Below are 281921 nucleotides of genomic sequence, written 5' to 3'. Positions count from 1 at the left end.
TGGGTAGAAAAAGAGCAGAATCACCAAGCTGACATTCTCAACACACATAAAGACAAGCTTGCTGGAGGTAGGGGATAAAAATTGCTGGAGATACCGGGTACCTGGTATACTTGTAATCCTAGATACTCAGGAGGCTGAGATCTGAGGATCATGGTTTGAAGCCAGCCTGGGCTGGGAAAGTCCATGAGACTTTTATCTCCATTTACTGACAAAAAGCCAGAAGTGGAGCCATGGCTCAAGTGGTAATAGAGTGCTAGCCTTGAGCACAAAAGCTCAGGAATAGCACCCAGGCCCAAAGTTCAAGCCCCAGGACCCTCCCACCCCCACATATACACAAAAGAAAAAGAAAAAAAAGAAAGAGCTGGAGGGCTAGGATATTGTGGTGAGACTAGACGTGACATTCAGCTTTTCTGGAGGCATAATGGAATGAGTAGTTATAGAGCATGAAGCTGAGTCAATGACTAGAGGAAGACAAGGAGCCAAGGTGCTGACTGGGCTACCTACATATATACTCAAGCCATCTGGGTTTGCAGACCTGAGCAGGGCAGGAAGACACTGAGTCAGGGACCAAAGTCCTTAAGGAGTATGATCAGGTCATCAGGACATCAGTGGTCAACCGTAAAAATAGGAAACTATTTCAAAGTGGGCACTGATTCCTGTAATCCTAGCTACTTAGGAGGCTGAGATCTGAGGATCACAGTTTGAAGGCAGCCTGGGCAGAAAAAGTCTATGAGACTTTTATCCCCAATTAACTGCCATAGAGCTGGAATTGAAGCAGTAGTTCAACTAGTAGAAAGCCAACCTTGAGCTAAAATGCATAAGGATAGCACTTAGGTCCTGAGTTCAAGCTCCAAGACTGGCATACACACAGACACACACAGACATACACAGACACACAGACACACAGACACAGACACACAGACACAGACACACACACACAAACACACACACACACACACACACAAACACACACACACACACACACACACACACACACACATGAATATTGAGCGTACTGGGTGCTGGTGGCTCATGCCTGTAATCCTAATTACTCTGGTGGTTAGGATCTGGGAAATGAGGCCTGAAGCTAGCCCAAGTAGACAAGTCCAAGGGACTCTTTTATCCAATTAAATAGCAGAAAAGCCAGAACTGGAGGCATGGCTCAAGTGGTAGAGTGCCTGCCTTGAGCAAAGAAGCCAAGCAAGAACTTAATGCCCAGAGTTCAAATCCCTACACACACACACACACACACTGTAGTTGCACTAGTCACATTTCAAATGCTTAGTAGCTACGTAGTGGCTACCATAGTAACTTAGACATGGGACATTTATTTTTAATTATCATAGGAAATTCTACTGGATAGTGCTGATAGCCCTTATTTTACAGGTAAGGAACCAGTGGAAAGGAACATTTGGCTTTGCTCAAGGCCAAAGCAAAGGAGGTGGAAGAGTCCCATTTATTCTGGCATTGGTGCTATTGTCCTTAAACAGTATGTCCCACATCTTCTCAATGGAAGATGAAGTGGTCCTCACAGAAGAATTGATGTGACCACTGGGAAACACCGATGTACTTACTCCACAGCCATGCCCTTCTCTCTGGTTAGAGTCCTGAATTTGTACAAGTTTTCTCCTCCCATGTGTTCAGGGTGTGGTATGATTCTCATTGGTCTAGCTAACCAGAGTATTCCTGTTCCCTGGGCCATTGACCTAATCCTGGTTAATATGCCAAGGGATTCCTGGAAAGGATTTTGTTCCTCCTCAGTGCCACGTCCACATGTGAGGACTGGAAGGGCTGCAGCATGTTATAGCTGCCGACAGGGGAGATCCCACCTGTGTGAAGAGGTAGAAAATCCTTGATGGATCTATCAGCCCTAGACCTCCTCTAGAACTCTTCATTGTCTAGTTTGCTCTGAGTCTTCTATTACTTGCTGCCAAAATGCATGCCTGAGAATTACAATGGGTATAGAAAACTGGGAGCCCACAGCAGGCTGCCTGTTTATTCCCACTACTGTCTGTCTTGTACAATTGGGAGAGAAAATGAGATCTCTAAATAGAAGAGTGTTCTCCTGAAAGAACTAGGTTTCAGACAAGGGGCAAGCTGGGGGTGGCCAAGAAGGTGGGTGGGAAGCAAGGGTGGTTAGGAAGAGGAAGCTCTGGGCTAATAGAGAAGAGTGGATGTTCATCAAGGCCTGCCAAGAATGACAGGATGTGAGCAATGGTGGGATCAGCTGGTCTCAAGGTTCCAAAAGAAGCACTTGGGCTGTCAGAGGCCAGCTGGCCAATAGACATTCACCCCTCAGGACAAGTAGCAGCCCTGGTGGGTGGGCGAAGTCAGGCATCTCTGGTTGGAGCCAGCTGTGGTCAGGATTGAGCCTCTGTAAGGAAATTCCAGCCCCCTAATTACTGTCTTGCCTTTCTGTCTTCCCCTGTGCAGCCACATTTGTTTTGTTTTCTTCTTTTTCTTCTTCTTCCTTACCTCCTCGTTATACTGCCAGTTGACAGCTGTCCCCGTCAATCCAATGAAACTGTTCTGGTCCATATCTCCTCTGCCTTAGGTATCAAAAAGGATGGTGTGGGGCTAAGAAGGAGATCCTCTTTCTGCACAACTCCTTGGTTTTGCAATGTTAGGCCCCAATAAGACTTTCTGTGGGGGGTGGGGAGGGGAGATAAAGAATGATAATGTGCTCTTATTTTGGTCTCAATAGACCTGGGCAATATTCAACACTTAGTCTTCCTTCCTCCCTGCCCCCAGTGCTAGGGATCAAAGCCAGGCCTTTGAGCATATTAGGCAAGAACTCTGTCACTGAGCTATAGCCCCAGATGTGTTAGTCATTCTTGAGTGAGATTTCCTCCAGCTGTTTTTCAGGGTTCCTCTTTCTTGGTCTTCCTCCTCTCTGTTGCTCTATTTTTCTTGTGTGATCTTATTCATATGATCTGCAACTGTCCTCAACAAGACACTATAAGCTGGGTAACAATGGTCTATGGGTTCAGACTCCATGGGTACAAATTCCTACCCCATACTATGTGACACTCATACTCTGATCACAATGCAGATGATGGCAGAAAGGATAGATAGCTCAGTGGCAGAGCTCTTGCTTAGCACACAGGAGGTCCTAGGTTTGATCCCCAGCACTTACAGGGGAAAAGAAAGGTAGATCATTACTCTTATCACATACATAGGAGGTAGGGAACTACTTTGATATTTTTTTTCCTTAGAATTCATATAAATGGAGTTATAGGAGACATTTTTACATCTGGCTTCTTTTTCTAAACGTAATTCATCCATGCTGTTGTACAATATCCATTGTTCATTGATTTTTATTGCCAAATAGTATCCCATCATAGAGCTATACCAGATTTTTTAATCTTTTGTTTTGTTTTAATGATGAACAACTAAGTGATTGCCAGTTTGAGGCTTTTAGGCAGAAAACTGCTGTAAGCATTCTGTGTTCAAGTATATATATGAACATAGCTTGAACTTTGTTTTGTTTTTGTGCCTATAATTGGTCTTGAACTCAGGGCCTTGAGATCGTGCTCATCTTTTTCCACTCACAACTAGCACTCTGCCACTTGAGCCATACTTCCATTTCTGGATTTTTTGCTATGTAATTGGACATAAGAGTCTCTCAGATATATTTGATCCAGCCAGCTCCAAACCATTATTCTCATAGCTAGAATTATAGATGTGAGTTTATATTCTAGTTTAAATATCTTTTATATATAGTTTTTTTATATATAGTTTTTATATCTTTTGAAATATAATTAGACCAGGCAATGCTGGGTCATAGGTATATGTTTAGTTATAAATTTTTTGTTTCTGTTTAAAAATTTTTAATTGTTATTATAAAGGTAATGTACAGAGTAGTTATACTTAGCTGAGTCAGGCAATGAATATATTTCTTTTTGGACAATGTTACCCCGTCCCTCACTTTCTCCCAGTTTTTCCCTCTCATCTCCACCCACAAGTTGTATAGTTCGTTTTCAACATGGTGTCTGGTGAATACCACTGCTGCATTTGTACACTTAGTTATATAACAAACTGCTGTATGTTGTTCCAATTGACACCAATTTGTATTCCCACCAAGGCTATATAAGAGTTTTAGTTGTGCCGTATTCCCACTAACATTTGGTATTGTCAGCTTTTAAAAGTCTATTTTGGTGGGTATGGAAATGTATCATATTGTGGGTGATTCCTTCCTCCATCCCTCCCTCCCTCCTTTCTTTTCTTCCTCCTTCTCGCTTTCTATTTTCTTTTCTTTTCTTCACTTAGTGGGATCCTACTATGTTGTAATACTAGCCCCAAAGATGAGAGCTCTCTGATCCTATCTCAGCCTCCTGAGCAATCCAGGAGTTGTACTACAGGCTTACCAGTCCACCTAATTTGCACTTTCTTGAACTAAAGATGTTGAGCTCTTTTGGTGTAATTAGTGGCCATTTGTTTACTTGTCTTCTTTTATTAATATGTTACAGGAATTTCTAACCTACCTTCCTTCCTTCCTTCCTTTCTTTCTCTTTCTTTCTTTCTTTCTCTCTTTCTTTCTTTCTTTCTTTCTTTCTTTCTCTCTCTCTCTCTCTCTCTCTCTCTCTCTCTCTCTTTCTTTCTTTCCTTCTTTCTTTCATCAGACATGGGGCTTGAACTCTGGGTCTGGGCGCTTTCCCTGAGCTCTTCAGCTCAAAGTGAGAATTCTACCACTTGAGCCACAGTGCAACTTCCGGTTTTCTGGTGGTTTTTTGGAGATAAGAGTCTCAAGGACTTTCCTGCCTGGGCTGGTTTTGAAACTCAATCCTCAGATCTCAGCCTCCTCAGTAGTTAGGATTACAGGCATGAGCCACCAGCGCCCAGCTTTATTCAGTTTCTTTTTTTTTCTTTTTGTCGGTTGTGGGGCCTGAACTCTGGGTCTGGGAGCTGTCCCTGAGCTCTTCAACTCAAGGCTAGTACTCTACCACTTGAGCCACAGTGCCACTTCAGCTTTTTCTGCTTATGTGGTGCTGAGGAATCGAACCCGGGGCCTCATGCATGCAAGGCAAGCACTCTACCACTGAGCCACCTTCCGAGCCCCTTTATTCAGTTTCTTAATAATGTCTTTTGATGAGCAGAAGTTTTCAGTTTTGATGTTTCATTGATCATATTTCTTTTATATATTTCTACCCTCCAAGCTATGAAGACATTCTGTGCTCTCAATTAAAGGCCCTTATAATTTTTAGTTTTTATGGTTTAGGTCTACAATCTATCTTGATCCAACTTTCTCAGAGTTCCTTTACTTCTCCTATATGGATGTTAAGTTGTTACAGTAACATTTGTCCTAAAGACATTCCTTTCCACCAATGGATTACTTTGCATCTTTGTCAAAATCAAATGGCCTTTGATGTACTGTCAGCAAGTTGTCCAATAATCCTCTCACAGAAACACCAATTTAACAACATATCGGTTAAAATGCCTTTAATGAGAAGTGCAGAATCTATTTGAAAAATTTCAGTATTCCAAACAAGAACATGATTAAAAACAGCCACATTGAAAAGGGTCCCAAATCCCCACTGTCTAGAGTTTTAGGGATACGGTTGTCTAGAAGTAGAAAATCTCCCGTCGCAGGGTTCCAGATAGTTGGCAGCTACAAGTAAAGTCCCAGATAGTGGCAAAGGGGAAGTTAAAGAATGAATGCTAATGCCAAGCAGAATTGTAAAGGGACTCAGGGGAGGGTGGAGGGAACAGGGTGGAGAGATGGTAACCACTAAGGAACTGAAACAAGAAATTCAATGATTTTGTTTACCATACTGAAAGATTTAGGGGAATGGATAGATGTACAGAAAACTAATAAAGTGCCAGGTAGCTCATACCTATAAGCCTAGCTACTGAGGAGGCTGAGATCTGAGGGTAATAGTTCAAAGTCAGCCCAGGCAGATACAGCCAAGAAACACTTATTTCCAGCAAAAAGCTGGAAGTGGAGTTATGGCTCAAATGGTAAAGCACCAGCCTTGAGCAAAATAGCTAAGTAAGAGCTCTAGGCACTGAGTTCAAGCCCCAGTACCAGCACAAGAAAAAGAAAGAAAGAAAACTCATAAAGGAAAAAATAATTCCAAGATAAAAGGTACAAAAGTATAATTATAAATGAACAGATAATATAATATATAATTCTGATTTTAAAATCACATTAAGTATGTGTCTATTTCTGGCTTTCTATTCCATCTCATGAATAGTATGTTAGGACCATACTGTTTTGACTACTTTGCCTTTCAATTCTTGAAATTCAGTAGAGTAAGCCTTCCAGCATTGAGATTTTATTTTTATTTATTTATTTTTTCAGTTGTGGGACCTGAACTCTGGGCCTGGGCGCTGTCCCTCAGCTCTTCAGCTCAAGGCTAGTGCTCTACCACTTGAGCCACAACATCACTTCCGGCTTTTTCTGCTTATTCCTCTGCTGAGGAATGGAACCCAGGGCCTCATGCATACAAGGCAAGCATTCTACCACTGAGCCACCTTCCCAGTCCCAAGATTTTATTTTTTTTTAACACTGGGATATACATATCCAGGATGATATAGTTCCTCTGATGATTACAATGTGCAGACAAAAGGTAAAGTTTCTAGAAACAGCTTTCTCAGTCACTGTCTCTAGGTAAAGATGATAAATCAATCAGTATACTTGATCCAACCTACTAGGGTCTCAAAATGCTCTTCTCCATAGTTCTGGTGTGCTAAGGATTTCGTCACTGTCTCTCATCTGGCTCCACACTGCTTCTAAGGGGAAAAATACCTAATGTGGCTAAATTCATCCTTTACAATTAGTCTTCCTGATACTTCATTCACTACTTCACCCCCAAAGAATCTTCTGCCTCAAGTTTATGGTATCCATTTCCCAGTTTAAACTTCTCATGCTTACATGTCTTTGCCTGTCCTTTAGCCTAAAACACCGTTTATTCCTGCTTTCTCTTATTGCTCATCATCTCCTTCTCCTGTAACATTTAGCCTAGTATCATCTACCCTGCTCTCCCTTGACCTTTTCTTGATTCCCATGAACCTCTGGCATGCTTTCACCATAGACATTAAGGTACTGTGTTATAACTGTCAGTTCCTTGATTAACCAAGCCTTCTAACCTGTAAGCTTCATGAAATCCGAGGTCATGTTCCCATCTCTTGCCCCTAGTGACTATTAATGTGTTGGGTTCACATGAGATATCTAAAAATGTTTAGTACATAAATGAAATCTGAGCCTCATAAATCTGGACACATTTTTGATTTGAGGCAGATTCCTTAATTATTCTGAGCCTTTATTTCCTGGTCTGCAAACTGGAAATAACAGCCATGCCACAATGTGGCTATGAGAGTTAAGTGTGTTTTCCAGACAAAGTCAATTGTATGGGTCTAGTATGTGGTAATTGCCCAATAACTGTCCTTTCCCTCTCCCCACCTTCCATCAGACCCTTCAGAGGGTACTGCTTCTTACATTTCTCTAACTGATCACTAGGGGGTGCCAGGCTATGGCCTGATATCAGTCCCAGAGTAACCTCCTTAATGTCTCATCCCAGGCCCTTTTATCCTTAGGAAAGAGGGACGGTTTTAATCATTTGCTGAAGACATCCTCTTTTCATACCAACTTCTTTGCAGTCTGTCACAATCCTAGGTAGCCTAATCATAAATCTCAGAAAGCTCCTCCATGATTTTCTACTATTTTGGTTATAATTCCAATCCAAGCATTTGAAGATGGAAGTAGCTTTTTAAGATAAAAGAAAAGGAGGAGGAGGAAGAGGAGGAATACCAATATGAAGTGTGAGCTGGATGTGGACATAGGATCAAGGTAAGTTGACTAAGAAGAGCAAGTTGCAGAATAACATATACTATATAAGTTCATTTGTGGTTTTAAAAGAGATTCACTTATTGGGCTGGGAAGGTGGCTCAGTGGTAGAGCACTTGCCTTGCATGCTTGAGGCCCTGGGTTTGATTCCTCAGCACCACATAAGCAAAAAGAAAAAAGCCTGAAGTGGCGCTGTGGCTCAAGTGGTAGAGCACTAGCCTTGAGCTGAAGAGCTGAGGGACAGCATCCAGGCCCAGAGTTTAGGCCCACGACTGGACCAAAAAAAAAAAAAAGAGAGAGAGAGAGTCACTTATATTTGTGTATCGTTTAAAAAACTCTCTGAAATGAGCCCCAAAAGCTAATAATGGTTACTCTAAGGATGGAGCTAAAAATTGGGAATGTGTGGAAAGCAGGTTTACTTTTCAACTTGTCAATATTCTGAAGGATCTTGTGTTTTTGTTTTTTGTTTTGTTTTTGTATCTGTACTGGGGCTTGAACTCAAAGATTCTCACTCTTCTCAGCTTTTTCACTCTTGACTGGTACTCTATCACTGAAGCTCCATCTCCAGTTCTGACTTTTTATTAGTTAATTAAAGACAAGAGTCTCTCTTCCATTTGTCTGCCTAGACTGGTTTTGATCTTAAGATCTCAGTCTCCTTATCCAACTCTTATCCCTTTCCTAAAACAATTTCAACTGATTTGACTGTTCCTTTTTTCTTTTCTTTTCTCTTTCTTTCTTTCTTGTTTTTTGCTGGTTCTGAAACTTAAACTCAGGGCTGGGGCACTGCTCCTGAGCCTCTCTGTGTTCAAGGCTACCACTTGAGCCACAGTGCCACTTCTGGCTTTTTCTGTTTATGTGGTATTAAGGAATTGAACCCAGGACTTCATGTATGCTAGGCAAGCACTCTATAACTAAGCCACATGCCCAGCCAGACTGTTCCATTTTCTTTCTTTCTTTTTTTTTTTTTATTGGTCATGGGACTTGAACTCTGGGCCTGGGCACTGTTCCTCAGCTCTTCAGCTCAAGGCTAGCACTCTACCACCTGAGCCACAGTGCCATTTCTGGTTTTCTGGTGGTTTACTGGAGATAAGAGTCTCATGGACTTTCTTGCCTGGATTAGCTTTGAACTGCGATCCTCAGATCTCAGCCTCATGAATAGCTAGATTACAGGAGTGAACCACTGGTGCCCAGCTACTGTTTTTTGGTTGTAATTTCAACCTAAACATTTGAGGATGGTAGAAGGGTCTTAAAAGAACTGGACAGAAAGAGAAGACACTGAGTCAGGGGAGGATGGATAATGAGAAATTTGAGCAGTGGTCCCTGGAAGACATGGGAAAGTAGTTACATACCTGTAGAAGAAAGATAGCTGAGGGAGAACCCTTCACAGCCCTCTATGCCTACATATGGTCATCCCAGATATCCTTTTCCTGTTAAAATTGCTTGAGGTCAGCTTCAGCTGAATTTCACTCAGACCACAATGTTGGGGGTGGGGGTAGTAGCAAGAAGGTGGTAGGCATCCACTAAATACATTTGGTGAAACCCTGCCTAGTACGGGTAGTATTAGATAAGAGAGGCCAGATAAAAATAGGATCCCACCCCTGCTGGGAGAGACCCTCTGACAGGGAAAATGGAGGATATCTAAGATACCCTTAGATATCTTAGGGGTTGGGGTAAAGACAAGCCTTGATCACAGGTGCAAGATGGTATACAGGAAGAAATAGTGAATTTCGCATGAAGTCTCTTTCCAGCCTGAGAGACTAAAGGCCCTGGGTGCATAGACAGCCAGGAAGAAGTGGGCAAACTGTCATTTCTGCCAGGGAATGACTAGAGTGGAGGCTCAGGACCTTTCTAACTAGAACTTAACAGGGAGAAGGTTGGTACAACAGTTCTTCACCTCTAAGGCTGGTTTTTGGCAGAGCATGTCGCCTACGGGGCTCCCCAAACTCTGACCAGACACCCAGAAAGTCAGACACTTAGGCTTACAGCCTCCAAATGGTGCCCAGAAGGGGGCAGTGGACAGAAGCACCTTCACCGGCCCCTGGGAACCGTCTGGGACCGTCAGGACTCCAGAGGTATCATCCCTTTTGGGGTTGAGCCCGGGAACAAAGGTCCGACATTGAGAGGCACCGCTTCAAATCGTGGCTTAGAAAAGGAGGTCCGGAGTCCTCCGTCTGGGTCCAAATCCCCATTGCTGGGAATCTAAACCCTGGAGGCCAGTCAGGAGCTATAAAAACAAAACAAAAACAACAAAAACAACAAAAACGAGCCTGACCTCTTGGGGAGAAAGGAAAGGGGGGGGTGGCCCTTTTTCAACCCCACCCGCTTGATGACTCACCTCCCTCCAAACTAGGGCCCTGCCCCTCCTGCGCCCGGTGCCAGGCGAGCAGGGCGGGGCGGGTACTAAGGTGGGCTCCATCCCTGAGCCCTAGGCGGGCAGACAGGCTCCAACGTGTCCCCGCGGGTGTCCCTGTTTACCCAGAGCCGGGGAGGGCGCGGGGGGCCGCGTGGGCCCGCCCCACCCCGCCCCCCGCGGCCGCAGGCCCCAATCCCGGTGCCCGGCTGACAAAGTCTCCAAATCAAAGCTCAGCCTTTCCGTACCTTCCCCGCGGGCGGGCTGTCCCTGCCCCCACGCCCGGCCCGGGGAGGCACCGTCAAGGGTTCCCCAAAGAAATCAAGAGGCCTCAGCCCAGACGTCGTCGGTTTCCCGGTGGTTCCCCTAAAGGGAGCCTGAAATCCTCAGAGTCTGATCCCGAGTTTCAAAGAGGAGCGCTCCGCTCTCCGCACCCACCGCCCCATCCCACCCTTGGCCCCTCAGGTTTCCCGAGCGCGCGGCGGAGAAAGGCCTGGTGTCTCCGAGGCGAGGCGCGCCCCGGACCTCGAATCGGCTAGTAGGAGGTGGAGGAGCCTCTCCTTCACCCCCACCGGGACTCCCACTCTCCGATCGCTCCTCAGAACTCCAAAGCCCGTGGCGGGTGCGACTCCCCCTCCCCAGGGCAGCGCGCCAAACCCGCGCATGCGCACTCACAGGATTGCCGCGTAGCTCTACGCCCCCCCCTCCTTTTTTCTTTCCCCGCCCCTTCCCTCCCTCCCTCCTTTCCCAGTCCCCTCCCTCTCCCCCCCACCAGCACTCCCCCCCCCACCCGCGGCGTTTCAGTCCGGGGAACAGCGGTAGGAGCTCCAGGCCCGTGCACTGAGGAGGCGGAAACGAGGGAAGCCCCCAGAGCTCCAGCAGGCCCCTTCCAAAGGCTCCCCCACCCGGTCCACGCCCCCCAACCCCCACCCCGCCTCCTCCCAATTGTGCATTTTTGCAGCCGGAGGCGGCTCCGAGATGGGGCTGTGAGCTTCGCTCGGGGAGGGGTATTGAGGAGCGAGGAGTAAAGCCGGGGGTGAAGTGTTCGGATTGAGGGGCGGGGGGCTCACCTCCATCATCAGGCCCTCCCCAACGGGTTCGGAACTGTACCTCTTCACCCTCGCCCCTGGAGGAGTGCTTTGGTGAAGGAAAGAATAATAGAAGAGGGAGGGAGAGGAAGATAAAGGGGGACCCCCCAATTGGGGGGGGCGAGGGTGTGAAGTATCAGAACCGGAGGGGAGGGGGCTGCTGCTTGCATCAGCCCACACCATGCTGACCCCTCCGCTGCTGCTGCTGCCCCTGCTCTCAGCTCTGGTCGCCGCGGCTATCGATGGTGAGTGAGATTCCGCGGCCCCTGTGGACCCCTGGGGGCACCCCCTTCCCAGCCCCCACTCCTGCGTACAGATGGGGAAGGGAGACGCGGGAGGGGGTGCCTTTTGTTATCCCAGTCCAGCTGACACAGCAGCGGCTCGACTTGGGGTGGGGGGGGATGGTGTCCGATTTGGAGGCTGGGGGCCCTGGGTAAATTATATTTCCGGGGGGGCCCCCAGCCCAGACAAAGACCAGAGGCCTGACTAGAAAAAGGAGTGCTCCCCTTTTTCTGTATCTGGGATTGAGAGGCCTTCTCTGCCTGTCTCTGGTTGAGGAGGGCCTCTGCCTCTCCTACATCCTCCACCCCCCCCCCCCCCATCTGAATTGTGAAGGAATCCAGATTTGTGATGTACGGCTGCGAAAAGGGGGCGGAGGGCCTTTTGCAGTGGCCTCTAAAGATTGGAAAGGGACGACCAGTCAGGGGTGCCCTGCTGGGCAGAGGGCAGGCAGGCCCACAAGCTGTGGGTAGGGAGAGGAAGGGCCCCCTGCTTGGGTGTGGAATGGGCTCAGCAGCCCAGGCATGAAGGCCTGGGTTCAGAATCCCGGGCTGCCAGCCTGGGTTCCAAAGTGGGCACTTCCCCCTCTGAGGGCCTCTGTCACTGGCCTGGGTAGGTCCCTGTTGGGGGACAGAGTAGGGCTGGTGATGCTATGTGACTTTGACTTTCTCTTCTTGATTCCTGGGAGCTTTGAGATGAAGAAAAAAAAAAAAGTCAGATGTCATCATTGGGGAAAGGGACTGGAGAATGGCCTGGAATGCTGGGGTAGGGGACTGGGAGGAGACAGCTTTCTCCTGACTTCTGGCTTGATTACAGTTTGGACTGGAAGGAGAGTTGGAGGTTGGATGGGGGGGGGTATGGGTATTCCCACCCCCCACCATCTCAGTTCCTCACTCTTTTGGTAAATACATTTAACTCCAGCCCTACTCCGTTCCTGTCTATGTTCTATAATGCAGATTTAGACTTAGGCTAGAACTATATCCTTTTGGGAAAATGGGATGCCCATCTCTCCTTTTTCTATCAGCTGGTTTTTTTTTTTTCCTCTCAATTTGTGAGTCACTGGTTCAAGTTTTGCCCAAGCTTTTAAGGTTGGGTCATGGAGTTGGCCTGGGCTGGGTCTCTGACTTAAGAGAGGGTAGGATCTCCTTGCTTCCCATTACCTTCACATTCTTATTCCTCATGGAAGAAGTGCCCTCATACCATCACACTCCCCCCTCCCCCCCCTTGTAAATCTTGCCAGGATTGGGAAAGTTTTTCTCTGAAACCAGATTATCTATTCCCGTCCCTTCTCCCTAACTTGTTTCAGTTGAGAGCCAGAGGATCAGGAAGCAGCTGTGCCCAGAAAAACAGTTTATTCAGTGGCCCTTAATCATGGCATCTTGGGGACTGTCTGTCTGGCCCCCCACCTCCCAATTATCTACCCAAGAGGAGGAAAGAGGCTCTGCCCTGAAAATCCTGCAGACCAGCCCACGCAGCTACCCTTTGCCTTTGCCTCCTCTCATTATGTTTTTTCCTCTGGTTCTCAGCCCTGGAATGAGAGAGGATAACTGAGGCAGAGATGACTGCAGCAACTTCTAGGAGGAAAAGAAGAAGGGGGGGGGGGAGGGAGGGAGAGAGAATATTCAATCACCAGAAGCTCCACGAAGGAGGGTGGAAGAAGTAAGGTAGAAACAAGGGTAGGGATCCAAACAAGGTAGGGATCGCCAGGCCAGGCAGGAACAGGATTTCCAGGGAGCTTCTGTCCTATCTTCCTGACCAGGTTAGTTGGTGGTGATTAGCTGAGACTGGACATGTTCTCCCTTGCCTTTCTCGACCCAAACCACTTGTATATCCCTGTTTCTGACTAAACTCTGTCCACAGCACCAGGGAGTGGATCCCTTCCCCAAACATACACCTATGTCCTCCCCTGGAAATGGGAATGTACTAGGTAGGGGAAGGAGTGTAGGAAAGGAGAATGCTAGAGGATTATCAGTTCAACTCTATCCAGAGGCAACCTGTTTTTCCCTATCCTGCCCACTTACCTGGAGCCCACAGATAATTTTCTTCCTGGCCCTGTGCATGAGCTCTTGGTGTTTAACCTTCCTTCCTTCTGCTCTCAGAGCTTTGCTGCTTTTCCCTGTGGAAGCAGTCTCAGTGCCCCTTTCCCCTTTTTCCTTCTCTTCTGCCCCTAGAACTGTTCCCCACCCCACCCCAACATTCCCTTTCATTGGGGGAAGAATGATCACTTCTACACTAGAGAAAATGGAGTGTGGGGCTGGGAAGGTAGCTCAGTGGTTGCCTTGCATGCATGAGGCCCTGAATTCGATTCCTCAGCACCACATAAGCAAAAACAAAAAACAACAAAAACATAAAGCTGAGAAAATGGAGTGTACTTGCTGTTGGGAAGAATGGACATGATAGGATAAGGAATGAGAAGTGGGATCATTGAGGACCTAGCTGAGATAAGGGGACATTTTGTAGTGGAAAAGGCACTGTAAGCAGGGCTCAGGAAAGAAGAAAACTGACCTCCTCCCTTTAACTGTCCTTCCGTACACACCCCTTGAACCAGCCTATTACCAGTTAGGAGGAGGCAAGGTAGACAAATGAAGTGAGTTGTAAAGCTGGTGTTAGCCTCCTGGCTCCCTGAAAGAAGGTTCCAAACTCTGTTCTCGCTGCTCAGACCCAAATCCCAAAACATCTCTCTCTCTCTCTCTCTCCCTTCTCCCTCCTTCTCTCTCTCCCTCTCTCCCTCTGTGTGTGTGTGCATGCACGCACACGTGTGCCAGTCCTGGAGCTTGACTCAGGGCCTGGGTGGTATTCCTGAGCTTTTGTGCTCAAGGCTAGTGCTCTACCACTTTGAGACACAGCTCTACTCCAGTTTTTGGTGGTTCATTGGAGATAAGAGTCTCACCAACTTTCCTGCCCAGGCTGACTTCAAACTTTGTTCCTCAGATCTCAGCCTCCTGAGTAGCTAAGATTATAAACATGAGCCACCAGCACCAGGCTCTCTATTTTTCTAGTTCAAATCAGGGATGTGTAGGAAAGTCATCTAGGGGATTACTTCAATCTTGTTCTTCATTTTCTCTTTTTTTCTCTCCTCTTCTTCTTCTCCTTCTCCTCCTCTTCTGTCTCCTTCTTCTCCTTCTTCCTTCTTTTCTCTTTCCTCTCCCCAACACTGGGCCTCCCAAGGATGAATCCCAGGGTCTTGGCCAGAGTCAAATCCTGTCTAGACACCCCCCACCCCCAGTCTTCAAAACTTTTTCTTGGGCTGGGGTGTAGCTCAGTGGTATACCACATGCTTAGTCTGCTTAAGGCCTTGGGTTCGGTCTCCAACACCCCCAAAGCCCAAAACAAATTGAAAAGAGATCATCTTTTTTTGTGTGCTTATACTCAGAGCCTAGAGCCTATACTCAGAGCTTGCACTCTTGTTTGGCTTTTTTGCTGTAGGCTGGCTAGCACTCTAGCATTTGAGCTTTTTGTTGGTTAATATGGAGATGTGTCTTTTAGACTCAGCTGACTTGGATCCATGATCCACAGATCTCAGCTTCCTAAGTAGCTAGGATTACAAGTGGGAGCCACTGGTGCTTGGGTAAGAACCTCCTTCTTACCTTTGGGAAGCCCTTCCTCAAGCCTCTCTTCTTTCTTTGTAGTTGAAAGCCCTGAACTCTAAACTTATCCATTCCCCCTCTCCCAACACAGTGTTCTCTTTTCAAGGTCCTCCCCATCCTTAAGATGCTCTGTCCTCTGGATGGAAGCTCTTTCTCTTTGGAATTTGGTGCTGTTGAGTGGGATTGTACAAGGGTCCCTGATTTGGTGATTCTGTGTTAGTGCCAGGGAACCTGGACCCGCCCCCTGTGTTCTGTCCCAGATTTCAGCCTGGTTAGCAGGATCCTGCATTGTTTGGAGAAGGAAGCAGTTGGCTCTGGAGTATTTCCGGTGCCGTGGCCTCCAGCTCTAGTGTAAAACCTTGCAGAGAAGGAGGTGAGGGGTACTGGAGAAGGAGAGTCCCGTTGTCTCTATTGCTCCCTGCAGAGAGAATAAGAGCTGGCTGCAGCCCTATGCTCCCCCCAACCACATCTCCGTGGGAGGCAGTGGTCCCTATTCTGGGTCTTCTTGGGTCAGATACTGCTAGTTCTGGGATTTTTGTCTCCCCACAGATAGGTGTTGCCCCCACCCCACTCTGCATTTCAGCAGGGTAGTCATTCTCTGGGTTCTTCCCAGGACAACTGTGTCACCATCTTGGCAATCTCTGGGCTGGGCTGAGCCTCCTTCCTGTCTAATTTGCCTGCCTGCTTTCCTCTGTCTGTCATTGGTGCATGCTCTTAGCTTTCCAGATTCTGTCTGTTGGCCTCATGGTTGATCCTTTATATTTGCCCATGCTTTGTAACTGACTCTGTCTTCTGTCACTTGTCTTATTTCTCTGTGTCTATTCACATGCATCCAGGTCTCCCAGTATCCTGAACACTACCTGGGGTAGGAAGAGTGGATTGGTGTGTGTGTGTGTGTGTGTGTGTGTGTGTGTGTGTGTGTGTGTGTGTGTGTGTGTGTGTGTGTGTGTAGTGGTCCTTTAGCCTTTACCTCAGTTCTAGAGTCATTCTTTCTCTGTCTGGCCAATCTTAGGCTGTCCAATTTGGCAGTAAACTTCCCCCTCTCCTTTCCTCTAAGTTCTTCTCCTTCCCCTCTTCACTACTTCTGGGAATGGGTTTTAGAGAGGACGTTCCTGGAAGAAAGAAACTTAATGTGTGCTACATAGGAGAAAAGACGTTATTTCAGAAGGAAGGCAGGAGGTTAGACTTCTGGTCGGACTTCCTTCTGATGGAATTGAGAAGGAAGAGGATTGGAGAAAAATGTGGGGAATAGACCCAGAACTGAGAGTTTTTACTTCTGATGAGCATAGGCTATGTTGGGGCTGCCGGGGGAGGTAGGGAGAAAGGACTTGTAATAGTCTCAGTCTGGTGAAAGATATGCTAACCTTTTCAGGCATTCGAGCATTCTGGATTTTATTTCTGGGGAAAGGAAAAGATGATAGGGAGAGGTCACAGGTCAGCCTAATGTCCTGCTGAGTCAATATTGACTCAGGATGGAAGGAGAGACCCTTCTCCGCCCCTGGTGGTCTAAGCCACCCCATCTGTCCATCTGTCCAGGCCGCAAAGCAGAGGCCCAGACTCAGGAATGACAAAAATGTGTCTGAGCCTCACTGAGCTTCGGGAAGGAGCCACCGGGTAACACCCAAAATACATAAAATTCAGGGAAAAGCTCTCCATTTGGATCTGCGAGGCCCTCGCTGCTCCACCCCCATATGTTTAAAAGCTCAGACTCTTCAGGCTCTGCGTGCCCCCCCCCCCCCCCAGCCCCGGGACACACCCAGCTTCTCTGCTCCCTTAGAGATACCATGTAGCTTCCTTTAGAAAATGTCCCTGTCTATCTCATACTGGGAACCTATCTCTCCCTCTGCTGTGTCCCACTCTTAAAAAGGTGCCCCAGGGTCTCTTTCTGGTAGTCCTACTTCCAGTCTCCTTGTCCTTTAGAAAGTACTGTCTGTGGCTCCCCAGGGATATAGAAGGATGGGGGCCCTCTTCCTTCGGAGAGGATTTTCTTCCAGGCTCAGGCTTTCCTGTCTCCCTCTCTTCTCTGGCCAGGCATTCTCACTTCCCATCCTCACCCCACCCCAAAGTCCCAGAGTGGGACAGGGAATGACAGCCAAGGCTCGAGAAGGGCAGTGGGGTCTGTGTTGTGTCTGGACACACACCCAACCCCACACCTCCTGCCCTGGCTCCAGCTTGGTGGCCCTAGGGGCCATGGCTGGGCTGGGTGCCTGGGTTGAAGCTGTGTGTGGGGGGGGTGGCGGGGAAGCGGGGGAGACAGGGTGTTGGCCAAGTTAGCATGGCGGTCACATTCATCTCTAGGCAAAGCTGAGAACAGACGGCCCCTGTGTCCTGGTGTTCCTTTTGCAACTCACTCACTCTCCTCTCTCTCTAGTTCTCTCCTCCTTCTCCCTCCTACCTCAGCCTTCTTCTATCCCATCCTTGTCCCAGTCTGTCTCCTCAGTGCCCACCTATTCTCTCAGAGACTCTGAAGGTCACTTTTTACAATCATTCTCCCCACTCCTAAGGCCACACACCCAGAGTCCTCCTGGTGTCTTCCTTATAGGCAGGTTTCACCTGCTTAGTTACTAAGAATCCCCCAGTGTCCTCATCTGTAAGTTGGGTGTTGCAGGACACCTGCTTTGCAGGGCGGTGAGGATCTAAATGAGTGAACAGGTCCCTACTTTTCAGACCTGTGGCTGGCACACAGTAACCACAGTATAGAGTGTCAGCACCCATGATTAGGAAGCCCTCCTCTCAAGAAGTAGGGGATAGCCAGTAGTGATGTTTGAACTTAGAGTTAATGATAATCTCCCCATTTAAACTGCAGGCCATGGGTTTCCTAGGTGCTAGATTCTGATACAGAAGGCTAAAGGGCATCAGGGTTGGCCACTAAGCAGATTATACATTTCCTCCCCTGTCTCCCTCCCCCAGCCCTCCCCCAACTCCAAGGAAGCTTCCCTCGGCTGTGGAGACTGCCCCAAGTAGGTTATGCATTTCTTTCCTCCCCTTTCCCCTTGAAGGAAATCAAAGACAGGCCTCAGCCTTTTCACTGGAGACTCCGTGGCTTTCTCTACCATGATTGACAGGAAGGAAGTTTTTTCACTTATTTCTCTCCATCCTTGTGCAGTCCTAGCTCTCCTCAGGAGATGTGCTCGCCAACACTCCTTCTGCCCATGGGACAGAGGAGATGCTTCTATGGGACCCAGGCTGAGCCCTCGAGTTTCTTTCACCCGTCCCCATCCCCCACTGCCTTCCCTCTGCAAGAGCACATCTGGTTTGTGAATCTCTCTCATTCCAGCTTTCCGAGTTTGCCAGCTGCTGTTTCCTCTGTCGAGTTCAGGCCAAAAATGGGGGTGGGGGACAGTAGGGGAGACTATGTGAGGGCCAAAGGAGGGGGGGGGGTCCATGATTGAGACATGGAATGGAGGCAAGGTTAGGATGACCAGCCACTGACCTCAAGCCCTGGTTGGGAGTTCTGCCCTGGGAAGGAGTTGAGGCCTGGACTCAGCCCAGGTGGGGGAGGGGGAGGGAAGAATTGTTGTCATTGGGCCTGGGGGGAGTGGCATGGGGGTCCATTTTGGGGCTCCAAAGATCCCATCTGCCTCTGAGCCCCATTGCAGCTTCCCTCTCCCCTCTCAGCCGGCCTGGCTGGCCAGGGGAAGTGCTTGTCCTCCAGCATGCTAACTAGGCTGGCGGGCTGTTTCCCCGGGAAGACCTCACAGCTGGCCCAGTGGGGCAATGAACTCAGCATTATCCACCTCCTCAAGGGGCCTTTATTCCAGGCTCAGGGATGGGGGGAGAGAGGGGGACTCCAGGGGGGGTCTGGCCAGGCCATCCTTGATGTGTTTCCTGAACTGGGCTCTGGTTCTGGCCAGGGGCCTGAGTGCAGTCCTCTCTGCCAGAGATGGGGGTTAGGGAGAGAGGATATCTCCTAGTGGCCCCATCAGACTCCCTCCCTTTGCAGACACACTTCCATACCCTTCTGTCTCTTTCTTGTCAAGTTGGCTGTGTACATCTGTCTTCCCAGGGGACTGTGGCTTCTGAGGAGTGGAGGGGATACCTTCTTTGGTACCCTGACGCTAGTGCGGAGCTAGCCTTCAATGTGTGCCAGTGCAAAAGAAATGGACTTGAGCAAAAACAGCTCAGGGACAACACCCAGGCCTGGAGTTCAAGCCCCAGTATCAGCATACACACACACAAAAGAGTCCATACAGTCAGCTGAACTGGGCTGTCAGCTATGTGACCCCTGGCAAGTCTGGCCCAGTTTCTTCCTCTGTGAGCTGAAACTAGCTCCTAGGGCCAGGCTAACCAGAGTCGCTGACTCTGTCATCCTGAGCAATCTTTAGGTGCCTCTTATCTGAGGATGTCTAATGAAAGTCCCCCTGAGGCCTAACCAACAAGGCAGTCTGTCTAAAGAATGAAGGTGGGAGCTGGGCTCCATGCCGGGCCTTGTTTGCTGTCCCATACAGATACCACTCTGAGCTATACTGTGTTCCAAGAGTACTTCCCATGGTTCCCATGTAGGGGCTGGTGGTTGGGGGTTGGAGGTGGCTGGGGTGATAGGTCAAGGGATCAGGGATATCCTAGAGGACAAAGAAGCCAAGAGATTAGAAAAGGCCAGTTATGGCGGATGAATGATGATAAAATAGGGTGAAAGAACTTTGTTTTCATGTATGAAAATAGAACAATGAAACTTGTTGAAGCTCCTTTAGCAAATGGGGAAGGGAGTAAGGGAGAGTGGTAGATGGGAGTAAGATGGATTGTAATACATTGTATACTTATGTGGGAATGTCACAATGAACACCCCTCCCATGTCCAACTGATATCTGCTAATAGAGAAAGAGTACTCCTGAAAGAGAGAGAAAGGAAGGAAAGAAGGAAGGAAGAAAAGAAGGAAAGGAGGGAAGGAAGGTGAGGAAAGGAGGGAAGGAGGAAGGAAGGGAGGAAAGAGGGAAGGAAGGAAGGAAAGATGACTAATTATGACTGCTACTAGAGCCAGAGGAATACCAACTCTCAAAGTTTTGTTTTGTTTTGTTTTTTTTGGATCCAGTCATGGGGCCTGAACTCTGGGCCTGGGCGCTGTCCCTCAGCTCTTCAGCTCAAGGCTAGCGCTCTACCACTTGAGCCACAGTGCCACTTCTGGCTTCTTTCTTTTTGCTTATGTGGTGTTGAGGGCCTCATGCATGCAAGGCAAGCGCTCTACCACGGAGCCACCTTCCCAGCCCCAAGTCTCAGAGTTTTGACTCTGAAGGGAGTCAGACAACCTGGAGGACTTGGAGAGCACAGCAAAGCCCTCTTGGATCCTTCTCCCCTTCTATAGGTACACAGTGTCAGAAAACAACACAGTTGAGCTATAGGCATATAGAGTCTGGACCACACGGGGACGATGCTGGTGATGGAGTCCTAGGGAGTTTTAGGACCTTAGTTGGCCTCCATCCCTCACATACACTCTCCATTTCTTTCCTAGCCCCTAAGACTTGCAGCCCTAAGCAGTTTGCCTGCAGAGACCAAATCACCTGTATCTCAAAGGGCTGGCGGTGTGATGGTGAGAGGGACTGTCCAGATGGCTCTGATGAGGCCCCTGAAATCTGTAAGTACCTTCTTGGGATCCTTCTCCCCAAACTCTCAGCTTCTCCCTTTCCCTTGGCAGATGTTTGGGATGAGGATGGCTGCTCTCCAGCCTGTCATGGACCTTGCACTCTGACTATGTTTGTCCGTGACACAGCTAAATTTTCCCTCTCCTCTCTCTTCAAGGTACCCAGCATGGTGCCTAGTGTGCATGGAAATGGCATCTGACTCCATTAATTACTACATCGCCACACCTGATAAGTTTGGTGTCTCCTGGGCTGTAATATTTGCCAGAAAGAGAGAGCCCAGTTGCCCTTTCTTTCTGACTCTTTCCTCTTCTTTCCAGCTTTGAGTTTTCCTAGCCTTTCATGAATGGCCTTTAGGTCCTGCCAGGTACCCTTATGTTCTTGGGCTCCCAGGCCAAAGGGCACAGCTCTTGCTCAGTCTCTGTACCAGAAGCCACACCCCTGTGCGCTTCCCGCCACCCCCGCCTTCCCCTGCCCCCAATAAGTGGTGTAATCAGAGGCAGCTGTTTAAACTGGGAGAAAGGTCCCCACCCAGCCTTCATTGGCAGGGTTGCCAATTGGGGGTGGGGAGTAGGGGCTGGTGGCAGGACCCCAGAGTCCTGGGCAGGTGTCAAGAGTATTGGGGTCTGTACCTTCAGCATCTCCCCAGCTTGGCTGATCCTGGCCAGGGTGTCAGTGAGCCTTCCTAAGCCTGTCTCTACCCTCTCTCCTGGGCTTTGTGCTGCTCCAATCCCATTCTGTGTCTTTCCCATGCCCCCACCCATAATTATCAAGGGTAACTTTAGGACAGAAAGGGCTCCACTAGTTTGTTCTGTGTCACCCCGACACTGCCTGGGAGGGGTGGGGACCCGAGGATTGAGCCTGGAGTCTTTGTATGTCATACCACCTTTGCCCTCCGAGTTTGTTGGGAGTAAAAGAGTTGTGTAAAGGAGCCATACCTGGCACTTGTTGTCCATCCTTTTTTCAATTCGGTGCAGCCTTCATCTTGTAAGCATCTTCATACTGTTTAAACTCATATGAACTCTTGGACCAGTAATGGTCACCCACAGACTTACCTGCCTCCCACTCACCATCTCCTCTGAGAGAAAGGCACAGACAGGTTTGCCATAGCCCACGTGGATGCTCTCAAACACTAAAATGCCTAGATATGTGCAATGGCAGAAGCATATAAAAACCTGCATTCATACATAAAAAAGCATGGAGGCAGGCACCAGCGGCACATGTCTATAATCCTAACTACTCATGAGGCTGAGAACTGAGAATCACAATTTGAAATCAGCCCAGGCTGATGAGTCTCCATGAGACTCTTTTTTTTTTTTTTGCGGGGGGGGGGGGGGGGTCTGGTTGTGGGCCTGAACTCTGGCCTGGGCGCTGTCCCTCAGCTCTTCAGCTCAAGGCTAGCACTCTATCACTTGAGCCACAGCGCCACTTCCGGCTTTTTTCTTTTTGCTTATGTGGCGCTGAGGAATCAAATTCAGGGCCTCAGGCATGCAAGGCAAGCGCTTTACCACTGAGCCACCTTCCCAGCCCTCCATGAGACTCTTATCTCCAGTTCACTAACAAAAAGCCATAAGTGGAGCTGTGGCCCAAGCAGTAGAGCACCAGCTTTGATTGAAAAGGCTAAGGGACAGTGCGCATATATAGCATCCTTGCTACATACAACTACCAACTCCCCACTGCATGCAGAGCCCCAGTGAATCTGCATAACATAAGCTCACTTTCTCACATTCTGCCTGGCTGAGGCCAACAGTAATGATCTTGCCAGCTCCTTTTCCTTCTGGCAATTATAGAATAAGGACATCACTAGTTGGCCACAACTTTTGACCCTTCCCAAGTCTTTCCTTCAGGCCTCTGCTGTGGATTGGAAGGTTGAATAAATAGTGCTATCCAGCAGGAATATATTATAAGCCACATATGCAGTTTCAAAATTTTCCAGTAGCCACATTAAAAAAGGTTAAAAAGAATTTAATGACAAAACAAAAACTGGACTCCAGTGGCTCACACCTGTAATCCTAGCTACTCAGGAGGCTGAGATCTGAGGGTTACTGTTTGAAGCCATCTAGGGCAGGGAAAGTCTGTGAGACTCTTTATCTCCAATTATCTACTCAAAATAATAATAATAATAAGCAGACCCTGGAAGTGGAGTTGTGGCTCAAGTGGTAGAGTTTGTGAGACTCTTTATCTCCATAAACTACTAAAAAAATAAGAAGAAGAAGATGCTGGATGTGGAACTGTGGCTCAAGTGGTAGAGTGCTAGCCTTGAGCAAAAACACTTAGGGACAGAGTTCAAGCCCTTAGTTCAACAGTTCAAGTTCCAGGAGCAGAGCGCGCATGTGCGTGCACACACACACACACACACACACACACACATAGAGGAAAAGAAAAAGATGTGGTGGCACATGCCTGTAATCCCAGTACTTGGGAGGCTGAAACAGGAGAATTGTAAGTGTGAGGCCAGGCTGAGCTATAAAGTGACTTGTAGACAAGCCTGGGTTACAGAGAAAGACACTACCAAAAATTATTAGCCATCTTTCAACTTTTTGTATTGTCTTTAAAATCCAGTATGTATTTATGTGTACAGTTTGAACTAGTCATGCTTCCATACTCAATAGCTACACGTGGCTGGTGCTATGTATAAGTCAGTGCATTTCTAGAAAATTTGGTGCCACTCATCCCCAAGCTCCACGTCCTGGGAGTACTGGGAACGAAGTGTTCTTTTTCTTTGACATGACCTCTCTTGACATGCACTCTCCCACTCTGCTATTGAAAACCTTTCACCTCTGACCTCTGCCTTTCTCCTGAGTGTAGAATGTTGGATATTGGGATCCATAGGCACGGAACATTTAGGGAATGGACCCTTTGTTGAAGCCTACTTTTTCCTTCCACATGACTGCTCCCAGAGGAGTAGCTACTGTTGGGAATGATAGAAGAAATTGGATGGTGGAGGAAATGGAGTAGTGGAAGGGCCTAACTAGGCCTCTTGAGATCTAAAATATACGGTTGTTGGAAACTCTAGTCTCAATTTATGCCCACCCTCACCTATCCTCATTAAACAGCTGGCCAGACACCACCCTGGTCATCATTGTCATGCCAGCCATTCTGTCTGCCCTCAGGTCCACAGAGCAAGACCCAGCGGTGCCAGCCAAATGAACATAATTGTCTGGGCACTGAGCTATGTGTTCCTATGTCCCGCCTCTGCAATGGGGTCCAGGACTGTATGGATGGCTCAGACGAGGGAGCCCACTGCCGAGGTAAGGAACAGAATTTTATTCTCTCCTGTCCCAGATGGATGTATGAACTTCCAGCCTAGCACCTGAGATGGGAGGTCTGCCATCCTTGCATCTGAATGTGGATGGAGGCATGCTCTAGTCCTCTGCAAAGACTTGCCATCAGATGCAGATGAAGTTGGTTGGCCTGTAGGCTTAAAGGCTGATCAAACAGCCCTGTGGACCTTTGCCAGGGACCATGGCTGGGCACTTCCTTCTGGTTGAATACTTGGACAAGTCACTTTTCTCCTAGTTTCTCATCCATTAAATGAGAGATGAATGTTTTTATGCTTTTTGTTTTTAATAGTGGAAACCTTTCTTCAAAAGACTTTCTCATTTTTCAAGAAGTTTTCCTGAGTATCAACACCGAGGGACAGAGATGCTGTGCCTGGAGCAGGGGTCAGGGATTTGGAGCTTGGGGTACAATCTATCTCAATATTCTAGAACTCATTCCTCAGGAATGGCAGGTCTTAAAGGGACCCAGGAGCTGCTTTGGTTCATCCTGATAAATCTGTACTTCCCAGGTGCTTGATGGGAAAGCTATCCAGTCTAAAGAAGGAACATTACTGTGATGTTAGACTTCTCACCTGTGGCTCAGGTTACCAGCTCTGTAGTCTTCCCTCCTAGATTCCAGTGGGCTAGGGAGTCCGATCACTGTATGATCAGTCTGTGAGAAATTTACAACATATGGAGAAACAGAGCCTCAGACTTGCCTGTCAGGGAATAGTGACCTTTCTCTGCTTTCCGGGGTTTTGGGCAGCTTTTGAGAGGCCTTGAGCAAGGAGAGGAGCACTGCTAGGGGTGGAGCCAGTGTTCTGTGTCATCCACGTGTCAGAGAACATCTGCCTGTTAGAGGAGACACATCTGGATCCTTTCAGTGAGTCAGGGAGTGTGGAGCAAGGGAGTTTGTGGAAGATTTTTTTTTTTTTTCTCTTTTCCTTTGGTCGATAACAAAGCTCCTGGGGCGGAATCCAGAAAGTTGGCCTGGGGGCTGACTGCAGCTGCCACTCACACCCCTTCTTATCAGATGATGCATGCCCAAGCTTACTTCCTTATGACCTTCTTGTTTCGGAAACTGCAAGTAACCTTAAAACTCTAGGTTTTGAACTTCCTCTGATACTTCAGAAGTTGGACTTCCTCCCTGTCTTCCTGCCCCATATCCAAATGAGAAATTCCTTTTCTAGCTTTTCCGCGACACTTAATATTTCCTTCCCCCTTCCTGGGGGAAGGCTGGACAGGTAGCACATTTGGACCTTGGGTAGAATCGGAGCGGAAGGGATGACGGGAGCCTGGTTCTCCTATTCCAGTTCTTCCCGGCAGGCTTAGTGCCTTAAACGCCTTAGCACCTCAGCGGCTCCCTCTCCTAGGTGGGGGCAGTTAGGGGCTGTGTGTGAGGCAGCTGGACAAAAGGGTCTTTGTGGCCTAGCTGTCTGGCCCCACGCAAGGCCATTAATTGGGTCACTGGTCTGGTGGGGAGGCCAAATACTCTTCCACCTCTCCTCCCTCCTGCCTCACTCCTTCTGTCTCCCCTAGGAAGTGGGTCAGTGGCAGAAGGAAGATTAGAAAAGGATCCTGAGGAAACTAGGTTTACTTCTCCTTTTCTATCCTCCACTTGCATCTTGGGCCTTTCTCGGAGCCCCCTGGGGCTCAAGGGACACGTTGCCAAGGTGCTTGCAGGACAGCATTGGGGACATTGCATGCTCATTCTTCACCCCCTGCCCAACTAAAACTGACATTGTAACCCCTAGAGAGTACAGACAAGAGGCACATGAAGGGACTCACTGTCCCCTCCTGTTGACCCTAGAAAAGTATTGGAACCCCTTTCATGGAGACATGGGTGGTCCCAAAAGACAGAGCTTTGGAGAGGTAGCTGCTAAGTCATGTTTGGCTGTGTGACCTTGGACCTGTCCTAGGTCATCTCTGGGCTTCAGTCTCCTCACTTGCAAAAAATGGTCCATGCCTCTGAAGGTGCCCTTCCTCTTGGGAACCCCCCAGTCTTTCTTCAGAGGGATTTCTGGAGGTTGACTGGAGGTGGGAGAAGGGTGCTATCTTGGGGCCTGAGTGTGTTGTCTGTTCTGCCTTTGCACAGAGCTCCGCAGCAACTGCTCTCGCCTAGGCTGCCAGCATCACTGTGTCCCCACACCCAGTGGGCCCACCTGCTACTGCAACAGCAGCTTTCAGCTGCAGGCAGATGGCAAGACCTGCAAAGGTACGTGAGCATGGATGTCTATGTGTATACAAGTGCCTGCTGGGCACCGGCTGGGGTAGTAGAAGGTGTAAGAAGGGACAAGCATTTGTTCCCAACAGACCTTAATCTCCAGTTAACTGCCAAAAAAAGTCAGAAGTGAAGCTGTAGCTGAGGTGATAGTGTACTAGCTAAAGTTCAGGGATAGTGCCAAGGCATTGAGTTCAATCCCTAAGACCAGCAGTGCTTCCCTCCCCCCTGAACTGTAGGCTGTATGTGTGGTTCAAAAAAAAAAAAAGTTAAAGCATTACAGATAAAAGTGAAGTTTCTGGCTAAGTGCCAATGGCTCATGCCTGTAATCTTAGCTACTTAGGAGGCTGAGATCTGAGAATCAAGGTTCAAAGCCATCCTGGGCAGGAAAGTCCAGACTCATCTCTAGTTAACCAGCGGAAAGCAGGAAGTGTCACTATGGTTCAAATGGTAGAGTACTAGCCTTGAATGAAAAAGCTAAAAGACAGTGCCCAAGCCCTAAGTTCAAGTCCCAGTACTGGCACACAAAGAGCAGAGCGGGGGGGGGGGGGGGGGGGGGGGGGGGAGGGAGGAGGAGAGGGAGAGAGAGAGAGAACTAAAGTTGCCATAGATGAATTGTCTTCAATTCTAAGTCCTTTTCTCAACTCCCTAGAGGTTGTATTTGTGTACATGGAATCATTGCACATCTAGTTGGAAGGACTGCTTATGTGTGCTCACCCTTTTAGGCATAAATAGTTCCATACGGTAGGCATTAGTTGCAATGGTTTTCACTCCTCAGTATGTTCCAGAGACTTCCCTTTTCTATGTTATTATGTAGAAATATACTTCATTCTTTTAAAAAACCACTGTGACGTATAAGGATTACCACAGTTTACTTGGCTATATCCCTTTTGATGAGTAAGTTGTTCCCAAGTTTTCTCAGCTACAATGCAAACTTTTCCGTTTTAAGTTTGCCTCCCTTGAGTCTTTGTCCAAATGCCATTCTCAGTGAAGCTGGCCTGACTACTCTAAAATGATACCCTACCACGGGTGTTCTCTCTCTTTTCTCTGTTGTATTTTTCCCCCTCCGGTGCTGAAATTCAAGTGCAAGACCTTGTACATGCTAGACAAGTGCTCTGCCACTGAGCTGTATGCCAATACTTCTCTGCCTATTTTTTTTTCAGTAGCACTAGTCACTTTCTATTGTACTATCACTTCTAACATGTTTTCCCTTTTATTTCCTTTATTACCAATCACATTTATTATAAGAATATTAGCACCAGGCACATACAGCTCATGTCTGTAATCCTGCGTACTTAGGAGGCTGAGATCTGAGAATTGCAATTTTGAGCCAGCCCAGGCAGGAAAACCTATGAGACTCTTATCTTCAATTAACTACTAAAATAACCAGAAGTGGATTTGTGGCTCAAGTGGTAGCCTTAAACAACAAAAAAAACAAACAACTAAGCACAGCATCCAGGCCCCGAGTTGAAGCCCCAGTATGCTTGTGCACGAACACACACACACACACACACACACACACACACACACACACACACACACACACACACACATGTTTCATAAGGTTAATGTAGGTATATTTTAAAGTTCACCGTGTATCTTCCGTATCTGGCACAATGTAGGTACTGCAGAAATTTTTCTCTGAATGAATGGATGAATGATGGGTGCATGTGTGTTTGTTTTCTCTCTAGAGTGGATTCTAAGATTGGACTTGCTAGATATTAAGGCTTATGTATTTCACATTATAATAGATTCTGCCAGATTGTCCTTCAAAACTGCATGGCTAAACACCCTGGCGGTGTCTTAGGGTCCCCATGTTCCTACTCTCATGACACTGAAATGACTACCCTCTTGTCCTTTTCCCTGCAGACTTTGATGAGTGCTCTGTGTACGGTACCTGCAGCCAACTGTGCACCAATACGGATGGCTCCTTCACATGTGGATGTGTTGAAGGCTACCTGCTACAGCCAGACAACCGCTCCTGCAAAGCCAAGAACGGTGGGTGGGGCTGCCTGTGGCCACTGAGCCAGGCACCCACAATGCAGTTCCCTGATGGGTAGTGGCCTGAGAAGTCCGAGGGCCTCAGCCACGCTGACTCTTCTCTGCCCCATCCCCAGAGCCAGTAGACCGGCCCCCTGTGCTGCTGATCGCCAACTCCCAGAACATCTTGGCTACATACCTGAGTGGGGCGCAGGTGTCTACCATCACACCTACCAGCACGCGGCAGACCACAGCCATGGACTTCAGCTATGCCAACGAGACCGTATGCTGGGTGCATGTTGGGGACAGTGCTGCCCAAACACAGCTCAAGTGTGCCCGCATGCCAGGCCTGAAGGGCTTCGTGGATGAGCACACCATCAACATCTCTCTCAGCCTGCACCGTGAGTCACCCACTCCCAGATCAGAGGGTAGAGCAGGGGAAGGGCAGAGTAGATGGGCCAGACATAGCCCCCTGTTTGGGGCTATAGCCTGTTTGAAGAACAGCAGAGCCAAGGCCATTCTGAGCTGTTTCTAAATCACTCTTACATTTCTGGCCCAGGGCTGAGGGAGGCCTCAGAGGAGAAAGATGGAAGCAATGAATGGTCAATCTCCAGAGACCAGGGACTGTCCCTTCTCTGAGAGAGTTGTTGATGGGCCTGCAGAGGGGTTTTCCCATGAAGCAGGATCTGGGATAAGGAATGAAGAAGCTGGAGGCTGGAGGCTGTCAAGTGGTTGAGGGTAGAGAAGCCAAGGCCTCCTGTGTCTGCTTCTGCGTTCATCTTTTCCCTCAGGGGTATCTCCAGAAAGGACTTCCTGCTATATGGAAGGTACCAAGGTCCTGTGGTGATCAGTGAGATTAAGAGAGGAGCCGTAGGCTGCTAGAGCATTTTAGGCTATCCTAGCTATTCTCATTCTGGCTCCCTTCCTAGGTGATATGTTGCAGTTCTAAAATGGCAGGCGTGTCAGTGGCTGGGATACCAGCATGGTTGGCTGCAGATCCATTGCCTGGAGTAGTCCTGCTTCTCTCTGATGCTGTTAGAGAGACAGATAAAAGAGCTCTAGGATCATCATCACATTTCCCCATCATGTCACACAGGGCTGAGGGGAAGAATTTGACCTACAGTTCATCTTCCCCCATCCCTGATCTCTGACCTTGAATGCCAAGAGACTGCTTAGTTTTCCTAATTTGCATAATGGCTTTGAGCCAGTCTATACAGATCACATAAAATGAGGTGACATATAGGACCCCTCACAGGAAGTTTGGGATTGTAAACTTTCAGCCTTTCTAGGCCCGCCCTTCTTCCCTCCCTCCCTCCCTCCTCTCTCGCTCCTTCCTTCCTCCTTCCCTCCTTCCTTCCTTCCCTTCCTTCCTTCCTTCCTGCCTTCCTTCCTTCCTTCTTCTCTTCTTTTTTTTGAACTCAGAGCTTAGCACATGTCAAACATGTGTTCTACCACTAAACAATATTCCCAAGCCCTTTAGAAGAAGGTCTTGAAGTTCCTTTATTCAGTTCCTGTAATGACCCCCAAAGAAAACAAAGATCCTAGGAGGTTACAAGAGATCCATTCTGGGTCAGAAAAAGGGGAATTCTGGAGGCAGGAGAAGACATAGGGATATCTCTCTGTGGCCACATCATAGAGTCTATACCTTGGCCTCCACTCCATAGCATCTAGGATGGTGTCTTTGGACTGCTGGTGTCCAAAACTCATCTGTAATGAGACATGGGTCCTCCTGGATTTGCTGTGCTAACAAGAAGTAAGCTCTTGAGAGGTGACCCGTTTAAGAAACCCCATGTCTGATAGGGTGGGATTGGGACAAGACCTTGTGAGACTACTGCTCTGCCTCCATGCCTTAGCCACCTTCCACCCCAACGGGCGTGGTTCGAAGAATAGATCCTGGAGCCCCTTCTCTAGCTCTGCCTCTGGTCCAGGCAATGAGCCTGTGGGTAGGTGACAGTGGGGTTCTCTTATGGGAACCTTCTCCACTTTTGCTCTGGTATGGTCCCCAGAAGAAACAGGAAGTAATCTAATTGATGCCCCTCTCTTGGCAAACCAATTTACCTTGCCTCTCAGTTTGCTAGATTCACTGGGACCTTCTGAGACAGAGTCCAGGAATCTAGAAGAGACTAAGGTTCTGGGAAGCAATGCTTAAGGTGAATAAGTGGGTACCTCTGACCCCAGCTTCTGTCCCTTCCTCAGTGCCCTGCCCCCCATCCCACACCCCTGACGCCAGAATGTCTGGCTGTCACCCTGAGGATGGTTGTTTTGCTCTCATCCCACAAACTAATTATGGGCCCTGAGCTAAAGATGTCAGAAGTGTCTCTCTCTCTCTCACCCTCCCCCAGTCACTGTTCATCCCCTTCCCCAGGAGGAGGTGTGGCCTAGAGTGGAGGGTGGAGGGCTGAGTCTTGGTACTCACCTGCTCATGGGCTGCTGGCCTGTAATTAGCTCCCCAGAGGATGATGGAAAAGGCTACTGCTTTCTCCTGCCTTCTTTGCCCTCCCTGCAATCATCCCATCCTTTGCTGTGACTGGGACCTATTGGACCCCCTGGGACCAAATCCCCAGCAGAAACCATTGAGAGGTATTGGAGACAGTGAAGCCTGCCTGCTGATGGTGGGGAGCAGAGAGAGCCTGCCTCAGAGAAAAATCTGGAAACAGAAATAGAATAGAAAAAAGGAAGGAGGCCAGGAAGTTAGTCTGGTTCATTTGGGTCCTGGAGCAGGAGAGAGATCTGCTTTGAGTCCTGAATGCCCCAGGGGCCCCTCCAAGGCTTGGCAGCATGTGTGCACACTTTCTTCCCTCAGCAGGGATGCTAACCCTTTATCCTCCAGTTCTAGGGATGTCTCCCCCTCCCACCTGGTCGCAGGGCCTATCCATCCTCCTTACAGCTGGATGAGAGGCCCAGGGCTCTAAATGTATGAGTGCAGAAATTGATGAGAATCAGAAGAGAGGAAAAGGGGATTGAGGATGTAGCTCTGTGGTAGAGCACTTGACTGGCACTTGCAAAGCCCTGGGTTCGACTCTCAGCCCTGCACAAAAATAAAAATAAATAAAACTGGTATGGTGGGAGCTGAGGTTGAGGTAGGAAGGATACACACTTGAGCTCACAGAGTTGAGACTAACCTAGACTATACAGCAAGACCCCCATTTAAAGTAAATAATAATAAATTAATAATTTTTAAAAAAGGGAAAGGGAAACCCTTACCAAGCACCTTGACCAGTTCCTTGGTTTTAGTCCTACTTTTTCCAAAGTGGCTGTGTCTTAATTTCATGAAGCACTTTAATTTTTTTTAATTTTATGTACTTATGTATGTATTTATTTATTTTTGCAAGTAACAAGATTTGAATTCAGGGCCTTGTATTCTCACTTGGCTTCTTCCCTCACTGGCTGGCACTCTACCACTTGAGCTATGCCCCAGTCTTTTTTTAATTTTTAATTTTTGCCAGTCCTAGGGCTTGAACTCAGAATCTGGGCACTGTCCCTGAGCTTTTTTTTTGCTCAAGGCTAGCACTCTACCACTTGAGCCACAGCGCCACTTCTGGCTTTTTCTGTTTATGTGGTACTGAGGAATCGAACCCAAGGCTTCATGCATGCTAGGCAAACACTCTACCACTAAGCCACATTCTGAGCAAGTCTTTTTTTGTTTAAGCATACATTAGTTATACAAGAGGGGGGGAGTTATTGTGACATTCCTGCACTCTATGTGTGTGTGTGTGTGTGTAGCACTCGAAGTCAGGGCCTAAGTGTTATCCCTGAGCTTTTTTGCTCAAGGATAGTGCTCTACTATTTGAGTCATATTAACACTTCTGGATCTTTGGTGGTTAATTAGAGGAGTCTCATGTATTTTCCTGCCCAAGCTAGTTTTGAACTATGATCCTCAGATCTCAGCCTCCCAATTATCTAGGATTGCAGAAATGAGCCTCACAGCGTGGCAACAGTTATGTTGTTATTTGATATTATTATTAGAAAATTCCATCTCAACCAATGGTTGGGCGTGGTATTTAGAACCGGTTATTGTAAACTACAGGGGCACACAATGATTGGGCACACTGGCATTTACCTAGCACCCTAGCCACATGCCAAAAAAGCGCAAATAGTAAAATTGTAGTCTAACCTAGGCTAGGCATAAAGCAAGAACCTATCTAGAATGTAACCACCTTTAAAAGGAGCTGGTGCTAGATGATGGTAGCTCACTTTTGTAATCCTGGCTACTGAGAAGGATGAGAGTTGAGGATCAAGATTTGAAGCTAGCTTGGGCAAGAAAGTCCATGAAACTCTTCAGTTAACAATCAAAAAGCCAGAATGGAGCTCTGGCTCAAGTGGTAGAATGCCAGCCTCGAGTGAAAACAAGCAAAAGCACAATGCCATGAATCCATGCCCTAGTACTAGCACACATACATGCCAAAAGAAAAGTGGGGGAGGCGTGTATCCGGTGAAACCATAGTCCTCAGGTGGTAGCTTTCCAGCAGTAGAGTACATATTTAGCAAGTGTAAGGCCCTGGTACCACTAAAAAAAAAGGAGAATAAATCATAAGTAAATAATAGTCTAAGTTGTACATACAATGGCAAATATTTTGAAAGTGACACACAAAAGACGGCTGTTCTGGAAATTGAGACCCAGAGGGTTCAACAGGCCTTGCATTTGCAGAACCAGGAACCTGGCCTTCCTACCCTAATCCCCACCCCTGACCACCTTCTCCAAAGTCCTTTTGCTCATCTTACCTCATCTCCCCGACCTGAGCAATCCTCCCCTACTCAGCAGTTCTGGTCTGTTCTCCCTTCAGCTGGGAGGTTATTTCTCCACTGTAGGGGAAATGAAGTTGACTACAGGAGTAGGGGTGGGGGTGGGGAGTCCTTGGACGGTGTGGTATAGTGAGGGATGCTCTGAGTTTGCAAATAGAGGCCTGGAAGGAAATAGGGTTTGCTGAGGTCACTTATAAGTATTGGACTTTGTATGAAAGAGGGGGTGGGGCGTGGGGGGGGGGGGAGTGTCCTGGGCTTCCTTGCCTGCACTAAGCTTCATAGGGAAGGAGGTGGATGGGGAAGCCCAGAAAAGGTCCCCTAAGCGGCAGGCTGCAAAGTTGCGAAATAGATCCCCAAGTCCAGCTGGCCAACTTCACTTTTCTCTCTCTGTCCCTCCCACTTGTGTGTGTGTGTGTGTGTGTGTGTGTTTAAAATCACAACAGGAAATGGGGTAGTGGTGTATTTAAAGGGCAGGCAAAGAGTGAAATGACAGCAGATCCTCTGAGTTTGTGTTGAACTGAAAGGGGAGCTGTCTCCTCACTGTCCCGGACACCCTAGGCTCTCAATCCTCATCCCATGCCAGCAGAACACTCACAGACTTTACCACATGCAAAAGCAAACAAAAAAAGCATGGCCCTTCTTAGGCCTGGGGGTGTCAGACACCCAAGGGGTGTCAGAATATTAGGGGGCAGGGTTAGTCACCCTAGTCTTAGGCCTAGGACCCTCCACATCCTCACACTTTGATTTCTCCATTCCTCATCCCCCTTCCTGGTTTTCTAATCATCTAAGTCCTGTCTTGCGCCGCCTCTCCCAGCCAGGGCCAGCCCTGTGTCTCCCGGCCCAGATCCAGCCCTGTCCTCTCCTCCCCCGCTGTCTCCTTGAAGTTTACTCTCCACCCAGCCTGCCCCCAGCACTGCCCTCCCTGTTTTCAAGCCAAAGGAAGTAACTTAAGCAAGACAGACGTATTTTAGAGCCCCATGAGGATTTCTCAATAGTATAAAGACCCTAAGACAGGCAGACTCAAATCCAGGCTTCTCATCCCTAGAATCCAGGACAAAATGCCTCTTAGGAACCTGACCAGGCCAGGGAAGGGAGCAAGGCATAAACCCCAGGCTGGAAGTGTCATCAGGGATAGGAAAGATGCTAGAGGAAAGAGTTCACTAATTTCAGTGTGGCTTAGCTCTGGATTTGCTGGTGGAACAAGGAAAGTTGAAGTCAGGGCTCAACAGCAAAACTAGAACACGAGGCCATGTCACTGTGTAGCCTGGCTGGCTACACAGACTTCTGCTCTACCTTGGAAGTGCCCAGTCTTTTTGTCTGTACTTACCCAACTGTTGGGGCAAGATCCCTGAGTTGGCTTACTGATTGTCTTCTTCCACTGTCCTCATGTATCCTGAGGTCAGAAAAGAAGAATCCTAGTGACAGAAGAGAAGGGAAAGTTATGTTCCAGCTCTAGGGACAGAAGAGAAGAGAAAGTTATGTCCCAGCTCTAGGACAACAGAGTAAGGACTGAGTATTCAATAAACATTTGTTAAATAAATCAATACATGTATTGATATCAGGTGCCAGGGACAGAGATGAAAAGCCCTCCCAATATCTGCAGTCAGATGAACAGACTGTGATTAAAGAAGCTGAGGCAAGCCAGGCACTGTAGCGTATACCTGTAATGTTAGCTACTCAGGAGGCTGAGATCTGAAAATGCAAGTTTGAAGCTAGCCCAGGAAGGAAAGTCTGCGGGACTGTTATCTCCAATTAATCAGCAAAAAGCTGGAAGTAGAGCTGTGGTAGAGGAGTGCCAGTCTCTAGTGAAGTAGCTAAAGGAAAGTGCCCAGGCCCTGACTTCAAGCCTCAGTACTGGCACAAGAAAGAAGAAGAAGAAGAAGAAGGAGAAGCAGGAGGAGAAGAAGAAACAGCAACTGGGCGCTGGTGGCTCAGGCCTGTAATCCTAGCTACTTAGGAGGCTGAGGCAAGAAAGTCTGTAGGACTCTTATCCCCAATTGACACTAGAGAATGGGAAGTGGTGCTGTGGCTCAACGTGGTAGTGCTCAAGGCACCTAGCCTTGAGCAAAGAGTTCAGGGACAGGGCCCAGGCCTGGGAGTTCAAGCCCCACGACCAAAAAATAAAAAAAAGAAGAAGAAGAAGAGGAGGAGGAAGAGGATGGGGAAGAGGAGGGAGGAGGATGAGGAGAGAAGAAGAGAGAGGAGGAGGGAGGAAGAAGAAAAGAAGAAGCTGCTGCCAGCAGAGGCTGTTACAAAGGAGCAAGCTCTCTCCCATAGGGAAAATTCTCTCTTATAAAGAAAGCTCCCTTTAATAGAATTGTTCTTCCCCACCAAAGGATCTTGTACCCTATTATATATCTTTGGGTGTGTGGATGTGTCCTTCAGATAGGGAAAGCTCCCAATAGGGAAGCCTGAGTTGGTCAGCTTTTTGCCCCTGCTTTCCATTCCTAGGGCTGCCCTCAGTGTGAAAGCCACAGTGCTCTGGCTAGAGACTTGCATGGAAACTTGATGAGAAGGTGGGAGGGGATAGATTTGGTGTGAGGGAATATAGTGGCACAAATGATAGCTCCCATGTGTGATGTGCTATTATGTTCTAGACCCTCTGCTGAGGGCTATTAATGCACCATCCCATTTTACAGACTCAGAGACTTTGAGTAACTTGCCTGTGGTCCCACTATTGGAAGGTGACAGAACCAGAATTCACACTAAGGTTGCCAATGTCCATCAGGACCCAGGGCAGAGCATAGCAATGGAAAGGCTGAGGGGAGGACTGGAATAAGAACCAGAATCCCAGTATTTTTCCTGGGGAGGTGATCCAGGTAGAAATTAAAAATTCCTTTTCCATCCGGGGACCCTTGTGCCTCATTCTGTAATCTTCAGGTGTGTGAGGAAACATCTGCTCAAGATACAAAGGCCCTGCTCTAGATTTCCTTATTTTAGAGAAATGACTATAATCCTAAGGCTGAACCTAGGGTCTTGGTGGGAATCTGGTGGGGGCTGTGTTTCTGGGAAAGCAGCCATTGTTTGCTCAAGAAATACCTCTTGTGAAATGGAAATGATGGAGAAATAGAGAAAAACTTGGGTTATGCAGTGTGGCCTGCTAAGCAATCGGGCTAGGGCGGCAGGGAGGGTTTGACACTTGCAAACACACATCCCGGGTCTATTCTGGGGCCTGGAACTGAAAGTCCTTTGCAACATCACAGGCGGGCTATGGTCTCCCTTCTGACTCACACATCTCCTCCCAGCCACTAGCCTTCCTCTCTACATTGGGATCCCTAACTTCTCAGCCAATAGACCACTACCAAACTCCTCCCTTAACTACAGGAACACTCTTTTCCTTGGAGTTCATTTGAGATTCTCCTGTCCTAAGCATTGGAGCCCTTGGCCATAACTCCTCCAGGGGTTGGGAATATGTGCTCTGGGCCAGGTCAGCCCTGGCAAGGCTGGATTACAAGAGTTCAGATATCTTCCAGGTTTGTAGCACCAGAATGCTTCAGCACTTTGGACCAAAGTCCAAGATTTTGTCTGAACTCCAACCCATAGGTTAAAGAGGAGTGGGCCAGAGACCACCTATAGGAGAGCTCAGGAGGAGATATCCCTGCCCAATTTGAGAGAACCCAGGTCTGGAGTGGTAGCCTCTGTGTGTGTGTGTGTGTGTGTGTGTGTGTGTGTGTGTGTGTGTGTGTGTTGGGGCAGGCAGAGGAATCTGAACTTTAAGAGAGAAAAATAATGTGGTGGAGGGGGGTTGGATAACAAAAGATTTTTGCTTACAACTAATAGTCTCCAGCTGCAAAAATACCAAAGGGGAGGCCAGGCAGGCTGGGGACTCTAGTTCTTGCCAACTCCTCACCGGCCTGCTGAGTGGGGCCCTGCCTGGCCTTTAGGGAGGTGGAAGGGGAGACCAGCCAAGGATAAATATCTGCAAGTAGGGACTCTTCTCTGCCCTCCTTCCCGGAAGTGGTTGCAAATGCAAGGCTGGAGGGAGGAGGCCCTCAGGCCATCCCATCCCGAAGCTTTGCCCGAATAAGTATGCAGCAACACCTGGGACCAGAGCATTAGATCTCTGCAGGCCTCTTCCTCCTCCCTCCTTGCCAAAGGAAGGGTGGATGGAGCAAGGGCAGGGTGTTGCCAGCCCTAAGGCTGGGCAGTGACTCAGGAGAGCCTCAGGAAGTTGGAGAGAAGGACATAACGCGCCAGCTGGTGCTGGAAAAACAGCTTTGACTGATGAATTTCATGTACATGCCAATAGCCCCCAGGCCCCTGCCGTGCCCACCAAGTAAAGGGCACACAGCTCTGTTTGACTTTCAGCCGCCCTGCTGGCTGCCTAGGACTGCAGGCAGGTCTCAGCTTTGGGATTTCAGTTTCCTTTGGAGGCAGCCCAGCGGCTTCATTTTAATCTGGTTTCTCTGTGGTAACAGCATGTGGGGGCAGTTTGGTCCCCTTAACCCTTGCACTGGGCATCTTCCTCCAAGGCCTGGGTCTTCCCAAGCTACTGTCCTCCTTTTCTTACAAGGTGACAATACTGGGAACCCAGACAAATGACTGGTTGGGTTTGGGGAAGTAACACCTCTTTCCAGTGACCTCTTTCTCCAGTCATCTCGTGGTGAAATTCACTAGAGGGGACCTGAAGAGGAAACTTAATTTGATGAAGGCCTCCAATGGCCTCTTCCTCACCCCTCCCATTCCCCTCCCAGCCTCAGTCCTGTGACTGTGAGTCAGTCACTCAGCCAGCCAAGTTCCTTGGGAGCCATGTTCCTGTTCCCTTTGCCCCCCTCCTCTTTCCTGTCTTCACCGCCCCTCCCCCCCCCACTGTTAGGAAACAGCCTCTGAACCTCTCTGGGACAAGGAAGAATTAGGAAGAGTTGTACAGAACCTGTCATTATGCCTGATAGCTGTAGAGAGGCAGAATAATGTCTGCTGGGTTGGGTGTGGGTAGTATGGGATGAGTTTCAACCAAATACAGGTAATCTAAAGATCTCTTTACCTGTTGACATTCAAGGTAGGAGTCCCAGAAAGTCTCCCTTAGGAATCTCCTAGGTACCAGAGGCATTGCCTCTGATGGTCGTAGTTAGAGAGGACAGTGGAAGCTTAGAAGTGAGTGGGTCCTAGAGAGGAGTTTCTAGGGAAGGCCAGCAGGGATCCCCTGATTTTGTTTTGCTCTTAGACTTCCTGCTATCCTTGCCCCCTCCTTCTTTCTTTGGCCCTTTAGAGCCTCTTCTATCTCTTTGTGGCTTAGGCTGCAGGTAGGTACCTGATCTCCATCTTCTCCAACTCCCATGCTCCTGGAGCTCCTCTCTCCCTGAGTTACTACTGGTTTACCTCCAGGCTTCTTTCTTGGCCCTCCCTTTTTCTCTCTTCCACCCTATATCTTAGTTCCCATTCCTTTAGACCCTCTCTAGGAAATTAGGAACTTGAACAATAGCACATTGAAGAAGCAGGGATGTGGGAGTAAGTAGAGGAAATTGGGTCCTTGTTACTGATTCCCAACTTTGTACCACCATGGACCTTCCCTCTTTTTTTTGGCTCCTTGAGTCCCATCTTTTAGAATAGGTTTATTCCAAATTGAGCTTATTGATGGGTATTATAATTTTGCATTAAAAACAAAATTCAGGCCAGCGACTGGCTCATACTTACAATCCTAGCCACTCTGGAAGCTGAAATCTGAGGATTGAGATTGAACACTAGCCCTCTCAGGAAAGTCTATGAGACTCTTATTTCTAATAAACTACTAAAAAAACAGGAAGTAGAGCTATGGCACAAAAAATCTTAGGGACAGTGCCCAGGTCCTGAGTTCAAGTCCCCAGACTGGCACAATTTTTTAAAATTCATGCAACATATTACAATTTCTAGTCATTGCCTCTGGTTAGCATGAGATTATTAGATTTACCATATCTTACCATGCCGAGTGAATAAGAATATGGCAAAAGCAAAAATATTCAATGGTTTAGTTAAACTTGGTAAAAGCAGATTGGAAAAAGAAAACAAAAACCTGGAACTAGCTAGTAGACCTATTTGGTATCCCCAAGAAGATAGCTTCTGCTCAAGGATGAGTGAGAGGTGGAAAAGCCTGTCCATCAATCGGCCAGCCAATGTGTTTACTTAATATTTCCTGCTTGGTCCAATCCTAACCCAGCAAAGACAGGACACTTAGAAACTGGTATTTGGAGAGATCAAATATTTGGAAACATGACAAATATAAGACCAAGTGTGATACTACAGTAACAACACCCACAAGAACTCAGAGAAAGGAGATGGCCATACCTGGGTGGGGTAGGGGGTACCCCAGAATGAGGTCTCACAGGTATGGGCTCAGCAACAGCCAGGGGAAATGCTTGTGGGAGGACCTGCCTCCTCATAACTTTTTCATTCACACTCTCTAGATGTGGAACAGATGGCCATTGACTGGCTGACAGGAAACTTCTATTTCGTGGATGACATCGATGATAGGATCTTTGTGTGCAACCGAAATGGAGACACATGTGTCACTTTGCTAGACCTGGAACTCTACAATCCTAAAGGCATTGCCCTGGATCCTGCCATGGGGTAAGAATGGCAGGCAGTGGTTCTGACCTTGGAAGGGAAGACAGATACTACAGGGGAGTACCCCAGTATCCAGATCCCAAATAACATGTATCTGCCCATAGGAAGGTGTTCTTCACTGACTATGGGCAGATCCCAAAAGTGGAGCGCTGTGACATGGATGGGCAGAACCGCACCAAGCTGGTGGATAGCAAGATAGTATTTCCTCATGGCATCACCCTGGACCTTGTCAGCCGCCTCGTCTACTGGGCTGATGCCTACCTGGACTACATCGAGGTGGTGGACTACGAGGGCAAGGGCCGGCAGACCATCATCCAGGGCATCCTGGTGAGGGAGACTTTTGTCTTTCGTTGTTGTGGGAGAGCACCCACTGGGGCCTTCTGGTGAGGGGCATCTTTTCAGGGAATGAACTGAGGGACAGTAAGGTTAACCCAAGTTCTCTGATGGGAAAGGGGTGGGCAGGAGCACATTGGACAACAGGAAGGATATGGCTTCCACAGCCATTTTAGACACCTTTTACTTCCTTTTTCTCATCTAATCCTCAACATCACCCCTGGAAGACGAGCAGGTAGATGTTTTAGACATCTTTTGGCAGATTGGAAAAAAAAAAAAAAGAAGGGTTCAAAGACATTTAGTGGTTTGCCTCAGGTTACACAACTGGCTCCTCAAACCCAGTCAGGAAGATTTGCTGCTCAGAGGTGCCAACTACATTCTGGGGTAATTAGGGTGACCAGCCATACCAGTTTTCCTGGGACTGCCCTGGTTTTAGCCCTGAAAGTCCTATAAATCAGCAAAACCCCAAACTCCCCAGCGCTGAGGTTTGGGGTAAACTGAGAAAGATGGTCACTTGGGACGAGCAAATGTGGGTAGTGGGGGCTTTTATGGCACCTGTTCAGAGCAAGTGTTTATCTCCATCTTCCTAAAACTAGGGGCTGCGATCAAGTTGAGTGTTCTCAAGAGAGAGTTCTCAGACTAAAATCATTAAATCACCTATGGTGTGTCGAAATCTGTGAGGGATATGATTCCTGCCCTAAAGGCATTTGGTAGAGTGGGTAGGACAAGTTCACTATTTACCACACCAGGTAACAGTGTGTCATCCCAGAGACAGTGTAAAAGGAAAAAAATACCTGGCTAGAAGATTCTATGTGTTCTTTAAGGGCAACAGTCTATCTATCTATCTATCTATCTATCTATCTATCTATCTATCTATCTTCTGTTTTCTATTTGTGCTGGTACCAGTACCAGCTGTTACTCGGCTTTTTTACTAAGGTTGGTACTCTTCCACTTGAGCCACATCTCCACTTCCTACAAGTTCTTTAAAGAGGTACTCTTGGGCCAGGCGCTAGTGGCTCATGCCTGTAATCCTAGCTAGTCAAGAGGTTGAGATCTGAGGATCACGGTTCAAAGCCAGCCCAGGCAGGAAAGTCCGTGAGACTCTTATCTCCAAATAACTACCAGAAGTGGCACTGTGGCTCAAGTGGTAGAGCACTAGCCTTGAGCTGAAGAGCTCAGGGACAGTGCCTAGACCCAGAGTTCAAGCCCCATGACAGACAAAAAAAAAATTAAAAAAGAGGTAGGTACTCTTGGGTCAGATGTCAATAGCTTACTCTTGTAATCCCAGCCACTTGGGAGCTGAAACCTGAAAATCAAGGTTCAAATCCAGCCCAGGCAGAAAATTCCAAGGCATTCTATCTCCAACTAACCAGCAGAAAGCTATACTGGAGGTAATGCTTAAGTGGTAAAGCACCAAACATGGAGGGAAAATGCAAGGTCCTGTGTTCAAGTTCCAGGACTGGCTCACACACACACACAAAAAATAAAAAATCTCCGGAAGAACTGGATAGTCTAGCCTAAGGAGACAGGAATAAAACCTGGAATTAAACAAGTAGAGGGTAAATTTGGGAAAGCAGATATTGGATTTGGATGGAAGGCTGGGCCTACTGAGAACTGACTTCTCTGCCAACCATTCCCACCTACATCGTAGATTGAGCACCTGTATGGCCTAACTGTGTTTGAGAATTATCTCTACGCCACCAACTCGGACAATGCCAACGCCCAGCAGAAGACAAGTGTGATCCGGGTGAACCGCTTTAACAGCACTGAGTACCAGGTTGTGACCCGTGTAGACAAGGGTGGTGCCCTCCACATCTACCACCAACGCCGTCAGCCCCGTGGTAAGCAGGCTCTGCAGCCCCTCCAAAGTTAGCTTCACCCCCAAAGCTCTCTAGGCTCAAGATCATTGCTCCTTTATGAGTGCTCTTGTGGGGACAGTTGATTCTTAAATATCATAAATGCTTCTCTTAAGCATCTACCCACAAGCTGTCCACCATGGCTCCTTGCTGGCCTCTTATAACTCTCATCCTGCCTCTCACCCACTTTGCTCCTCCCAGTTCCCTTGCTATTCTAGAGCAAAAGTATCTGTCTGCAGGTAGCTTTAGGACTCTCTTCCTTGACCACTGAAGCACCCCCTCCCCTCGCCCCAAGGGAATCCAGAAATTCGTCTATCTCCTTGGTAGACTGAAGAAATCCCAGGCCTGTAGCTTCCAAAATCCCAAAATGGGACAATAGGCACAAAGGACCACAGGAGCAAGAAGTGTGGTCAGACTCCAGGAAGCACTCTGGGCACAGGGGCCCTGAGGGGTTTTCTGATGGCTCTCCACCCTGCTTCCAGTGAGGAGCCACGCTTGTGAGAATGACCAGTATGGCAAGCCTGGCGGCTGCTCCGACATCTGTCTGTTGGCCAACAGCCACAAGGCGAGGACGTGCCGGTGCCGCTCGGGATTCAGCCTGGGGAGTGACGGGAAGTCCTGCAAGAGTGAGTGGCAGGGAAGGGCGGGAGTGTCCTCAAATGTCCCCCCACAGTTCCTCTGCTGCTTCAGCTGAGATGCAGAGAAGAGCGAAGGGTAGAGGCATAGCCAATCTGAGAAGTCTGTAAATGGATGCGTTCATTCATTCACTCATTCCACAAGTAATCTAGCGAGTACTCACTATCTATTTGCTTCTGTTTGGGCCATGATAATGTAGCAGTGAATAAGAAGACAGTTATCATCCTGGCCTCAAGAAAGTTATAGTCTAATTGAGGACACAGACTTGAGTAAATATAACTTTAGGTGTTGATATTTATGGGACAAATTAAAAAAATATACTTAGTGATGATGGGGCTTCTCTGATGAGGTCTTATTTGAGCCAAGCTCTCTAAAGTGAGGAAGTCAGCAGCGTGAACCTAAAGAAAGTACATTTCTGGCAGAGGGAACAGACAGTGCAAAGGCCCTGAGACTCATGTGGGCTTGATGTGCTAGAGAAGTGATCCAAAGGATGACAGGGCTGAGTGTTGTGAGTGCAGACAAATAAAGGGAGAGATTTGTATTTTGTTCTAACTGGGACAAGAAGCTCAGGGTGACTGTGGACAAAAGAAATGAGGTGATTGGGTTCACATTATGTAAACTCATGCTGCTATTGGGTGGAGGCTGGGCCACAGAGAAGAAGCCTGGAGGCTATTTTGGTGGTGTGGGCAAGGAGTGATGTGGTTTAGGCTGAGATGGTAGCAGAGGAAGTGGTGGAAAGCCATCCGATTCTAACATACTTTGCAAGTACTCCTTGTAGGTCAGGCCATTTCACTACTAAGTAGTGAAAACTTAACTGAAAACATGCTGTCCTTCCCTCCACTTCCCACTCCCCGAGAGTGTATGTTAACCCCCACTAGGTTACATGGCCCTGGACACAGTCAAACACACATGTATGCTCTGTCTATCTGACTTAGAGTCCTGCCTGTCCTGTGTCTCCTGGCCCTGCACAGCTGGATGTTGCAGCTGGAGGAGTGGGGTATGGCATATGTGCATTTGTATGTGACTGTGTGACTCTGTGCCCCTTATTGTGCCTGCCCTAGAGCCAGAGCATGAGCTGTTCCTCGTGTATGGCAAGGGCCGACCGGGCATCATCCGGGGCATGGACATGGGGGCCAAGGTTCCAGATGAGCACATGATCCCCATTGAGAACCTCATGAATCCCCGAGCCCTGGACTTCCATGCTGAGAGTGGCTTCATCTACTTTGCTGACACCACCAGCTACCTCATTGGCCGCCAGAAGATTGATGGCACCGAACGAGAGACCATCCTGAAGGATGGTAAGTAGTGCGGGTAGGAGTCCTGAGTGACAGGAAGCAATCTGGGGCCAGCCATCTCTTTATCTGCTGCCTCTCAGCTTGGAGGGGACCCCCTGCTGTCTGCCTGGCTGGACTGGTTGGCATGGAGATGAGGGGATAGACAGGTTGACCCCTGTGTGACCCTCTTCTTGGCTGAGCTGAAAAGAGGCAGGAGGATGGATGGATTAGGCAGCAAGGGCCAGTCTCGCCAGCCCTTGGGAAAACTCAGGATCTCTCTGCCATTGGCTCAGAGCCCTGGAAGAGCAGCACACATCTGGGAGAAGCATGAGGCCCCGAATCAGAGCTGGGCCTATTAGCAGGGTACATGCATGTATACATGCACACCACCAAAAATTGCACCCTACATATCCCCAGTGAGCTGTGTTTTGTGATTTGCATCCAGCTGTTTCCCTCTATACTGCTTGGTCAGGCTCACTGTGTGCTGTCTTTTGGATGCCATCCCATGGCTCCTGGGCTTTATGAGTTCTGCCCAAACCTATACTTGGAACCCTAGGATCTGGCTCCCTAACCGGTCCATCTGGCTGATTCCAGACAACACCCATTGCCTTGTTCCCCACCTCCACTGCCACCCAGAAAACCTTAGCAGTCAGCAATCATAAGACTATAGGGAAATCAAAAGTTAGCTCCTCATCAGGAAAAGATTGGGGTTCCCTCTACCAGGGGAACTGCTATTTAAAGGAGACTTGAGATGAAGCCTTTGGCTAAGTGAAAAATCACTTCCTAATTTATTCATTTTGTTAGTTCAGGGTTTTTAGGCCTAGAATGTGGCGTCACACTTGTACTGAGAGCCAGTATACATTGCTTCAGCTGTCCACCCTGGGCACAGGCTCAGACATGCCCTCATGCAAGTACCCACGTCAGCCACATAGTTTCCTGGCTGCTGCCACGTGCAGTTTTGAGAGACTGCCTCAACACAGATATGGCAACCCCAAATGGTCTTCTTCCCTCACCCCACCCCAACTTGCCTTCTCCCTCACCCACCCAACTGGGGCACCAGGTGCTTCCCACATTCCCTGGCCCTGGCTGCCCCTAGCACTGTGTGTACTGCAGAGCCAGAAGGGGACTCTTAGGAGCTTTCTTTAAGGCTCTGCCTCATGGCCCCTTGGTTCCCACAGGCATCCACAACGTGGAAGGCGTGGCCGTGGACTGGATGGGGGACAATCTGTACTGGACAGATGATGGGCCCAAGAAAACCATCAGTGTGGCCAGGCTGGAAAAAGCTGCACAGACCCGAAAGACCTTAATTGAGGGCAAGATGACACATCCCAGGGCCATTGTGGTGGACCCGCTCAATGGGTGAGTCCTCCCAGTCCTCCTCTCAGAGAAGGGAAGGAGAGTAAAGCAGGAGGGGTGGCTGAGGCCTGCCGCGGAAGCAGGAATGGGAGGCTGAAAGGGGAGCAGGTGTCTCTGTCTTCAGGACAATGGGGAAAATGCCTTCAATACAAATGGACATCTGATCCCGTTTCTCCGAGCTCAGATCCCTCTACCTGCTCCCCTTATCCTTAGAATGAGACCCAGGTTCCTATAAGACCTGCACAGCTCTGTTCTTTGGGCCTGCCTGATGCTTATCTACCTTCATTGTGCTTCCCTTCCACCTATCTATCCCTACCACCTATCATCTGTGATGGCCCACTGGCCTCAGAGCTTTGGCTGTTAGATTTCCTCTTCCTGGAATGTCCAGATACTGACAGGTCTACCTCCCTCTTAGCATCAGATCTTAGCTCTCCATCCTATCATTCATTTTCCTCCTGATTTTTATCACTCTCTGACATGACCTGACATTCTTTAGTTTTTGGCAGTACTGGGGTTTGAGCTCAGTGCCTTACGCTTGCTAGACAGACACTTGAGCCATACCTCTAGCCCCTTTTTTGCTTTAGTTGCTTTTCTGATAAAAATCTAAAACTGAATAGCATTTTTGCCTGGGGCCTGCCTGGAACCCAGAGCCTCCGACTTACATCTCCCAGTAGATGGGAACACAGGTACATATCATCTCATCTTGCTTATTGGTTGAGATAAGGTTTTGTTAACTTCTTGCCCTGGCTGACCTTGCATGACAATTTTCCTGATTTCCTGCCTCCAACTAACTGGTATTATAGGCATGAATACCTCACCCAACCATGATGACCCTTTATTTGTTTATTTATTTATTTATTTATTTATTTATTTTTATATTTTTTTTTGGGTCCGGTCGTGGGTCCTGAACTCTGGGCCTGGGCGCTGTCCCTCAGCTCTTCAGCTCAAGGCTAGCGCTCTACCACTTGAGCCACAGCGCCACTTCCGGCTTTTTTCTTTTTGCTTATGTGGTGCTGAGGAATCGAACCCAGGGCTTCAGGCTTGCAAGGCAAGCGCTCTACCACTGAGCCAACTTCCCAGCCCTTGTTTATTTATTTATTGTTGGTTGTGGGGCTTGAACTCAGGGCCTGGGCATTGTCTCTCAGCTACTTTGCTCAAGGTTAGTGCTTTACTACTTTGAGCCACAATGCCACTTCCTGTTTTCTGGTGTTTGAATGGAAATAAGAGATTCACAGACTTTCCTGCCTAGGCTGTCTTGGACATGTGATTCTCAGTCTCAGCCTTCTGAGAAGCTAAGCTTACAGACATGAACCACCAGCACCCAGCTATTTTTTTTCTCATTTTTTGGCTGTTTTGTGTGTGTGTGTGTGTGTGTGTGTGTGTGTGTGTGTGTGTGTTTTAACTCAGGAACTTGCACTTTCTAGGCAGACACTGTACTATTGACTTATACCTCCAGGACCACTCACCTTATATTTTACACTGGTTATTTTGGAGTAAAGTCTTGCTTTTTGCCCTGCGTGCACCTACCTGTACCACAATCTACCTGTTTCAGGCTTCCTGTTATTAATGGATGACAGACACAAGCTACTGATTTTCTTTTGCTTTTCTCCATTGAAATGGAGTTTTGAGGATTTTTCTGCCCAGGCTGGCCTGGACCTGTAATCCTACTCATCTTAGTTTCCCACCTTGCTAGGATGTCAGATGTGTACTACCATGCCCAAGTCTCACAAACTTTTCTGCTTGGGCTGGCCTCAAATCATGATCTGCCCATTCTCAGCCTCCCAAGTAGACAAGATTATAGGCATGAGCCACTGGCTCCTGGCTTGCCATAACCTTCTTGATGGACTTGGGTTTTTTTTGTGGGATGTGAACTCTGCCGGAGCAGGACCTTGGTCTCTATTGCATCCCTATGTGCCAAAACATGCTCAGCTGAACTTGGGCACTCAGCAAATGTTTGCTGAATGGAGGCCTAAGTGAATGCAATGTGGGGCTGTAGACACCACTCTTGGGTCAAGATCACAGAGAAGGCTGTTAATGGCAAGAGCGGCCCATGGGATGCTGACTAGTCACTACCTACAGGTGGATGTACTGGACAGACTGGGAGGAAGACCCGAAGGACAGTCGGCGAGGACGGCTGGAGAGGGCTTGGATGGACGGCTCCCATCGAGATGTCTTTGTCACCTCCAAGACAGTGCTTTGGCCCAATGGGCTAAGCTTAGACATCCCAGCTGGGCGCCTCTACTGGGTGGATGCCTTCTATGACCGCATCGAGACCATCCTGCTCAATGGCACAGACCGGAAGGTGGGCAGGCATATGTGCATTGCTAGACCATGTTTGTGTGCAGGAGGCTCTGAGTGAGTCTGTGGATATTTCCCAGGCTGTGTGCTCCATGCATGTTTACGTGTGTGTGTGTGTGTGTTTGTGTGTGTGTATCTTTTGTGTTGTGTGGAGATTGCTTCTATTAGTATATATATTTATGTCTGTCCACATTATCTGTGGGTGTGACTGTTGTGTGCACATCTGGGTGTGCACATCATTGCATCTCTGTGTGTGTATGCACTCATTGCCTCAAAGTGGGAGATGCCCCAGGAACAACATATATGAACAACATACACACACACACTTGTTCATGTGTGTGGTTATGTGTTTCCTGAGTCTAGTGTGTATAGAGGTATAGGCCATCCTCTTTCTAGATAAATAAGGCCTTTCATGATAATGCCCTGACTACCTGGGTGGTCTCATTTCCCTGCTGCTTCTTATGCCTCAACACTTTAAAAAAATGTTTTATTGTTATAAACATGATGTTCAGAGGGGTTGCAGTTTCTTAAGTCAGGTAAAGAGTACATTTCCTTTTGGACAATGTCACTTCTTCCTTACTCACCCCAATACCCTTTGAATAAGCTTGTAACTCCTCTCATACTTCATGGTGCCTCTGCCCCCTGAGCCGTTGCTCAGGCCGTTCCTCTGACTGGGAGCCCACACAGCTCTTCCTACCTGGCATGCACCTCCTGGGATATTGTCTCCATACCCTTCTTCTGTATGGGGATTGCCCATGTATCTGTCCATGAGATAATGATGTTCAAGGGCAAGACTGTCTTTTAAAAACCAAAGTCTCTTAGAGGCTTCAACAGTGTGGCTCTCAATGGATCCTGATAAATGTCTATTAGGTGGAGAAATTCTGGCTGTCTGCGCAGTAGAGAGGGAGAGGGTGGGTAGGGGGAGAGAGTATTGGGGATATAAGACTAAGAGATGACAGTGATGCCACTTCATTATTAGTGTCACTCCCTCTGCTAAGTTAATCTATGGGGTCAAAGTCAAGCATCTCACTGTGTACAGAGCCATTTCAATCAGGAGACTCTACTGGACCAGACCTTCCTGAGGAAGTCTCCCCACTTGTCTCCCAACTCCTCAGAAACATCCCCTCCATTCCTAGATTGTGTATGAGGGTCCTGAGCTGAACCATGCTTTTGGCCTGTGTCACCATGGCAACTACCTCTTCTGGACTGAGTACCGCAGTGGCAGTGTCTACCGCTTGGAAAGGGGTGTGGGAGGTGCACCCCCCACGGTGACCCTTTTGCGCAGTGAGCGCCCTCCTGTCTTTGAGATCCGCATGTATGATGCCCAGCAGCAGCAAGGTACCCCCTTGGTTGGGGCTGGGGAGAGAGTGGGACCTAGGTGGCAGCGGGGATCCTCAGTTCTGACTTTTGAGGCTTCTGTGAAGCCCTCAACCCAGTTTGACTCTGTTTCCTACTCCCCTCCCCATTTTTTTTTGCCCCATGTCTGCTTCCAATCCCCTCCCCCTCCCCTCTCTGGCCTTTCTTGACCCTGTTGCACCCATCCCTGTACCTCCTTTCATCCTTCCCGCCAGTGGGTACCAACAAATGCCGAGTGAACAATGGTGGCTGTAGCAGCCTGTGTCTGGCCACCCCTGGGAGCCGCCAGTGTGCCTGTGCTGAGGACCAGGTGTTGGACACAGATGGCGTCACTTGTCTGGGTATGAGGGGCCTGCTTGGGACAGGGGCAGGGGCAAGGAGCTGACCCCACAGAGAGGGCAGAGGGGGCTCCAGGGTTTCACTCAAAAATTAAGGGGGCTAAGGAGGATCTTGTAGGGCCAATGGAAAGCAAGAGACAAGGTTGAAGACCCAAAATATTAGAACAGGGGAACAGAGGGACTTAAGAGTATGGGAAGATTAGGGGAAACTGACTGGCATGGTGCTACATACTTGCAGTCCCAGCAGTTGGCAAGCTGAGGTAGGAGGATCACAGGTTCAAGACCAGCGTGGGCTACCTGAAGAGACCGTATCTAGAAAAGACAACAAAAATAAAGATTGTGAAAATCTAAATGAGCAATTATACAGCTATGGAAGAAGAAAATATTCAAAATTCCTTTTAACTTTAATTCCCCATTATTAAAGTAAAATAACAGTATTTCAAAATAGTGAAAATTAAAGAGGAGGAAATAATGTCCAAATCTCACCAATGAACACTATCATAGTATTAGCATGTTGATAAACTGCATACCAGTTTTGTTTTCTAAATGGCTTATATTGGGGCGTTTTGTTTTGTTTTGTTTTGTCAGTCATGGGGCTTGAACTCTGGGCCTGGGCATTATCCCTGAGCTGAAGAGCTCAAGGCTAGTGCTCTACCACTTGAGCCACAGTGCCACTTCCAGTTTTCTGGTGGTTAGTTGGAATAAGAGTATCATGGACTTTCCTGCCTGGGCTGGCTTTGAACCTTGATCCTCAGATCTCAGTCTCCTGAGTAGCTAGGATTACAAGAGTGAGCCACCAGCACCTGGTTTATATTGTTTTTGTTTTTTTTGTTTATGGAAGTACCAGGGCTTGAACTCACGGCCTCAAACACTAGGCTTGCTTGCCCACTATTTTCACTCTACCACTTGCACCATGCCTCCAGACCTACTTTTTCTTTTTTGTGCTGGTACTTAGGCCTCAAACTCTTACTTGGCTCTTTTTGTTCATGGCTGGTGCATGAGCCACAGCTCTACTTTCAGTTTTTGTTTTTGTTTTCTGAACTGGAAATGAGATTTGGATTTGTCTTGCAGGTTAGATTCTAATCGTGATCAGCCTGAATGACTAGGATTATAGGCATGAGCCACTGGGCATGTAGCTATACTGTTTCTTTCTTCTTCTTCCTTTTTTTCTTCCAGAGCTGAGGACGGAACTTAGAGCCTTGAGCTCACCAGGCAGGCTCTCTTCTGCTGAGCTAAACCCCCAACCTCTATACTGTTTCTTATACAACTGTCATCAGGCTGTCTATAATATGTCTTTTGCAGGCTGGGAAGGTGGCTCAGTGGTAGAGCGCTTGCCTTGCATACATGAGGCCCTGGGATCGATTCCTCAGCACCACATAAGCAGGAAAAAAAAAGCCAGAAGTGGTGCTACGGCTCAAGCAGTAGAGCACTAGCCTTGAGCTGAAGAGCTGAGGGACAGTGCCCAGGCCCAGAGTTCAGGCCTCACAACCGGACACCCCCCCACCAAAAAAAAAAAATGTCTTTTGCAAGCCAGGTGTGGTGGCTCACGCCTGTAATCCTAGCTACTCAGGAAGCTGAGTTCTGAGGATTGTGGTTCAAAGCCAGGAAAGGCCGTGGGACTCTTATCTCCAATAAACCACTCAGAAAACCAGAAGTGGTGCGGTGGCTCAAGCAGTAGAGAGCTAGCCTTGAGCTGAAGAGTTCAGGGACAGCACCCAGGCCCAGAGTTCAAGCCCCGTGACCAACAACAAAAAATCTTTTTCCCCTTATTTTCTTATTGTGTTATTTTTGTTCAGTTTACTTTTTGAAGTACTGGGGATTGTACCCAGAGCCTTACACATGTTAGGCAACAACTCTACTACTGAGCTATATCCCTATGCCCTTATTACATTATTTTAGGTAGCCTAATTTTTCAAAATTAAAGTGGGGTCTAGGATGTAGATTAGAACCTAAGGCCTTGGGTTCAATCCTTAGCATCACAAAAAATATTTCAAAATTATGATAAAAGTGGGTCATGTTTATTATAAAAATAAATAAATACACAGTAGAGAAGAATATAAAGGAGAAAATACAATCATCTCAAATTCTACCTCCCTTCAATGAACACTGTTGCCATTTTGGGGAGTGTCTTGTCCTCCCAAACATTTCTTTGTGCATTTACTTTTACATAAATGGAATTGTGCTGCACATGCTGTCCTGCTTTTGTCTCTTGGCAGTACATCCTGAATACATAAGCAGCATTTGTAATGGCTAAACTATGTATCATTTCATAGATGCCCATAATCCTTACTATTCAGGAAGCTGAGATCTGAGGATCCTGGTTCTAAGCCAGCCTGAGCAGGAAAGACTATGACTCTCTTATCTCCAATTGACCAGCAAAAGCCAGAAATAGAGCTATGCCTCAAGTGATAGAGTATGAGCCTTGAGTGAAAAAGCTAAGAGAAAGTGCCCAGGCTCTGATTCAAACCCTAGTGCCAGCACATACACACACACACACACACACACACACACACACACACACACACACACACACACACACACACACACACACACACACACACACACACACACACACACACACACACACAAAGTAGATGTTCCATGATCTCCCCAACTGTTTGTCTACTGTTGGATATTTAGGCTGTTTCCAATTTTCTGTTAGGATTGTAGCCAACATTTATGGAACACCAGCTAATGTATGTCCTGGCACTGTTAAAAATATCTTCCATACTTAGGAAATAAATATTCCTTAAACATCTCCATAGGGAAGGCACTTGTTATTGTCCCCGCTTTACAGATGAAGGAACTGAGGCCCTGAGTTCAAGCAGGAATTGAAACCTAGGAAGTCTGAAGAGCCCCATTATTCCTCATGTTGTGCTATTTCTCACGTCCCTATCCCTTCCCACATTCTGGATGGTTTGCTCACCAGAGTCCCAGGAATGGAAAAGGTTTGTGGAGCTTAGGTCAGTGTCCAGCTAAGAGTGAGTGGCTGAGGTCAGTGAAGGTGAGCATGTTGGCAGAAGGAGTTAAGAAACTGAAGAGCCAGGGTACATGAAGGATCATCTGTGTGGACATTGAGATCATCAAGAACTGAGCCAGGAGTGACTTTGGAACAAGTGCCACTGAGCCAGGAGCTACAAGCCCTATGGAAGGAGAGGGTGCTTTAGTCCCTTGAAAGTCAGCACTGGTTTTTTGGGAAGCACAGGTGAAGGTAGCCAGGAAGCAGTAGTGAGAATCAAGAAGGAAAGTCATATACCAACATCCAGGTCTAGCGGTCCAAAGGACAGGGGAAAGAAAAGAGCCACCCAGAAAACCCATGACAGGTTTCAGACATTAGAGAAGGCTGAAGTGGGTCAGAAATAGAAAGTACAGCTGAACGACAATGGCTCACACTTGTGATCCTAGCCTCTCCAGGAGGCTGAGATCTGAGGATAGCAGTTTGAAGCCTGGGCAGGAAAGTTCATGAAGTTCTTACCTTCTCCAGTTAACCAGCAAAGAGCAGAAGGTGGTAAACCACTACCCTTAAGCAAACAAACAAACAAACAAAAAACCCCAACAACCTAAAGGACAGTGCCCAGGCCCTGAGTTCAGGCCCTAATACCAGCATGGAGGGAGGGAGAGGATGAACAGGAAGGGAGGAGTGGGGAAGAAAAACTATAAAGCTAGAGGAGAGCACAGGAACTGACACTGGAGTGCTGGCTGCTTGGTTACTGATGTGTCCATGTTAGGGGTAAAGCCTGAAGAGTTCTGGGTCCTCTCCTTTCCTCTGGGATCAGTGGATCTGCAAAAGAAGAAGTCTAGGGCATTCCTGGACCCAGGCGGAAAGGAGGGAGTCTCTGAAATGACTAGGTGTTGGGGAGCAGACCTCATGGACCACTGCTTGGCAGTGATGTATGGGGCACATGCAAGTACAGAATTTTTTGGAGTTGAATAAGCATCCACATGCTGCTTGAGAAAGAATTGCAGCTTCTGTTCAGATAATTGGTTCACACACACAAAAATCTGTGCTAGGAAAAATTCCTCTGTGTATTATTAACATACCATTAAGACATTAACAAGGTAGAGGAGCCTTAGCCCCTGTCCCATGGCCTGGGTCTGACCTTCCCCCTCATACTCCTGTGGTGCCCACAGCGAACCCATCCTACGTGCCCCCACCCCAGTGCCAGCCGGGCGAGTTTGCCTGTGCCAACAGCCGCTGCATCCAGGAACGCTGGAAATGTGATGGTGACAATGACTGCTTGGACAACAGTGATGAGGCCCCAGCGCTCTGCCGTGAGTCACCCCCACCCCCAGTCAGCAGCAGGCAGGGCCGGGGGCTCAGGCAGCCTCCAGCCCTAGCTGCTTAGGCCCCACCCTCTCACTAACCCCTGATCTGCCCCACCCCCACCCCCAGATCAGCATACCTGCCCCTCGGACCGATTCAAATGTGAGAACAACCGGTGCATCCCCAATCGCTGGCTCTGTGATGGGGACAATGACTGTGGCAACAGTGAGGACGAGTCCAATGCTACTTGTTCAGGTTTGGCACAGGGGCCCAGGAGACCGGGACTGGGCCTGGGGAGACAGAGGGTACTCTGGAGGGTCCCCACTCCCCCATTAGAGGAAGCATTCCTTGCCAGGGCGGGGCTTACAGGGGGCAGGACACAACTCAAGACTAGAGATGAGAAGTGATGCAGGTTGGAGGAGCCTCTCCTTGGAGACTACCAGAGACCCCTTAAACTATGGAATAAAGCATTGGCATGTACCATATAGAACTGTAGATGGGTTTAGACCCAGGGGTTAGAGAAATAGTCGGGTATAGACCTATAATCCCAGCGCTTAGGAGGCAATGGCAAGAAGATGGAGAATTTGATGCCAGCATGGGCTACACAGCAAGCTCCAAGCCAACTTAGACTACCTAGTAAGACAGTCTCAAAAAAGGGGGGGGGGTGGAAGGAAGGAGGGAAGGAAGGAGGGGAAAAAGGCAGACAGTAAGAGGCAGGTCAAAGATAACAGGGAAGACGAAACATTACAAGGGCCTGGATGATGATCACTCATACCTGCCCATCCTTCAGCTCGCACCTGCCCACCTAACCAGTTCTCCTGTGCCAGTGGCCGCTGCATCCCTATCTCCTGGACCTGTGACCTGGATGATGACTGTGGGGACCGCTCTGATGAGTCAGCCTCCTGTGGTGAGAGAGGCTGGAAGGCCAGGCTGGGCCTGGGGAAGTGAAGGCCTTAGGAACATGCCCTGGGTAGGACTGGAGAGACCCAACGCCTTACTACCTGCTTGGCCCTGAGCCAGTTACTTAGTCCCTGTGGCCTTGCTGAGTTTTGTCTGTGACATAAGCTAATAATAGCACCGCCATCCTGGCATTGATGTCTGGCTCAGAGCACTCATGCACAAAAGGCCGAGGGTCGGTGTTGGTGTCTGGGAGGGGTGAACAGCAGAGTTCTTGTTGAGCCCAGGGCCTGCCCTCCCCTCTCTTTTCTTCCCCTCCCCTGACTGGCTAGGCTCCTAGTTGTGGGAGAGCCACCTGTGCCTGCCTGCTTAGCCTGAGGTTGCTGTGTATTTTTTTTTTCTTTTTGCTATTCCAAATATACTTAATACTGATTTTTAAACATGAGTCCTCCTTCCCCCCAAAGCAGCTACATTGTCTTTGAAATTAAGCAGAAAAAGCCAAACCGATACAAGTGACAAATATGCAACAAATTCATTTCCTTTCCCCTCCCACGAATCCCCCATCACTATCATCATTATGATCATTATCATCGTCGTCATTTTGTATCTAGATTGCATATATGAACAAAAATATGCAAGACTTGTCTTATCTTGCTCAACATGATGATCTACAGTTCCATCCATTTTCCTGCAAACAATATAATTCACTCATTATGCCTGAGTAATACTCCATTAGGCATATATATCATATTTTTAAAGTATCAATACAAGCCTGGTGCTGGTGACTCATACCTGTAATCCTAACTACACCAGAAAACTCAAAGTGGTGCTGTGGCTCAAGTGATAGAGCATTAGCCTTGAGCTGAAGAGCTCAGGGACAGTGCCTAGGCCCAGAGTAAAAGCCCCTTAACTGATAAAAAAAAAAAAAAAGTATCAATACACACATTAAAAAAAAAACTTATCAGTAGTTGGACATTTCATTCTTCACAAAGACTGAAACCAATTTTTAGGACAGTAAAGAACTCGAAATTCTCCTATTATTAATGATTTATTTGTAGATTATGTAGCAACTTTGGGATGCTGTGTCATCTCAAGGGCTCTACTCAGCTGCTCTTTCTTCTTGACAGCTTATCCCACCTGCTTCCCCCTGACTCAGTTTACCTGCAGCAACGGCCGATGTATCAACATCAACTGGCGGTGCGACAATGGTAAGGGTCTGCCTTCCTTCACCCGCCCTGATTCCTAGGAATCTTGGATCAGGAGGGAAGGACTTAGAACCAAGCTGGGGCTCCACCCTGAAACCCTTGTGGGTTGGCAGAAATGAGAAGGATGCAAAAATACCCTTGGGGGGACCAAGGTGAACAGAGGGGGCACACTGCCCATCGCACATTTCTCCCCTAGGCAGGGCCCAAGCTACCCACTCCCCTGGCAGCCCTCAGGGACAGGCAAAGATGAGTGAGAACAAGCAGAGGGACAAAGCAAGGAGAGTGTAGGTCCAACTCTCTTTTCCCTGCAACCCCCAATTCCTGGGGCCCCTGGTGTGCGCCCCCCCGCCCCAGCCTCCAAGTTCCAGGGTCAGGAGCTCACTTGGCAGTCAGCCATGGACCAGGTGATGTCAGTCTTGAGCATTGCGTGTGTCTGTGTGGGCATGTGATCTCCGTGTGTGCTGTCTTGGCTCCGTTGTGTCTGGGGTGGTTCTGTGTTGTAACATGTTGTCGCAGTGGCTCCAGCTCTGGTTCTCGTGTGAGGATGGGTTGAGTCAGTGCAGTGCCACATTGCCCTCCTCCATGCCATGTCTCCAGTGCCAATGGTTGCCCTGGCGGTTTCTGTGTTTCAGAGAAGGATTGTGGGGACGGCTCTGATGAAAAGACCTGTCCTGAGCCTGCCGGTCAGTGCATAGAAGCACATGCACCATCACCCCAGAGCCTCAGCTGGCCTCAGCCACCCCTGGGGCCCTAGGCCCCTGTCCCAGAGTTGCTAGAATGTGAAGGAAAGCAGCAGAGAGGGAAGAGGACACCACCCAGGAGAAGAGAGGGCAGAGAGGGCAATGAGAAGAGGCGAAGGCAAATCCAGTTGGAAAAGGGGCAGGGACACATCCCTTGGGGAAGTGGGGTGTCTAGACTGCAGTTTTCCCAGGCATCCTGTGGATGTGGAGGGCAACCCAACACCCCCTAATCTTAGGGCCTAGAAGGCAGGATGCTAATTCAGCCATCTTCAGAATCTTCAGAAAAGGCTCTGACCCTCCCAGCCACAGACAGGTCCCTATGAGCCAGCACCCAGGACAGGTGCCTGACAGAAACCAAGCTTAGCACAGGGCCTAATGAGGCCCTTCCCTGCCCAGAGAGAATCTGACCTACCTCTCTCCCTCCTGAACCAGAGAAGCCCTGCTTGCCTGTCCCCCAAAGCAGTCAGACCCTGTCCACATTCTCTGCGACAGTTCCTTCCCCTGCTCACCCCCAGCCTTTCTGAGACTCAGAGAGTGGCCCTCCTGGAGCCCACCTAACTCCCCCACCCCACCCCACCACGTGGGCCATGGTGCATGCTGCAGTCTATGCAGTTTCTGTGTCTTTTCTGTTTGTTATTTTCTCAAGTGGGGGGTGGTGTGGGCTGTGGGTGGGAATGAGGAGGTGGAGGGGGTGAAGCTGGGGTCACAGAGAAGGCTGCTCTGCTCACCTCCTCCCTGCCTTTCCCCTTCTTCCCTCCCCTCCTCCTAGACAATGACTGTGGAGACAACAGTGACGAGGCTGGCTGTAGCCACTCCTGCTCTAGCACCCAGTTCAAATGCAACAGCGGGCGCTGCATCCCTGAGCACTGGACCTGTGATGGGGACAATGACTGCGGGGACTACAGTGACGAGACACATGCCAACTGCACCAACCAGGGTGAGCCCCCTGGGACCAATGGAGTGGGAAGAAGAGTGCTTGGCCCAGCCTTCTATCCACTGTGTGCCTCCCCCCATCTGGGAACGGATGAGATAAGAGATGGTACAGGATGTCCTTCATGAAGACACTGTCCTGGGTCCTTCATGAGATTACAGTCCTGTTAGAGAGGGAGATGGCCAACAACTTTGCCACACACAGGGCTAAGATCATGGACCTTGCAGTGGGGTGGCCTTGGCTTTGGGCTCCAGCTCTGCAACTTATTATCTGAGTAGCCTTGGGCAGGCCGCTTCGTCTCTCTGGGACTCTGCAGAGTGGGGTAATAATAGCACTGACATGGGATTTAGTGAGATCATGTTCTAAGAGAGCTTGGCACAGGAATATTTTTCCTAAATCTCCTGAAAATAAGGGTACGACAGGTAGGCGTGAGTACTCAGGTTCTAAAGGGGAAAGGAACTAGCCTCTTGAGACTCCTGATGCCCAGGCTTCATTTCCTGGAGGATACAGGCCTCCTCCAGAGATGTTGGCTGATTATTAGCATGGAAGGGTTGCCTAGCTTCTAGAAGAGTCAGAAATGGAGGGGATTGGCTAGGCACCTGTGGCTCACTACCGTAATCCTACCTACTCAGGAAGCTGAGATCTGAGGATCACAGTTCAGCCCTGGCAGGAAAAGTTCGTGAGATTCTTATCTCCAATAAACCACTAGAAAACTGGAAGTGGCGCTGTGGCTCAAGTGGTAGAGTGCTTGCCTTGAGCTGAAGAGCAAAGGGACAGTGCCCAAGCCCAGAGTTCAAGCCTCACGGCCAACAAAAACAAAAAGGAGGGGGTTTTTGGTTTTTGGGTTGTTTTTTTTTTTTTGAGGGGGACTGTGGTCCTGAGCTTGAATTCAGGGCCTGGGAGCTGTCTCTGAACTTTTTTTTTTTTTTGCTCAAGAAGAGTGCTCTACCACTTTGAGCCATAGCTCCACTTCTGGCTTTTTGGGTAGTTAATTGGAGAGATGAGTCTCACAGACTTTCTTGCTCCAGATAGCTTCTAACCATAATCCTGTGATCTCAGCAACCTGAGAGTATAGGCATGAGCCACCAGCACCTGGTGGCTTTAAGTTTTTTAAATACTATAAGCCAACATCTTTCCACAGGCCTTATCTAGCACATAAATTACTAGTTTACAGCCTCTGTCTGATGGAATTAAGGTGCAATTCCATGTTAAGTAGGACAGTTCTGAGCAGCATTGTGTACCACTATGTACCCTGCCTGAGAGAGGCCTAGGAGAGTCATAGGAGGCTCAGGAACAGCTGGGTGCTGTGGCTTATTCTTGTAATCTTAGGTACTTAGGAGACTGAGAACTGAGGATGGGGCTCAAGGCTAGCCTGGGCAAGAGAGACTCTTATTTCTACTTAACTAGCAAAAAACCAGAATTGAAGGTGTGTTTCAAGTGGTAGAACTCCATGTTTGAGCAAAAAATCTTAAAGGACAGCACCCCACCCAGTACCATCACCAGAAAAAGGGTGGGGGGAAGAAAGATAAACAGGAGGGCTGGGTTGTAGCTCAGTGGCAAAGCACTTAACATCCTCGGTTTGATCCCCAGTACCAAAAAGAAAAGACAAAAACAATACAGTTTAAAAAGAAAGAAAGAAAGAAAAACAGGAGGCTCAAGAAACAGTCACTGAGTCTCTAAAGACTCTGAGAAGGACTGAGTGACAACAACAATAGGTGATGTCTTAAGGATGATTCCCTGGAGGCTGTGTGGTATGGTGAGCAGTCTCCAGGGCCTTTGGATGAGCCAGGAAAACCTGGACAAGTATTCTCTGTGAAATGAGCCAATGAGGCCAGGCACGTAGCATCCCCGGAAGCCCTACTGGTACTGATAAGTATGGTTCTGAGTCAGGATGGCCTGGGACCCACTTCCAGAAGGAAGTTTAAGGAGTGGGTTTGAATGGGACCTTAATGAGGGATTGGCTTGTGGATAAAGGGGAGGCGGGGAGGGAGGGAGAGGATTCCAGGACAGTTGGAGGTGGCCTGGAGATCACGAGTTAAAGACTCAGAGGGGAAACTGAGCACTTTTGAGTGATGGTGAGGCCAGACTAGCCAGTCTGATGAAGACTCATGTAGGGACAGTGGCAAATCAGGTTGTCCCCTGAGAGTGCAGAAAGGTTCAGGCACCCCAAGGAAGGAAAGTCAGCTTTGGAGGCTGCTGCTGAAGGTGCAGGCATAGGCTGAGAGTGCAGCCATGTTCATGGGCAGACGGGTAGAGGAGTCCAGTACCCAGTGGCAGCCTGGCAGGGAGGCTCGGCCCAGTGCCCGGCCATCTGGGCTATCACTTGGGTGGCACTTTTGCAATGCTGCTAGCCTCCGGAGTTAGCTCCTGTCGATGGAGTAATCTTAATGAAATAGCTTATACCCAGCCCTGACCTCAGGCCTGCACTGGCTCTCTGCACACATGGAGTAAATACCAAGCCCTTCTTCGTGGCCCCTCCCTGACCTCCCGCTTGCACCCCTGACACTCACCTCGCCTTCACTGTGCTCCAGCTCCATTGGCTCCATGTGCTTGGCATAATCCTGTGATTATGAGCGGCTTTGCACTGGCTGTTCCCTTTACTGAGAATGTGCTTCCAGAGACCCTTGTGGCTTGCTCTCCCTACTCGGAGGTCTCTCCTGACTCTCTTAGATAAGTGTCATCCCATCAGCTCCAGCCGCTACTTGCCTCTATGTCCAATCTCCAAGCATGTGTCATTACCTGCAGTTCCATTCTGGATTGCTCTCCCCACACTAGTATTTGGTCTCCACAGAGGCAAGGACTTGGTCTTGATCACTGCACTGCCAGCACCAGAGACAGTAGCTGGAACTTAGCTAACACATAAATGTTTATGGAAGCCAGGTATCAGTGATTCACATCTGTAATCCTAGCTACTCGGAAGGCTGAGAGCTGAAGATCGTGAAGTCAGCCTGGTCAGGAAAGTCTATGAGATTCTTTTTTCCAATTAACCAACAAAAAGCTAGAAGTGCAGGTATGGTTCAAGTAGTAGAACACCAGCCTTGAATGAAATGGCCAAGTGAGAACACAAAACCCCTGAGTTCAGCTCCAGTATCATCCCACCCTCCAAAAAAAAAAAAGTTTGTAGGATGAATGGAGGAATGCTTGGCCAGTTGAGATCTGAGTGTGAAAGAGGGAGATTAGAGATGGTCCTGGATTCCTTGAAGGATAAGGCATAAGACTCTTTGGGCCTCTAAGCTCACATCCAGGCTAGGCATAGAGAAGGGGGTAGGGAGACTAACCCCGATCTTCCCCTCCCTCCTGTAGCCACAAGGCCCCCTGGTGGCTGCCATACTGATGAGTTCCAGTGCCGGCTGGATGGGCTTTGCATCCCCCTGCGGTGGCGCTGTGATGGAGACACTGACTGCATGGATTCCAGTGATGAGAAGAGCTGTGAGGGAGTGACCCACGTCTGTGACCCGAATGTCAAGTTTGGCTGCAAGGACTCAGGTGAAAGGAAGGGTTGGAGAAAACAGAAATGGGGTCACCTGGGTAGGAGGAGCCCATCTTGAGAGCTGTGACAAAGAGACAGCACTTCTGCAGGGATGGGGACACTGTGACACAAAAGACAGCACAAGAAGGCTTATGCACCAGCCATTGGGAAAGGCGTGGAGGAGCCTATCCAAGGGACTCTGGGAATCAAAATCCTGGCCAGAATTGAGCTTTAGTACCTTCTTAGTTCCCTATGTGGGTTTGACAGAAAAACCCTCAGGGAAGCTGGATGCTGGCTACTTGAGAGGCTGAGATCTGAGGATCTCAGTTCAAAGCCAACCTGGGCAGGAAAGTCCATGAAACTCTTATCTCCAATTAACCACCAGAAAAACTGGAAGTAGAGCTGTGGCTCAAAGTGGCAGAGCACTAGCCTTGAGCAGAAAAGCTCAAGGACAGTACCCAGGCCTGAATTCAAGCCCACCACCAACAACAACAAAAAAAGTCTCAGGGTTCCTAGTGGACCCCAGACTTGGTCCCTCAAACTGTACCCATCCCTCAGCTCGGTGCATCAGCAAAGCATGGGTGTGTGATGGTGACAGCGACTGTGAAGATAACTCAGATGAGGAGAACTGTGAGTCCCTGGCCTGCAGGCCACCCTCGCATCCTTGTGCCAACAACACCTCGGTCTGCCTGCCCCCTGACAAGCTGTGTGATGGCAATGATGATTGTGGAGATGGCTCGGATGAGGGCGAGCTCTGCGGTGAGGCCCGGGCAGGTTGGGAGGGTCAGGGACATGGGGGGAGAGGGGGGAGTTGAGACCAGAGTAGGACTGTGGGGAGACGTCTAGGAAGAGAATCGGGGATCACCTGAAGTTGTCGCCGACAGCTTGGGTTGCAGTGAATTCTCTCCCACTTTTATGGTATTTACTCCACAAAGCGGCCCTGTGAGGTGGGGACCACTCTGTCTCCATTCTACAGATGAGAAAGTAGAGGCACAGAGAGGTTACATCGCCTGCTCCAAGATCACACTGCTCCTAAAGCATCATGCAGACAGTGTGGTGCTCCCCTGCTGGTTTGGCAGAGGCTCAGGTTGAGGACTGATGATCTCACAGGTTTGGAAAAGAGGTTTAACTGGGCTCTCAGCCCAGGTAGAACTTGTCGTGAGAACAAAAAGAGAGGAGGGTACCCATTCAAGATCCAAACAGAGGAAGTTGAGAGAATCCCAGAGTCAGGAAGAGCCATAGGGTGGCACTTGGGGCAAGGAGTAGAGCGACCTTACTGCCTCTGACCCCTTGGAAGGGGAGCAATGGGAAATAAGGTCAGCTGGGACTGGCTGAATGACCCTTGGCCATTAGGCCACAGGTTCAAAGTGTGTCAGAGGATCCCGGGGTGGGACATCTCTACTGCTCTAAATCACACCCAAGTCAGGAAAGTTCCAGGAAGAGGGACTATACCTAAGAACTCTGCCAGAGAGGAAGCAAAAAGCTGGGGTCCCTGTCATGGACCAAAGAAGGGGCAGGGAAATAGAGACAAGAGAGATAAGAAGAATGGAAGCAATGGTCCCAGGCATTGGTGCTGGGACCCCAGCCCTGGTCTGGAAAGCACTGGGGCAGAGGCTTGGTAGGAATGGGGAAAATGGGAACTGTGGGCAGGACACCAAGACTGCACAAGACTTGAAGCCCAGCAGGCCCATAGTCTTGCCTCCTCCTAGATCTTGACCCTTGCCTATCCCCTGCCTGTCCTCCTCCCTCCCCCAGACCAGTGCTCTCTGAATAACGGCGGGTGCAGCCACAACTGCTCAGTTGCACCTGGCGAAGGCATTGTATGTTCCTGCCCTCTGGGTATGGAGCTGGGCCCCGACAACCATACCTGCCAGATCCAGAGCTACTGTGCCAAGCACCTCAAATGCAGCCAGAAGTGTGACCAGAACAAGTTCAGCGTGAAGTGTTCCTGCTATGAAGGCTGGGTCCTGGAGCCTGATGGCGAGAGCTGCCGCAGTCTGGGTAAGATGCGGAGGAGGTTGGCTGGGCAGGCTAATCAGGCCTAGGCCTGTTTGAGCCAGGCTTGGGTGGCCAAATGCCAAAGGCTGAGTTTTCCATTCAGGCCTCAGAGCCAGAGCCCACAGAGACCCTGGACGGGGTAACACAGAGGCGGCAAGCTCCCCCTCACTGATCACATCATGTCCTTCCCACCGTAGACCCATTCAAGCCATTTATCATCTTCTCCAACCGCCATGAGATTCGACGTATTGATCTTCACAAAGGGGACTACAGCGTCCTAGTGCCTGGCCTGCGAAACACCATTGCTCTTGACTTCCATCTCAGCCAGAGTGCCCTCTACTGGACTGATGTGGTGGAGGACAAGATCTACCGTGGGAAGCTACTGGACAATGGAGGTGACTAGCTAGCTGTGCCTGGAATTGATGCCAGAATTGCACACAGATGGGGCACTTGGTCACTTAGGGCCACAAACCCAGATCCAGGTGGCCCCAAAGCAGAAGCCTTGGCTCCCCATCCCCCATGTTCCTGTTAATTGGTCTAGATTTTGCTGTGGGTCTGAGAGCCCGATGCCCCGTAATTATCGTCAGCAGAGCTACCAGCCTGATAATTAACAAAATGATCAGCCTTTCTTTGGAGTGGCCTGGAGCTTGGCTCTTAAGTGCTGGAATTGTAAGCTTGAAAGGAAAAAGCCATGTGGGGCTGGAGTACCTGGGCCTTTGGTCCCACGGCAGCTATGATGGCAATATTGCACACCTGCTGTCCACCGGAGCACTAGGGAACCACAGTTGTGTGGTCAAGGAGGGTCCCCGGTAAGTTGGCTTCCAAGCAAAGTCTCAGAAGAGGCACAGTTTACTAAAGGAGGCTGGGCTGTTTGCAATAAAGGAAAACAAAACCATCTAAAATGTCCATCAATAGGGGAATAAGTAAGTAAATTATGGTAATATGCATACCATGCAACAGTGTCTAAGGTAATAAGGTACATGCAGATATTCACATGGGAAAATCTTCAAGCCATTTGCAGTAGTTCCAGATTCCTTATATTGAGTCTAACTCCTAAAGAATCCATGCTCTGCTCAGACCTCCTCCCCCAAGGTTAGTCCTTCTGAGAGCTACGGGCAGAAGGTGTCCTCCATCCCCCTCATTTCTCTCCACTTAACTTTCTGAGAGGATGAGTGGCCTAAGTGAGAAATGGGGGTGTTGGGAAGTTCACTGTGGGAGCACCAGAGGCATTGGCAGAGGTGTGGAGGGTTGACCATCCAGGGCTCCTAGGATCCGCACACCTAATCTGCTCCACCCCCCAGAGACCCCAGCCTCACACAACTCTCTCTTCCCAGCCCTGACCAGCTTTGAGGTGGTGATTCAGTATGGCCTGGCCACACCCGAGGGCCTGGCTGTAGACTGGATTGCAGGAAACATCTATTGGGTAGAGAGTAACCTGGATCAGATTGAGGTGGCCAAGTTGGATGGGACCCTCCGGACCACCCTGCTGGCTGGTGACATTGAACACCCAAGGGCAATCGCATTGGATCCCCGGGATGGGTAAGGACTCTGCCCATCCCCTCCTGGCCCTGTGGTCTCCTACAAGTCCTGACCAGGGGCCCTTGTCTCCTCAGTGCTATTGACCCTTTTCCCACCCTTTACCCATAATCCTACCACAGGCCCTGAAGTTTTCCCTCTTTACTCCCCACTCCCCAGGATCCTGTTTTGGACAGACTGGGATGCCAGCCTGCCCCGCATTGAGGCAGCCTCCATGAGTGGGGCCGGGCGCCGCACTGTCCACCGGGAAACAGGCTCTGGGGGTTGGCCCAATGGGCTTACTGTGGACTACCTGGAGAAGCGCATCCTCTGGATTGACGCCAGGTCAGTGCCCCTAACCCCCTCCCACATACTGGAGAGGCCTAAATCTACAACCCCAGGGCAGAGGGAGAAGCCTAGAGCTGTAAGGACAAAGGTAGTTGGCCAAAGACCCAGCACTACAGAAGGGCTGGGGTGAGGGAGAGGCTAGGGCAGAGTGAGGAGAGGTGAGTAGGAGAGGACCTGCTTTAGGGCTGTCCTCTGTGGTTAGCTGCTCATATGTGCCCTATCCTGGGTACTGTGTCTGCCTAGAGCAAGGGGAGACTTCCTAATCAATCTCCTCAGACAGGGTTCCTTGTGTGGGGAGAGGCAGAGGGGGGGCGTGTTTCTGGGGCCTGAACACAGGGCCTCATGCTCTCGCTGTTTTTTGGAGGGGAGCACAGTTGTTGGGCTTGAACCCTGGGCCTGGGCGCTATCCCTCAGCTCTTTGGCTCAAGGCGAGCACTCTACCACTTGAACCACAGCGCCACTTCTGATTTTCTAGTGGTTTATTGAAGATAAGAGTCTCATGAATTTTCTTTCCCGGGCTGGCTTTGAACCGTGATCCTCAGATCTCAGACTCCTGAGGAACTAGGATTATAGGTGTGAACCACCAGTGCCCAGCTTCTCGCTTTTTTTTTTTTTTTAAAGCTGGCATTCTAGTACTTAAGCCATACCTCCACTGCTGGCATTTTGCTGGTTAACTACAGATAAGAGTCTTATAGACTTTTCTGCTTAAGCTGGCTTCCAACTGTGATCCTCAGATCTCAGCCTCCTGAATAGCTGAGATTACAGGCACGAGCCACCAGTGATTGACTGCCTTTTTCTAACTTGCACCTAAACCCTGTGTTGGTTGTCGGTGACAATCCCGGTGAGAAGAGAGTCAGACTCCCTTGAGGAGGGTCTGAATGTGGGAACTGACACTTGTTGGATTCTGCACCATTGTCCCATTTGCTCCCTGGAGGCAGCAGGGCTTGGGAGGAGCAGTGGCACAATGTCCAGTTGGGAAGCCCATGGGCCTGGGTACAGGAGAGTGGGCTCCCGAGGAAGGGTATCCTGAGCCCTCTCCATGCTCACTCTACTCTGACCATACCTTCAGGTCAGATGCCATTTACTCAGCCCGTTACGACGGCTCCGGCCATATGGAGGTGCTTCGGGGACACGAGTTCCTGTCACACCCGTTTGCAGTGACCCTGTATGGAGGGGAGGTATACTGGACTGACTGGCGGACAAACACGCTGGCCAAGGCCAACAAGTGGACTGGCCACAATGTCACTGTGGTACAGAGGACCAACACCCAGCCCTTCGACCTTCAGGTGTATCACCCCTCCCGGCAGCCCATGGGTAAGAGACCAGAGCCTCGAAGGCTGGCAGAAAGGCACCAGCATCCCATTTAGCGTGATGGGAAGGGGGCCTGTGCATACCAGGGGTGGCACAGCCTGTTAGTAGCATAGGAGGGCCTAGCAACCGGGTGTATGTGTGCATGTGTGCGCATGTGTGCACACACACGCATGCATGCATGCTGGACCAAAGCATGGGAGCCACTTGGAGCAAAGGAGGCATAGGTGAGAAAAATCAGGTAGGGACCAACAAGTCTCAGGATGTTCTTTTCTGTTCTCTTCCCTCCAGCTCCCAATCCTTGCAAGGCCAATGGGGGCCGGGGGCCCTGCTCCCATCTGTGCCTCATCAACTACAACCGCACGGTCTCCTGTGCCTGCCCCCATCTCATGAAACTCCACAAGGACAACACCACCTGCTATGGTAGGGCAGCCCTTCCCCCAAGAAACTGGAGTAAACTGAGTCAGAGGGGAGTGCATCTGGGAGTACCCAGATGTTAAGGGAAGACAGGGTTCTAGTTAGAGATGTTCCCAAGAAGGGCACGGTAGGAAGAAGCTGTAAGTCTGCCATCAGCCAGCACCTGATGGAGTTGCTGTCTCAGAGCCAGCAGCAAGCAGAGGGAAACAAAGGAGGGTCTCCAAAACTCAAGGCTGAGGACTTCCCTCAGTGACTAGCCTTAACCCCCTTCATACCACAGAGTTTAAGAAGTTCCTGCTGTATGCACGTCAGATGGAGATTCGGGGTGTGGACCTGGATGCCCCCTATTACAACTACATTATCTCCTTCACGGTGCCTGACATTGATAATGTCACTGTGCTGGACTATGATGCCCGCGAGCAGCGAGTTTACTGGTCTGATGTGCGGACGCAGGCCATCAAGCGGGCCTTCATCAATGGCACGGGCGTGGAGACGGTCGTCTCGGCAGGTCTGGTCTTGCCTTGTTCCCCTCACCCAGAACCACCCGACCCTGGTCCTGATGGTCCTTCTCCCTATCCTGTTCCCTCTTGATGAGCCCCTCTGGATCACCTAACCTCAAAAACCATGCCATCTCCCCTTTCAGCCTGGGCTCTGCACATGTCCAACCACCAATCCCCTGCTTCTGTTCCCCAGATTTGCCAAATGCCCATGGGCTGGCTGTGGACTGGGTGTCCCGCAACCTCTTCTGGACAAGCTATGACACCAACAAGAAGCAGATCAACGTGGCCCGACTCGACGGCTCCTTCAAGAATGCAGTGGTGCAGGGTCTGGAACAGCCCCATGGCTTGGTGGTCCACCCCCTGCGAGGGTAGGTGCTGGGCCCAGGGCTGGGAAGCATGTGGGTGGGGCTGGCAAAAAGAGGACCCTGACCTGACCCCTCTTGGCGCTTTTCCCCAGGAAGCTGTATTGGACAGATGGGGACAACATCAGCATGGCCAATATGGATGGCAGCAATCGCACCCTGCTCTTCAGTGGCCAGAAGGGCCCTGTGGGTACGAGCCTCCCTGTCCATTCCTTCAGTCCTCCTCTCCTAGAAGATGATCCCAGGGTCCCTCCAGCCTTCCTCCCCCAGCCCCAGTTTAGTGCCTGGTCTCACCACCCTCCTCCAGAACCATGTCTTTCACATATACTCTTTTTCCAACCTCTTGATCTGGCGCTGGTGCCAGGCTCCCTGGCAGTGACACCCCCATCTTCCAGGACTGGCTATCGACTTTCCTGAAAGCAAACTCTACTGGATCAGCTCTGGGAACCATACCATTAACCGCTGCAACCTGGATGGGAGCGGGTTGGAGGTCATCGACGCCATGCGGAGCCAGCTGGGCAAGGCCACCGCCTTGGCTATCATGGGTGAGGGCCCCAGGCAGGAGTGAGGATGGGAAGGGACAGGCCAGCCAGATGGCTAGGAAGCAGGGACTGCCTCTTCCTGTGACAGCATAGGGGTCACAGACCCTTCAGGAGAACTGGGTTGGGGGCCTTCCCAAGGGTCTCATCCCCTCCTGTGGCCCCAGGGGACAAGCTGTGGTGGGCAGACCAGGTGTCGGAGAAGATGGGCACGTGCAACAAGGCTGACGGTTCGGGCTCCGTGGTCCTGCGGAACAGCACCACGCTGGTGATGCACATGAAGGTCTACGATGAAAGCATCCAGCTGGGTAAGCAATAGGGGCAAGGGGCGAGGCATCTGGGAGTTCAGAGGCAGTGGGGTTGGGAAGAGATAGGAACTTCAGAGTGGCTCCAGAGTAGGTGCAGGCTGCCAGGATGGGAGGGAGGCAGGGCCGGGGGGAGGGGGACAGTGAACAAGATGAAAGCCACCTAGACTCCCTTATCATCCCAGAGGCTCCTTCTGCTTCTTCTCACAGCAGCCTGGTCACCAGGTCCAGGGACCTAGGTGGCAAAAGATTTCAATTAGGTTGAGTGGAGACTTGACCAGGGTGACGTTGGTGAGCGTCTTGTCTCTGAATAGTTCAAATCTGACACTCAGGTCCCCAGGAAGGCCACTTAACTTTGGTTTTTTTCCTTTTTTTTTTTTTTGTTTGTTTTTGGTTGGTCATGGGCTTGAACTCAGGGTCTGGGAGCTGTTCTTGAGCTCCTTTTTTTTTTTTTTTTTTTCTTTTTTCCTCTCTCAAGGATAGCCCTCTACCACTTTGAGCTACAGCTCCATTTGTAGGCTTTCTGGTGGTTAATTGGAGATAAGAGTCTCACAGACTTTCCTGCCCTGGCTTGGCTTTGAACCACAATCCTCAGATCTCAGCCTCCTGATTACAGCTAAAATTACAGGGGTGAGCTCCCTACTTCATTTAACTTTATCTCTGTCTGCTGCCTTCCCCCAGACCATGAGGGCACCAACCCCTGCAGTGTCAACAATGGTGACTGCTCCCAGCTCTGCCTGCCCACGTCCGAGACAACGCGCTCCTGCATGTGCACAGCTGGCTACAGCCTCCGGAGTGGCCAGCAGGCCTGTGAGGGTCAGTGCCCAGGTTTTCTTACCTACCTGACCCCTCTTACCCTATATCCTCCTCTTCCTCTTCTGGGGCCAAGACCATTCAGCATATATTACAAGGAGCCTTGTGAGTTGGGTGCTTTGTAAGGGTGCCCATTGGGCTGGATGTGGAAGAAACCCACAGATATTCCCTGTGCCCCACTGTACTCTGCAGCCTGAGCCAGAAGGCCTATGTGTCAGGGAAGCTGGACTCTTAATGTGGCTGTAACTGTCCAGTGCCCACTGTAGGTTTTGGAGAGTAGATGCCAGCAGACAGGCAGGCTAGAGGAAGAGTGGAAGAAGTGTGCTAGGAGCTGGGTTGACAGGGTGGGTAGGAATGACGGCATAGGTTGGTAGCTCTTGTGGTAGTATGTGCTTAGCATCACCATGCCCTGAGTGAAAGCAGGGAATGACAGGTAAAGGATCTTCTGTGAGCCAAGTTTCAACAGAAGCTGCAGAGGGGGTGTGAGCAGGGCCCCTGGGCTGAGTGGTAGACAGGGTGTGGGAAGCTTGATAAAACTAGGAGGGTAGGGTGGGGCTCCTGTGGGTTCAACCACGTGTGCCTAGAAGGTGGTGTTTGGGAAAGATTAACCTGGCGGCTCCCTGCCAGGATGGGGGAGGGAGAACCCGAGGCAGTTAGATCACTTAGGAGACTATTAGGAGTAATACCCAGGAGGAGATGGGCCTGCGCTGGGCCAGGCAGCTGGGGTGAAGAGAAGGGATGAGAGTCTCAGAGATATTTCACAAGAACTTGCTAACTGGTTTACAAGCTTGCCCCAGGACAGCACTTTTTCCCAAAGTGCACTCCCAGGAACCTCCCTTTGATGTGGGTAGATGTTACAGAAAGAAACACTGGGTTCAACAAAGTTTAAAAATGCTTCTTACTGCACAGCTTCTCCGAGCCTTGAATTTGCTTGTCTATACTGAGTATTTCAGAGGAAGACTCTGTTGTCTGGGTTTCCCAAATTTACTTGGCCGTTGATGATTTTTTTGTTCGTTTGTTTGTTTCCACCCAGCTTGAGTAACCAAGCTCTGCCACGAGATTCATTTGGGGACACATTACATTAAAGGGATAAAGGAAAGGAGGATTGCTGGGATGCATAGCTAGTGGTGTTTCCCAAGAACTGGGAAAATGGGAAGAGCAGGTGCTGGGAAGGTTCAGTAGTTTGCTGTGTTGGGAAAAGGTGTGGCCTAGAGAAGTAGGAGGACAAACTGGAAATCAGGACTTTGGAGTCACAGGATCCTGATTGTTAAGACCCTCCTATCCTCTCCCTAAGGGCAATTGAGAGTAGAGAGTTGGGTTTGGGTCGAGGACAGAGTAAGGAGAGAAACCCAAGTCTCTGCTGCCCTCTTCTGTTAGTTAGAGGTTCTGCAGGTGGTCCTCTGGAGCTGGGCTCTCCTGCCCTCCCAGCCAAGTGAACTTCTTCAGGCTCCAGGGTGTGTGTGTTGGAGAAAAAGGAGATAGAAGAGGTGAGGAGGGGAAGAGAATGTCAAAGAGGAAATAAAGAAGAACAGGTTGATAGTGACAGGAGCCAGGTTTCGGAGTGTTAGCTTGTAAATGCCTGTGTTTCAGGTGTGGGCTCCTTTCTCCTCTACTCTGTGCATGAGGGGATCCGTGGAATACCTTTGGATCCCAATGACAAGTCAGATGCCCTGGTCCCAGTGTCTGGAACCTCGCTGGCTGTTGGCATCGACTTCCATGCTGGTGAGCAGGAGTGATGGCATGACCCAGGACCCGTGGGGGGTGATGCTCTGCGGTCTATGTAGAGGCTGTACTGGTGGGTTGGGAGAGACTTCCACAGCTGTCCTGCCCCCACCCAGCATCTCCCCTTCCAAGCAGTCACCTCTGTTCTGAAACCCCATACGACTAACACCCCATATGACTGACACCCTGCCTGGGTTCTGCCTTATTGGGCATCCTCATGTTGGCTCCTCCCAGAAAATGACACCATTTACTGGGTGGACATGGGTCTGAGCACCATCAGCCGGGCCAAGCGGGACCAGACATGGCGTGAAGATGTGGTGACCAATGGCATCGGTCGTGTAGAAGGCATTGCAGTAGACTGGATAGCAGGTGAGCAGTGGGAGGGCCTATGAGAATCAAGGAAGAGGGAGACATGGGGTTTCTGAAGGAAAGGGAGATGGTTGGGGCTGGGGCAAGGTCAATGGGGAGCTGCAGGGGTTGGGAGAGGACTTGTGTCTCTACCCATCTACCTGAGTCCCCCCAATTCTCTCCTCAGGCAACATCTACTGGACAGACCAGGGCTTTGATGTCATTGAGGTGGCCCGGCTCAATGGCTCTTTCCGATATGTGGTCATCTCCCAGGGTCTGGACAAGCCCCGGGCCATCACTGTCCACCCAGAGAAGGGGTGAGAATCTGGACAAGCTTGAACCTGGCTTTGTCACTTTTCTAGTTTCCCCCTAGTGAAACTTAACTCTCTTGCATGATCAAGTTACTGACAACCCCCATTTTGCCTGTACCCTACAGATACTTGTTCTGGACTGAGTGGGGCCAGTACCCGCGTATCGAGCGGTCTCGCCTAGACGGCACGGAGAGAGTGGTGTTAGTTAATGTCAGCATCAGTTGGCCCAACGGCATCTCAGTGGACTATCAGGTTTGGAAACGCACAGCCTTAGAGCTGGACAGGTAGATTGCTGAGCGCTGGGGAGGAGAAGACATGGACCAGGGAGAATCTCAGGTTCCTCTAACCCATCTTCACTCAGATTAGGATTTCTCTGCCCCAGGATGACAGAGAGTCACTCAAAAGTGGAGATTGAGGGGCTGGGGTTGAAACTTAACGGAAGAGTACTTGCCTGGTATGCTTAAGGTTTAATCCTCAGTACCACAAATACTAATACTAATTATATTTTTTTTTAAGTTTTGCAAATGGGACTGTGTCACACAGAGTTAGCACAGAGGTAGTGCACAGGGAGGGAGAATAGAAGAGGAAACAACACAACCCGATGCAGGAGCATGACTCTCACTGCTGCCTGGGATACAGGGGCTGGTTGGATGCTGGGAGCTAAGCTGAAGTGGATGGATGTCTCTGGTGTGCAGGATGGGAAGCTATACTGGTGTGACGCTCGGACAGACAAAATCGAGCGCATTGACCTGGAGACGGGTGAGAATCGCGAGGTGGTCCTGTCCAGCAACAACATGGACATGTTCTCAGTGTCTGTGTTTGAAGATTTCATCTACTGGAGTGACAGGTGGGGGCTCGGTCCTGCCTTCTCCTGCCTGTCCGCTCCCTCCTGGTACCATGGATGCTCTGCTCATGTCCTACCCTCCCTTGCCCACCAGGACTCATGCCAATGGCTCCATCAAACGTGGGAGCAAAGACAATGCCACAGACTCTGTGCCCCTGCGCACTGGCATCGGTGTGCAGCTTAAAGACATCAAAGTCTTCAACAGGGACCGGCAGAAAGGTGAGTCTGAGGCTCTGGGCTGTGGAAGATTGGGAAGCAAGAGCAGCCTGGCTCTTGACTATGAAGAAGGTCCAGGAGAGATGCAGAGGGGAACTTTCCATGAGATCCCAAGGCAGATCCAGATGTTGGACACGGGATGGGGTATCTGAGCTAGGCTAAGCAGGCTAAGCAGGGCCTTAACTGGAGTTTCTACCCAGACCAAGATGTGACGGGGACCAAGGAGCCTTTGCCAATGGTAGGCCTTGCCCTCTGTCACACTCTCCCTATAGGAACCAACATGTGTGCGGTAGCCAATGGTGGATGCCAGCAGCTGTGCCTATACCGGGGTGGCGGGCAGCGGGCCTGTGCCTGTGCCCACGGGATGCTGGCAGAAGATGGAGCCTCATGCCGAGAGTATGCCGGCTACCTGCTCTATTCAGAGCGCACCATTCTCAAGAGCATCCACCTGTCAGACGAGCGCAACCTCAATGCACCTGTTCAGCCCTTCGAGGATCCAGAACACATGAAGAATGTCATTGCCCTGGCCTTTGACTACCGAGCAGGCACCTCCCCGGGGACCCCTAATCGCATCTTCTTCAGTGACATCCACTTTGGGAACATCCAGCAGATCAACGATGACGGATCAGGGAGGACCACCATTGTGGAGAGTAAGCCAGACCCGGAAGTGGGGAGGGGAAGGAGGTGGCACCCCTACCCTAGCTCTAAGTCCCGCGGGATATAGGTCCTGAAGTGCCGGCCAGATTCCTGCATCATTAATTCATTCTGACAGTTTGGAGTCTGTAGTCTCCCTCCTCCCTCCTCCCTCTCTTCCCCCTTCTGCACTGGGTTTTGTGCTGCTCCAGCGCTGCCCAACACAGGCCGTGGATCTGGGCTCCACGTCTGGGCTCCAGTGCCTTGCCAGTCACTTAGCAAAGTTTCCTTCTCTAATCCAGCCTGCACTTAGTCATTTACATGAAGAAGCAGGGTCCTGGAGACTTGCTGTGCCTGTGAAGGCTTGACTCAGCATGGGAAGTGGGGCGGGGAGGGGGGGGGGGAAAGGGGGGGAGTTGTGGCACATGACCCAGAGAGCAATGAAGCCATAAAACTATCACTGCAGCCCAGCCTTTCAGCTATTTGGATTTGTTTTTTCTGGGCTTGAACTCTGGGCCTGGGCTCTGTTCCTGAGCTTTTATGCTCAAGGCTAATGCTCTACTGCTTAGGCCACAGCTCCACTTCCAGCTTTTTGGTAGTTAATTAGAAATAGAGTCCCACAAAGGTACCTGCCTGGGCTGGCTTCAAACTGCAGTCCTCAGCTCTCAGCCTACTGAGTAGCTAGGATTACAGATGTGAACCACCAGCACCCAGCCTCTTTGGAAACTTTTGATTGCCCAACTATGTGTGCTTCAGTTCAGCCTGGCCAGCCCAGGGCCTTGACTCATTTGCTCTTTTTTCTTTATTCAGCTGGTCTGCAGACCCACCAAGCATTGAACTAGGTTCTGCATATTCAGCAGAAACAAAGAAACAAATCCACACTTGTCCTTTCAGCTTCCTCTGGGACATTTTTGGCCTACAAAATCTTGTCCATGTGTCTATCGTGCTGAGTATGGTGACTCAGACCTGTAATTCCAGCCACTTGTCTCAACATACAAGTTTGTGTGGTGGTGTGCCTGTGATCCCAGTTACACGGGAGGCTGGAGGATCGAGGTCAGAGGCTAGCACCAGGGAAAATGCAAGACCCTATCTGAAAAATAACTCAAGTAAAAAAGGAGATAAGAGCTGGATGCTAGTGACTCATGCCTATCATCCTGGCTATTCAGTATGAAGTCTGCCTAAACAGACCAATCTATAAGACTCTTCCACTTAATCAGAAAAGAGCCGGAACTGGAGGCATAGCTCAAGTAGTAGAGCACCACCTTTTCTTCCCCTCAAATGCCAAGGGAGAGAGTATGAGGTCTTCCCAAAACCACAGTGTCCACCTGGTATGGTGGACAGAACTCTGGCAGCTGAGACAGAAGGAATGGGAGTTAAAAGCTAGCCTGGGCTAAGAGTGGAGCTGGGTGGTAAAGCATGCATTTAATCTGTGTAAGGCCCTGGGTTCCATCTCCAGCAACTAAAAAACAAAACAACAAAAGCTGTGGCCTAAGTGGTAGACTCTACTGGACCCCACAAACTCCCACACCTCACACTTCCGCTTCCTGTCACAGGAACAGGCGCCCCAGGATGTACCCCTTAGTTTCTGCCAGGCTACCCCCTGGCTCTGTTCTTCGGCCCCCTCCTGACCTGTAGCTGTGGCTGTCTCTTCACAGACGTGGGCTCTGTGGAAGGGCTGGCCTATCACCGAGGCTGGGACACTCTCTATTGGACAAGCTACACAACATCCACCATCACCCGCCACACAGTGGATCAGACCCGCCCAGGGGCCTTCGAGCGGGAGACAGTCATCACCATGTCTGGAGACGACCACCCTCGGGCCTTTGTGCTGGATGAATGCCAAAAGTGAGCCTTCAGCCCCAGGAGTGGGGACACAGGGGCTGGGAGGAGGGAGGCAGAAATTGCCCTAGGGATCTTCCTTGCTGTATGGCCTTAGGTGAGCTGTATAACCTCTCTGAGCCTGTGGTGATATAGCAGGAGGATAATAGTTCAGATGCCAAGACTATAGGAAGGGTTGGGACTGTGGAGGATGCTTCTGGCTTTGCAATTGATTCATTCCTCAAACACCAGTGCTCAAGGCACAGCATCAGTCCTTTGTGGTCCTGAAACTCAAAGCCTCAGGCAAAGACCACTGAGTGAGCCAGGCATGTGGAAAGCTTTGGTCCAGACCCCCAACCCCCCTGGCTTGGGCAGAGAGTTCATCTTCCTGGGACCAGTGACAGTGGCTTGGGGCCATCACAGTGACTGAGTGGCATTGTGTATGGGAAAAACAAGGTAGAGCTGTCCAGATAGGAGGACTTTGAGCCAGTCTGGGGAGGGAAGGCCGAGTAAGGCCCGCAAAGCAACCCCTCCCCTGCCATGGGCGGGGCCCATGTGGGTGGCTGGGGAGCTGGGGCCAGGTCACAAACACGTCCAGTGTCCAAGCCAGGAAGAAAACAACCCCAGTGCAGTGCTGTTCCCCAGCTCCAGGGGTCCACCTACTCTGCGCCTGGCTTGTGTTCTTGTGGGGGAAGCCACCCCTTCGCCATAGCAATCCTGGCCTGTGTGTGAGCAACACTTTTCCCCCTGATTCAGCAGTATTTGGAATGTTCTCAAAAAGCCTTACTAGGAAACTAAAGGACAAACAAACCCGAAAGCTGCTACATAGAAACCATGAGCGCTGAACCCAGATTCCTCATGCAACTGTAACTCCAGTCCGGCTCTAATCCAGCCTGGCAGGCCCAGCCAGCTTGGCACAAGGGCCTTCTGTTTCCTCTTTCTTGTTCCCTGCCATGACCCTTGATAACATCACCTGTTGGGGGTGGCCCAATGGTGTCCTTAACAGCCTCGAACCTCTGTGGAAGGTTAGGCTAGTTGTCCCTCCACCCCCACTTCCTACTTCCTCTGGGACCAAGGACAGGACTTCCCCAGGGCCAGCGGCATTGTTCATCAGCAAGTGGCTTCTGATATCACAGATGTGCCAAGAATCCAGTAGGGAACCGGAGCATGGGGCCCTGCCCCCCAGCCTATGTATTCTATTCAGGGTGGGGCACAGGAAGCTACGTGGCTGTGCAGAGGACCTGCCCTGCTGGAACCTCTCCAGGTTCTCTGAGGGGATGACTAGAGGGTGCTGACACCAGGGTGGGGCCCAGGGTACCCAAGGAGAGAGTGGGAATGTCTGGGCAGCCTTCCTCGGTCAGAAGGAACAGGCGGCACTTTGGGGAGTTGGAAGGAGCCAGTGTGGCCCACATAGAGGTGCAGAGGGCCCCACTTCCTCCTGACCTACTCCAGACTGGCCATAGGGATGCTGTTGGCCCTGAAGAACTCAGACAGAAAGTCCACTGTGTTCCTGGCTGCCAACCACCTGGCCCAGAAACACATTCTTTCCTCCACCCTCCCTTCCCATAGAGCGGTCTTACCAGCCTCAGTGCTGGTAAGACCATCAGCACCATCTTTCCGGGTGCAGTTACTCAGTCACGGGAAGCTGCTGTGAGTGGGAGCTGGGCAGGACCAGAGGCAGTGCAAGTCCCTGGTGGGGACCAGCAAGCGAGTCCATCTTCCAAGTCAAGAAAGAAGACTGTGGGCTGGGAAGGTGGCGTAGTAGTAGAGCGCTTGCCTAGTATGCATGAAGCCCTGGGTTCCATTCCTTAGTACAACATACACAGAAAAAGCCTGAAGTGACACTGTGGCTCAAGTGGTAGAGTGCTAGCCTTGAGCAAAAGAAGTCAGGGACAGTGCCCAGGCCCAGGCCCTCCCTCCCCCCCCCAAAAAGAGGACTGTAGTACCTAACTCCCCATTTTCTCCCATGCAAGTTGGTGGGCATGGGGAATGTCACTCCACCTCCCACCAAATTCACCTCCTGATTCCACCAGCATCTAGAACCTTCCTCCTCATGTCTGTTCAGATGCTCAAGAGCAACCATCATCTTCCTCAGGGATGAGGGCCTATCAGAAGCAGGCGATCATTCACCTGTGATGGGGAGGCTTGGGGTGGGGGAAAGAAGCCTGGAGAGCTTTGGGCAAAATAGGCTGCAAACACTGCAGAGGGCAGGCATGGGTCCTACCAGAAAGGAGCCAATCCTGTGCCCTTCAGGGCTTCTCAAACTCCAGCTTGTGGAAGTGTTGTCTGGAGAGCTCTAGAAAGCGCTGGCTGCCCTGGCCTGCCCCACCCCAGTGTGACATTCAGGGAACAGGGCCCACCATCCAATAGTGGATGGACCTAAGGCCTGATGTCTGCACTGCCATTGTGTCCTGCTTGACAGACCCTGCGGTCTCCCCATCGGTTTCAAGAGTCACCACTCCAAGAGTAGCATGGCATGCCTGGGGCCTTTTTACCCAGAGGAAGTATATATGGTCAGAGCTGGCAAGACCCATGGCTGGGGTTCAAATCACAAATCATAAAGGTCTTAAATTAGAGAGAAGGTGATTCTTGAAGGTGTATGTGTGTGTCTGTGTGTGTGTGCGAGTGCATGTGCACGTGCGTGCGTGCGCGAGTGCATGTGCACGCATGCGTGCTTATGTGTTGATATTGGAGCTTGAACTCAGGGCCTGGACACTATTCCTTACTTAGCTTTCTTAAGATTGGTACTCTACCAGTGGAGCCACAGCTCCACTTCCAGCTTTTTGGTAGTTAGAGAGAAGAATCTCATGGACTTTCCTGCCTAGGCTAGCTTCAGACTGAAATTCTCAGATCTCAGCCTCCCAATTAGCTAGTTACAGGCATGAGCAATTGGCCCCCAGCTCTAGAGGACTTTTTTTTTTTTTTTTGTGATTGTGGAGCCTGAACTCTGGGCCTGGGTGCTGTCCTTGAGCTTCAGCTCAAGGTTAGCGCTCTGTCACTTGAGCCACAGTGCCACTTCCAGCTTTTTCTGCTTATGTGGTGCTGAGGAGTCGAACCCAGAGCCTCATGCATTCAAGGCAAGCACTCTACCACTGAGCCACCTTCCCAGCCCCTCTAGAGGGCTTCTTGAGGGTAGGACCCACGTGTATACAAGATCTAAGTATCACTCACCACCCAACAGGGTTTTCTGGGTGGTTTAAGGGGGAAAAAAACAAAACAGCCTCAGTACCAAGAAGAGAGAGCTGTTAGGACAAAATCCATGGAAAATATTTATACAGTGCTTACAATGTTATTGAGCCGGATATAAACTTCTTTCTTTTGTGTGTATGTGTGGTACTGGAGATTGAACCAGAACCTTGTGTTTGTTGAGCAAGCACTCTGCAACTTGAGCCAAATCCTCCATCCTTTTGTTTGTGTATTTTGTTTTTTAGATAGGATCTCTAGCTTGCCCAAGGTGGCTTCTGACTCCTCTTGCCTCTTTCTCGTGAAATACATATGTGAGCCACTATACTAAGCAACATTGGTTCATGTCTATAATCCTAACCACTCAGGAGACTGAGATTCAGAGGCTCTCCATTCAAAGCTAGCCTGGGTAGAAAAGTCTTTGAGACTCCATCTCCAAAACAACAAGCACAAAGCAGGAATGGAGGCATGGCTCAAGTGGTAGGGTGGGTACCAGCCTAGCAAGCACAAGGCCTCAAGTTCAAACCCCAGGCTAAAAAAAGAACAACCATTTAATTCTCTCAACCACACTGTGAGACTGTGAGGCAGGTATATGATTCCTATTTCACAGAAGAGAAAGAAGATATGGGTGGTTAAGTAAGTTGCCTAAGGATATCTAGCTAGTAAGTGGTAAAGCTGGGACTAGAATTCAAGAACCTGACTCACTTAGCTCCACAGCCTGTCACTCTGAGCCAATATAGGTAGGCATTTTGCTATATGCATGTGTGCACACATATACCACAGTAAATCAGAGCTGGCCCTGTGGTGTGTGACCTTTGTGTGTCTAGCGGCATTGATGCTGTGTTGGCTTAGATGGCTCTGAGGTTTGCCAGGTATTGGGGGTCTGGTGCACTCCCTGGGCCCACCCTTGGGTTCTTGCTGTCTACAACGCTGGCCCATGCACTCCAGGGTGGACCCTCTGACTTTGACTCCTGATCCCCGCATGCCTCTTCCCCAGCCTGATGTTTTGGACCAATTGGAATGAGCAGCACCCGAGCATCATGCGGGCAGCCCTGTCTGGAGCCAACGTCCTGACGCTCATCGAGAAGGACATCCGCACGCCCAACGGCCTGGCCATTGACCACCGTGCCGAGAAGCTCTACTTCTCCGATGCCACCCTGGACAAGATTGAGCGGTGCGAGTACGACGGCTCCCATCGCTATGTGAGTCGGCCGGGCTGTTGGGCAGGAAGGCAGTGTGAGGAAAGGCAGGACCAGCCACTGAGCACCAGAAGGGGAGGCCTGAGGCATGGCAAGAAACGCTGGGATGCCAAGCACTGATGGCTCATGTCTATAATCCTAGCTACTCAGGAGGCTGAGGTCTGAGGATTGCAGTTTGAAGCCAGCCCAGCCAGGAAAGTCCTTGAGACTTGTTTCCAATTCACTACCAAAAAAGCTGGAAGCAGATCTGTGGCTCAAGTGGTCAAGTTCTAGCCATGTCCAGGGACAGTGTCTAGGCACTAAATTCAAGCCCCAGGACAGACAGACATACACACACAAGCTAGGAGATGAAGTCCCACCCAGGTTCTGGTCCTGGGCCCCATTGGGACTGGTTCCCTTATCACTTAGGCAAGAGGAGTGGCAATGCCTATATGGGCATCCTTCCTATTCTGCGACTTCCCCCTCCCCCCTCCCCCCTGCTGCAAGCTGCAATGGTGGCGTCAGGAGGAGGCCCACGCTGCTCAGGGACAGCAATGCTGTGCTCTCTGCAGGTGATCCTGAAGTCTGAGCCAGTCCACCCCTTCGGACTGGCTGTGTATGGAGAGCATATCTTCTGGACTGACTGGGTGCGGCGGGCAGTGCAGCGAGCCAACAAGTATGTGGGCAGTGACATGAAGCTACTGCGCGTGGACATCCCCCAGCAGCCTATGGGCATCATCGCTGTGGCCAATGACACCAACAGCTGTGAGTGTAGCCACAGCCACTGTGCCTGCATGTGCACATACACACACACACATAGACACACACACATACACATGCATCCATGAATCCACACATATACACATACTGCAGCCCTCCCTTGCTCTTCCTGGAGACACACACCTGGAGACATCTTTATTATTAAAAACTACAGAACACTTGACTGATACTCCTCTACTTCAGCTCCCCCTCGAAACAGCTCTGCAAGCTGGGCATGGTCAGCCCTGAGCAAAAGCCAGACCTTAACTGGAAAATAAGCTAAAAGCAAAAAGGGCTGGAGGCATGGCTCAAGTGGTAAAATATCTGTCTAGTAAGTGTGAGGCCCAGAATTCAATCCCCAGTACTATTAAAAAAAAAAAAGAAAAAGTCTATGGGCTGGGAAGGTGGCTCAGTGGTAGAGCACTTGCCTTGCATGCCTGAGGCCCTGGGTTTGATTCCTTAGCACCACATAAGCAAAAAGAAAAAAGCCGGAAGTGGCGCTGTGGCTCAAGTGGTAGAGCGCTAGTCTTGAGCTGAAGAGCTGAGGGACAGTGCCCAGGCCCAGAGTTCAGGCCCCACGACTGGACAAAAATAAATTAAAAAAAAAAAAAAGTCTATGCACATACTTACCTTGGCACTTGCCTGGGTCATGTGACCCCTAGACACCCATCTGCATCCTTGGTATGCTCATATATACCCTGATTGTTCCTTCCACATAGCCCTGTGACACTCAGGCATGCCAGGCTTTGCCCATGCCCTTGCTCAGCCTTCATGAGACAACCATCCTCATCCATGGATCCACGCCTTTCCCAAGCCTCTTCCCTATTCTTTGTACATGCCCCAGGACTACCAGGCTTCTTGCACTAGGATTAGCTCGAGGTCCATCTCAAAGCCCTTAGTGCCCCACCTATGAGCATATACATCAATCTCAGCACCCCTCGCACCCAGTCCCTGCCCTCCCTACTGCCTCCTGGGGCTGTGTAGAGGCTCCGGGGGCTGGGTGGGTGGCTTGGGTGTGAGTGCCGCGGTGAACACTCTGCAGCCTGTGGTTACCCATTTCCTGCTTAGGTGAACTCTCCCCTTGCCGTGTCAATAATGGGGGCTGCCAGGACCTGTGCCTGCTCACCCACCAAGGCCATGTCAACTGCTCCTGCCGAGGTGGCCGAATCCTTCAGGAGGATTTCACCTGCCGAGGTGAGGGTATTATGAGAACGGGCTGGGACAGAGGATCCTTGGGGACTTCTGCACAACAGAGGACCTTCTCCTCCATGACCCTCCATCCCAGACCCCTAAGCTTTTTGCCAAGGAGAAACTGGCAATGGCCGGGCTCTGGCTTATGAAGCCTCACTCCTTCTTTAGCTGTGAACTCCTCCTGCCGCGCACAAGATGAGTTCGAGTGTGCTAACGGCGAGTGCATCAGCTTCAGCCTCACCTGTGACGGTGTCTCCCATTGCAAGGACAAGTCCGATGAGAAGCCATCCTACTGCAGTAAGGCACCCACCCTGCGGTCCCTCCTCTACCTGCCCCAGAGTCCACCCAGGTCTTCTTCCCCAAGTTCCTGAGCCCAGCAAATTCAGTCCCTTGGCCTGAGGAGTTCTGGGAGTCTGGAGAAAGGCAGAATCACTGTTAGCCTGAACCAGGCCCTTCGTGGGACACTAAACACATCTATGATGAGGGCCGTCCAAGGAAACCCCTGCGGTGACCTCTCTTCCCTTGCAGATTCGCGCCGCTGCAAGAAGACTTTCCGCCAGTGCAATAATGGGCGCTGTGTGTCCAACATGCTGTGGTGCAATGGCATAGACGACTGTGGGGATGGCTCTGACGAGATTCCCTGCAACAGTGAGTGGGGTGCTCCCGGGCCCTGACCTCAGGCTTCATCCCCATTGGATCCTCAGCCACCACCCCACCCTCATTCTGGCTGAGCTTCTCTCCCCAAGCTCAGGGCATCTTGTTGAGGGCACTTTGAAGATAGGAGCTCTGTCGTGGGTCCCCCCTTAGAGGGGCTCTGACCTGATGGTACTGGTGGACACTGTTCTAGAGACGGCCTGTGCTGTGGGAGAATTCCGCTGCCGGGATGGGACCTGCATTGGAAATTCCAGCCGCTGCAACCAGTTTGTGGATTGTGAGGACGCCTCGGATGAGATGAACTGCAGTGAGTGTTGCTCTGCACAGCCTCCTCCATCCTTAGCCTCCGGCCCTCCTTTGCCTCTCCAGTTTCAAACCATTCTGCTCCCACCCCTATGTCCTCTCAGCCTTCCTTGCCTCAGCTCCTCTCCTGTGTCTGGGCTTCCCTGGGATTCAGGGAAGGAGGCAATGAGTAGACAGCCTGGATGGTACCCCCTCTGAAGGCACTCCAGATTGCTGAAACACACAAAGGCACCCTGGGGCCAGCAGTTACACGTGGAAGGAGGGCATTTTAAGATTTGCACCCATACACACACTCCACCCTCCACCAGGTGCCACTGACTGCAGCAGCTACTTCCGCCTGGGTGTGAAGGGTGTGCTCTTCCAGCCCTGCGAGCGGACCTCCCTCTGCTACGCCCCCAGCTGGGTGTGCGATGGTGCCAATGACTGCGGGGACTACAGCGATGAGCGAGACTGCCCAGGTCAGCCAGGAGCAGCTGCCTGGTGGGTGGCAGGCTCCCAGGCTGGCAGAGCCCTCACACTGCCATCGTTCCTCAGGTGTAAAGCGCCCCCGATGCCCCCTCAATTACTTTGCCTGCCCCAGTGGGCGCTGCATCCCCATGAGCTGGACGTGTGACAAGGAGGATGACTGCGAACACGGCGAGGATGAGTCCCACTGCAGTGAGTGGCCAGAGCACCCGGCGTGCCAAACTAAAGCCCAGACTCCTATAGCCAGGGGCTTCACCATAACCCCAAGACCCTATCCAGGCTCCACCGCAGTCTTCCTGGGATCACCCTCTGGAGAAGGGCACCCAAAGCCCTCCATCATGCCCCATGCTCTCAGACCCAGAAACAGGCTATTTCTCCAGCTCCTGCGGAGGCCTCCCCTCCCCAGGGATGCCATACATGTCTCAAGTGTCCTTCCCGTGGCATTGTCCTGTCCAACTGAGCATCTGGCCACTCACCTCACCCCTACCATCTGACCGAATCTTCTGATTTCCTCAGACAAGTTCTGTTCAGAGGCCCAGTTTGAGTGCCAGAACCATCGCTGTATCTCTAAGCAGTGGCTGTGTGACGGCAGTGATGACTGCGGAGACGGCTCGGATGAGGCGGCTCATTGTGGTGAGGGGTGGCCAGGGACAGGCTGGGGGAGGCGTTCCAGAAAGGGGCATCCCCCTAGACGCACCCTGCCACCACAGACCCTCAGTGGCTCCCTGTTCCCTCCACAGAAGGGAAGACGTGCGGCCCCTCCTCCTTCCCCTGCCCTGGCACCCACGTGTGCGTCCCTGAGCGCTGGCTCTGTGATGGTGACAAGGATTGTGCGGACGGCGCTGATGAGAGCGTTGCAGCCGGCTGCTGTGAGTGACAAGGGCTGGGAGATGTGACAGGCAACAGCCAGCCACAGTCTCGCTCTGCAGACTAAGGTCTAGGAGAGGAAGTCATCACAGTGGTAGTTACACAGAGCCAGAGCTGCAGTTCCGCTGTCCACACTCCCCATGTTGTGCTCTGCCCATTCTGTCCCAAGTCTTAACCCCAAGAGGCTTAACTGGGGTGGGAGGAGAGCAGGGAGATGTTCAGCAACTGGTAGCCCGGGCAGGGGCAGGGCAAGGGTGAGGGCCATCTACCTGCTTCCCCAGTGTACAACAGCACCTGCGATGATCGGGAGTTCATGTGCCAAAATCGCCAGTGCATCCCCAAGCACTTTGTGTGTGACCATGACCGGGACTGTGCGGATGGCTCCGATGAGTCCCCTGAGTGTGGTGAGCCTGCGGCTGCAGTGGGAGGTGGGGCCCAGCTGTTGGTCCTGTTTGGGTGGTGTTGGGGACAACTAGCTCACCATCCCTCCTCCCCCCAGAGTACCCAACCTGTGGCCCCAATGAGTTCCGCTGTGCTAATGGCCGGTGTCTGAGCTCTCGACAGTGGGAGTGTGATGGTGAGAATGACTGCCACGACCAGAGCGACGAGGCTCCCAAAAATCCACACTGCACCAGCCCAGGTGGGCCCCAAGGGTCGCTCCCTTCTCTCCCCCTTCCCTTGGACTGCCTGTGACCCCGCTGACCTGCTTGCGCCTGCCTCCCCAGAGCACAAGTGCAACGCCTCCTCGCAGTTCCTGTGCAGCAGTGGGCGCTGCGTGGCCGAGGTGCTGCTCTGCAATGGCCAGGATGACTGCGGGGACGGCTCGGATGAGCATGGCTGCCACGTCAATGAGTGTCTCAGCCGCAAGCTCAGTGGCTGTAGCCAGGACTGCGAGGACCTCAAGATCGGTTTCAAGGTATGCCTGGCCTTGAGGTGGGAGCTTCCATACCACAGCCCTGCCCACGTGCCTTGCTCCACCCTCATTGATGCATTCCCTTATTCACTCATTCATCAAGCCTTTATGGAACACCTACTCTGCTAGGCAGTGTCTCATACTCTGGGGATCTAGCAGGAAACAGACACCAGCCTCTGCTGGGTTAGGTTCTGCATCTATCTAGAAGGGTTTGCTGACAGATAAGGGCAGAGCTATGAGAGTAGAGAGGGAGGAGGTGAAGGAGGCAGAGTTACAGGTCTGGAGTTCAAAGGAGAGGCCCAGCCAGGAGGGAGAGCAGCTCTTTAAATCCATCCACATGACTCTCAATCAGAGCCCCAAGAAAGTGAGTTATAGGTCTCCCAGAGGAGGTCCAAGACCTGAGCCCATTCTGAACTTAAGAAAGGGGCAAGAGGAGGAGGGGATCTGCAGAGGGGTCTGAGGGGAAGCAGCCTCCAAGGTAGAATAATAACCACATGAAGATAGTGTGTTGAGCTGGGCACTGATGTCTCACGCCTGTAATCCTAGCTACTCAGAACTGAGATCTGAGGATTGAGGTTTGAAGCCAGACCAGACAGAAAAGCCCATGAGATTCTTATCTCCAATGAATCAGCAAAAGAGCTGTAAGTGGAGGATTAGCTCACGAGGTAGAGTGCCAGGCTTGCGTGAAAAAGCCTAATGAGAGCATGAGACCCTAAGTTCAAGCCCCAGTACCAGTGCAAGAAAGGGAAGGAAGGAAGCAAAGGGAGAGGGAAGAAAGGGAAAAGAAAAAGAAAAAGCATTTTGAGGAAAGCCTGCGCAGCTCTGTCTGGCACCACTCATGAGACAGGGGGGAGGTCTGAACATCAAACTCTGAATGCCACAACTTCCATCACCATGTGGTTCCCATGGACACAAGGGTACACCGCTGGTTGGGTGAGCACAGTACCTGTGTACTGCCTGCCTCCCCATAGTCAGGTGAGTCAAGAGAGCTCCTGGCCCCTAGGCTCCAGGGAGGGAAGGCCCAAACCCCTATCACATCCCCAGTCTTAGGATCCCTGTGCCCACAGTGTCGCTGCCGCCCTGGCTTCCGGCTGAAGGATGACGGCCGAACATGTGCCGATGTGGATGAGTGCAGCACCACCTTCCCCTGCAGCCAGCTCTGCATCAACACCCACGGCAGCTACAAGTGTCTGTGCGTGGAGGGCTATGCCCCACGCGGCGGTGACCCCCACAGCTGCAAAGCTGTGACTGGTGAGATAGGCGGTCGGAGGGTACAAGATGGCCCACGCAGCTGGGAACTTCCCAGGGAGGGCTGGAACAACAGTTCTCAAGATAGGTGGGGTGAACTAGGGCTGCTACACTGTGCCCAGCCCGGAGCTGAGCCAGGATTCTCTGCTTCCAGATGAGGAACCTTTTCTCATCTTTGCCAACCGGTACTACCTGCGCAAGCTCAACCTGGATGGCTCCAATTACACACTGCTTAAACAGGTGCCAAAGCCCAGGCCCTTCTAACCCCTGATGCTGCCCCCAGATTCTCTGTATGGGCCCATGGTCTTGCCCTACTGCCTTTCTAGCATGGTCCACCAACATCTGTCCCCAGAAGCAAATATGCCCCTGCTTCCAGCTGACTTCCAATTCCCCTAACCCCCAAATCCAGGGCCTGAACAACGCTGTTGCCTTGGACTTCGACTACCGAGAGCAGATGATTTACTGGACGGACGTAACAACCCAGGGCAGCATGATCCGGAGGATGCACCTGAATGGAAGCAATGTGCAGGTGAGGCACAGCAGCAGCCCCTGTCTCGCTGACACCTGGTGAGGGAGGGGGGACAGATGAAACCCCACACCCCTTCCCCAACGGCTCCCTGCTGTGAGGTAATTCCTTGTCCCCACCTACCTGCTGAAACTCTTTCTTTATCCCCCTGGCCACTGAGCCACTCTAGGATTCTGCTCTGTCTAGCTTCTCCCTCCTCCACACACAGGGGCAAGGAGACTTCTCTGGCCCTCCCACTTGCTGCCTCCCCAGGACCTCCCCCCCAATCATCAGATAGTCCCCCTTAGGTCTCACCTCTCTGCTTCAGGACACAGAGGTGGCTTAGGTGTCTCAAAGTGTCCAGAGACCCTTTTCTGGAACACCTGGTTGTACCAACTTCGTGGCTGGGCATCCATTTTTCTCCAAATAAGGCCGAGAAAGGGAGGTAGTAGGACCTGAGAGATAGTGAAGATCCCACCCAGGACTCCTCTTTGCCTGTCCCTGCCTATAGGTGCTGCATCGGACAGGCCTCAGTAACCCAGATGGGCTGGCTGTGGACTGGGTGGGCGGCAACCTGTACTGGTGTGACAAAGGCCGAGATACCATTGAGGTGTCCAAGCTCAACGGGGCCTATCGAACAGTTCTGGTCAGCTCTGGTCTCCGTGAGCCCAGAGCTCTGGTGGTGGATGTGCAGAATGGGTATGTGGGCCAGGAGTTGGGGGTAGGGGGAAATCCCTGCAAGCAGGTAGTACCCTCAGTCATCGGAGCCCAGCTTCTCTGTCGGCTCCTGGTGGCATCAGTCAGGAAATTTCTTGGGGCTCACTGTGCACCCCACTGCCAGGTACCTGTACTGGACAGACTGGGGTGACCACTCCCTGATAGGCCGGATCGGCATGGATGGATCTGGTCGCAGTGTCATTGTAGACACAAAGATCACGTGGCCCAATGGCCTGACTCTAGACTATGTCACCGAGCGCATCTATTGGGCTGATGCCCGTGAGGACTACATTGAATTTGCCAGCCTGGATGGCTCCAATCGCCATGTTGGTTAGTATACCACTGAGGCTGTCCCAGTATGGAAGGGCTTAGGGGATATAGGTCTGAAGTTACAGTGGATCAGGTTTTTAGGACAAGAGGACATGATAGAAGCATACCAAGCCCCGGGGCATGGGAGTTCAGAGTACCCTGGGTGCTTCCCCTGGATGGGTCAAGGCCTGAGGCCACTACCCAACTCCCTAGGAAGGCCAAAGATAGATCCAGGGTGTTGGCTGGGGGGAGGGGGACGCAGGAGGCCTGGGGCCACAGAACCAAGATGCACCCTACTTAAAAGAACTGAATATTATTGTAGAGCAAGAACTTGCTGTTGGACATCCGGCCTCTTGTTAGCTGTGTGGCCTTGGGCAGCCCCAGAACCATCTGAAAATGCTATTCATGCACCCCTCTCAGGGTTGTGGTGAAGTTAAGGAAGTCAAGTAGGCAAGTCATCCCAATGGCACTTGGTACTTAACTGCTGCTGTATCTGTCCCCTGCCCTCCAGTGCTAAGCCAAGACATCCCACACATCTTTGCCCTGACTCTGTTTGAGGACTATGTCTACTGGACTGACTGGGAGACAAAATCCATCAACCGAGCCCACAAAACCACAGGGGCCAATAAGACACTCCTCATCAGCACCCTGCACCGGCCCATGGACCTGCATGTCTTCCACGCCCTGCGCCAACCAGATGGTAAGTGGGCGTGCAGTGGCGCAGTGGAGTGAGCACCATGGTCCCCAGGGTGTGTGGGGAGTTAATAGGGATCAGGATGAAGTCTCCGTGGGAATTCCTGCTCAGCCTCTCCCCAGCATTGACTAAGCATCATTGCTAGGCACCATAAGGTTCCAGAAGGTAGAGACCTAGTATAATTAGCCCAGCCCAAGTCCAACCTGGAGTCTCCTGGCAGCAAGGCCATGAAGCCAGTTAGGGAGCCCAGAGAAGGGCAAGTCTGGGTATAAATGGCTGAGGCAGGTCACAGAAGGAAGTCAGGGAATATTGAAGAAAGGCACAGATGTCAGAAGATGTGAGTTAAGACCTTGCCTGAAGCTTGGATAGGGTCCTCTCCTCCCTTAGACTTTGACTCCCCTGAAAAATCAGGATTGGGTTCCTTCTGTCCAGGATAGAGGGGCCAGGCAGCCTTCAGAAGATCAGAAAGCATTCCCAGCAGCCGGGGCCAGTGGCTCATGTCTGTAATCCTAGCTACTTAACAGGCTGAGATCTGAATATAATGATCTGAAGCTCGCCCAGGCAGGGAAGTCCATGAGACTCAGATCTCCAATTAACCACCAGAAAAACCAAAGTGGTGTTGTAGCTCAAAGTGGTAGAGCTTAGTCTTGAGCAAAAGAGCTCAAGGACAGTGCCCAGGTCTGAATTCAAGCCCCACATCAACAAAAAAGGAATAAGAAAGAAAGAAGGAAGGAGGAAGGGAGGTGGGGGGGGGGAGGGAGGAGGGAAGGGAAAGAAAGGAAGGAAGGAAGGAAGGAAAGAAAGAAAGAGAAGGGAAGCGAAGGGAAGCGAAGGGAAGGGAAGGGAAGGGAAGGGAACAAACCATTCCCAGAAAGTTCTGCCCATGCTGCTGGAAGCCAGCAGCCAGTAAATCATAAGCCAGGCACAGTGAGATGCCCCTTACCTACTCTTTCCCTGGCAGTGCCCAATCACCCCTGCAAAGTCAACAACGGTGGCTGCAGCAACCTGTGCCTGCTCTCCCCTGGCGGTGGTCACAAATGTGCCTGCCCCACCAACTTCTACCTGGGTGGTGATGGGCGTACCTGTGTGTCCAACTGCACTGCAAGCCAGGTGAGACCCTCCTCTGCGCCCCCCCCCATTTGCCAGTACCTTCTCCTTGATCCCCTTCTTGGTCCCCAACACCCACTGTAACGTCTCCACACATCATTTCCCATGCTAACACTCCTACCTCTTGTCTCCCCACAGCAATACTCATACACTTGCCACTACACACAGACACCTCTACACCCCAACTGTAACCTCACCAATCCTCCAAGCCCCAACTCCCCACAGATGCCCTCTTGCCTAGCCTTCCTGCCTTCATCACAGCCTCCCCTTTCCCATCCAGCTCTGCCTACCCCAAAAACTTCCTTGAAATGTCCTAACCCACTCAGAAGAGAAGTGTCTGAGTTCCCCAGTCCCCCCACCAACCCCTCTCCCCACCTGCCCTCCAGTTTGTATGCAAGAATGACAAGTGCATCCCCTTCTGGTGGAAATGTGACACCGAGGATGACTGCGGGGATCACTCAGACGAGCCCCCAGACTGCCGTGAGTGCCCAGGGTGTGGGTGGCACAGAGTACCTACTGGCTGCCAGGAAGAAGCTATGCTGCCTTGCTCACCCCCAACTCTTCTGACCCGAGCCTCCCCTCCCCCACAGCGGAGTTCAAATGCCGCCCAGGGCAGTTCCAGTGCTCCACAGGCATTTGCACAAACCCTGCCTTCATCTGTGACGGGGACAATGACTGCCAGGACAACAGTGATGAAGCCAACTGCGGTAAGGGGCTGCCCAGCCCCTCACTCCCCAGGACGAGTTGTCAGGAACAAGGAAGTGGCTGGTGATGTGGCTTAAGTAGTAGTGCCTGCCTAGCAAGCTCCAGGCCCTTAGTTCGAACCTCAGAAGCATAAAAGAGATGGGTGAAAGAGAGACAGGGAGACAGAGGAGAGAGAGAAGAGAGACTGAGAAAGAACGAGAGAGAATGAGAGAGTGAAAGGAAGCTCCAGCCAGGGGCTGCTTTCTCTCCAGGCTGGATTCTTGGAGCTTGAAGCCCTCATGTCCCCCACTGAAGGGGTGGGCCCCTCCTTGTCCCTGAGCCCTCCATCTTCCATTAGTCACCTCGTCTCTTCCAACCCCCAGACATCCATGTGTGCCTGCCCAGTCAGTTCAAGTGTACCAACACCAACCGCTGTATTCCCGGCATCTTCCGCTGCAACGGGCAGGACAACTGCGGGGACGGCGAGGATGAGAGGGACTGCCGTGAGTGCCAGAGGCCACAGGAGGGCCTGGTGTTGGCCAGCGGGCGGGGACACCATGCACACCTCACCACTTCTAGAAGTGCTCTGTTTATTGTATTAGGAGGGTGCAGATTACATCAGGCAAACCTGATGTTTATAAAAAGCATTATGTAGGCTGGGAATGTGGCTCAGTGCTTGCCTTGCATGCATGAGGCCCTGGGTTTGATTCCTCAGCATCATAAGCAGAAAAAGCTGGAAGTGGTGCTGTGGCTCAAGTGGTAGAGCACTAGCCTTGAGCTGAAGAGCTGAGGGACAGCGCTGAGGCCCAGAGTTCAGGCCCCATGACCAGCAAAAAAAGAAAGAGGGGGAAAAAAAGCATCATGTGTCAGGTGCCAGTGGCTGATGCCTATAATCCTAGCTAATCTGGAAGCTGAGATTTGAGGATCATGGTTGAAGCCAGTCTAACCAGAAAAGTCCATAAGAGTCTTATCTCCAATTAATCACAGAAAAAGCCAGAAGTGGTGCTGTAGCTCAAGTAGTAGAGTGCTAGCCTTGAGCAAAAGGAATTTAGGGATAGCACACAGGTCCAGAGTTCAAGGCCCAGGACAAACAATTAAAAAGAGAAAAAGCATCATGCTTACTGGCCACTGGTGGCTCACACCTACAATTCTAGCTACTCAGGAGGCTGAGATCTGAGGATTGAGGTTCACAGCCAGCCTTGGACAGAAAAGTCCATGAGATTCTTATCTCCAGTTGACCAGTACAAAGTTGGAAGTGGATGTGTGGCTCAAATGATGGAGTGCTAGTGTTGAGCAAAAAAGCTAAGGGACAGTGCACAAGCCCCAAGTTCAAGCCCCAGTGCCAACACACACACACACACACCACATACACATATACACGCAAACAATGCGTGTCATAGAGAAACTGAAGATCTAGAAGCAGAAGCAGGAAGCACCAAAATTAGAGACCTGGGCCAGCCGTGGAAGAGGAAGCTGGTGATCCTGAGCTGAAGGAGATAGGAGTGCCATCCTCATTCTCTTTTTCCACCCTGCAGCTGAGGTGACCTGTGCCCCCAACCAGTTCCAGTGCTCTATCACCAAGCGCTGCATCCCCCGTGTCTGGGTCTGTGACAGGGACAATGACTGTGTGGATGGCAGTGACGAGCCCGCCAACTGCAGTGAGTTGCCCGGTTCCCCTTGGAGCCCATCTTCCCAGTTAGTGTCCACGGCTGCCACCACCCCTTCCTTGGCTTGCACGCCCTCCACCCCCCATGCAGCCACTTCTGGAGAAGCTCCTCCTTACCTGTGCCCACAATCCTGCAGCCCAGATGACCTGTGGAGTAGATGAATTCCGCTGCAAGGACTCGGGTCGCTGCATTCCAGCTCGCTGGAAGTGTGATGGAGAGGATGATTGTGGAGATGGTTCAGATGAGCCCAAGGAAGAGTGTGGTGAGCCCACCCCTCAGAGAAGGCGATCTAAGGCTTAGAGGGTAGCATGACATCCAGTGGCTGGGATGTGTGCTGACCGGGAAGGCCCCAGTGCAGAGTTCTTGCGCCCAGCACATCCTACTTCTCTAGTCCCTGCCCCTCAGCCACACCTCAGCACATACCTGTGTGGAAGCTTCTAGAGGGCCTCCACGCAGCTGCCTTTCCTACACACCATATCTCCTGCCCCCAAACCCTCCTGGAGACCCACCTGTCAGACCACTGTCTGTGCTCCCCAGCTGAGTCCTCAGGCTGTGATGCCCTGATTATTCCCCAACATCTACCTCCCCCAGATGAGCGCACCTGTGAGCCGTACCAGTTCCGCTGCAAAAACAACCGCTGCGTGCCAGGACGCTGGCAGTGCGACTATGACAATGACTGTGGGGACAATTCAGACGAGGAGAGCTGCAGTATGTCTTTCATCCCGCCCTGCCCAGCCCAACACGTGCCCTTCCCCAGCCCTGCCACCTGCCTCCCCAGCCCTCCTGCCCCTCCTGTTGCCATGCTGGGCTAGAACAAGGGGCCTCCTTCCAGGCCAGGGGTGCAAGAGCCCCTCCCACCTCACCCCACCCCACTCCATGTCGTGTACTTGAGTTTGTGCCATTTCACCTCATCTCATGTTTTTCTCCATTTTCACACTGTCCTCCTGGGGTTGCAGAGGTAGGTGTCTCTGATGTGCCCTACTCCCGCCACACCCTTGCCTCTGCCCCAGAACCCACCCATCCCTGTACTGTGCCTCTGCCCATCATCCTTCACTGTCCCAGACCCAGTGCTTGTCTTAGTGCTCTTGTCCCTCCCTTCCCTCCCCATATACAACCTGTCCTGAGGGCAGGACTAGGAACCCAGGCCCCTCCTGTCTCTGTCCCCATGTGTAGGGTAAGTGTAAGCAAACCCCCTCCCCGCATTGCTTGACCAGTCCCATGAGGGCACCAAGTTGGCTGCCCTGAGTTGATTGAGCATCTTGATTGTTATGCCAGTTAGCTGTGACATTCAGAGACTCAAAGATATACTTTGTACTCAGGCATATCACTATCTGGGGGGGGGGAGATAATTAGGCTTTGAACTGGTATAGGCTCTATCACTTGAGCCATTCCACCAGCCTTTTTGCTTTAGACATTTTCAGCTAGAACCTTGCTTTCTCCCCCTCCCCCGGCCCTCCCGCCATCCCAGGATGGTCTGAATGGCAGTCTCCCTACTTGTTCCCCTATATAGCTGAGATTACAGACAAGTACCACTTTACCTAGCTTATTTTTGTGGAGATGAAGATCTTACTTTTTGCCTGGGCCACAATGTAACTGTCAATAGTATCCTTCTAAGAGCTAGAAATGCCCTGAGGACTGAGTCCCTGTGGGGCCTGTCTTTCCCTTGTACCTCCCCAGCCCCTCGGCCCTGCTCTGAGAGCGAATTCTCCTGTGCCAATGGCCGCTGCATCGCTGGACGCTGGAAGTGCGATGGGGATCATGACTGTGCCGATGGCTCAGATGAGGTGGGGCAGGAGGAAGGGTTCGGGAGAATTAGGACAGGGCTCTGGAGCTGTCTGGACCTGACCAGGCTGCTGGCTCCCATGCCCACAGAAAGACTGCAGCCCCCGCTGTGACATGGACCAGTTCCAGTGCAAGAGCGGGCATTGCATCCCTCTACGTTGGCGCTGCGACGCGGACGCCGACTGCATGGACGGCAGCGATGAGGAGGCATGCGGCACTGGCGGTGAGACCCTCCAGCCTGGCTTCCCCAGACCCCCCTCCATCGTGCCACCAGTTGACCCCCGATTCTTGTCCTTCCTGTGTTCACTGCAACAAACACTGAGCATTTACCACATGCCAGGCATGGTCCTAGGTACTGGGGATGTTGCCATAAGCAAGGCTCCAGGCCATTAGGTCCCTTTTTGTGTAGACTGTGTTCTTCCTGGTGGCATCTTCTCAAGGAGCCAAAATGCCACCCAAGCAGTGGGCCATGTCCATCCATACCTCACCTAGGTGCCTCTTGGTCAGCTGCCTGAAGAGGTTCACATGCTCCCTTGCTCACTCTTCTTTCCTGGGGCCGGGAGCCAGAGCCTGCCCCTCCCCCCCCCAACACACACACACACACACACACACACACACACACAAACACACACACACACACACACACACACACACACACCAGCCCCAGTTCAGCACTCAGAGGGGACAGTGTGAAGGCCAGCAAGACAGAAGTCTAAAGCTTAGAGCAGGGACCCCCAACTCTGGGGACAGGCTCTCTGGCTAAAGCTAAGAAGGTCATCTACCCATGGCTGCCCCTCTGTACCTTCTGGGGAACCACAAAAAACCCAGTGCACGGCCTGCCACCTCCACCCGAGAACACCGCTTTCAGAGCCTCTCGGATTCTGCTCACAATGGCCTCCCCACCCCTGACTACCAAAGAGGAGGCATTTCTGCACAACCCCTCCCCACTGTTTCCCTGCTGACCACCCTGGGCCTCAGCCCCCCCCCATGGAAGGGGGGATAGGGCGATTAGCCTGGGCCTGTGACTCATGGCTCCTTCCCTGTTCGCTCCTGCTGGCGCCCAGTGCGGACCTGCCCCTTGGATGAGTTCCAGTGCAACAACACACTGTGTAAACCATTGGCCTGGAAGTGTGATGGTGAGGACGACTGCGGGGACAACTCAGATGAGAACCCCGAGGAGTGTGGTAAGATGGGCTGGACTGGGCTGGGGCTCCCGGATGAGGGCACGGCTACATAAAAGGGGTGGGGCTCAGCTGCTCCCCAGTGGCTGGCTGTCCCCCCCTGCCCCCATCCTCAAGGCTGATTCTAATTCTCTCCTCCTGGCCACTACAGCCCGGTTTGTGTGCCCTCCCAACCGACCCTTCCGTTGTAAAAATGACCGTGTGTGCCTGTGGATCGGGCGCCAGTGCGATGGCACTGACAACTGTGGTGACGGGACTGATGAAGAGGACTGTGGTGAGCAGGGGCCCAGGGAAGGAGAGCCTGGTGGGCTTCGTGGGGAGGGGGAGTCTGCACAAGGGGTCAGTAGACCAGTGGGAGCTGTAGCTTGGGAGTAGACCCACCCTGGCAAGGGAGGACCCATTACCAAGTGACAGGACCTTTCACTGGGAGAGAGGAGCCTCTGGAGAAGGCACTGGAAGCTTCCCGAGGCCATCAGTTTGCAGGAAGAGGCTGAGAATCTAAATGTTTAACCAGATGGTCCCTGTAGGCTTGCAGGCAGCCAAGCCTGGACCTATTCATGTCTGTGGGTGGGTTCCTGGGAAAGGAGAAGACATTGTGGTCAGTAGCCAGGGTCTAAAAATCCTACCCTCTCCAGAACCCTCCACAGCCCAGACAGCCCACTGCAAGGACAAGAAGGAATTTCTGTGCCGGAACCAACGCTGCCTCTCCTCCTCACTGCGCTGCAACATGTTTGATGACTGTGGAGATGGCTCTGATGAGGAAGACTGCAGAATAGGTAGGACCAGGCCCACAGTGCGGGGTGGGGGGCTGGGGGTTCTGAGGGAAGATGAACTCAGGGGAGGCCACCCACTCCTGTCCCCTCACAGACCCCAAACTGACCAGCTGCACCACCAATGCCAGCATCTGTGGGGATGAAGCACGCTGCGTGCGTACTGAGAAAGCTGCCTACTGTGCCTGCCGCTCTGGCTTCCACACCGTGCCCGGCCAGCCCGGGTGCCAGGGTAAGAAAGGGGGACGTACTGGCTGCTCAAGAGGCTGGGATCGGAGGATCACAGCTCACAGCTAGCTAGGACAGGAAAGTCCAATTCACCACCAAAGAGCTGGAAGTGGAGTTGTGGCTCAAGCGGTAGAGCACTAGCGTTGAGCAAAAAAAAAGCTCAGAGACAGTGCCCAGGCCTTGAGTTTAAACTCCAATCTTGGTACGCAAAAAAAAAAAAAAAAACGAGGATGGGGAAGGGGTAGGAACCCCAGCTGCTAGGCTCCCCATGACCCTCCCCTGTAATCCCTAGACATCAATGAGTGCCTACGCTTTGGCACCTGCTCGCAGCTCTGCAACAACACCAAGGGTGGCCACCTCTGCAGCTGTGCCCGCAACTTCATGAAGACACACAACACCTGCAAGGCCGAAGGTACAGGAGAGGACGGGAAGGGGGTGGGGTTGAGGCGACAGGATGTGAAATGGGGCCGAGCTGGAGTGGAATGTGCCTCACATGTATCTCATACCTGCCCCTCCCATGTGCCAGTGTGCAGACGTCCACACACACACGTACCCACATACCATGCTTACACATGTTTACACACATGCCCCTGTGTGCTCCTGGGCCTATGTATGCCCATACACATCCCCATGCCATGCATATACATCCCCAGATTCATGTTCGCCTCTGAGCGCTGACCAGACAGAATACAGCAGAGTAAAGTGGTGCCATCCAGGGTCCTCATGGGGCTGGAGGGGCAGAAGGAGTGAGTCATACCAGATTAGCTTGGGGAGGAGAAGAGGGTGTGTAGAGGCTTGGGCTGAGGCCCTCAGGCCTGGCAATGGGGAGCTATGTACCCACTTTTGTCTGGAGCAGATGGTGTCATTGTGACTGAGCATATTGCTGAGGGGGCAGGGGGAGGGCACTAGGCTAAGGGGCATCTTCCTCCAAGCACTAAGCCCTATATCTGACATGCCAGCCCCTAGTCCTGGCTTCCTGCCCCCAACTTTTACCCCCATCTGACATCCAAACCCTTGTACCCACAGGCTCTGAGTACCAGGTCTTGTACATCGCTGATGACAATGAGATCCGCAGCTTGTTCCCTGGGCATCCCCACTCTGCTTATGAGCAGGCCTTCCAGGGTGATGAGAGTGTTCGCATCGATGCCATGGATGTTCACGTCAAAGCCGGCCGTGTCTATTGGACCAACTGGCACACAGGCACCATCTCCTACAGAAGTCTGCCACCTGCTGCACCTCCTACCACTTCCAACCGTCACCGGAGACAGATCGACCGGGGTGTCACCCACCTCAACGTAAGTGCCTGACACAGTGGCTGCAAGAGCTCCGTGGAATAGGCAGTTCAAATCATTTGGAAAGGAGACAAAGCATGAGACTGGAAGGCAGAAATAGTCAGGATTCTGTTCTGAGGCACAGACAACAGAGCTAAAGAATTCCGTGTAGGTAAGCCAGGCGCTGGTGGCTCACACCTGTAATTCTAGCTACTCAGGAAGCTGAGACCTGAGAATTGCGGTTCAAAGCCAGCCCAGCAGGAAACTCTGTGAGACTTTTTTTTTTTTTTTTTTTGTCGGTTGTGGGGCTTGAACTCTGGGCCTGGGCACTGTACCTCAGCTCTTCAGCTCAAGGGGAGTGCTTGTTTATTGGAGGTAAGAGTCTCACAGAATTTCCTGCCCAGGCTGGCTTTGAACTGCGATCCTCAGATCTCAGCCTCCTGAGTAGCTAGGATTACAGGCATGAACCACCAGCGCCCAGCTCGTGAGATTCTTATCTCCAATAAACCACCAGAAAACCGGAAGTGGTGCTATGGCTCAAGTAGCAGAGTGCTAGCCATGAGCTGAAGAGCTGAGGGACAGCACCCAGGCCCAGAGTTCAAGACCTATGACCGACAAAAAAAAAAAAAGAATTGCCTGTAGGTGGTTCTGCCACGACACCAGGGTAGACCAGCTGTCAGCATCACAGCCCACTTCAATTCCTGATTGTCATTTAGTTCATCTTGGAATGTACTTAACTTCTTTGAGACTTATTGCTTACCTAAAAAATAAGAGAGCCAGGCATTACAGTGGCCTATAACCCTAGCTACTCAGGAGATAGAGATCAGGAAGACAGAGGTTCAAGTCCTTAGCAAAAAATTAGTCAAGTGCCAGTGGCTCATCCCTGTAACCCTAGCTACCCAGGAGGCTGAGATCTGAGGATGAAGATTCAAAGTCAGCCTAGGCAGGAAAGTCCATGAAACTCTTATCTCAATTAAACTACTCAGAAAAATCCAGAAGTGGTAGAGTGATAATCTTCAGGAAAAGAAGCTTAGGAACAGTACCCAGGCCCAGAGTTCAAGCCCCAGGGCCGGCAAAAAAATAAAATGGTCTGGGAACATGGATTACATGATAGAACTCTGCTTAGCAAGCTAGAGGCCCTGAATTCAAATCCTAATATTTCCAAAAGAAAACAAAATGAGAATACCTGTCTTGGGTTGAGATGTAGCTAAGTGTTAAGAGAATATGCTTAGTGTGTGTGAGGCCCTGGATTCCAACAAGAAAAACAATGATAATAATACCTATCTTAATTTGAAAAAAAATAATAATACCTATCTTGCAAGACTTTTTAAAGTGAAGACTGACAAAATATGAAATCGCTAAGCCTGACCGCCGGGTCTCCTTAAAGCCTAGGAACTATCTGTCTGGAATGACATTTTCCTAGGCAAACCCAGGGGGCAGGGATAATGGACAGGAAGACAAACGGTAGTGGTTCCTGAACATGTGATTCTCATTCAGATTTCAGGGCTGAAGATGCCCAGGGGCATCGCCATTGACTGGGTGGCCGGGAATGTGTACTGGACTGACTCAGGCCGAGATGTGATTGAGGTGGCACAAATGAAGGGCGAGAACCGCAAGACGCTCATCTCAGGCATGATTGACGAGCCCCATGCCATTGTGGTGGACCCACTGAGGGGGTGAGCAAGAGTCCTGTGGGGAGGCATCTAGAGTGATGGTAGGAGGGCTGGGAATGTGGCTTAGTGGTAGAGTGCTCGCCTAGCATGCATGAAGCCCTGGGTTCGATTCCTCAGTAGAGTGCTAGCCTTGAGCAAAAGAAGCTCAGGGACAGTATGACAATGCCCAGGCCCTGAGTTCAAGCCCCAGGACTGGCAAGAGAGAGAGGGAGGAGGGGGCCCAGGGTGGGCCACAAGCTTGCTCTTCGTCAGATTAGCCTGAGGCCAGAATCCTGAGGCTTGTGGGCTTCCTGGCTGCCCTACCCTTGGACTCTCAGCCAGACCTGTTTGGGTAGGCACCTGGCCTCTACTTGGCTGGCTGTCATGAGCAGCCCAGTTCTGGCTAGCCCCTCTGCTCAACTCTCCCCATTCAGGCCGTTGCTGGCTCAGCACACGGTGATTTTAGAATGGACGATTGATACCCTGGTCAGAGGCTGTCTCTCCCACGACCCAGCAACCCCTGAGCTAGCCTAGGCGCCCGCTGTCACACCTCAGCCTGCCTCCTCTAGCCCTCAGGTCCAACCTACTCCCACACCTTCTCCCTCCCCAGCACCATGTACTGGTCAGACTGGGGGAACCACCCCAAGATTGAGACAGCCGCCATGGACGGGACCCTTCGGGAGACACTCGTGCAAGACAACATTCAGTGGCCCACAGGTCTGTGGGGCAGGGGCAGGGGCAGGGGCAGGATGAGGGAAGAGCAGGCTCTGAGCCTAGCTGCAAAAGTCACCTAAACACAGTGGAGGGAAGAGGCCAATTGGGATAGGGCTTTAGAGGCATTGCTGGGCCCTCACAGGATTCTGTGCCCCTCAGGCCTGGCTGTGGATTATCACAATGAACGGCTGTACTGGGCAGATGCCAAGCTTTCAGTCATCGGCAGCATCCGGCTCAATGGCACTGACCCCATCGTGGCTGCTGACAGCAAACGAGGTCAGAACTCACCAGCAATCTGGGTCCCCAGCACTGGCCTCCAGCCTACCACCCTCCCCACTGAGTCCAGAGGCCCTACTCCAATACTACTGTGCTTACCAGCCTGGTGACCAACAATCATACAGGCCTGGGGCCTACCTGTGCATTTATTCACTCTGTCAATGAATATCAAGAGCCTGGTGCTGGTGGCTTAGGCCTGTAATCCTAGTTACTCAGGAAGCTGAGATCTGAGGATCCTGGTTCAAAGCCAGCCCGGACAGACAAACCTGACAGACTCTTTATCTCGAACTAACCAGTAAAAAGTTGGAAGCAAAGGTGTGGCTTAAGTATTAACGCACCCACCTTGAGTAAAAAAGCACAAGGCCTTGAGTTCAAGCCCCAGTATGGGCACCAAAAAAAAAAAAAAGGTAGGAGTTACAGTAGGAACTGGGAAAACATGAGGAGAATAAGCTGAAGTCCATCGTGACTCCAGAAGTCCTAGGGTGATGAGACCTCTTGCCAGTAGTGGCCACAGGAGAAGGAATGGTGTACATGGTCAGAGTGATTTGGTTTAGATGTGTTGAACTGCCTATAGCCGTGGTGGGCTGGTGGGCTGGAGAGTGGGAGCCGAACCCAAAGTAGCGCTCTGACTGTTCTGACTCCTCCCCCTTCAGGCCTAAGTCACCCATTCAGCATCGATGTCTTTGAAGATTACATCTACGGCGTCACCTACATCAATAATCGGGTCTTCAAGATCCATAAGTTTGGACACAGCCCATTGATCAACCTGACAGGGGGCTTAAGCCATGCCTCTGACGTGGTCCTCTACCATCAGCACAAGCAGCCCGAAGGTGAGGAAGAGAGGAACCCAGGGTGGGCTGTGGAAGGGGAGGCCCAGGAGCACCCGGTCCACAGGGCTCAGCACCCCCTCCATTCCCGCAGTGACCAACCCCTGTGACCGCAAGAAGTGTGAGTGGCTCTGTCTGCTGAGCCCCAGTGGGCCTGTCTGCACTTGTCCCAATGGGAAGCGACTGGACAATGGTACCTGTGTGCCTGTGCCCTCTCCAACTCCCCCTCCGGATGGTATGTTCACACCTCTCTCCCATGACCCTTCCAATGGTCCAGAATCCTCCTCCCCAGAGGCCCTGACTTCCCCAACTCTTGCTGCCCACTCCTCCCCTTGCCCAGACTCTACCCCTGACAAGTCCATCTTGCAGCTCCTCGGCCTGGAACCTGCACCCTGCAGTGCTTCAACGGGGGCAGCTGCTTCCTTAACGCCCGGAGACAGCCCAAGTGCCGCTGCCAGCCCCGCTACACGGGTGACAAGTGTGAGCTTGACCAGTGCTGGGAGCATTGTCGCAACGGGGGCACCTGTGCTGCCTCCCCCTCCGGTATGCCCCTTACCACGACTGCTCCTTGCCCCCTTGTCTTTGGCCACCACCCCATTGGTACCACAACAGGCCAACTTCCTGGCCTCACCCTGCCCCTTGGGCATCCTCAGAACCACCCAGCATGGATCCTTCTGGTCTCTGCCTCCTGCTCTGGTCCTTCAGCTGCTCTTCTGCTCTAGCCCAAGTGCTCCCCAAGGCCACAGTTCCACTCACACATCCTCTCCCACCAGGCATGCCCACCTGCCGGTGCCCCACAGGCTTCACGGGCCCCAAATGCACCCAGCAGGTGTGTGCGGGCTACTGTGCCAACAACAGCACCTGCACAGTCAACCAGGGCAACCAGCCCCAGTGTCGATGCCTGCCTGGCTTCCTGGGTGACCGCTGCCAGTACCGTGAGTGAGCCAGCCCCAGCCCCAGGGGATTCGGGAGGAGCTGGGAGTCATCAACGGGGTGTTCCCAGAGGTCCCCCACTCAGGACCCTCAGGAGGGTGGGGCTCTGAGACACATCCTCTCCTCTCCCAAATGTAGGACAGTGCTCTGGCTTCTGCGAGAACTTGGGCACATGCCAAATGGCTGCTGATGGCTCCCGGCAGTGCCGCTGCACTGTCTACTTCGAGGGACCGCGGTGTGAGGTGAACAAATGTAGCCGCTGCCTCCAAGGAGCCTGCGTGGTCAACAGGCAGAGTGGGGATGTCACCTGCAAGTGAGTGGGGTCCTGCTTCTACAGTTCCCCTCCTGTCCCAGCCATATGCCTCCCACCCATATCCCCGCCCCACCGATGCCCTTCTTCAGCATCCCAAACACCCCTTGGATGGCCCTAGCCTCAGTCTCTGACTCCTTCCCACAGCTGCACCGACGGTCGAGTGGCCCCCAGCTGTCTGACTTGCGTGGATCACTGCAGCAACGGCGGCTCCTGCACCATGAACAGCAAGATGATGCCTGAGTGCCAGTGAGTTGAGACAGAGCCTCACCCAAGCATCCGCCATCCCTCCCTTCCCCAAATCCGAGTGGGAGGAGCCTCAGGCTCTGTGGACCTACCCAATTGCCATGGCAATAGTAAATGTAATGGTTGTGTCCACTGAGCTCTGCCCTCCCACCGACAGGTGCCCACCCCACATGACAGGACCCCGGTGTGAAGACCAAGTTGTCAGCCAACAGCAGCCTGGACGTAGGTGGCAGAGGGATGGGGCAGACGGGACCGGCAGGACCTAAAGCAGGGGCCTTTGTACCTCCTGCTGCCTTGGGCCTTCAGCCTTCTGACTCCATTTTACAACTGTTCCCTCTAGATATGGCCTCCATCCTGATCCCTCTTCTGTTGCTGCTGCTGCTGCTTCTGGTAGCTGGAGTTGTCTACTGGTATAAACGACGAGTTCGCGGGTGAGCCACTGGGAGTCTGGAATGTTCTGGCTGTTATTTTATAACCCTATCCATTCCTTCCTGAATCCCCTTCCCCACCAAATTGCTGTTCTCTTAGACGACTGCCTCTCTCTAGGGCCAAGGGCTTCCAGCACCAGCGCATGACCAATGGGGCCATGAACGTGGAGATTGGAAACCCCACCTACAAGATGTATGAAGGTGGAGAACCTGATGATGTCGGAGGCCTACTGGATGCTGACTTTGCCCTGGACCCTGACAAGGTGGGCTGGAAGACAGAGGAGGGGCTCCAAGGCAGAGGCTATGGGTGGGGTGACTAAGGGTGCTGGGTTAGACAACAGAATGGAGGTGGAAGGAGGGTAATCTGGGCCACAGAGCCCAACACCCGAGTCCCACTGAACCCTCTGTCGTTTTTGCAGCCCACCAACTTCACCAACCCCGTGTATGCCACACTCTACATGGGCGGCCATGGCAGCCGCCACTCCCTGGCCAGCACCGATGAGAAGCGAGAACTCCTGGGCCGGGGCCCTGAGGACGAGCTAGGAGACCCCTTGGCATAGGGCCCTGCCCCAACGGACTTCCGCCAGAGAACCCCCCCTGCCAGAGAAGTCCTTCACTGAGCTCCCTCCCCAGCCAGCCCTTCCCTAGCCCTGCCGGATGTATAAATGTAAAAATGAAGGAATTACTTTTTATATGTGAGTGAGCAAGCGAGCACAGTATTATCTTTTTTCCATTCTCCTCCTTCCTGCCTGCTCCTCAGCAACCCTCCCCCATGCTGCCTTGAGAGGGGGGTGCAGGAGGGCTCTGGGGGCCCCTGCAACTCAGAGCCTACCTCCTGCCTTCCCACCAAAACATCCCCTCCCCCCCCCCCCCCCCCCCCGGAAAGCTGGTGGTGCAGCCTCCCACTGTACAAGACACTTTGTCAAGGCTCTCCCCTCTCACCCCTTCCACCCCTCCCCCAGATCCCTGGGGGGAATCGTTCTGGGGAGGGATCGTTCTCTGCTGCCCTGTCTGGAAGACTTGGCTCTGGCTAAGGTAGAAAGGAAAGAATGGAGGTTTTTAGTTTTTCTTGGGGGAAGACACCCCCAAGGCCAGCTACCTGTGTAGGGGCACCTCTGAGATGGCCATGCTCAATATCCCTTCCAGACAGGCCCTCTCCTCACCCGTGCCCCATGCCATGGTTCCTGGGGCTGGTGACTTTGGTAATAGTCCCCCAGCCTCTCCTCCCCTGGGGGGCCAGGAGGAGGTGGGGCCCACTACAGAAGGGCAAGAGGGCAGCCCCGTTTTGGGGACGTGAACGTTTTAATAATTTTTGCTGAATTCCTTTACAACTAAATAACACAGATATTGTTATAAATAAAATTGTAAAAAAAGAAAAAAAAAGAAAAGATAAGAAAAAAAAACAACAAGCCACTGTGTCTTGAGCTTTTTGGTACTGGGGCTGTGCTTGCCTACTTCAGCCACCAGAGGGAGTGCTGCTCTGTGCTGTAGGCTGACCCAAGAGTCTCCAGATCTCCAGAACTCCCTTCTCCTCAAGCCCCCCCCCCCCCAACCCCTTTGTATCTTGCTATGGCAGTAGAAGCTGGTGGCCCTTAGTTGACTTGGTAGGGAGGACCTGCTTCTCCTGATGACCTAGTATGGATGACTTCACCTCTTTAGATCTGTTCCCTCTGGCTCTAAGACACTAACTTGGAGATCTGCATCATCACTTCTATTGAATGTTCCAGTCCCCTACCATGAGAAATCCCACCTGAAGAAATAATACCTTGGGTCACAAAGGTTTTCCAGGCCTTCAGGATGGTCCCCTATGGCTTTCTCTGCCCAAGTGTGTCCTGGAAAGTAGACATCTCACATCACTGAGACTAATGAGATGCCCGAGGGAAAAATCCTGGTTATGGGCGTGGAGAGCTATTGTGAAGGAAAGCCGGGGAGACCAGTTTGCCAGGCCCACTGACTTCCCACAGATCCAGCTCACAGGCCACTTCAGACATTCCCAGGAGTTGATAGAAAAAGACAGAGACCGTGCAAATTGTCCCAGGTCTACTAACTCCTGCCAGAGAGGGGAATCTCTTTAGGTCCCAATGCTTTTTGCAGTATCCAGGACTGAAAGAGGGCTAGAAGCCCACTCTTCCCAGAAGGGCAAATATGAGCCCAGGGAGGATGAAGATCTCTCATCCCACTCCCAAAGGGCCAGTACTGCCTTTCATTCCCCCTCCCTCGGTAATTCAGCTTCCCCTGTATATTCTTTCCTGGCTTCCTCCTTCCTTGTGGAAGCTTCCCCTCTTTCTTATTCCTGAGTCCTATCTCCAACGTCACCCTCCAAGAAAATTCTGAGATCTTCTCCTGCGGTTCTGGCTACTGAAAATCCCCAATTCCCTGTGGTGAGCAATCCTGATGGGAGAGAAAAGAAAAAAAACTAAAGGGTGTCCTTGTTGCCTCCTGCGTGATGGGCCTTGTGCTGATCTGGCCACCAGGTGGCGTCTGCACTCCTGTGCTCATTCTGAAGCCTAGCTAGACCCCTCCTCAACACACTAATTATGTACCTGCCAGAGGCCCCCAGCCCAGTCCCTCACTTCCTTCCCTGGGGCTATTTTGCCACAACTCTTCTGCACTCTGCCAACCAGCTCCTCTCCCTCCTCCCCAGTGCCTGTCTGTTCCTCACCACCAGCAGTTCCACTCCCTCTACCTCTCCCTCTGCCAGCCAATGCATCTGGCGCCCCTGGGGAGCCACTGATTCTCTGCTTGTCACCTCAAGATCCTAAGCAGAGCAGGAAGGGCCCCCAGCTATGGCCTCTAAGGACAGCTCTTTGGTTATCATCTCTCTTGCTAGCCAGGACTGATTAGAAAATAGTCCAGCAGGAGGCAGCATCCCAAATAATCCACCGAGCACGGTAGGAGGAGGCCCAAGGGACCACAAAGAGACTGGACAGGGTTGAGGGTAGAGATGGTTGCAGATGGAATCAAAGGTAGAGATTTGGAGAGAGGAGACAGATGTGTGTGTGTGTGTGTGTGTGTGTGTGTGTGTGTGTGTGTGTGTGTAAAACAGGAGGCAGAATGGGGTAACCTGAGACTAGCAGTGGGTCAGACCTTCTAAAGATCAGGACTGGGGCTGGGAAGGTGGTTCAGTGGTAGAATGTTTACCTAGCATGCATGAAGCCCTGGGTTTGATTCCTCAGTACCACATACATAGAAAAAGCTGGAAGTGGCGTTGTAGCTCAAGTGGTAGCATGCTAGCTTTGAGCAAAAGAAACTCAGGGACAGTACCTAGGCCCTGGATTCACAAGCCCCAGGATTGGCAAAAATAAAAAATAAAATCAGGACCTTGGTGGTGGGCTTCTGCCCTGGACATCCTAGACCTAGGGGTAACCACTACACTCTGCCCAAGTACCTCTGTGCTAGAGCTCATGCAACCAAGACTCTGGTTGGAGCCCTCTAGATTGTACACTTCTGACCCTACCTGCCTTTCTCTTCCCTGCCCTAAGTGCACGAGTCCCAGCTTTCTGTCTTCTGTGTCTCTGGATGTCACACTGTCTGCCTGTATCCCCATCCTTTCTCTTACCCTTTTTGGTCTATCACACTTCAAATGTGCCTGCTTCTTTGCATATGCCTTGGCTTGTCTTTTAGATTGCCAGTGTCAGTGCCAGCATATACCTGTGTGTGTGTGTGTGTGTGTGTGTGTGTGTGTGTGTGTGCGCTGAGGCAAGGTGGGAGAGTACTCTAACTATCTGGCTGGTTGTGCTAGTCTGGGTGTGCAAGCATGCACTTGGCTCTGCCAGTGTGCTCTTGGGTGTGTATAAACCAAGCATGTCCACCTGTGTGTGTTTGAGTGCCTCTAGGTGTGCACCTGTCACTGCATGCTGGTCTTTTTTTATGAATGTATTTTGAATGTATTTTGCCCTGCATGCATTTAACTCTGCAGTGCCTAGGGGATCGGTGAGTGTGGGTGTGCCTGGAGGTGAGTGTGGGTTTGTGTCTTAGGGTGTGGGTTTTCCCTCTATCTCTGCTTGTCACTATCTCTTGCTGTCTAGGTGTTGGTCGTGCCACAACCTTAGCCTCGGCCTCATTCAATGCATAGCAACAGCTGACAGCTGAAGACTCCCCAGGCAGGGAAGAGGGAGACTAGCGGGAGGAGGGAGCTGATGAAGAACAGCCTCTAGGATAGGAACTGAGACAGGACTGGAGCTGCGGACAGAGACAAGGACAGAGGCAGACAGGGAAGGGGACAAGGATCAAGAAGAGCTGGTGGTGAAAGATGGGACAGTGGGAGGGAAGGAAGAGAGATTGCACCAAGATGCTGGGCAGGTGGCACTGCTAGAGAGACTTCCTGCCCAGCCCCCACACAGGGCCCCCCCGAACCCCACAGGGGTCAGCAGTAAGGGGTTATGGGACAAAGGTGTTCAGGTCGGTCTGGCCGAGGGGTCTGGAAATGACAGAGGTGCCAGGAGGTGGAGAAGAGGGCGGCAGGCGCCGTTTGTCAGTTCTATTGACAGACGTGATGGGGTTTCCGTCCGTGATCAATGATTCTCATCTCCCGGCCGAATGAGCCGCGGGGCGCCCATCCATCCCCGTCAGCGCCGCGCGGTGGCAGTCGCCCGAGGCCCCGCCCGTCCTCACCTCGGCTCCTGCCCTGCTCCTGCCCTGGGACCCACCTTAGCCTGGAGCAAAGAAAAGGCCAGCGCACAGATGCACTCTGGCCCTACCGCGCCACCGAGCTGGGCCGGGCTCCTGCACCCCGGTGCCCCCTCCACGGGCGAAGCCCTGGAGCCTCGAGCCCACGCCCTGCCCCACTCCTCCCCGGTGCACCGACCTGGCCTCGGCCGAGCGTCGCCCGGGAGCCCCACAGCCCTCTCCGCTTCACACCTGGGCCAGGGGCGTGTCTAGGGCGTGCCGGGTGAAAGTCACCTTCGGTGCCCCCCGCTGGGCGGGAGGGGGCGCGCGGGGCGCGGCCGGGATTGGAGCTCCACGGAGCCCCGCCCCCCCCGCCCGCCCGAGTCAGACCCAACTTTCTCCCCCGCCCGCGCCCCGCCCCCAGCGCCGCGCTCCGCTCCTCTCGCTCAGTCCGCGGGCCGCGCCGCCCGCTCCCGCCGCTCCGCCAGGCACCCCACCGATCCGCAGCCCGGAGACCCGCGCCCCGCGCCCGGCCCGGCCCGGCCCGGCCCGCTCCAGGATCCGCCCTGCCCGATCCTCTCGGCCGCCCGGGAAGATGCGGCTGCTCCCGGAATGGTTCTTCTTGCTCTTTGGCCCGTGGCTCCTTAGGAAGGTAAGGGTGGTAGGGTGGAGGCACGAGCGCGGGGGGCCCAGAGTGCGAGGGGCTCGGTGCGCCCGCCCCGCCCCCGGCTCCAAGCGTCCCAACTTTACGCGGCGTGGGGGACGAGGACAGACAGACTGCCCGCTTCAGGACGGGCACTCTCCCAATACAAGTTGGCTAAGGGTTGAAGAAGGGGGTGCCGGGTGGAGCCCCCGCTCGGATCCGGCTTCGGGAGCGGCGGGGGAGGAGAGGAAGCGCGACCCGCGAGTGCGCCAGACAGAGCGGGAGTGCGAGACAGACAGACAAGCCAGCAGGGTGTCAGCCTTGCCTTTCCGCGCCAACCCCGCTCGCCTTCCTCGCTGTCTGTCCTTCTACCCCTCACCTCCGCCTTGCCATTTCTCTTCTCTGCACTTGTCACAATGCCAGGTAGGCTGTGTTCGGAGTATACACGGCCGGGGTACACTCACGCGCGCACACACACGGACCCACACAGACACGGCTGAACTTGGCTACAATCTCCCATCGCTTTTCCCGCGGAGACACCGTCTCCCCTGCACAACCTCACAGACACACCCCCTCTGGTGCCCCGCTGATGGAAGGTGTAGTCTGGAAGGGGAGTCTCTCCTCCTTGCCCCCCCCTCTTTCGGCCTCTTTCCCTGAGGTTCCTGGGTGAGGACTCAGAGGCTAAGGGGCCCAGACTTGATCCTGTGCTTCTGGATCCGGAAGCTTCAGCCCCATGTACACGATGTGCTCCTATGTGCTCGTGGGGAGCGTGTGTGGGTCAATAGGAGCACCCTTGTGCCCACACACGTGTCCAGGGAGGCCAAGCTCGGGAGTTTAGCACTGGGGCCTAGGGTGCATATGTGTGCTTATGTGCCATGGAGATGTTGCCTTTGCGTGGGGGCCAGTGCCTGCTTCACAGTGTAATCATCTGCAGGTGCCCTGGTATGTGCCCCGAAATGGGGGGGGGGGGGTCTAGGCTCTGGCCCTGATCTCCACCTATCAGCCTCCTTTGCCCAAGGCTTCCCTGTTCTCTGTACCTCAATGGTGACCTATCTAATTTGGAGGCAAGGAGGTGTCTCTTGAAGCCTTCACTTCTTTCATCCTCAATGTCCAGCACCTAAGAGCCTGGAAGAGGTTTAGCCCCTGCCCCAACCTTGGATCTCTCCCTGCCCAGCCCAGGTGTCCTCTACAACTCCAGTAGGGCGGCGGCTGGCCAAGCAAGCTAGCTGTAAGATAGAGCTCCTGATTCTCCCAGACCATCTAGTGACCTTGAGGGGCTGGGAGATGGGCAGAAGAGACCCTCCCAGGAAAACTGCTTCCATTGGCAGAAGCTTCTTTGGGACTTGCACTCTACCCTGAGAGGACTGTGAAAGGGGGTCAGGCCCACCACCAGCATATGTGAAGGCCTGAGGTCAAGAAGAGGGAGGGATGGCACTTCCCTAGTCCTCCTTCCTGCTCACCCCGCTTTCCTCTCCATTCTTACACACACACCAAATAAACTCCCCCGTGGACAGATCTGGTTTAATTTCCTTTGCCCCCTGAAGGGGAATGAAACATCTGGCAGAGACTTGAGGGAGAGTGAGCATGAGGATATGAGCGATGGGATCTATCCGAGTGTTTGAGCTGCAGCTGTGGGGCCTCCGAGTTGGAGTCAGCGGGCAGGGGGGGGGGGGAGCCTTATCTGCCATTTAGTCCAGCTTGTGTGCATGTGAGAATCTGTGTTTATGTGTGATGTGTGCGCACACACTGTGGAGTGTGTGAATACATAAAACTGTGCATGGAGAAGTATGTGAAAGAGACATATTTGTGTATCCAAATATCTATCTGTGCATGCATATGTACACTTATGAGTAGGGTGTGTGTTCATGAGTAGAGCTCAGGGTCTTTGGTGTACTTACCTGGAGGGGCACAGATGTTATCTACATATGAGTCTGGGGTTTATAATCTATGTGCTTGTGGTTTTGAGTGTGGGCAGGGGGTTGTGAATCTCCAGATGTGTTTATATATATCTGAATATGGCAAGTGTGTGTGTGTGTCTGGGTGTGTTGTCTGGGTGTGAGTATTCAAGGATACCTCTGTGCCAGCATGAGAGTGGGCGAAAGGCAATGCTGACTCTAGGTGAGAGGCTTGTGGCAACAGTTTACAGGGCAGCAATTTGGAAAGCCTTAATCATCAATGCTACCAGACCAGCCTTCTTCTACAGCCTCTTTCTCCTTGCTCTAGGTTCCTGGTCTCCTCTCAGAGGCAGAACTGTTGGCTTTGCCTGCCCTTGGGGTTCTGGCCTCTGGGCCAGCCAAGCTGCTTCAGGATCTTTCCAATACTGTGGCCTATACCTTTCCCTTTCTGTCTCCCTCACCCTTTGCCAAAGCAGCTGCCTATTGGGAGAAGCAGCAGGCGATCAATAGTCACTAATCACTAATCACTAATTACTAATTAGCTGAGGGAGGGCAGGGACAGAGCCTCGTGGGACCTTTCATCTCTATCCTGCCTCAGGGAAGAATTAGGTGCAAGCCAGTCTCCATGTAGCTAACTACAACCAGCCAGTGCCTTCCACCTCCTTACCCTTTTCAAGCCCCCTAGCTAATCTCTGGCCGGGTCACTTAGGCACGCACAACCTGGGCTAGGACCCAGAGATGCTGGTGAGGATTTGGGGGTAATCAGGGGCTGCAGCTGGGCCAGGGAAGGGGTGGGTTACTGTGATGGTTCCCTTGGGGCTGAGCCTGCAGCTGAAGCCCCTCATTTTGAATGGAGGAAGGCATTTTTGGAAAGAGTTTAGAAGGTATGGGTTGGCGTGGGTGAAGCACTAGAAGTCTGGGGCAAGGGCAAGAAGGGTTATAGGGATCAGGGACCCTGTTATTGGGAAGAGGAATGACAATCCTTGAAAACCAGCAGGTAAGCCTCAGGGTCAGCAATGGAGTAATTGGCAGGGAGATGGGAACTTTGAGCCCAGCCCCAGTAACTAAAGGTGGGTGTAACTGTGAGGCACTGGGTAAGCAGGGTAGCCAGGTATTGAAGAGTGGTCCTAGGACTGGGGGGCAAGAGGGAGTTGCAGATTTTGTGGTAGAGAGAGGGGAATGGGGGGGCGGTGGAGAGCAGGGAGTGTGGCCTTGAGCGCTGGAAATTGGAGAGTCTCCCCCCCCCTTCTCCCCCGCTTACCCCTCCTCCACCTCCACCCCGCCCACTCCCCCTCCGGCTCCAGCTTCGGGAAATTACATCTCCGCTTCACGGTCCCCCCCCCCCCACCGCGCCCTGGAGCTGGCGCCTTTATAGGCACATTTATTGCAATAATAAAGTGAGGCGCGGGGCGGGGGGCGGGGGGCAGCCGTTCCCGGGGGGACTGCGCCGGCTCTAGGAAGCAGGGAAATAAAATAAAATAAAATAAAATCAAAATTCAGATAACGGTGAGCCTTGCACGGCAGGCCGCCAGCAGGCGGGCAGGCGGGGCTGAGGAGGAGGGGGCCCCAGGCCCAAGGGCACAGCCCACCCTATCACGAGGCCCCCACCTCGGCTTGCCTGTAGTAGGGTCTACACCAAGGTACCTTCACATACACATGCATGGCCCCCTCCCAAAGCTTGACCTGTCTGATATGCGGCCTTTTCCTCTGGCCTGCCTCTCATACTTACTCTCAGCTCCTGTCTCTGCCCAAGCCTTGTCCCCCATCTCCTATCCCGCTCCTCACTGGCTTCCTCCATCCCCATCTGCTGCTTCTCTGTTTTCATCATCATCCCATTTCTGCCTCATAACCATTCTTCCTCCTCCATTTCTGTTCTGCTCCATCCTGTGCCCATCACCATCTCCTAGTCCCTGTTCATCTTCATTCCTGCCCATCCCTCACCCACGATTCCCACCCCCTTTTTAGCTCCCATTTTTCTAGCCCCCATCTTCATCCTTCTAGTCCCTTCCTCATCAGCATCCATGTCTCAGTGCCCACTGTCTGTCCACCATTTTTGATCTCCTCCTCCATGTCCCTACGTCTACCTTGGCTTCATTATCTCTTAGCCCCATACCCCCCAGTTCCCAATCACAGTCCCCTCCATTTTTGTCCCAATCCTCACCTCAGCGCATCCTGTCCACCCACCTCTGTCCTCAGCCCCATCTCTATCCCTGGTTCCCAGCCAGCTTCACCTCGCCCTGACTGCGGTGTCCTCCTCGCTTCTTCTAAGTGCAGGGATTCAGTATGCTCTTCTCTCCCTTCCCCAGCCCAGACCTAAGGGTCCTCTCCCCTAGCCAACCTGAGCGTTCTACCTGACCTACAGCAGGAGAGAAACAATCAACGAGTCTGGAGGCCCTGGGAACGTGCACCCTGCAATGCGGCTGGGGGGCCAGACAGCTGGATCCTCCACCACCCCCCCCCCCCGCCCCATTCCTAGCAGTCCCATTCCCAAAGAGCCTTCGCCTCCCCTCCTCAGTGGAGTTTGTTTGGCAGCAAGAGATGGCCTCAACTCCCCTCAGGTGCGTGGGCCTGCTGCCTCGGGGGCAAATCACTCCTGGCTCAGCTCCCTGCCTGCATGGGCCTGGAGGAGCCTGCCTAAGCAAACCACCCCCCCCCCCCAGCCACCACACACCTCCGCCCTCCTCTGACAGCCAGCCGAGCTAGCCTCTCCCCTTTGCAAATGTCACCGCACCCAATTAGCTTAATTAAACCAGCTCTGAGGCGAGGGAGACCCCTCCTCGGACTACACCCTGCTCCAACCCTTAGCAATGTGGGGAGGAGGGAGGATTGGGTTCTGCAAAGAGGAGCTCCCTTACCACCTTCTCCCCCACCCACACCGCTGGAGACAGACTACCTGAAGGACAGTGGGAGAGAGAGCCACCTTAGAGAGACAGACATAAAAGGGGGGGGGGGAGCCAGAATCCTGGAGGCTGGAAATTAGAGGCAGAGACTAAAAGACAGAACAAGATGGAAAGAAAAGTAGGGGGGGGATGAAAGAAACACAGAGAGAGAGAGAGGGGGGGGGTGGAAAAACAGCAAAAGAGGTAGAGCAAGAGAGGGAGAGGGAGAGAGCTGGAGCGATCAAGGAAGCCAGAGGGAGGATTTTATTTTATTTTATTCCATGTTCCCATTTCTCGGCTCGTTTCCTCTCAGAGTCTCGCCCCTCCCTGTCTGAGCGCTCCCCCCAAGGTCGCCTCCCCCAACTCTTCTCTTTTATCTTCCTTGTCTCCAGTAGCGGGTAGGGGTGCAAGTGTCCAAAGCCTAGGGATTTGCCAGGATCACAGAGGCAGAGACAGCAATTTATCTGGGATCAGGGGTGGGGTGGGGGATATCCTGGCACCTCTTCCTGTCCTGCCAAACCTCATTTCCTCCACAGTCCCTACCTCTGAGGAGTCCATGAGCTGATCAGCCCTGGCCAGGTGCTAGGCTGGGTGCAAAACTTAGGGATTGTGAGGATGGGCTGGGAAGTAGTGGCTTGAAGGCATTTGGGGTCTAGGTGAGAGGTGGCTTAGGGAGAGGCCAGGTTCTAGTACTTTCCTGGAAAGAGAGGTGTTAGGTCCAGAGTAGTGAGGTTAGAGGTTGGAGTGTAACAACCAGACTTTCAGTTTTTAAACCCTTGCCCCCTTCCTTTTCCAGTGCCCTTCCTGGGCTCATCCACCTGCTGGGGACCCTTTCTCCCACTGCCTGTTCTCTGCTACCTCTTCCTCCAGCCCTATTCAGGCCCACCCTCCCCAGTGTTAGATGCCAGCTGAGGCTTGTCTGTCAGACTCAATCACTCTTGCCATCCCCACCTCCCTCACCTGGGCTGGGAGGAGGACTGGATGGGAGGAGGAAAGAGGGGGGCGATAAATATGTATGATGAGCGGGTGGTGGCAGCATTAATAACCCAGGATCGCAGCGCTGCAGGGACCCGGCCCAGGCGGGTAGAGATTCTAGCCCAGTAGCTTGGCTCTGCAGTTGAGTCCCATCTCCTGTGAACACAGAGGATGCACACACAGTGTAGGTAATGTGCAAACAGAGGGGGCACCCATGCTGCCAGGCCTCTCAGCTATCCAAAGCTCAATCTACAGGGCAGAATGGTCTCCCCAGAGACCATTCACATGTGTATGTGTGTGTATGTGTGTGTGTGTGTGCGAGAACAGAGCACACTTGTTCTGTTACTGTGGATACACCCACTTTAGAAAAAGCCTGATATATGGACAGTGGATGATGGGGACTCACAAAGGAAAAGTGACACCTCTAGACACTAGCACACAGCCACATTCATACTGCTCTACACAGGCACGCAACGACCTAGTCACGAAGACACAGCAACCACAAATGACCCCCAGCCTCACTCAGATGAACACAGACACAGGGCATGCTCACATGCAGCCAATCCAGACACAGACACATAGCCACCACACACACGTGTACACACACACACACACCGATATGCAACCACCACAAGCAAGCACACACAAATGCATGCACACACATGCCTGGCCTCCTCACAGTGCTATGCATAGATGCACAGCAACACAAAATCACTCTAGCCCCACACACAATCATCACAGGCAGACATCTGTGTATTAGCTACACCAGGCAGAAGATGTAGCGTGACTCTGTGAAGACAGACACACATCATTCCAGGCTAACAGAAACACAAGCATCCCAGACCGACATGCACAGAACTGCCTTTCCCACAAGACCTGCGTGCAGCCAGGGCCACACGGAACAGCACCAGCACGCCGAGGCTAGCACAAGCTGACTGACACACTGTGACACGCTCCGCTCCACTCCCTCCCGCTCCCCGCTCCGGCGGCATCTCCATATTTCTTCCTTTCGCGCGCACTCTCCCAGTCTCCTTCACTCCCGGCTACCCCCCTCTTCTGTCCCCCAGATAATTGATGGCCCGGGCCTGGCCCGGCTGCTCCCGCCTCTCGATCCATCTTGTACTTGCGTCCGCGCTGTCTCCCCGATCCGCCGCCACCTGAGACACGAGGAGACGGGGCGGGCGGGGCGGCTCCTCTGGGCCCCTCGGAGCTCAGGGAAGGGCCGCACTACAGAAGGGATGTTGGGGTCCAGGGAAGGGTACCCCTGCCTCCCCCAGGTCTCAACCCACGGCCTGAACTCTGCTCCCCAGCTCAGCTGGGTTTCAGCGGCGCTTCCCCTGGCTGAGGTGGGGGTTCGAGTTTTGGCAGAGCCGGGAAGCCGTGGCTTTCACGTGGCTGGATGCTGAGATGGCCAGGACCTCGCTTGTCCAACACAGCGAGCCTTCCCACGCCATTCCCGGGAACTATCCCCGGGCCCAGACTAGGGAAGAGGAAGCTGAGATCCGCCTCCTCCCCTCGGCCACACCCACACTGGCTTTGGCTTTGGGGCCCGCAAGGGAGCTCTAGAAAATGCAAGGCTTATCGGGCCATTTCGCAGACGTAGCCCCTGAGGTCCAGACAGATGAAGTGACTTGGCCAAGATGGATCGATCAGAGCTTGCACGGGTTGCAGAGTTGCAGGTCTACTCCAGTGCCGGCTGCAGACCCGCGCGCGTTCCCACTGGGTTTCCCAGCAGCCGTCTGGAGGGCGGGTTACTGGCTGGGGCTTGGGGAGGGGGATGTCCAGGCTACCCACTCCAGCGGTCTCTCTTTCCTCCCTCTCTCTTTCCACATAGGCTGTCGGTGGCCAAATAGCGGAGTCTGGAAGATCACAGTACCTGGAGCTGCGCTCCGCCACGTCCGGAGGGGGCACCCCGGGCCAACAGCTCCCAGCGCCCCGCTCTCCCGAGGGCCTGGGCACGGCCCGAGCCTGGAGCTGGTCCTGGCCCGCTAACCACACGGGGGCGCTGGCCAAGGCCGGGAAGGCTGGGGAGCTGCCGGCGCAGCGCACCAAGAGAAAGCCGTCTATCAAAGCGGCCCGCGCCAAAAAGATCTTCGGCTGGGGGGACTTTTACTTTCGGGTGCATACCCTCAAGTTCTCGCTGCTGGTGACCGGCAAGATCGTGGATCACGTGAACGGTACCTTCAGTGTGTATTTCCGTCACAATTCGTCCAGCCTGGGCAACCTCAGTGTCAGTATCGTGCCGCCCTCCAAGCGGGTGGAGTTCGGGGGCGTGTGGCTGCCTGGGCCGGCCCCCCACCCTCTGCAGTCTACGCTGGCCCTGGAGGGAGTTCTCCCTGGGTTGGGACCCCCTTTGGGGATGGCGGCAGCGGGGCCGGGGCTTGGGGGTACTCTTGGGGGCGCACTGGCAGGTTCGCTTGGGGGCGCACTGGGGGTACCCGGGGCCAAAGAATCCCGCGCTTTCAATTGCCACGTGGAGTATGAGAAGACAAACCGAGCCCGCAAGCACCGTCCGTGCCTGTACGACCCGTCTCAGGTGTGCTTCACCGAGCACACGCAGAGCCAGGCCGCCTGGCTCTGCGCCAAACCCTTCAAAGTCATCTGTATCTTCGTCTCCTTCCTCAGCTTTGACTACAAACTGGTGCAGAAGGTGTGCCCAGACTATAACTTCCAGAGTGAGCACCCCTATTTTGGATAGCACCCCTTGCCCAGGCCCTGAGCTTTCCCCACCACCTCCCAACCTTGCTAGGTGGGACCCCCTCCCAGTTACCCCATCGTCCCTGTGGCTTGTGTCCACTCCAACTGTTTGGCCGAGGGGCACAGCCCTCCTGGGCATTCCCAGTCTAGGTGGTTCCTCTTTTCCTGATGGAGTGCCCAAGAAGCTGCGGTAGTCCTCCCAGAAAACAGCACAGCCCCGGAATAGATGGGGCTCAGAGGCTGTCCCAAGGTAATCTATGTCCACACTGGATCCCCTTTCTGTGCCCAATGCTGGGCTGGGCATTCCCTTTGCCCTGAGCTTTAATGATGCTTGGCCTGGCACCCTTATCCTGCTCTGTCTCTCTCCCCTCCCCAAGCACTTATCCTGCTCCTCCTACCTGAGTAAAAACTGCAGAGGCCTAAAAGCCCCCCCCCTTCTGTCCCTTGCTGCCTGTCATCAGCCCGCTGTTCTGCCCAACCTGGCTGAAGCAGAACACCTGCTCAGGGGCCTCAGCCCAGCCCCTCCACTCTGCCCACCTCCCTGCGGTCCCTGCAGTCCAGTTCCACCTGCTCTCTCCCGCTGCTTCCTCTTGGTGATTTTTTTTTAATGCCAAAACAGACAGGAAAGGGAACAAAATAAAGTGAAATCCAATATGCGTCTGTGTGAGACCTTTGTAGCAAAGAGGGGGGCAGGTGTGGGCTTCTGTCTGGTAGAAGCAGGGCCAGGCCTGCTGGTTTGCAGGGAAACTGAGGCAGAGACTGACTAGAACCAGCACCTTGAAAGCTGTGTAAGATGGGATCCAAGAGTGCTGAGCCTCACTCCGAGGAGAGCCAAGGGAAGATAAAAATTAGACCTGAGCAGGGACTTCCAGTGGTCTCTCTGGGTCCACTTGAGGAAGGAGGTATAAGTCCTTGAATGGGATGAAAATGCAGTGACAGCGTAGGCAGAGCGCTGACAACCTGCTAAGCTCCGTAGGGCTGGAGGAAGGCGGCTGGTTGGGAGGGAAGGGGAACGGTGTTTGCAGCATCTGGAGTCATCGATCTTCCTTTTCCTTCCTAATTTCGTGGGCGCTGAGTTTGCAGACGGATGAGGGAGGGAGGGAGGATTGGGATAAGAAGGTGGGGGAGGGGACCGGTGCCTGTTTGGAGGGGGGGGGGCATCACTGCTGTTAGCCGCTGGCAAACAGCCCCCTTCAGCCAGCTGCCCACCCTCTCCAGCCCGCCTCCAGCTCCCTCCTGCAGCCTTGGCTGCTAATTTTATCCGCCCCCAACCCTGGCCCGGGCGTTAATTGGCTGCAGCTTCATTAACAGTTCTCAGCTCAGCAGCCCCCCTCCCCTTGGGACCCCCTGACTGGGGCTAGGGAGGGGGTTGCCGACAAGCTGAGGCACAGAGAGAGGACTCCCCTTCAGCCAGCCTTCTTCCCTTGGAGTCCCAGGTCTAGGTGCCCAGTGGGAGAGGGTAACACTCCCCAGGGGCTTGCCCACTGCCTCTAGCCTGACCCTGAGTCAGAGATGGGTCTGCCTCAGACATGCCTGGGAGTGAAAAGTCGGTGAGCAAAATATAAATACCCGCTGGCTGGCCGTGTTGGAATAAATAACAGGATCGAGTGAAGGGAAGAGAGTGATGGGAATGGTTCCGGATTAGAAATGGGAAAAACAAGAATGCCAAAGTCCCCTGGCCTAGGGTCTATTGCTGGAAACACCCAAGAAAAGCTGAAGTGAGAGTGGGAAAGAAGACAAAGCTGAGGAGGGACTTCTAAGGCCTAGTATGAGAGCTGGGTGGGAATTACTGGAATGAACAAGTAAGCTTATTTGGGCCTCAGTTTCATCACTTGTAAAACTACAATAGCATAGCATGCATGTGTGGGGATTTCCAGCACTCCCCAATCTGATAAAACACAGGCAATGGAGGTTAAATGAGATGTTGCATGTGATCCTGTATCTTTCCATGGATGGTCCTCCTCTTCCTGTCTCATAGCCCTGCCTCCTCCAAGGCCAGCTCCTCCCTCTGTCTTTTTATCCATGGGGACATCTAAGAGAGAGGAAGGTGTCCTTGCCTGTTGAATTTTGTCACCTGTTCACCTCTTCAGGTCCTAACAATCAATGAGGACTTCTTGTAGGGCATGCCTGGCATGAAGTAGGAGCTCTATATAAGCTGTTAAATGAATAATTACGTAATGCACAGCAATGGTTCTAAAAAACACTATCAGAATCATCAAGGTTTGATTGGGTAACTTTGAGATTCATTGGATTAGAATCTCTAAAAAGATTTTATTTGGAAATCTTCTGGGAGGGTCAATGAGTCTCTCCCTCAGAGTTCACCCAAGATGTGGCAAGGCTAAAAGAAAGATCAGTTCCAAGTATCTACAGCCTGCAGGTATAGAGAGAACTCAAAGACTTCTAGGATCCCCAGTAACTCCTAACAAAAGGCAACAAGAGAAGGGGGACCTCACTGCTCTCAGCTGAGGAAGAGAGGGTCCTGGAGAAAGCAGGTTTGTGATCTGGAGAAAGGAGGACAATCTATAGAAGAAGTTCATACGCAAGATCTCATTTAATCCCCAAAATAATAAAAGTCTTTTACTATGATTTTACAAGTGAACAAAATAACCAGGCTCAAGTCTGTAATCATAGCTACTCAGGAGTCTGAGATCTAAGAATCACTGTTCAAGGCCAACCTAGGCAGAAAAATCCATGGGATTCTTATCTCCAATTGACTGCAAAAAGCCTAAAGTGGAGGTGTGGCTCAAGTGTGGTAAAGGGGTAACCTTGAGCAAAAAGGCTAATGGAAAAAACCTTCTCTCTGAGTTCAACCCCCAGTACTGGCACACACACACACACACACACACACACACACACACACACCAACCACAGAGGAAATTAGCCCAAATAAACTAATTTGCTGTAGTCCTAGAGTGACTATATCATAGCTTTCTTTTTCTTTTCTCTTTCTCTCTCTCTCTCTCTTTCTTTTTTGTTTTTTAGTATAGTGGATTGAATTCAGGACCTGGAATTTGCTCCACCAGTTTTTGTTTTTTTTTTTAATCACTTGACACGAGTCACACCTCCAGTCCTACTTTTTTCTGATTATTTTAGATTTGCAGATTTTTCTGTTTGGGCTGGCTTGAGATAAAGATCCTCCAGATCTCAGCCTCCTGAGTAACTAGGATTACTGACATGAGCCACGGTAGCCTTCTATCTTGTATGAGAATCGCAGTATCTCCCTGGGAAGCTAATAATATTAGTCTATTGCTGCTCAATACAAGCTTATCTGGGGACAACTGACAGGAAAAAGAAAACCTGAAAACCTTCAGGATAGAAGAATCCTAGATCTCTTTTCTTTCAGAGAAGGTTCTCTAACCCTGGCTACAGATGCAGAAATGAGGCAGAAGAAAACTACCATTCCCGGGAGGCCATCAAGGGGCCTCACTGCGCATGCGCAGGTCCCTCCTCTAGTCGGGAGCGTCTCGTGGCGTTCTTCTCGCGCATGCGATCTGGGATTGGTGCGCTTCCGTCCCGTTGCTTCTCGGATCTGGAGTTGGTGGCCGGACCTCTTGTGATCTCGGGTAGCGATGCTGCCTTTCTCTTTGCTTTGGGCGGCTCGGGTAAGAATACAGGTTCCGGAGGTTGGATGAACAGTGGAAAGTTCCTCTTCCTATCTTTGTAGTTCCCATTTACAAACTCTGGGGCTCTCCTACGTCTTTCACTGCACGTGCTCAGGTGTCTCAGGATGCTGATGGGTAACTAGGGGATCCGTCGGACTCCTGGGTGCACATGGGGGATGAACTGGGGCCCCAGCTCTGGCCATCAGACGTCCCAGAGCTTCGTGACCGCCCATTTCACGTGGCATCAGGGGAGAGGACCAAGCCAGATGCCTAGAGGACCCTGTGTTGGCAGGGCGTGGAGAAGGAGCTGGCTTCCCGGCTTCCACTCTCAAGTTGAGCTTTTCCCGCCATCTCTGGGACATGCAGATGGTGTAACCGAGCCTCCCTGCTTTGCTGAGGCAGGGGTCCAATGGCAGTGTGGGCTGAAAGGGTGGCAGGGCTATGGGGGAGGGCGGGTACAGGATATGGGTTTTGGCTTCCCTGCCTTCCCCATCTCTATGCCCGACACCTTCTTCCTGGGGACTGCTGAAGCTCCATTTCCTGTGCTGTAGAAACTAACTCTATGGTTTATCACCATAATCTCCTGGGCTAGCTGTTTATGAAGGCCCTTTACAGAGTCACTTTTGGGGGGGGGGGGGGGTAGCGTTGCAGGGCTGGTCTGAAATCTCAGCATCTCCCCTGAATTTGGGAGATGTGGGGCTTCTGGAAGACAAGCCTGAGGAGGGGGGAGTAGATGGGGGAGGGGAGGCAGAGGAGATTCTGAGCCAAGGTGAGTGGAGCAATTCAGAACTTACCCCTTGGACATTGATCTCAACCTTGGCTTTAGCAATGCCTTTGAAAGGTGGACGTGGGGTGGGGTTAACTGGAACAGGCTGACCAGAAACAGGCCAGAGGGCCCTGTCCATAAGCATGGCTGAGGGTAAATGGGAGACTTTCTCTGGACAATTTCTATTTGACTTTGGCCTTTTCTGCCTCTCTAGCCTGTGCGGAGATGTGGTCAGCTGGTACAGATGGCAACTCGGGCTCAGCACATCGAAGCAGCCCAGACTCAGACCCGGGAAACAACTGGAGGCTGGACAGGGCAGGAGCGTCTGTCAGACAGTGATCCTGAAATGTGGGAGCTACTGCAGGGGGAAAAGGACAGGCAGTGTCGTGGCCTGGAGCTCATTGCTTCAGAGGTGAGACCTGGGGGCAAGGCGTGAGTCAGCATGGGTTACAGGAAGTAAGAAGTCATGTTTCTCCACATTTCCCTTTCACATTCAAGACATTCCTGCAGGGCCTATGCCCTCTGGTTGTACTATTGTTCTGTCCTATGAAGGCAAGACCAGTTCAGTTTATGGGGTTAGGGAACTTCCAGGGTCCCTAAAGTGTCATCTCTTCCCTCCCTCCCAAGAAGAAAGAGGAGCTTGGACACACAGGTCTTAGTGCACAGGTGGCATTTCTAGGAATTCCCGTCATGGCAGCTGAGATTCTAAGTATGCTGTCTAAGAATGCCCCACACCTGGCAAGAGGAAACAGAGCTTTTTGTGCAGCTTGGCTTCCTCCCCCACCCCCACCCCCAACTGCAGCCTGTGAGCTCTGGAAGGGTGGGGCTGTGGGGTTCCAGGAGAGGGGACTCAATGACTTCTGACATTACCCCCCCACCACCCCAGAACTTCTGCAGCCGAGCTGTGCTGGAGGCCCTGGGGTCCTGTCTGAACAACAAGTACTCGGAGGGTTATCCTGGCAAGAGGTGAGGGCTAGACCAGAGGGCTGGAGGGCAACATCAGGGATGGTGCTCCCAGCGGTGGTAGCTTCCTGTACCATACCAGTGTTCATGGAGCAGTGGCCATCCCAGTCCTGTGCCACTGGTTGGGAACCCTTTCTTCGTGCTCTTATGTGCTCTTCTCCATGGCAGATACTATGGGGGAGCAGAGGTAGTGGATAAAATCGAACTGTTATGCCAGCGCCGGGCCTTGGAAGCCTTTGACTTGGATCCTGCACAATGGGGAGTGAATGTCCAGCCCTATTCAGGGTCCCCTGCTAATCTAGCTGCCTATACAGCCCTTTTGCGGCCTCATGACCGGATTATGGGGCTGGACCTGCCCGACGGGGGCCAGTGAGTATGAATGGGATGGATGTTGGGTGTGGTGGATAGTAATGACATGAGGAAGGAGTTATTTATTGGGTACCTGCCATGTTGTATGCAGATGGATCTTGCACGTTTTTAGATGTGACCACCACAGAATGAACAGAGCAATGAGAGCGGGGCAAACTAGGGCCATTGTTCTAGGAGACAGAGACCAGTGCAGCTGGGCAGGAAGTGCATGGTCAGTGTGGGTTATTTCACTCTGGGGCCTTCTTCTTACTTCATAGTCTCACCCATGGCTATATGTCTGATGTCAAGCGGATCTCTATCACATCCATCTTCTTCGAGTCTATGCCCTATAAGCTCAATGTAAGTACTCTTGGACCTGGGAGGTGGCTGCTTAGTCCAGGGTGTTCCTTTCCTGGATAGCCCATAGAATCTGCCATCTTAGGGCTTTAGCTGTTTGTCTGTCTGCCCAGCCCCAAACTGGCCTCATTGACTATGATCAGCTGGCGTTGACTGCTCGGCTTTTCCGACCTCGACTCATTATAGCTGGTACCAGTGCCTATGCTCGCCTCATTGACTACGCCAGAATGAGAGAGGTTGGTGGGAGACTGTAATCCTGGACCTTCCTGGGGTGTGGGGGAGGGGAGGAGGAGGGCAGCCTTGGGTTATGCATGTCTGGGATTTTCCCTAGCTGAGGCCTATAACTACATCCATCCAGGTGTGTGATGAGGTCAAGGCATACCTCCTGGCAGATATGGCCCACATCAGTGGCTTAGTGGCTGCCAAGGTGATCCCTTCACCTTTCAAGTATGCTGACATTGTCACTACCACCACTCACAAGACTCTTCGAGGGGCCAGGTAAGGTTCCCCTGAGGTCAGGCCCTGCCTTTCTCCACTTTCATGTCCTATTCTTGGGCGCATTGTTGGGCTGGATTTTTTTTTTTGTCAGCCCTGGGGCTTGAACTCTGAGCCTGGGCGCTGTCCCTCAGCTCTTCAGCTCAAGGCGAGCACTCTACCACTTGAGCTTCAGCGCCACTTCCGGTTTTCTGGTGGTTTATTGGAGATAGGAGTCTCATGGTCTCTCCTGCCTGGGCTGGCTTTGAACCTCCATCCTCAGATCTCAGTCTCCTGAGTAGCTAGGATTACAGGCGTGAGCCACCAGCGCCCGGCTGTTGGGCTGGATTTGAGAGAAGTTCATCCCCACCTGTAGACTAAAAGCTTCTACTCAGACTGTGACAGTTCTCTTTCTCTCGCCCATGGTAGCCATTCCTTGGCCGGGGAGTTGGGAGTGGAGTGAGGGACTGGAATCCAGTGCATCACACAACTGAAAGACCCTGAGAGCTCTTGAGGGCCCAAGCCACCCATCTTCCTGTTTCTGTATTCCTGGTCCTATATTTTTAGCTTAGATTCTCACTACCCACCTTTCACACAGGTCAGGGCTCATCTTCTATCGGAAGGGAGTACAGACTGTGGACCCCAAGACTGGCCGGGAGATCCCTTACACATTTGAGGACCGAATCAATTTTGCTGTGTTCCCGTCCCTGCAGGGGGGGCCTCACAATCACGCCATTGCTGCAGTAGCTGTGGCCCTTAAGCAGGTTGGAGCGTCTGCCCTTGGGAGGGGGGTGGGGCGTTGGCCCAGAAGCTGGCTTGCTTGCTCTCTCATGCATGCTTGCTTCCTTTTCTTTTCTTTTCTCTTTTCTTTTCTTCCTTCCTTCCTTCCTTTCTTTCTTTTTCTTTCCCTTCCTTCCTTCCTTCCTTCCTTTCCTGCTTCCTTCCTTCCTGTCCTGGGACTTGAACTCAGAGCCTAAGCACTGTCCTTTGCTAAGGCAAGCCACAGCACCTCTTGTGGCTTTTTTTTTTTTTTTCAGTTGGTCATAGGGCTTGAACTCTTGGCCTGGGCCTGGGCCTGGGCCTGGGCTGGATGTGAGTCCTGAGCTCTTCAGCTCAAGGCTGAAGCCTTGAAGCTCTGGTCTTTTCTGTATATATGGTACTGAGGAATTGAACCTGGGGCTTCATGCATGCTAGGGCAAGCATTCTACCACTAGGACACATTCCCAGCCCCACTTGTGGCTCTTTGGTGGTTAAATTGGAGATAAGAGTCTCATGGATTTTCCCTGCCCAGGCTGGCTTTGAATTACAATCCTCAGATTTTAGCCTCTTGAGTAGCTAGGATTATAGTGTAGTCACCAGCATCCAGCCTGGTCCAGAGACTTTCTATTTTGTACCTTGTTAACTAAGGTTGATTGAAGGAAAGTGAACGGGAAGTATCCAGGCTGGGATCGTGGAACCATGCTGGGTGTCAGGGGCAGTTGAGACACAGCAGGATGTATACCAGGCTTGAGATCGCAAGTGCTGCTGTCTCATCTCTAGGTCTGCACCCCCATGTTCCGGGAGTACTCCCTGCAGGTGTTAAAGAATGCTCGAGCCATGGCTGATGCCCTGCTAAAGCGAGGCTACTCGCTGGTGTCTGGTGAGCCAGGGGGTGGGTGATTGCTTTTCCACACTCAGGCAAAGGTTCAGAGCCTATTATTTCCTCATTACTGACCCTTCTGCTCCCCAATTAGGTGGCACTGACAACCACCTGGTGCTGGTAGACCTTCGGCCCAAGGGCCTAGATGGAGCTCGTGCTGAGCGGGTACTGGAGCTTATATCCATCACTGCCAACAAGAACACATGTCCTGGAGACCGAAGTGCCATTACCCCTGGGGGCCTGCGGCTTGGTGAGACCTGCGTTTGAGGAGGTTCCCACACTGTGGCTACCCCATGACCTTGGCCATGCTAATCCTGTCATTTGCCTCTGCCCTAGGGGCCCCAGCCTTGACTTCTCGGCAGTTCCGTGAGGATGACTTTCGGAGAGTTGTGGACTTTATCGATGAAGGGGTCAAGATTGGCTTGGAGGTGAAGAGCAAGACCGGTGAGTGAGTCAGGAAGATCTCTCCCATCACGGTCCACCCACTGTCCACTCCCTATGCTGGGTGATCACTGGGTGATCTGCCTAGAGTTCTGACCAGTTTTTATTGTTCTTTCCTTCCTCACCTCTTTTTAGCCAAGCTCCAGGATTTCAAATCTTTCCTGCTCAAGGACCCAGAAACAAGTCAGCGTCTGGCCAAGCTCAGGCAACAGGTGGAGCAGTTTGCCAGGGCTTTCCCCATGCCTGGTTTTGATGAACATTGAAAGCACCTGGGAATCAAGAGCCACAGATGGGAAGTCATTTTCCTTCCTGCCTACCTGGGCCAGGGCAAAGGGACAGCATTTGCCTTTCTATTTTTTGGTGTGGGGGGGTGAAGGCCTCTCACTTACATCCAGGTATAGTCCCTCTTCCCAGAATTTGTAGCTGAGTTTTGTTTTCTAACTGGACTTTAGAAGGACATCAGCTTTCTGCCCTATCCTTCTGCCATTTTCTCAGTTTTAGGCACTCTTATTCTTTCTCGCCAAGGAAGAGTTACCCTGCTGAGCCGGAGAATGGGGTGGGGGGTTAGTTACCCTCCTTCCTGTTTTTATCTAATAAAATGCTAACCTGCCCCCCCCCATTTCTATTACTCTGGGAGGGGTCCCCTGGGCTAGCTGGTGATTTGACTCCTCAACGTGTGTGTGTATTTCTCTTTTCCTCCCACCACCACCACAAGGACCCCCGGGGCTGCAGCCGCCTCTCTCTGTCTCTGATCAGAGCCGACACCAGACGTGATTAGCAGGCGCAGCAAATTCAATTTGTTAAATGAAATTGTATTTTGCCCACGGCTGCTTCTGTTTGATCCCCAGGGACATATGGGGAGCAAGGGAGGGGAGGGGTAGGGAGTAGCATGGGGGGAGGCCCAGGTGCGAGGCGGGAGGTGTCACTGGCAGGCAGTAGCAGGCTTGGACAGGGGAGGGTGCCTGGCAGAGGTGCCCTATCCTGGGCAGACTGGGCTGTCAGGACGAGCCCAGTCGAGCCTGGGCAGCACCGCCCCTAGGCGGTTTCCAGAGCTTGAGTTAACGTGAGGCCTGCCACGTCTCTTGGCACTCTGAGGCCCGCTTGCTGTTGGCACACGTTGGTCACGCTCAACACGTATCCCTGTGCCACACCCTGCAAGGTTCTGGTAAGAAGGCAGAAGGGCTGGCTTGAGCCTTTTGGGTCTACCCCAGCTGCTCTCTGTCTTCTTGACCACCCTTCCCTTCCCCCACATGGGACTGGAGCCACAGGTCAGAGGTGCTTCCGCTGAGAGCAGGGGAGAAGGGTGGGGGTGGAGCTACCTCCCCTCTGCGTGGGAATCCGGCCTATGTAAGCAGAAGCTGGCTGGGAAGGGTGGCTGGATTGATGCTGTGGGGTCTGGGCAGAGAATGCAATAAGAAACGACTTGGTGGTTTACATGGAACAGCCCAGCCTGGCTTAGAAGTCTGGCCGGTCCTTCTTCAGCTTCTTGTAGTCAGTGGAAACTGCAAGGAACTAAGAGGGAAAGGAGGTTTGCATGAGGACCCATGCCTTCCTTTGCTCTCACTGGGCGGGCAGGGGAGAGCCAGGGATCAGGAGGGGAGTGGATGGGAGCATCCTAGATCCACCAGGTGGTACCTTGTATTGGTCATTGGGGCTCAAGCGGTTCCAGGGTTCTGGGTTGTTCTTTCGGTCCCAGCTGTGGAGGGTAGAGGAGGATTAATGTCTTCCCTCTGGGAGCCAAGACTGACTATGAAATGAACTCTGAGGTCCAGCCAGGGTCTCTGCTTCCCACCCTCGTACCGCCTCCCACCCCCACCCCTGGTCTCCCGTGCCAGAGGGCCCATATCCCAGAGATTGACAGAGGAGGGGGCATGTTAGCAGGTACTGACAAGCTAGACAAGAAGCTTGTCATCATTGTCAGCGTGGGGCCTAATGATGGAATGACAGCCTTGCCTGGGGACGCTCACCCGTTTCTTGACACCCTAAGTTAACCCCTCAGTGAGTTGTGGGACTAGCAGAGATCTGAGAGACAGGTTGCTGGTTCAAATTCAAACAATGTGTAGGTTCATAGGTATGCTTTTTGCTTATCAAAGAATTCCCCCCTCCCATCCCTGCTGCTTCCAGCAAGAAGTCTCAGTGCCACCCAAAACCCCAAGGCCCTCTTTGTAGCTCCTGCATCCCAGGCTGCTTCTGGGTGCAGATAGAGGTACCCAAAAGCCCGAGGCAGCCTGCAGAGCTGTGTCGCTATGGCAACCAGGCTGGGAGCTACAGGGATTCCTAGCCCTGAACCCACCAAGCCACCAAGGAATGGGCCAGGTGGGCTGAAGTAGGTTTCCCAGATCAGGAACCAGCTCCAGACTCAACATGCCAGATGATATAGCAGGAGGAGACATGGGGTCTGATGACCCCTACTAGCACACCTATCCCTACCATTTATTCCTAAGAGGTCTATTCCACCCTTGATTGTATCCCAAGCCCAGTCTTTACCAGACATCTGGACTGCGCAGAGCGAGTCGCAGCAAGTAGAGTGCAGCACTGCCCATGCCCAGGCCAATGAAGCCGATCATCGGGATGAGCTGTAGGAAGACCAAGGGCATGTCAGTACCCTCCTTACAATACCCACTTGCCATTTCAAGTTTTTCTGCCCGCCCGTCCTTCCCCCACCCAAGGTCTAATGCACCCCTCCGTTCTGTGAGAGGTATCCTGGAACCTACAACTACAGTTTCCCACATAATCTCCCTTGCCCTATGGCAATACTGTCCAAAGTGCATTCCTAGAACAGTGACATATAGCAAGAACGAAGGTGCTAGGTGAGGAGTGGGAGAACTGAGCTTTGCTCAGGACTCTTGGGAATTTGAGGAGTGGGGCAGCAAGAGAGGAGTTAGAATCTGAGGGTTCAACTCACCCCTGGATGTCTTTTGATCTGCCGATAGAAGCGAGCCCCTAAACTGGTTCCTGCCATCTTGCCTTTCCAGTGTCTGACCCTCTCCTGCAGATCTGTTCTATCCCTTCTCCCGGGGTCCCGCCCCCCACCGGGGAGGGGTCAGCCTAGCCCAGCCCTGCCCAGCCCAACAGCTCCTCCAGACTCACCCCACCCGACCCAGTTTGCTTCTTTCCCACAATTCTAGGTCCAAAGTAGGAGGGGGATTGGAGAGCCAAGAAGTTTATGTTCCTCAACTCCTCTAGAGGCAGGCACTCCATCCCATGAAAAATGATGAGTGTCTGAGGGAGAGATCTCAAAGTCATCTAGAAATGGATTGAAGGGAGAGCCAGATGTGGGGCAGGCAAGCAGGCATCACTTGCATCCAATTCGGGCTCTTCAGGGACTGGTAAGGGCATCTGCTGGGCTTCCCATGGGGCCTCCCCGGAGCTAGCAGGTTCTGAACTCCCTGGTTCTGCTCCTTCCACCATCTGATATAAGATGGACATTTCCAACTGTGGTTGGCCTAGAATAGTGGTTGGGGCTGGAGATATGTGAATCCCAGCTTAGGATATTAGACACCAGTTGAAGCATTTGAGGACTTGAGACGCTTTGAGATCTGAGGTAGAAGTGGAGGTGGAGCCTCCCACCCCAAGAAAGCCACCCCCTCTACCCAAGTCCTAGGAGTAAAGGAAAGGAAAGGAGTGAGGGAAACAAAGATAGAAACGATGGTGAAGTAGAAAAGAACAAGACAGAACTGTCGAGCATGGAGATTGCTTCTTTCCTCGGCCACTGCTGGCGTCTGCTGTGCTGCTGGGGTGGGAAGGCTCCCAGCACACACACACACACACACCCCTCCCCCAGTCCTTGGGGGAACTGGGGTTTGGGGGACCTAGGAGCAGAGAACCTCATTTGCTTCTTTCCATTCCCATAACCTCCACCTCCCTGCCCGCCTCTGCAGCCGAATCCTGAATCCTGTTGAACAACCAGCCCCCCCCCCCCCTTCTTGAACCTTGTAGAGCCTGCCCCATGGCGGGGCGGGGGGGGGGGTGTTATCGGGTGAGCCGTGCACCCCACCGCCCATTGGACCCCTCGGGGTATTGGCAGGGGTAGGACACATCCTGTGAGGCCCCTCCCTTTTTCGAAAACTGATACCTCCCCCGCCCCCTGCGCTGACAGGCGCGGCTGTAATTAGGCTGCGGGGTCCGGGGCTCTCCGCCTCCCTCCGGCGGATAATGAGATAAAGTGTCAGAGACACCGCGAGAACAAAGAGACAGAGACTCGCTGCGATGTGGGATAGGGAGGGGGGAGAGGGGGAACTGATGGATGTCAGAGCCTCGAGCTGAGCAACCCCCCCCTCCACCAGCCCCCCCCCCCCCCAGCGTCGGCACCTTCAGGGTCTGGCTAGGGAGGAGGTGTCCTCAGCCCTCCAAGTCTCTGGGACTTAAAAAAAAAATCAATCTAGGAGCTGGAGCTCCAGCGGCCGCCCAGCTGGGCTGCACATCTGGCGCTCCGTGGGACAGCTGGGGAGACAGGACGTCGGAAGGGCCGGCCTGCACCGTGTCCCTTTGCTCTGGGCTCCTCGCCTGCCCGTCCACCCCTCCGTGCGCCTCTTCTCCTGCGTTTTGGTGACCTGGGCCTAACGTGTGACCCACAGCCTCCGTCCGGTTCTTTCTTTCTTCTAGGACTATCACTGTCTCATCTGCCTTTGGGGCCCTCTATGCCCCTCTCCAAGCCCCACTATTGCATTATTGCTTGACCCTGCACCTGCTTCTAGTCTCCCGTCTTTGTGAGCCTATTTCGAGGTCCGGCTCCCTTCGTTGGTTCCCACTTCTGGGTAGATTGTAAGTCTCTGGGACCGAGCTGGGACGGAGCTTGGATCCCAGATCTCCCCTCACCCCCTTCCCTCCCTGCACTTTCCCCGCAACCCGGGACCGGCTGGCCCAGCCGAGAGCGGACCGCAGCAGTCCCCCCTTCCCTCTCTTTAGCCGAGGATTAGGCGAAGCCCGGGGTAGTCCCGCTGGGACTAAACTCTTCAACACCAAACCTCATCCGGATTCTAATCCGCAAGCTGGCGGCGCAGCAAGTCAAATGCAGCTGGGCTCGCCGGAACTAGCGGGGGGGGGGGGGGGTGGGGGGGGGGGGGGGGGGGGGGGGGGGGGGGGGGAGGGGGGCGCGGAGGCCGTGGGTGCGGGCGCCCCCTGGAGGCCTAGCGGCTTCAGGCTCTCAGGGGGCCGGGGAGACCTCGAGCTCCCCCCTGTGGGAAAGTGAATCCGTGCCTGGAAGTGTATAGGTCACCTCCACCAGACCAGGAGGTCTCTCAGCCTCCACTCCTGGGGTGAGAGGTGGGGCCTAAGGGTAGAGAGGGGGAAACGGAAGGTACCGCTTTGGCTGCTTACAGGCAGCACCCCAGGCTCAGGCCTTTCCCTGCACTGCCCTCCATCTCTGACTTGGCCTGTCCGGAGCCCCTAATTGCCCTTCTTTTGCCCCTTTTCATCAGGCTGTCTTTTAAAGCTCCTCTCTCTCTCTCTCTCCCTCCCTCTCTCACTCTCACTCTCCCCCCCTCTCTCTTGCTCTCTTTCTGTGTTTCCTTTCCTTATACTCTGGCTTTGTCCTGCATCTGTTTCTCTTGTCTGTCTCTCCTTCCCTCTCTCTGTCTCACCGTGTATCTTTCTTTGCAAAGGGGCGAGTCTCTCCATTCTCCTTTGTCCCCATTCCTCAGCTCTAGTCCCATTATCTGGCTTGCTGCCCCTGGAGGGGGAGGGGGCCTGCTCAGCGGTCCAGTGGGTGAGCCCAGGACACCTCAGGGCACTGCTCAGGGTCCACCTCTTGGTCGCCTCCACCTTCCTGTAACCTCATCTCTACTTGTATCTTCCCTCTGCAGGCCGTGGGGCCTGGTGGGGGTTCCCCCAAAGGAAGCCACCGTGCCCAGCATCTGTTCAAGAGTTCTCAGGGCTCCTGACTCCCCCCCCCCCCCCCCACACACACACCGCTGCCACTATTAAGGGCGCTGGTCCCGAGGCTCTGAGATGATCATGATTGCATCAGCCAGACAGAAGCGGAGCTAGAAGCCGGGCAGCGAGGCGAGCAAGCAAGCCAGCGAGCGAGCCGAGCCGAGCGAGACAAAGACGCCCGCGCCATCTGTTTATGCAAAGCGGTCTCCGCAAGGGCGACCCCGGCGTCCTAGTGCCTGGCCCAGACCGGGGCACGAGGTCATGAGCCGGCTGCCGCCCGGCGCGCAGCTGCGCCCGGGCATCTCCCCTCCCGAGCACCCAGAGGGGCCACGGGGCGAGCAGACCCGGGAGGGGGCGGGGGTGTTGATGTGATTGGAGCGGACGCGGCTGTTTCTTCAATAATGGATGGAGATGATGCGGACGGCGGAGCTGAGCCGGCCGGGAGAGGAGAGAGGAATAGAAATAGGGAGAGGAAGGAGAGGGGGCGGGAGACTTAATCAGACGGGCTCGGGTGCTCGAGTGCGCGCACACATGCGCGCGTGCATCACACTGTCATTCGGGTACACACTGCCGCGGCTCACACCCAGGCACACGCCCACGCACTGTCACCGACACACACACACACACCTGCAGCAGAAGCCAGAGCAACACACTCACAAGTCGCTCTTCCTGATTTTTGCTCTCAGTCAGTCTTGGAGACACAGAAGCACAGAGATGTCCGCCCGCGGGGCGGGGGTGGGCTGGGGTGGCACACTCAGGCATAAAGAAGGCACTGACACGTAGACTCGCAAATGCATATATGAGCAAGCACTCAGACACCTACACACCCTGGGGCTTAAACAGACAGAAATCACAAGAGGGAGGTGCACAGCCCCAACAATACACATTCATAGCTTGTACACACAATTGAGATATGCCCAAACACCTGGGGTTCAGACATATTTGCAGGACACAGACAAACATACTGCACACACGTAAGGGGTATAGGTGCTCATAATTAGGAGAGGGGGGAGGGAACGAGGGAGAGACCCTGCACCACCACACCCACTTGGAACCTTGCACATGCAGAACCACGCACACGCAGGAACTGGCATCTGTGCTCTGCACTGTGGAGTGGGGCAGAGAGGTCACCAAGGTCCCCCAGAGCAGACTTTGTTAGCCTATCTTAGATTAACTGTATAATGAGGTAGTGGTGACAGGAGGCCCTGGGGCTGTGGACTCAGAGGACAGTGGGCTGGGCTTGACTGCCTGCAAGCTACCTTCCCTTGGCCCTCCGAGCTGCAGGTGGTACAGACCTTATGCCATCTCTGTACAATAATAGTACAGGGGCATATAGCATATTCCTGCACAATGGAAGACCTGCTGGTCCCAACTTGAGCAGTTGATGGGAGTTGGGGGTGGGGGGGATACCATGGGTGACACTGGCAGCAGTACTAGAAGATTCCCAGGATCCCCGACAAGGCTGAGATGAGGGTTGAAGAGAGGGTCACTATGCTATTTCATCTCCCATGGTCCTCAATCTTCTGATTTCATGGCCCGTTTTTATTTTTAAATGAGTGGAGTGGGAGTGGAAGTGTGGCTCAAGTGGTCAAGTACTCGACTTGAGTAAAAAAGCTAAGGAAGACAGACGAGAGAGAGAGAGAGAGAGAGAGACAGAGACAGAGACAGAGACAGAGAGAAGGGAGGTCAGGGAGAGAGGGATGGAGAGACTCTGCATGCAAGCCCCCCCCCCCCCAATAAAGAAACTCAGTAAACACACACCCAACACACAAATAGAGTGAGCAGTGGAGAGGGGTGAGATGCAAATTGTGTCCTGGACTCCAGTACCTCGGCCTTCCTCCTATTTTCAATTCAGTCTGCTCCTTGGCCCAGACTTATGACCTTTGCAGCATCTAGCATCGTCATCCATCACCCAGGCGGCTGCTTGGGGGAGTGGGTGGTGCTGGGAGCTCAGACAGGGTCGCTGCCCTCTCTCAGGACTTGCTCCTGGTCCCACCCGCCAGGGCTCAATCGCAGGGGGAGTACTAAGGGGAAGGGCGTGGCCTTAGGGCTCAGTCGTGACACTGATGTAGCGTTTCCCCAGCTCTGGTACCCCAGCACCTCTCCTTGAAGCTCAGCACAGCCCGTCTTTCCACTCCTCCCGCCCCCCTTCTCTCGGGCCCTTTGCTTAATTTCCTATTAACTGCTGATAAATCCAATTAAACCGCCGCTCTAATTAGGGACAGCTGCCGGCTCGGTAAGGCGAGGGGGGGAGGCGCCCCGCGAGTATGTAGGGGAGAACAGCCGCTCTCTCTGCTCTTCGACACCCCCACGCCAGCATCGCCGCCCAATGAGCCAGTAAATTGGTTTTGCTTCAGCATTGAGGGGGCTCTCGACGATCTCGGGGCTCGGGTTTTGAGTCCCTCCGACTACGGGGTGAATACAGGCGATCTGAGCCCTGGCCGTTCCTTCTCTCACTCTGGTAGCGAAATCCCGGGGAGAGATGGGGCAAAAGGTTGACTTGTGTGTGATTGGAGTGTGTATGCCTATGATCGGTTCCCATTCCCATCCGGCCGTGATAAAGGGGGGCTGCGCGAGTCTTCCTCTATGACCCCGCACCCCCAAGCGTCCAGAAGAGTCAAGGGCAAAGGGAACAAGAAACCAAACTGGTTCTGCAGCGAGTCTTGTGTATTTCCCTACCGCCCCCCACAATACCTCAGCCTTCTGTATGGAAGTGGGGGGGGGGGCGTCCCGGGCCTCCCTCTTCCCCAGCCCAGCTGAGCCCCTGCCCTCCCCCCCTGCCAGCAGCAGATGGTGCCCGGGCTCCCGCTGCCAACCTTGCTAGGCGATGCCAACCTCAGTTCTGGCAGACAACGGGCAGACGAGAGCAGCTTCTGGCTGGCCAGGCTGACCCTCCCCCACCCATCATCAAGCTCAGGACCCTCCCACCTGCCCCACTCCAGCGACCACACCAGGTTGTCTCTCAGTGGTCCGCTCCCAGGTCCCCAACTCCACGTCTTCTGCTCTCTTCCCCACACCTTCCCGCTCCTCGCCACCTGCCGCCCTGACCAGGGCCGGCTTATTTGCATATTTGCATATGCAAATAATAACATTTGCATACGGCGCGCCGCAGGGGGGCGGTCTCTGCGAGAGCGGGTGAGCTGTCTGCCCCGCGTCCTCTTTCGCTCCGTACCTGTCGGAAAGGGCTGGGGCAGGGGCCGCGCGGGAGGGGTTAGGCCCCCCCCGGCCTCGCTAGCTCCGTTCCCCGAGGACTCGAGGAAGTGTTGCCATGGAGACGGCACGCACCCCACCCCCTCCCAGGCCTAGGGTCTCAGCCTTGGTGTCTCCGCTTCTCTCCCCTTAGCCACCCCCAGCCCCTCCCCATCCCTCTCTCTCCAACTGAGATCTTGCATCGCCCCCTGGCGGCCTTGCTGGGCGCTGAGCCAGGTTCTGAAATGCGAGGGGTCGCGCGCCGCAGAATCACCGAGAGCTAGAGACCTTCCCAGCCGGGAAGATCCTGCTGGGTCCAGGCGACGGCTGTAGGACGACACTCCTTCCACAGGCCTAGCCTGGAGGGGGTATCGGACTTCCTGCCTCCCCCCAGCCCCAGCCCCAGCGCTTACCCGATCATAGGGAGGTGGAAACGCTGGGGAGGTTCCCCCCCCCCCCGCCCCCCGCAGGCCTTCAAGTCCCCAGTTAAAGAACCAACTTTTCTAACTTTTGTCAAAACTTTAATTGGCAACATTTGACAATTAGGCCCCGCGATTCCCTCCTCGGCGCCTCCTAGTGGAGACGCATCTCCCCGCCCTCCCACGCCACCCCCCACCCCTCCCCAGCTCTCGGAGGCTAAATGGCCTTAAGGGGCTTGCGGGATACGGGCTGCTCCTGGCAACGAATAGCAAAAATCATCAAAGCCCCAGGTCGGGGGAGGGAGGCGGGAACCAGTCCCTTTCCCAGAAGCTCCGTCTTGGTTGGTGCGCCTTCCCAACCCTCCCCACCCGTAGTCCAATTGCTTTCGTTCCTTTTTTCTCCCCAACCTCCACTGGGCCCCGCCCAGAATGGAGCTCAGGTGTTTCCGGCCTGCAGGTGCTCGCACACCTAAATCTCCTCCAGGAAGTCGGCGGGAAACAGCCCCACCTTGCGGCCGGTGTAGACTTTGACGTAGCCTCCAGCTTCGTCTCCTTTCTGCACCACGATCTAGGGAAAAGGGCAGATGAAGGCATGGGAACCTGGGTTAGGTTCTTGGCCTAGTCTCGATGTGATCGGCTGAAATTGGGATTAGGGCACTGGAGCTACCTGGTCCTTCTTGAGAGTGATCTGCCCGATCTCTCGGTTCCCCACGAAGGATCTCGTTACCCGATGCACACGTTCTCCAGCACGGACCCGAATGATGAAATTGGGAGGGAAAAACCCAACTTTCTCTCCGATTTTCCCCTAGGGAAGATAGTAGGTTGAATCGATTCTTTACTCAAGATCCTATGCCCAAACCCGTATCACACCCGCATCAGCCCCAGCGATTTCCCGTACTCGCCACCACTCCTCATTGGAGTCATCAATCACAGTGATCTTCTCCCCTGGCCTGGAATAGGAAGAGAAGGGTCTGAGATTTAGAGGCCTCACAATCCAGTCCCTGGCTATGTTCCAGCCCCAGCCCCAATGGACTAGAACTTCTGAGTCCTTTCTCCCATTTCCTTCCCCATAGGAGTCCAGCTTTCCCCTTCAGTGCTCCCCACTTCTCCTCGGAAGGAGTCTCACGGGAAATCCAGATCGTCCTTCTCCAGGGCTTTGAACCGATAGAGAGCCACAAAGTAATGAGACTGCTGGAAACCAGGCTGCTTGTGCTAAGGGAGTGAAAGAGGGTGATGAGTCTCAGGGTTCCTCTACCCCTTGTTGAGGGGTGTTCTCCTGACACAATGTGTTCCAACTTTATTCTAGGTTCGAGTTGCAAGTTTACACTGTGTGCTGGGTGGGTGGGGTTAAAATGAAGAGTGGATCAAGAGTGATGGGAATGTCTATTGAGGCCATGAGTGGAGTCAAACTTAAATTGGGCTCCTTGCAGGGAGGAAGGATTCTCACTTTGTCATCAGGTGTCTTCTTCTCAGCCTTCTTGTCCCCTTCAGGGCTGTTTCCTGGGAAACACCAACAAATTGTCTATCTCCTAGAAGGCAGCCCTTACCCTGTATTGGAAGGCTTTTTTTTTTTTTCCTGACATTGAGGTTTTCACTCAAATTTGCTTGGCTTGCTTGCTCATGACTGGCATTCAATCACTTAATCCACACTCTCATTCTGGCATTTTGGTGGTAAATTAGAGATAGAATCTCACAGATTTTTCTGTGAATCACAGTCCTCAAGATCTCAGCATCCTCAGTAGCTAGTTAGGATTACAGATGTGAGTCAATGGCACCCAGTTCTAGAAGGCTTTTTTTTTTTTTTTTTTGGTGGTGGGGCTTGAACTCTGGGCCTCAGCTCTTCAGCTCAAGGATAGTACTCTACTGCTTGAGCCACAGCACCACTTCTGCTTTTCTGAGTGGTTTATTGGAGATAAGAGTCTCACAGACTTTCCTGCCTGGGCTGGCTTTAAACTTGATCCTCAGATCTCAACCTCCTGAATAGCTAGGATTACAGGCTTGAGCCACCATGCCAGTGTTAGAAGGCATTTTTTTAATATCCAAATCTGCCCTCCCCCATTGGCACAGCTAAGTCCCTGACCTCTACCCCATCTTTGCTGATAGAGATGGGTTACACTCACCATCCTGAGGCTTGCTTTCCTCTGGCCTGGAAGACTCTGGCTCTTCTTCCATCATGGCTGCTAGAGGCTAGAGGGAGCAAGTTAAGGAGCTGTTGTCTTGGGAATTTATGCTTGCTGTGGCTCTCCATTTGGGCTAGGGAACTTCAGGATCTCAGGGTTAGAAAGATATTTGAAAGAAGTATCTAGTCCAACCACCTACCTAATTCAGAGACTTCTTCTGAAATATACTGTCAGGTATATTTTGACTGTAGCTAATGCCAAGGAATCTACTACCTTATAAAGTAGCCCCATGCACTTTTATTTTTTTTCAATTTCCTATATTAAGCCCATGTCAGTCTCCCTGTAATCTTTAGTTATTTATTGGTCCTGATTTGCCCTCTGGAGCTACGAGTGTGGAACCAACATAGTTCCCATAAATATCTGAGGACACTTGACAAGTCCTTTCTTCTCTCATATTTTCAGTCCCTTCCTATCACTCCATGATCCAGATTCCAGGTACTTCATTATTATACTGGCTGTCCTTAAAAATAATCCAGTATATAAGAAAAATAGAAAGCAGTTTTCATAGTTTTTCTTCGGAGAATAAAAACTGAGTCTTTTCAGAAATGGCCAAATTACACTGCTAGTGTCTTGTAAGTTCACTCCAAAGAATCGCGTCTCTGTGCCAGCCTTCCATATTAACTTCTTTGAGGTCAGATCTTTCAGTCTAGGCAGTTGATTTTGTTTTGATCCAAGAAGAGATAAGTAAATGTTTCTGTATGAAATTTCAAATTATTAAAACTGGCCATAGTGGCACATGCCTATAATCCCAGCACTCAGGAGGTGAGGCAAGATTGGTTACATGGTAAAACGCTGTCTCAAAACAAAACCACCTTATCAAATTATTAGCTTTGGTTCTTCCTTCTGGGCTGTAAGCTTATTTACTTAATGCTTATTTATTTATATATTTTATGGTACTTGAACTTGTGGGCTTGCACTCAGGGTCTCATGCTCTTGCTTAGCTTTTTTACTCAAGGCTTCACTCTACTACTTGAGCCATTCAGACATTTTTGCTTGTTAAGTGGAGAGAAGTCTCTTAGATTTGTCTACCTAGGCTGGCCTTAAACCATGATCCCCAGATTGCAGGCCCCTGAATAGCTAGGATAACAGGCATGAGCCATCAGTGCCTGGTGTGGGTCACTTTTAAATATATCATTCAATGTATAAGTTTTCCTTCCTAGCTTTCTCACAAACTATTTGTATCCGTGAGGAAAGAGGTTTAGGAGCATGGGCCCATTCATGTTAGAAGGCACCTCCTTTTAGTTGGACCAAGACTCTTTGCATACGAAATTCAGTCAACTTTAGGAATCCATCTAGTCACAATCATCATTGATAATATATCCTGGTTGTCTAGAAAGATGGTGTTCAGTTCACCATCTGTGGCATTATCAACCTAGCAATTTTATTATAAAAGGAGATGAGGTTGTCTTTGTCAGGTAGCTTTGTTTCTCCATTTCACTATCTGTAAGATGAATGAGTCAGACCATGATCTTCATGGACCTTTGCATGGTTCCAGAATTGATTACTTGGAATGTCATGCTATATTCTGTCCCCTAAATCCAAAAGCATTATTCTTGTCTCTGCCATCCAGCAATGCCAAATGCCTGGGGTCTACCTTTCGGTGGCATTTAAGCTGACACATTCAGAAGGGAGTTGAAAAAAATGTACTTTATGGTTTTTGGGTTTTTTTGGTGCTGGGGATCAAACCCAGGATCTGTGCATTTAGGCAAGCACTCTACCACTAAACTTCCTAGCACTATGGCATGGGTTCTTAACCTGAGGCTGGTCCAAAACACATTCAAAAGTTGCATGTGAGGGTGTATTTTTTAGGTTATATGCCATTGGAGTATTCATAACTTCTATACCTAAGAGAGGGGCTTGCCCCATGAGTTTCTGGGGTGGGAGGGGTAATCCATGGGGATATACGGTGCTCACATTTTTCTTATCTGCCTGTCCCTTCTTCCTTTCCTTGTTTGCCATGATCACCCCGGTGCGCAGGGTTTCAAACACAGGGTCATTGCGATTGGTGGAGGCTAGTGGAATGGGAGGAGAAAAAAGCATTATTGGAGAGTCAGAGAAAGGCTTGGAGGAGAGACCCCCCCCCCCCAAAATAAGGAAGAGGTGGAACTCAGAAACTACCCATGGGAATTGTATGTATATATGTGTGTGGTAGAGGTAGAGGTAGGAGGAGAATTAAGGATCAGCTGGGTAATATCTAGGTCAGCAATCTATAAAGGACTCTAAAAAACATTACTGGAAATGTGATCTGATGGAGAAAAATACTTCTCAGAACTCCTTCCAAGCAGAGTAGTGTATGGTGTAAGTTTCTTGGGAGTTGGGACTGGTTTGGAATCCTTATTCTCAAAGAGAATGGTGTTTTAACTGCTTTTGTTTTGCCAAGTGGCACATGCATGTTGGGGGGTGGGGAGCACCAGTATGTTTTTTCACTTAGGTGCCTCAAGTGTTCTGTCTGTCCTTCAAATAAACACTGAGAAATTTGTCAATTTTTACTCCTTTCTGGTCATGAGGCTTGAGCTCAGGACCTGGGTACAGTTCCTGAGTAATTTTGCTCAAGGCTAGTGTTCTACTACTTCGAGCCACAGCTCCACTTCTGGTTTTCTGGTGGTTAACTGGAGATAAGTCTTACAGACTTCCCTGCCCAGGCTGGCTTTGAACCGTGATGCTCAGATCTCAGGCTCTTGAGTAGCTAAGATTATAGGGGTGAGCCATCAGTGTCCTGCTAAATGAGTACTTTTAAGAATTGCCAAATTAGGAAGTTGTAGCTTGGTCTAGTCCTGAGTCTGGCATGATTCTAAATAATTTCTTACTTAGAAATGGTTTTGTATGTGAAGAACACATATTTGGAGGCTAGTAGATTAAGGTTTCAATCTTGGCTCTATCACAAGCTAGATGTATGTATGTAATTCTAGCTAAATCTTATCTTCTTCAGCTCTAAATCAGGGGACTATTGGCTGCATCAAATCACTTAAAAATATTAGGCTTTAATTGGAAAAATATGGGTAATAGAACGTTTATGTTTCAGAATTTGGCTTCCAAAGCTAGAGGTGGGAAGGATTCATCTTGGAGGCCTGCCCATTCCCTTAGGTCATATGTAGAGCACTTACAAGCATACTGCTGATTGCTGTAGAGTGGGGAGCTATAGGCCCTTCGGAAACCAGGTGGCTGTAGGATGGGATGAAGGGAGTGAACATTAGAAATAGCAAGATGGGGCCTAGAACCCTACTTCCCCCGTGAGTGCTTGTCCTTTTGTAGAATAAGATGGGCTGAGGGGAGAAGAAGCAGGGAAATTGTATGGGATTTCTTGAGGGATTAGCAAAGGGTAGCTGGCAACTTGTGTCTGTCTTCCCTTCCATTTTCTTGTTCTACAAAGCATACTCACGATTTTGCCAAAGCATCTTTGCATCTCCACGTAGGACTGGCAATGTTCATGTATGTTGGTTTTGCAGTTCTTACAACGGAGCCCAAATTTGTTATTGACTTGGAGGAGGAGAACATTTGGGTAAGTTCCAAGTTCTTTCTTCCCTTTGCACCACTGTACCTACTATAGCCCTGAACTTCCCTCTTCTAGGACCTTACCCTCTCGACCTCTAGTATTTTTATAAGCTGAATCTTGCCACAGTCTGTCTATTACAAACAATTCTCTCCTAAATCCTCTCCCCCAACCCCTACCTTCAACCTCAGACTCTTCACTCCCCTTCATAACTCACGCACAATCATCCGGGCACAGACATCACAGAACTTTGGTTTCTTGAAGAAGTGATCTTTGAATTTATGGGGCTTGTCATTGACAAGCTTAGGAGGTTCTGGGGGTGGCTCCTCCTCTTCTTCTTCTTCCTCCTCTTCCTCATAGATGTAGTAGATTGGCCCACCCCCGGCTCCCACTGCCTCCCCATTGGCCTGCGGCTCTGGGGGAAGCTCCATCTCCTTTGGCTCTGGAGACCCCTTCCTGAATAACTGCTTCAGCCGCTGTAGCTGAGGGAAGGAAGGAGTGGAGGAAACCCAATGTTAAAATGACTGTCAACCTACTTTTTTAATGTGAGGCAAGCAATGTGCCCGGAGATTAGAGGATTGGGGCTGTGGGTGCTGACTAGCCTACTGACAAGAGTCACAGACAAATGGGATCAGTTCAAGCAGTTTTCTTCAGACAGATAGCTTCCCAGCCCCCCAACACAGTGGTAAGAGACTCAGACTCACCCCACTTTGCGGTGCCTCTGCTGGGAAGGAGGGCTTAGGGGACTCTAGCACCTCTTTTTCTGTCATCCTGCAAAAGGTTGAACCCCACTATGAAATCTAATCCCTGACTGCCCGCTTTTATTCCTGTCCCTTCCTTGAAGTAGGGTGGTCGTTGGAGGGGAAACATCAGGAGGAATTTGGTTAAACAGAAAGCCTTTGGGTCAGGCTTATGAACAGAAAGATCCAGAGAAAAGGCCAAAAGTCTGGACTTCCAAGTTTCTCAGACAGATAACCCATCCTTTTACCCTGAGGGGAAGCCCCAGAGTTTACAGTTTACAGTTCTAACACAGTGCTCAAGACTACCTGACCAGGATTTTCCTATAGGTACTTATGGCCAATAGGCAGGATCACACACACACCTTCCCACATCCCCTCCTCACATGCATGCATGGAGGAATGGATTGAGACATTTGTTCTCCTCTGAACTTTAGGGCCTTGTGCCTAGTTCTGTCCCAGCCTGCCTCAGGCCTCAGCTATTTTAAGTTTTCAGAGTAACATGAGCCTTTCCTTCTTTTACTACTCCATTCCCTAGACCCCACCCCCCTTCAATTCTAGCTTTTTCAGGAGTAGAATAACAATTTCACTTCTAAAACCCAAACTACTCACAGAGAATGAAATGAAGAAGTTGAACAGACTAGAGATTGGGGGAGTTGGGGGAGCAATACTACAAAGAGGATGAAAAGGCAACTTACGTTTGGGATTCCCTAAGTCAGTCCTCAGTCTGTGGGGGAAAAGGGATCCCCTAGGGCCTTGATGGTCGTGCAGGGGATGGGCAGTCCTCTTCCTTGGGGGCTAAGCCCCCCAGTACCTTTCGTACGCACACCAACTAATCAGATGGTATTTGTAGGCCTTCTAGCCTCTCACCTTGGTGGCAGAGCTGAAATGACAGGGCTGGAGGAAAGTGGACAGCTGAGCAGCACAGCTGACATGGAGAAATTGGACACGGGGAGTCTGGGGCAGGGCTGGACCCTACATCCTCCCATCCCCCCAGGGCTGTTCTTCCTTGATTCTTCATCTATGGTGAACACATCTTTTCTGGCTAAAGTCAAGAATAGTATTCTTTTCTTTCTCTGTTCTTTGCAAAATTGAGGATAAAACTAGGGCTATACACATGCTATGTAAGTGCTCTACTGAGCTCTAACCTAGCAGGGCTGTCCTTATAATACTCATTTAAAGGGACCTTAAATGTCTGAACATGAAGGAAGAATTCTAAAGTGATTTTCTCTCCCTTTTCCCCTAAGGTCCAAGCACCTCCCTAAATCTCTCCAAGCCTATTTTAGAAAGGACTTATCTTCTCAGTCAGTCTTTGAGTGGTCCAGTGTTTGCATGCCTTCAAGCATTGATCTCTTCCTGACTTTGGGCTAGGAACTGATGAGGATAGGATTTTTATTCTCAGAGATCCCATGTCAGCCAGCCATATAGCTACGTCATCTGTAGTTAAGTGCTATCCTGTAAGAGTAAAGAATACATAGGTAGCGCTGCTCAGCCCTCAGAGGAATCTTTTCTCCTTGAAATCTTGTCCTCAGGGTAAAGGGAACTGTAATAGCTTCAACAAGTTAGGCTGCACCCAGGCATTGCTGGCTCACACCTACAATCCTGGCTTCTCAGGAGGCTGAGATCTGAAGACTGTTGTTCAAAGCCAGCCCAGGCAAGAAAGCCTATGCGACTCTTACCTCCAATTAACCACTAGAAAACTGCCCAGAGTTAAAGCCCCATGACACACACACACACACACACACACACACACACACACACACACACACACACGCGCGCGCGCGCGCGCGCGCGCTGTAACTCCTATTAAGGGATTCTGGGAAACTAAGGTCTAATAATCTTAGGGGGTTAGTTAACCAGACAGAAGGTTATAGCTGTCTTCTATAGCAAGTTTTTATCATCTGTAAATAATGTCTCTTTCCCCATAAGAACTGCTAATCCTTGAAGGTAAGGTAGTTTATCCTTATTCCTAAATCATCTTCACTCCAAGATTCCTCCACCTACCATGAATGCCACAATATAGGAACTGAGAAGCCAAGGGTTGGCTGGCATTCTTATTTTACAGGGATATAGCTTCCTCTACTCTTTGGGCTGTGACACGACCAAGATCCTGGAGGAAAACAATGTACCATGTAAAATATCCCATGTATTTGGGAAAAAAAGGACTACATTAGAAGCTAGGTCAGATAAGCTCTTATGGGGATGTGGCTAGAGTCATAGTTATCCAGGCCCAAGAGATTTCTAGGACAATGCTAGCATATCAGATGTTATTTCCATCTATTATTCTCTTTTTAATGGGTGCATAATGGGTCTGAGGCTACAGGCTTAATAATACTCCTGTCCTGACAGGCTGGAGAGAATAGGGGAGGCCTTGAGAAGACAAGTTCTATCTTGTAGGTAGGGTGATTTCTGCTCTTGTTTTCTTTAGCTGCCCTGGACAGGGCTGCTTAACATGCCTGGGTAATACAGCATCTTGGCATTGTAAATTTAGTTGGTGTAGCTTCTCCCCTCCCTTCCCCTTGGGTACTAGGGCTTAAACTCAGGATCTTGAGCTCCTGCTCAGCTTTTTTTGCTCATGGCTGGTGCTACATCATTTAAGCTACCCCTACAGCTCCAGCTTTTTACTGGTTAATCGATAATAAGAGTCTCTTACATTTGTCTGCATAGGCTGGCTTTGAATCTAGATTCTCAAATCTCAGCCTCCTCAGTAACTAGGATTATAGATATGGACCACTACCCACTGGTGTCCAGCTTGGTATAGCTCCTTTTTTTGTGCTGGTTCTGGTGTTTTGAACTTAGGGCCTGGGCACCGTCTCAGTGCTTTTTTGCTCAAAGCTAGAGTTCTACCACTTAAGCCACAGTTCCATTTCTAGCTTTTTGCTGGTTAATTGGAAATAAGTCTTAGACTTTCTTGCCCAGGATGACTTTGTACAATCCTCAGATCAGATCTCAGCCTCCTAAATAGCTAGGATTACAGGTGTCAGCCACTAGTGCCTAGGCTTGGTATAGTTTTTATTGTAAGAAACACAACTGTTTGTGCCAAGTGCAACCTAATCATGTGGCTTTAGGCATTATCCATCCCTGAAAGGTTTTCAGATTAGAAGAACAGCATTTCAGTCCAGTTCTGGACTTCAGTCATTCCTCCCAGGCTCAGCTTAAGCATCCTAAATGAATATGAGAATTAATAAAGAAGCCTTTGGTATGGACACAGAGGTCCAGAGTTGATGAACTGCTGTTCATAACAGTCCCACAGAGACCCAGCCATCTATTAGAACTGGATGAAGGAAGAGAATGAGATAAAAGGAGCAATGTAAGATATATGTGTACATGCTGGGGAAAGCCATCCCAACACATGACAAACCCCTTTAACAGCTGTGTGGCTGAACCTACACAGAACCCCAAGCCCCCATCCATGTCCAGGCGGCAATAGAGAAACAGTGACCCATGTCCAGTGACAAGTTTTTATATTTAAAAACAAATTCAACCTCCCCCCACAAGTAACCCCCCAAACAAACAAAAAACCAGATTAAATAAAATTTACAGTGAATATACCCAGCAAACATCTGTATGTGCAATTAAATACTGTGTCTGTTACTGCGGCACAAACCTCAAACAAACAATATACAAGTGTTCTGGGGGTGGGGTGGGGTGGGGTGGTTCCAAGTTTTAACTCTGTGGGGTTTGGGGAGATAAGATGGGGGAAGTGAGAGAATGGGGAAATCAATTTTGTTTTTCTTAATTCTGTCCATATAAATATATTCGTAAAGACCAAAAAAGGAAACAGGAGCTTGGGATGGTGAGGAAATAGGTGAGGAGGAGTATGAGACCCTCCCCAACTCTACCTGGCCAAAAATTTGAAAGAAACGAATTTCAGGGTGGAAGATATAAAAAATGATAGAAGAGAATGGGAAGGAGAGGGAAATGGGGGAGGGGCAACCAGGGAAAAAGAGGGGGTGCCATGGTAGGAAGTCGGTTGGAGTCCAGTGCCTGTGTGAGTCTGTTTCTTGCTTCATTCCTAACATCTTAGGCTCTAGTCTGGCGTCTGTCTCCTTACTTCTTGCCTCTGGCTACGTAAATCTAGCCTTGGCCCCCTCCACCTTGCCCTGTCCCCTACTATGTAAGTCCCTTTCCCTCCTCCACTTATTGGGAGCTGGCTCGCTCCAGGATCCTCAGGTCATAGTTCTTTTTGGCCACTCGTAGTTTGAAGCGACTCACAGAGTTGTTGAGGCGAAGGGAGGCATTCTGGGCAGCCAGGGGGCTGGGAAACACAGCCACGATGGTGTACAAGGCAGCGAGGTCAGAGTGGCGGCCGTTTTCAGCAGTCCCACCATTATCCCCCCCACCTCCACCAGGCAGCCCCTGAGCGTCCTTGAGCCACTGGATCTTGGCGCCAGACATGGCAAGCTGAGTGAAGAGTTTGTCCGCCTCAGTACGAGTGATACCCTCAGGGAGATCTGTCACCTCCAGCACCCGCCCCAGGACTGGAGGGGAAGAAAGAACACATTGTTGTGAGAGGTAGGGAAAGAAGGACTGAACAAAGGACTGACAGTGAATTTGGCTGGCTAAGTATATACAATGTCCTCAAAAGCCCCAACCTTCCCACTTAGACCCTTCCTCCCCTCTTCAAGTCACTGTAATTTCCTACTATCTAGACTCTAATCAGGACAAGCAGAAGGTAAAAATGAACCCTTCTCTTCTAGCAAGAGATACAGGCAAGAAGGAACTAGGTTTATGAGCTGAGGACCTACACCTCATTTATTTCATAGTCACTGCTATGAAGGAAATGTTGCTTTTACTGACAGTCTTCCTTCCCACTCAGAGGCTGGCCCAAATGGACTGTTCCTTCTTATCAGCCAGGAAAGTCCCTTTCCCTTATTTTCTTGTTTAGTCAACTGCCACAAATGACTCCAAAGAAAACTTGCTTGCCTAGCATAAAGGCTACATTCTCTACCAATCTCCTCTTAAATAGAGAGATGTCCTAGATTAGGGTCAGGACTGCTCCTAGAAGATTGTTTAGTAAGAGGCCCAGCAACATCCATTACAGTGCTATTCCCAATTTTACCTGGTGCGGCTTAGCTGGGGAATCTGAGATACTTTACCTTCTGCTTGCTTTTGAGCACACCTAAAGGGCCCCACTTCCCCCACTCTAAGCTAGTTTTCTAATCCATCTGGGGTTGTTAATGAAGGGTTGGAGAGTATGGTACCTTCTCTTAGGGATTTGGCATCCTGTCACTTACCAACATCTGCTGTCCCTAAGTCAGTGGAGGCTGATTTGAGTGCTTGTCTCTTGCCCCGGTTTCCATGCTTCAATCCACTCTGTCCCTTCAATATTTGAAAGGTAACTTTCACCTCAAGAAAACAACATTGACTGCCTGTGTCCCAATGTCTGTCAGAGATTGGGGAGTGACAGCCAACCCTAAGGTCTCCACCCAAGCAGACAGATAGTGACCAATGAGATACAAAGAGTCCCTTCCTCTTGACAGTGGGGTTGGGTCAGAGCATGAGCACAGAATTGGGGCAAGGCTGTTCTTGTTTTGTCTCCCATGTGTACCCAGCTAGTAGAAGCAGGTGGCTCAAGCATAGGGTTCCAGGTGAGAAGAGGGCCTAATGGCTCTAAGGCTGATGGTGGACATTCTTACCTGATGCACCGTGTAAGTTGACTGGCTGTGGAGCAAGGGAGGGCAAATGGAGAGATTGTACTGTAATGGCTGGCCCAAAAGAGAGTAACGCCCATCACCTAGGGAATAAAACCAGATGGTTTTGGAGAAGCTCAAGCATCATGGTATGGCTATTATAAGATTTCAGTAGGCTTTGGAGATGAGTGGTAACAATGTATACTATTTCTACTTTTTTCTTTTCTTTTTTTTTGGGGGTCCAGTCGTGGGGCCTGAACTCTGGGTCTGGGTGCTGTCCCTCGGCTCTTCAGCTCAAGGCTAGTGCTCTACCACTTGAGCCACAGCACCACTTCCGGCTTTTTTCTTTTTGCTTATGTGGTGCTGAGGAATCGAACTCAGGGCCTCAGGCATGCAAGGCAAGCGCTCTACCACTGAGCCACCTTCCCAGCCCCTATTTCTACTTTTTTCTATGATGGGAATACCATGGACTGATTTAAGAGCTATCACCCAGCAGGAAGAGGGAAAGCAAAAAGGAAGTATAATATGGGATGAATGTGATTGAAGAGTATTTATAAATGTAAGCAAATAGAAAGTGAGACCCATAAAAATTATTGAAAAAAGTAGGAAAAGGGAGATAAGAGTAATAGAGGGGTGAATATGATCAAAGTAGACTATTTGCATGTATGGAAGTATCACAATGAAACCCCTTTGGAAAAAATATAAAGGACAGACAGTAATGTTACAAAAATTGGAGAGAGAAAAAGAATGAAAGTGATAAATGGCAAAAATAAAGCATGGTCTCTTTCCCTAATCCCCTTGGTTCTCAGCCATATCTCACTATCTGGACTATTTGATCCTCATATGCTTGAAGAAGAGTTCCATCCCTTGTAGACAAAAGGCATTAAAAATGTCCAGGGAAGAAACCTACAGATCTGTATTTTTTGGTCAGTTGTGGAGCTTGAACTCAGGGCCTGGGTGCTGTCTCTGAGCTCTTTTGCTCAAGGCTAGTGCTTTACCACTTTAAGTCATAGTGCCACTTCTGGGTTTTTGTTAGTTAATTGGAGATAAGAGTCTCATGGACTTTCCTGCCCCAGCTGGCTTTAAACCTTGATCCTCTGATCTCAGCCTTTTGAGTCACTAGGATAACAAACATGAGCCATCAGCATCCAGCAATCCTACAGATTTTTTTTTTTTTTTTTTTTGGGGGGGGGGGGGGGGGGTCCGGTCATGGGGCCTGAACTCTGGGCCTGGGCGCTGTCCCTCAGCTTTTCAGCTCAAGGCTAGCGCTCTACCATTTGAGCCACAGTGCCACTTCCGGCTTTTCTTTTTGCTTATGTGGTGCTGAGGAATCGAACCCAGGGCTTCATGCTTGCAAGGCAAGCACTCTACCACTGAGCCAACTTCCCAGCCCTGATCTTTACCAATGTCTTTTTTTACTTTTGTCCTCACCCTCAAACCGGGATCAAGTTTCTGATTCATGTGAAAGGCAATACAGTGTGGTGAAAAAGAAGAGACTTGGAGACAGACTGCCTAAGCTAAAATACTGGCTTTGTTATGGGAAAAGTAATGTTAGGATGTTTTCCCCTCTTTGGTATTGTTGGAAGGTTAAATCAATACAGGACCTGTAAAGTGCCTGTAGCAATGCCTGATACATGTTGTTAAGTACCCAAGCACTACCTATTATTAAGAAAACATTATATTTGAGAGCAGCCTAGAGTTTTAAAACCACATTCTTATTTTTAAATTACTTGTGATAGCCAAGGCAGAAAGCAGATCTTTTTTTGTTGTTGTTGTTGGTTGTGAGGTTTGAACTCTGAGCCTAGGTGCTGTCCCTTAGCTCTTCAGCTCAATGCTAGCACTCTACCAGTGAGCTACAGTGCCACATCCAGTTTTCTGGTGGTTTACTGGAGATAGGAGTCTCATGGACTTTCCTGCCTGAGCTGGCTTTAAACTGAGATCTTCAGATCTCAGCCCTGAGTAGCTAGGATTACAGGTGTGAAGCCACCGGTGCCCAGCTGGTTCCTCCCATCTTACATGTGATTAACATAGCTTTATACATTACAAAATGAATTCTGAGTTTAAGTAATTTGCTCAAAATCATAAAGCTACTGAAACTTGAACAGAAATCTTTTAACCCAAGCCCAAGTGTTTCCTCTCCTAAAACCATACTTCTGGCAAAGCTCTATAATCCCAACCCTCAGACTCAGTACTACCATTAGGTTAAATTAATTAGAAAGTTCAGTGAAAGTCTTTTCCCTAGCTCTTTTTACTCAGTAGTAAATAATAAGTATGTAAAGGAGGGCTGGAGTAAGCTAATTAAGAGTAGTAGTAGAGAAGGGCAGGTGTTCTTGGCTTCCATAGGGATCTAAAGAAGAACAGTTAGCTCACAGAATTAGATTAGCCACACTAGTGGTTGACTATTGGTATCTCCAATCTCTCCAGCTTGGAATAGATGTAAAGGGTGAATTCCAGAACAGACAGTTCTAATATAACACCCTACCTTGTGCAGGGCCCCCAGGCCGGGGGAACTGTGTGAGGACAGGCAGAGGACTGAGTCCAGTGCAGACATTGCTGAGGTTGGTAACAGGAGAGGGTGCTGGAGACTGGGTAGGAGATGTGACAGGACTACTGCTCATTTGTGTGTTGGCCTGTGGAAGAGACAAGTACACATCACATAAACGTGAAACATTATCTGCTGAATATTCTTATGGTTTGGCTTTAGGTCCACCTCTCAGGAAATGTTCCTCTTGTAAATTACACCAAAGTCAGGTTGTTTTTTTTAAATTTCTTTCTTTCTTTTTTTTTTTTTAATTGTGAAAATACCATACGAAGGGGTTACAAGTACATGGGCAAGGTAATGAGTACATTTCTTATCAAGCATTGTTATCCCCTCCTTTGTTTCCCCTTCCCATCTCCCCCCACTTAAATTTCTTTCTTAATCCCTAATTTGTATGATTATTATGGTTCCCCCCAACCCTCCTCCCCAGTGCTTGGAATTAAACCCAGGGTCTCACACATGCTTGGCAAACACTCAACCACTGACATATAGCTACAGTTACAGTCCTGGTTTGTATTATTATTACTTGTAGGCAGTACTAGGATTTGAAATCAGGGCCTTGAGCTTGTTGGTCAGGTGCTCTACTACTCAAGCCACATCCCTAGCTCAGTTTGAATTACTATTATTTTTTGTCAGTTGTAGGGCTTGAATTCAGGGCCTGGGCCCTGTCCCTGAGCTCTTGTGCTCAAGGCTAGTGCTCTACCACTTTAAGCCACAGTGCTCAAAGTGTTTTTCTGGTAGTTAATTGGAGATAAGAGTCTCAAGGACATCCTGGACATTTCTCCTTGGGCTGGCTTTGAACCGTGATCTCAGATCTTAGACTCCTAAGTAGACAGGATTAAGGGTGTGAACCACCTGTGCTTGGCTCAGTTTGAATTATTTTAATATGTACTTAAAAAAAGAAAAAAAAGCTTTGTGGTCATACTGTATCAAACTCAGGGCCTTGCATTACCCCCCTTATTAGCATTTTTTTGTTCAAGGCTGGCACTCTACCACTTTAGTCACAGTTCAGTTCCACTTCCAGTTTTTTGCTGGTTAATTGGAGATAGGAACCTCATGAACTTTTCTGCTTAGGCTGGCTTTGAATTTCATTCTGCTTACTGAATAGCTAGGATTACAGGTGTGAGCCACTGGCACCCAGCTGTTGTCTACTTTTTTGGGGTGTAGGCTGGTTTCAAATTGCAATCCTTGTATCTCTGCCTCCTATGCAGCTAGGATTATAGGCATGAGTCACTGGTGTCCAGTTATTATTTACTTTTTTGGGTGGATACTGGGGTTTGAACTCAGTGCCATGTTTGAAAGGAAGGCATTTTGCCACATAAACTATGCCCTTGGATCCCCCACCCTTTTCTTTTGTGCTGGTCCTAGAGCTTGAACTCAGGGCCTGGGCCTGTCCTTGAATTTTTGTGCTCAAAGCTAACACTTTACCACTTGAGCCTCAGCTCCACTTCTAGTTTTTTGGTGGTTGATTAGAGAGAAGACTTTCCTGCCCTAGCTAGCTTCAAACTCTGATCTTCAGATCACAACCTCTTGGGTAGCTAGGATTATAGGCATGAATCATTGTTGCCTGGCTCCCAAGGCCTTTTTGCTTTAGTTATTTTTCAGATCAGGGACTGTGTTTTTTTGTCCAGGCTGGCCTGAACTGTCAGAGCTTGGATTATAGATGTTAATAATGGCTCAGTTGAGATGGGATCTTGCTAACTTTTGTCCAGGTTGGCCTCAAACTATGATCCTTCAGATCTCCAGATTAGCTAGGATTTACAGGTAGGAGTCTGTGTTCCTGACAATATCTCCCCCTCCCCCCCCTCTTTTTTTTTTGGTCAGTCATGGGGCTTGAACTCAGTGGCTGGGCACTGTCCCTGAGTTCTTTTACTTAAGGCTAGTGCTCTACCACTTTTAAGCCACAGCCCCATTCCTGGTTTTCTAGTGGTTAACTAGAGATAGGACTCTCATGGGTTTTCCTGCCCGGGCTGGCTTCAAACCAAATTCCTTAGATCTCAGCCTCCTGAGTAGCTAGGATTACAGGTATGAGCCACCAGCACCTGGCTTGGGAATTTTTTTTTTTTTTTTTGGGGTCCGATCCTGGGGCCTGAACTCTGAGCTTGGGCGCTGTCCCTCAGCTCTTCAGCTCAAGGCTAGCGCTCTACCACTTGAGCCGGCTTTTTTCTTTTTCTACTTACGTGGTGCTGAGGAATCGAACCCATGGCCTCAGGCATGCAAGGCAAGCGCTCTACCACTGAGCCACCTTCCCAGCCCATGGCTTGGGAATTTTTTAAATGTGTGTTCCTTCTGTCACTTTAGATATTAGGTTCCTTATAAGAGAACACTTCTACTGTGCTTCTCCTCCAAAATGTTTAGAAAAAATGTGAAAAAGAGGCTGCTCAGTTAATAAAGATCATCCTCTGGGAAGGCGCTGGTCCCCTCTTCCAAGACAAGAGTGGGTTGGAAGACTCACCTGGGGGTTACTGTCAGGATTGTATAGGTCTCCAGGCTTCTGTCCCCGCTGGTCTACACTGTAATATTTGCAGTGATTCCACTGAACCATGGATGGGTTCTGAGGAGGCTGGGGTCCATTAGGAACATTAAGCTGCATGACCACCACACCTGGTCCAGAAGGTGATACTCCTAAGTAGCAGAAGAAAGCAGTTGATTGGGAATTCAAACTGTATTTCTGACTTCCAGTTATCCCTGAATGAGAAAAACAGTAAGCAAATCCACCCACTCATTTCAGGGTCATTCAAAATGTGTCCTGATAGAAATTTGAGGTGGCTGCTGATTTGGCTTCTGCTTTCTTTTCCTATACCAGTGGAAACTTGAGTGGAAGGACGATGAATCCCAGATGCCAATGCCATTCTGGCCTTCACCTGGTGAGGAGCACTTTGGTATGGTTGGCAGAAAAACTACTCCATTCTGCCAAAGTTGGGTATTACCAAATACCGAGGTCAGATTACTCAAATATCTAGGCATGATACTGATTTGGTTTGGGGGGGCATAGGCCAGGGCTGCAAAGATGTGCAAGCTTTTCTGGTAAGAACTGAAGATAAGCTAGAAAACATTCTAGAGAATATAAATGTACACAGATGGCTTCACTAAGCCAGACCTAGGAAGTACTTCATAGTCAAGGATAGGATAAACTGGGAAATATTTCAAGCAGAAGGAATATTGAGATATATGCATATTGAGAATATGATAAATGATTCAAAATGCTAAGACTACTTTAAGGGAATATAGGGAAAACAGTAGGAGTTGAGGTAGATTTATTCAATAAACGTTTACTGAGCATTTGTATGTGCCAGTCTTTATGCCGGGCACTGAGTGTACAATAAACAAGGCTGGTCTATGTTATCATAGAATGAACAATCTATTAAGACCCAGACATTAAGCAAACAGCTGATGCTGACTTGCAGAGTTTGAAGTACACTCTGGTAAGATGCTTGGACTTTATTCTGTACATGTTGGGACAGAAATGATGCTTTGGAGAGCCAATCCAACTGTCTAAATACAGGATGAGAATCTAGTCACAAAAAGATGATTTAGGAAGGTCCTGAAACAAATGAGAAGGTTCTGAATGAGGGCAATATCAGAGGACAGAGAGAAGTTCAGACCTTCTAAAGGCTACACTGACAGGTTTAGGTGGCTGACTGGATATGATTCTATCATTCTGGTACTAGTAACCATAACAGCACCAAGACTCATGGGATGGAGGAAGCTAAGGGTACAGTGAAGACTATTAAGTCTTAAATCTTCATCCTGACAACAAACATAAGGACTTAAGAAGCCAGTTGCATGGGCTGGGAAGGTGGCTCAGTGGTAGAGTGTTTGCTTTGCATGCATGAGGCCCTGGGTTTGATTCCTCAGCACCACATAAGCAGAAAAGGCTAGAAGCGGCACTGTGGCTCAAGTGGTAAGCGCTAGCCTTGAGTTAAAGAGCTGAGGGACAGCATCCAGGCCCAGAGTTCAGGCCCATGTCCGACAAAAAAAAAAAAAAAAGCCAGTTGCTGGACAGGGAGGGGTGGGTCAGAGGATAATCCTCTTCATGCTGGGAGGAATGTCTAGCTTGAGGGCTTCAGTTTTGTCCTTGACCTCCAAGGCAGTACAGAGTTTGGGGTGTGGTGGTAGAGAAATTGAGCTGTGGTTACCAGTTTGGAAACCCGCTTCAATGCTGATGTTTTCATGGCTCAATGATTTGTGGCTACCACTGCTATTGCTACATTGCTTCCTATGATGGGAAATGTTACAGCCTCTATCCTAGGTACCAGTCAGGCTGGGAGGTGAGTATGATTGCTTTTTTCACGTAGTGCTGGTCAAAAGAAAGGAAAAGAAGAGATGACAGGAAGCCTAAAAGGGCAGCTGAGGGAGACAAAGCATCTATTGGGTCCTATTCTCCAGCCAATTTGTGTGCTCCACCCTCTATGGTTCATCCAATCAGAGAATACAAATAGTGCAACAGCTTATATCTTCCTATCTCCTACCAAAGGGAATAGAGTATTCATTAGCATAGCATGTAGAAGGGCTAAGGGAAAATTGCATAGTTGTAGACTGCCATGCATTTAACAACTTTCCCCTTACTATAGTTGCTCTGGGCATTTTTATTTCCCCATTCTAAAAACCCTATCCGTTCCAACATACTCTACCAACAAAATTGCAATTGACCTTATTCAAACTCCTCATTGCTACCTGAGGGGCCAACGCAAAAATAATCAAATCTACAGCTTTTCTAGAAGGCAGCTCATAATCTAAGCCTAATGCCCTAGGCCAAGAAAGGTGGGGGAATGTGTGAGCATGTAGGGGGTGAGCATAAGCAGGGCAGAGGAAGCTGTTTCTAATACTAACATGTAGCCATAAGGAGCTATTGGGGATGAAAAACCAAACAAAACAAAATGAATAAAGTCCTTGTATTGTTTTCTCTGATCACAACAAAAACACAGCCAGCATTCTTAGTTTCAGCATCTATCTAGAGCTGTCCATGCTTAGTCCTCCCCCACTGGCCTGGAGCATTGTTCCTTCACTCAACCGAGGACACGAAGCACTACTCTGCTGATGAGCTGATTTTTATGCTTCTCTTCCTCAAGCCAAAAGCAGGTGGCATCCGTTAGGAGCTGAACTGTCGCTACTTCTTAATGGACGTGGCAATAAAAAAAAAAAAAGAGAGAGAGAAAAAAACACTCTCTGCCCAGTGACAGCACTTCCATATAATCAGGTTGGGGGAAGGAACCTGGGTTGAGAGCTGGTGGGGAGCAGAAGAAGGAGGCTGAATAAGGAAATCAATTTCAGCTTGAAAGTTCTAAAAGGAGAGGGGACATGTGAATGGCTTTTTAAGTGGCATCATTAAACCTGGGCAGAAAGGTCGACTGGGCAGAGCAAACCGCATAAATACAAACAGATGACATTTATGTATGGCAGAATTGGTTTTTTTTTTTGTTTATAGTTTTGTATTTGTTTTTTTAAAATCAGTGAGATAGAAGACTAAGGCTTCTTCCTTACTACCTGCAACCAAATATATGGAAAAGAATATCCAGAGCTATAAGACCCTAATTGAAGCCTAGGATGGAAATCAGCATCTTGACCTTTATCCTTTTTTTAGGAGAGAAAGCTGTATCTTCAGGAAGTGAAAAGAATAGTTTTAGTTTTGGAAACCTTTCAGCTTAAAAAAAAAGCCAGTAAGTATGTGAAAGGCTATTTCTGTATGTGCCACACTGTCTGTATTGCTGTGTCACTGTGAGTTGGGAAGGTATGTATAGGTATTATTGCTATTCATATCTGTATGCATCTACCCCAGACAAGCATCCATGTAGAAATCTCAAGGGACCTGCAAGCCATCATTTTAATGGGAAGAAGAGTGTTTCCTGGAATTATAGTTATATCTAATATAGTGGCAGAATTTTGGGCTAGGCCTGGGGGATAGATGGGGAAACAAAAATGTATTAATAAACCAGAACAGTTGTTCCAGGAATGGCCAATCCTAATCCCTGCCTTTATTTTTGGAAAAGTGACCATGTTGCTACATGAGAGGAGGGCGGTGACTGTCATCTGAAGGTGACAGAGTAGACCTTGTGGGCTATTCCTGCCATCTCTTTTTCTAGTAAAGGGTAAACTGAAAAGAAGGCAGAAGAGACATTTGTTTCTTTTTCAATTTTCTCTTAGTTTCCATGAACAAGGATTGAAAACTTTTAAAACCAAAGGTTAGGTGAATATGGTCTTTTAGATGACATGGGTAGAACCACCATTTGGGAAAGATATAAAGGTCAGTCAAAAGGCTAGGAACAATCAAGGTACTGGGAAGAAAGAAGACATTACTGAGAAAATTTCAAACAAGCAAGAAAAACAGATGATGGAAATGTTTTGTTCATTTTTTTTTTTTAGAGAAGCCTAGATTACCTCTTCCATCCTCAGCCCCTCTCTAGTACTTTCAGTTTCTAGAACAAAAAATTGCTTTAGTGACTTAACTCAACACTAGGCCCAGGAAGTAATGAAAAATTACACACACACAAACACACACACACACATTTTCCCCCCTTGGAAGCCCCCCCGCTCTCCTTCACTTTTTTTCTTGGGGGGGTCCGGTCGTGGGGCCTGAACTTTGGGCCTGGGCGCTGTCCCTCAGCTCTTCAGCTCAACGCTAGCGCTCTACCACTTGAGCCACAACACCACTTCCGGCTTTCTTCTTTTTGCTTATGTGGTGCTGAGGAATTGAACCCAGGGCCTCAGGCATGCAAGGCAAGTGCTCTACTACTGAGCCAACTTCCCAGCCCCTCGCTTCACTTTTTTTTGTGCTGGTCCCAGGGCTTACACTCAGAGCCTGGGTAATGTCCTTAAGCTTTTCTGCTCAAGGCTAGTACTCTATAACTTGAGGAACAGCTCTACTTCCGGCCTTTTGCGGGTAGTTAATTGGAGATAAGAGGTTCATGGCAGGACTGGGAAGGTGGCTCAGTGGTAGAGTGCTTGCCTTGCATGCATGAGACCCTGGGTTCGATTCCTCAGCCCTACATAAGCAGAAAAGGCCGGAAGAAGTGGTGCTGTGGCTCAAGTGGTAGAGCACTAGTGTTGAGCTGAAGGGCTGAGGGACAACACCCACCTTAAAGTTAAGAACTTACTGTGTCCTATGAGCAGATTAATTCTGGAATCACCCTATAGCATCTAATAGTGAGAATGCAAAAAAAACCCAACTAAGTGAAAAATATCCCATTTCTAACAGGGAAAACAGGGGATAACTAGCTAAATATCCCGTTCTCACCAGAAGAGGGCACTCAGACATCCCTACAATAGAGTGGGGTAGGGATAGCTGGAAGCTAAGACTCCCTCTCCAGAAACCCTGCAGTAAGGTACTGCTGTCTCAGGATGATGGGTCGAAAGGAAAACAAATAAGAGCAGCTGCACCTGGTGTCTGGGGGCAGGAAACATGAGGCTGTGTAGCATAAACCTATTCATCTGGAGTAGCTGGTGACTTAGTAGAGGACCTATAGGTATTTAACATGAAGTCTATTATTTCCCACTGGAGGAAAAGAGGAAAAAGGCCTGTTGAGAATGTAGCACAGGGTATGGGAAGTCCAAAGATCAAAATTCAAGTTCTAGGACTACGACCTTAAATAAGTAGTTTAATCTCTCTGATTCTTAAATTTCCTCCTCACAAAATTGTGGTGAGAGTAATTAAAATGTCACAACATATGCGACTACACTGCTAAAAACTGCTAAACAGATTTACAATATGACTTAAAAAGTATCTCTCAACTTCCTTTATACTCCTGAGAAAAGAAAAACTGTCTAAAAGAAGAATGAGTGCAAGAGACAGAGGTAAGTATTTCATAACCCAAAGGTACATGAGTAAAATGCTGGAGTCAGGAAAAAAAAAAAGCTGTGCTCTCTCTACTACTCCCAACTCAGGCATGTGCCATCATACCCAGCCAAGATTTTTTTTTTTGGTGATGGGCACAGATGATCCTTGAACCCTTCTCAGCTCCAGAGCACAAATATTTCATAAGTGTTTGCCCAAGCCCCTCCCAAATTCTTATCTTCTTACCTGAGTACTGCTGTGGCATCTGTGGTGGACTGCAGGGAGAGGGAGACTGAGGCATCTGGTACTGCTCAGAGCCAGGAGGTTGCAGAAATCCCACAGAAGGGCTGGGAGATGAGAAGAGAGGACTGGTGAAGTAGTAGAGGGAGGAACACGGCTCCTGGCAAACAGCTGCTGCTTCCTGGGCTTCCCCTGTGGGAGGCGGAGGCAGCTCCAAGCCATTCCCAGACCAATTTGCCATGCAATTTCTAAAATCACTCATCAGTTCAAAGTTAATTATATGTATTTGTACTTGATCATCTTTCAATTAGGAAGCTGCTAATCAGTGCTATGATGAGATTTGACACATCTTCTTCCTAACAGTGTAGGAATACTAGATACATACATACCCCACACAGACATAGACAGACAGACAGACAGACAGACAGACAGACAGACAGACAGACACACACACACACACACACACACACACACACACACACACACACACACACACACACACACACACACAAAGACTCCCAAACACAACAGAAAACCAAGTTAAAAATACCAGACACAGACAGAGAATTCCAGAAAGAAAGAAATAAAGAATTAAGGAGAAGTGTGATTTAAGATCTATGCACAATAGTAAACAGTGACAAATTCTTACTAAAGACAAATAGGAAAAAAATTACCCAAAATTCCAAACAACATGGAGACACTGATATACAAAGACAGAGATAAACACATACATATTAGGAAATGGACACACAGAACACACAGACCTAAACTAATTCTTGTTCCATCTCTGTCTAATCCACTCTGTGGTTTTTCCTAGCTGGAACCAGTCAGAAACTGGTTGTGGTGGTGCACACACATTTGTAATTTCAGTACTAAGGAAATTGAGACAGGAGGAGTTCGAGAATAGCCAGGGCTACAGAGCAAGGTACTGTCTCAAAATAGGCAAAAACAGGGCCTGGGGCATGACTTATGTCATAAAGCACTTGCCTAGCAAGTGCAAGGCTCTCAAACAAACCCCAGAAGTGTCAACGACAAAAATTAAAATCAAAATCAAACAAAAACAAAAAACAAAGGAGGAAAAACAAGTGTAGTGCGTGGTACTGATTTTGGTCCTATTAGCTATGTTCCTATCTACTTATACACATATACAGGTAAATATTATCTACATGTCTGCATACATACATACTTATGTAGACACTTCATTGGAATTTCATCCATAGACAGAAATGTATACAGAAAAATTTACATATTTCAAAATTGTTTCTTTTCATGATGAGCAGTCTTTATCCCATAGTTTTGAGAATCAATGATTTGAAAAGCAAAACTGAATATCATAAAGCCTGACCTTGAGATGGTATTTTTTCCCCTGGTTGCTTAGGTTTATGTAAATGTCAAATCAATAAGGAGAATGAACCTTCCTTCCTTTTTTTTTTGTCAGTCATGGGGCTTGAACTCTGGGCCTGTGCACTGTCCCTCAGTTCTTGAGCTGAAGAACTTGAGCTACTTCCGGTTTTCTGATGGTTAATTGGAGATAAGTCTCATGGACTTTCCTGCCCAGGCTGGCTTTGAACCTTAATCCTCAGATCTCAGGCTCTTGAGTAGCTAGGAGCCATTGGTGCCTGGCTCTCTTTTTTTTTTTTTTTTTTTTTTTAAAGACAGTGTGTCTCATGTAGGCCAGACTGGCCTTAAAATTTGTGATTTTCCTGCCTCCACCTCCCAAGTACTGGGATTATAGGTATGTACCACCAGAGCCAGCTACTACTGGGATCTTTACCCTTGTGTTTCTTAGGGTAGTGGAAGCAAAAGAATGGTACCACAGTTGCTGAAGGTCTATGGGAGATGTGCCCGGCTCTCCTGCAGTCCTCACCTCGTACCATTCTGCTGAGCTGGTGGGATCATGCTGTAGTATACTGGTACACCTCCCCCAGGGAGGCTTCCTTGTACAGACTGGCTTGCAGGGACCAGCATGGGTTGCTGAAAAGGCGGCTGAACCACATTTTGCGAGTCATTGCCTACCGGGACCTAGATAGAGAAGAGAATGACTACTTTTACTTTCACTGAGCTCTTCCAGAAAATAGCTGAGTTATCACTGGACTAGAGTACTACAACTTCCTTCTCTGTATCTTCTGTCCAGAGAAAATGTTCACAGAGTTATCTCCAGTTCCCCTTTCTCTAAACACCATCCTTGGGCATTTAACAGTGAAGGAGTATGATTTCCTTTAGAGTCTACTCTTTTGGGCATACATTCATTCACATGACTGTATATTAAAACAATTTAAGAACTATTTATTCTGAACTTTCAGAGGGGAAAAACCCCTAAAAATTCTAAGGGAAAGTACAAACTATTTTAGTATTGGAGCTGTCAGTATGGATGACCCTGGGAGGCTGTCCTCCTTGTCCCAGGGACTGGGTGATCTTTTCCAATGTAGAATGCACTCACTTGATAAGAAGGCAGTGGAGTGTACTGAACAACCAGGCCTTGCATCTGGCCTCCCATGCTGCTCCTCTGGTTGCTGAGCAGGCCCTGGTTCTGGGGCTGCTGGACCCCAATCATGCCTGGGTAAGCCGCTTGTTGCTGGTTAGGCATCATGGGCTGTAAACCTAAAGATAGGGCAAGGCAGAGAAGACATTAGTGTGTATGTTTGTAAGTCCACACTCTAGCAGTAATTTCCTTTCTCCATTCTTCTAGAGATCCTGGGCTCTTTCTTAGAACCCTCATCATGCCTGACATTTATTTTTTTGAATGGGGAAAGTAAACTTTCTCTTTTTTAGCCTCTGCTCTTTTCCTTTCTCTATGTATTACTGTCAGATCAGTGCCCCCACTTACCAGGCTGCTGGGATGGTTGAGGCAGCTGCTGACCACGCTGGGGGCTGTAGGCCACCGGGTGAGATAGAGGTCGATATTGCTGGTTTGAGTTAGGATACTGTCCAGGGGGAAAGTAAGAAACTTGGATCTATGGTGAGAGAAAAAAGGTGCAAGAGGTCCCTCTAATTAGTCCCAACACCTGCAAATTACTAAAGGACTCAGGGGTGATGGCCAGAAATCTGTAAATGGAGATACTTGGGGCTTGCAATTATAGAATTACTATACAAGTTTGAAATAAAACAGGTCTTGTGTTTTATAAAAAGAAAAATTTCTGGAGGGGGGACAATATCCCCTCTAGTCTGTCTAAATTAAAGAAAGAAAGGAAGATGATAATACTGAACAATCTGTATTAGTGACTAGAGCCGGGGACAGGAGCTTCTCACCTGCTGAGGGGGCTGCATGTAGCCCTGGGGTGGCAGGACTTGCTGAGTAGGTGGTGCATGGCTAGAGGTGGAATAGTTGGAAGTGGGGAGGGGCTGTCCCGTTGAAGCCATGATGAAGCTAGTCTGCTGAGGGTGCTGGGAGATAAGTGGCGGCTGGAACAGAGCTGAGGATGGGTCAGCTGTTTCAGTAGAACCTTGGCGGCTAAGACTCATTTGTCCAAATGGGTTGCTGAGGTCATCTGCCTGTTGAAAGAATGGGGAACTCAAGGACCAAAACTGTATAGAGCCTTTATCTTTGGCTTCAACATAGACAGAAATAGCAATTCTTGTTGTAGCCTTCCTTATAACATTTTGAGACAATCTTGCTTCTGTGCCCTAAAAAGTACTTTTGAACCCTAAACCTCTGTCATATTTTGAATTCTTATGAACTCAACAGGTGTTTAAGCCTAACTCCAGAGCAATCTCTTTATTATATATGAAATAACAAAAACTACCCTGATCGGGGGCTGGGAACATGGCTCAGTGGTAGAGCGCTTGCCTTGCATGCCTGAGGCCCTGGGTTCGATTCCTCAGCACCACATAAGCAAAATGAAAAAAGCCAGAAGTGGTGCAGTGGCGCAAGTGGTAGAGTGCTAGCCTTGAGCTGAAGAGCTGAGGGACAGCGCCCAGGCCCAGAGTTCAGGCCCCACGACTGGACCCAAAAAAAAAAACAACAAAAAACAAAACTACCCTGATCATGACTGTTACCAGGATTAGTCCTGGGAAGATGGGAGCAAATGACACAACTTTGTCTACAGAAAAAAAGGATATACTACTAGGTTAAAGAAAAATTATTAATAATCTTCCCATTTCCTGTCTTTTCATGTTTCTAACCATGAAAGGGCTCCTACATTGCTATAAATCCTGTTTTTATAATGAAGGACCTAGGATAAGACCTTGATAGATTATGGATGGCTAGGTTCATGTGCCTCCACAGCAAAGGACTGGTAGGCTCCATTCCTGCTGCTTATCTCCTTACTCCCTCCCTTTCAAGGTCATTTCCACCTTTGTTCTTTGACACTAGCCTAGAGTTCTCCTGCCCTTCAGAAACCACTTTCAATTCTCACCTCAGAAAGGAGGCCAGAGTGAGTGGCTGAGCTGGAGGAAGAGACTGACTGGCTGGGCTGTAATTACCGTTTTTCTCAGCCTTCTTCCCTAAGCAGCAAGGGTGATGGTGTTCTATCTCTGACTTGTACAGTGATAGGTTAGTTTCTCTAGACAATAATTCACATACACACAGACACACATGAATGCATGCACTCCACAGCACAAGTTCTTCTGCAAAAGAAACTAGTAGAAACCAAAAGACAATGTCATCCTGCAGTTTTGCTCATTTTCAAAGATCTATTTTGCTACCTTTTTGTTCAGGAATAGATACTAAGAAGCCTGGGATTGCAGATTATTTTGAAGTCCATATTTCAAGACTTTTCAGAATATAATTAAGAGGTAGGAGGAAAGAGAGGATCCTAGTGAAAAAGCAGGGATGTGATTAACATAAAGTAAAATTGAGGGCTCAGCCAGGAGCCAAGAGTTCAAACCTATATCCTAGCTAACAAAGGCTGATATCAGAGATGGTTTGGCTACAGATTAGAGATCAGATGATGGTTTGAATACAGTCCATGTAGAAAAATTCTTGAGACTTTATCTTCAAAATAACCAGCAAAAAGTAGGAGTAGATGCATGGCTTACGTAGTAGAACACCAATTTGAGCAAAACGGAGGCCCTGAGTTCAAACCTCAGTACTGCCTCTTAAAAGGATTCTTTGTATTTAAAACAAGGGTTGCTACAACTGCAATAGAAATGATAAACTCTGAGGCACCTGAGGCAACTCTATTTTGAAAGAATTTATAGTCAGGGTACAAAAGTTTGTGTGTGTGTGTGTGTGTGTGTGTGTGTGTGTGTGTGTGTGTGTGTGTGTGTGTGTGTGTGTGTGTGTGTGTGTGTGTGTGTGTGTGTGTGTGTGTGTGTGTGTGTGTGCGCGTGTGTGTGCGCGCGCGCGCGCGCGCGCGCGCGCGCGCGCGACAGTAGTAGAGCTTGAACTCAAGGCTCTGGGTGCTTCCCTTTCCTTAGCTTTTCACTGAAGAGTGGTGCTCTACCACTTGAGCCACAGCTCTACTTCTAGCTTTTCACTGGTGAATTAGAAATAAAAGTTTCATAAACTTTCTTGCCTATGCTGGTTCCAAACCGCAATCCTTAGATCACTCAGCCTCTTGTGTAGCTAGGATTACAGGTGTGAGCCACTGATATCTGGCAGGGTACAAACAATTTAAATAGCATGAATTATGCAGTGGAAGAAGATACAAAATGATATGGTAAAATAAGAAAGATGGGTAAGATTTCAAATTTTTTCAACTACTACCAAAGAAGTCCACAATGAAAGAAAATTGTAGAGAACCTTTCTATTCAGGATAATCTGGTTAGCCCAGACATGTGAGGGAGCAAATTAGATGAAGAATATATATGGTACAGAAACAAGGGACCTACATTAGACCAATATTCATTTTTTTTCCTTCTTTTTTTCTATTCTACTAGGGTTTGAACTCACAATTTCGTGCTTGTCAGGTGTGTGCTCCACCATTTGAGCCATGCCTCCAGCCCCAACATCTAATTTTGTTCCCTCTCCTGAAACATAGGGGAAAACTCAGTATCCCTCTGTCTTACATTTGTTGTCTTTTGGTGTGCTGTGGTAAGACGATCGGGATGGAGTTTAGTTCAGCCTATCTATGCTGGCCTCTCAAAAACAGCTTTATACATGCCCTTTAAAAGTACAACATGCTTGCAAGGCCACCATGGACAGACCAGCCATACCCAAAGATACAAGTCACACATGGACAAGACAGAAATGGGGAATGGAGTTTATACCATGTTGTACTGCTGGGGTGGAGAGACTGGCAGAAGGACTTGGGGACAGGAGCTTGGAGAGAACTGAACAGGCTGCGGAGAGGGCTGCAAGGCTGGGACTGGCTGTGGACCAGCAGAGAGGCATGTGGAAATGGAAAAGAAAAGGGGGGGTAAAGGAAGAGGCAGGAGGGTAAAGGAAGAGGCAGGAGGGTAAAGTCAGGGAGGAAAAGGGAAGGAACAACAAGTTAGTCATAAAGGAAATTTCACGTGAATACCAAAGCTGTTAAACAGGCATCCAGACTTGGATAGTTTGTGGCTTTCATGTTTCTTTCATTAATGAGCAATCTCTCATATCAGAAACCCACTGGACTCACAGACCCATTAACCACTTAGAACTGTCCAGCTCTAGTTAGCACTCTCAGGACTCATTGGGCTACTTGATTCCAAACAAAACTTTCCCAAAGCACTTTTTTGCCCCTGAGCTCCTAAGGAGCCCCATGATAACATTTCTGAATGTCTGTTTGAGAAGGAATTCCTATCTGTACTGCTGTACTGCTTCTATAGGAAAGGTCATTCAAGGCCAGCTCTCCTGGAAAAAGTGCTCATTCACAGGGATCATCTCCTTCCTGAGGGTAGAAAAGGAATAAACACCAAGTAGAGATCTGCCTCTGGCGACTTCCTCCTGCTCCAAGATTTTATGTGTGCTTTTAGGCTAAGAGGGCAATATGAGAAATACCCCCATAAGCAAATAGGAGATTTAGGAATAAAATGCAAATAGCTTAGCTTCAATGTTTATTCTTTCACTAGCCTCAAGGAGGATTTATTAGGAACATGGAGTGTTCTAGAGTATTCTAAACCAACTAATGTGCAGTTAGTTTTTCTTTTTTCTTCCCCTTTAGTCATTTGATCACTTCATTTGCTCTTTAGTTATAACCCCTGGTGGTAGGAGGATGGGAGGAACCAAGTGAGGAAGAGAAGGGAAATAACATTTTATATACACTGTCTCATGATAGCCTTACAGGAATCCCATAGGGAGATATGATAATTTGTAATTGCAATTAAGAAATAAGACTTGGAGAAATTAAATTGTTGTCTTGGGATCATCCAGCTAATTTGACATATCTAGGATTGTGCTTTAGTTCTGTTAGACATATGTTTTTTCTAGTCCACTCTAAAAGTGGGGAGAGGGTGAAGAAAGAAGTAAAACAGAAATCCTCAGGCATCTCCCACAGGTTCTTCCCTCCAAATTTAAAGTATTAATGGGCTAGGTGCTGGTGGACCATGCCTGTAATCCTAGCTACTCAGGTGATTGAGATATGAGGATTATAGTTTGAAGCCAGCCCAGGAAGGAAAGTCCATGAAACTCTTTTTTTTTTTTTTTGCCAGTCATGGGGCCTGAACTCTGGGTCTGGGCGCTGTCCCTCAGCTCTTCAGTTCAAGGCTAGTGCTCTACCACTTAAGCCACAGCACCACTTCCTGCTTTTTCTGCTTATGTGGTGCTGAAGAATCGAACCCAGGGCCTCATGCATGCAAGATAAGCACTCTACCACTGAGCCACCTTCCCAGCCCACATGAAACTTTTTTTTTTTTTTTTTGTCAGTAGTGGGGCTTGAACTCTGGGCCTGAGCGCTGTCCCTCAGCTCTTCAGCTCAAGGTGAGCACTCTACCACTTGAGCTACAGCGCCACTTCCGGTTTTCTGGTGGTTTATTGGAGATAGGAGTCTCAAGGTCTCTCCTGCCCGGGCTGGCTTTGAACCGCGATCCTCAGATCTCAGCCTCCTGAGTAGCTAGGATTACAGGCGTGAGCTACCAGCACCCGGCCCACATGAAACTCTTATCTCCAATTCACTATCAAAAAGCCAGAAGTGGAAATATGGCTCAAGTAGTAGAGCATCAACCTTGGGGAAAATGTTAAAAGGATAGCATCCAGGATCCGAGTTCCAAGCCCCTGTAGCAGTGTGCATACATGCATACACAGAATTGGGAGGTATAGGGACTATGGTATCAAAATCATTGCCTGCTATGGACCTTCAGGATAATCTTTCTTTCACAGAGTAAACTAATAGAGGCAAAGAGACTAAGAATTAGAATACCTTCTATCATCCTCCTCTTCCAACCTCTCAAAAAAAAAAAAAAAAAATAGGGTGAATGCTCTGGATGCTTCAATAGAGAGTCTGCTACATGGATTTTAAAAATAAAAGCTGGGCACTGATGGTTCATGCCTATAATCATAGCTATGCAGGAAGCTGAGATCTGAGGATAGTGGCTCAAAACCAGCCGGGGCAGGAAAGTCAATGAGACTTATCTCCAATTAAACACCAAAACAAAGAAGCAAAACCCTGCAAGTGGAACTATGACTCAAGTGGTAGAGGGCCAGCCTTGGGAAAAAAAAGTTTAGGGAAGCTGGGTGCTGGTGGCTCACACCTATAATTCTAGTAACTCAAGAGGATGAGATTTGAGGATCACAGTTCAAAGCCAGCCTGGGCAGGATAGTCTATAAGACTCTTATCTCCAATTAACTACCAGAAAACTGGAAGTAGTGCTGTGGCTCAAAGTGGTAGAGTACTAATGTTAAGCAAAAGAACTCAGAGACAACACCCAGGCCCTGAGTTTAAGCCCCACAACCGATTAAAATAAATAAATGAATGAATAAATAAAATAAAAAGCTCAGGGAAAGTGCACAGGCCCTAGGTTCAAATCCCAGGACAGGTACCAAATATAATAACAACAAACATGTATATGTATACATACATATGTACATACACACATACATATACATGCATAGACACACAGTTTTTTTTTTTTTTTTTGGTTCAGTCATGGGGTTTGAACTCTGGGCCTGGGCTCTGTCTCTGAGCTCTTCAGCTCAAGGCTATTTGCTCTTCCATTTGAGCCACAGTGCCACTTCCAGCTTTTTCTGTTTATGTGATGCTGAGGAATCGAACCCAGGTCTTCATGCATGTGAGGCAAGCACTCTACCACTAAGCCACCTCTCCAGCCCCAATTTTTTGTTTTTTAGAAAAAGTTATGGCAAATTCCCCAAGTTACTCAGGAGAGATGTTACTATAGCCTGGAAAATTTACTCTCAGCATCCCTGGAACATTTTGTGAAGGGCAGTGACATTTCTAATACTAGTCCTAATACTAGCTGCCAGGTATTAGCTGCATATGCTGGTTGCATGTTTTCTATGATTCTAATGTTCTTGTTTTCTGAGGGGTGGAGGGGAGCTTGGTGCACCTTGGACAGAAGAAAAGTGAAGTGGCAAGCAACTGTTTCTATTTGTGGGTTTTAAATAAAGAATAGTGAGGAAAAAAGGACGATGTTTCTCTCTTAGCCTTCCCTAACTAAGGGAGGTCATTGTAAAGGAAGGGGCCACATAGCTAATTTTTGACTCTAAATCTCAGCTATAGTTCTCTTCTTGGACAGTCTCAAACCCAGAAGCCAGGAAACCTCTAACAAACCATGAGGATATGGCTGCCACCTGCTGGTAAATGCTGGGACAGCTCAATGATTTTTGGCTGCCTGAGCATACTAGGAGAGAGAGCTCCCCGTTGCAAGAGGTCTACTCTAGTTTAAATTTATCAGGGAAAAGGTAGTTACAGGCCCTTTATGCTTAGTCTCACTTTTTGATTTCACATGCTTCATTGACATGTAAGATGAAGGCCTACTCTGATAGAAAAGCCCTACCAAAAACAAAAACAAAAAACTGGTAAGGGTTTGTTCTGTCAGTACTGTCCTTGGGTTTGGGACAAAGGTTCACAACTAAAGATAACTATCTTTCCTCACAGTTTTTCTACTAGGCTGGTAGAGTGGCCCCAGTGGTAAAGGATCTATGTAGCAATCTCAAGGCATTGAGATCAAATCCCAGAATATATATAAAAAAAGGTTTTCTTCTAAATAAAAACCTGCATAAGCACAAGATACATGTGGTTACCTCCTGAATCTGTACAATGTTATATTCCATTTAGGAAATTGAACAATAATTATTCATGGGCTTAGTAACCAGTTGGAGAACCCAGAAGTGCTGACAGGGGGTAAAAAAAAGTCAGTCTACTCAAGGCCCTGGGTTTGAACTCAAGCACCACAGAGCAGAGGAAACATCAAGAAAAGGAAAAAAAAGAATAAAGAATTAGGGGGGCTGGGAAGGTGGCTCAGTGGTAGAGCGCTTGCCTTCCATGCCTGAGGCCCTGGGTTCGATTCCGCAGCACCACATAAGCAAAAAGAAAAAAGCCAGAAGTGGCACTGTGGCTCAAGTGGTAGAGTACTAGCCTTGAGCTGAAGAGCTGAAGAACAGCGCCCCATGACCAGACAACCCCCCCCCCCAAAAAAAAAGAATTAGGAAAAGTAGAAAGGGAAAAAAAAGGATACATTAAGTGGAGAGGTAATCGTGAAATAACATTATTAACTATCATAAATGCTTCTGGGATACTAAAACTTACAAGATTGTTTAGTTTGGAGTTATGATCACAATTAACCAGAGGAAAAAGCTTCTCCTTCCCTTCTTACTTGAATCTCTCCCTCTCATTTTTGTAGTAGGGATTGAACACAGGGCCTTGTGCTAATTACTAGGAAAGCACTCTACTACTCTACTCTACCCTCAGTCCTTTGCTCTTAGTTTATTTTTCAGATAGTTTCACACTTTTGCTGGGGCCAGACCTAAACAACGATTCTCCTACTTTTGCCTCTCAAATAGCTTGGATTATAGCTGTTACTACCATTCCTTGTTTTTGAGAGTTTCACTCATTTCTGGCCTGGCTTGGCCTTGAACTTCCATCCTCTTCTGCCTCCTGAACAGCTGTGATTACAAGCAGGCACTACTATTCCCAGTCTCAAGAGTAAATTCTATGCCTGCCTAACAAGCACAAAGCCCTGAATGTAAGCCCTAGTACTTCCCTTCCCCACTCAAAAAAGTAAATTTCTAGCCTGATGCTTGTGGCTCATACCTATAATTCTAGCTACTTGGGAGGTTCAGATTGGGAGAATTATGGGTTGAAGCCATCCTGGGCAGAAAAGATCTTGAGACCTCTTCTCAACTGATAGCTAGGAACCTGTCATCCCAAGCTACATGGGATGCTGAGATCACAAAAGGTAGTGGTTCTAGATCAACCTGCAAGGGAAAGCCCACGAGACCCCTTCTCAATGAAAGAATCTGGGTGCATGGTATGTACCTATCACTTCAGCTACCTTGGGGAGATTAAAATAGGTGGACTGTAGTCTAAGCATACAACAGGGCAAAAAGCAAAACATCATCTCAAAGATACTCAGTACAAATTGGACACTGGTGGCTCACACCTGTAATCCTAGCTACTCAGGAGGAGGCTGAGATCTGAAAATCACAGTTCAAAGTCAGCTCAGGCAGGAAAGTCTTATCTCCAATAAACTTACTCAGAAATAGCCAGAAGTGCTGTGGCTTAAGTGGTAGAGCACTAGTCTTGAGCAAAAAGCTCAGGGACAGTGCCTAATCCCTGAGTTCAAGCCCAGGACCCACCAAACAACAACGACAACAACAAACGCAAAACAGGGCTGAAGGTGTGGTAAAGCAGTGAAAAATCCCAGTACTGTTCTCTCCCCACAAAAAAAAAAAAAAGAATTTCTGAAAGAATAGAGCTCTGAATTCTGTTCATCAAATAATGATCTCCTATCTCCAATTCCTAGTATCTAACCTAGTACTACTCCCACTGTAGAAGATGAGTACCAACAGTTTACCTACTGACATTCAGGATCCAATTGCAGGGATTCAATCTGATGCAATTTGGGGTTTAGATTTATCACTTGGATATTCAACTAAAAGTTTTAGTGCTAAATGACTACTCATTTCTATATTCCTCTCCTTATTATCTGTGGTTCTAGAACTGGGGCTTGAACTAAGGGCTTGAGCACTGTCTCTTAGCTTTTTCATTTAAGGCTGGAACTTAACCACTTGAGCCATAGCTCTACTTCTGGCTTTTTACTAATTGGAGATAAGAGTCATGGATTTTTCTACCCAGGCTAGCTTTGAACTAAGATCCTTAGATATCAAGCTCTTTACTAGCTCAGCTCCTCTCCTACTCTTGCTGTGTCTAGGTATGCATGGCAGATAGGAGGCAGATAGAAGAAAAGGGAATGGGTGCCAGTGGTTCACATCTATCCTAGCTCCTCAGGAGGCTGAGATCTGAGGAACATGGTTTGAAGCCAGCCCAGCAGCAAAGTCCATGGGACTCTTATTGTCAATAAACTACCAAAAAAAAAAAAAAAAGCCAGAAGTGGAGCTCTAGCTCAAGTGATAGAGCAATAGTCAGGGACAGAGCCCAAACCCTGAGTTCAATATCAAAAGGAAGGAAGGAAGGAAGGAAGGAAGGAAGGAAGGAAGGAAGGAAGAAAGGAAGGAAGGAAGGAAGGAAGGAAGGAAGGGGGAGGGGCTGGGAAGGTGGCTCAGTGGTAGAGTGCTTGCCTTGCACACATGAGGCCCTGGGTCCGATTCCTCAGCATCACATAAGCAAAAAGAAAAAAGCCGGAAGTGGTGCTGTGGCTCAAGTGGTAGGGCACTAGCCTTGAGCTGAAGAGCTGAGGGACAGCACCCAGGCCCAGAGTTCAGGCCCCACAACCGGACCCCCCCCCCCCCCCAAAAAAGAAGGAAGGCGGAGAGGGAGAGAGGGAAGAAGAGAAGGGGGGGAGAGAGAGACGAAGAGACAGAGAGAGAGAAAGAGAGAGAGATTAAAATATACACATTTCAGGAAAAAAAGTAAAAAATATTGGGACCATGGGAAAGGCAGTCACACATTTTCAAAAGCACAGTAGGAAAGTCGAAGGGAGTAGTACAGAGTTTACCCGTTTACAGTTTGAATTAGGATGCAGACAGAGAAAAGCATATATATACTCTTTCAATAAGGAGCAAAGGAATATGACATAAATAAGACATAATGGTAAACAAGACAATGGTAGAAAATAGGACTTTGTAGAGATTCCTTTGGGGACTAAGATGAAGGATTAGAATGATTTGCATGTGGGTTACATTAGATACAAAGTAGTATTTTCCTAGATCTTCACTATTTCTCTGGCTTTGTTTTACAATATTTGGCATGAGGAAGTTCAGGGCCATCCTGGAATCTTTCTACTTTAGTTTCTAGTTCCCTAAGTTCAGTGCTTCGAACCTGCTTCATATACTTAGAAGATGTATGTAAGGTCATGTTGGACTGACAGGGAGACAAAGGAGCCTGGCAAGCAAAACAAGGAAAGAGTGCAAATATGGGCTTCTGATAGTCAGGGTATAGGTCAATATAAAACATAGGGATCTACTTATAAAGAAGTATCTCAGCACAACTCTGTTTAAGTTAAAAAGATGGTTTTGAGAGCTGGGGAGATGGCCTAAGTGGTAGAACATGTATCTAGCCTAACCTGCACCAGGCCCTAGTGTCAATAACACACACACACACACACACACACACACACACACACACACACAAGTTTGAAACCTAGAACACCTAACCTGCACCAGGCCCTAGTGTCAATAACACACACACACACACACACACACACACACACACACACACACACACACACACACACACACACACACACACACACACACACACACACACACACACACACACACACACACACACACACACAAGTTTGAAACCTAGAACACAAAATTTCCAGTTCAGAATAAAGCCTGATGCCTCTTAGGATGAAGACTTTTATGGTTTGCCTCCCTCAAACCCTACTTTGTAACATCTAGCAAGTCAGAGGCAGGAGAAAGATATAGTCCCTTTAAGACAATTTCTGGAGGTTTGATTGTTTTCTTATTTATGTGGAGAAAGGATCTCTCTATGTAGTCCAGGCTGGCTTCAAACTCTTGATCCTTCCACTTTAGCCTTCTGAGTGCTGGGATGACAGTAGTGCATACTATGCTTTGCTGGTCAGCTAGTTGGTCAGATGGTCAATCTGTCAGTCTGTATGCCTGTCTCTTTCCTTTTTTGTGTTGGTACTAGGGCTTGAACTGAGTTGGGGCCTTGAGCTCTTGATAGGTTTTTTCCACTGTAGGATGACACTCTACACTTGAGCCATACCTTCACTTCTGGCTTTTGCTGGTTAACTAGGAATAAGAGTTTCATAGACTTTTTGGCATGGGTTGGCTTCAAACTGATTCTGTCAGACTAAGGTGGAAGCTATAATCTTTTTAATCTCTCTATAGGAATATACTGAGCAAAATCACCTTGTCAATTATATAGGACATGAAGGTAGAGAGAATAAAATAAAAATATAGTATGGGGTAAATTCTCATATTTTCTCTTTATAATTTTTATGAAGATGAAGAAGTATAAAGCATAAAATCCTAGGCTAACTCTACTACGTACTTTGGCCAAATATTTGCCCTTACTTTTCTGTTCCCACAACTACCAAATGAGAAATGGAGAAGGGCGTGGTGTATTTCCAAAACTGGATCCTTTCTGCCACCCACAGCACAAGAGACATTACTGTACTTCTAGAGCTTGCATGAATCAGAGCAGAGGGGGCTTTGACACTGAGTGGTGACTCACCTGTGAGATCATGTGATTATTCAAGGGTGGTTGTTGCTGAGGAGTGGGAGGGAGAACAGGAAGTTGTTGTTGCTGCTGCTGCTGCTGGGCAGTACAAGGGAGAAGGCCCCGAACAGACTGGGGTGAGGTGACCTGGTTACACACTTCTGGGGCACCTAGTGCCATACCTAGACAAAAAGGAGACCCATCAAAGTTATAAGCACAAGCCATGAATATACTCCCCCAAAGGACTCAGCTGCAAGTGTCTACTTTTTCCTTTCCCATTCTACTCACTCCCATCTGTCCACTCTTCCACTATCTTTTGGAGATCTATACATTTCAGCCACTTGTTGATGTGAGTTTACCTCCCATGAAACCTGAATGAAATGTGAAGCTATTAAGCCATCTCTCTGGTAGTGTCTAAAAAATCTGTTCCTCCTAAAGAAATGGCTGAAAACACAAAGCCTTATTTCCTAGAAAGGTACAGATTACATCCCTTATAGAGTCTGTCTTCTTTTTGTTCTCAACTTGCAGTATTGCTGAGAAGGCAACTTGCTTTTCAAGAACACACATACACACAATCTTTACCCTGCTATTCACACAATACTTTTTTGAGGGAAATGCTGGTACTGGGGCTTGAACTCAGGATCTAGACACTATCTCTAAGCGTTTTTTTCCCACAAGGCTGGCACTATCACTTATGCCATAGTTCCACTTCTGGCTTTTTACTGGTTAATTGGAGATAAGTCTAAGCTTTTCTGCCTGAGTTGGCTTTGAACCATGATGCTCAGATCTCAGCCTCTTGAGTAGCTAGGATTACAGGTGTGAGCTACCAGCAGCTGGCAACCTAATACACTTAAATTTTTTTTTAAAAAGGTGTATTTTGGTTTACTAAAAAGTGTATTTCTACTGAATATCTATTATATGTTAGGTATTGTATAATGAACAAGGGAAGAAAACAGTCCTTGCTTGTGGGAGGCACAGGATCTTCTGGTGGGATATCCCTACAATTAGTATACTCTGATAAGTTAAGCAATGAATCATTGTCATCAAGGCTGTATGACTGCAAGGATAAGCAAGCAGTAATACCTGGAGGGTCCTGGAAGGACTTACAGAAGAGGTGGTAGCTTTGAAGGATGAACAGAATCTTGTCAGACCCAGAGGGGGGTAAAGCTAATACCATATTCACAAAATGGCTATAAGGTTGGAGAACAATGGATATCTGGAAATGAGACTAAAATGATAACTAGTATTGGAAGTCATGCTATATATAGAGTATGTTTTATTCAAAAACAGACATTTTCAAGAGGGATAGATGCCATTAGATCTGTTTTAGAATGGTAAATTGGCCCTTTAAAAAGGCTGGGATCAAGCGAGGAGCCACTGGCTCATGCTTGGAATACTAGCTACTCAGGAGGCTGAGATCTGAGGATCAAGATTAGAAACTAGCCTGGGCAGGAAAGTCCATGAGACTCTTATCTCCAATAAACTACTCAGAAAAGGACAGAAGTGGCACTGTGGCTCTAATGGTAGAGTGCTAGCCTTGAGCAAAAGAAGCTTAAGGACAGAGTGCAGGCCCAGAGTTCAAACCCCAGAACCAGCAAAAAAAAAAAAAAAAAAGGCTAAGAACAAAGTAAGGGAGATTGAGTTGGGGGCCAGTTTCAAGGTTAAATCAAATAAAGCCTTAGTTAAATGTAGTGACATTGGGATCAGAAAGTATGAAGCAGTACTATAGATGCAAACATGTTCACCAATACTAATGTCTCCTGAGAACAAGGGCTACAGAACTTCTGGAAGATTCAAGCAATTTTTTCAGAGGGATGAGGATAGTGAAAAGAGATCCAGTAAGTGTGAATGGAAAGCTGATACCCCTCTGTCAGAAAGCTGCCGTGCACCAGTAGCTCATGCCTGTAAGCTATAAGGTCTAAGGTTCTCCAGATAAATCCAAGAGATTCTTTTTCTTTTCTTTGCTTTGCTTTTTTGATTGGTCATGGAGCTTGAACTCTGGGCCTAGGCCTTCACTCAGCTCTTCAGCTCAAGGCAAGCACTCTCCCACTTAAGCCACAGCACCACTTCTGGTTTTCTGGTGGTTAACTGGAGATAAAGAGTCTCATGGACTTTCCTGCCCTGGCTGACTTTGAACCATGATCCTCATATCTCAGCCTCCTGAGCTAGGATTACAGCTGTGAGCCACTGGTGCCTGGCTTCCAAGAGATTCTTTATCTCCAATTAACCAGCAAAAAACTCCAAAAAAACAAAAAAACAAACAAAAAAACTGGAAGCGGAGCTATAGCTCAAGTGAAAGTGTTAGAAAAAGCCAAGCAAGAACATGAGTTCAAGCTCCAGTATATAGCACATATTCTTGTATATATGTGCATAATACTCACAAACACACACATGAATTCAGTTGGAACAGAGGGAGATCAGGAGAACTGAAGAATGGTATGTGACAGGCCTTATTGTAGAACATATAGTATTTGATCCTTCCCAGTGACTGAGCTGCAGAGAAGCAGCCATAACAGCATATTCTAAGTCCTGGCCTGTTGGCTTTTATTAATTAACTACACTCCAAGGGCTTCCTCTGATCTAGAAATAATCTCAAGAGAGCATTAGATCTAGAAATATAATCTCAAGGGAGTATTAGGAATGAAAGCAGGTATCATTTACAAATTAGTTTGCAACCTGAATCTCGGCTGATAGGTATATCTGCCTAGTCAGAATCAGACAAAATAACCTAATCTTGATCAGTTTTGGGTTGTATTAAATCAAGGTTTGAAAGAAAAACAGAGAGGGGATTGATTCAAGAAAGGGTAATGGATCCAAGGAAATATGATTCCTTGGATTCCTTCCTGTTGGCTGCTTTATGTTTTTAAACAATACTAGAACAAGTATTTTATTTAAAGTATCACTGATGTTTTGCAGGAGACAGCAAAAAGGGAAGAGTGTGACATAGAATGAAAAAGAAAAGAAGCTGAAGTTATAGTACCTGGCCTGGAGATCCTTCCTGCACTGCCACCTTTACTGCTGCCAATGCTGTCACCTCGGGTTAGGATAGAAATTCCACTGAAGCTGCTGGCTTTGGTGACAGGGGGTCGCATGCTTCGGACAGAGCCATCTGAGTCTGTGCTGCTCCAAGGCCGTGGTTCCAGGGATTTGAGTTCGCTGTCTGTGCTACTCTGACGGCTGCTTGAGGTACGGCTCAGCCCTTCACGGTTCCCCCTGCAGAAACCACAGTGGTCAGAGTACCCCCCCACCCACCACTTCAGCAGAAGGGCCAGGAGAGTTCATTTCTATTTTCTCAGTAACAAAGGAGTAAGGATCGGTGAGGGTGTAGGAAGTGGGGAAATGGACACTGACTTCTTGTTAGTTGGCTGACCAACTAAAATGTGATGGGAGCAGACAGAACAAAATCTAGTATAAAAACAAAGAGCACAGAGGCAAATTTGAGACAGTGCACTGGCAACAAATTCAATACACTGGACCAGAGATAGATGGGAAGCCACAGACATGATGCTGAGATTGGCTATGGTTTCTTCCTCAACCCCTACAGGCATCCCACACATACAGGAAATAGTGGAGAGGAAAAGTAGCAGTTCCTTTTGTGAGCTCTCAAAACAAGGGATTCCTTGAAATTTCTATTACTAGGTGGCAGGAGTAGTTAGTTACATGGATAAGTCCCACAACAAATCTTCCACATAACAAGTATCTAAACCAGTAGAGGTGCAGCTTGTGACCACCTGTCTAGGGGTTGCGAAAAGTAGAGCGGACAGACTGATAGTCTGGAATTTGATCCATCATATTTTGTGGTAGTTCTATGCTGGTATTTGAGAACAAATGTTCTCAAGAGTCTTTAATGGCTTAAATACTCAACAAGATCAAGCGCATATGCCCTTGGGACTCAGAATAGCAAGGGGCAGGGGGCTTGACTGCCTAGCTGTCTTCCTATTTATAAACTCACTGCCTTGGGCTATATAAAACTATTGAGAAAAGGAGTTCTTTCACTTACTTTGCTCTGGAACATTGGGGTTCCTGTCTGTGATTACAATAACAGTATGTTTCAAGATAGCCAGGGCTGGCCTGAAAACCTTAAGCTCTTACTGCTTAATTAATAAGTAACCAGAACCAACAAGTTTCCCTTATAGCTCCACTTCAATAACTACTAAATAAAGGGAATCAAACAGTAAGAATTTTAGTGTGTATTCTGGGGAACAATTAGGTAAAAGTCATGGTAATTTGGGCTTCCTTCTTTTCAACATCACCTCACCAAAAACCTTAGTTCCCAAGATACCACTAGTGGTTTGTTATTCTAATAAATAAAAGTAAGCCAGGAATTGGTGGCTTATGCCTAGCTATAATCCTAGCTAATCAGGAAGCTGAAATCTGAGGACAGAGGTTCTAAGCCAGCCTAGGAAAACAAATCTCCAATTAACCAGTAAAAAGCCAGAAGTGGAGGCATGCAAAAACTGGAGTTCAAGTCCCAGTACTGGCACAAAAAAAAAAATTTTTCTTAAGGGGGTAAACAAGAATGCATTCTTGGGTGACATTGACCAAGATGCACTGTACTTATAAACTGACTTGTAGAATGGAAACTCTTTTGTACAACTACCTAAAGACAGTAAAAATACAATTTAAAAAATCTTTACTAGAACATCTGCTCCAAAGGCAATGTAGGAAAAATAAGCAAACTATATGGGGACCACTTTTTTTTTTTTTTATCAATTTTTCATCACTAATTCTTCACCACAACAAATAGATATATGTATATACCACCTCAGTGCTTCTTTCTATAGTCAGAACAGGGATTGAAGACTATTCCTATTTTCTCAAAACCTGAACCGCTTCTATTAGTGTGCCAAAAGCAAAAAAGGAAATAAGAAAGGCATAAATCAGATTCTCAAAGAACAGAACTAGGCCTGAAGTGAAAGCCAATCGCTCTGTCTCAAGGGACAGAAGGCCAGGATGCTGAGGACTCAATAACGTGTTTGTGGAATACAAGGACACACTAGTAGCAATGGATGAAGCTGTGCATTGCTAATTGAAATTTAAGGATACATTAACATTTTTTTCTACCTAAATCAAACACTCTACTCTGTATTAGAACAACTTTGCCATTTATTTTCTTTTACTACCAGAGGTGAAGAGAGGTAGATGTAAACAAGGCAACTTTAAACCAAATACCTTGTGAAGGTATGGCCAAAACAGCAGCATTTCTGAACCCATCCAATTCCTCCAAGACAGTGATGGCCAAATGCTCAAAATGTGGTTTTTCTGATGCTCTTCTGGCTAACCTTGTTTAGTATACTACTCCTCTGAGAATCAGAGAATCTAAGTTGAATCTTGACAGGAAAGAGATCAGTTTCCTTCTCTACAAATAAACCAAACTCTAGTCATGTCTTTAATTTCACTACAAATATGGCAATTAGAGACAGCCACTCAAATTCAATAACAGTAACTGAACTGGGTTGTGTGTATGTTAAAGAATGAAGGTAAGAACAAAAAGCACTCATACCCCATATTCTCAAAAGATCAGAGCTGATTCAGTTTTTGGGGGGATGGGGTTTTGAACTCAGGTTCAATTTAGGCTTGCTAGGCAAGTGTTCTACCACTTGGGCCACTCTATCAATCTGATTTATTAACTTTTTATAAGTAGATTTAATGCTACAGAACAGTCCAGATTATTGAGTCTTGGGAATGGAAGAGGTGGCAATCAAAAGCATTAAGAATCACTGTAGCATCAAGTTCCAGTGGCTCATGCCTGTAATCGTAGCTACTCAGGAGGCTGAGATGAAGATCATGATTTTAAAGTCAGTCCAGGCAGGAAAGTCCATGGGACTCATTTCCAACTACTAAAAGCTGAGGCTTAAGTGGTAGAGCTCTAGCCTTGAACAAGAAAAGCTCAGGGACAGTTCTCAGGTAAGAACACACACACACACTCTCTCTCTCTCTCTCTCTCTCTCTCTCTTTTCCTGGGGCTTATTTGTCAATGGACTAGGACCTTCCAAAAAACTGGGAAGTTGCATTGGTATTGTGTGGGCATCGGAATTTGCTGTACTAGTATTTGTTTTACAAACATAAACTAGGATACATATAAAGAAACAAAGAAGTTAGAGATGATCAACTAATAGCTTTAACATTTCTGGACTCTGTTTACATGTCTGAAAATAAAATAATGAAATGTTTCAAAACTGTTTTAAAAATGAGGATAAAAAAGAATAATGGCAGGGAGTGAGACTGATTGGAATAAGTTTGTACATATGTGGAAATGTCACAAGGAGATCCTCTCTTGTACAAAGTATCTTACTGATTTTTTTTAAATAAAGAGTTCTTGATTGGCATCCAAAATAGGGGAAGAAATTATTCAGTTTTGAGTCCATGACCCTATGCTGCATCTTAGATGACCTAGCTTTTTAATCAAAGCTCAGTTTGAAAAACAGCAGTTTAAAAGAAGATCTGAAGAGGTGAAGTCTGCACCTGCTCACCAGATTCTTCAAGCTATTATCTGCACAGTTTGATATACCCTGATGCTCCACAGAAGAAAGGCATCATTCTTAGCAGTGAATCTGAATTAGGGCTCTGAATAGAACATGTCTTAGAGAAGAAGGAGTGTTGTTTGTAGAGAGCTGGTGTGAAATAGTGAAAAGAACACTGGACCCAAAAAAAAAAAAAAATCAGCCTCAGTTTTGTCACTAACAGCCATGTAAACTTGGGCTAACTAAATCTCTTTGCTTTTAGTTTTCATAAATATAACCAGCTAAGTAAATCAGGATATTAAAATAATTGAAGCAGATAAAGTATGGCACTGAAAATTAATTCATCAACAAGAGTTGATTTAAAACTCATTTTAGGTATTCTGACTTCATCTATTACCCTTAGTGCTGAATATAAAGTAGTCTATTTGTTTAAATGTTTAGGACTCTTTATTAAGCAAAGCACTCTGCCTGGGATTTTCAGATGGATCTTAGGGTGGGATGGGGAAAAAATAGTTCAGAAAGATAAAAATAGTTCAGAAAGTGATAGAATAAATAGTTCAGAAAGTGCCTAGAAAAATGCAAATCTGTCCATCATAAGAGTGGGAAATTTCATTATGCCTGTTTTCACATGGTTGACTAGCCTTTTTTTTTTTCCAAGTGGTACTGTGGTCTGAATCCAAGGCTTTGTGCTTATGAGGAAGGCACTCTTCAGCCCAGCTGACTAGCTTTAGGAAAAATAGGGAAGGACCAACTAAAGAGAGATGCTAATTAATCTGAGTTAGATAGTCCTTATCATGCTTAGGATTCAAAAACTAAGAAACCTTTCAGAAAGGGTTATTTCTAAATTGTGGTACTAAATACTAAGGATCTCTGAACTCTATTTTTTGTTGTTGTTGATAAATTGGGAAGAATATCCCTAAAATCAGCTGTTACCAGTTCTACAGTAGTATTTTTCTTACCTCTACTATATATTATCCCCTAGAGTAAGACTGACAAAGCAAAAAAGGAGATTCTTAAGTTTGTTTTTTGGAGAATGAAGAACATTAGGTACTGGGGAAGTTAATACACCAAGTAGCAGCTTTTGACAACATAAAGGCTAAATAGCAGACAACGATATAAAGGACATATTCTAAGTCCATTCTAAGGCAGATCAGTCCTTTTATGCATTGTTTCAAAGGCATAACTACATAGGCATGTGCATTTATATACATACATATTATTTTTTCTTAAAGATGCAAAACATTCCCTGTACACCATCAGGTATCAGTTTTTTACATCTTTCCATGTACTTAGTAAAAAAAAGTCAGAAGATATCAATTTGTTTGTCTTACTGGAGATAATACATTTGAATCTTTCCAAAGTACCCAGTTCCAGCAAACTTCTGGGAAGGAGCAGGATCTATCCCAAACAGTTAGTTGGTCCCCTTTACCACCTAGTCAAGACTCAAACTGAAATCAGCAAGAATAAAAATAAAGTCACTGAGCAGTAGCCATTTTTTTTAATGGAAAAAAAATCTAATGCTGCAAAACCCACAAATATAATTATTCCACAAGTAGCCATGCATGGAGCAAACCTATTCTGCTGAAAAGATTACAGCAAAACAAAATAAAAAATAAAAAAGGAGAGATACAGATCACACAGAGGTACCTAAAAATCTGCCTTCTCTTGTGAGAGCTAGAAGAAAAGGCTTCTTTGGAGAGTCTGTCGGTTAACATCAAAAACAAAAACAAAATAAAACAAAAATATCATTATTGGATTATATTAACCTCACTGACAAAGTTCAATGAGAAGCAGGGGACATGCTAAGTGGTACTAACCTGATGTCATTTAGATATCCGTTCTGGCCAGTCTAGGTAAGGGGGAAAAAACGAAAAATAACTTATAAGAAAACAGCATGGCATAACTGAAAAGGATGTCCATGAGCTACGAATACCCAAGGTTCTTAAACCAAAGCTCACCCCACCAGTAGGGAGAAGGGGAGCAGGGACAGGATGACCCACACCCACACATCCAATCTGACTTCTCACCTTTAATGGGGAAACATTTGAGATTTTTAGCCTTCCCAGAGTGTTTAAACATTAAGACTGTTATAGGGAGAAGTGAAATAAATATAGGAGGAAAAGAAATGTTATTAACCATTATTTCTTTTTAAGCTCTAAATTTATTGTACTAGGACTAAGCAGAGTAACTGTTGTATTTGAAAGGTGTGTCAAAGAAAGGAGAGGGGAAAAGGGAGAGAGGAAAAATAAATTTAGTTTTTTGGAAATCAACCTCAGTGGCTATTCTCTATCTTCTATATTGGTCAAAATGAAAGACATTGTGACCTGAGACCCAAAGTAGGTAGGGTATTAAGAGCTTAGGAAAAATGAAAAATTAACAGCCTGAGGTAGTTCCATTGGGGATCATTTTTTTGACAAAGCCACTGAGCTGAATGAAGGAGTATTGTGGTCTCTTAAGTCGTAGAAAAAGGTACTAAGAGTATCCAGCTGCTGAGCAGAGTGGTTTCTGCACAGAGCAAAGCCTACATTGGGCAGCTTTCTCAATATATAGCTTAGGCTTCAGAGAAGGCTGCAGCAGCATTTCCATCCGAACACTCTTCTTGCCACTTCCCATTCTCTTCAGATTGCCTATTGCCCCTCCTCCTAAACCTACAAATTCTACTCTCTAACTAGTGGGTTCTTCTCCACATGGAATCTTTGGAAGATAGAGGGTTTTGGCTATTTTTCCTTGTCTAGACCTGAGATTCCTGATGTCTCTACCACAAGAGCTAGGAAGGTCTGAAATGATAGTGATAAATCCACAAGGATTTAACAAAGAATACATATATTAGTAGAAGCTTGAGAGACTAGAAATCAGGAGAAAAAAAGGAGAGAAGAGCTAAATGCTTTAGTTGTAGGCAGATATATTCCTATTAATCCCAATACTCTATTATAAACTGCCTCTGCTTTCCAAGTATCTGTGGTTTTGCTAAGGGCAGACTTGAAGGGGCAGTCATTTTCCATGTGTTACTAAAGCAGAGGAGCATACTCAGATCATCAGCTAGGCTATGTTGTCACTGGGACTTCTTAATCTGAAGGGCTCAGAGCAGAATAAACTTTTAAGAGGCAATTTACATTAGGGGTTAAGAATATGCACAAAGGTAACAAGATGTAGGGGTTACAAATACATTCAATATGACCCACAATTCTTAGACCTACAATTTTTCAGCCTAAATTTCAAACATCAGTTCTTTCTCTAATTAGGCATGTCATATTAGGTGGTTACTTAACCTTTCTGTGCCTCAGTTTCTCATTTATAAAATGGGGACAATAGTGGAATCTCTTTCATAGGTCTGGTATAAGGGTTATGTAAGTTATAGTATATAAACTATATAAAGTGCTAAGTGTCTGAAGGATAGCAAGTAAAACATAAGTATTTGCTAATCTACAACCTGTTCTACCTACAATTTAGGGTCATCATTGGCCACAACAATGCACAAATGACATCTCTCCTCTCATTCCATCCAACTGATTTGCTGCTAAAGGAACTCTCATTGGGCTATAGTGGGATAATTTGGAGCATAGGCTTTTCTAACTCAGAACAGAATTTCTTCTTGAACTTGAGGTAAGAAGGCTTGTCATATATCAGATTAAGATCCCAAGAAACACCTGGGTCTCTTGAGACAATGAAGCAAGTACACAGATCAGCTTTTTAGCTGGAGACAGCATTTTTCTGAGATTATAACAATATTTACACACATAAATTTTGTTATATATGTGCAAATATTTTGGAAAGTTTTGCTAACAAAGTAGATGGTGGGGAAATGGGAGGAGAGTAGTTTCCATCTAAGTATACTGGTTTAGATTTCCTCTATTTCTAATCTGACTGAGAGATGTTCTGCTATCTAGATACTACATTTTCTGGAGATCTGTTCATCAATTGACTACCAAACTCTTTTTTGAATCTGTGTGTGTGTATGTGTGTGTGTGTGTGTGTGTCTCTTCTACTAATAGGCAAAGGCAATCAGATATAGGAATAACAAATATATTTTATATGATCACAATTCTTAGAAATAAACTTGAGTAACAATTTGATATTGCCTTTCAGACTATGGGGCTATGCTTGTTCTAGGAAATAAAGCAAGAAATATAGGAAGAAACAGACTTCCTGTTTAGATAGTAACTAGAGGGAACAGGGATACTCTCTGTGCATGTGAAATGTGTAGCTTGCAGAAAATGGATGCTAGAACAGCACTCTCACAATCACCAGCATATCAGAAAAACAAAGCTGGTCAAACAAGATGAATGTAAAGCCTGTGAGGACACTAAGTCTTCTACTTAGAAGCAAAGATGCCTAAAATGGACAGTGGAACTCTAAAAGGGTAAGTGGGAAAAGGGTATATAACAGGCAAGATTCAGGGCCCTGCTGAAACCATTTCTATTTTTGGTCTAGTCATATTTACCAAATTCAGCCAGTCCAAATTTTGGTTCTCTTTGTGTACTCTATAGCAAGAAGTATTAAAAATAACACAAATAAAAACCTGCAGCTCTCCAATAAGCTACACTGAATTTTAGAGGTCAAATCTGGGGCTGGCTGATGTTGGCTTTAAAAAAAAAAGAGACAGATAAAAACCCAACAACATTTATGGAGGGTTCATTTTATTCACAGTTCCAAAGATTAAGAGCTAAAAGCTATGGGCTGACAACTCTCAGAAGCTACACTTACCTCTCGGGCAAATATTCTCTCTCGGACCCTTTGATATTCCTCCTCTCTCTCTTCTATTGACTTGCTCCTCCTTCCATCCTGCAATGGAACTCTGATCTAGATCGATGAGCAGAATTAAGCTAGTTAAGTTCTCCTCGTACTGCAAGCTCACTGCACACCAGCAAGGAAGAGAAACCGGGAAAGTTTATGGTTGCCATCAAAAAAATGGAAAAAAAAAAAGAAATAAAATTTCCAGTCCTGGACAGGCTTCACTGGGTACATCTGACCATGCAGTTTGGGAGATCATGTTTTCTAGATGATTGAGGACTCTCCATATCCCTACCCCACCCTCCCAGAGTATCGAGAATAAAAACTATGTATAAGTATCCGGTTGCTTCCCTGTAATAATCAGGTACTGTCCAGTCAGTAAGGATCAAGAAAATAGCCCTGGGAAAATAAACAACATTGTTTTAGAGGGAAAGTAATGGAGAGAAGTTAGAGAGGGAAAAGAAATAGGTGTTTAGCAGAGCTGAATGTACAGAAGGTTTACAGAACTAGCAACTGACATCCCTTATTTAGTTACTAATGGCTTAGCAAAGAGGGCCTGGGAAATGAAATCCCAAGGGTGAAGCTAAACTCAGTCTAAGCATTTAAAAAATTTTTAATTATATAGATTGAAAGCAGGCGAGGAGAGATAAACTACAGAAATAAGAAAAGAGAACAGAGCAAAACAGAGAAGACAGAAAAGAACATAACAGAAAAGAAATGGGCAGAAAAAAGAAGAGATAAATGAGGTACAGTAAAGGGAGGAGAGAGACAGGAAGAAAAAGAAGGAAATGGAGGACAGAGAACTTTACGTTCTCTGACAAATGTGATGAGGTGACCAATAGACAGGGAAGTCTGGGCAGATCATCATCTCTGACTGACTACGACCTAACTGCCTATTGCTGTTTGTTCCTCCCTTGGCCTGACATTTATGAATACTGTTATAGAGAGGGTATAACAGCACCCTTATAAAAGCAAAGACCTCTGAGAAAGAGATGTCACCAGGCTATAGACAATTCTGACTTAATTCAGAGGTTTTAAAAGCTTCCGACGCAGCTCCAAAGAGCCTGTTTTTTAGGCTGATGTTACTAATCCTTATCAGTCTCAAAAGGCAGCCTCAACTTCAAGAGTTCCCACTTTGACTGGATTCAGTTCTCACTTCAGAACCTATATTCCATTAAAACTGTCTTACTAATTCTATTCTAAGACACAGGGGCCTTAGGAAGCTATCTTGTCTTGGTCCCTAAAATTGGAAACTAGTGACAGAACAGACAGAGCACAATGGACTGAAAGGTCAGGCAGAATCCCAGCTCCGCCACCTTGTAGTAATGTGAATTTACGTAACAACATCTATTAGCCTCAGTATTCTTATGTGGGGCTAATTATCTCATCTATGATGGGTTGTAAAAGGGATAATATATACAAGATAAGCAGAGCCTCACTCAATAAAAAAGCAATACTATGCTTGCTATTAAATCACAGACAGAAGATGCACAATCTACCTTAATATGATCAAGCCTGAAGCTGAGAGATGGAAAGTTCATAATAGGGACAGATTTCAATTCACTCCAATGTACCTCTAAGCCTGAATAATTCTTGATCCACAGAAAAAGGGTTTAGGGAAAATGGAGAGAAGGGCATCAGGATGGAAAGGCTCTTATTTTTTTTTAAAAACTTGTTTTGTATGTTTATTTGTTTTCAATCAGACCCAGTGTGTTTGTCCTCATTAGATTAGATTATGGCACTTTTTTTTTTTTTTAAAGGACGCTCTCTAATATTCAAGTAGCAAGCAAGAAATTTCCTGGTCTTAAGACCATACAATATCCCAAGAAAATAAATTTTAACTTTATAGGTAAAGTATTATTAGTTATCATTAACTAACAAGACTCATACTGGCTTTATCCAACTATACTCTCTAAATCTAATCCCCTTTGGAAACCAAGTAGAAGCAGGCTTTATCTAAACTTCCTACTTAGCTAGGAAAACGAATCCCCAAACAATCACTTACTCTCTAAAGGTGGGCCAGGGGTAAGGACAATAGCCAGACCCATAAATGAAGGGGCAGCACAGCTTATGCATTTATTTTTCTAGATGCAGATCATGAAGGGGATCCTGCTGTTTCCAGTATCAAAAGTCAAATGAACTCACTCACCTTGATGGAAGGAGTTGGGAACAGATTAAGGATTTTGCAGAAAGGAATCAGAGACATCTTTATAACTGGCTAAATTAGACTACAGCTTGTCCAGTTCAAAGCTAGCCCTAAGCTAGGAAAAGAGTAGAAGTGGGATAAAGTAGCCTTTGATGGGTCCCAAAGGAACCCCTATTAAAGAAAAAAAGACTGAAACCATCAGCTGGATCAAGGCTGAGGCAGGGAGGGACCTCATTTTGTCTAAAATAACATGTAGTTACAAGTCAGTGGCAAACCCAAGGAGTTTTAGCTCAAATGAAATCACCGAACAAACCTCAGCACCATGTCTCTCTGGGGCTAAACGAGTGGCATACAGCTCAAAAAGTGTAGCAGGTCCTCAATGTTAAGTCAGAGCCAACTTATAGCTCAAAATATTTTTCCACTTTAACATATTTTGAGTTTTCTCCATCCCCCCCAAATTCTTTTCCCTTCCCAGTTTCTCTTACTGCAGTCTCTACAGGCCCACCCTCTTTCATTCTTCACCTGGTTATCATCTCGGTCCATACTGGCATCATCCCTCTTGAGAATGAATCTCTGTTGAAACTCTGTATTCTTCTCATCCTTTATATGTTCTGAGAACCTCTGTTCAGGGCTAAGATTTGAAAAGAAATGTGAAAGGAAGGGAAGAAAAAGACCCTTTTGTTAGGAAGGAGTCCTTTTTGGTATAGTTCTTTTAAATTCCACAACTCCTACTCAAGGAATGTCTAGACTCAGGCATCCAGTGAGCCATATAAAAGTTTTAATGAAATTATGTTTGTTCTTTATACAACTGTAACTTCTCTTTCTTTAAAGTTGTACCTGTCCTATCATGAAGAGGAAAAGAGGCTAGGGCCATCTTCACAAAATATCAGTGCCTCTATAATCTGTGTCCAAGGCCTCAGAAAAAGTAGGAATGATGACAGAATTCCCTTATCTCCTCCCCTAGAAAAGACATCTTCATCCTATACCTTCCTTTTCTATCCTAAGAAAGTCTTCCCAATCCATGTTTTTCTCCCTTACATTCTTGTGTTGCTGGTTTTGTTGATGATAACAGCTTTCCCAGTTTGATCAACATTGTGGTCCATTCCAAAATAGGCAGCTACCCGGTGTAATAGCATCCGGTGATATGAGGTCATCTGAGGGAACTTCTTGAACTGGTTACTGAAGAAAACCAAGGAAAAAGGTAAAGCAAGACAAACAACTAAATAAGGCAGTATCAGCCAACTGCAGTTTTATTTTGGTATTGGAGATTGAACCCAGGGCCTCAAACACTTTGCCACTTGGGCCATGCCCCCTGCTCTGTAATTTTTCTTGCAAATAAATAAAAGTGGATAATTTCTTAGGAGAAATGGATATACTATGAGGAAGACAGATATTACCCACTGGGAATCCAAAAGGTTTCTCTAAATATTTTGTGGGTTACTTTGATGTGTTCTCATTAACACTATTCTTTATGTCTTGGTCTCCCCTACCTGGATGATGATTAACGAAAGAGAAAATCAGAAATGTAAGAAGAGTAAAATCTGGGATAAGACTGAAGAGAAGAAATTTCTTTTTCAATTCACCAATTACATATTTGGTAACTTAAAAAAACCTCACTTGTTTTTACATGTATATTTTTTAATCCATTCTGATTGCTTTTTCCCTAATACTTTTTGTTCCCTGTGAGTAATTACTTCACTCTTACTGTAAGGGAAAGATGAAATGGATATCTTAAAATTGTATCTAAATTACTTTCCAATGTACCCTCCCACCTCTAAGCATGTATTTCATACAAGTAACTTACTTGTTGTCATTAATAAATTCCAGAATCTCCTGTTCTAATTTTAGCAGCATCATTCTGTCCCTGTTAAAAAAATTAGAACAAAAGAAAATACAACCCTCCCATAGACATTGAAAGGAAGGAATAAAAACACCTGTTCACTATGAAAGCTGAAAGAGGGTAGATCCAAACTTTAAATAAAGGGTCATAATGCAGAAGCTACTGTGCCTCACTAGCTTATCCTATGGTATTCTGAAAAAGAAAAACAACCCAAGTTATTTTTCTATAGACCCCCTCCTAATTATGATTATGTTATTATTATTATATTATCCATATCAGAAATGTAATTGTTAGCAGCATATTCAAATAAGCATTATACTTTATGCTTAAATTGTTCTACAGCTTAACGAATTATTCATAATTTTAAAGTCCTCAAGATTTAGCTTATGTATAAATCAATCACACTTCTCTTTTGGGCTTTTTAACTGGTATGCTTCCAAATTTTCGTATTTCTTTGTCTCTGAATTCTTTTTCCACAGAACTTTTCTCAACTTTTCCAAGGCAGAATCCTTAATGTAATGGTATTCTAAATCCCTCACAGACTACGGATTATACTTGAGAAAGATTTGAGAACACCCTAGGTTCTAATAAAGAAAAACCTCTAGGAAGCTGCTTGGCCTGCTGGTCTTGCTGGCTCTCATCTCTTTTCCCTCTTACACCAATCATGTTATTACCTTGGGTTCTTTTTCAGTGTATTTACAAGAAATTCATGTAGATCTATTCCAGTGGAGTCTGTATATTCTTGGCTGGAATCTACAACCACAATGACAAAAGAAATTTAAAAGTAAATGAAACTTGCATAGTATCTAATCCCATGCCAAACCTACAACCTAATCAGAACAGATGAAATAGAAAAAGTCCCCAGCACAACAACAGAATGAAGAATCTGGGCCATAATATTATATTGGTATTTATACAGAAATATGTATCATTTTTTATTAATAAGAGTATTCTTGGAATGTCCTGATCAAATAAAGCAGGTTTTACTCTAGCTAAGGAAAATAAGTTCCAGGTAAGGGTAGTCAAGGCTGAATTTTCCAGAATTTCAGGAAATAAGAAAATATAAATTGGTTTTGTTTTTTGAAACAAGAGCTCACCAATGTATCCCAGGCTGTCCTCAAACTTCCAATCCTTGTGTCTCAGCCTCTCATGTACAGAGATTACAGGTGAATGAATGGCCACCACACCTGGCTAAACATGATTTTTAAACTTGTCTATATTATCATTTTTATGTCTTTTTGTTTCAAGTTCAAATGTTGAAAGCCCAAAATTCTACATTTTTTTTTCAAAAAAGGAAAAGGAAAAAAGAGAAAAATCATTTCATCTATTCCAAAACCAAAATATAATGTTACCTTGAGCATCTGCTACATGATTATCCATATCACCATTCATTTCAGAACACAAACAAAATAAGAATAGACTATTATCCTACCCTGGGTAGTGCCAAAGTCCTCACCTCTGGAAAGCATCTTCCTTGGAACCTTTTCTTTGCTTTTATCCTTGTCTTCCTTTTCAGAGACATCCTTTGTAGACTTTTCTTCTTCCTTGTCAGAAGGGCAGCTGATATGCAGTTGAATTATATCCTTAAACAAAGGGTAAAAGAAATAAACCAAAAGAAAAAGTTGTGACTGACTCCCTTAATATCTTTTTTTTCCCCTTGGTATCTTAACAAAAGCTAGTCTTGGGTTGGCAGCTTTATCTTACAGAAGAATATATATTGTTAATTTGTATGTGGGGGGGAAGGGTAGTATATGTCAAGACTAAGGTTTGAACTCAGGACCTGCTCTGTCCACAACCTTTTTTTTTTTTTTTTTTTTTTGCTGCAGGCTAGTGTTCTACCACTTGATACACAGTTCTGCTTCTGACTTTATGGTGGTCAATTGGAGATAAGAGTCTCATAGACATTCCTGCCTAGGCTGACTTCAAACTGCAATCCTCAGATCTCAGCTATGATTACAAGTTTGAGCCACCAGCACATGGCATATTACTAGTAATTTAATGCTAGTTTTGTCCTACAAATAGGGTAGTCCGGGGCTGGGAAGGTGTCTCAGTGGTAGAATGCTTGCCTTGCATGCATGAGGCCCTGGGTTTGATTCCTCAACATCATATAAGCAGAAAAAGTCAGAAGTGGCACTGTGGCCAAGTGATAGAGCGTTAGCCTTGAGCTGAAGAGCTGAGGGACAGCCCAGGCCCAGAGTTCAGGCCCCCACGACCAACAAAGAAAGGGAGGGAGGGAGGGAAGGAAGGAAAGGAGGGAGGGAGGGAGGGAGGGAGGGAGGGAGGGAGGGAGGGTAGGCCAAGCTTTTTCTGACCACAGTCACAATCTATTATATAAACAGATCAAGTTATAGTGGCTGTTCTTGTCAAAGGGTGGAAAACAGATCAGCTCTGGGATCTCCTTGTTTACATTATCCCATATGGTCAAGACATAAAGACCTCCACTTCATACTCTTACCATATTCTACCTTACTGAAACATTTGTTTTAAAGTGCTCTCTCTTGGGCTGGGAAGATGGCTCAGTGGTAGAGCGCTTGCCTTGCATGCCTGAGGCCCTGGGTTCGATTCCTTCAGCACCACATAAGCAAAATGAAAAAAGCCAGAAGTCGCACTGTAGCTCAAGTGGTAGAGCGCTAGCCTTGAGCTGAAGAGCTGAGGGACAGCGCCCAGGCCCAGAGTTCAGGCCCCACAACCGGACCCCAAAAAAAAATAAATAAATAAAATAAAGTGCTCTCTCTGCTGTTTTCTAGGCTGACGTAGATGCTGTCAATGCTATACTATATAAAACAACTGCCATATTCAAAAATTACACTTAATGCTGGGCACTGGTGGCTCATGCCTATAATCCTAGCTACTCAGGAGGCTGAGATCTGAGGATTGTGGTTCAAAGCCAGCCCAGTCAGGAAAGTCTATGACACTCTTATTTCCAATTAATCTCTAGAAAACTGGAAATGGAGCTGTGGTTCAAAGTGGTAGAGCTAGCCTTGGGCAAAAGAGCTCAGGGACAGAACCCAGGTCCTGAGTTCTCAAGTCCCACAACTGACCCCCCCCAAAAAGTTACACTTTTAAAGTTATACTTTTAAAGGACCTACCTGGGTTTCTAGTGATCCATCAGCAAATGGAGTAGAGGACTCTTCACATACTGCCAGGCTTCGTACCAACTTCAGCTTAGAATTAGACTGAAACAAACAAATTCACATATATATTCCCTTGGTGAGCATTCAGAAAACGTCCTCTTTGACTCTGTTAGTTGCTCCTAACAGCAATAAGATTGCTCTTTTCCAAATAGGTCTAATTGGGCTGGGAATGTGGCTCAAGTGGTAGAGCGCTAGCCTTGAGCTGAAGAGCTGAGGGATAGCGCCCAGGTCCAGAGTTCAGGCCCCACGACCGGACTCAAAACAAACAAACAAACAAACAAACAAACAAATTAGAACAAATAGGTCTAATTTTCTGGGGCCTGGTTCACATAAAAGGTAATTTTTGCTAGGTACTGGTGGTTCACGCCTGTAATAGTAGCTTCTAAGAAGGCTGAGATCTGATGAGCAAGATTCAAAGTCAGCCTACAGAAATAAATCTGAGAGAATCTAATCTCTAATCAGCAAAATGCAAGAACTAGAAGTGTGGCTCTAGTAGTAGATCACCTGAGGTCATTGGCCCTGAGTTCAAATTCCAATACTGGTATGAAGCAAACAAATACACAAGCAAACAAACAAACAAAAAAGAAGAATGCATTTGGGGGGGGAGGGGGGGTTGGTCATGAGGCCTGAACTCTGGGCCTGGGCACTATCCCTCAGCTCTTTAGCTCAAGGCGAGTGCTCTACCACTTGAGCCACAGTGCCACTTCTGGCTTTTTCTGCTTTATGTGGTGCTGAGGAATCGAACCCAGGGCCTCATGCGAACCCAGGGCCTCATGCATGCAAGGCAAGCACTCTACCACTGAGCCATCTTCCCAGCCCCAGAATATTACATTTTTAGGACATCCAAATATGTTTGGTCATTTCTACTAATGGGACAGGTTTTATCTAAAAGAAAAATTTACATGGAGAGAAAAAAGAACACAAAGGAGACTTTCAAAACTCATACAAATAACCATTTTTTCTAGAGAATCCAGAGGTAAGTAAAGAAACTGGCATTTTAGCACAATCAGCACTCAATTCTCTTAGGTTCTACGGAAAGTTCCAACTGAATATTCTTTTTGGTATCAGACTGAACTAAAAATAATGGAGAAAAATAAAGGCAAACCTTTCATTAGGAAACATGTGTATGTGTGGATGCAACTGTGATGTATATTCACAACTGGGGTACTAAATTCAAGCAAGAAGGCTTTGCTTACATGTAATCTAAAAAAAAGATATCAGTGATTTTTCCATTTGCAAAATGTATTACTAAGAACATTAGAAAACAAGCAGTAGGACTGGGAATGTGGCTTAGTGGTAGAGTGCTTGTCTCGCATGCATGAGGCCCTGGGTTCAATTCCTCAGTACCACATACACAGAAAAGGCCAGAAGTAGAGCTGTGGCTCAAGTGGTAGAGTGCTAACCTTGAACAAAAGAAGCTAAGGGACAGTGCCCAGGTTCACAGTTCAAGCCCCAGGACTAGCAAAAAAAAAAAAAGAAGAAGAAGAAAAGAAAAGAAAGAAAATAAGCAACATCGATGAACTCTCACCTTGGCTCTTTTCCTGGAATGACCATGGCTAGATGTCCGTCTCTGTTAGAAAGAAATATTAAAAGTAGAAAAAAATCCACACTTAAATTAAAAGTAGTATGTTAACCACAAAGCGTATTAACTATAAAAATCATTTCAACAATTGTCAAATTATGACAAAAATTACGTGGTGTAGTTTTTGCCTTATTCTAACTCTATCAACTGTCATATGGAATGGGCCCCGGATTACCTATAATCAAATCACCATTCACCACGAAGACAAAAAGTAAAAGTAGAATGATATAGTGGTTTATTTAATAGATTAATGAAATTTTACTTTTGGATAAACCATAGATAAAATCCTCTTCTGACCAGGTGCCAATGGCTCATGCCTGTAATCCTGGCTACTCAGGAGGCTGAGACCTGAGGATCATGGTTCAATGCCAGCCCAGGCAGTAAACCGTGTGAGACTCTTATCTCCAACAAACCACCACAAAACCGGAAGTGGTGCTATGGCTCAAGTGGTAGAGTGCTTGCCTTGAGCTGAAGAGCACAGGGACAGCACCCAAGCCCAGAGTTCAAGCCCCACAACTGACCAAAAAAAAAAAAAAAAAATCCTCTTCTGATTAGTTTACTTCTGGAAATGTCACTACCATACTACAAGGGTATTTTTTCCTTCCAAGCATGCTCACAGAAATCTATTTAATTCATAATAGATATGAAATATGATCCTTAACTATCATTTATAATAACACCTTTCAGAGTTTCGATATGAGATACCCAAAACACTTGTTCCTCTATAGGGACAAAAATAGAAAAGAACCTTCATCTCAAATACTTCCTCCCTTCCTGAATATGAGAATTCTCCCAGTTCTAAGATCTAGATAGTGACACTTTTATAGCTTGTCTGGGTCAGAGATGTGAGAATGGGTAGGATAAAAAGATCATAAAAGATAAGCATAAGACTTCCAGACCAGAAAGAGATTGCATAAGGAACAGAGCAAAAACTAAGGAGATGAAAAATGAGGACCCTAGGAAGCAATGAAGGAAGGAAGAATCAATTCATTGCTAAGATTTCTGAACACCTGAGAAGTTATAATAAAGGTTTTGGGGAAGTGATTGGGTTGTAGAAAGAACTGAGGTTGGCTGTGTATGGTGAAACGTTTTTATGTTTCTAGTACTTGGGATGCTGAAGCAGAAGGATTGCAGGTTTAAGGCCAGACTGAGTATACAGTGAGATACTGTCTCAAAAACAAAAACAAGGAGAAAAACAAAGGAGGGGTAACAATGCTTGATAGGAAATGTACTCATTACCTTACTCATGTAACTGTAACCCCTCTGTACAGTATCTTTACAATAAAAAAATATATATTAAAAAAAAACCCTCTCCCCCCAAAAACTGAGGCTATAGGGTAGGAGAGAATAATAAATCTGAGGCAGAATACCAGCATAGTCTTGGGGTTAGGTGAGGATTTCACTTCTTGTCTCTGTCACAATGCAAAATGGAAAACTGGAAAGGTAGATAAAAGAGTAAGAAATGATGATGAAGCTGGCCAGTGGCAAAACCTGTTGTGGCAAGGGAAGACTCACAGTATATACTAGTATTTGTCACTAATTTGTATTTTTTGTATTTTTTTATTTTTGGGTCCGGTCATGGGGCCTGAACTCTGAGCCTGGGCGCTGTCCCTCAGCTCTTCAGCTCAAGGCTAGCACTCTACCACTTGAGCCACAGCGCCACTTCCGGCTTTTTTTTTCTGCTTATGTGGTGCTGAGGAATCGAACCCAGGGCCTCATGCATGCAAGGCAAGCGCTCTACCAGAGCCACTTTCCCAGCCCATGTCACTAATTTTTTGAACAATGTACACACACACACACACACACACACACAAATACATACATATGATAAAAACATTCAAAAGTCATAGTGGAATTATTAGTGAAGTTATACCGAAAAGTAGTATCCTTCCCTAAAAACCTGAGCTCCCTCCTAAAGGGTAAATCAGTACTAAATTTCTTTTAGATTTATCAAGAGATATATTTCCACTCTTGTTTATAGCAGGGACAAAGGCATCAAGTAATATTGAAGCACCAAATGCCAGAGGCAATGGCTGGTAAGTAAGGGATTAGTCATAATAAACCACAGTGTGAGAAACACAGGACCTGCCTCAGGCAATAAGACAAACAGAAAGCTTCAAGAGAATTTAACCAGTTACCCATGGCTCATGCCAGCTACTTAGGAGGCTGAGATCTGAGGACTACGATTCAAAACCAGATAGGACAGGAATGTTCCTGAGACCCTTATCTCCAATTAACTACCAGAAACCCACAAGTGGCAGTGGCTTAAAATGGTAGAGCATTAGCCTTGAGCAAAAAAGCTCAAGGATAGTGCCCCAGCTCTGAGTTCAAGCCCCACAACTGACAAGAAAAGAATATCAATTTTCTATTTCACACACATACCTCCCCCCCCTTTTTTTTTTGGCCAGGCCTGGTTACTGTCCCTGAACTTCTTTTGCTCAAGGCTAGCATTCTACCTTGAGAAACAGCACCACTTCTGGCCTTTTCTGTTTATGTGGTACAGAGTATCAAACCCAGGACTTCATGTATTCTAGGCAAGCACTCTACCACTAAGCCACATTCCCAGCTTCTCACACATATTTTTTTTAAAAGCAGCACGAGCGATAAATCAGAAGAGATTACAAGCTTAAAGACAGAAGTTCAACAAAGAGGCCATCTCTATCTAGCTAGTTATTTAAGTGAGGTCTTGTCCATTCTATAAGGAATTTTAAGACCAGCATTATGTAGTAGTTTCCATGTAAACGATAGTCTAAATTCCAAGTCAGCAGTTGGAATTTATATCTCATACTGTATTACATTATATCTCATACTGTACAAGGAAAGAAAATCCCCTCTCCTCCAAACTTTTCAGGTCTAATTCATAACAGAAACTCTTGGCAACACTGGTGAGATTTGTGAGGAGACTGCCAGAGTATGAAGAGAGAATACAGAAGGAATAGAATTTTTAGTATTATTATGCTGTTGAAGGAGTGCATGTTCTATTGGTAATTGGAAAGGAGTATAAGGGAAAAGACTTTCCAAGGGTCCGCTCTATAGGATCCAGGATGGACAGACAAGACTAAAGGACTTTGCAAAAGAACAAGAGCTCCAGTAGATGGCAGCAGTAGCCCTAACTTTTTAGGGGGTAGCAAATGGGGTCAAGTCAGAGGGGAGGCAAGATGCAATCCCAACTGGCCCACAATCTATTTGTATATTTAAATAAAGACTTTTGGGGGGCTGGGAATGTGGCTCAGTTGTAGATTGCTTGCCTAGCATGCATGAAGCCCTGGGTTCGAGTCCTCATTATCACATAAACAGAAAAAGCTGGAAGTGGCCACTGTGGTTCAATTGATAGAATGCTAGCCTTGAGCAAAAAAAGACATTTTTAAACAAAATGAATGTCCCATAAGAAATATAAAACATAATCTCCTTCCTTCCTTCCTTTTCTTTCTCTTCCCTCCTTTCTCCCCTCTCCCTCCTCTCCCTCTCTCTCTCTCATATGAGATAGGATCTCTCTCTATGTAGGCCAGGCTGGCCTCAAACTTGGGATTCTCCAGCCTCTACCTCCCATGTACTGGGATTTCAGGTCTGTACCACTGTACTCAGCCTAAATACCCTCTATTTATTGTTTGTCTTCAAGAAGTACACACAACAGGAGTTCAGAACATCATTTGTAATAGTCTCCTCAAAATAGAGGAGACTAACTTGGATTTTAAAGTTCACTTAATTATTATCTTTCATGTAGTATGACAGCACATAATTAAACATTTGTCACTTATCTGTGCTGAGTACTTAATATTCATTATTGGTATCAGTGGAGGCTGGAAGTATAGTTGGAACTGTGGTAGACTGTCTCCACAAAGTCTGGAAGAATGAGTGGGGAATGACAGCTCTTATATAAAAGAAAATGGAGAGAAAAGTAGCGAGGACAGAGATCTGGAAAATTATATGAGGAAAGACCACAGAAAAACAGGTAGCTCAAGAACAAAGTATCTCAGAGAGCTGTCTGTTTTTTAATTCATTTCTTTATGTTGCTGCTGTTTAAATCTTTAGAAAAGTCAAGGCCTAGGTGAATTAAATTGTCTTGAAAAATTATGCTTCAAGTTTCCAGATCCTCCAAAATGATGTTGCTCCTGTTTTAATTTAATTTACTACTAGGTCTCACAGTCTACCCCTCAGGCTTAAAATAAAGACTAGTCTCACTCTTGGGCATGATGGAAAGGATTTACAAAAATTGGGTTTGTGTAACAAAAGAAACAAGCAGTGATCATAGACAGACAGGAGAGACATAACTGGCAGGCTAGTGAAAGCTCAGAGCCTGGAGTTGGGCACAAAAGAAGAATCCTCAAAGAAGCCTGGCTGCCCATCTACCCATATTTCTGTACTTAAGTATGGATTTGTATGGGAAACAAGGCAATCAATGAGAGAGATTCCTCTCATTCACATTTTCCAAATGGTAAATTCAGAGATTCTTTCTTTCTTTTTCTTTTTTTAATGGCAGCTGTGGGGCCTGGGCACTGTCCCTGAGCTCTTCAGCTCAAGGCAAATGCTCTACCACTTGAGGCACAGCACCACTTCTGGTTTTGTGGTAGTTTATTGGAGATAAGAGGCTTATGGACTTTCCTGCCCGGCTGGCTTTGGACCGTGATCCTCAGATCTCAGCCTCCTGAGTAGCTAGGCATGAGCCTACTACAGGCATGAGCCATCGGTGCCTGGCTCAGAGACTATTTCTAACCCAGAAAATGCAGACTGCTTTAATACAACCAGGATATCAATTTAATTAACACCGTATGTGAAGACAAGTAACTCTAGTTTTAAGAACTTATTCTATAAGCTATTTTATGACTTATCAATATATAGATCTTCATTTCTGATAGTTAAAAATTATCAAAATGCAGCAAAGTGAACTTAAGTCAAATAAATTAGACATTCCATGTGTGCTCCTTAGATATAGATTTATCATAGACTCTACAACAAAACACAAAGATGTTCCTTGAGAGCTCAAGTTGTGTTGTTTAAGTATCAGTGAGTGTTCCTATTAGTGTCTGGATTCTTACAAGTTCCCACTCCTATCTAGGTATAAAAAGTGTGTGCACAAATGCACTTCTAATCCTTACCTGTGTCTCCTGACGCAAACCGTTATCTTCACTCTCTTTCTCAACTTCTTCTTTACTTGGAGTCTTAGATATAAGCTTGCCTTTGTTTATAGATTCTTCCACCAGTTTTTTTTCTGATTCTTTCATTATTTCCAGGGTTTCTTGAGTAGTGTTACTGTTAGACATGTTCTTCAGAAGAATACAGTTGCCTCTATGGATTCCTAAAGTAACATCAAAGGTAGGACTCTACTTAAGAAACACAAGATTTGTATTTCACATATGTACATTTTTTTCTAGCAATCTTCCCACAATCTAAGAAATGTTTTATAAATGGCTGTCGCAAAACCATTTTTCTTTAACTTTACTAAAGTAAAATTGATAACTATAAACTACATGAAAATACACAATTGGATAAGTGACGACATATGTATCCATCTGTGAAACCACTATGATTGAGATAGCATATCCATCACCCTATGCTCAAGTTTCCTCATGTCTCTTCATGATCTTTCCTCCCTTTACACCACTTCTAGCCACTACTGACCTGCTTCTGTCATGACAAATTAATCTGCATTTCCTAGATGGGGAGTGGGTTGGTGGGAGATTGAATCCAGAGCCTAATTACATGCTAAGCACACACTCTATCACACAAAGTAACCTAAGCAATATATTCAGCTACATACATTTTCTAGACTGAAATTCACCTGCTTTCAGTTCTAAAGCAATTAGTCTTGACACTATATTACCCCTCTTTGTTTCTTGTAGAAATGTGCTCACATTTTCAACTTAAATTTACTAGATTACTTTCTAGAATGAAGAAAAACATATCATAAACTCTGTTACCATTAAAGAGAAAAACCTTCCTTTCTCGAGAGAGATCCACAACTACTCTAAACCCTAATAAAGTGATTAGCTTCAAACTACTTCCCAGAAAAAGTCTTTCCTTTCTTTTAAGTGAGCTGAAAGGCAAGAAGACATCTGTGTAGCCATCTATCCTTCAGAAAGACTGGGTCTCTCTTGAGGAAGAATCTTTGCTCTGATATTCTCACTATTTGGGTTAAGTCAACCTACTGCCCCTAAATGATAGTTATCTATGGTGCAGGTGTGGTTATTATTTTTTATTGGGGGGAGGGGTGGTACTGAGGCTTGAATTCAGGGCCTAGATACTGTCCCTTAGCTTTATTTTCCCTCAGGGCTGGTAATCTGTTTGAGCCACAGCTCCATTCTACTCTTGACTTTTTGCTGGTCAATGGAAGATAATAGTCTCCTTACAGGCTGGGAAGGTGGCTCAGTGGTAGAGTGCTTGCTTTGTATGCATGAGGCCCTGGGTTCAATTCCTCAGCACCACATAAGCAGAAAAAGCTGAAGTGGCACTGTGGCTCAAGTGGTAGAGTGCTCACCTTGTGTTGAAGAGCTGAGGGACAGCGCCCAGGCCCAGAGTTCAGGCCCCACGACCAGCCAAAAAAAAAAAGAGCCTCCTTACAAGGGTTATTGACTATACTTTAATCCTAAATAGTTTTTTCTATCTTTTAGAAAGACTTGAAACTGTTGTAGATGTCACATTTATTCCTATTGCAGCTCTACAAACTTAGCTAACTAAACAAATGGTTAACAATGTTTTAAGAAGATGGTAATCAAACATTTTCTCTCCTTTAAGTCAGTTTAAAGGGTTAGATCTAAAAGATCAAGAAACATAGGTAGCTTCATTAGGCACAAGCAAATAAATCTGCAAGATTATTGCTTTGTCTATTATGTGGCAGCTCCTAAATAGTTACCTATAAACTTACTTTGCTTAGGGATAGAAAAATTCTCTTTAGGAAGTGGTGCTGTGGCTCAAGTGGTAGAGCTCTTGCCTTGAGCTGAAGATCTGAGGGACAACACCCAGACCCTGAGTTCAAGCCCCACAACTGATACTTGAAAAAAAAAGAGTCAGAAAAATTCTTTTAAAAAGTTTCACAGAGGGCTGGGAAGGTGGCTCAGTGGTAGAGCGCTTGCCTTGCATGCATGAAGCCCTGGGTTCCATTCCTCAGCACCACATAAGCAAAAAGAAAAAAGCCGGAAGTGGCGCTGTGGCTTAAGTGGTAGAGCGCTAGCCTTGAGCTGAAGAGCTGAGGGACAGCGCCCTGGCCCAGAGTTCAGGCCCCACGACTGGACCAAAAAAAAAAAAAAAGTTTCACAGAAAGTTATTAATATGATTATGAAATTATAGAGTTAAATTTATAGAGTTAAATTTAAAGGTGAGAAACACTGGAAGAAAACCTACTATAAAAGAAAATGATGGGGCTGAGAAGGTAGCTCAGTGGTAGAGTGCTTGTCTCATATGTATTAGGCCCTGAGTTCAATTCCTCAGCACCACATAAACAGAAGAAGCCAGAAGCAACGCTGTGGCTCAAGTGGTAGAACACTAGCCTTGAGCTAAAGAGCTGAGGGACAGCGCCCAAGCCCAGAGTTCAAGCCCAACAACCAATAAAGAAAAAGAAAATGGCTAGCTGAGTGCCAGTGACTCATATCTATAATCCTAGCTACTCAGTAGACTGAGATCTTGAGAATCACAACTTGAAGCCATCCTGCTAGGCTTTTTTAGATGTCCTTGAGAGTTTTGCTAAAACTGAAGCTGGAAGCATGGCTCAAATGGTAGAGCATCAGCTAGAGTGAGGCCAAGAGTTCAAACTCCAGTACAAAAGGATTTTATTATGATATAAACATTTATGTATATAATGTACTTTGATTGCTTATTTTATTCCTCCTTGTCCCTCTGTGAGTTTCATTATGCTATTTTCTGCACACATATAATATACCTTGACTGTATTTATCTTCCCTTCTCTCCCCGTTACACATTCTCTTTTCTCCCTCCCCTCTTTTGCTGTGACTTCCTAAGAAGCCTACTAGCCTCTCCTGGAAATTCTCCATGCCATTAGTTCTGAAATACTTCTAACATTTATATAGTTAGTTCTCCAAAATAAGCAGTCCTATGCAGCAGTCTCTCATTATTCTTGGGGAATAAAGTTCCTAGAAATAAAAATCTCTGGGCCAAAACAAAAGTGAAAATTGCAATTGAGGGCCAAGACAATTCATTAACTAAAACAACAACAACAAAAAAACAAAAAACAAAAAAAAAACCCAAAAGACCACTTAATAAGCAAAAACAAAATCAGTAGAAGATTAAAGGCAAAGAAGTAATTTTTAATCTAGATTGTATATTTGGTATAGGAAATTTAGGGAGAAACAGAATGAACTTTTTCATATGTAAATATGAGAACAAAGCAAAGACATTAAGGTCCCAGGAGGGCTTGGATGTGTACTTCCCACAACCTACCTGTGCACATAGTACATTACATCCAGACAAATGGCACAATTTCCAAGGCAGAGCGTCTCCTGAGGATACTCAATTGGGCAACGCTGCACAGAGGGGACTGCCTGATATGGGGGCTATCTGATACAGACCGATACAGGGTAGGATGATTGGGAGCCAGATTCAGTCATTTATTTCAGGAAGACACTACAGATTTCCCATAAATTTTTTGATTGCCAAGGTAAGCACCTTCTAAAACAGTAAGATTATATATCCTTCCATCAACCTTACAAACAAGTTTCTAGGTGATAGCCCAAAAGAGATAGTAATATAAGTCAGAATACAAATAAGAAGCCAATACTAGGAACTAAAAATTCTACCTTATCTGTAAGTTTTTCAATCTTTAATTCAAATATCAAGGAAATTGACTCACATTGAAAAATTTGGGGTTCAGGAGTAGATAAAACAATTATGGGTGGCCAGGTATGGTAGTACATGTCTATAGTATGACTTGGAGGATACTGATTTAAGGCCAAGCAGGAAAGTAAGCTAGATCCTGTCTGAATCAATAAGCTGGGCATGGTGGTATCCACCTGGGAACCATGGTCTAAGAATAACAACTACTTGGTCAACCACCTAAAAAAGTAATCTAAGCAAAAATGGAGGGGTATGGCTCAAGTGCTAGAGCTTATGCCTAGCAAGGATGAGGCCCTGAATTCTGGAGGGAAAGTACTGCAGGGAAAGGAAAAGGAAGAGGAGAAGAAGGAAGAAGGGAAGTAAAAAGCACCTTCCAGAAGCATGGTAGGTCACACACCTGTATCCTAGCTATTCAGGAGATGGAGGTAAGAGCATTCCAGGCCCACTCAAGAAAAACCACGAAATTCTATCTAAAATAAAGAAAAGCAGAAACAATTAGGGACATGGCTCAAGTGGTAGAGCACATGCCTAAATAAGGACAATGCCTAGATTCCAATTTCAGTACTACCAAAAATAAAACTGAGTACATTCATATAATGAACTACTGTTTAACAATAATGAATTATTAGGCTGAGAATGTGGCTTAGTGGTAGAGTGCTTTCCTAGCACGCATGAAGCCCTCAATTCCTCAGTACCACATGCACAGAAAAAGGCAGAAGTGGTGTTGTGGTAGAGCACTAGCCTTGAGCAAAAGCTCAGGGACAGCACCTAGGCCCTGAGTTCAAACCACATGACTGACTGGTCAAAAAAAAAAAAAAAAAAAGAAGAGAGAGAATGTATTGATATACACAAAAGATGGCTGGATAGTTGGGCACTAGCGGCTCATGTTATAATCCTAAATACTCAGGAGGCTGAGATCTGAGGGTCACAGATCAAAGCCAACCAGGACAGAAAGTCCATGAGATTCTCATCTCCAATTAATCATCAAAAAGGTGGAAGTGGAAGTGTACTAGCCATGAACAAGAAAGCTGAGTTCAAGCCCTAGTACCAGTGTGGTAAGACCATGGGTGGCACTCAAACTTTCATGGTGCTGGGTGACAGGTACATGTTCTAATCCTAGTACATGGGAGGCTAAAGCAGAAAGATTGTAAGTTCAAATATAGCCATGTCACAAGAACTTTTCTCAAACTAAAACCTTTTTATGGTGGGTTGGGTATGATGTTACACCTGTAATCCCAGGCACTGGTGGCTCATGCCTATAATCCTAGCTACTTAGGAGGCTGAGATCTGAGGATAACAGTTCAAAGTCAGTAAGAAAAAAAGTCAGTAAGACTCTTTTTATTATTTTTTTGCTGGTCCTGGAGCTTGAACTCAGCCTGGGCACTGTTCCTGAGCCTCTCTGTGCTCAAGTCTAATGCTCTACCACCTGAGCCACAGAGCCACTTCCGGCTTCTTTTCCCCCTGTATATGTGGTACTGAGGAATCAAACCCAGGGCTTCATGCATGCTAGGCAAGCACTCTACTACTAAGCCACATTCCCAGCCCCATGAGACTCTTATCTCCAATAAACCACTCAGAAAAAGCTGGAAGTGGTGCAGTGGCTCAAGTGGTACTATGCTAGCCTTGAGCACAAAAGGCTCAGGGACAGTGCCCAGACCCTGAGTTCAAGCCCCAGGACTGGCCAAAGAAAGGAGTCAGGTCTACTTGGCTTCAAAATTCCAACTCTTTCCTCTATAGTGTCAAAATAAGGGACAAAAACCCACAGCAGTGTAACTGCAAGCCTGAAGATACCTAATAATCCTTGAGAGAAAACAGGAATGAAGGCTCACTAGAATATGAGATTTAGGCCCAACCCTCCTTCTCTTCTAAGGAAAAAGCAGGATATATGGGAATAAAGTGTAAAGAGCTTGTCAAACACATTATAATACTATAGTTATATGATGGTCATCAAGCCTTCTAAGAAATACAGAAGTCAACTGTCACAGGCTTTACTAGTATTAGGGCAATAATAACAACAATAATAGTTGTGCTTATTTTCCAAAACAGAGAAATAGAAAAATTCTTTTTTTAAAGAGATTTCCTGTGTAGACTTAAACAGTCTTACTATGTAGCCTTACTTGTAGTCTTACTATGTAGTGGTGTATACCACTCTACACAGCTGCCATTCTGCTTTCTAACTGCAAAAGGACTTAGTGCTGTGTAAAGAAGTTTATAGGAGTTGGCTGGTAGTTAGAGTAATTCTTTAGGTAAAGAGACAAGATTAAAATGTTCTAGACTGACTTCTGTGTCAGCCTTCGTGCTTGAACTACAGGTACTCAAGAGACTCTTCACCCCAACTTCTGCTCAACTTTTTAATTTTTTTAGCAAACATCTTAATGAATATGAAGTGGTATAATTTTGATTTGTATTTTTTAATAATTAGTGATACTGAGCATCTTTTCATATTATAAACCAACATATATTTTCTTTGTAGAATTATTCAAACCCTTCACATGCTTTGTGTGTGTGTGTGTGTGTATGTGCTATTGAGAATCAAACTCAGGGCCTTGCACACGATGTGCAACTGTTCTACCACTGAGCATATATATATATATATATATATATATATATATATATATATATATATATATATATATATATATATATATATATATATATATATATCCCGGCCCTTTAACCAATTTTTTTAAATGGCATTTTTGCTATTGATGAGTTTTGGGAATTCTCTATATAGTTGAGATCTTGATCCCTTATCAGATATATGACTTTTAATTCTTTTCTTTGATCATTTTTGTCTTTGGTGTCATAAGAAAACACTACCAAATCATGTCATAAAGCATGTACCCTATATTTTCTCTTAAGAACTTTATAGTTTTAGATCTTACATTTAGACATTTGAACCATTTTGAGTTTTAAAAATATAATTTTATTGTTATTATTAAAGTGTTATATTGAGGGGTTACTATTTCGTAAGTGAGGTGATGAGTGAATTTCTTTTTTTTTTGTTGGTCATGGGGCTTGAACTCTGGGTTTGGGCACTGTCCCTCAGATCTTCAGATCAAGGCTAGTGCTCTACACCACTTGAGCTACAGCGCCACTTCCGGTTTCTGGTGGTTTATTGGAGATTGGAGTCTCATGGTCTTTCCTGCCCGGGATGGCTTTGAACCTCGATCCTCAGATCTCAGCCTCCTGAGTAGCTAGGATTACAGGCGTGAGCCACCGGTGCCCAGATGTAAATTTCTTTTCTTGAATAATGTCACTACCCTTTCCTTTGCTTTCCCCCAGTTTCTCCCTCCCATTCTTGCCCACAATTTACACAGGTCATTTTCCACAGTACATAGTGACAGTATGATTGCATTTATTCACCCTCCCTCCCTTTCTATGTACCTCCTCCCCCGACTTTGCCACCCCTAAAAGAGGGGAAAAAAGTAAAGAAACATCAAACACCACTGCCACCATCAACAATAACAACAACAAAAAACCATATTTCCATTTGAGGTTTTGTTTTGTTTTTGCATGGATATCCAGGTATTCCCAATCTTGTTTGTCGAAAAGGCTATCCTTTCCCCATTGACCACATATGCAATGGCTCATTTATTTTTGGCCAGTCCTGGGTCTTGAACTCTAGGCCTAGGTGCTGTCCATTAGCTCCTTTTGTTCAAGACTCGTATTCTACCACTTGAGCCACAGTGCCACTTCCAGCTTTTTCTGTGATTAATTGGAGATAAGAGTCTCATGGACTTTCCTGCCTGGGCTGGCTTTGAACAGCAATCTTCCGATTTCAGCCTCCCTAGTAGCTAGAAATACAGGGGTGAGTCAACAGCTGGCTTATTTATTTTTAGTAAGCATCAATAAGTTATACAAGGGGAGTTTCACTATGACATTTCTACTCATCTACACACTGTATCTATCAGTCTCCCCCATCCTCCTCTTCCTCGCTTTTTTTTTTGGTCCTGGTCCTGGGACTTGAACTCAGGGGCCTGGACACTGTCCTTGAGCTTTTACACTCAAGGCTAGTGCTCTACCAATGAGCCACAGCTCCACTTCTGGTTGTTTTGTTTTGTTTTTTCGTGATTGGGGTTAAGACCTTCATAGATTTTCCTGCCTGGGCTGGCTTTGAACCACAATCCTCAGCTCTCAGCCTCCTGAGTAGCTAGGATTACAGTACGATACTGGCACCTGGCTTCCTCTCCCTTCTTAAAACAATCTTAAGAGATTTTACTGCTCTATTTTCACACATGTAAATAAACTATATTAGCAAGGGTTTATTGCTTTATTCCATTGGTCTAGTTTTCATAATGCAGATTACTAAACCTATGAGGCAAATTTTTTAAATTTGTTTTTGCTGTGTGCAGCATCCCTGGTCCTGGGGCTTGAACTCAGAGCCTAGGCAATGTCCCTGAGTTTTTTTGATCAAGGTTAGTGCTCTAACACTTGAGCCAACAGCTTCACTTTTAGGTTTTTGGTGGTTAATTGGAGATAAGTTCATAGACTTTTCAGCCTGAGATCTCAGCCTCCTGGGTAGCTAGGATTATCAGCATGAGCCACCAGTGCCTGGCATGAGGTTAAGTTTTTTAAATAAAAAACTGATTCTTACATTTTGTTTTTCAAGATTCCTTTCCCTTTTTCCTCTCCTCCTCTTCCTCTCTTTATCCCTCCTCTCTCTTTCTCGACAGTTTTACTACATAACCCAGTCTGGCCTTAAACTCTCAATCCTCCTGCCTCAGCCTCCTTAGTACTGGGATTATAAGCACACATCATTAAGCCTAGTTCCATATAAACTTTAAGATAATTTTTTCCATGTCTGCAAAAAATATCATTGGGATTTTTGTTATCTTTAAGCAGTTGTACAAAGGAGTTTCAATTCAGCAAATCAGTTTGAATAGGAATCACTGATATTTTAGATGATAATTGTGGAAAATCCTCAACTGGCCATTTTGAGAAAATAATGAAATGTCAGAGAAAAAGCAAAAGTTTATAGCCCATTGTTCGCATCCATTTCTCAACCCTTATCACTGAAATTTTAATAGGGATCACACTGAACCATAGATTGTTTGGGGTAGTATCAAGATAGTAACGATGCAATATTAAAACTTCCAATCCATGAGCATAGTTGTTTCCATTTATACAATTCTTCAGCAATATTTAACTTTAGCATAGTTTCACAGTTTTCACTGTAAGTTGCTCACCTCCTTAGTTAATTCCTAAGAATTTTATTCTTTTTTATGCTACTATAAAAGGAATTCTTTTCAAAATTTTCTTTTTAGATTGTTCACTGTTAGTGTATAACAATAAAACAGACTTGTGTGCAACAGCTGTCTCCTGATACTTTACTAAATTTATTTCTTAGTTCTAATTTTAGCATTTTTTCCACATAAGACTTTATCATCTATTAACAAAGATCTTTTTCCTTTGCAAGTTGGATGCAGTGAATTTCTTTTTCTTATCTAATGGTTCCACTATCTCTCCTCCTGAATGATTTCAGTAGCCTTTTACCTGGTCTACCTGTTTCCACTTTCATTCCCCTATGGTATTTTCTAAACAGTACCCTGAGTGATTGTACAAAAATGTCACATCTATACCTTTGTTCAAAAGGCTTCAAGAGCTACCTTATTCACTCAGAGCAAAAGCTGAAGTCCTTTAAATAAACTACAAGACCTTAAGTGATCTGACTACTAGTTTGCCTTTTGACCTATCTTTTACTATTCTCCTTACTTATGCAGTCCCATGTACATTGGTTCTTCTTTTTGCCCCAAGATCCTTTTAGGATGACTGCATTTACTATTCCTTCTATTTCAAAGTCTTCCTCCAGACAATTTCATGGCTTGCATACAAAATTCCTTAGGTCTTTACTTGAATGTCATTCATCAGCCTCTTCTTTAGCTATACTAAAATTACAAAACCCAAATATACAGTCAGGTATGGTGATGTGTACTTATGATCCCAGCTACTTAGAAAGAAGGTTTGGACAGTAGGATTCCTTGAGCTGAAGAGTTCAAGGCCAACTTGGGTAATATGACCTTATCTTTAAAGCAAAAATAAAAAGCAAACAATTCCCTCCCCAAATATATCCTTATCCTACTTCCTTATTGTTCCCCTCAGCATTTATCACTATTTAACATCCCATAGAGACTATGGTTTTGTTTAGTTGTGGTACTAGGAATTAAGACAAGCATTCCACCACTGAGCTACAATCTCAGCCTCCAATTTTTTTTTTTTTTTTTTTTGGTCGGTCATGGAGCTTGAACTCTGGGCTTGGGTGCTGTCCCTGAGCTCTTCAGCTCAAGACAATCACACTCTACCCTTAAGCCACAGAGCCACTTCTGGTTTTCTAGTGCTTTATTGGAGATAAGAGTCTCCCCCACTTTCCTGCCTGGGCTGGCTTTGAACCATGATCTTCAGATCTCAGCTTCCTGAGTAGCTAGGATTACAGGCGTAAGCCACTGGCACCCGACTCACTCTTTTGTTTTTAAATCTTATTTTGAGACAAGGTCTCACTAAGTTGTCTAGGCAGGCCTCAAACTTGTGATCCTTCTGTCTCAGCCATTCAAGTGACTAGAAAATCATGAAATTTTGATTTTGTTTTGTTAGCTGTTTATAATTAGGGCATAGAATAGAACCCAAGACATATAAATATACTTTTAAGTGAATTAATTGGGTAAACATTCATAGAGTATGTGGCAAAGCTAGAATTCAACAAGATGGGCTTTTGCCTTTTCTCTGACATTGTCTTTCTCAAAATGGCCAGCTGCTTTTCCAAATTAAAAGCAAGACAGTTTTCCACAATTATCATTAAAATATCAATGATCCCTATTCAAAATTTGTTTCTAAAAACTATGTGAGTCAAGCTTATAACCTATCAGATAAACCTGCTTTAGGTTTATCTAATTAGCTAAATCTCATCCCTTACTTTTACCTTAAGTGATTCCCCCAAAGTTACTCAGATGCCATATTTTTTAATTCTTCATTTATTTTTTATTAGTGTATATTAATTGCACAAAGGGATTTCAATGTGATGTTTCCTTACATGCATATAATATACTTAGCTCAAAATTAACCCCCTATAATCCTTTCTTATCTCCCCACCCAATTTCCTCTTTGTTTAATGGTGGAATCTATTTGTTTGTTGTTTGTTACTGAGGCAGGCAATGATAGAAAGAAAAGTTCACATTCTACTCAGAGACTTGGATAGCTCAAAAAAAAGGACAATAGCTAGTCAGAATTCTCTGATAACAGAAAACAAGACCTACCATAAATTCCTCACATAGAATGTAAGAAGAACAGAATATATATATATATATATATAATTTATTTATTTTTGTGGGTCGTGGGGCCTGAACTCTGGGGCTGGGCACTGTCCCTCAGTTCTTCTACCACTTGAGCCACAGCACCACTTCCGGCCTTTTCTGCTTATGTGGTGCTGAGGAATGAAACCCAGGGCCACATGCACACAAGGCAAGCACTCTACTATTGAGCCACCTTCCCAGCCCCATAATGTTCTTGATTTCTATTGCTTAAAAAAAAAAAAAATCTAGCCAGGTGCTGGTGGCTCATGCCTGTAATCCTAGCTATTCAGGAGGCTGAGATCTGAGGTTGGCGGTTCAAAGCCAGCCAGAGCAGGAAAACTGTGAGACTCTTATCTCCAATAAACCACTAGAAAATCGAAAGTGGCGCTGTGGCTTAAGCGGTAGTACAGTGCGCGCCTTGAGCTGAAGAGCTGAGGGACAGTGTCCAAGCCCAGAGTTCAAGCCCCACGACCGACCAAAAACAAAAACAAAATCCAGAAGTGTCAAGCTGGGTGCTAGTGGCTCAAGCTTTTCATCTTAGCTACTTTTTTCATCTTAGTTACTCACCCAACTACCAGAAAGCTGAAAGTGAAGCTAGTCTTGAGCAAAAAAAGCTGAAGGAACCGGGGCCCCGGTGGCTCACGCCTGTAATCCTAGCTACTAAGGAGGCTAAGATCTGAGGATTGCGGTTCAAAGCCAGCCCGGGCAGGAAAGTCCATGAAACTCTTATCTCCAATAAAACACCAGGAAAATGGAAGTGGCGCTGTAGCTCAAGTGGTAGAGCGCTAGCCTTGTGCTGAAGAACTGAGGGACAGCGCTCAGGCCCAGAGTTCAAGCCCAATGACCGACAAAAAAAAAAAAAAAACTGAAGGACAGGTGGGACACCGGTGGCTCATGCCTGTAGCCTGTAATCCTAGCTACTCAAGAGGCTGAGATCTGAGGATTGTGGTTTAAAGCCAGCCCGGGGAAGGAAAAGTCTGTAAGACTCATCGCCAATAAACCTCTCAGAAAACCAGAAGTGGCTCCAGTGGTAGAGTGCTTGCCTTGAGCTAAAGAGCTCAGGGAGAGTGCCGAGGCCCAGAGATCAAGACTTACGACCGACCAAAAATAAATAAATAAATAAAAAAGCTGAGAGACAGTGCCAAGGCCCTGAGTTCAAGCCCCAGGACCCCTACTCCGCCCCCCACAAAATCTAGAGATGGAATTTTCTGTTATGAATCAATCATTCTTAGTCCCTTTGACAATGCAGGAGAAAATGCCATGATTATCTATGACAAGGTACAAACACTGAGCTTAGTGAAATCACTCAAACTTTAGTTAATACCTTTAAGCCAGCTAGGGTAGTGAAGATAAATGCTATAGAAGCCATCTCAGCTAATTCTCTATCTCCAGAACAAACACTGAGATAACTCTAACTTCAATAGAATTCTACCATATCTCTCGGTGGAAGAGAAAAAAGAAAAAGAAAAAGAAAAGCTGCTGATATCTCACTCAGCTTTAAAGGTATCAAAATAAGCAAGAAGGCTTAATATAAAAATAAATCATCCTGGGGCTGGGAAGGTGGCTCAGTGGTAGAGCGCTTGCCTTGCATGCATGAGGCCCTGGGTTCGATTCCTCAGCACCACATACACAGAAAAGGCTGGAAGTGGGTGCTATGGCTCAAGTGGTAGAGTGCTAGCCTTGAGCTGAAGAGCTCAGAACAGTGCCCAGGCCCAGAGTTCAAGCTCCACGACCAGCAAAAAAAAAAAAATCATCCTTGATCTACAGTTAGTTAGGACTTGACATAAACCAAGTGACCACAATAGCAGCTCAGTTCAGACCAGATAGATGGTGTTTCCCACCACAGAGTCTTCAAATAATAAGAAACTTAATTTAGAAATTTAACATCAGTAGAAGTGAAAGTGTGGCTCAAGTGATAGAGCATCAGCTTTGAACAACAACAACAACAAAAAAAAAAATGCAACCAGCACAAAAGAGGAGGGGAGGGAGGCACAAAGTGCCTATGTAGGCGATGTCAGGTACTAGAGAAGCAGAGATTAGAAGAATCTTGATTTTAGGCCAGCCCAGGCAAAAAGTAGTGAGACTCCAGACAAAAAGATACTCCAAGCCAGGCACTGGTGGCTTATGACTACAGTCCAAGTTACTTAGGAGGATGAGATCTGAGGAACACAGTTCAAAGCAGCACAAGCAGCAAAAAAGTCCAAGAGATTCTTATATACAATTAACCAGCAAAACAACAGATGTGAAGGTATGGTTCTAATAGTAGAACACCAGCTTTAAGAGAAAAGGCCAAGTAAAGCTCAAGGCCCTGAGTTCAAGCCCCAATACTGGCACATACACAAAAATCAGGCAACAAAAACCACACATAATGTGTAACTAAGAAATTATCATACTTAGTAACATTGATATTTTAAATATATTTTTTGTTTCCACATTTTTTGGAACTTCTATTCAATTTTTGATGCATTCAGATCTAAATATTTGTATGTAATTTACATTACACTTTTTTTTTTCTTTTGGTGCCATTACTGGGACTTGAACTCAGGGTCTGAATATTGTTCTTTAGCTTTTTGGCTCAAGACTGGCATTCTACCACTTGGGCCACACCTCCACTTAGCTTTTTGGTGGTTAATTGGTTAATTGATGGTTAACTGCTAGGGCTGGCTTCAAATAATGAGCCTCAGATCTTAGCTTCCTGAGTAGCTATGATTACAGGCATCAGTCATCAGCACCTGGCATGACACAGTATTTTTAAACGTTTTGCATTTACACATTTAAACTTTGCATTGTTCAACTACTAAAGTTAAAACTATTTTCCATTTTCAAATTATTTTTTTCCTCCTGTTCAGGGTAGTAAACTCCAGGATAAGCACATCCCCAAATCCTTTTGTTTTTGAGATTAAGAAAATAAATAAGAGCTACATGAGTAGATACTCTTTGCCATGGGTATTATACATATTACAGGCTCTTGTCAATATACTTTGGTAGTTTAGTGAGCAACTCAAAAAAATAAAACCTCAAAAAAACACAAAGAAGAATATTAAAATCTTTAGTATAAATCCTAGACTTTTTTTTTTGTCTTGGAATGAAGTTCAGTAGTATATCATGTTTAATGTGCGCAAGGTCCTGGGTTCAAGGCATGAACAATAACAATCTGATATTTTTAAGTAAGCTGGTAATTCCATAGTATTTAATATAAATTTTATATTCTCACAGATATATGGGAAAAGAACACCACCAAATCAACTAACATAGAGAAAAACACAGGTATTTTCAAAAGTAGGTGTCAGGGGCTGGGAAGGTGGCTCAGAGGTAGAGCGCTTGCCTTGCATGCATGAGGCCCTGGGTTCGATTCCTCAGCACCACATAAGCAAAAAGAAAAAAGCCGGAAGTGGTGCTGTGGCTCAAGTGGTAGAGTGCTAGCCTTGAGCTGAAGAGCTGAGGGACAGCGCCTAGGCCCAGAGTTCAGGCTCCACAAGCAGACCCTTTCCCCCCCCCAAAAAAAAAAAAAAATCAAAAGTAGGTGTCAAAGGCAAGTGTGTTAAGATTTTAAAGTAAATCAGAACCAATAGTAGAAAAAAAATACAAAGGGGCTAGGAAGGTGGCTCAGTGGTGGAGTGCTTGCCTTGCATGCATGAGGCCCCAGGGTCGATTCCTTAGCACCACATAAGCAAAAAGAAAAAAGCCGAAAGTGGCGCTGTGGCTCAAGTGGTAGAGCGCTAGCCTTGAGCTGAAGAGCTGAGGGACAGCACCCAGGCCCAGAGTTCAGGCCCAGGACTGGACCCCCCCCCAAAAAAAAGAAAAAAAATACAAAAACAAAACAAAATGAACCCTCAATCAACATTTGTAGAAGTGAAAAGATTAATGATGGTCAAGGAAGAAAAACAGAATTGGTTATCTTTACTTTTATAAAGTAGTGGGGCTTGTATTTGTGTCCTAGAAATCACCACTTTCTCACCAGGTAATAGACTGTACTTTCAACAATTGTCAACAAAATCATTATCTTAATGAAAAAGAAAGATTGAGTTGGTCATCTTTTTAGTGAGCATTTTATACCATGACCTTTGAACATCAAATCAGAGAAGATGCTTCCTGGAAGGATCAACTTTGTCATTGTAGGCCTGAAATGTTTATATCATACTTGTATTTATTTTAAAAACTCCACATTTTACATGTCTTGAAAATCTCTTTTGGTTTCCTAAAAAAATTATACGTTATCTTAAAACAAAAAGGTATTTTTCTTCCTAGTTTCTAAACAGTAGTAATGATAAATGCTAATTGTTTTAAAAGACAGGCTTTTTAAAAGGTCCATAAACCATCTTTTTTTTTTGCAGGGGGGAGAGTCGGTCATGGGGCTTGAACTCTGGGCCTGGGCACTGTCCCTCAGCTCTTCAGCTCAAGGCTAACACTATACCACTTTGAGGCACAGAGGCTACTTCTGGTTTTCTGGTGGTTTATTGGAGATAAATGTCTCACGAACTTTCCTGCCTGGGCTGGCATTGAACCAGATCCTCATATTTCAGCCTCCTGAGTAGCTAGGATTACAGGAGTGAGCCACTAGCTCCCGGCCCATAAATCATCTTAAAGGATTTATATTAAGGAATACTTTTCTCTAAGCTGGCCTTGAACTGAGTGAGGATAGTTCTGCCTCAACCTTCAACATCTTTTCTTCTGGAATTACAGGCTTGTACCCAAATACCCAGATTTTATATCATATATAATAAATATATAAACCTGTGTGTGTATAAAAACTTTTTTTTTTGGTTTGAACTCAGGACCTTGAAGTTGCTACGGTTTCTTGCTTGGATTGTACTCTATCACTACAGCAATGCCTCAATGTCCCACTGACATTCCCCAAATCTCAACTTCCTGAATAGCTAGGATTAACCACTGGCCTTCACGTCATATGTTAATCCTCAAGTTAACCCTAGGAAATGGATACTACTAATATTCTCATTGAACAGAGAGAGAAATGGAAAGGTATAATAACTTGCCCAATCAGCAATTGGTAAAGCTAGGATTTGACCTCTAGAGACCAAGCATTTACTCACTAAGCTTTTTCAAAAAAAAGGACACTATAAACAAATGAAATAACAATGAAGTAGAAAGCTATGACAGGAAGACATCAGTGAAGATTAAATATATACAGTAAATTTTAGGCACAAAAATGGTCTTTATCAATGCTGTCAGAATATCTTTCCAACAGATATCACATTTAATCCACAATTTTTGGGGGGATCCAGTCGTGGGGCTTGTACTCTGGGCCTGGGCGCTGTCCCTCAGCTCTTCAGCTCAAGGCCAGTGCTCTACCACTTGAGCCACAGCGCCACTTCCGGCTTTTTTCTTTTTGCTTATATGGTGCTGAGGAATCGAACCCAGGGCCTCAGGCATGCAAGGCAAGTGTTCTACCACTGAGCCACCTTCCCAGCCCCAGATATCACATTTAAATAAACTCATGGTAAAACATCTTTTGCAAAAAATTCTTTGCTGTTTTTTTCCTCCCTCAAAAAAAAGTGAAAATGAAAGATTTAAAAAAAAAAAAAAAAAAGCCAGGCGCCAGTGGCTCACATTTGTAATCCTAGCTACTCAGGAGTATGAGATCTGAGGATTGTGGTTCTATGCCAGCCTGGGCAGGAAAGTCCGTGAAACACTTATCTCCAATAAACCACCAGAAAACCAGAAGTCGCTCTGCAGCTCAAGTGGTAGAGCCTTGAGCTGAAGAGCTGAGATAGAGCCCAGGCCCAGAGTTCAAGTCCCATGACTGACCAAACAACAACAACAACTAATCTTGCTTCTCTGTATCTTTTAGCAGCTTTCCTTCCTTGACCTTTTCCAAACTCTGATGGTTACAAAACAAATATTTAAAAGGAAGGCACTTTCATCTGTGGGGGGAAAAGGTCTTTTGGTAAATTTTCCCTTGGTAATGACAGAAACACTCAAGGATTTTCAGATATGTCCTACTCACCTCCAAACAGAAGAAAAGCCAAGTTAACAAAACTGCCATCTTTTAATTCTACAGCAGTTTTCTTCCCCCCTCAAAGGCTATTCCTGTTCTAGTTGCAGACAGGGAACTGCTCCCAGTGACGTCAGAGCAGTCTCCCAGCAACGATTAAAAAGGGTTGTGTCCACCATAGGGGTTTCCTGAAAAGCTAACAAGAAATTATCCACATATTTGTTGCACTATCAAAATGCAAAGATGCAATGGAATTTCTCTTAATCTTATAGTTCCAGTCTTTGACAGACTTCTAAATTGTGTACTATTTTGGAATGCTATCTGAAATGCTAGAATTTTAGGATTATCTTCCTTTTTATTGTCTCCCCCCCCCCAATGAGATTTTGTTAGTTTGAAACATTTGTTTGTAATAAATATAACCAAACCCCCATAGACTCATGATCTAAAACATTAATATATTTTTCACTTCACACAAAGAATTTAGAGTAAGTGGAAGTACAGAACAGGAAAGAAAATGAAGACAAAATAAACCAGCAAGCTCTTAAAGACATATCTCCACATATGCTATTCACATAAAAGGTTACTCTTTAAATTTTGCTAGGATCTCTTCTACTGAGCATTTCAACCTGACCTCTACAGGCAGCCCTCCAAAGACCAGCAGTATTAAAATGGAGATGCATAAAAGGAACTGGAAACCTAAACACTGAATCCAAAAAAGGATAGGCTGGACTGCCATGACCACACCTAGGAATACATCTAGCAATTGTTTCCTAAGCTCTGCTTTAGCTACATACATTCAAAATTAGAATGTATTCTAAACTACACAGACAAGGACTTTTATATAACTACCTATTTTTGAGGTCTGAAAAACAGCATACAAACTGCTTGATCAGGGACAGTACAAATAAGGCAGAAAAATTCTAAACTGCCAAATTCAACATAAAATTATTAGGTTTTAGAAAGAAAGAACCCTCTTTCTTTCCCTACTTAGAAAAGGCAGTTAGGTAAAAATCATTAACAGCAGAATTTACAGGGTTAATTCAGGCACCCTGCTTCAGCAGTCCTCACTTTGGTCTCAGTCTATTTTAAAAAGGAACAAACACAGTAGCACCCCTATCATTAAAACATCCCACTTTAGCTTCGGCTCTATTTAATGGTACCCAGTTATCATCAAGTCATAAAGGAGAACGCACCGCTTCAGATGGATTTTTCTTCTTCCTTCTCTCGTCCCCTCCCTCTCAGAAGAAAAAGACTGCAAACAAAATCATACGTCACTGGAGGTAGAGGGAATCCCATCTTCGCACTCTTTAGAAACCAAAGCCCTCACACAAAAATAAGCCAATTAAAAGAAACAAACAAACAAGTAATCCAAAATAAGCAATGGTAACACTAAAAGAAATTCATATAACAACCTGAATACATCAAAAGGTATTTTTAGTACAAAGATCAAACAAATCTCTCCAAGTATGTTTATAATCACAAAGCACCCCTAAACACAATAAAGGCAATATATTTCTTTATATCACATTTAAAGACAGGGAACAGTTACATAAAGACATAAGACAGAGAGGCATATTCACCAGCTGAGTGTAGATAGCTGAGGAATGACACAGTGAAGGATATTTATAGGGGATTCCCTGCTTCCTGCAATGTGCGTCAACAGCATCACCAGAGAACAGAAATCACCACTGTTCTCAAACTAAATCTGAATGAACCACTGTTTGAAATAGCCACAGGAGAGTTAGAATCTGAATAGAATAAAAGTCTAGCAAACCTAATTTTTAAAATATTTTAAAGATTAAAAAATGGCAAACAAATGCCCCCATAATTATCATAAAATTCAACACTTGAAATTTCCCTAATTTCTTTAGTGTATATTGTACAGCTAAACCAATCAAGATAGAAATGATATCAATCTTTGTAGCCTCTCCCTGCTTGACCTATGAAGTTCAAGGACTTTTATTTAATAAAAGAAAATTATCCCAAACTCACCCCAGACGATCTGCATTTATACCATGAGCTCACATTATTAATGGAGACACCTCATTGCAAGGATCTGTTATGCCGGAATTTTGCCGGAAGAATTCCTTCTGGGAAACCTGTGCCTTTCTCCCTTCCCCCGCCCACAAGCCCCATCCATTTCCCCCCCCCCTCCCCACCCTTTACCCTTGAATGAAATGCTACTGATCCTTGCTGCTGCGTCTCCAGCAAGCTAACTGCTCTGACAAGCAGCTCTAAAGCAGACCATGGCCCAGCTGTTCTGAGAGATGTCACCCAGAGCTCTGCCAACAGTCACACTAGCACCCCCCCCTCTCTCTCTCACACACACACACAGAGAGAGGCTGCAAGAGCATTTCCTCCCACCACCTCTTCTTTCTCTCATTCAAGTATTTCAGTGGTAAGCCTGCCTCCACACTGTGCTGAGGATAGCTTTTAAAGATACAGCAACAACTCCTTTCTGCTGCTGATGTTCAGATGCCAAAATAGCCACTTTAGTGGGATTTGGGAATATGTATTGGATTAAAAGTTCACCTTTAAATTTATTTTGCCTTTTCTTCACCTGCAAAATAATTGAGGCCAGACAAACGGTCATTGCCTAAAAGCTACAGGGCTCAACTTCAGAAATGTAAAATGAAGACTAAAACTTGTTAAATAAGATTTTCTCTCCAGCAAGCTATATTTAGTAAAATAAATTTTCATTTTGGGGCAGAAGGTAGGCAGCATAAAATAGCAGTAGCTATCTATTCCTCCTTCAATTTTTGCCCTCAAAGAAGGGGAAGAAGATTTTGGCTAAAAAATGAGGTAACAGGAAAACCAGAAAAGCACCTTACAAACAGAATTGAAAGAATAACAAGTATAAAGGTCTAAGAATAAATAAATTAAAAGAAGTGATTCAAAGGAGATTAAAAGACAAGAGTAATAATCTGGAATATGAGCAACTCTAGAATGACAAAGATAAACATGACTCAGATTTTTTTTTAATTTTCTTTTTTTCCTTGGGTGGTAGGGACTAAACCCAGGACCATGCATAGGCTGAGCATGTGCTCTGACTGAGTTATTCCTCCAGCTTCAGGTCTTAATTTTTCTTTTTGGGTCCTAATTTTTAAATGTCCAAGGAAGAGTAGTTATAATAACTACTACAGTAGGAATTGATAAATATTATAGGTTTGCAATAGCATAAAATAACAAGTTAAAACCCAGGTAACTTGAAGAAAGCAGTGACCCGATCACAGACTCATGTACCCATTCATTCAAACACATACTTGTTATGTGTCTGTGTTCTTACTATGGACTAGGCACTTTGATAAACTCTAGGACTGTGAGACAGATCATTAAAAGTCATTCTAAAGACAAAAAGAGACTCTGGCTTTTATTCTAAGTGAGATGACAAGCCATTAGGAGTACAAGGCCAAATAGAACACTGAAAGAAATCTGGCTTTGGTACTTAATGAGATTAGAGGCCATTGGTGATGACAATTTTTTAACCTATGTTTCTTTTCATTCTTTCTTTATTCCTTTCTGTTTTTTTTTTTTTTTTTTTTTGGAGGGGGGGGTGCTAGTCCCAGGGCTTAAACTCAAGGCCTAGGTGCTGCCCCTGAGGTTTTTTTTGCTCAAGACTAGCACTCTACCACCTGAGCCACAGCTCCACTTCCAGCTTTTTGGTAGTTAATTGGAGATAAGTCTCAATAGACTTTTCCTGCCCCAGCTGGCTTTGAACCACAATCCTCAGATCTCAGCCTTCTGAGTAGGTAAGATTATAAGCATGAGAAGCCAGTGCCTGCCCTTGCACTACATTTCTTTGTGACCTACAACTTTTTGCTTGAACAGTTTCTAATAATAGAGAGGTTAAAAGAATAGTACAAATAATTACATAGATTTCATATAACATTAATATATATGTATCTGTATGCATGTGTATAACTTTTTAGCTTTAAAATGTTCTCATGATAACTTCATACCTAAAAAAAACTCCTGACATATACAATATTCTGAACTATAAGACAAACTTCCAGCTATTCTAGATGAGTTCCTGACAAGATAGTTGGTGGTGCACATGCATAGATCTATACTACAAAGCCTTTTAAAAACTGAAATGACTTTAGTCATTGGATGGTGACTTTAGAATCACCATCCAAAGAAGGCTGAACAGAACTTCTAAGCTGAACCTAATGGGTTGAATATCTGATAAAAGTCAACATTCACTCATAGAAAATCCTATAGATTTAAACAAAACCCAGTCTGAAGTCAGCCTGACCAACAAAATGAAACCTTATCTCCCCCACCTCTAAACTAACAAGACGCGCACACAGAGATATACCTTAGTAGAAGAAAGCTTGAATTTCTCATGTGCAAGCAACAGCACCAAAAAAGAAAAAAAAAGAAAATGAGTGTAGTGTGGTAAAATATCTGAAGAATTAATGACTGAAAACTCCAAAAATTTGACAAAAAGAAATATCAGTAGATTTAAGAGGCTCAACCATTCAAGATAGGCTAGATATAATGATCCATTCCTATATATGGCATCACAAACCTATAATTCCAGCACCCTTAGGGCATAGGCAGAAGGATCCCAAGTTCAAGGCTAACCTGAACTATATGTTAGGTTTGAAGCTACCTTGGACTATATAGTGAGACCTTATTAAAATACAAAATTTTACATTCAGAGAAAATATCCTCCTGTGAAGATGAAATACTACATTTTGTTTTTCCTGAGCTGGTATCAGAGCTTGAATTCAAGGTCTCATGTTTTCTTTTTTATTCATAATGGAATCCTACCACTTGAGTTACACCTCTAGTTTATAAGCATATATTTTTGTGTGTGTATGCCAGTCCTGGGGCCTGAACTCAGAGCATGGGAGCTGTCTCTGCAATGATGGATAAAATCTCTGAAACCAGGATAAAGTAAATCTTCCTCCTTTAAATTGTTCTGAGGTCTGGGGGGCACAACTAATACAACTGATAAAACAGAAAGTATACATTCCTAATAACAGATATGAAAAAACATTTTCACTAAGGATCTTATAGACATTAAAAAGATAAGGGAGTATCATATCATGCAATTCCACACACATAAATTCAACCACCGAGTTGAAATGGACAATTTCTTTTAAAATCAAAAACTATCAAAGTTACCTAAGATATATTAACAAATAAACCTACACATACAGATGATTACTCTGGCGAATTGTGGCACATACTTAAAAGAATATAAATGCTAAATGTCTACAATCTCTTTGGAAAACAGAAGAGAAAGAAATACTTCCCAACCTAATGAGGTTTAAATCACTCTAATACTAAAACTAGGCAAACATAAGAAAACTGCAGGCCAATATCCTCATGAACATAGCTACTAAATGTCTCCATCAAAATACTAGGAAACTGAATGCTATGATAAATAAAAAGGACAAAACATTATAACCAATGGGGTTTGTCTTGAAAACGCAAGGCTGATTTAAATTTTCAAACACAATGCAATTCCCATATTGAAGCTAAAGAAAAAAAAAATCACATGATTACTTATATGACAGAAAAAACATTTGAGAAAATTCAATACCCATCTATAATAAAGATGCACAAAAAGTAGGAACAGAAGGAAAGGGCAACTAAAACAAGACTGAAAATTAAATGTTTTTCCACTAAGATCAGAAACCAGTCAAGGGTATCCATTACTAATACTCATATTCAACATTATACTTAGAAGTCCCAGTCAATGCAGTAAGCCAAGAAAAAGAAACCTAAAGCCTAAGATAGGTAAGGAGGAAATAAATGGTTGCTATTCACTGTTCCTATTGTATACATGGAAAACAACAACAAAATAAAAAACAAAAAAACTCAAACTAGAAAATATATTAATGCTGGCATTGGTGGTTCACTCCTATAATTCTAGCTAATCAGGAGGCTGAGATCTGAAGATTGAGGTTGAAAGCTAACCTAGGCAGGAAAGTCCATGAGACTCTGAATCTCCAATTAACCATCAGAAAATAAGAAGTGGCCCAGTGGCTCAAAGTGGTAGAGTGCTAGTCTTGAGCAGAAAAAAAGCTCAGGGGCAGTGGCTAGGCCCTGAGTTCAAGTACCATGACCACCACCACCAACAACAACAAAATGTAAAATAAGATGTGGTAATCCTAGCAGTTGGGAGGACAAGACATAAGGATGATAAGTTTGAGACAGGAGTCTCAATAAATAAAGTAAAATGTGAAACTCCAATGAGTTTAGAAGAAAGCACAGGAGTAAATCTTTATGATCTAAGAATAAGCAAATAATTTTTTTGGTGCCGGTCCTGGGGCTTGAACTCAGGGCCTGGGCTGTCGTTGAGCCTCTCTGTGCCCCCTGGCTCTACCACTTGAGCCACAGCACCACTTCGGGCTTTTTCTGTTTATGTGGTATTGAGGAATCAAACCCAGGGCTTCATGCATGCTAGGCAAGCACTCTACCACTAAGCCACATTCCCAGCCGCCGTAAGCAAATACTTTTTATTAAAAATCTTAAATTGTTATCATAAGGGTAATGTATAGAGGGTTATCATTTCATAAATAATGAGTACATTTCTTTTGTTACTGTTGGTGGTGGTGGTCCTGGGGCTTGGGTGCTGTCCCTGAGCTCTTCAGCTCAAGGCCAGCACTCTACCATTTGAGCCACAGCACCACTTCCAACTTTTTGAGTGGTTTATTGAAGATGAGTCTCATAGACTTTACTGCCCAGGTTGGCACTGAACCACAATCCACAGATCTCAGCTTCCTGAACAGCTAGGACTACAGGCGTGAGCCACTGGCACCCAGCTCATGAGTACATTTCTTTTTAGAATGTCACCCCTTCTTTCTCTCTCCCAGTTTTTCCCTCCTATCCCTGCCTACAAGTTGTATAGTTCATTTTCAACAGTGTATACTGAGTACCGCTGCTGCCTTTGTTCACTTTTAGTCTGCCTCCCCTTGCCTGGCCAAAGACAGATAAACGAACAATCAAGACAAAAGAAAAAACTAAACCTTTGTTTCCACTTCCTGGAGCTCATTTCAAAAAATATGATTTTATATGATCAGAGGTAGAGTGGCATTGCATCTCTGAGTTCCTATCCTAAGAGTATTGTCCTTTAGTCTTACTGTGTGTGAATGTCTTGAGATCTATATAATTTATCATATCCCAATGTATTTTAGATCTAGCTTTCTCATGAGAGAAAGCCATTTGTCTCTCTGAGCTTGACTTACCTCACTTAACATGATTTGTTCTAAGTCCATCCCTTTCCCTGCAAATGATATATTTTCCTTTCTAATGGCTGTGTAAAATTCCTTTGTGTATAAGCACCACATTTTTTGATCCACTCAACTATTGTAGGACATCTGGGCTGTTTCTATAACTTAGGTATAGTGAACAGTGCAACAATGAACATGGATGTGCAAGTGTCTTTATAGTATCCTGGCATGTGATGTTCTGGGTAGATGCCCAGGAGTGGTATGGCAGGGTTGTTGGGTAGATCTACATTTAGTTTTTTGAGGAACCTCCAGACTGCTTTCCAGAGTGGTACACTAGTTTACATTCCCACCAATAGTGGAATAGGGTTCCTTTTTCTCCACATGCCCGCCAGTATTTGTTGTTGTTCAAATTCATGATGTTGGCCAGTCTAACTGGGATAAGATGGAATCTCAAAGTTGTTTCAATTTGCATTTCCTTTATGGCCAAGGATGATGAGCATTTCCTCATATATTTATTTGCCATTCTTTACTCTTTTTCTGAGAAGTCTCTCCTTAGCTCCTTTGCCCATATAGGGATTGGTTTATTATGTTTGGGAGGAATTACTTTCTTGAGTTTCTTTGCGTATTAGGCCTTTGTCAGATATATTGCTGGTAAAAAAATTTTCTCGGTCTGTTGGCTTTCTAGTTTATCAACTATAACCTTTGCTGTGCAGAAACTTTTTATTTTGATGTAATCCCATTTGTCAAGTCTCTCTCCTATCTGTTGTGCCCCCTGGAACTCTTCTCAAAAAGTTTCCATCTATGCTTATAAGTTCTAGTGTTTCTCCTATTCCTTCTTGCAGTAATTTCAAACTTTCAGGTCTGACGTTGAGATCTTCGATCCACTTTGCATCAATATTAGTGCAAAAGATAAAATAGAGCAAAAGAAAAATTGGACCCTATCAAAATTTTAAAGTTCTGCTCTGTAATGCTGTTAATTAAAAAAATAATGACAAACAGGGATCCACTTTTAGTTTTCTGAATATGGATGCCCAGTTTTCCCAACATAAATTATTGAAGAGGCTGTTGTCCACCATTTATCTTTGGTTCCCTTATCAAATATCAGATAACTGTAAGTACATGATTTTATTTCTGGTCTGTTTATTTCTTCTAGTCTGTTCTATTGATCTTCAGGTCTATTTTTGTGCTTTTGGTGTTACAGCTCTATAGTAGAGTTTGAGGTCTGGGATTGTGATACCACTGGGATTGTGTTTTTTTGCCTAGAATTGCTTTGGCCATTTGAGGCCTTTTGTTGTTCCATATGAATTTTTGGATTGTTTTCTCTATCTTGGTAAAGAATGTCACTGGGATTTTAATGAGGACTACGTTAAATTTGTAGGTCATTTTTGGCAATATGGTCATTTTCACAATATTAGTTCTATTAGTTCTACGAACATGGAAGGTATTTCCATTTCCTGATATCATCTCTAATTTATTTCTTCAAATTTTCAGTTTTTGTTTTAAAGGTCTTTTGCTTCCTTGGTTAGGTTTATTCCCAATTGTTTTGTTTTGTTTTTTGAGAATACTGCAAATGGAGTTATTTTCCCAATTCCCCTCTCTTAAGCATAATAGGACTATTTCAAAAATAAAAACAATTAACAATAAACAAAAAAACCCTCAGTAGTAAGAAAAGTACAGTATCTGAAAATGATCAGAAGACTTAAATATAAAATACCATGGATTAAATTAAGATATCATATTTAGTGGTATAGTCACTCTGAATAACAGTTTGGTTCTTAGCCAGGCATACAGGTCTGTAATACTGGCACTTGGAAGGCCAAGGCAGGAAATTGAGTTCAGGAGGCCAGCCTCCTGAACTATCCTAACAAGATCCAGTATCAAACATTAAAAAAAAAAAAAAAAGTCCATTCAAAGCAGGTTACACTTTTATTTGTAGCTACTTGAGATGCACAGATCAGAAGGATCATGATTTGAGACCAGCCCAGGAAGAAAGTTAGTGAGATAGGTGGTACCTATCTGTCATACCAGCTATGCAGGAATTGCAAAACGGATTATCTCAGTATAGACAAAAAAAATGTGAGACCCAATCTGAAATAATAAAGAAAAAGGGCTGTGGCTGTAGCTCAACTGGCAGAGCTCCTATCTCAGTACCTGGTGCTAAGATTCAGTTACACTCAGCTTTAAATGTTTTTTATTGAAATTCTAGTCTTCAATAACTAAAAATACACAACACAATTATATATTAAAATGTTCATAAGTTATACTGGTGAAAAATATGGAGATAAGTTAACCATAGAAATAATAATAAATGATGAAACTTTCATATGAACGATTCAAAGTTATTCCTGTGTGTTTATAAATCTTTAATGGTAAGGAAGAATAACAATCTTACATGTATGCACTACTGTATCAATAACTTTTATTTTTTCCATTAGCTCATTAAGATAGAGCACTAAAGCCAGCTCCTGTATGATATTCCAATTTGGATGTCTAGCCTTTTTTTTTTTTTTTTTGTCAGTCATGGGGCTTGAACTCTGGGTCTGGGCACTGTCCCTGAATTTTTCAGCTCAAGGCTAGCGCCCGACCACTTGAGCCACAACACCACTTCCAGTTTTCTCGTGGATAACTGGAAATAAGGGTCTCACGGACTTTCCTGCTTTGAACAGCAATCCTCAGATCTCTGTCTCCTGAGTAGCTAGGATTACAGGCATGAGCCACTGGGCACCTGGCTGGATGTCCAGTCTTATTGAAGACATCTCTCAACATTCTTTGAACTGGTTGGCAATAAATCTTGTGCAATGTGATCAAACATCGTTTTTCCAACATCAAAACCCTTAAACATGAGACTCATTTAATTAGTTTCATGCCCAGGGCCCCTGAGTTAATGCCATCATCTATAGTTTTAACTGATACATGGTGGTATAATCCCAACAATGAGAAGGATTTTGAGTTCCAGACCAGCCTGGACTGTGTAGTGAGTCTCTGCCTTAAAAAAAAAAAAAAAAGAAGGCAGCATAGCAACACACATCTGAAACTTGGGTACTCATGAAGTAAAGAGCAGAATGACTGAGTTGAGTTCAAAGCCAATATGGGCAAAATTTCCATGAACCCCAACTTAATAAAAAGCAGGGTACAATGGAGTACATGTCATCTCACCTATATGGGAAGTATGAATAGAAGGATTAAAGTCCAGTACAACCATAGTATAAACATGAGACACTATTTGAACAACAATAAAAATAAAAAGGGCTGGAGAATTGCTCATGTGATGGAGCCTGACAAGTACCAACTCTTGAGTTCAAACCCTAGTACCACACGCATGCACACACACACACACACACACACACACACACACACACACACACACACACACACACACACACACACACACACACACACATAGCATTTGCCATATAAATTTACCCATTCAGGCTGAGCATGGAGGCTTATACCTATAATCCAGCTACTGGGGAAGCAAAAGTATGATTGTGGTCCAAGCCCAATCTCAGACCGCCCCCCCCAAAAAAAGGAGGCCCTATCTAAAAGCAAAAAGGGCTGGTAGTGTGGTTCAAGTGGCAGAGCACTTGCCTAGTAAATGTGAGGCCCTGAGTTTAGACCCCATTACCCTACCCTCAAAAAATGTACAACTTTTAGTATATTCAGAGTTATGCTTCTCTTCCAAATTCAATTTTGGAACATTTTTATCATTCCCCAAAGACATTTGTACTCATTAGTTCATACTCTTACTATTTTTGCCCAATTCTCAGCCCTAAGTCAACTATTAATACACTTTGTGCCTCTAGAGATTTGTCCATTCTGATCTGTTTCCTCCAATTCTGAAAGGTGTTTTCACTGCAAACAGAATTTTAGGTTGACTGTTTTTTTGCATTTGGCACTTTAGTTTTAACATTTCTGTGATTTGCAATGATTCTAAATGAAAAGGTTGCTGGTATTCTAATCTTGTATATAAGTATATATATTAAAATATATAGTAAATTCATCTAGTCTTATTCTTTCAGTTCTGGATGCTAAAAGTCCATGATCGTGAAGTCAACAGATCTGGCTTCTCCTGACAATTTTCTTCTTGGTATTCAAATGGCTGTCTTCTTCTAAGTATATCAATAATATTAGATGGGAGCCTACTTGAATACCCTCATTTTAATTTCTCTTTCCAAAGATCTTACTTGTAAATACAACCGTATTATAAGGTACTGAGCATTAGGGCTTTAACATATATGAATTTGAGGAAGAGGGGTAAACAGTTCAGTCTATTACACCTTGGTTCCCATATATATATACATATAAGGGAATACATATAAAACATAATTTTATATACATATGGGTATGGGAGTGTGTGTGCTTTCTTCTTTGTCTGCTTATTTGACTTTATCCTCAATCTGAGGATCGAGGCTCAAAGCCAGTCTAGGTAGGAAAAATCCATGAGCCATTTCTAGTTAAGCAGCCAAAAGCTGGAAGTAGATCTGTAGCTCAAGTGGTAAAGCGCTAGCCTTGAGTAGAAAAAGCTAAGAGGGCTGGGAATGTGGCTTAGTGATAGAGTATTTGCCTAGCATACATGAAGCCCTGAGTTTGATTCCTCACTAATATGTAAACAGAAAAGTGGTGCTGTGGCTCAAGTGGTAGTGTGCTAGCCTTGAGCAAAAGAAGCTCAGGTTCAGTGTCCAGGCCCTGAGTTCAAGCCCCAGGACTGGTGAAAAAAAATTTTTAATTAAAAAAATAAAATGCTAAGTGACAGTGCTCACGCCCTGAATTTAAGCCCTGATACTAGCATAAAACAAACAAGCACATCAAAACAGAGCAACAGTTCCAGAGATCCTCAGATATTCAGATCTCCTGAGTAGCAAAGATTACAGGTGCAAGCCATTGGCACCCAGCCTGGGTGATCCTCAGATCTCAGCCACCTGAGTAGGATTACAGGCCTGAGCCAATGGCACCTGGCCATTAAATCTTAAACTCTGGAATAGTCTGCCTTCACATGCTGCCTTCTGGAAATACTGGAGAGGAACTGGGCCCTCAAGGCCTCAGGAAGCCCTGTCCCCATGGCTCTGCTGGGTTCACCTGTGTGACAGCTGTCCTGGGTTGAAGTTTTATGACTGTAACATTTTCAGGCTATTGTTGAGAATGTTGTAGCTCTGTCTCTGTCTTTTTTTCTCTCTCTGATTTTACATACACAATTAACCAGATCAAAAAGGGCTAGAGCCAGGCACTGATAGCTCATGCCTGTAATCCTAGCTACTCAGGAGACTGAGATCTGAGGATTCTGATTCAAAGCCAGTTCAGGCAGAAAAGTCCATGAGACTTTTATCTCCAATTAACTACCAAAAAGCCAGAAGTGAAATTGTGACTCAAGTGGTAGGACACTAGCTTTGAGCTAAAAAGCCCAGGAACAATGCTCAGGCTCTAAGTTCAAGTACCAATACCCACCCCCCCAAAAGAAAAGGGTTGGAGCTGTGGTTCAAGTTGTAGACACCTGCCTAGCAACTGCAAAGACCTGAGTTCAAATCCCAGTACTTCAGGAAGGAAGGAAGGGAGGGAGGGAGGGAGGGAGGGAGGGAGGGAGAGACGGACGGACGGACGGACGGACGGACGGACGGACGGACGGACGGACGGACAGACGGAGGACTCAGTAGAAATCATAATTGAATTTTTTTTCTTTTGTTTGTCAGTCATGGGGCCTGAACTCTGGGCCTGGGCGCTGTCCCTCAGCTCTTCAGCTCAAGGCTAGCGCTCTACCGTTTGAATTACGGCACCACTTTCAGCTTTTTCTGTTTATGTGGTGCTGAGGAATCGAACCCAGGGCCTCATGCATGCAAGGCAAGCACTCTACCACTGAGCCACCTTCCCAGCCCATAATTGGAATTTTGATATTTTCCCAGACTACTGGCATGTGGCAAAATATTATTATGCAATGCTGGGTGGTGACAATGAACAACAGAGAGGAACAACTCCCAGTCAGCCATGTGATCAAAGGATAAACAACCAAAGCTTTATAGAGTGTACTCTGCTGCTAAATTACAGTATTTGCTAGGTTAGGTATACTAAATGCCAATTTCACTTAGAATAGTTTCAAATTATGATAAGTTTTATGGAACAGACTATCATTGAGGATTATCTGTTCTCCCCCTACAAAATTCTTTTGTCTATTCAAATCAGGGAGATTGCCAGCTCTGTGTGGGTATTCACTATTTCTAATACCCATCAGGGTATAGCTCAAAGGGTAAAGATTGTGTCAATCATGCACAAGGTCCTGGACTTAATTCTCAGCAGCACCAAAAAACTATTACAATACCTAAATCTTCTATAGTTCTGAGTCAGTTGTTCCTACTGCTTGTTTATAGTGACTTTTTTTTTTTGGGGGGGGGGGGGGGGGGGGTCCAGTCATGGGGCCTGAAATCTGGGCCTGGGCGCTGTCCCGAGCCACAGCGCCACTTCTGGCTTTTTTCTTTTTGCTTATGTGGTGCTGAGGAATCGAACCCAGGGCGTCATGCATGCAAGGCAATCACTCTACTACTGAGCCACCTTCCCAGCCCAGTGACTTGTTTCTTCTGTGACTTTTTGTCATTGTTATTATAAAATACATGGTGGAAGTTTATCTTTAAAGAATTCTAGGTGATAGGGATGTGGGTCAATAGTAGAGTACTTGTTCAGCATGCAAGAGGCCCTGGGTTCAATCCCTAGCAAAGAAAGGAAGGAAGGAAGGAATGAAGGAAGGAGGGAGGGAGGGAGGGAGGGAGGGAGGAAGGGAGGGAGGGAGGGAGGGAGGGATGGAAGGAGGGAGGTGGGGAGGGAGGGAGGAAGGGAAGGAAGGAAGGAAGGGAGGAAGGGAGGAAGGAAGGAAGGAAGGAAGGAAGGAAGGAAGGAAGGAAGGAAGGAAGGAAGGAAGGAAGGAAGGAAGGAAGGAAGGAAGGAAGGAAGGAAGGAAGGAAGGGAGAGAAGAAAGAGAGAAAAAGAAAGAAGAAAAAACTATGTTCTGTGTGTGTGTACAGTATGCAGAAAATAAATTTGCATAGTTCAAAGAAATTTAAATTAGTTTCTTTCCCCTTCCTCATAGTTGAGCCTAAAATTCAAAACACAATGCATGTAAAAAAAATAATAACCTTGTAAACTGGGCACCGGTGGCTCATATCTATAATTCTAGCTACTCAGAAGGCTGAGATCAGAGGACTATGGTTCAAAGCCAGCCCAGGCAGGAAAGTCTGTGAGTCTTATCTCCAATTAACCACCAGAAAACCAGAAGTGGTGCTGTGACTAAGTGGTAGGGCGACTGCCTTGAGCTGAAGAGCTCAGGGACAGTGCCCAGGCTGAGTTCAAGCCCCATAACCAAAAAAAAAAAAAAAAAAAAAGCCAGACTTGGGTGGCTCATACCTGTAATCCTAGCTACTCAGGAGGCTGAAATCTGAGGATTATGGTTTGAAGCCAACCCAGGAAAGAAAGTCCTTAAGACTCTTATCTCTAGTTATAATCACCAAAAAGGCCAGAAGCAGAGCTGTACTTCAAGTGGTAGCCTTGAGCAAGAAAGCTAAGGGACAGCACCCAGGCCCTGAGTTCAAACCCAGAACTGGCACAAATACATACAGACATACATTCATACATACATAATTTAACCCTATCCTCAACTAGACCATCAACTTGTACTCAGCATCTTGAAAAGAAAGAATGTATTTAGTAGAAATCTTGAACCTTGCTAGGTAATTTAACAATGTAATTTATGGTGGGGACTTTGGGATACAAACTATCACCTCAACCTCAAAGTAAGGTATGGAAATTAAGGTCAGCTATTTGGGCAGTCAACTATATCTACACAATGAAGTCCATTAAAAACTTTGGAGACCAAAATTCAGCTAAGTTTTCTTGGTTGGCAATATTCCATGTGCATTATCACACATCATTGACAGGAAGAATTAACACTGTCCATGACTGCACTAGGAGAGGAATCTGAAAGCTCAGCATGTGGAACCCTCTGGGACTCTACCCATATGTTCCTTCAGTTGGCTAATTTTAATCTGTATCCTTCTGTTGTAATAAACTGTAACTGTGAGCTTTAGTGAGTTTTGGGAGTCCCAGTGAATAATTGAACCTGAGGGTAATCACTAGGACTCTCAAATTCTGCAGTCAGAGTAAAAAGTAGGAGTAGTATTGAGAACTATTTCCTAGACTTGTACACAGTCAATAACATCAGAGATGAGAATTTATCTGACATACCTAGGGTAGGGCTAGGGTAGAGTAAAAAGTAGGAGTAGCTATTGAGAACTATTTCCTAGATTTGTACACAGCCAATAACATCAGAGGTGAGGATTTATCTGACATACCTAGGGTAGGGTAGGCAGCACAAATTGACAGGGCACTATTTTGCAAGCATTAGATTATAATATAGGATTAAGCTAAACAGTATCAAGTTTTCTTCCTAGCCTCCACTCAAGAACTTTTTTCTCACCTGCCTACTCACTTTCTCATTCTCCACTCCCTATATCCACCCTAGCACCTTAATATCACCAAGCAATCTCTCATAAGCACCAGAGAAATTAAACAAAGCTCTACTTAAAGGTCAGAGACCACAGATCTGAATTAAGATCTCTAAGGCCCAATTCCCATGCAAAATGACATGGGAAGTTGGAAAATGAAGGTAACAGAATTGCAGATAATATGTGATTCTGGTTCTGAAACTCACAGTAAATGATGTGAACTCATTATTATTTAGATAAGGATATAAAACTATATATCATCAGGCCATCAAGAATAGACTTTCGGGGCTGGGAAAGTGGCTCAGTGGTAGAGCGCTTGCCTTGCATGCATGAGGTCCTGGGTTAGATTCCTCAGCAGCACATAAGCAAAAAGAAAAAAGCCGGACATGGCACTGTTGCTCAAGTGGTAGAGCGCTAGCCTTAAGCTGAAGAGCTGAGGGACAGCGCCCAGGCCCAGAGTTTAGGCCCCACGACCAGACCCAAAAAAAAAAAAAAGTAGACTTTAACTCAACAACAATTCTAACGTGCCAATAATAAAAATATACTAAAATGTTTATGCAGAGAAAACTTGAATGGCTATGTTGGAAACCTAGTCTTTTTTTTAATCCTCTAAAGTATTACTTCAAGTAAACTAAAGTCAGTATTGATACCATCCTGAAAAACATAGGAGAATCTCAACACCTAGGATTGATTCCTTTTTCCTTCTACTATCATCCAATGAGTCTTCCCAATACCCAGAGGATGGCTACTATCCAGGTACTCAAAATAGTAGGGTAACATTTCATACAACTTTCACAAGAAACAAGATCCTTACTCTTTGGAGTTCAATGTTAAATTTCAAAAGAAATTTAAAAGAAAAAGATCTAAAATAATGAGACATAACCAACCCATTTATTTCTTATTTCTCCTTAAGATTTTAATTCCTTGAGCACAGAGAGTATGCTCTAAAAAATAAGTACCAGTAGCTCATGTTATTATAAACCAACCTACTCAGAGGCTGAGATCTGAGAAGCAAGATTTGATGCCAGAAAGCAAATCTAAATTTGAGGCAAGCAAATCTAAGAGATTCTTACCTTCAATTAACCAGCAAAGGGCCAGAACTGAAGGCCTGGCTCAAAGGATAAAATGTCATCCATGGGTGAAAAAGGCAAGCAAGAATGTGTGGCTCTAAGTTCAAGCCCCAGTATTGAAACAGTTTAAAAGGGAAAAAAGGAAGGAAGAGAAGAAGTACCTTTAAAACAGAAGGTTCAATAAATACAAAATAAGAATTGGATAGCTGGAATCATGGAAATGTAGCAGGCAAAGAAAGATCAAGGAAATTTGAATGAAAATGGTAACAAAAAGAGGGGCACTGATGGCTTACTTCTGTAATCTTAGCTACAAGAGGCTGAAGTCTGAAGATTGTGGTTTAAAGCCAGCCCAACAGGAAAATCCTTGAGACTCATCTCCAATTAACTACCAGAAAACCAAAAGTAGTACTGTGGCTCAAAGTGGTTGCAAAAAGAGCTCAAGGACATACTCAGGCTCTGAGTTCAAACGTGAGTACTGGCACAAAAAAGAAAAAGTAACAACAACCAAAAAGATATATTTGGAAGGAAGAAAAGCACAAAGAAAAAACAGTAAAATTAGTTTAACTTGTCAGATATAATCCAAAGAAACAGGCTGTGAAAATAGGTATCTGCCAGGATAGAATTTGGACCTCAAAGTCACTATCATATGGGAGTGAAATGACAGAAAGAGGAAGCAATGGGCAGTAAGAACCAGTTTAAAAGCCAACAGAACTTTAGTTCAAAATATAAAATCAATTCATCACTATTCTAAAAATACTATTACTTTTCTTTAAAAGGGCACACAAACTCAGAGATGGAAGATAAAACAAGGCAGGTAAATAGGTTTCAAAATCTTTTCAGTGCCCAAAGAGTTGACAGCCACTCTTTTTCAGCCTCCAGTGACAGGAAAGTGTTAAACATTTAAAGAAAAAATAAATTAGTATTGCTCATATACCAAAGAGTGTGACATCAAGAAAAAAATATTTTTGTGAGAGAGAAGATGCAAGGAAAAAAGCACAAAATGTAGACAAAGAGAAATATGAATCCTAATGCACTCCAAAACAGAAAGGGGAAGAAATAATCACTCAAAATAACTACATTGTTCTTAGGTCTTGCCATCCTTCTTCCAAGTCTATAGATGATGAGAGAATGCACAAGGAGGAAAAAAATCCAACAAAACAAACCAATCTTCCACAACTCACACTCCTAAGCCAGGGAATTTTAAACTGTCCATAAATATGCAGGCTATATTTCTAACTAAAAGAAATCTTGATTTAATGCTTTGGTTTTCATAGAAATGTCTCCCTATCTACTCTAAATAAACAATATCAATGTAACAACTATAGAAACAAAAAATAAATATTCTCAGAAAAGCCAATATAACACAATCTCTTTCTTTCAGTAATAGCTAAAGGAAGAATATGACACAGCTAGCTTCTCTGTCTTCTGCTCCTGAAACAAAGTAACATAAGTCTGAATTATTTTACAGTGTATCACAGATTGTGGCCCACACTGCCTTGCAACCGTCACAGGATGGGCTGGTGGGGTTTAACATGAACCAAATCTGTCAACCAAGTTGAAGACAAACACGTGGGTTCTAATGAGCAGTGGTGAAAAAACATACTGCTCCATTCAGCTCCAAACAATGATAAATAATTCAGGGCGAAGAAGAAAAAAAAAAAAAAAAAACAACTTGCCGCAATAGAGAGCACAGCAGCAGGATTTAAAAATAGACCATAGGCTAGAGAGCCTAGGTGAGGGAATCAGGAGTCAGAGAAAATGGCTTTATGTCAACAAATTCTCAAACCCTTCGCAATAAAAGATGCTGCTGAAATTACCATCCAAAATTAACACCACAATTCCAAAATACTTTTTCAAAAATAAAAGTATTTTTATTTTTAAAATCTTATCAGATTTTAGTAAATCTGATAAGAACTAATAAACCACAATACTATTTGTCTATAGTAATTATTAAAAAAAAAAAAAAAAAAAAGCATGGGACTGGGTAAGTGGCTCAGTGGTAGAATGCTTGCCTCGCATGCATGAGGTCCCGGGTTCGATTCCTCAGCACCACATAAACAGAAAAACCGGAAGTGGCTCTGTGGCTCAAGTGGTAGAGTGCTAGCCTAGAGCTGAAGAGCTGAGGGACAGCACCCAGGCCCAGAGTTCAAGCCCCACAACCGGGGAAAACAAAACAAAACAACAACAAAAGTAAACCCAAATGGCACACAGAAGACAGATTTTTTTTTGGATCAGGATTCAAACTTGGTATCTGATACTTTCACTGGCTGGCACTTTACCACCTGAGTCACTCCTCCAACTCCTGAGAAGGTAGATAATTAAGGAAAAGAAATTCAAAGAGGGTTAAAATTCTACTTTACATAGCATCAAGTTCTAAGTGTAACATATTTTAGAGTTTTTTAATCTACTAATTATTCCTCCAGTACTAAAGGTGCAAAGAATTCATGATTTCAATGTTTTTTGTTTTTTTGTTTTCTGTCTGTCATGGGGCTTGAACTCTGGGCCTGGGCATTGTCCCTGAGCTCTTCAGCTCAAGGTAAGTGCTCTATCACTTGAGCCACAGCGCCACTTAGATTTGTCTATTCATTTTTCCACCTCTAAAAGATGCTACCAGGTAACACAAGCAAATAGAAAATTCTCATTCATTAATAAATCTAGTTTAGCTGGGTGCTGGTAATTCTGGCAATTCAGGAGACTGAGATCTAAAGATCCAGGAAAGTCTGTGGGACTCTTTTTTTTGGCCGGTCATGGGGCCTGAACTCTGGGCCTGGGCGCTGTCCCTCAGCTCATCAGCTCATCAGCTCAAGGCTAGCTCTCTACCACTTGAGCACAGCGCCATTTCTGGCTTTTTCTGTTTATGTAGTGCTGAAGAATCAAACCCAGGTCCTCATGCATGCAAGGCAAGCACTCTACCACTGAACCACATTCCCAGACCCTATAAAAGGTTTTTTTTTGTTGGTCATGAGTCTTGAACTTGGCCTGGGTGCTGTCCATCAGCTCTTCAGCTCAAGGCAAGTGCTCTACCACTTGAGCCACAGTGCCACTTGTGGGATTCTTGTCTCTAATTAACCACCAGAAAACCAGAAGTGGCACTGTGGTTCAAAGTGGTAGAATGCTAGCCTTGAGCAAAAGAACTCAAAGATAGCTCCCAAGTCCTTAGTTCAAGTTCTAGGGCTGACAAAAAAAAAAAAAACGGTTTGGAAATTGAACATAAGCTATGTTTATGGATTGCCAGATTTAAACTCCAACTCTGACAGAACTTACGGTTTCTAATTAGATGAGGATAGTTGGAAACATGCAGATTTCAACCTATTTGAGAATGCTTCAAACTGGACAAGGAGGGACAAGCCTGTAATCCTAGCACTCCAGAGGCTCAGGGAGGAGGATAATAAATTCACAAGCATCTTGGATTACCTCATGAATTCTAGATCAGCCTGAGCTATAGTGGGTTCTTTCTTTTCTTTCAATACTGGTATTTAAGCCACTCCTAGCCATTTTAACATCATTAGTTTTTAGATGGGGGGGGGGCTCATATTTTTTGCCCAAGACTGTGCTCTATTTGTTCTTCCCACACAGATGAGATGAGAACTTGGAGCCTCCACACACAACTTAGTGATTAACATGATAGTCTGTCTCTTTTTTTTCCCCCTTGATGGTCTACAATTGTGATTCTTCTGATTTCCACATCTTATGTAGCTTGGGATTATAGGTATGAGTCATTGTGCCCAACAAGATAACTCTTAATAATGCCTTAATAATATATGTATATATATATATATGTATATATATGCATATGTATATATGTATATATTTTTTGGGGTATATATATATACACATATATATATACCCCAAAATATAATTTTAGATATTAAGAGAAATCATAATCTCATCATTTTAGATATTACTTTATTTCAACTAAGCAAAGGATATGGTATCAAAGAAATTCCTCAGTAGAAACTACAGGCAATATACAAACACATCAATAGAGCTTCACTTGTCTTTACAAGAAAACCATAACCATGCCATTCACCTTTGTAATAAAAATTTAAAAAAATATTTTCTAGTATTAGGGTCTGGAGAATTTAGGAGTGAAAAAGAAACTTCATTTGATTCCAAGCATAGCTGGTTATTGTATAGTTCATATTGAATGGTAATAGATACATTTCTTTTTGGACAATGTCCTCCCTCACTCTCTCCCAGTTTTTTCCCTCCCATCTCTACCTACAAGTTGTATTTTTGTTTTTGTTTTTTGTTGTTGTTGGTGGTGGTGGTCATGGGCCTGAACTCTGGGCCTGGGCGCTGACCCTCAGCTCTTCAGCTCAAGGCTAGCGCTCTATCACTGGAGCCACAGAGCCACTTCCTGCTTTTTCTGCTTATGTGGTGCTGAAGAATCGAACCCAGGGCCTCATTCATGCAAGGCAAGCACTCTATCACTGAGCCACTTCCTGGCTCCTACAAGTTATATTTTCAACATAGTATCTAGTGAGTACTACTGCTGCATTTACCTTTTGTCCCTCCATTTCTGTGCCCCTCTTTACCTCCCAAAGACAGATAAACACACAAACAAGACAAAAAGAAACAAAACAAGAACAAAGTAAAAAAATACACCTATCCAGTTCCTGGATATAAAGTATTTCTAAAGGAGAAACAGATTAGTTCATTTAAAACACAGTCTATTTAGAGCACTTCTTCAGTTATGACTTAGGTCATGGTCACATCCAACTGTTTTCCATCTCTGCTCCATACACCATAGAGTAAGTGACAACATTCTTACTTTGTAAATCTTGACTTTCTCACTATTGACAATAGACAGTGTCACTGTCAGATAGGTCTATATTTGACTTCTGGTGCTGGTACCACTCTTGGTCATAATAAAGGGGCTCCACTCGGGTCCTGTAAACAGAATAATGATGATACTTCTCTGACGTGCCTCCTATCCTTAAAGGCCAAGATGCCCATGAAACCAACAGGATATTATCTACTGAAGTCCTTGACTACCACTGCCACTGCCAGAAGTCTTTGCAGCCCCAGTGGAATAGTGGATCTCTTTTGAAACTTAGTTCTCCCATGCCTAATACCCTGAATAATATTATTTTATTTAAATACTATATAAGCCAGGCACTGGTGGCTCACACCTATAATCCTAGCTATTCAGGAGGCTGAGAGCTGAGAGCCAGCCTGGGCAGAAAATGCCCTGAGACTCTCATCTCCAATAAACCATTCAGAAAAAAACTGGAAGTGGTGCTGTGGCTCAAGTGATAAAGCACTAGCCTTGAGTACAAAGAGGTGCAAGGAACAGCACCTAGGCCCTGAATTCAAGCCCCAGGACAGGCAAAAACATAAAATAAAATAAATAGAAATAAATACACTATAAAATTAGAAAGCTGGATGCCAGTGGCTCACGCCTATAATCCTAGCTACTCAGGTGAGATGAGGATCACAGCTGGAAGCCAGCCTGAGTAGTAAAGGCCCTGAGACTCTCATCTCCAATAAACCATTCAGAAAAAGGTGAAAGTGGTGCTGTAGCTCAAGTGGAAAAGCACTAGCGACGCAGGGACAGCTCCCAAGCCCTGAGTCCAAGCCCCAGGACCTGGAAAAAAATATATTTTTTAGAAAAAAGTATATGTTTTCTTCATCATTGCTGTATACCTTACTCTTAGATAGTTCTATAGAACCAGGTGTCTGTGGCTCACACCTATAATCCTAGCTACTCTTGATGCTAAGATCTTAGAATAATGGCAGACAAATCCTTGGGACTCTTATTCCCAATTAACTAGCAAAAGGCCAGAGCTGGAAGTATGGCTCAAATGGCAGAGCTCTAGCCATTAACAAAAAAGTGAAGCTAGGCAAGGCACTGGTGGCTCATGCTGGTAATCCTAGCTACTCAGGAGGCTGAGATCTGGGGATTGCGGTTCAAAGCCAGCCCAGGTAGGAAAGTCTGTGAGACTCTTAGCTCCAATTAACCACAAGGAAACCAGAGTTGATGCTCTGGCTCACAAGGTAGAGTGCCCACCTTGAGCTGAAAAGCTCAACAACAGTGCCCAGTCCCAGAGTTCAAGCCCCAGGACCAACAAAAAAAGAAAGAAAAAGAAAGAAAAGAAGAAAAGGAAAGAAAAGAAGGAAGGAGGGAGAGAGGGAAAGGAAGGAAGGAAAAGAAAATAAAGTCAGGTGCCAGCTGCTCAGGCCTGTAATTCTAGTTTACTCAGGAATCTGAGATCTGGAAATCAAGGGTCAAAGTCAACCCAGGCAAGAAAGTCTGGGCTGGGAAGGTAACTCAGTGGTAGAGTGCTTGCCTTGCATACATAAGGCCCTGGGTTCCATTCCTCAACACCACCTAAGCAGGAAAAACCGGAAGTGGTGCTATGGCTCAAGTGATAGAGCACTAGCCTTGAGCTGAAGAGCTGCGGGACAGTGCCCAGACCCAGAGTTCAGGCCACATAACCCACAAAAAAAAAAAAAAAAGAGAAAGAAAGGAAGAAAGTCTGTGAGACTCCTATCTCCAATTAACTACCAAAACACCCAGAATTGGAACTGTAGTTTCAGCCTTGTACTAAAAAGCTAAGGAACAATGCCCAGGCACTGAGTTCAAGTCCCAGTAAATAAAGAAAGAAAGAAGAGGGGGGTGAGGGGATGAAAGGAGAGATAAGTGCTGATGGCTCCTAGGTACCCAGGAGGCCAAGATCTGAGGATCCAAGGATTACAGTTCAAAGCCAGCCCAAACAGGAAAGCCTCTGAGAAGCTTATCTCCAATTAAACACCAAAACCACTAGAGAAGTAGAGCTGTGACACAAGTGATACAGAGCTAGCCTTGAGCAAAAATGTTCAGGTATAACACCTAGGCCCTGATCAAGTCCCAGAATAGGCACAAAAGAAAAAATTCTGCCAGTGTGGTGGCACACAACTGTAATTCTATCTACTGAGGAGTGCAGTTCAAAACCAGCTCAGGAAGCAAAGTCCAGTGAGATTCTTTATCGCCAATTAACTACCAAAAAGCTAGAAGTGGTATTGTGTCACAAGTAGTAGGGCACTAGTTGAGCAAAAGAGCTTAGGGACAGTGCCCAGGCACTGAGCCAAGCCCCAGAATGTGTATTTTTAAAATTCATAATAATATTAAATAACCTTGTTTGTTCTTTTCACATTCATGTTTTCATAGATGCACGGTACAGTTTTCCAGAAGCTCCATATAAAATTTCAACTAATAGGGCTGGGAAGGTGGCTCAGTGGTAGAGCGCTTGCCTTGCATGCTCAAGGCCCTGGGTTCGATTCCTCAGCACCACATAAGCAAAAAGAAAAAAGCTGGAAGTGGAGCTGTGGCTCAAGTGGTAGAGCGCTAGCCTTGAGCTGAACAGCTAAGGGACAGCGCCCAGGCCCAGAGTTCAGGCCCCACGACCGGACCCAAAAAAATAAAATTTAAAAATTTCAACTAATTTGAGGACTGGGAAGGTGGCTCAGTGGTAGAGTGCTTGCCTTGCATGCAATGAGGCCCTGGGTTACATTCCTCAGTACCACATAAGCAGAAAAACCCAGAAGTGGCGCTGTGGCTCAAATAGTAGAGTGCTAGCCTTGAGCCGAAGAGCTGAGGGACAGCGCCCAGGCCCAGAGTTCAGGCCCCACGACTGACAAAAATTTTAAAAATAAAAATAAAAAGCTTTACAAGCCAGGCCCTGGATGGCTCAGGCCTATAATCCTAGCTAATCAGGAAACTGAGATTTGAGGATCTCTGCTCAAAGCCAGCCTGGGCAGGAATGTCTCTGAGATTCTTATCTCCAAAAAACTACCAAAAAACAAAACAAGGGCTAGAAAGGTTGCTCACTGGTAGAGTGCCTGCCTTGCATGCATGAGACCCTGGGTTTGATTCCTCAGCACCACATAAGCAGAAAAAGCCAGAAGTAATGCTATGGCTCAAGTGGTAGAGCACTAGCACTGAGCTGAAAAGCTCACAGGGACAGCACCCAGGCTCAGAGTTCAGGCCCCACTACCAACAAATAAATAAATAAATAAATAACAAAAAAAGAAAGCCAGAAGTGGAACTGTGGCTCAAATCCCAGAGCACTAATCTTAAGCAAAAACAAAATGCTCAGAAACAGTGCCCAGGCCCTGAGTTCAGGACAACAAACACGCACAAAATAAAATCTTTACAAGAATTATACACAAGGCCCTATTTCTCAATACAATGGACTCATCCTTTCCCTCCCCATATTGTACTAGAGATCAAACCCAGCTTTTCAAGCTGGGATGTAGCTCAGGGGCAAAGCACTTGCCTAGCAAGTACAACATCCTGGATTTGATCCCTAGTATCAAAAAAGAAAAGACCAAAAAAATAGTTTAAAAAAAGACCCAGGGTTTCATAAAGACTATCATCTTTTTAATGTTTTAAAAATTCTTTATTATTTTTATTTATTTTTTGCTTTGTAATACTAGGGATTGAACCAAAGACCTCATGTAGGCTAGGCTAGGTAAGCAATCTACTACCTGAGCCACACCCTTAGTATTTTTGGTTTTTTAAATGTGCTTTTGAGACACAGTCTTGCTACCTTTACCTAGGCTTACCCTGAGAATGCAATTCATTTTTATCCACCTGAATTTTAATTTCTATATTTATAATATTTATATACCCACATGAAAATTCATTGTTGTTTAGCAATACTTGAGTTTTGAACAAGTGGTCTCAAACTCACTAGGCAGGTGAGCCATGACCCTAGCCTTGTTGGGGTGTTTATCGGGTTTGTGTGTTTGTTTGGGGGGTTGTTAGTGGTGGTGGTCATGGGCCTAAACTCTGGGCCTGGGTGCTGTCCCTCAGCTCTTCAGCTCAAGGTTAGTGCTCTACACTTGAGCCACAGCACCACTTCTGGCTTTTTCTACTTATGTGGTGCTGAAGAATCGAACCCAGGGCCTCATGCATGCAAGGCAAACATTCTATCACTGAGTCACCTTCCCAGCTCCTGGTTTTGTGTTTTGTGACAGTGTCTCATTATATAGCCCAGGCCTTAAAACAGCATCCTTTTCTGGTATTTTAGGGTCACCACACTGCTTTAATATTTTTTACCCTAAGAGTAGCTGAAACCTTGATTTTAAGCCACAAAGACAGAATTCACGATGAGAACAGTGGCAGAGCAAAACAGGTTAAAAGAAAAGCAAATGACACGTGAATATTTAGGAGAAAAGGAAGAGGCTCCCACAGAAACGAGAAGTTAAAACAAAAAATTAAAAAAAAAAAAAACAGGGCATCAGTAACTTTAAGTTAAAGAGAGAAAAAGTAGGTCAGGCTTTGAAGAGAAGCAAAAACCCAATCTACCACTAGTAATACCAAGCAGAAATAGAATGGAAAAATATAATTCAGCATTAACTCCAAAATCTCATTTTACCAAAGTGTTTCAAACTTCCTATATAATACTTGCTTCTTATCAGAATTACTCATAAACAATAAATTGATCTCAGGTTCATCTCCTTTGCCTTTTTCATTTGCCTTCCAGAGGAAATGAAAGCAAGAAAAAGACCAAAATAGAGATGGACAGAGAAACAAGATCCTCAACAAAATACAAGGAACCAGTTGACTTAAAGAAGAGCCATTCAGGGCTGGGAAGGTGGCTCAGTGGTAGAGTGCTTGCTTTGCATGCATGAGGCCCTGGGGTCGATTCCTCAGCACCACATAAGCAGTAAAAGCAGGAAGTGGCGCTGTGGCTCAAGCAGTAGAACACTACTAGCCTTGAGCTGAAGAGCAGAGGGGACAGCACCCAGGCCCAGAGTTCAGGCCCCACAACCAACAACAACAACAAAAAGAGGCATTCATTCATCCAATGAATAATCACTGAGTACCCACTCACAACAGGAACTGTCAAAAAAGCTAATATATCCTGGGTACATAGCAGTAGCAAAAGACTAAAATTACTTGAAAAAACAACAGCAAAGCTGAGCACTGGTGGCTCATGCCTGTAATCCTAGCTACTCAGGAGGCTAAGATCTGAGGATCATAGTTCAAAGCCAGCCGGGGCAGGAAAGTCCATGAGACTCTTTTCTCCAATAAAACCACCAGAAAACCCAAATTGGCACTGTGGCTCAAGCGGTCGAGCCCTCGCCTTGAGCTGAAGAGCACAGGGACAGCGCCTAGGCCCAGAATTCAAGCCCCACAACCAACAACAACAAAAAAAAACTGTCAAAAAACAACAACAACAACAACAACAAAAAAAAAACACTTTACTGATAAAATCAAAACAATAAGAAGCTCTAGCAGAAGATTCCCAGAGCCCAAAGTCACTCAGTTACTAAAATGTGGCCTAATTGCAGAAAATAACTCCAAAGAAGGATTTGTTTACACACTGTAGGTGGTCCTATGGTAACATCATGAAGCACTAAAATGTTTACATCATGAAACTGTTATAAGCTCTAAACAATAAGGATTAAAAGAGAATTCCCCAGGGTGCTAGTGGCTCATACCTGTAATCCTAGCTACTCAGGAGGCTAAGATCCCCAGTTCAAAGCTAGCCCAGGCAGGAAAGTCTCTGAGACTCTTATTTCCAATTAATCACCAAAAAAAGCCAGAAGTGGAGCTGTGGTTCAAGTTGTAGAGCACCAGCCTTGAGCACAAAAACTCAGATACAGTGCCTGAGTTTAAGCTCAAGGACAGAGAGAGAATTTCCTAACTAGATACACCTCTACCCTTTCAAATGCAGAAACTGTCATTTTTATAAATATGACTATTCTTTTTTTTATTGGGGGGGGGTCCAGTCGTGGGGCCTGAACTCTGGGCCTGGGTGCTGTCCCTCAGTTCTTCAGCTTAAGGTTAGCGCTCTACCACTTGAGCCACAGCATCACTTCCGGCTTTTTTTTCTTTTTGCTTATGTGGTGCTGAGGAATCGAACCTGGGCCTCATGCATGCAAGGCAAGCACTCTACCACTGAGCCACCTTCCCAGCCCTGCTTTTCTGCATTCTCATCTGTTATTTTTCTTCAAAAGAATAGTCATATTTGGGGTTGGGAAGGTGGCTCAGTGGTAGAGTGCTTGCCCTGCATGCATGAGGCCCTGGGTTCGATTCCTTAGCACCACATAAGCAAAAAAAAAAAAAAGCTGGAAGTGGTGCTGTGGTCAAGTGGTAAAGCACTAGCCTTGAGCTGAAGAGCTGAGGGACAGCGCCCAGGCCCAGAGTTCAGGCTCCACAACTGGACCCAAAAAAAAAAAAAAAAAAAGAATGCAAATGAAATTCAGAATTTAACAGTATACCTGAAGACAACCCTGAATAAGACTATATTATCATGTACGAGTTGTCATAAAAAAAATCTTTCACATCATCATCTTATGCTACGATAGCAGACCTATTCTAACTATAAATTGATCAGCAAACTTCCAGAAGTAACTGGGCTTCAAATGGCAATGAATACCCAAAGTATCTTTATGTCTTACCTCTTTTTTTGGGGGGTGGAGGGGGATAGTGCTGGTTACTAGGGCTTTAACTCAGAGTTTGGGCACTGTCCTTGAGCTTCTCTTGCTCAAAGTTAGCACTCTACCACTTAAGCCACAGCACCACTTCCGGCTTTTTCTGTGTCTATGGTACTGAGGAATCTAACCCAGGGCTTCATGCATGCTAGGTAAGCACTCTACCACTGAGCCACATTCCCAGCTCCACCTTTTTTTTTTTTTAATTGGTAGTGGGGCTTAAATTCAGAACCTGGGTGCTATCCCTGAGCTCTTTCACTCATAGCACTCTACCGCTTTGAGTCGAAGTGCTACTTCTGGTTTTCTGGTCGTTAATTGGAAATAAGAGCCTCACAGACTTTCCTGCCCATACTGGCTTCAAACCACAATCCTCAGATATTAGCCTCCTGAGTAGCTAGGATTACAAGTGTAAGCCACTGGCATCTAGCCACTTCCAGCTTTTTGCTGGTTAACAGGAGAGAGAGAAATAGGGAAGCTGGGTATTCATTTGGCTTAGTGGTAGAGTGTTTGCCTACCATGCATGAAGCCCTGGGTTTGATTCCTCAGTACCATATATACAGAAAAAGCCAGAAGTGGAGCTGTGGCTCAAGTGGTAGAAGGCTAACCTTGAACCAAAGAAGCTCAGGGACAGTGCGCAGGCCTTGAGTTCAAGCCCCAGGACTGGCAAAAAAAAGAAAAAAAAGAAAGAAAGAAAAGAAAGTCTTGGAACTTTTCTGCTTGAGTTGGCTTCCAATCATGATCCTCAAACCTCAGCCTCCTGAGTAATTAGGATTACATAATGAGCTACCAGCATCTGGTTTCTCTTACATCTATTTGGCCTTTTTGAGAAAAGAAAGAATTATTCAGTAACATACGGTTTAACCTAATGTTAATGAAAACTATGTGTTTGTGGGAAGGATTCTACTCTAGTTAACATGAAGTAATAGGCATCCAGGTAGATTCTCATCCTAATAAGAACATGTAAAAACACTCACACAAACTGTGTATACAGTTTTTAGTCATTCTGCCTCAGGTAATCAGGGATAATGTTTCCTGAGAGACAGGAAACTAATGAGGTTTTAAAAAAAAGGTGGGGGTGTGGCTCAAGTGGTAGATAGGCTATCAAGCAACTGCATTGCCCTGAATTCCAATTCCAGCACTGCTCTCCTAAAAAGTCAATTTCCACAATAAAATTAGTTGTACATATTTTTTATTCCATTTATGTAAAGTTCTTAAAATAACAATAGTATGTGAAGACATTAAGGATTTTCCAAGTACTGGGATATAGTTTGGGGTGATAAGGTAGAAGAATTAGGTGTAGTTATTAAAGGTCAACATGAAAGATCCTGACAAATGGAATGTCTATATCTTAATGGTGAATACAAAATTTACTCAGGATGAAATCTTATACAACTACACACAAACACACATGTGCATGTGCACACATATGAAGTACAGATTAAAAAATGGATCAAATGTTAATTTCCCAGTTTTAATACTATACTGCAGTTGTGTAATGTTTTCATTGGGACAAACTGGGTGAAAGGTTCATAGGATATTGCAGTTATTTTTTTGCCAACTTCCTATAGATCTATACCTATTTCACAATAAAAGGATAAAATAAATGACTGAGAGGGTTGGGACTATAGCTCAGTAGTTAAGTGTAATTAGGATGTATTAAGCAGCCGGGCGCTGGGGGCTCACACCTGTAATCCTAGCTACTCAGGAAGCTGAGATGTGAAGATCATAGTTCAAAGCCAGCCTGGGCAGGAAAAGTCTATTGAGACTTATGTCCAATCAACTACCAGAAAACTGGAAGTGGTACTGTGGCTCAAGTGATAGAGCACTTGCCTTGAGCTGAAGAGCTGAGGGACAGTGCCCAGGCCCAGAGTTCAAGTCCCATGACGGAAAAAAAAAAGAATGCACAAAAGCATTGAATTCAATCTAAGCACCAAAATAAACAAATGAGAAACAGAATTAGTAAAGAAAGGCATTTAAAAAGTTTTAACTATACTCAACATAGGTTAAAAAGTCACAGAAAAAAGCAACATGGTATTGTATGAAAGGAGAGAAGATTAGCTCTCCCCTCGACAAAGATGGAAAGGTCCTAGGGCCTGACAACATGCATATGGTTATGGTTAAGGTATTGCCACCTACTTCATGGCATCTAACCATGGTTTTTAAAACAAAGGAGAAGGTAACAAAGCTCAATAGGGAATGTACTCATTACCTTACTCATGTAACTGTAACTGTTCTGTACAGTATCTTTACAAAATAAAATAAACTCATGAAGGCTGGGAATGTGGCTTAGTGGTAGAGTGCTTGACTAGCATGCATGAGGCCCTAGGTTCAATTCCTCAGTACCACATCCACAGAAAAAGCCAGAAGTGGCGCTGTGGCTCAAGTGGTAGAATGCTAGCCTTGAGCAAAAGCAGCTCAGGGACAGTACAGGACCAGAGACAAGCACCAGGACTGGCAAAAAAAGAAAAAAAACATGAGCCGTTGCCTGTGGCTCACATCTGTAATCCTATCTACTCAGGAGGCTGAGATCTGAGGATGGCGGCCAGGACAGGAAAGTCAGTGAGACTCTTATCTCCAATAAACCATTCGAAAACCGGAAGTGGTACTGTGGCTCAAGCAGTAGAGTGCTGGCCTTTGCATTACAATAACTGCTAATCATCTCAACTATGTGGGAGACACAAGTAGAAAGGTCATAGTGGGAAGCTGCCCTAAGGCAAAAAAATAAAAAATAAAAAAATAGGGGCTGGGAAGGTGGCTCAGTGGTAGAGCGCTTGCCTTGCATGCATGAGGCCCTGGGTTCGATTCCTCAGCACCACATAAGCAAAAAGAAAAAAGCCAGAAGTGGCGCTGTGGCTCAAGTGGTAGAGCGCTAGTCTTGAGCTGAAGAGCTGAGGGACAGTGCCCAGGCCCAGAGTTCAAGCCCCACGACCGACAAAAAAAAAATAAAATAAAATAAAATAAATAAAAATAAAAAAATAAGAGATCCTAAAAATTAGGGCACATGGTATGGTGTCTATGGATAACCACATGCAAAAGATTATTAGACCCCCCCCCCATACATATCATTCCATGTACAAAATTTGAAAACAGACCAATGATCTAAAAATATTATATATACATATGTATAATATACATGTAATATAATATTTTTTAATTATCTTAGGAAAAAACATAGGAATAAATCTTAATAGACTTGGATCTGGGCAATAGATTTTTAACAGTTGACTTCAAAAGAACCATCAATGAAAGAAAAATAATTGATTTTTCCTTACCAAAGAATATACTAAGAGGGCTAGGAAGGTGGCTCAGTGGTAGAGCACTTGCCTTGCACGCCTGAGGCCCTGGGTTCGATTCCTCAGCACTACATAAGCAAAAAGAAAAAAAGCCAGAAGTGGCGCTGTGATTCAAGTGGTAGAGCACTAGCCTTGAGCTGAAGAACTGAGGGTCAGCGCCCAGGCCCAGATTTCAGGCCCCACAACCGGACCCCCCCAAAAAAAAGATTATACTGAGGCCTAAACTGGAGAAATTTTATCTCCAGGCCAGTTTAGGCTATGTAATGAAACACTGTCTCAAGCTACCAAAAAAAAAAAAAAAAAGTATGCTGCATTCAGTACTGGGAAAAAGTTTTGAAATCTGTGGCCAAGTTTGGTCAGTTAAAACCACTTGACAGCCAGGCACCAGTAGCTCATTAATCTTAGCTACTCAGGAGGCTTAGATTCAAATGATCATGGTTCAAAGCCAGTCTGGAGACTCCATTTCCAAAATAATTAGGAAAAGACCAAGTTAAACAATATAAAAACAATTTTTTAAAGACCAAGCTGAAGCCCAAATGGTAGAGTACCAGCCAAGCAAGCAACAAGCTAAACAAGTCCAGACCCTGCATTCAGCGCACGCACGCACCTACTTTTCATTCATACTTATGGCCAAGCTACTAGCATCTCTCACTACTAACATCAACACAATAAGCTTTATTTTTAATTCAGCTGAACTTGAACTCAATTTCTTTTTTTGGGGGGGGAAAGAGGGGTGCTAGGTATTAAACCAAGGGAGGGTCTCTTGCTTGCTAGGCAAGTGTTACCATAAACTGAATCTTGTTATAGTTCCTAAATCTCAATTTCTTCATCTACTAAATGAACAGGGTAATACCAAAAACACATGCAATTGTGTGAAGATTATATGATAATGTAGATAGCGCACTGAATTTGTTGCTTGGCACACAAAAAGTGCTCTATAATGTAACCTATCATTACCTGAATAAATGCTCAGCCTCCATGAGTCCAGGGCTGGAATGGCATCACATATAAGAAACAACTTTAACCTCAAAAAAAAAAAAAAAAAAGTTAAAAGTCATTTAAAATCTGAGTATGCTGAAACCCTCTCAGAAAATAAAGAGATCTCATTCAAACTCCATAGAAGCCCCTTTCAATCCTGATTTCTTTTGCTTGGATTTGGGATTTGTTTTATTTTTTTTGTATAACCCCGCCTTGTCTCCAACCCTCTGTATAGCTGTTACTACTTTCAATGCACAATTTCAAAGCTCTGCTCATTTGGTTCTTTATCCCATAAATCCTCTCTTACAGAAAGCAGATCTTGGGCTGGGAAGGGCTCAGGGGTAGAGTGTTTGCCTTGCATGCATGAGGCCCTGGGTTCGATTCTTCAGCACCACATAAGCAGAAAAAGCCGGAAGTGGCACTGTGGCTCAAGTGGTAGAGAGCTAACCTTGAGCTGAAGAGCTGAGGAACAGTGCCCAGGCCCAGAGTTCAGGCCCACAACCGACCAAAAAAAAAAAAAAAAGAAAGCAGATCTTGGTCTGCTTTCCAATATAAATCAGCCAGACATCGTTGTGAAATTCTTCAGCTGCTTTTTTCCCCACTGTCCTTTTTAAACAAGTCTCAAACTGAACAAGCCAATCTAGACTCTGAGAAGCAGAAGAGAAGCCAGAGACAGAACACCACATAGTTTAGTATCTCCTTATCCCAACTGCAGGATTCACTGTTCTATTCTGAAGGTGAGTATCCTCAACACACCATTTTGTTTCATAACTGTTCTACAAATATCACAACACTAAAGTCTGTCCTCTCAATATCTTTTTTGTTGTTGTTGTGGGGCCTGAACTCTGGGCCTGGGTGCTGTCCCTCAGCTCTTTAGCTCAAAGCTAGCACTCTACCATCTGAGCCACAGAGCCACTTCCAGCTTTTTCTGCTTATGTGGTGCTAAGGAATTGAACCCAAGGCTTCCTGCATGCAAGGCAAGCACTCTACCACTGAGCCACTTCCCAGCCCTGCCCTCTCAATATCTTAAAGATTTCCATGAAAATGCTCTTCTAGATTCTTTATCATCCCTGAACATCAGGGTTTTGAACATCAGGATATAACTGGTTATGGTTGGGCATGGCCAGAGGACATAGCCCTTCTTTTCACCCTCAACCTTTGTTCTAAAACACTAAAACTTCTTCCCATGAAATGCCTTGTTCTTCTAATAACAACAGATGCTGGAGGGAATGTGGCCAGAAGGGAACCCTATTGCATTGTTGGTGGTAGTGTAAACTTGTTCAACCACTATGGAAAGCCATATGGAAGTTCCTCAAAAGACTCCACATAGAGCTCCCCTATGACCCAGCAATCCCACTTTTGGGCATTTACCCGAATGATCACAAACAAGACCATACTAAAGCTACCAGCACAACTGTTTATAGCAGCATTATTTACCATAGCTAAGATATGGAACCAACCCAGATGCCCCTCAGTAGATGAATGGATCAAGAAAATGTGACACACACACACACACACACACACACACACACACACACACACACACATACACAATGGAATTCTATGGCTCCATCAGAATGACATCGCCTCATGTTAGAAAATGGAAAGACTTGGAAAAAATAATATTAAGTGAAGTAAGGAAGTAAGCCAGGCCCAAAGAAACATAGGTCCCATGGTTACCCTTATTTGCAATAACCAGTATATGTCTGGGACAAGCAGAAAAGGTCAGGTAAGATGATGTTAATCGAAATGAACCCCAAGATAGGGACACAAGTGGTTTTTTTCTTTCTTGCTATTGTTTCTAACGTATTTATACGGGTACCATGTGATTTCTTTGTTGCTTTGTATGTCCCTCCCCCACAGTATGACCCCTGTCTTCACCATATTTGAAGTGGGTATAATTTGGGGAGGGGAAGGGAAAAAAACAAATTGTTTAAATAGGGATACAGGTTGACCCATTGCAACAATAAGATTACAAGACGCTATGTCGAAAAACAAACTTTACAATTTAGGTGGGGAGGGGAGTGTAGTTGAGGAGGTGGGAGGGAAGGGATGGTAGGGAAAAAAAACAAAGGAGGAGGTAACAATACTTGATAAGAAATGTGCTCATTATCTCGTTCATGTAACTGTAACCCCTCTGTACAGTATTTTTACAATAAAAAACTTATTAAAAAAAAGAAATGCCTGGGGCTGGGAAGTTGGCTCAGTGGTAGAGCACTTGCCTTGCATGCCTGAGGCCCTGGGTTCGATTCCTCAGCACCACATAAGCAAAAAGAAAAAAGCCGGAAGTGGTGCTGTGGCTCAAGTGGTAGAGCACTAGCCTTGAGCTGAAGAGCTGAGGGACAGTGCCCAGGCCCAGAGTTCAGGCCCCTCGACCGGACCAAAAAAAGAAATGCCTTGTTCTCTCCCATGAAAAGAAATTATTAGATAGATGCCTTTCCCCACTAGCCCTCAAGCCATGCCCAGATACTGATTTTTAAGTGGGCCCAGTGGGTTCACACTTGACACAATCAAGAGGTGGCTCTCTGATTATGACTCAGCCAAAAACAGCATAATTCAAAATGTTCAACAGTCTTTATTGCTGAAAGATTTACTTCCCCAACTATAAGATTTTATAATTAAAAGTAGAATACCTTAGGGCAGGGAATGTGGCTTAGTGTTAGAGTGCTTGCTTAGCATGCACGAAGCCCTATGTTCGAGTCCTCCTTACACATACCCAGAAAAAGCCAGAAGTGGCATTGTGTGGATCAAATGGTAGAATGCTAGCCTTGAGAAAAAGAAGCTCAGGGACAGTGACTCGGCCCTGAGTTCAAGCCCCAGGACTGGCAAAAAAAAAAAAAAAAGTAGAATACCCTTTGAAAAAAAGCTCAAATTCCTTTCTGCTCTCCAACTTCCACAGTCCCCAAATAACTTGAAGATTTTTAATAAGATACATTAGCCAAGACTTTTCCATACTTACAACTCTACAATGAGTTCTTCCAGAAATGCATGAGTGAGCTCTCAAAGTTTAAGTCAGATGGGAGCTGGTAGCTCACTCCTTTAATCCTAGCTATTCAAGAGGCTAAGATCTGAGGATTGCAGTTCAAAGCCAATCCCAGCAGGAACTCCATGAGACTCTTATCTCCAATAAACTACTCAAAAAAGCCAGAAGTGGCACTGTGACTCAAGTGGTAGAGTACTCATCTTGAGCAAAAGAAGTTCAGGAACAAGGCCAGACCCAGAGTTCAAACCCCAGGACTAGCAAAAAAAAAAAAAAAAGTTTAAGTCCAATCATTTAGCTTTCTATTTCAACCCACTGCTTCTTACCAATGACTTCCAATATCCAATGCAACAACTACCAGGCTCTATAAAATCTTGCCTTTGTCTATTCTTTATTTATTTATTTTTTTTAATTCTTAAATTGATATTTCAAACCAAATCCTTCTCACACTTTTTTTCTGCCTCTGCTTCCCGTTCAGGTAATGCCTCACCCATATCATCCTAGCTACTTGGGAAACAGAAATTCTGAGGAGGATCAGAGTTTAAGACCAGCCTAGGCATAAAGTAGATGAGATCCTATCTCAAGCAATAAAAAGCAGGGAGTGCCGAGCGCCACCGGTGGCTCACGCCTGTAATCCTAGCTACTCAGGAGGCTGAGATCTGAAGATCCTGGTTCAAAGCCAGCCCAGGCAGGAAAGTCCATGAGACTCTTATCTCCAATAAACCACTAGAAAACCGGAAGTGGCTCTGTGGCTCAAGCAATAGAACACTGGCCTTGAGCTGAAGAATGCAGGGACAGCGCCCAAGCCCAGAGTTCAAACCCCAAGACAGATCAAAAAAGCAGGGAGTGATGGTGCACACCTGTCATCCCAGCTACATAGGAAGTATAAACAGAAGGTTCATGATCCAGTATGGCCAGGGAATAAATGAGACCTTATTAAAAAAAAAAGCAAAAAGGACTAGAGTATGGCTCTGGGAGGGTGCCTACTGAGTTCAAACCCAGTGCTACAAAAAGAAAAAGAAAAAAAAAAACAATTCATTTGTAACGCAATGAGGTCTTCTCTGAACATCCATTCTGAGGTACCTCCCCTTCCCCAGTTCTGTCCTATTACATCACCACATTCTCCTCACAGCATTTACCATAATCTGTAATTACATACTTGAAAACTGCCTGTGATCACAAAGAAAAATGTAAGCTCTCTGACAGCAGAAATCTGTGTATTATATATATAACAAAAGGCTAAATAGTAAGTGATGATATAGTTTCCTATTTGTCTAATTAATTTACAAAGGTAAGACTTCTTCTGAGGTAAGCAGGTCTTTGAAGTTTTGTAAATCTTATTTGTATAGCCAATAAGCTGGCCAAGTTGAGCCAGGCTCTGGTGGCTTACTGAAGCCAGCCCAGGCAGTTAAGTCTGTGAGACTCTTATCTCCAATTAACCACAAAAAGCTGGAAGTGAAGCTGTAGCTCAAGTAGTAGAATGCTAGCCTTGAGAACAAAAGCTCAGGAACTGCCCAAGCCCAGAGTTCAAGCTCCAGGCCAAAAAAAAAAAAAAAACAAAACAAGATGGCCAACTTGTCAACCCTGTGTTCTCCATTTTAACCACCTGCCTTGTATTCTCAGGAATCTCCTTTTCTCTGAAGATAAAATTTATCCTCAGGGAAAACAGAATGGCAATCATATCTGACAGCTATTCTATTGCTCTATAGGGTCCAGATCTAATAATCTCAGGCTTCAGTAACTGTCAAAGATCTAGCTATCATCACGGCACTGAAGAATGGGCTAAATTGACCCCCATTCTACAAACAACTGTGAGATGTTGCTAGGAGTTCTGGTCTTTCTCAAAATGCTTTGAAAATAACCTTATAGGAGTAGGAAGTTCAACTATCTGACTAGTGGAGTATTCTATAAAGTTTTAATAATGACTCTGTCACAGTAAAAACAGCTACTTAGTAGATCTATAGACCTGTAATTAGCCTTAATTAGTAGCCAACCTCCATTCGTCAATAAAATGTCTATTCCTAACAAATTATCTGTGATTGCAGCAATATATAAATCAGAAACTACTACTGTTAAAAAACATGTATGTCTCAGAACCAAGTCAATTAATTAAGCTTACTTGGAGAAGCTCTAGGTGACTAGCCTCTTGTTACTTAAAGTCAAGTTTTAAAGATTCTAACAATTCTTAACATTTAGGCACACCAAAATAACTACAATCTGAAAAACTTGTCACTTTCAATGGTGCACCTATTGTGAAAGTGACCCTCCCCCTCCAAAATAAATAGTTTTAAAAGTCAGCTGAATCCTGAACAGTAACTCTTACTTTCCTTAAAGTAAGGCTATGACAGCTACCTTAATGAGAGGCCCAAAAAGCTCAAGACAAAGGGTTCCTGGTGCTGACATTGTCACCTCTCCTAAGATTTCTGCTGATTCATCCAGATAGGCTGACAGGCCCCTGACAACTCAGCCTTGCCCAAGATTCTTGTTTAGCTCACATATGAATACATATAAAAACTGTCTGTTCAAGGCAACTAAAATCTAGACACCTCTTCTAAAAAGTCTTCCCTTCCTTGCATCTGGCCAAAATGAAAAAAATATTTTAGGCTCACAGTTCTGAATGACTAGTAAATCACAGAAGGTCTGGAAACAGACCAGAGGGTTAACTCCCAGTAATTACCAATTAAAAAAAAAAAGATCAAACTAACCTCCTGGGGAAGAAACTAATCTTTTCAGCATTAACAGATGTGTAATGTTAGTACAGTAAGATGGACAACACTAGCAAAGTCAGGAAATGAAAATATCAGTGCCTGGCCATACTAAGTAATCATAGACAACATCTTTAACCAAGTAAGTTTTGTTCTAACATTAACTTCAAAAAGAAAATTAAGTTGCTGGGCACTAATGACTCCTGCCTTTAATTCTAGCTACCCAGGAGACTGAGACCTGGAAGATCACTGTTGGAAGTCAGTCCAGGCAGTGAAAAAAACTCTGAAACACTCTATCTCAAATTAACTAGCAAAAATATAGGCTGGAGGCATGGCTTAAGTGGTAGGGTGCCAGCCATGAGCAAGCAAGCCAAGAACCAAGAGCTTGAATCCTTGAAAGCAAGCCCAGGTCCAAGAAAAGAAAAGAAAAGGGAAAAGGGAAGAACAAGTCAATAATGTATTTCCTTTAAAAGGAATAAAAAAAGGAAAAAGAAAAGAGTGGACCTGGTAGTGCACAGCTTATAACACCAGCCCTGCAGAGGCTGAAACAGGACTCAAGTTGAACTTAACCAGATCCCATTACAAAGAAAGGTTCTTGAACTTAAGCAGACCCTATTTCAAAGACAGAAAGGAAAAAAGAAGAACAAGGAAAAAATCATATCTACTTTAAATCTGGCCACAATTATTTATGTTGGCTACAAATTTTTGGTAGCAATTTCCATCAACTAGAACTCACTGGGTGCTGGTGGCTCACACCTATAATCCTAGCTACAAGAAAGATGAGTAGTGATTCAAAGCCAGAATGCATAGGGAAGTCTTTCAGACTCTCATCTCCAAAAAACTACTAGAAAAGCCAGAAGGGGAGCTGTAATTCATATGCAATTCATAGAATGCTAGCCTTCAGCCAAAAGAAGCTTAGGGGGCTGAGAAGGTGGCTCAGTGGTACAGTGCTTTACCTTGCATGCATGAGGCCCTGGATTAGATTCCTCAGCACCACATAAGCAGAAAAAGCTGGAAGTGGAGCTGTGGCTCCAGTGGTAGAGCGCTAGCCTTGAGCTGAAGGGCTGAGGGACAGCACCCAGCCCAGAGTTAAGGCCTAGTACTGGCAAAAGAAAAAAAAAAAAGCAGCAGCAGCAGCAGCTTAGGGACAGCACCCAGGCCATGAGTTCAAGGCCCTGAGTTCAAGCCCCAGGACCAGCACAAATAAACAACTTATTTCCCTACCTCTTAAATTTGATTTAGATTTGTGATGCTTTAACCAAGAAGGCAGCATAAACAATAGTGCCTTCTAAGTCCAGGCCTTACCCTACTGGGAGCTAGCCATCACACAAAAAGGGCAAATTAGCCTTCAGGAGTGGCCACAGCAACCTAGTTGCAGTTTTAGCCCCATAATAGACATGTACCTCTACACAGGCCCTAAAGCCAGATACCTCATCACAAACACATGAGCAAAGCTAGCCAATATCAATAAAGACAAGTTGTACCAAATGAGTCCTGCTTAAATTGCCAATCCATTAAAACTATAAGCAAAATTTAGGTCACTAAATTTTGTTGTTGTTTGTTCTGCTGAAATAGATGACAGAAATGCTTACAATTAGCTAAAATAAACTCAAAACATCATGTGACCCACTGAAAATAAGCATGTAAAGCAACTAAAAATATAAAAAAATAACATACAAGACCACCTCCAGGCTAGGGAGGTGGCTCAGTGGTAGAGTGCTTGTCTTGCATGTCTGAGGCCCTGGGTTCGATTCCTCAGCACCACATAAGCAAAGAAAAAAGCCAGAAGTGGCACTGTGGCTCAAGTGGTAGAGTGCTAGCCTTGAGCTGAAGAGCTGAGGGACAGTGCCCAGGCCCAGAGTTAAGGCCTCACGACTGGACCCCCCAAAAAAAAAAAAAAAGACTACCTCCGTTTAAGACATACACCAGAAAATTCTAGCAAAATACTCAAGCTTATTAATTTATCCCCACATGTATCCCAATCTTTCCATCTCATATAAAAGTACTACTAGAAGATACATGTAAACTTATGTATCCAACAAAGAACTCACATGCAAAACACACAAAGAATTCTAACAATCAATAAGAAGTGGCACTGTGGCTCAAGTTGTAGAGTGCTGGTCTTGAGCAAAAGGAGTCCAGGGTCTCCTAGAACTGGCAAAAAAAGGAAAAAAAAAGACAATCAACCTTAAATAATTGGGGGGGAAAAAAACTTCATACAGATGAAACTCAAAAGATGACATTTAAAAGATCAATAGATAAACAAAGCACCAGTGGCTCACTCCTGGAAGCTACTCAAGAGGCTGAGATTGAAAGGAACACCACTCCAGGCAAAAAAGTTCACAAGACCACGTTGCAACAGAAATAGTTAGCAACAGAAATATTTGGGTATATTGGTGTACCCCTGACATTCCTGCTAAAGTGAGAAGCACAAATAGAAGGATCACAGTCCAGTCCAGTTGCAGACAAAAAACAAAAACAAAACTTTATCTCAAAAATAACCAAATCAAAAGTGACTGGAGGGGCTGGGAATGTGGCTTGGTAGAGTGCTTGTCTAGTATGCATAAAGCCCTGGGTTTTATTCCTTAGTACCACATAAACAGAAAAAGCTGGAAGTGGGCTGTGGCTCAGGTGGTAGAATGCTAGTCTTGATCAGAAGAGGCTCAGGGACAGTGCCCAAGCCCAGAGTTCAAGCCCCAGGACTGGTTAAAACACACACACACACACACACACACACACACACACACACACACACACACGAGTGACTGGAGGGCGCACACACACACACACACACACACACACACACACACGAGTGACTGGAGGGCTGGGAATGTGGCTTAATGGTAGAGAGCTTGCCTAGCATGCATGAAGCTCTAGGTTTGATTCCACAGTACCAGGTAGAGAGCTTGCCTAGCATGCATGAAGCTCTAGGTTTGATTCCACAGTACCACATAAGAAGAAAAAGGCCAGAAGTAGCTTTGGGGCTCAAGTGGAAGAACGCTAGAATGCTAGAGACACACACACACACACACACGCACACGCACACGCACACGCGCGCGCGCGCACACACACACACACACACACACACACACGAGTGACTGGAGGGCTAGGAATGTGGCTTAATGGTAGAGAGCTTGCCTAGCATGCATGAAGCTCTAGGTTTGATTCCACAGTACCACATAAGAAGAAAAAGGCCAGAAGTAGTTTTGGGGCTCAAGTGGAAGAACGCTAGAATGCTAGCCTTGAGCAAAAGCTCAGGGACAGTGCCCCAGCCTGAGTTCAAGCCCCAGGACTGGCAAAAATGACTGGAAGCATAGCTCAAGTGGTACACAGCCTTGAGCTCAAATGTCAAACTACATTTAAGAAGAAAAAAAAAGAGGCCAATACATACGTGAAAAACTGATTCAACATCAAGTCATCAGAAGATGAAAAGTTAAAATTACAAAACAGAGGAAGTGGCGCTGTGGCTCAAGTGGTAGAGGGTTTGCCTTGAGCTGAAGAGCTGAGGGACAGCACCCAGGCCCAGAGCTCAAGCCCCACGACCCACAAAACAAAAACAAAACAAAACAAAATTACAAAACAGATTCAACTACACCAATAGACTACATAAAATTGAAGGACTAACAATATTAAATATCATCACAACCAGAATTCTCATACTTTGCTGGCTAGAGAACAAATTAATAACACTTTGGAAAACTGGAAATACTAAATCTAAACATACATGTACCCTTTGACCTAGCAACTCCACTCCTGGATTATCATCCATAGAAGTGAGTATTTATGTCACACATGTAGAAGAATGTTCATAATTATTCAGTCAATGTTCATATAAATAATGTGTCATAATATTCATAATAATTCCAAACTAGAAATAATAGTACATTCAGACAGTGGAATATTACATCACAATGATCAAAAATAAACCATTGTTATACACAAATAACATTCATTAATCTCAAAAGATACATATGAATAACAACAACAAAAAAAGAGTACATTTGTTTTGTTTTGTTTTTTGTCAGTTGTGGGGGCTGAACTCTGGGTCTGGGCACTGTCCCTCAGCTCTTCAGCTCAAGGCTAGCGCTCTACCACTTGAGCCACAGCACCACTTCCGGCTATTTTCTGCTTATGTGGTGCTGAGGAATCGAACCCAGGGCCTCATGCATGCAAGACAAGCACTCTACCACTGAGCCAACTTCCCAGCCCTACACTTGTTTTTGTTGATATAAAAAACAAGACAGCTAGCTCATGCCTGGAATCATAGCTACCCAAGAGACTGAGATCTGAGGAAAGTCCGTAAGACTTTTTTTTTTTTCCTGTCAGTCATGGGGCTTGAACTCTGGGCCTAGGCACTGTCCCTCAGCTCTTTAGCTCAAGGCTAGCACTCTACCACTTGAGCCACAGTACCACTTCTGTTTTTTTCTGAATAGTTTATTGGAGATGAGAGTCTCATGGATGTATAGATTCTGCCTGGGCTGGCTTTGAACCATGATCCGCAGATCTCAGCTTCCTGAGTAGCTAGGATTACAGGTGCGAGCCACCAGTGCTGGTTAAGCCTTTTTTTTTTTTTTTTTTGTCAGTCATGTGGCTTGAACACTGGGGCCTGGGCACTGTCCTTGAGCTCTTTTTGCTCAAGGCTAGCACTCTACACTTTGAGCCACACTGCTACTTCTGGTTTCCTGGTGGCTAATTGGAGATAAAAGGTTCAGAGACTTTCCTGCCCAGCTGGCTTTGAACCAGGATCCTTAGATCTCAGCCTCCTGAGCAGCTAGGATTATAGGATCATAAGCACCCAGCTTTCCATAAGACTCATTTCCAATTAAGCACCAGAAAGCCAGAATTGGAGCTGTGGCTCAAGTGGTAAGAGAACTAGCCTGGAGCAAAAAAAGCTCAAGGACAGTGCTCAGGCCATGAGTTCAAGCCCCAGTACTAGCACCGCCCTCTCCCCCACCACTAAAAAAAAGTAATAATAACCTATGGTAATGGAAGTCAGAATAGTGATTACCTTTCCAGAGACAACTGCTTAAACAACATTATTTGAGGGGACATCATATAATTGACTTGATAGTTATGGTTCCTGCCCAAGCAGCCTGCACACAGATGCTGCTAGACTCAAGTCTGCTTTACTCTAACCCATGTACTAGTCTGTACAGCCTATTTCTGTAACTACATGACCAAGTCAGTGGCTTACTTTAAGACCTCATCATTTTCTACTGGCCTCTCTATTATTAGATTCGCTGCAAAAGAATCATTTTGAAAAAATAACAATATCAATTATAAACACCTCCTACCAAACATATAGGTATCTCTTTTAAATCCTTCAATGATTCTCTACTGCCTAAAGAGTAAATTCTACATTCAAGGGAATGCTTTTGTGATCTGGCCCCTAACTAATTTTTCTCTCATGTTACACCTTGATTTTCAGACATAACAAATTAGTTGTAGTTGACCTAGAAAACTGTTTTTTCTCAGTTCAGTATCTCTGTATATATAATGCATCCTCTATCTAGAACATCAGTTCCCAAAGTGAGGCCTTAGAAGGCCTAAAAAGTCAAACTAGTTTCATAACAACAAGCTGTTATTTCTCAAAGTAACATTAAAATGTGACTTGCCCTTACCATGTTGATGAGAGCAATGGTAGGTAAAACTGCTAATATGTTCACTTACGTCAAGTCAGGAACATCAAAATATACTAGCAGTATTGGGGAAGAAACTCAGTGACAGAGAGCCTTTGCTTATTAGCATGCTCAAAATGCTAGGTTCAAAGCCTAGTGGTACAAAAAGAGAGAGAAGAGAGAGAGAGAGAGAGAGAGAGAGAAGATGCAGGTGTGGGGCAAGGTACTGGTAGCTCATGCCTGTAATCCTAACTACTCAGGAGGCTGAGGATTTCATTTGAAGCCAGTCAGGAAAGAAAAGTCTATAAGACTCTTATCTCTAATTAATCAGCAAAAAGTTGGAAGTTGAGCTGTGGCTCAAGCGGTACAACATCATCCTTGAGCTTTTAAAAAAGCTAAGTTTAAGCTCCAGTATCAACATTTTAAAAAAGTGCGTTGCCAGTGGCTCACGCCTGTAATCCCAGCTACTCAGGAGGCTGAGATCTGAGGATCGAGGTTCAAAGCTGGCCTGGGCAGGAAAGTCCATGAAACTCTTATCTCCAAATAAACCACCAGAAAACCGGAAGTGGTGCTGTATCTCAAGTGGTAGAGCATTTGCCTTGAGCTGAAGAGCTGAGGGACAGCGCTCAGGCCCAGAGTTCAAGTCCCACGACCAACCAAAAAAAAAATTAAAAAATTAAAAAAAAGTGTGTTTCCCTCCTCCAATTATAAAAGAAATACAGGTTTTTCACAAGTAGGTAAGAAAAAAGAAAATAAGAAATCATCCCATAATCCTTTTTCATAACACTTTGTCTTAGCAAATCCTTTGAGTGTATCTCATTTCTCCAAAGTCGTCTCTCTTATAAAACTGATCTGTACTGGTGATTCAGTTCAATGGTAGAGAACTTGCCTAACACGCACAAGGTCCTATGTTTGAGTCTCAAGCTTAATGTAACAGTAAGTAACTAAAAACTATACTATGGAAACCTCAACAAAAGGAAAGAAATTGCACATAGGCTTAATTTAGCAAGAATAGTAAGGAAATCAATTTTTTAGTTTATTCACATAGACCATTTGTATAATTCTAGGGTCACAATCAGACATTGCATTTTTATAAATTTTCCTTCTCAATTAATAATAAGTTCCTGACCTTTTTTTAATTGTTTTTTTTTTTTTTACTATAGTAGCAAAAGATCCTACTTTTCCAATTACCAAATCAAGTATTAAACAAGCATTGACTACAGGTAAAATCTTAATACAATTTTAACTCACATTTAAATTACTTATTTAAAGTAACCATTCCTTTACCTATCTTTTCTTGTGTTGAGATTCTATACAACTATATCAACGGATCCTCACATTTCATATACAGCTAAATGTACACTGAATAAGTAAATTTCTCCTCAAAATGTCCTCTATAAGCCACGTGCCACTGGCTCATGTCTGTAATCCTACTCAGGAAGCTGAGATCTGAGAATCGCATTTCAAAGCCAGTCCGGTCAGGAAAGTTCACGAGACTCTTATCTCCAATTAACCACTAGAAAACCAGAAGTGGCACTGTGGCTCAGAAGGCAGAGCACTCACCTGGAGCTAAAGAGCTGAGGGACAGTGCTGAGGCCCAAAGTTCAAGCCCCACAAGGGGAGAGGGAGGGAGAAGGTCCTAGATAAACTCTAGTCTGAATTCACAAAACAATTCTATCTTCATAAAATCCACTCAAAAGCACCTTATGTAATGCTCACCTGAGCTCTAGCAGTTGTATTTCCTCATTCATCCAAATGAAGTATTAAGAACTGTATTTATCCAGTATAATTTAAAGACTGTTGATAGCTTCTAGCAATTCACCTGCAAAGGAAAAATATTATCTCTTTCACTACCCTGAGCCCAAGTTGTAACATAGTAGTCAAAATTCTCAGAATAGTTTTGACTTTTTTTTTTTTTTTAAAGAAATGTGTTATTTAATTTTCAATTTGGAAAAAAATTCAGTTTTGAAAGTTTCTTTAGATGTTTTAATCTTTTTTGGGGGGGAGGGCGGGGGACCCTGGGGCTTGAACTCTGGGCCTGGGTACTGTCTCTGAGCCTCTTTGTGCTCAAGGTTAGTGTTCTACCACTTGAGCTATAGCACCATTTCTGGCTTTTTCTGAGTAGTTTATTGGAGATAAGAGTCTCATGGACTTTTCTGCCCAGACTGGCTTTAAACCTTGATCCTCAGATCTTAGGTTCTTTTTTTTGTTGTTGTTCCTTTTTAAAAAAATTATTATCTTTAAGTAGTTGTACAAAGAAGTTCCCATTCTACAAAACACTATATGAATACAAGCTGTCTGATAACATTATCACCCATCGCTCCTAACCCATCCCTTCTTTCTTTTTTTAAAAATTGAGATTAGGAAAAAAAAAATTGAGATTAGGAAAAAAAATTGAGATTAGGTGATTATGTAAATTTCACAGTATTTTGGAATAGTGATAGTTAAAATCACAAACACATTTTAACCTTCACAAGGCACTTTGTCATTATCATGGTCTATGTAGTTTGTGAATTCTTTTTTTTTTTATTTTTATTTATTTTTTGGTCCGTCGTGGGGCCTGAACTCTGGGCCTGGGCGCTGTCCCTCAGCTCTTCAGCTCAAGGCTAGCGCTCTACCACTTGAGCCATAGCACCACTTCCGGCTTTTTTCTTTTTTTCTTATGTGATGCTGAGGAATTGAACCCAGGGCCTCATGCATGCAAGGCAAGCGCTCTACCACTGAGCCACCTTCCCAGCCCGTAGTTTGTGAATTCTATGAGCTTTGACAATACCAATTATTTTTTCCTCAGGTGATGTTTACATTTTTTTCCTTTTGCTTAGTGTAGGCTGTTCCCTCTTTCCCTCTCATTCCTCCCTTCCCATTGCTGTTTTTGGGTAGTTTTGACTTTTTACTGGACTCTGTCTTAATGAAGTGATTTGGATGACAGTGTAAAATTAATTTGAAGCTACCCATCTTCTCCTTACTCTGAAGAATGAAACAGTGTGTTAAAATCCTAAGTTCAATTCTACAGGGGCTCTTCATGATTCTAAATTTAGACAATAGAAGGCATGCAATTCATTTTAACTTCTGCACTTTGATGTTGCCAGGCAGCTAATTTCTTAAGTAATCTTAGAGCAGTTACCCACAAAAAAGTGAAAGATAAACATATAAGCCATAGAATCAACAGAAAGGTTAGTAGTGGTATTAAAATACTATTTATGATTTCTGGATATGACCACCTTCCCATCTCCAGAAATGTCTATTTTTTCCAAAGGAATAATATGTAAGATTTGAACAGAACGGAATAATATATCATTAGCTTTCTTACAACCTATTTGTATATTTCCATATCAACAGAATATAAAGGTACATAAAATGGACCTTCATCATTAGTATAAAGCATTTTTGGATAGGACTGACCAATCTCATTTCAGATATAAATAAAAAATAGTAAATTCTCAAGCTACTGGAATACAAGTGGATCTTGGTATACTAGATCCCCAATTTAAGGCTAATACTATTTTGGATTTTCTGAAACATCAGACCTCATCAGGACTGATGACCTAAAGCAATTCTTGAATAAACACCCTAACTTCATGTCCGTTTTCTAGATTGGATTCATAGACTAGTATGTAAATCATATATGCAAAAGAATGCATAATGCAGGGCTGGGATGTAGCTCAGTGGCAAAGTGCTTGCCTAGCAAGTGCAATGTCCTGGGTTCGATCCCCAGTACCAAAAAAGAAAAGACAAAAAAAATACAGTTTAAAAAAAACCCAAACAAACAAAAAAAAAAAGAATGCATAATGCAGATTCAAAGCATAAAACAAAAGACCTAGGTTCAGATGTTTCCCTATGCAACAAAGACTTCAGACAGCAGAAAATACAAAGAAACAACTTCTAAGTGACTACCACCTGGATTACATTAGAATAAGAGGATTCGAAAACTTATTTTCATCTTCAAATGTCACCAAGTTAGGGGGAGAAAACAACATAGTGCAGATCTGTGTAATACTTCATCTATCCTAACAAGTCAAGCTGCTTATAGGTCACTTTCTTCTGTAAAGTAATGCAGTTAGACACTTTATTGTCAGACTACATCTTAGAAGGTACAAGATCTCAGCTCTGAAGCCCATTTTTTTTTACTGTTAACAATCCCATAAATATGGTATAATTAAGAATGAAAGCAGTTATGCTATAGAGGAACTATTCCCAACAAAAGAAATCAAGAGTTGGGCTGGGAAGGTGACTCAGTGGTTGAGTACTTGCTTTGCATGCATTAGGCCTTGGGTTCAATTCCTCAGCACCACATAAGCAGAAAAAAAGCCAGAAGTGGCACTGTAGCTCAAATAGTAGAGTGCTAGCCTTGAGCTGAAGAGCTGAGGGACAGTGCCCAGACCCAGAGTTCAGACCCCATGACCAACAAAAAAAAAAAGAAAGAAAGAAATCAAGAGATCTTTCAGAAATGATCGACTTCCGGTCTAGGAGAACTAAGTATCAAGTTCTGCATTAAACTGTCCAAACCTGTCTACAAAATAATGGAAAAATCCCATCCTAATCTCCCTACACCTCAGCTGTAAACTGGGGATTATTATTCTGAGAATTAAATAATCTAGTACAAATGATTTGTTATACTTCTATGATAGTATTACATTGTTCACTTAATATTTTATAAATATGGGAAATAATAGACTAATTTTGAACCTTCTTGTGTCTTGGCAGCTAACTTACAGGCTACAAAAACTTTCTCAAAATTTTGTTTATTGCCAATATATACAAAACCAAGTAAAAAAAATTAAAACACTTCTATCCAAGTATCACTAACAACCAATCCATTGTTAACACAAATAACTGACAGTCAACATCTATAAAATTGTCAAATCAGCAGTAGTGTTACAGAAAAAAAAAAAGAAGAAAGGAAGGAAGGAAGGAAGGAAGGAAGGAAGGAAGGAAGGAAGGAAGGAAGGAAGGAAGGAAGGAAGAGAGAAAGAAAGAAAGAAAGAGAGAAAAAGAAAGAAAGAAAGAGAGAAAGAAAGAGAAAGAAAGAAAGAAAGAAAGAAAGAAAGAAAGAAAGAAAGAAAGAGAGAGAGAGAGAGAGAGAAAAAGAAAGAAGGAAGAATTTCCTGGCTTATGTTTTTGCTTTTCCTCAAAAAAATCACCAACAGGTTGCTGGTGAAGAATAGAAACAAGCCTGGTGCTGGTAGATCATACCTATAATTAGCTATTCAGGAGGCTGAGATCCAGGGATCACAATTCAAAACCAGCCTGGCCTGGGCAAAAAACCCTGTGAGCTCTTATCTCTGATTAACTACCAAAAAAGCCAGAAGTGGAGCTGTGGCTCAAGTAGTAGAGTGCTAGCCTTGAGCACAAACCTCAGGGACAGCACCAGGGCCCTAAGTTCAAGACCCAGGACCAGCTCCAAAAAAAAAAAAAGAATAGAAACAAATATAAGCTGTGTTGATCCCCAAAAGTCAAGTTTTCTTTTCTTTTCTTTTCTTTTCTGCCTAGGACCCTAGGGTTGAATGAAGGGCCTCAGGTACATCAAGCACATTAACTATATCCCCAGTTCTATAACAAAATAGTAATTTTAACATTAAAATCAAAAGTAGCCCTTAAATACTGGTGCTTTCTGCGTGTTACATCTCAACTCTCTTACCACTCTACAACTGGGTGATCTTACTTCCTATAATGAATTGAACTCTCTCGTGTGTAAAGTACTCCTAAATTTAAATATGCTTTCTTCTCTCCAGCATTTCAGATTCCTCTAGATAAATAGCTGCTAGACAATTACAGAAAATTCCCTATCAACATTCCTCTAATCCCACACTTGCCCTTTCTTACTTCAGTTTAACAATACTGACCAGTGCTCAAAAACAACAACAAAAACAACAACAAACTTGGGAGTCATCCATTCATAATTCTTTCCTCCCACATTTAAACCATCTCCAAATATTAGCATCATCTTCTGGATCTATCTGATCTTAACTCCTGTCCCATCTTTCTCATTCCCATCACTTCTGCACAGAGCATTTAGTTACTGGAACAAGACTTTCAGAGCTCTTTATGCTTCTCACTGAAGGAATGTTATGGTCCTTATGGTGACTATCATTTTTTGTGAATGAACTTAAAGGTCTCTACCCTATTCCCAATGGACATACATAGGGTGGATGAGTAAAAAAAGTTTCAAGCTCCAGAGAATTTCAGGTTGTTTTCTTCACAGGAACTTCCTCAAATTTCTTTGTTCAGATATCTAACACTCTTACCATTTTTTTTTCTTGACCTCTTCTTTGAAGGAGGTAACTATTTTTCTACTTTAGCCTTGACTTTTATCTTCTCTACATGCTCAAGAACTTCATTATCACCTCTCTCATTATTTCTTCTCTCTAGGTCACTACCCTTAATGTTAAGAAGTGTTCCTTTTACCCCCACATTCCCTCTCCCTATTGTCATTTCTCTTTGTAATTATCTCGAGAGCACTTGCTTGCATTTTTTCTTAATTCAATGCAATTTGGTCTATTTTCATCACTCCAGCAAACCTGCTGTTTAGGAAGATACCAATGACTTTGAGTGACAAATTCCACGAGTGTTTACCAATCCTTATCAGACTTAACCTTTCCTCACATTTAATAACTAGTATGGCTTTCCTCCTGTGTATGACTCTCTTCTTAATTCTCATCTCACATACTTCACTGGTTTTCCATCTACTTTTCTGGTCTTTTTCAAACTTCTTCTAGGGCTCCACTTCTATCAGTCACATCTTTAGCTGCCAGTGCTAAGAAGCCCTCCTCTACCTGCAGATCTTCAATCTCAACATGCCTTTTGGCTGACCCAAAGCTATCACTTAAACTAGAATATCTAGAACCAAATCACAAATCTGTCTTCAGCCTTAATTTTCTCCACTTCCAGACTAGTATTATCCAATTGCAATTAGGCATTTATTTTCTTTACCTCAACAGATACCTCAAATTCAATCAGTCTAGAATATTTTATTCCCATTTTAAAGATGCATCTCCCTATATGCTCTAACTTACTGATGTTACAATCTACCCTGGCAGAAAACCCAAAAAACTTGAAATTATTTAAGGCAAATCCTTTTCATATTCTCTCTCTCTCTTACTTACACACTCACACACACACACACACACACACACACACATTCACATCTAACGATTCTCTTAAATATCAATTGAATCCATCCATACTTGCATTCACACTTTAGGCTCAATTGCGTATGTGGTTTACTGTGACTACCTCTAAACTGAACTCTTTGATTCCAGTCTTTTTGTTTTTTGTTGTTTTTTTTTTTAATTCAGTCCATAAACTGGTACAAGTGACCTTTTCAAAAAGTAAATCCTAGTCAGGTGCCAGTATCTCATGCCTCTAATCCTAGCTACTTAGGAGGCTGACATCTGAGGATCAGCCTGGGGAAGAAAAGTCTAAAACTAAAACTACTATCACCAATTAAAAAAAAAAAAAAAAAACCCTACCAAGAAGCCAGAGTAGCAATGCCGGATGCTGATGGCTCACACTTGTAATCCTAGCTACTCAGGAGGCTGAGATCTGAGGCTCACAGTTCAAAATCAGCCTAGGCAGAAAAGACCATGAGACTCTTATCTCCAATAAACCACCAGAAAACCTGAAGTGGCGCTGTAGCTCAAGTGGTAGAGCGCTCTCCTTGAGCTGAAGAGCTGAGGGACAATGCCCAGGCCCAGAGTTCAAGCCCCACGACAGACCAAAAAAAAAAAAAAAAAAGCCAGAGTGGAGGTATGGCTTAAGGAGAGTGCTGGCTTAGAACAGAAAAGTTCAGGTACATACCCATGTCCTGGATTTACACCTCAATATTGGCGCGCACACACACGCACAGACACACACACACACACACACACACTATATATATATATATATATATATGTGTGTGTGTGTATGTATGTATGTATGTATGTATGTATGTATGTATACATACATAGCCAAGTGTCAGTGGCCCATACCTATAATCCTAGCTACCCAGGAGGCTAAGATCAGAGGATCATAGTTCAATGCCAGCCCAGGCAAGAAAGTCTATGAGATTCTTATCTCCAATTAACCACCAAAAAGGCAGAAGCAGAGCTGTGGCTCAGTGGTAGAGTGCCAGTCTTGAGCAAAAAAAGTTAAGGGACAGCACCCAAGCCAAGTTCAAAGCCCATACTGGCACAAGTGGTGCACACACATTCATACACACACACAAAAAAAAAACACAATAAATCCTTCAATAATTTATGACAAAATTCAGCTTTTCCACTTACCAAATAATGAATGGGCTTGAAGACTAAATCCCTACCCACATCTCTAATCTTTTCTGTTTAATTCCCAGAAGCATCCCATGGATAATCAGGTTATATTCTGCTTGCATTTTGACAAAGGCATCATGCTATTCTGCTCTAAACCTCCACCTCAACATATAGAGTACTTTGTTTTTTTGTTGTTTTTTTTTTGGGTCCGGTCGTGGGGCCTGAACTCTGGGCCTGGGCGCTGTCCCTCAGCTCTTCAGCTCAAGGCTAGCACTCTACCACTTGAGCCACAGCGCCACTTCCGGCTTTTTTCTTATGTGGTGCTGAGGAATCGAACCCAGGGCCTCGAGCAAGCAAGGCAAGTGCTCTACCACTGAGCCACCTTCCCAGCCCATATAGAGTACTTTGTAGAACTTTCTTCTCCATACTTTTCCACTTAACTAACTCCTATTGTTCCTTCAAGATACAATCAGATCCAGGAAATAGAAACAAAAAAAAAAAATCAATTAGAGTGTCATCATCTCACAGAATGTTTCAGAATATTTTCCCAGAATTCCATCATTCTTTCAAAGCACTGGTGCATTACTCATCAGGCTCCATAGTCAGAATTAATTTGTCTAACTTCTTTGAAGTAGTCTGGTCATGTATCTGATTTTCATTGCTCTTTTTGTCTTGTTTTTGTTTTGAGACAAGGTCTCACTATCTCAAACAAAACAGAAGCTGACTCTGCTGCTCCCATCTGTGATCCTAGCTACTTAGGAAGCTGACATCTGAGGTTAGAAGCCAGCACAGGCAGAAAAGTCTCTGAGTCTCTTATCTCCAATTAATCACTCAAAAATCAGAAGTAGTGCTGTGGCTCAAGTGGTAGAGCACTAGCTTTGAGCAAAAAGAGGCTCAGGGACAGTGCCCAGGCCCTGAGTTCAAGCCCCACAACCTACCAAAAACAAAAGCAAAACAAAAAAAAAATCAAAACAAAACAAGTCCCAAGCTGGCCTCATGATCTTTTGTTTGTTTTACAGGCTCACCCAGCCTATCCCTGCAATTAGCTATCATATTTCTAAAGGGCCTCATGTGGCCAATTGTATGTATACAGGTAAGGCTAAATTTCAATCCCCTAAATGGAAAATAAGCAAAACACACATGAACCAAAAATAGAGAAAAAGAAAAAAATTATAGCCAGAAAAACATTATGAATCAGAATAGATGGCATGGCTAGATTTAGGCAATTTACTATATTGAAAAAATTGCCATTTCCACGTATGAGAAAGAGATGGGGGGAAAATCATGAAAATAACATCAACTCAAAATAGAAAAGGGCAAATATAAAGAAAAACAGAACTCGGGGCTAGAAAGGTGGCTCAGTGGTAGAGTGCTTGCCTTGCCTGCATGAGGCCCTGTTCGATTCCTCAGCACCACATAAGCAGAAAAAGCCGGAAGTGGAGCTGTGGCTCCAGTGGTAAAGCGGTAGCCTTGAGCTGAAGAGCTGAGGGACAGCACCCAGAGTTCAGGCCCCATGACTGGCGAAAGAAAGGAAGGAAGGAAGGAAGGAAGGAAGGAAGAAAGAAAGAAAAGAAAGAAAGGAAAGAAAGAAAGGAAAGAAAGAAAGAAAGAAAGAAAGAAAGAAAGAAAGAAAGAAAGAAAGAAAGAAAGAAAGAAAGAAAGAAAGAAAGAAAGAAAGAAAGAAAGGAAAGAAAGAAAGAACAGAACTCACAGAAACATAAAACTTACTGAAAATAAAACTGTTCCAAATTTTAACAGTATTGCAAATCAGAGATCAGGAACTATATACTGTTTCATATAGACAATCTTTCAGTGAGGCAAGTTATGATTGCTGATGGTAGCCAAAAAACAGCTAAAAACATTCTAGTTACTTGAAAAATAGATATGCTGCTGGGCACTGGTGGCTAACACCTGTAATGCTAACTACTCAGGTGGGTAAAATCTGAGGATTGTGGTTCAAAGCCAGCCCAGGCAGGAAAGTCAGTGAGACTCTTATCCCCAAAAAGCCATCAGAAAACCAGAAGTGGCACTATAGCTCAAGTTGTAGAGTGCTAGCCTTGAGCTGAAGAGCTGAGGGACAGTGCCCAGGCCCAGAGTTCAGGCCCATGACCAACCAAAAAAAAAAACAGTTTTGCCTAAATAAACAGTTCTGTATCTAACCAGAAGGGTTAAAAAGAAAAAAAAAGTCACTTTTTTCATCTTAAAAGGAAACAAGGCTAGGAATGTGGCTTAGTGGTACAATGCTTGCCTAGCATGCATGAAGCCCTGGATTCAGTTCGTAAGTACCACGTACACAGAAAAAGCCAGAAGTGGCACTGTGGCAGAGTTAACCAGGACAAATAACTCAGCAAAGCCTCAGATAATTTCTAATAGGGTTAAAAATTCAATTAGCCTTGAGCAAAAAAGCTAAGAGACAGCACTAGGTCCCTGAGTTCAAGCCCTGGTGGCAGCACAAGTGCACACACACAAAACACTTTAGGGGAGAGAAGTTTAGTGTATATACTATAGGAACTATACATGTTGCATACATGCATGGAAATATCACAATGAAATCTCCCCTTATAGTTAAACAAGGCTAATTTTTTAAAAGGAGATTAAGGAGCTAAAATCTACATAAGACCATTAGATGATAAAAGCTAAGAAACAGAAGTCTCAAGTTTAACATCCAAATTCCTGACTTATAAAACTAGGTGATATAATTACCTGGAAAAAGAACTTGGAAGAAATTATTTCAATGGGAAATTTGTTTTGGGGCCTTTTTATTTGTTTTGTTTTGTTTGGCAGTACGGGCATCAAACCTACGGCTATCCATAAACTAGACAAGTGCCCTATCAATGAACTACATACCCTGAGCTCCCCTCCCCCATTATTTTTGCTTTGGTAAACTTAATTTGAGATTAGTTTGTGATGGTCAAACTGGAGATTTCACGGTAATAGCAAACAAATAAGCCCTAGAGCTCAAGTGAAAGTTCAAACTGGAGATACAAACAACATATCAAGTTTACAGTAACATCTAGATGCTAAGCAAATTCAGAGTGACCACACTGTAGTGCCATGTTTTCTGAAATGTCATCCAAAACAACTGACCAGAGACATCAGAGGCACTTGGAAAGCTTGCTAAAATACAAATTCCTAGCCAAGGACCTGTGGTTCACACCTATAATCCTAGCTACTTAGGAAGCTGAAATCTGAGGATCACAGTTCAAAGCCAGCCCAAACAGGAAAGTCCATGAGACTCATCCCTAATTAACCACCAGAAAACAGTAAGTGGTGCTGTGGTTCAAAGTGGTTGAGTACTAGCCTTGAGGGAAAAAGCTAAGGGACAGCACCCAGGCCATGAGTTTAAGCCAGAGGACTGACCAAAAACAAAAAAACAAAAAACACCAAATTCCTGAATCCCTTCAAAGCTTACTAAATCAAAATCTTTGGGATAGGACCCAAATTTTATACTTTCGTTCATTCAATATTTAAGAACTATTTTAGGCATTAGGAATATAGCAGTTAATAATTTTATTTTTTTTTAAGGGTCCTTATTCTCATAATCTTTTAAGCTTTAGGTGTGAGCCAGACTACAGACAAGAAATCAAACAAGAGCCAAGTGGGAAAGCACATACCTGTAATTCCAGCACTCAGAAGGCTGAAGCAGGAAGATCTTAAGTTCAGGCCAGTCTAGACAACCTATAAAGTTCAAGAAAAGAAATCAACTGAGAGATACAAAGTAATAAGTACTAAGAAGATGATAAACAGGAATGTGATTAAAAGCAAAGGAGATGCTGAATTCTGAATGGGGGGGGGCGCTTATGAAGAAATTTGGGTTTACACTTCAACAATGAGAAGAATTAAGACAAGGTGAAGCTCTGGCAAATTAGCTTATCGTAAGGTAGAAAAACTGCAAATGTAAAGGCCCTGAGGAAAACAAAAAACAAAAAACTGGTGGAGCTAGGCACCAGTGTACCACACCAAAAATTCTAGCTACTCCAGAGGTTGTCAAGTGAGGATCAAGGTTCAAGGCAGATAAATCCAAGAGACTCCAATTAACCAGCAAAAAAAACAAAAAAACAAACAAAAAAAAAAAACCCTGGAACTGGAGAAGAGGAAGGGATCAATTCTAAAGGCCACAAGAAATAGGACAAAGAAGGTGGCTCAGTGGTAGAGCGCTTGCCTTGCATGCCTGAGGCCCTGGGTTCCATTCCTCAGCACCACATAAGCAAAAAGAAAAAAGTCAAAAGTAGCACTGTGGCTTAAGTGGTAGAGCTCTAGCCTTGAGCTGAAGAGCTGAGGGACAGCTCCCAGGCCCAGAGTTCAGGCCCCACGACCAGACCCAAAAAAAAAAAAAAAAAGGTCAGGAGGGGCTGGGAAGCTAGCCTTGAGCTGAAGAGCTGAGGGACAGTGCCCAGGCCCAGAGTTCAGGCCCCACGACCAGACCCAAAAAAAAAAAAGGTCAGGAGCGGGCTGGGAAGGTGGCTCAGTGGTAGAGCACTTGCCTTGCATGCCTGAGGCCCTGGGTTCGATTCCTCAGCACCACATAAGCAAAAAGAAAAAAGCCAGAAGCGGCGCTGTGGCTCAAGTGGTAGAGTGCTAGCCTTGAGCTGAAGAGCTGAGGGACAGTGCCCAGGCCCAGAGTTCAGGCCCCATGACCAGACCCAAAAAAAAAGAAAGAAATAGGACAAAGATGAAAAGGAAGCTGGGCATTGGTGGCTCACACCTGTAAATCCTAGCTACTCAGGAGGCGGAGATCTGAGGATCTCCGTTCAAAGCCAGGCCAGGCAGGAAAGTCTGTGAGACTCTTATCTCCAATAAACCACCAGAAAACCAGAAGTGGTGCTGTGGCTCAAGTGGTAGAGCGCTCGCCTTGAGCTGAAGAGCACAGGGACAGCACCCAAGCCCAGAGTTCAAGCCCCACAACCAACAAAAAAAAAAGGTGAAAAGGAATTAAAAAAAAAAAAAAAATTTTTTTTTAAAGTAAAGGGATTCAAAGGCCTTTACAAGGACTATCACATTCTAGTGTTTGGGGGGGGGGGGTGGGGGGGGCAGTACCAGGGTTTGAATTCAGGGCTTCATATTTGCCAGGCAGGGGCTCTACTGCTTAAGCCATGCCTCCTGCTCTTTTGAGTGTGTATGTGTATACCAATACTGAGTCTTGAACTCAGGTTCTCCAGAAGCTCTCTTAACTTTTTCCACTCAAGGCTACAGTATTACCTCTTGGGCCACACCTCCACTTTGGGCTAGTTTACAAGTCTGAGACCCAGGCTCCCAACTCCTCCAGCTCTTTTTGGTGATTTTTTTTTTTTTTTTTGGCGGATGTGGGGCTTGAACTCTGGGCTTGGGCACTGTCCCTGTGCTCTTCAGCACAAGGTGAGCACTCTACCACTTGAGCCACAGCACCCCTTCTGGTTTTCTAGTGGTTTACTGGAGATAAGGCTCATGGACTTTCCTGTCCAGGCTAGCTTGGAACTGTGATCCTCAGATTTCAGCCTCCTGAGTAGCTAAGATTACAGGTGTGAGTCACCAGCGCCCGCCCTGATTATTTTTGATACAAGGTCTCACTTTCTGTGTTGACCAGCCTGGACAGCAATCCTATTTATGTCTCCCACTATAGCTGGAATGATAGGCACATGCATCACCTTATATAGTCTTACAGATGACATGAAACAAAAACACACCCCCGATCAAAAATATAAACTTGAAAAACCTACTCTTCTAACATAAATACTGGCATTATTTAAGGGGTCACTGAGTTATTAGCAGAGAAAGAGGCCTTTCAGATATGAAATGTGGTTCTGATCATTATTAGTAATCACAAACTGCAACACAAATATCAACATGGTGGTACCTGGGTTGGAACCAGTGCCAAACACCTGTTGGCTTTATGACTAAACCTCCTATTACTGTAATTAAGGATTTCAACACCAATACTCTTTTAAGTGGTGGAGAAAATATGCTAAGAAAACTTAAAGTCAGATTAAGACAATTTCTCTATTTTTATCTGTTTTAGCAACTATTATCTGCTTTTATAAATAAACTCAAATGTTAGTGTGGTGGTACACACCCACAGTGTAGCATTGAGAGACTAAGGTAGAAGGATTGCAAGTCTGAGGCAGCCTGAGCTACACAGAGTTCCAGGACATCCTGGACTTCCTAGCAAAACCATCTTAAAAATAAACACTTTTTCATCAAGATAGTGCTGAAAGCGAAGAAGGGAACTGCTGTCCCTCCTAAACCCAAAGCCAAGAAAAAGGCTTTGAAGGCCAAGAAAGGAGTACTGAAAGATGTCCACAACCACAAAAAGAAGATACGCACTTCACCCACCTTCCAGCGGCCCAAGACACTACGGCTCCGAAGACAGCCCAAATATCCTCATAAAAGTGCTCCGAGGAGAAACAAGCTTGACCAATATGCTATCATCAAGTTTCCCCTGATCACTGAGTCAGCCATGAAGAAAACAGAAGACAACAACGCACTTGTGTTCATTGTGGATGTCAAGACCAACAAGCATCAGATCAAACAGGCTGTGAAGAAGCTCCGTGACATTGACATTGACCCTGATCAGACTTGATGGAGAGAAGAAGGCATATGTTCAACTGGCTCCTGATTATGATGCTTAAGATGCTGCCAACAAAATTGGAATCATCTAAATTGAGTCTAGCTGGCTAATTATAAATATATTTTTTCCATCAAAAAATTAAAAATAAATAAATAAAACACAGGCTAGGGACATGTAGCTCAAGTAGTAGAATGACTGCCTAGCAAACATTAGACCAAGAGTTCTAAACAAAAATGGACAAGGAAGCTGAGCGCTGGTAGACCACACCTAGAATCCTAGATACTCAGGAGGCTGAGATCTGAGGAGTATAACTCAAAGCCAGCTGGGACAGGAAAATCCATGAGATTCTTTTTTTTGGGGGGAGGGGGGATCTAGTCGTGAGGCCTGAACTCTGGGCCTGGGCGCTGTGCCTCAGCTCTTTAGCTCAAGGCTAGCACTCTACCACTTGAGCCACAGCACCATTTCTAGCTTTTTTCTTTTTGCTTATGTGGTGCTGAGGAATCGAACCCAGGGCCTCACACATGCAAGGCAAGTGCTCTATCACTGAGCCACCTTCCCAGCCCCATCCATGAGATTCTTATCTCCAATTAACCACCAGAAAACCAAAAGTGGTGCTGTGGCTCATGTGGTAGATCACTTGCCTTGAGTCAAAGAGCTCAGGGATAGTGCCCAGGCCCAGAGTTCAAGCCCCATGACCAGAAAAAAGGACATTGAAAATAGGAAAAAATGGACAGGAAGCTGAGATATTGAAAATCATGGTTCAAAGACAAGATAGGCTAAAAAAAAAAATCCTTGAGACTCAATCTCAAAATAATCAGCGAAAAAGCTAGGCTAGACAAGACTCAAGTGCTGAGCTATGAGCTAGCAAGCTACTCTAAATGCCTAGAGTTCAAACCCTAGTACCAACAATATAAAAATCACTAAAAGAATACCAAGTGCATGGGTGGTTCAGGCCTATGTACTCAAGAGGCTGAGACCTGAGGACTAAAGTTGGAAGCCAGCCAGTTAGGAAAGTCTGTGAGAATCTTTTTTTTTTTTTTGGGGGGGGGGGGAGGGGTCCAGTCATGGGTCCTGAACTCTGGGCCTGGGCACTGTCACTCAGCTCTTCAGCTCAAGGCTAGCACTCTACCACTTGCCACAGCGCCATTTCCGGCTTTTTTCTTTTTGCTTATATGGTACTGAGAAATCAAACCCAGGGCCTCATGCATGCAAGGCAAGCGCTCTACCACTGAGCCACCTTCCCAGCACCTGTGAGAATCTTATCTCCAATTAACGCAGGAGATGCTGGAAAGGGGCTGGGAAGGTGGCTCAGTGGTAGAGCGCTTGCCTTGCATGCATGAGGCCCTGGGTTCGATTCCTCAGCCCCACATAAGCAGAAAAAGCCAGAAGTGGCACTGTGGCTCAAAGTGATAGAGCGCTAGCCTTGAGCTGAAGAGCTGAGGGACAGCACCCAGGCCCAGCGTCCAGGCCCCACAACTGACCAAAAAAAAAAAAAAAAAAGATGATGCTGGAAGTGGAGCTGTGACTCAAGTGGTAGAGTAGCTTTGATTAAAAGGAGCCCAGGGGGCTGGGAAGGTGACTCAGTGGTACAGTGCTTGCCTTGCATGCATGAGGCCCTGGGTTCGATTCCTCAGCACCACATAAGCAGAAAAGACAGAAGTGGCGCTGTGGTTCAAATGGTAGAGTGCTAGCCTGAGCTGAAGAGTTGAGGGACAGCACCCAGGCCCAGAATTCAGGCCCTGTGACCAACAAAAAAAGACAAAAGAAAAAAAAGCCGGGTGCCGGTGGCTCATGCCTGTAATCCTAGGTACTCAGGAGGCTGAGATCTGAGGATCGCGGTTCAAAGCCAGCTGGGGCAGGAAAGACCATGAGACTCCTATCTCCAATAAATCACTAGAAAACCAGAAGTGGTGCTGTAGCTCAAGTGGTAGAGTGCTCGCCTTGAGCTGAAGAGCTGAGGGACAGAGCTCAGGCCCAGAGTTCAAGCCCACAACCAACAACAACAACAAAAAAAAAGGAGCCCAGGGACAGAGCCCAGGCCCATAGTTCAAGCCCTGAGGCAAAAGAAAAAGAAAAAAAGAAGACCAAGTACAATGTTTTGTTTTGTTTTGTTTAAACAGGAGAATATTGCTTAAGGAAAATACCACACCACTGTGTTTGAGATCATCTCCAAAATTAGATCCACCAACTATATTTATGTACACATCTTTAAGCCGTTGAGTCTATTTTTCCTACTTGTAAATTAGCAACACAGCCAGGAGCCAGTGGCTTATACCTGTAATCCTAGCTACTCAGGAGGCTGAGATCTGAAGATCATGATTCAAAACCAGCTTGGGCAGTAAAAATCAATGAGACTCTTACCTCCAATAAACTACCAAAAGGCCAAAAGTAGAGCTGTGGCTCAAGTGGTTGTCTTAAACAAAAAGGACACTGCCCAGGTCCTGAGTTCAAGCCCCAGGACAGGCATACATGCACACACATATGTACATATATGCACACACAAAGTTGGCAAAACATTCCAGAGACAGAATTACTTATCCAATCTTAAAATATTCAGAAAAAACAATTTTTGTTGTTGTTGGTTTCTGGGGTTTTTTTGATGTGTGTATTCTGATCCTGGAGGTTGAGTGCTGTCCTTGAACTATCTTGCTCAAGGCTAGAATTCTACTACTTGAGCCACAGCTCCAGGATTACAGGCATTCCCAACAGAAAAACGTTTTTAAGAATTGAGCCAGAAAAAATATTTACCAGCAATATATCAGACAAGGGGTTAACATCCTGTATATACAGGGAACTCAAGAAACTAATCCCTCCCAAACCTAACAAACCAATTACTAAATGGGCAAGGGAACTAGAGGGACTTCTCAAATGAAGAAATAAAAATGGCAAAGAAACACATGAGGAAATGTTCATCATCCCTGGTGGTGAAGGAAATGCAAATAAAGACAACCCTGAGATACCACCTTACCCCAGTCAGAATGTCCCACATCCACAAATCAGCCAACGACAAATGCTGGAGGGGATGTGGAGAAAGAGGAACCCTATTACACTGCTGGTGGGAATGTACACTTACACAACCACTTTGGAAAGCAGTCTGGAGGGTCCTTAGAAAGCTAAAGATTGACCTCCCTTATGACCCAGTCATACCACTTCTAGGCATCTACCCTGAACAACAGGAACCAATATACAAGGACACGTGCACCTCCATGTTTATTGCAGCACTGTTCACAATAGCTAGGATATGGAAACAACCCAGATGCCCCACCACAGATGAATGGATCCAAAAATTGTGGTATCTATACACAATGGAATATTATGCAGCCATTAGAAACGACAAAATAATGGCATTTGCAGGGAAATGGATGGAGCTAGAAGGAATCATGTTGAGCGAGGTAAGCCAAGAGCAAAGAGACAAACGGTACATGGTCTCCCTGATAAGTGGATGCTAAATTCAAAATGTTAGGTGATACGAAAAAACTAACAGGACTTAAGAAACAAAGAACTCCCACTCATCTGGTTGAACCACTACTAAATATCCCCATGCTCCTGATCACATGTATGGTGTATAACATGTGTACACCGTTATATGTTATAGACTGTGATAGACAATTTGCTCCAGGAAAGTTAGAATGAACTTGTGACTTTAAATGAGCATCATTATTCCACAATACTGTGAAATTCGGGAAATTATGTAATCACTTAATCACAATAAAAAAAAAAAAAAACCTGGGGGAAGGTAGGGAGGGAAGGGATGGTAGGGGGAGAACAATGGAGGGGGTAACAATGTTCAATAGGAAGTGTACTCATTACCTTACTCATGTAACTGTAGCCCTCTGTATAGTATCTTTACAATTAAAAAAAAGATCTTAAAAAAAAAGAATTGAGCCAGTTATAATAACAATAAACAAAAATAAAAAAATTGAGGCAGGCACTGAGGGCTCATGTCTGTAATCCTAGTTACTCAGAAGGCTGAGATCAGAATATCAGTTCAAATCAGCCTACTCAGGAAAGTCCATGAGACTCTTTATCTCCAGTTAACCACCAGATAACCAGAAGTGGAGCTGTGGCTCAAACTGGTAGAGTGCTAGCCTTGAGCAAAAAAATCTTAGGGACAGCACCCAGGCCCTGAGTTCAAGCCTCATGACTGACAAGACAAAAAAATATATATATGTATATATATTGTTGGGAACCTAGGTTGTCTGATGGAGAGAAAATAAAGCTCAGTATTTCTTTTTTAAAAAAGAAAAATTGAAGTCAGTCCCAAAGAAACATAGGTCCCATGGTTTCCCTTATTCGCAATAACTAGTATATGTCTGAGACAAGCAGAAAAGTCAACTAAGTTGATGTTAGGTGAAATGAACCCCAAGATAAGTATTCAAATGTTTTTACTTTCATGCAATTGTTTCTAACATATTTATAAGATGATTTCTTTGTTGCTTTGTATGTCCCTCCTCCACGGTATAACCGCTGCTTTCACTGTATTTGATGTTGGTATAATTTGTGGAGGGGAAGGAAAAAAACAAATTGTTTAAATAGGGATACAGTGGACCCATTGCAACAATGAGATGTACAAGACGTTATGTCGAAAATGAAGTTTACAACTTTGGTGGGGGGGGGGGCAGATGGAAAGGGATGGGAAGGAGAAACAAAGAAGGATCCAACAATGCTTGATAAGAAATGTACTCATTATCTTGCTCATGTAATTGTAACCCCTATGTACGGTATTTTCACAATTAAAAAAAAAAAGAAAAGAAAAATTTTTCATGAAGAGATCTGGCACTTTAATAAGTACCTCAATTGGGTAGATGTTTGGCTCAGTGGCAGAGCACCTGCCTAGCAAGCATGAATCCTGGGCTGGGAAGGTGGCTCAGTGGTAGAGTGCTTGCCTTGCATGCCTGAGGCCCTGGGTTCGATTCCTCAGCACCACATAAGCAAAAAGAAAAAAGTCAGAAGTGGCTCTGTGGCTCAAGTGGTAGAGCGCTAGCCTTGAGCTGAAGAGCTGAGGGACAGTGCCCAGGCCCAGAGTTCAGGCCCCACGACCGGACCCAAAAAAAAAAAAAAAAAAGCATGAATCCCTAAACGCAAACCCCAATACTGATGTAAATAAGTAAGTAAATACATACATACACATATATGTATGTATGTACTTGTATCACAGGCATTCAGAAATTATTATCTATACTGAAGCATAGTTGATACTCAGCATTAAGAGGTAATAATATGCCAGGCACTAGTGGCTCACGGCTATAATCCTAGCTACTCAGGAGGCTGAGATATAAGGATCACGATTCAAAGCCAACTGGGGCAGGAAAGTCCATGAGACTCTATCTCCAATTAATCGCCAAAAAGCCAGAAGTGGAACTGTGGTTCAAGTAGTAGAGCACTAGCCTTGAGCAGAAAAGCTCAGGCACAGTGCCCAGACCCTGAGGTCAAGCCCCAGGACTGCGGAAAAAAAAAAATTGGTGATATCACAGAGACATTTAAGTTTCTCTTGGCCTGAGAAAAACATCCTAGAAATTTTATGAAAAGGGGAGTGGGGAGGCTGGGAAGGGAGGTGAAGGGTAAACAAAGGAGGAGGCTGCAATGCTTGGTAAGAAATGTATGCATTATCCTGCCCATGTAATTGTAACCCCTCTGTACAGTATGTTCTCAAATAAAATTAAATTAAATTAAAAAAAAATTTATGAAAAGACTTACAAAGAAAACAACAAAACTTTGATAAGCCTCGTATGGTGGCTCACATAATAACAGCTACTCATGAAAAGGTCCTGAGGACCCAAGTTTGAGGCTAGGCCAAAAAGTTAGTGAGACACTATCTCAACAAAAAGGTGGGTATGGTGGTTATGTCCCAGTCATCCTTGCTATAAAAGAAGCATAAATAGGATTGCAGTCCAGGCCAGCTCAGACAAAAAGCAAGTCTCTTATTTGAAAAATAACAAAATAAGTCAGGCACCAATGGCCTATGTATGTAATTCTAGCTATTCAGGAGTCTGAGATCTAGAGCCTACAGGTTTGAAGCTAGCCAGGGCAAAATGACCAAGACTTAACCAGGAAAAGTGCTGGACTGAAGTCATGACTCAAATGGTAAAGCACTAGCTAAAAGCAATCCAGTTGAGTAAGCCAAGGAAATGGTACAAAATGAAAAATAACTAAAGCAAAAAAGGGCTAGGGACATAACTCAAGTGGTATAGGCCGTGCCTAAAAAGCATCAAGCCCTAATTTTAAATATGAGTACTCCACTCCCAACAAAATAGTAAAAACTTTTACCAAGCCGGGTGCCAGTGGCTCACGCCTGTTAATCCTAGCTACTCAAAAGGCTGAGATCTGAGGATCTCGGTTCAAAACCAGCCTCACGACAGGAAAGGCCATGAGACTCTTATCTCCAATAAACCACTAGAAAACCAGAAGTGGTGCTGTGGCTCAAGTGGTAGAGCGCTCACCTTGAGCTGAAGAGCACAGGGATAGCACCCAGGACAGTCCAGGCGGAAAGTCCGAGAGACTCTTACCTCCAATTAACCACCAGAAAACTGGAAGTAGGGCTGTGGCTCAAAAGGGTAAAGCACTAGCTTTGAGCAAAAGAGCTCAGGGGCAGCACCCTGGTCCTGAGTTCAAGACTCACAATCAGCAACAACAACAACAACAAGAACTACTACCATACTTCTGGTGCTATTACTTCTTTAGACTAACATTAGAATTAAAACCCCAAGTCTTTTACATGGCCCAAACTGTTCTCTCATGACCTGCTGATTTAATACCCTAGCAAATCAAGCCAAAGCCTTTGCTATGCCACCATATTCCTATAAAGTTTTTTTAATTTTATTTTCATTTGTTTTCTCTCCACAATTTGTTTGCAATTCACAAATATTCTAATATTTTGAATTTTTTTTGTTTGTATGCCAGTCCTGGGGCTTGAACTCAGGGCCTGGGCACTGTGCCTGAGCTGCTTTTGCTCCAGGCTAGCACTCTACCACTTGAGCCACAGTGCCACTTCTGGCTTTTTCTGTGTATGTGGTACTGAGGAATCAAATCCAGGGTTCCATGAATGGGAGGCAAGGATTCTACCACTGAACCACATCCCAGCCCTCTTATAAAGTTTTAAAACAGGGGGAGGAGGATTGGGTGGGGGGGAGGAAGGATGGGAAGGGGAAACAAAGGAGGAGGCTACAATGCTTGATAAGAAATGTACTCATTATCTTGCCCATATAATTGTAACCACTCTGTACAGTATTTTCACAATAAAAATTAAAATTTAAATTTAAAAAAAAGTTTAAAAACACACTCACTCACTTTGCCTTCCTAAGCTGAAAAAAGAGTAGCTAGGACTGATTGCTCCAAAGAGAAATCTCATCCAGGTCACTCTAGCTAAAACAGGTAACTAAGAAATAAAAAAGGTAACTAAGAAATAAAATTTAATTAATAATTTTAAAAAGAAAAATAATCTACAGTACTCAATGGGACTGTTCTTTTTATCCTCAAACTTATCATAAACTAACTCAGTGGCTAAAGATACCCTCCAGGATGAATCTGTAAGGAAAAAAAAAATCAAATGTTCTCTAGAACCTAACATTGTTAGAGAAAGTTATTGTTATAGTTTTTGAGCCCAACCGTTACCTATAAAAACAGGGGGAGGTCTAACCTATAAAACCAGGACTACATGAATGACCTTAGGGGAAGACACCAAGATATGTAAAAGTTGTAGCCATGAGATCTAAGATCACCAACACCAATGATGTTTACATTCTCTCCACCTATTTCTGCCTTCAGAGTATGTATCTGAATGACCTGAAAGCACAAAGCCTTAGTCAAAATAAAAATGTCCCAAAAATTAAAAGAAAAAAAACTCACTTATCCCAATAATTACATTACAAAATTGTAGTGAATAGCCACTTCATAATTTCAACACCAGCCAATAATGACCAGAAATTCATTATAAGGAAAGAGTTCAAGAACAGAGCCAGATGTCAGACATGGTGGTATACTCATGTAATCCCAACACTTGGAAGGCTGAAATCTCAAATTAGAACTCTAGCTGGGCTACATATTAAGTTCACAGCTAGCCAGGAGGATATAAAGAGACCCTGTTCAATATATAAAGAAGCCTGTAGTCCAGCTATTTGGAAGGCTGAGATAGGAAGAACACTTGAACTCAGGAGTTTAAGCCTGGTTGGGTACCATAACAAATGAAAACTCCTTTTTTGCCAGGTGCTGGTGACTCATGCCTGTAATTGTAGCTATTCAGGAAGCTGAGATCTTAGGATCACAATTCAAAGTCAGCCTGGGCAGGAAAAGTCTGTGAAACTATCTCCAATTAACCACCAAAAAACAGGAAATGAAGCTGTGACTCAAAATGGTAGAGCAATAGCCTTGAACAAATAGCTGGGGGACAGCACCAAGGCCCACAGTTTCAAGCCCCACTGACCAAGGGAAAAAAAAACAAAACTCAAAAACTCTTTCTCCTAGTCATTCAAGGCTCAAATTAGTTGAACAATGACAATATGGTGTGTTTTGCTAAACACAAATATGCCATCCTGAGGCATATTTTCTTTTCTTTTGTCCGTCGTGGGGCCTGAACTCAACCTGGGTGCTGTCCCTCAGCTCTTCATCTCAAGGCTAGCACTCTACCACTTGAGCCATAGTGCCAGCTTTTTCTGCTTATGTGGTGCTGAGGAATTGAACCCAGGGCCTCATGCATCCAAGGCAAGCACTCTAAACGGAGCTATCTTCCCAGCCCTTGGGGCATATTTTCTAATGTGGAAGAGTAAAGAATGGTTCTAGGTATATAAAAATTAAAATAGAGGGCTGGGAATGTGGCTTAGTAGTAGAGTGCTCACTTAGCATGAATGAAGCCCTGGGTTTGATTCCTCAGTACCACATAAACAGAAAAAGCCAGAAGTGGCACTGTGGCTCAAGTAGTAGAGTGTTAGCCTTGAGCAAAAGAAGCTCAGGGACAGTGCCCGGGCCCTGAGTTCAAACCCCAGGACTGACAATAAAAATAAAAATAAAAAAAAATAGTGGGATAGGCAAGGGGCTTTGTAATTCAGATAGGCAACATAATGTAACTGTTAGAATCAGGTGAATGAAAATCTGAGGTAGGGGACAGAAAAGCTATGCAGCTTTATAAAGGAAATATGGTCCAAGACAAGTAAGTGAAGACTTCCTGAGGAAGAAGTATGCCCAGAGTACTCAAGGAACTACCAAAAGGCTAATGTGTATGTTGGAGAATGCTAAAGATCTGTGGCATTAAAGGCAAATATAAGTGGTTTTTATGTTGAAAGGAAGCCATCTGGTCTAACTCTTTTCTACTGAAAAATACCAAGCATGCTTTTAAAAATTAAGATACATTTTCAAATTTTTATTTCAAATTGCAAAAGTCTACAGGCCATTTAATGGATACAAAGACAATCTAAACTGCAATTCTAAAATTTAACTTTTCCTGACAGAGTTCATCTGACCTTCACCAAAAATTCTCTGTTCTCTCAGTTTCTACAGCAACAGCTCACAGGAGGAAGAGAAAAATACATTTAAAAAGTAAATAAAAGTATCCTGGCATTAGTCTGTAACCCCGGCACTCAGAAGATGGAGGCAGGACTATTGCCAGCCATCAGCCAACCTGAGCTACATGAGATGCTACTTCAAAAGAAAGAACTGATTGGCAGAGCATGTGATTCAAGTGACAGACCACTTGCCTAGTGAGCACCAGGCCCTGATTTCAAAACCTATACCATGATTTAACTTAAGTCACAACTTTGAACCTTCATTTAAACTTTTTGTCTTGATGTCCCACGTTCCAAAAGGGGTGTGGAAGGGGAAGGGGGCTGGTATTGAATGAAGGATATAGGAAAATAGAGCTACCAGCCACTAATTCCAGTGTCATTTTGACTACTTAAAAGTTGAATAAAATATTAGGAACCTGACATTCCTCAAGTGGTACGAGTTACATCCCCAGACTCAAAGGTTGCTTTACAAACCTCAGATGGGACTGAGGTTTCCTAAATCCTCTGGAAAAAGATATAAAACGGAATTGATTCAACCAGGATATGTACATAAATTTCTCTTTCTTTGGTTTTTTAATAAAACTCTGAGGCTGTTATTCGGTCATTTCTTTCTGCTCATTGGATAACGAGTACAATTCATTTTGAGTAAATATTCTTTGGAGTTGCTATACCAATTGGCAAAGGTTTAAAAGAAAAATGCTGAGTAGTTTTCAGGGGCTCGAGTATAGGATCTGACTAGTAGGCCCAACTTTTTTAAGCTCCAAAAACACCCTCCTGCAAGTGCCAACTCAAATCCCTGCCTATTACAAACTCGGACACGGGCACGATTTGAAAGATCTCCAACATCTCTGTTCCACTTTTTCAAGGCTCAAAGGAAACGGACACACAAGAAACACATGGAACCAGTCACCCTCCAGCACTGCCAAAGGCGCAACAGTTTTTAGGTCCCACCTCACAGGCCACAGGTGGCCGCAGCCCCCCACCCCCACCCGGCTCCCGCCTCGCGGCCCCCGCTTCTCGCCTGCGCTCCCCGAGCACATTGAGGGCTTCTCCGGCCTGAGGGCGGTCCTTCCCGGGAATCCCGGCCCTGACCGCTGCCCCTAGACCGGCAGCTCCAGCGTGGGGCACCCAGGCCGAGAGGCCTCTGCCCGCCCTCCCGCGCGGCCGCCACGCCCCCTCCCCACGGGCCGCCCGCCCCCATGGCCGGGAGGTGGCCTCACCTCACGCGGACCAGAGCGGGGAGGGTGCCCGCCGTCTCTGCCCGCCGCCCGGGCCCACGGCCGCTCGGTTGCGGCTCGGCCCCGACGGCCAGCGGCGGCGCGCTGCTGTGGGCGGGCTCTTCTCGGAGGGGATTTCCCCAGGGCCCAGGGCGGGGGAGCAGTGGGGGGACCGGGACGGGGGAGGGGAAAGGGGCTTGGGAAGGAGGGGGGAGAGGGAAAGAAAAGAGGGGGAACCAAACCCGGAAAGGGAGAAGAGGGGGAGGGGGGGAATCAGAAGGGGAAGAAAGGCTCAGAGTCCGCCCCCCGCTGCGGCCTGCGCGCTACGTCACCACGTCTGGCGTA

At 46.2% G+C, this 281921-nt stretch overlaps 6 protein-coding genes, 1 non-coding gene and 1 pseudogene across 15 annotated transcripts; 5 read left to right on the top strand and 3 right to left on the bottom strand.

Annotated features, from left to right (window-relative positions):
• The first annotated feature begins 10938 nt into the window (after positions 1-10938).
• Positions 10939-102111, top strand: Lrp1 (LDL receptor related protein 1). Its single transcript, XM_042699157.1, has 89 exons — positions 10939-11469; positions 20537-20659; positions 23777-23914; positions 26019-26138; positions 28014-28142; positions 28262-28525; positions 39248-39410; positions 39512-39734; positions 41392-41581; positions 42079-42222; positions 43294-43530; positions 44685-44865; positions 46942-47164; positions 48297-48498; positions 48732-48857; positions 52986-53126; positions 53248-53373; positions 53909-54025; positions 55143-55223; positions 56730-56897; positions 60195-60377; positions 60919-61119; positions 62116-62361; positions 62556-62753; positions 63693-63897; positions 64054-64218; positions 65291-65535; positions 65821-65952; positions 66227-66454; positions 66640-66814; positions 66904-66998; positions 67204-67353; positions 67515-67655; positions 68334-68468; positions 70056-70187; positions 70422-70556; positions 70723-70852; positions 70972-71098; positions 71542-71693; positions 71785-71909; positions 72179-72556; positions 74195-74384; positions 78538-78742; positions 79291-79483; positions 80546-80671; positions 80837-80965; positions 81197-81316; positions 81516-81629; positions 81934-82083; positions 82160-82282; positions 82607-82723; positions 82831-82959; positions 83239-83361; positions 83457-83597; positions 83683-83873; positions 84938-85121; positions 85273-85358; positions 85528-85647; positions 86135-86322; positions 86465-86670; positions 87161-87349; positions 88305-88453; positions 88837-88930; positions 89041-89157; positions 89518-89637; positions 90670-90792; positions 90938-91063; positions 91393-91509; positions 92479-92585; positions 92674-92806; positions 93648-93767; positions 93916-94038; positions 94400-94540; positions 94632-94766; positions 95055-95174; positions 95789-96057; positions 97531-97709; positions 98296-98402; positions 98559-98675; positions 99329-99505; positions 99597-99737; positions 99872-100045; positions 100276-100437; positions 100574-100748; positions 100893-100994; positions 101149-101213; positions 101332-101422; positions 101538-101682; positions 101839-102111. Exons 1-89 carry the CDS (start codon positions 11406-11408, stop codon positions 101977-101979), a joined length of 13632 nt encoding a protein of 4543 aa, XP_042555091.1. The 5' UTR covers positions 10939-11405; the 3' UTR covers positions 101980-102111.
• Positions 102112-106622: 4511 nt separating this feature from the next.
• Positions 106623-115156, top strand: Nxph4 (neurexophilin 4). Its single transcript, XM_042699101.1, has 2 exons — positions 106623-106679; positions 114254-115156. Exons 1-2 carry the CDS (start codon positions 106623-106625, stop codon positions 115115-115117), a joined length of 921 nt encoding a protein of 306 aa, XP_042555035.1. The 3' UTR covers positions 115118-115156.
• Positions 115157-118597: 3441 nt separating this feature from the next.
• Shmt2 (serine hydroxymethyltransferase 2) lies at positions 118598-124371 on the top strand. Its single transcript, XM_042698866.1, has 12 exons — positions 118598-118718; positions 119699-119896; positions 120371-120450; positions 120616-120816; positions 121074-121155; positions 121266-121388; positions 121511-121650; positions 122225-122390; positions 123166-123265; positions 123360-123515; positions 123602-123709; positions 123842-124371. The coding sequence occupies exons 1-12, from the start codon at positions 118686-118688 to the stop codon at positions 123967-123969; spliced, it is 1515 nt and encodes a 504-aa protein (XP_042554800.1). The 5' UTR covers positions 118598-118685; the 3' UTR covers positions 123970-124371.
• Positions 124372-124497: 126 nt separating this feature from the next.
• Positions 124498-126690, bottom strand: Ndufa4l2 (NDUFA4 mitochondrial complex associated like 2). The gene is made up of 4 exons (XM_042698867.1): positions 126612-126690; positions 126194-126282; positions 125342-125402; positions 124498-125218 (listed from the first exon to the last, which is right to left on the bottom strand). The coding sequence occupies exons 1-4, from the start codon at positions 126666-126668 to the stop codon at positions 125162-125164; spliced, it is 264 nt and encodes an 87-aa protein (XP_042554801.1). The 5' UTR covers positions 126669-126690; the 3' UTR covers positions 124498-125161.
• Positions 126691-133409: 6719 nt separating this feature from the next.
• Positions 133410-141014, bottom strand: Stac3 (SH3 and cysteine rich domain 3). 2 transcript variants are annotated; one of them, XM_042698921.1, is made up of 12 exons: positions 140294-141014; positions 139563-139629; positions 139076-139340; positions 138748-138845; positions 138473-138530; positions 137283-137380; positions 135309-135375; positions 134636-134688; positions 134315-134400; positions 134087-134138; positions 133856-133993; positions 133410-133756 (listed from the first exon to the last, which is right to left on the bottom strand). In XM_042698921.1, exons 2-12 carry the CDS (start codon positions 139626-139628, stop codon positions 133658-133660), a joined length of 1080 nt encoding a protein of 359 aa, XP_042554855.1. In that variant the 5' UTR covers position 139629; positions 140294-141014; the 3' UTR covers positions 133410-133657. The 2 variants fall into 2 exon arrangements, with proteins under 2 accessions (XP_042554855.1, XP_042554856.1); XM_042698922.1 differs by lacking the exon at positions 139563-139629.
• Positions 141015-143274: 2260 nt separating this feature from the next.
• R3hdm2 (R3H domain containing 2) lies at positions 143275-281683 on the bottom strand. Of its 8 annotated transcripts, none has more exons than XM_042698698.1 (27): positions 281580-281683; positions 267936-267999; positions 257792-257894; positions 244749-244816; positions 195405-195604; positions 190255-190296; positions 188682-188768; positions 187049-187175; positions 186267-186345; positions 185557-185616; positions 184791-184931; positions 184275-184383; positions 181580-181675; positions 178693-178724; positions 178523-178576; positions 173392-173624; positions 170427-170593; positions 159028-159270; positions 158606-158732; positions 158219-158379; positions 157646-157800; positions 155785-155885; positions 150223-150392; positions 147711-147858; positions 145235-145332; positions 144833-144917; positions 143275-144076 (listed from the first exon to the last, which is right to left on the bottom strand). In XM_042698698.1, the coding sequence occupies exons 3-27, from the start codon at positions 257821-257823 to the stop codon at positions 143736-143738; spliced, it is 3156 nt and encodes a 1051-aa protein (XP_042554632.1). In that variant the 5' UTR covers positions 257824-257894; positions 267936-267999; positions 281580-281683; the 3' UTR covers positions 143275-143735. The 8 variants fall into 8 exon arrangements, with proteins under 8 accessions (XP_042554632.1, XP_042554636.1, XP_042554635.1 ...); XM_042698702.1 differs by lacking the exon at positions 257792-257894 and adding an exon at positions 213525-213583; XM_042698701.1 differs by lacking the exon at positions 181580-181675.
• On the top strand, positions 242530-242660 carry LOC122124448. The gene has a single exon (XR_006150559.1). It is a non-coding gene; the product is annotated as a U6atac minor spliceosomal RNA (small nuclear RNA).
• LOC122124290 lies at positions 270145-270956 on the top strand (annotated as a pseudogene).
• Positions 281684-281921: the final 238 nt, after the last annotated feature.

The sequence above is a fragment of the Dipodomys spectabilis genome, unplaced genomic scaffold, assembly GCF_019054845.1.
Source record: "Dipodomys spectabilis isolate Male_0828 unplaced genomic scaffold, ASM1905484v1 ptg000234l, whole genome shotgun sequence".
In the NCBI taxonomy this organism is placed as follows: Eukaryota; Metazoa; Chordata; class Mammalia; order Rodentia; family Heteromyidae; genus Dipodomys; species Dipodomys spectabilis.
Note: the sequence above shows the minus strand (reverse complement) of the source record. Positions and strands in the feature narration are given on the sequence as shown.

Excerpts from the sequence above, each read along its gene's own strand:
- Ndufa4l2 (XM_042698867.1), bottom strand. The coding sequence starts at position 126,668 with ATGGCAGGAACCAGTTTAGGGGCTCGCTTCTATCGGCAGATCAAAAGA. Across the intron at positions 125,403-126,193 it reads CTGCGCAGTCCAGATGTCTG|CTGGGACCGAAAGAACAACC; the intron begins GTAAAGACTGGG and ends TACCCTCCACAG. Across the intron at positions 125,219-125,341 it reads GCCCCAATGACCAATACAAG|TTCCTTGCAGTTTCCACTGA; the intron begins GTACCACCTGGT and ends TTTCCCTCTTAG.
- Shmt2 (XM_042698866.1), top strand. The coding sequence starts at position 118,686 with ATGCTGCCTTTCTCTTTGCTTTGGGCGGCTCGG. Across the intron at positions 120,817-121,073 it reads GACCTGCCCGACGGGGGCCA|TCTCACCCATGGCTATATGT; the intron begins GTGAGTATGAAT and ends CTTACTTCATAG. Across the intron at positions 123,516-123,601 it reads CCCTGGGGGCCTGCGGCTTG|GGGCCCCAGCCTTGACTTCT; the intron begins GTGAGACCTGCG and ends CCTCTGCCCTAG.
- Stac3 (XM_042698921.1), bottom strand. The coding sequence starts at position 139,628 with ATGACAGAAAAAGAGGTGCTAGAGTCCCCTAAGCCCTCCTTCCCAGCA. Across the intron at positions 138,531-138,747 it reads AAAGATGCTTTGGCAAAATC|CCACCTGGTTTCCGAAGGGC; the intron begins GTGAGTATGCTT and ends CCCATCCTACAG. Across the intron at positions 134,689-135,308 it reads GGAAAGCAAGCCTCAGGATG|GAAACAGCCCTGAAGGGGAC; the intron begins GTGAGTGTAACC and ends GGTGTTTCCCAG.
- R3hdm2 (XM_042698698.1), bottom strand. The coding sequence starts at position 257,823 with ATGAATGAGGAAATACAACTGCTAGAGCTCAG. Across the intron at positions 184,932-185,556 it reads GAATTTATTAATGACAACAA|TAACCAGTTCAAGAAGTTCC; the intron begins GTAAGTTACTTG and ends GGTTTTCTTCAG. Across the intron at positions 173,625-178,522 it reads AAGAGAAGGCAGATTTTTAG|GGGGAACCGTGAAGGGCTGA; the intron begins GTACCTCTGTGT and ends TGGTTTCTGCAG.
- Nxph4 (XM_042699101.1), top strand. The coding sequence starts at position 106,623 with ATGCGGCTGCTCCCGGAATGGTTCTTCTTGCTCTTTGGCCCGTGGCTC. Across the intron at positions 106,680-114,253 it reads GCCCGTGGCTCCTTAGGAAG|GCTGTCGGTGGCCAAATAGC; the intron begins GTAAGGGTGGTA and ends CTTTCCACATAG.
- Lrp1 (XM_042699157.1), top strand. The coding sequence starts at position 11,406 with ATGCTGACCCCTCCGCTGCTGCTGCTGCCCCTGCTCTCAGCTCTGGTC. Across the intron at positions 66,999-67,203 it reads TGGCCAGAAGGGCCCTGTGG|GACTGGCTATCGACTTTCCT; the intron begins GTACGAGCCTCC and ends CCCATCTTCCAG. Across the intron at positions 100,995-101,148 it reads AAGATGATGCCTGAGTGCCA|GTGCCCACCCCACATGACAG; the intron begins GTGAGTTGAGAC and ends TCCCACCGACAG.